This window comes from Heterodontus francisci, chromosome 16, assembly GCF_036365525.1.
Source record: "Heterodontus francisci isolate sHetFra1 chromosome 16, sHetFra1.hap1, whole genome shotgun sequence".
NCBI lineage: Eukaryota > Metazoa > Chordata > Chondrichthyes > Heterodontiformes > Heterodontidae > Heterodontus > Heterodontus francisci.
The window spans coordinates 43,831,154-44,119,511 of NC_090386.1; the positions used below are offsets into that span (position 1 = coordinate 43,831,154).

The 288,358-nt window shown below is 43.5% G+C and overlaps 1 protein-coding gene across 1 annotated transcript; it reads left to right on the forward strand.

Annotated features, from left to right (window-relative positions):
* Window positions 1-3,635: 3,635 nt before the first annotated feature.
* Window positions 3,636-148,489, forward strand: cbln4 (cerebellin 4 precursor). Its single transcript, XM_068048787.1, has 3 exons — window positions 3,636-3,914; window positions 5,312-5,428; window positions 148,292-148,489. The coding sequence occupies exons 1-3, from the start codon at window positions 3,636-3,638 to the stop codon at window positions 148,487-148,489; spliced, it is 594 nt and encodes a 197-aa protein (XP_067904888.1).
* The last annotated feature ends 139,869 nt before the right edge of the window (window positions 148,490-288,358 follow it).

Consider the following 288,358-nt stretch of genomic DNA (forward strand, 5'->3'; position numbering starts at 1 on the left):
AGAGAAGATTTGATAGTGGTGTCCAAGATGTGAGGGGTCTAGACAGAGTGGATAGAGAGAAATTCTTTTCATTGGTGGATGGGTCAAGATTCAATGGACTTAGATATAAGGCATTTGGCAAAAGAAGCAACAATGATATGAAACATTTTTTTTACACAGTGTTATGAACAAGGCAGGAGCAATGCACTGTCAATTCAGTCCCACCACTCTACAGGTCACAGCATATTATTAAAGTTTTCCCACCCAACTGGAAAACAACCAAATTAAACACACTAGTAACCCCCATAATAAAACAGACCAAATCAAGTATCTTTAGACAACAACAAATTAACTATTTATTAAAACAAAATCTTAAACCATTAAGATAAACCTATGTTTAAAGACCTTATAACTTCTTATTTTAACCTAACTCCCCATTCACACACATACACTCACAAATCAATGGTTAACCGGCTTTTAAAAAAGAATTATGTTTTTAAATTTATCTGTTTCTTAAGATTAAATAAATAACTGGGTTGTTAGTCTTTGTGGATAACATTCCTGATGGGTGAGGTATCCTCGTGTAAAAAATAATCAAATGCCATTCGAAGTCTCCATGCGGATTTGATGAAACAGTCCTTTTAGTAGATAGGCATTCAAAACACTTCAGCTGCAACAGGTGTCCAACACTTCTTTAACCAAGGAGTATAGCAATAGGTCAACTCTGATTTTAAAACCGACAGTCCCTCAGTCAAAACTTTACTGTGAACTCCAGAAAACACAATCAGTCACGAGAGATTCAATCTTGAAGCAAAGACTTCTTGGATTGGAAGTAAAAAAAGGGAATTTTGCTACCTCCAGCAATACAAATGGTCTTTTCAAAGGGTTTTTTCCTCCTTTTTCAATTGACATGGCCTATAGCTCATTGTAGAATTTCTGCTGAGAGAAATAGACAGCTCTTTCCTCCAGTAAGCACACGGTGCTGGTGTTGCTCAAAAAAATGGTTTTAGCTGGTTTTTACACACAGTTAAATTGAAACATTATACCATGCGACCACCTCACACTCCTGCTGTTGCCTAGGTAACAAATGTAGCTGTGGCGCACTGTTCTCAGAAATCTAATGTTTTTCTCTCTGTCTTAAAGGCACACTGTTTCAAACAGAGGAGAAAATAAATACGGTTCCATGACAACAGCAAGTGGTTAGTATCTGGAATGCATTGCCTGAGAATGTGGTGAAGGCAGATTCAGCCAGAGCTTTCAAAAGAGAATTGGCTAAGTACCTGAAGAAAGAGAATTTGCAGAAGTACGGGAGTGGGACTAGGTGAGTTGCACCTGCAGCGAGCCAGCATGGACACAATGGGCCAAATGTCTCCTTTTGTGCTGTAACCATTCTATAATTTTATGACAAGATCATTAAAAACTAGTGCACAAGTACAAAACATAATCAAAACGGCTAATGGAATGTTATGAGTTTTCTACACAAGTCACAGCTGAATTTTGTAATCATTTATATTAAAAAAACAAATATTTCTAGTTGTTAAGAGTTTATATTACATGAAAATACTGTATTTGCAATAATCAGAATTTTTGCTGGCTAAAAGCAGATTCATTCATGATTTTAAAAAAGATAGAAAATACAAAAGTGTGGAAGTGACACTTCAGTTATACTAAGTTTTAATCACGCTTCCATCTGGGGTACTGCATTCAGTTTTGCATACAGAACCTCAGAAAAGATATATTGATCTTGGAAGTGGTACAGTACAGATTTGCCAGAATGATAGCAGAATATGAGGAAATAAAGTTGCATAAAATTGGCTTGTATTCTGTGGAGTTATGAATGGAATTAAGTCTTTAAAATTGTAGAGAATTTGATAAGGTAGGTACAGCGAAATGATTTTCTGTGGTGGGGCAATCCAGAACATTGGGGCACAATATTAAAATTAGAGCTAGGCCAATTAGGAGTCAAAGCAGGAAGTACTTTTTCATGCATAATATTCCAATTTCTATTACCATTTGCATCAGGTTGTGGCTGCTGGATCAATTTAAATTTCCAAGACCAAGATTGATAGATTTTTGTTAAGTAAGGCATCAAGGGATATGCAGCAAAGGTAAATTGAGTTGAGGTGCAGTTCAGCCATGATCTCATTGAATAGCCTACTCCTGTTCATATGTTCCTATATTTCTAATTGCCTTCAATGATAAGTATAGGGAATCAACAAACGCGGCAAAACATGACCAAACATTTCTGGTTTTAAAAGTACACCTTGTATGAATAGAGCAGTAATCAAATGTTGGCTGTAGCTATTAGATTGGACTGTTAAGTTACAGAAATGACATTCAGTGTGTAATATTATCCTCAGGCTTGGGATGTGAACGTTATAACACACTCCGAGTTCCGTTTACAACCATCTGAACAATCATTTCCCACTACTCAAATATTTATATCGTTAATATTGACGTACAAGAGGGAAGGGACCAGTGACTAATGTATTGGACATTTCTGACTGGAATGGATCAATAACCAGAGCTGCCACAAGGTGGCGCCATTGAAAATTAAAACGAGAAGCACTGCGATTTAAAGCAATATTGAGCATGAAAAAGGGATGACATTTTACTGTAGCTGAACGATCAGATTAAGGTTTCTTTAAAACACAATATTTAGGCTTGCTTAAAATTTTCCTATCCATGAAACAAATGCAAGTATAGTACATTAAGTCTTATACACGAGTCGCAGCTGAACTTTCTAATCATTTGATGATTGTTTTTAAAAATAGAGATATTTTTAGTTAAGTTCATATTGCATGAAATGCTCGATGTTTTCAATAATCAGAATGTTTGCTGGCTAAAAGCATTCATTCGTGATTTTATAAAAGATAAAGGAACCTAGACGGAACGAAAATGGCAAGAAACTGTTAGTCTCTGGGTATAAAGTACTATGGGGATAACGAAGTAATTTTAGTATAGCCATTGCGTACCTATTGCACCTTTAACAGTGTTTCACTTATTCTTGCTTCCTTCTGTCTTTTATTTCTTTATCTTGACGTCTTACTGGAAATGAGCATTTACATTCAGGCAGATTTTTTTTTTTAACAAGGCATTCATTAGCACCACTTTGAAAGTGGAGTAGGTTTGTGACATAAAACCGGAGGGATTCGCGCGATTACACCGACTCCGAATTGCAACCACCCTGGCGCTTAGATGAGACAGAGAGCTCGGCATCCGGCAAGCAGAATCAGTAGTGAACCTCGGGAATCAATATCTCACGTTGCATCCCGTCCAAATCGGACAGGGGGATATTAACTGATATGGCAACGTCAAATAATGTTTTGTTTGGCTATGGTCTTTCCCATCAATAATTCACACCGGGAGTTATAGATCAAGAAGGGTTTGCTTTTTACTCCAAGAGAGATTTACAAGGGACGAAGGACTTTAAGGTGCAATGCAATGTTTTCTGGAGGGGTTTCTGCTGATTCGTACTGGGATATCCAGATGTAGAACAGATTAAGAAGAGCTGCTTTCGCTTGTACAGCAGAAATCTAGGAAGAGGAAGAAAAGGAGAGGGATACAGGAGTTCGGCTGGACGGAGAGGGAGACTTGTTTGGAGATCTTAGTTGGCCAGTGTTGCCGTGAGGTCTGCTTGTGGGTTGCTGGCCACAATGATGCTGTCCAGGGTGCTGGTGGCGGTGGCCGGACTGGCGCTCTCCATGGTGCCGGTGCTGACACAGAATGACACAGAACCCATCGTTCTGGAAGGCAAGTGCCTGGTGGTCTGCGACTCCAATCCAACCGGTGACTCCAAGGGATCGTCCTCTTCCTCCCCGCTTGGGATCTCTGTTCGCGCCGCGAACTCCAAGGTGGCTTTCTCCACCGTGAGGAGCACCAACCACGAGCCATCCGAGATGAGCAACAAAACTCGCATCATTTACTTTGATCAGGTAATCTAGGAGAATTGGAAATAACACTCACCATGAGATTTCACTTCAAAAGACAGCATTTATATAAAGGAATGGTATTGAAAGATGGCCAGATGTGATTTAATATTAAACGTTACATCAGCGAAAAGGTGAAGGTGGTTTAAGAGTCCTCTTGTCTAAATGTGGACATGCAGTGATATTGTAGAAATGGTTAAATATTCAGTGGGTATTTCACTCCACAAATCGATTTATTCACACGCCTATCTATCTGTAAATAGACCCAGCATTAAAGAAAAGGTTGATTGAGAGTGGCTTACATTGGCGAATGGTGCAACAAGTGTTAATGGGGAAAGAGATAATCTCAATTAAATAGAACTACCTGGCATTACTGATACTCAATATACTGGGATGTAGTGATAAACATTGTGATGAAACGGTATTAGATTAAATAAGGAATAATTTTAAAGGAGAAAAAAATTGAATGGGATGCGCTCAGAATATGTAATTACTTAATCATTACCAGTAAATAGGAAAGGATGCGTAGCCGCTGGCACTCAATAAAAAAAAAAGCTAAATATAAAGCAATTCGTTCAAATGGTACATTATCTGCACTTTAATATTCATAGATGCCAGTAAGTGAGAGATATTACAGCCATGAACTCAGTTTCATAATGTTGCGCAGTCTCGATTTTTAAAAATGCCCATGAGGGATTTGTATTTTAATAGATAAATAAAGTTACTGGAGAGAAGTGGCTTTTGATTCTGGTTTCAGGTAATAGGATCTTACTTCACAAGTGTTAGCTAGATGTCTATTATTTTTAAAAGCCGCATAGGGAATCACAAACACACGTTGCATTAATAACTTCACTCAACACAGTTAAAATTTCTTAAAATGTAAACGTCTGTGAAATTTGCGTGTTAGCGGTTTACAAAGAATTCATTGCAATTGCAAGCCAGTGTCATCAGCACTTTGAATCAGGTTAACTCATATAATTATTTTTCCACAAAGTGGCTATTTTTTTTAATTTACTAAACTTTTCATGTTTTATTTTGAGGCAGTCATCTACATCAGTGTATTAGGCATCATTATTAAGAATCGGCCAGTGACCGATTGTATCATTATTAATATCACTCAGCATGCAGTCTTGGGGGAATACCGATTGACGAGAAATATATTGACTCTTTCAGCCTAACTTAATATTGAATTGATACACATATCATCTGTACCAGCTGCCAATATCATACAGGGCAAACAATGGGATGGAGAGTCTGAGATTTTTTTCCCCATTTGTCCATTTTGATATAGCACCAACTGGGATTTTTTTTTAAATTAACACGTGATTTTCCAGCGACTATGTATTCAATGTTTTCCCTCCAGGCTGACAGCGTGGACTGATCGAGTTCTTTCTTTTTTGCAGATTTTGGTAAATGTGGGTAATTGTTTTACCCTGGAGTCAGTCTTTGTAGCCCCGAGAAAAGGCATTTACAGTTTCAACTTTCATGTTATCAAAGTGTACCAGAGCCAGACTATTCAGGTCTGTATATTAATTTTTATAGCTATTGAAATTCCCATTACAGCAATTTAACCCTTACTGTACAGAATGTATTCCGTGGCTATCCAAATTTATAAAAAAAAAACTGTGATCCCATAAAACGTGTGATGTATATGATATACTGCAAAGTCACGGGAACCGATACAAGTATGAACTCACAACCTTATAAATGAATTTTTCGACACAAAGCTACCAATAGAGGTCATGGGATCACTAAAGGATATTTCATCATTGTACTGTCTTTACACGATGTGTGAGAAATCCTTAGAAGTCAAAAGTTTTATTATTTTCAATATGAAATCGGTCCAAATCACAAATAGGAAATTGGGGTCAGAAGCCGCAATAGGCACCTTGAATTTCCTCTGAGGACTAACTCTTGTCACTGGAACTTGCAATTGATAAATTGGAAACTAAGTAGAGATAAAATAAAAAGTGGATTCACTGAAGAGTGCAGTGACTTTGATTACAATTGCAATGTGAGAGGAGAACCCAGAAGCTCTTTGGCTATAGAAAATTTATAAGGAACCTTTTCAGCCAGCCTCAGTTCTTCTGATATAATGGCTTCTACCTTGTACCTCTAACCAACTCTATCATTCAGTTCATCAATTAACACTGATTTTAGGGCCAAACTTAATACATCTATGTTGTTTGAGTTCTACCATTGTGTGGAATTTATCGTTGTGGAGCCTTCCATTGATAATTGTAATGTGACTTATTAAACCTACCTTATTTAAAGCTTGTCTATTTATGTTTAATTTATTTAGTAACATTTGATGCATATTATGGTGAGGAATATCACTGCTGCAGCACAGAGCACTTTCTCCACTGTCAGCATCAAATATTCAGGTAGTGTGGGGTTAGCTTCAGATCCACATTTCCTCTAGATGAATCCAAAATACTCCTTAACAACAGCTGTGTAACTTTTGCCTTTCCTACACAATTATTTTTCCATCTTAGTGAGTCTACCAATTTAAAACAATTCATAACACTCATGAGAGAGATTACAAAAAGTCATGAGCGAGAACAGTTCTTTAGTCTGGGTTGGACTCAAAAGTGAAATCCCGAAGTGAACATGATAATCTCCCCTCAATCATCTATACTGTTTATTTCTAATTGAGCCTTTCACTGTCATTTGATTAACTTCTCTCTGCACATGTACAACTTTGTCAATGTTTAATAAATTTGGAGATACAATCAGTGAATATTTCCACTTCATTTTAATGGAATGGTTAAACATATGTTGGATCTCTGGTGGCCTTTCTCATAAATTATAAGGCTGTTTCAACACCAAACCAACTTCCAATTATACATCACTTTTAGCTTAGAAAAATGTCCCATAAATTCATCAGAGGTGTAACGAAAAGCAAACAGAGCCAAATAAGGAAATATTAGGTGACATCAATCAGATGGGTTTAAAGGACAGTCTTGAAAGAGGAAAAGAAGGTAGAGATGGAAGGGTTTAGAGAGGGAATTCCGAAGTCCAGATGACGAAAGTCATGTCTGCTAATGATGGGATAAAAGAAGTAAGAGATGCACAAGAGACTAAAATCAGTGGAATGTGGAATCGTGATGGGGATTGTAGGACTGGAAGAGGTTAAGAGTTATGGAAGAATGAGGCCATTGCAGGATTTAAACATCCATTGTTGTCTCCTTAACAGCAGTAACCTTAATTTCTCCATCCTGTCTTATCAACCTTCCTATTCAATGCAACTATTTGGGACTCACCTCAAAAAGCCTCTGCCCTCCCCTACTCACCCACCTAACACCAGCCACTGGACTCTGCTAACAGATTAATTTCACTGTCCCTATCCACATTTCCCTTGAAATTGTTCATTCACTGTGAATAAGGCTAGTGCCATTCAAGATAATATTGTAAATGATTGTATTGATAGCCAATGTTTAAAATTCAAGAATAATTTTAACCTAACCTGCCCAACTGGAAATTGACAAAATCAGATTGGGCACCCATTGTACATCTTGCCCAGTTTCACATCTCATTGACGTCAATGAACCAAAGGGGTTATAACATTTGTGGTTGATCCAGTCCTGTCTGTTTCTCACCAGGAGATGGGAACTGAGAGTTATGCAACTTCATTCAGAAGTTTTTTTTTTCCTGGCAATGTGTGCTGCATACTTTTGCAATTCCAAATGTTGGCTCACCTAGTTTGGAGTTTTATTTCAACATTGACATCACAGGATTCATCATTGGCCCCAATGTGGGACATCTTACTTCAATTATATCATCACCATCACCACCACCATTACTTCCCTTATTCTTTATATTCTTATTATCTAAAGTGATGGCAATGTTTTCTGCCCCTTTGTCATCTATAGGTTGTCCTGATCTATCGTAATCTGCATGTACTTTGGTAAAATAATATGTTCTGATGTTTTTAATATTTGTTTTAAAAACTTATAAACTGCAACTCAAACCATGCCTGGTGAAGGACGATGGGATGATTTTATTTTTAAGTTTGTGAAATTGCAGACTTCTTTCAGCACTCTTTTTTTCCCTTTGCCTCTCCAATGTTGAATACCTGTAACTCACTTTTTCTATTTTTCTCCATTCTGTTTTGGATGGTATATTCTTCCATTTTCCTTTGTTGGTGATTTTTTTCATCTTTCTCAGTACATTTTGCTTTAACTAGCCTTTTCCATGTTATGAAAGAGTGGGCTGGTGGCAGGCGAGGGTCGTAAAATTGAGTGGGAGGTCTGGGGGGGCGGGGTCTGTTCCTGAAGCCTTCCCACCTCTGCTGCAATTTTACATGGGCCGGTGGCAGTGAGAAATGGCCTGCCCACTCTAGGCCAATCAAGGACCTTAAGTGGCTTATTAACTGCCACTTAAATGCCTCCGCCCACTGCCGCAGGTATTTTATCCACGGTGGGCAGATGGCAAAGGTCCCAAGAACATCACCAGGTAAAACCTGGCGGCCTTCTGGTGGGCTGAGGGGGGGAGAGGGCTCCTGATTGGGAACCCTGTGTCCAACAGAGGGCCACCCCAAAGCCCCAACCACCCCCTCCACACAACACTTGCCCTCTCCCTAACCGACACCCCCCCCACTTGCCTCGCCGGGGCATGGCCAATTGTCCCTGGTGAGGCCCAAAAACTTACCTTGATTCTGGGGCAGTCCTTCATTTTGCTTGTGATGGCTGGGTGTAGTTCCTGCAGTGGCCACTGCTCCCGGTGGCGCTGCTGGGACTAAGAGCTGCCAGCCCGCTGATTGGCCGGCAGCTCCATTAGGTGGGACTTCCTGCCTCAAGGAGCTGGAAGTCCCGTCCAAGGTTTATTAAGGGCCTGGGAGCAAAAAATCCTGGCATGGTTGCCTAGGCCTGGTGGAGGCAGACTTGCCCCCAATTTTGTGGCTGCTGGGCGGGGCCTCCCGCCCAATGTAAAATTTCAGCCCTGGTATTTGGTCCAGCAATTCCACTGGTAAAAGTATTTCATCCTGTGCTTCGTCAGCATTCTATAGCTCTTTCCCCATTTAATTCAAACTTTTCTTCACTGCTACTCCTACCAATGGTGATGTGGCCTGCTCCATTGTCTCCACCACTGTTTCTATGAACCACATAATGCCTGCTTTCAACTGCTTCAGATTCTCAGGGCCACAATACTAAGTTTTCCTTCTCATTTTTAAACAATTAGCAGATTTCCTCTGGTATTTTCCATGATTAGTCTAGAGCACAGTTGTGAAGTTCAACAACAGCAAAAATGCATTTATATAGCACCTTTAACATCGAAAAATGTCCCAAGTTACTTAACAGCAGTGCTATCTGTTGCGTTTACTCTGGGTTTTTGGGTTTAATTTCATTATCTGATTTAACTCTGAGCAATACAGATATCACACTGTGTTAAATAACCAACTGGTTATTAAAAGATCTACAGATTGCAACACATGTCTTCACAGCACCCTGTGTTCTGTGAGACCAATTCAAAATGTCATCTGGAAGCTTCCAGAAATCTCACACGATTTCACTTCTGCTGAGATTTAAGCAATCAAACTGATCAGTCAAACACAACTCTATCAATAAAATTGAAAGCTTGGTCAAAGAATTAGGTTTTAAGGATCATAAAGGAGAAGAAAGAGCTAGTGAGTAAGGAAGATTTAGAGCATGAATTGCAGAGCTTCAAGCCAAGACAGCTGAAAACTTGGCTGTCAACAGAGGAGCGATTAAAATCGGGGATGCGCAACAAGCCAGAATTGGAAGAGGGCAGAGACCTTTTGTAGGTCTGGAGGAGGTTACAGAGATAGGGAGGGGCAAGGCCATGGAGGGATCTGAAAACAAGGATAAGGATTTCAACATTATTGGATCGGGAACCAATGTAGGTCAGAAAGCATCGGGGTAATGGTTAAATGGGAATTGGTGTGAGTTAAGATATGGCAACAAAATTTTGGATAAGTACAGTTTTATGTAAGATGAAAGATGGGAGGACAGCCAGGTGAACATTGGAATAGTCAAGTCTAGAGTTAACAAAGACGTGTATGAGGGTGTCAGCAGTGAAGAGCTGAGGCAGGGTTGGAGGTGGAAGTAGGGAGTTTTGGTGATGGAGCAAATATGTGATCGGGAGCTCATCTTGGGGTCAAACACAACACCACCAAGCTTGCAAACAGTCTGGCTCAGCTTCAGACAGTTGCCAAGGATGGAAACAATGATCAGGAAATGGGATTTGTGTGGGGACCAAAGATAACCACCTGGATTTTAGCCTGGAGACACTTTCTGTGTGGGGGGCCTGTTTTGAAGTTGCGAAAGCCAGAAGAATGGATTTCCTGAATGGCCTGAAGCTTTTAATTGCAGGATGCCTCTTAAATGTTTTGCGTCAGCTTTCAGCCTATAGATCAACTGACAGGCTGGAGGGCTGTCAGTCGGGGAAGCTTGCAACACAAGGCTGCAGCTGAGCTGGGCTGGATGCAAGTAGGTCTAATGAGGGGAGTGGGGTTGGAAGTAATTGTGGTCGAGGGAGGGGTGGTCTTCCGATCGACTGGGTGGACAAGCGTCTTGATCATGGTGGGGTTTGTGATTTCAGGGGATTCCGAGCACAGGGTGATGGAGACCGATGGTGGTCGGGGGTGAGGGGGCGGTTTGGGGTAACATGTGATGGTCAGGGGGCTGTCCAGTGGTGGTTGGGAGGTTCCAATTGTTATGGTGGGGAGGGAGAGGGTCAGTGGGGGGAACATACAGATTATGGAGTTGAGGGAAGGTAGTGGTGTCATTTACTGGGTAGCTTGTTGGGACAAGAGGAAGTATTTCTGGTCCTCCTGATCCACAAACTGCTGTGAAGGTGCTTATCTCCTGGATTCAACCTTTCTTGCCCATTTCACTTGTGGGTTTCCTGAGGTCTGGGAAACCTAGCCAACATGAGTTGGAAATAGAATGTCTATTAAAATGAAGGCAGGCGGACATCATTACAATATTTAAATGGCCAAACCGCCTTCGACAAGCAGATTGCCCCTTGTTCCACTTCCATTAAAATCGAAAATGTGCAAGTTCAAGGCGGGCTAGGTTCCTATTTCTGATTTGTTGAATTGTAAACTGTGACCTGATCCCAAGACACCGATCTTTGGGAGTTAAGATTCAGATGAGTGGCTTTAGTCTTCCCAATATTTAGCTCATGGGTAGTCTGTAGTTTGGAGCACAGTTGTGATTTTAATGGATAGTGTGGAGTCCATTGAAATGAAAATCAGGACAGACGATTAATGGGCAGCTGATCTGTTTTACACCACTGGCCACTCCTCCCCCCCCCCTTCACTCCCCCCCCCCCCATCCCATCCCCACCACCATTGTGTGCCAATTGGCTGCTGTATCTCCTTACCTTATGGCAGTGACCGCACTTTCAAAACAGTTCATTCGCTATGTAGCACTTTGGGATGATATAAGTCATGCAAAATGCTATATAAACCTAAGTTATTTTTGTTTTATTTCAATTTATTATTAGATCAATAATTATTGATTAATGGAAATGTTAAATTTATTTGCTGCAGATGATTACATGAATAAATATTTATGAAATGAAAGTTGAAGATCTCAGGAAAATAAAGGCTTGAAAAGTTAGAGAAATATATTATAAAAAATCAATTGTAGGAATAAAAGGATAGCTAAGAATGTTTTATAGACGTGGGGTGAGGCCAAAAAAACACTAGAGATTTCTCAGGAGGTCCAAGGTGCTTCAGGCAGGAGTCAGTTAACAGTAAGAGTCTGGAGGCCCAATCTCACAAAAGGTAAGCTGTAAAAAGTTATATAAAAATAGTTTGGAGAGGGGAAAATCAATTAGGTGCAGCAGTCAGAGTCAGAAGCCAGGAGAGCCCTTGACATTTTTTTGTGCAGACAGCTGGACTGGGGCTAAGGGCTATTGTGTTGATGCAGTATAAATGCAGCAAGGGGTGAAATAGCAGGCTAATGGGCCACAAAAAATAATTTTCCTGCAGAGAAATCCTACTCTCAGATGGCAAACTGTGTCTTGTGTTGGATGATATTAGGTTTTTATAAGGAAAAGAACATTAGATTGGGTTGCGAACGCCGGTCAGATCATAATCCATGTAATTTCATTGCATAACTCCTCGTCTCCAACCATCCCATCCCTACACCCCTGACATTGGTTGCCTGATACATCAAAGCATGCGACAATGACAATATCCACAATGCTCGGTATACCAGAAATGCTTTATCCATTGTATGATTATACTAGTTAGAGCACCAGGACCATTGTGTATATTGGGTGCATTGTGGCTCTGCTATTTGTTGAGAGTCTGGCCAGAGTGATTTTTTTTTCCTTCAGATTGCTTGCAGCAGTGTCCAGGAGATTACTTTTTAATTCCGGGAGACTCCAGGACAATCTGAGAGGGCTGGCAACCCTAGTGTTAGACCATGTAATTCACAATATTAACATAGATGTGTCACTGTAAGGCCACCTCGTATAATCCTATTAAGAAATAATGTCTTTACTTTTTGTTTGGTAAGGGGCTTTGCAGATTGGTTGTCCTTGTCAGTTTCAGGCTGCACAGTAAGAGCACCCAAAATTTTAAATTGCTTTGCATTTGTCATACGAAGTGTAACATTTGAATTGTGCCACCTGCACATGATTAAACATGCAGGTCCTGAAGTTTCATTGGGCTACTGTACTGACAGAGGCTAGCTAAGTGGAAAGGCCCAAATTCCATCATAAGTTACAAGGATAGAGTCATTTTAATATGCTCAGTGGCAGTAAAGGCACTTCAGCACCCTGCCCAAATGGGGGACTAGAAAGTTGCAGCACCATCATGCTTCTCCAATGGCGAAAGAAGACATGGGAAGGGCTCATTGGTGAAGAAAGGATGAAAATTTGCAGCTCATCGATTGCCTTGGGGTTCGCAAGTACGAGGACCTCAGCAGGTCTCACACCAGCGCTCAGTTGTAAAGACCTCTAAGCATGCGCAGTGTGCACAATTTCTTCAGTGGCATTTAAGCTAGCCAAATGATAGAATGCTTTTCTCTGTCTTTAATAAATTTATTCGGTTGCTTTTCAAAGTTATTAAAAAAAGTCACAGGAAAAATTTCAAAACCATTATTGAAGTAAAATTAATACTGAGTGTTTTTTGTTGAAACATAGGCTGTTTATGTGAGGAAGAGAAAGAAAATGACATTGCACTAAAATACAACTGGCGTGCCTTGAGTTGTTGTTAAAATTACATACATTGCAAATATCAGAAGGCATTTCATAATGGAAGAGAAAAAGGCATCTTAACTTGTAATTAAAGTAAAAAATTGAATTTTGATATCAAATGGAAAGCTAGATATTGTTTCTTGCAATTTTTGGGGCATTGGTAGGGGTGTCACAATTCTCAACCCATCCATGTTCATTGCCGTGGAGCTAAGCAGCAGACAAATTTGGTGCTGCTTCCTCATTTACATGATTGTAATGCTGTACTGAGTAGGTCCCATGTTGCTGGTTGCCAAAGCAATCAGCAAGGGGCTGAGCAGCATCTGCTGATATCATGTGGTGCAAGCAGCCTTCTCTTAAGGAAGTCTGTCCCTCTTAAAGGAAAGTTCCATTGAATTACAGGACCCTGCTGCTGAGTACTATTGCTGCAATTGTAAACAAGGAGAATGGAACACCAGTGCACAGGGAAGGTTCATGAATGTGACACTGGAAACCTTAGTAGTGGAGGCGGACAGGAGGAGAGATGCCCTGGTTCCACAGTGTGTCAGAAGGCCCTCAAGGACCACTGTCAGAATGGATTTGGAGTAATTGGCTAGGAAGGTCAACATCTTACCCTCAAGGACCCAACAGCAGTGCCACACTATGTCTAATGACCTTGTGCAGGTGGTCAACATCAGTGAATGCTTCTTCACATGACATCTCATCACTGGTCCACCAGTCTCCCTTGCTGCCCAATGCACCATACCCCATCACCCACTCAGCACCAGCCCCTAGCACTCAGGACTCAGATATAAAATCCAGATACCTTGCCTCACCCTCACACACATTCCAATGCTGCGAGCCTTACACCCAACTCCCACTTCTTCCACAGACTACCAGCTATTCAGTTGTGGCAGGCACATCACCCACACACAGTGGAGTACAATCACTGACATTCTTCCCTCTCTCTTGCAGGACAAGGTTGCATACAATAGAAGGGAGTGAACAGAGCGGGAGGGGAACAAAGACATCTGTATCTCCTGAGCCCTATGGAAGAGATGGTTCTCCGCATTATAGGGCTAGCTGCAACAGAGCCTGTGGCCTCTGACAGCGCTGAGAAAATTGAGGATGACGTTATGTTCCTACCTTATGCCCTTTCTCAACTCACCCTTATCCTGTTATCTGGCATGAAGTGCAAGGTCCAGCCAGTGTGAACATGGGCCTTTTCCCACCCCACCCCCACTTCCCTCATCGCAACCTTTCCCTTTCTCATTTATTGCTTCCAGACTCCCAAGAAGTGTGAGCCACAGCATGGCCAGGAGGAGGAGAGTGTGCAATAGCACAGCACTACTGAAGAGACCCTATCAATTGATCTGACAACCGCAGCCACCAGCTCAGATACTGACACTGCACGTACCTTAGAGTCCAGTATTGAGTTGAGATCTACATGTGGTGAGTCACCAGGCTTGAATGGGCTTCAGCCAGGCTGGGGGAAAAGATGGTTTGTGTGCCACCTGTTATGACCAGGTGAGAAAGGGGTCTAACCGTAACAGGGCTTAATTTTAAAAACACCGTGTTTCTAGCCCCCCTCAGTGAATCCTTGTTCACTGCTTTCAAATTTTAAGGCAAAGAAATCAATCAAACAGATTTTCTTAGATTTAAACAAGAAAGGTAGAAGATTATTAATCTTAAACTCGAATTCGGTTAATGACTATGAATATACACTAGCATGCATACACGATAAACACACACGCAGATAGAGACAGAAAAAGTAGAAAGAATAAAGGAGAAAAGTTTGAGGCAATAGCTGGGTGTATTTACAGTTCTTTGAGTTCAATGTGGAGTCTTTGGTTGCTGGTAATTCCTGCTGTTCGTTGGGGCCCAGTGCACGCTTTAACTTGTTTCGATGTAGGAGTCTTCTCTCTCTTGAGGTTTAAGTGACTTCAGTGGGTCTGGAGGTTTGTGAGAAAGTGAGAGAGAGCCAGCCAGGAGAGAGGCTCTCCTGTTCCAAGTTCAGTTGCAATCCTCAGTCTGTCTTGAAACTGTCCTGTGAGCACAATTCAAAACTCCCAAGTTGGCCAAAGGGTTAGTCATGTGACTAACCCCTTATGTGGGAACAACCGCTCCTGCGGTTTGTGGATTCCAAAGCTCTCGGTGGGGGTGGGGGTGGGGGCGGGGATGGGTGTGTGTAGTGCTGTCTCTTGCACCGACAAGATCTGGATCACCATTGCCCAGACCAATCTCTGTTAATTGAATCAGTGAACAATTATTTTGTCTCTCCAAGCACTGTCTCTTAGTATGCAAATGTTTTCCCAGCCACTGCTGATCTCTTTAAACATGTCATCTCTTCACTCCAGCAACAGTTTAAAATTGATGTTCATATGACGAAATTAATATGCCTAAATCTTGGCAGGTGGGGATCTTCGTGACACAGCTCAATGGAGAGTGAAGTCACAGATGAGTTCTGCTACAAGGGACTCAGATGAAGTCCTTGACTGGGTGGCATGCAGCAGAATGCTGATGGGCATGCACACCAAGATGCAGGGTACATTGGCTCGGCTGCCAGACAGCCTCCTGTCATTATCAAGGAACATGGAGGAGTCCAGCTCCAACTTGGCAGAAGGCATTGCGCAGAGTTCCCACGCTCTGTAATGTCTGCTCCATCTCCCTGTCATGCTGCAGACCCAGTAGCACTGCAACTGCATCCCCCATATCTGTTACAGCTTTTGTGCGAACAGGTCACTAAATCCTCAGCCTTCTCTATGAGGATGCAGCAGTACTCCTTCCAAATGCAGGAACTCACCACAACACCTCCAGAGTACTTCCAGAGACTTTAGAATAGTATAAGTTATTCCAAACTACATTACCTGCAAGTTGGGTGTTTGGCCCTCCAACGTTGGTACTGGGCCCCTCTTGCAGCTGAATGCATGTTCTTTGGTGAGTGACAAGTGAATACATACAATGGACCTCTGTGATCCAGGTTTGCAGGCACAGTGCCACATGAGTCAGTAAGGCTAAGTAGTGTAATGCCATCACCAGTTCAGATGCTTCCGGAGCACACAGGGGATGCCCATGTGAGTGTCCTTCCCAACTTGGGGTGCCACTTGGGCCATGTCAGAAGTGGCTGGAGACACAGTGCACCATTCTAGGAGGGCCTTCAGCTCCTGTAGTGCCAACTCCAGCAGTGTACAGATCTGAATTTCATACTCAAAGTTTAGTTATCAGCTGTGTTTTGTTGATACTGAGAAAATGCAAGCATCCCAATTACTGATGGCAGCGAGACAGAGAGTTTCACAAATAGAGAGAGATATAGAGATGCACTTGCAGGAACTAATTACAAAATACCAAGTTTAACAGTTGCAGCTTACAAACCATTGCTGCCAGACACGCTGGCCCTTTCCCCTCACTGCTGGTAGACATCAGCAGCTAGATTTTCATTCCAGAGTTGGGACTCTAATCCCCAGATAATTTCTGGATTCTGACCCTGCTGACGTGATGTTATCTTCAAATTCAAATGATCTAATTGGGCTGGAGGCGAGTGTAACGCACAATCAGCTGCACCATTACTAGCATAGAGGCGGGAAGTGGCTCCAGACTGCAATGTTGAAAGGCAAGTGGCAGCCATGACAGGTCTCACCATTGCCTTGCAGAATGGTGCAGGCAGCCGATCAGAGGGCCAACAGCGCGTCGGTGCAAACAAGCATCCAAATGATGAATAGGAAGGCGGGTGAAGCACTATGTTTCAATCATACTTTTTTGTTTGATTTCTTCCAATAATTATCAACATCAAACAATGTTCAACTGCATTTCTCCTGACAGCTAATCACTTGCATGCACTGGACCATTCACTCCGCCCACTCTCCTCTTCGAAAATTCCTTTCTGGCCCTCTCCAACCTGTTAATGAGCTCCTCAAGGAGGAGGTTAATTGGAGGTGAGCACCCTGCTCCTTCCCCCACCACTGCACTGCCCCCTGCCACCCCTCGCCCCCCCCTCACCATCCTGTCTTTGAAAATAGCAGTGCGTTCCGGAGACATCTGGATCCAGAGCCACCTTCTGGGTACATAATCTTCAATTCAGCCCGCACCTGCGCTCACCCCTAAAACGCTTCGAAAATTGGGCCCCAGAAACCTACTAGTGACCCAAATGCCACATTCCACCCTCTTCTTCCAAGCCATAGGTTCCCCCTTCAGAGTGATGCCATATATTTAATTCACATAGGTAAAGGATTATTTACGGTTTTCAAAGAGTAATGGACAGGGTTGTGAAATTCAGTCCCCCAAAGCAACAATACAAATCCCAGAATACTATTATAAAAATTGAATTATACTACTTCAGGCGCTCTACTCATTAGCCTGATTTTATTCCCTGCATGGCATAAACACAATTATTATTATAAACCAACAAATCCTTTGAAACACTGAGCAATACTACATGAGATCCATTAGTAGTTTTAAAAAGCTGAGTATATTCTAATGGATGATTGCCTAATCAGGCAAACCAATAAAGTCTGGTGCTTGCACAGAGCATTGCTTGAGAAATAGTGAACCTTCAGACCATTACTTTCCATCCATTTAAATCAATAGTTGGAAGATCGGAGGCCCAGGTATGCGATTGCTCAACTATTGCTCCCTACTAGCACAGTTACTCACTGGGAGTGTCTGATTGGGGAATCAGCCTTTACGTACTATTTTAGTGCAAGTTAAATAAATTACTTTTCTCTAGTTATACAGTTACAGTCCCAGTAATTGTAGAAAGGTCATATCACCAACAATGTAGTATGTTTGCATCATTAAATTATTTGATAACGACTTCTACAAAAATTTTCAATTTACTGCTGTCTTTGAACTGTTCTAGGTTTGTACAGAGGTTCTATCCTACAAGTTGTAAAATCTTGAGAGAACTATCTTAATGAACCTTAATTATAATTGCTTGAGATTAAATGATTCTGTCCAATTATACCAAATGTCCCAGCGAGGAAATCTACTGAAGTAAGATTCCTAAACAATTTTGAAATCATTTTTCACTAATTATTCATTGCAGTACAGACAATTGTCTCTTAAGTAACCTTCTTCTGAATTGTTCTTTAAGCAGTCAAAATTTGTACAGTGTATGTGCAATAATCACATTATAAATTGAAGTATTTCCTCCATGGTATTAGGTAACCGTCTACATATGGGTCCAAATGCCTTTCTGTTCTGATATTAGCATTGAAAAGAAGGAACTTCTCTTGTGTTGTTTTGAGCTATGCTATCCAGAGTTTTTATTTTACTCGCTGGAAAGTAAGTGGGGATAGGCCAAGAAGACATTCTGTGTACAATATTCTCCAAAAATATTGTTTCATTTTAGCTGTGCTAATTTAAGCCCAATGTGTTGGGCTGACCCTTTTTTAATTCCTTTCTTCTCGTGCATTTTTTAATACAATGTGTAAATTTTCTTTGCTTCACATGACCCAGCTACTTTTATTAATGACACATTGAGCAGTTGGTCTAATGCCACAGTTTTCCTGCACTTGGTTTACAGAGCTACTGGAAATTACCACGCAAAACTTTACCCTCTGATTTTCCTTCTCCCTCTGAACAGATAGCCTGCCCATTGCAACTCCCCGATGGGCATGTGGGAGTTGAACCGCAATTAGTCTCTCATTGCACAAGCATAACTTTCTTAGATCTGAAGTGTATAGTCTAATTAGCAACACGACCAGCAATAGCTTCCTTCCATTATTTGATCTGAGAAGAATTGACTATAATCAACGTTAGGGCCTCTGTGGTACCTGTCATCTCATATTCTTTTGGAAGAGACTAGAACATTTTCCCTAGAGAGTTTTATACTCACATCCTCATTACATATGCAATAATGTTCTGTCTGTGGATCAGAGGTGCCCATTCTAAGTTTTTTTTTTAGGATTAATGTCAGCTCTACTCATTATTTTAAGATTAATTAACTTCAATCTACATTCAACACAGTTCCTGTTGTAGCTGTACAAACTTTCGTTCAACTATTTTAATGTATTTGAAAATCTAAGTTTGTTCCAATCTTGGCAGAGGCTCCCCAGTACACTGGGAGTTCATTTCATCTGTAAGTAATTATATGGTTGAGAAACAATGGAGGTATTTTCAACCCAGGTGAGAAGTGAAAATTTTAATCTGAAACCTCTCCCTGTTCTGCCTCAAACCTACCCACTTACAATTTTAACCGAGGTGGGACAGGAGGTGTTGGGGTGAGAGCCGGTGACCAACCCACTACCAGGAGGTTGGTGAGTCAGAAAAACCTTTTAAGGACACTGGTTGTCTCCATTTTAACAATCTTTTTATTTTTTGACTCATGTCGGCTGGTTTCCCTGGCTATAGGAAACCTGGCCGGGAAAAGGAGACGAGAAGGGCTGGATCCTTCACAGTACAGCTTGTGGGCCAGGAGGAACAGCAGTGATTCTTCACAACAAGTTTACCTTGTGAATCCCCCTCCCCCATGATCTGAATGGCCCACCTCCCCCACTATTGGACACATCCCAAGCAACATTTCCACCCTGATCTATGCCCTGATCACAATCTGCAACCCTCTCCCCCAACCATTATCCCCACCTCCCGCAGCAATCTCTCTCCAACCACCATCTTGACCCCAAACATGATCTCTCATCTTGACCATCATCTTCACCCCCTCACTCCACAAGAACATCCAACAGTGATCTCTGTCCCACCATCATCTCCACTCCCTGCTTGCTGCTCTGCTGCATCCATCTGCTGCAGCCTTTCCCACCAGACAGGCAACCAGCCTATCAATCAGGCTGGCTGTTAGGTGGGAAACCTGGAGAAAAAAATTAAGAGGTCCTGCAGTTAATACCAGGCTTTAGCCAGGGCCCAACCTAGACCAATAGACCTCTAAGAATCCTAAGGGTTGCTCAACGATCCAGAGGCAGAAATTTGGTGAAGGTCAGTCAGGATTTTTCCTTATCACCCAAAACCACGATCTTCAAACCTGGCAGTTGCTCTGGAGTAGCAGCCAGCAGGGCCAGATGCTTCACTACCCTGCCTTCAGGGCTGAATTTGATGGCCCCACTGGAGATGGGCTAGGTGGCAGGGGACCCATAGAATTACAACGGGATGTGGTGGTGGTGGGAGGGGGGGGGGGGGGTGGTGCAGAGGGCCCATTGCCTTCCCATCACACTGCAATTTTGTTGGGGCTGAGATAAAGCCAAAGATGGTCTTCCTGCCTAGAGGCCCTTAACAGGCCTATCAACAGTCACTTAAGGGTCTCCTCCCCCTCCTGCTGACATTAAGCCAGTGGCAGAAGGGGCCCTCCGCCATGCAGGCAGGTTACCCAGTAAATTGAGGCAACCTCCTTGCTGGCCTGTGAAGGGGTACTGTCCTCCCTGGGCAATCTGTGGCCCATGGACGGACCCATCAGCAAACAACCCACCTCTCTGGACCCTGCTTCCCCTGTAGTGAATACCTTCCCCACCCCCGCAACCCCCATCGCTGGGGCCTGCTGGACTGGTCCTGGTGACTCCACCTCACTTACCTCAGGTCCAGATCTCCAGCACTGGGCCTGGCTCCAAGGCCTGGTGCAGTAATGGCAGTGGTCACCATTCCCAGTGGCACTGCCGATATTACTGAGCTGCCAGCTCAGTGATTGGCCGGCAGCTCGTTCAGGCGGAATCCCTATCTTTAAAGGGATGGGGACACTGGTGCCAGGCTGTTAATTGACCTGGCACCATAGAATCCCACTGGGCTCCAAATGACTGAGGCGGGATTTTCCCTGCTTTTTTGGCCTGGTGCCAGGAGCCCCGCTGGCGCCACAAAATTCAGCCCTCAGTATAATGTGACTATTTGGTGCCCATCAGGAGGCTGAGAAGAAAATTAACCCTAATAAGTTTAGCTAAGTCATCAAAAGTTTCATAGTAGACTCAGATGAGCTCTCTGAGGCATTTGTTATCGATTTGGATATCTGCCCCACCATCATCTCCACTCCCTGCTTGCTGCTCCGCTCTTCAGCTTAGTTTTTCAAACCCAGCACCTGTTTTAGGTCTGAGTCAATGTTTATTCCTCAAAGCCTAGTGCTAATCTTTTGGCTGTGAACAAGTATTTCCTAGTGAGTGGGTGCATGCTTCAATCCAATGACAATTACCTTTTCTTTTGAGCAGTTTATGGTGTATCTAGACAAGATACTGTATTTGCATAGATTAATGTTGATCAATTTGGAAAGTCTTGTGTTGGATCATACAAATGTATCATCAGTTTAGGTGATTTTCTTAAGTCTATTTCAATTTTAACCAATAACCCCAACTCCCTTGCCTCCTCCAAAAGTATGAATGAACAAGAGGCAGAGGCTGGTCAGTCCATTACTCCTGAGGGACATAGATTTTGCCTTCTTTGAAAATAACACGATTAATGTAATACTTAAAATTTTGAGAACTAGTCTTTCCTTAAATACACATGGCAATCTGTCAGTAGTAAAGAAACAATTGACAATTGCAAACACTGATTTATTGTAATAATTCTGGGCTTTGTAAAAATGCATGAACCTGATTGATCTTGTAACTTTTCTTAGCTGCAATGTTTTCTCTTGTCTTTCTGTGAAACAAGAAGAATGACAATGCTGCCCTTAATCTTTAAAGAAGTTGTCAAACATTTCCTGCAGTGGGTTAGGCTTGGATTTATACAGCACTTCATAAAAGCCTCTAATTATTTTATGAACCAGAAAATGCTGTATTCCCTAGTGACTCATTGGCTAAATGCACCATGTAATCTAGTACTGAACCATATAATTCAGAGAGCTCCGATTAGCCTCAGCTATGGTAATGAAGCCACAATGGGCCTCTGTGTTCCCTGGCTTCAGAAGGGATAAAGTAGCCAGGGACCAGAATTTTATGCCTCTCCCGGGAGCAGGCTGGAGGTGGATGGGAGGGGGAGCAAAAAATTGAGTGGGAGGCAGGGAGTGCTGTCCCTGTCGCCTACCCACCCCCACGGCCATTTTACCAGCAGCGGGGGAGGTGGCAAACAACCCGCCTACCCCAGTCCAATTGAGGCCCTTAAGTGGCCTATTAATTGCTAGTTAAGGGCCTCCTCCCACCGCCGCTGATGTTTCACCAGCGGCGGCCGGGCACTTTGACAGCTGAGGAGACTGCCCAGTAATACTAAGCAGCCTTCTTGTGGGCCTGGGGTGGGGGACCCTCCTAATTGGGCACAAGCCACCCCTGTTTGCACATCTCCCGTCGCCCTCCTGATTGACCCCTTCCCCCCCTGCCAGGGACCAGCTGATTGACCCCGGCAAGACCAGAGACCCCACTTACATTTTCAGGGCTGGCATCTATGCTGCTCCACACACTGGGTTCAGTCCTAGCAGTGGCTGTCATTCCCAGTGGCGCTGCTGGGACTGAAGAGCTGCCAGCCTACTGATTGTCCTGCAGTTCTTGGATATAGGACTTCTTGCCTCAGAGGGGCGGAAGTCCTACCCGAGGCCAGTTAAAGGCCTGGGCCATGCAAAATAGCTGCGTGGCTTTCAGGGCCCGGCAGAGGCGGGTTTACTCTTGACTTTTAAGACCGTGGGCTGGGCCTCTGCCTCCACATAAAATTCCCGCCTGGGTCTCTGATCCTGATCATTATCTAATGACTCCCTGCTGGTAACTGCATATGCGTTCAGATGTGAGAAGAGGATAGGATTGGGTCCAGTTGACGTTCAGAATTCATCTGAGTTTGCTTTGACTTTGTGAGATAATGTAAAACGGTGACAGTGAGTTGGCAGTGAATTTTACATTTTGCCTGATTTTTATTTCCTTTGACTTCAACGATATCAATTGTTATCTTTCGTTTTACATTATTGCACAAGATCAGGATCTACCCACATTCTTTTAACTTTTCTTTCCGAAATATGAATCTGCTGTTTATTGTGTCTTGAAATGAACATACATTATCACACTTCCTCTGATGGCTGCCTCCCAAAGAATAGTCAGAGTGACTGGTCAATAATTATTATACCTATTCTGAAAGGAGTTTCAACAAAATGGAATGTACTAAAGAATTAACATTTACAATTATCCTAGTTGGACTAGAAAGAGAAATGTAGTTCAGTCTGATCTTTAAGCCCAAAATTTAAGAAAAGGATGGGATCAAAATATTATTGGGACCTATTTAGGAATATTGCATTGGAAGGCACATTTTATGGAACTCTTCACGTCATGGGGCCCTGCTGATTTGGACTGCAGATTGAAGAATCAGCATGTCTGATTCACAACATTCCCAATTTTCCAGGGATTTTGTGAAAAGTTGAAAGAATTGGAAAAAAAAATGTGCATTCTCATGAGGTAGCACGAGGTAGTTTTTGAGCACATGGAACTTCTCATTTGAAGAATGAGGAACATCTTAGATCTCCCTATTACTGGAAATAGCATTGCCTTTCAGCTCCTGTTGTGTACCAGCAATCTCTCAGATTTCAATGCTGGACAGAAAGTCCTTCCTCGGGAGTTTTGAGTTTATATATGACAAACTACTAGCTCTATATAATGTAAGCAAGCACCTGGAGCAATATTTTTGCCTCCTTTTTCTACTTTTTAAAAATTCATTCATGGGATGTGGGCATCGCTGGCCAGGCCAGCATTTATTGCCCATCCCTAATTGCCCTTGAGAAGGTGGTGGTGAGCTGCCTTCTTGAACCATTGCAGTCAATGTGAGGAAGGTGTACAGTGCTGTTGGGAAAGGAGTTCCAAGATTTTGACCCAACGACAGTGAAGGAATGGCGATATAGTTCCAAGTCAGGATGGTGTGTGACTTGGTGGTGTTCCCGTGCATTTGTTGCCCTTGTCCTTCAAGTTGGTTGAGGCGTGGGCTTGGAAGGTGCTGTCTAAGAAGCCTTGGTGCATTGCTGCAGTGCATCTTGTAGATGGTACACACTGCTGCGTCGGTGGTGGAGGGAGTGAATGTTTGTGGATGAGGTGCCAATCAAGCGGGCTGCTTTGTCCTGGATGGTATTGAGCTTCTTGAGTGTTATTGGAGCTGCACTCATCCAGGCAAGTGGAGAGTATTCCATCACACTCCTGACTTGCGCCTTGTAGATGGTGGACAGGCTTTGATGAGTCAGGAGATAAGTTACTCGCCGCAGGATTCCTAGCCTCTGGCCTGCTCTTGTAGCCACGGTATTTATATGACTACTCCAGTTCAGTTTCTGGTCAATGGTAACCCCTGGGATGTTGATAGTGGGGGATTCAGCAATGGTAATGCCATTCAATGTCAAGTGGAGATGGTTAGATTCTCTCTTGTTGGAGATAGTTATTGCCTAGCACTTGTGTGGCGCAAATGTTACTTGCCACTTATCAGCCCAAGCCTGGATATTGTCCAGGTCTTGCTGCATTTCTACACAGACTGCTTCAGTATCTGAGGAGTCACGAATGGTGCAATCATCAGTGAACATCCCCACTTCTGAATTTATGATTGAAGGAAGGTTATTGATGAAGCAGCTGAAGATGGTTGGGCCTGGGACACTACCCTGAGGAACTCGTGCCGTGATGTCCTGGAGCTCAGATGATTGACCTCCAACAGCCACAACCATCTTCCTTTGCATTAGGTATGACTCCAACCAGCGGAGAGTTTTCCCCCTGATTCCTATTGACTCCAGTTTTGCTAGGGCTACTTCATGCCATACTCGGTCAAATGCTGCCTTGATGTCAAGGGCAGCCACTCTCACCTCACCTTTTAAGTTCAGCCCTTTTGTCCATGTTTGAACCAAGGCTGTAATGAGGTCAGGAGTTGAGGTGCCCTGGTGGAACCCAACCTGAACGTCACTGAGCAGGTTATTGCTAAGCAAGTACTGCTTGATGGTACTGTTGATGACACCATCACTTTACTGATGTTTGAGAGTAGACTAATGGGGTGGTAATTGGCCGGGTTGGACTTGTCCTACTTTTTGTGTGCAGGACATACCTGGGCAATTTTCAACATTGCTGGGTAGATGCCAGTGTTGTAACTGTACTGGAACAGCTTGGCTTGGGGCGTAGCAAGTTCTGGAGCACAGGTCTTCAGTACTATTGCCAGAATATTGTCAGGGCCCATAGTGTTTGCAGTATCCAGTGCCTTTAGTTGTTTCTTGATATCACGCAGAGTGAATCGAATTGGCTGAAGTCTGGCATCTGTGATGCTGAGGACTTCAGGAGGAGGCCGAGATGGATCAACAACTTGGCGCTTCTGGCTGAAGATTGTTGCAAATGTTTCTGCCTTACCTTTCGCATTGATGTGCTGGGCTCCCCCATCATTGAGGATGGTGATATTTGTGGAGCCACCTCCTCCAGTTAGTTGTTTAATTGTCCACCACCATTCACGGCTGGATGTGGCAGGACTGCAGAGCCTAGAACTGATCCGTTGGTTGTGTGTTCGCTTAGCTCTGTCTCTTGCATGCTGCTTACGTAGTTTGGCATGCAAGTAGTCCTGGGTTGTTGCTTCACTAGGCTGACAGCTCATTTTGAGGTGTGCCTGGTGCTGCTCCTGGCATGCCCCCCTGCACTCTTCATTGAACCAGGGTTGGTCTCCTGGCTTGATGGTAATGGTAGAGTGGGAGATATCCCGGACCAGGAGGTTATAGATTGTGGTTGAGTACAATTCTGCTGCTGCTGATGGCCCACAGCACCTCATGGATGCCCAGTTTTGCATTGCTAGATCTGTTTGAAATCTATCCCATTTAGCACGGTGATAGTGTTACACAACACGATGGAGGGTATCCTCAATGTGAAGGCGGGACGTCGTCTTCACAAAGACTGTGCGGTGGTCATTCCTACCAATACTGTCATGAGCAGATGCATCTGCGACAGATAGATTGGTGAAGACGAAGTCAACTCTGTTTTTCCCTCTTGTTGGTTCCCTCACCACCTGCCGCATACCCAGTATAGCAGCTATGTCCTTTCGGACTTGGCCAGCTCAGTCAGTAGTGGTGCTACTAAGCCTCTCTTGGTGATGGACATTGAAGTCCCCCACCCAGAGTACATTCTGTGCTCTTGCCACCCTGAGTGCTTCCTCCCAGTGGTGAACAACATGGAGGAGTACTGACTCATTAGCTGAGGGAGGGCAGTAGGTGGTAATCAGCAGGAGGTTTCATTCTCATGTTTGACCTGATGCCATGAAATTTCATGGGGTCCGGAGTCAATGTTGAGGACTCCCAGGGCATCTCCCTCCCGATTGTATAACACTGTGCTGCCACCTCTGCTGGGTTGGTCCTGCCGGTGGGACAGGACATACCCGGGGATGGTGATGGCAGTGTCTCGGACATTGTCTGTCAGGTATGATTCTGTGAGTATGACTATGTCAGGCTGTTGCTTGATTCGTCTATGGGACAGCTCTCCCAACTTTGGCACAAGCCCCCAGATGTTGGTAAGGAGGACTTTGCAGGGTCGACAGGACTGGGTTTACCATTGTCGTTTCCAGTGCCTAGGTCGGTGCCAGTTGGTCCGTCTGGTTTCATTCCTTTTTATTGACTTCGTAGCGGTTAGATACAACTGAGTGGCTTGCTAGGCCATTTCAGAGGGGATAGAACAAAGAACAAAGAACAAAGATAATTACAGCACAGGAACAGGCCCTTCGGCCCTCCAAGCCTGCGCCGATCCAGAGCCTCTCTCTAAACATGTCGCCTATTTTCTAAGCTTCTGTATCTCTTTTCTTCCTGCCCATTCATGTATCTGTCTGGATACATCTTAAAAGACTCCATCGTGCCCGCATCTACCACCTCCGCTGGCAATGCGTTCCAGGTGCCCACCACCCTCTGCGTAAAGAACTTTCCACGCATATCCCCCCTAAACTTTTCCCCTTTCACTTTGAACTCGTGTCCTCTAGTAATTGAAACCCCCACTCTGGGAAAAAGCTTCTTGCTATCCACCCTGTCTATACCTCTCATGATTTTGTACACCTCAATCAGGTCCCCCCTCAACCTCCGTCTTTCTAATGAAAATAATCCTAATCTACTCAACCTCTCTTCATAGCTAGCGCCCTCCATACCAGGCAACATCCTGGTGAACCTCCTCTGCACCCTCTCCAAAGCATCCACATCCTTTTGATAATGTGGCGACCAGAACTGTACGCAGTATTCCAAATGTGGCCGAACCAAAGTCCTATACAACTGTAACATGACCTGCCAACTCTTGTACTCAATGCCCCGTCCGATGAAGGAAAGCATGCCGTATGCCTTCTTGACCACTCTATTTACCTGCGTTGCCACCTTCAGGGAACAGTGGACCTGAACACCCAAATCTCTCTGGACATCAATTTTCCCCAGGACTTTTCCATTTACTGTATAGTTCACTCTTGAATTGGATCTTCCAAAATGCATCACCTCGCATTTGCCCTGATTGAACTCCATCTGCCATTTCTCTGCCCAACTCTCCAATCTATCTATATTCTGCTGTATTCTCTGACAGTCCCCTTCACTATCTGCTACTCCACCAATCTTAGTGTCGTCTGCAAATTTGCTAATCAGTCCACCTATACTTTCCTCCAAATCATTAATGTATAACACAAACAACAGTGGTCCCAGCACGGATCCCTGTGGAACACCACTGGTCACACGTCTCCATTTTGAGAAACTCCCTTCTACTGCTACTCTCTGTCTCCTGTTGCCCAGCCAGTTCTTTATCCATCTAGCTAGTACACCTTGGACCCCAAGCGCCTTCACTTTCTCCATCAGCCTGCCATGGGGAACCTTATCAAACGCCTTACTGAAGTCCATGTATATGACATCGACAGCCCTTCCCTCATCAATCAACTTTGTCACTTCCTCAAAGAATTCTATTAAGTTGGTAAGACATGACCTTCCCTGCACAAAACCATGTTGCCTATCACTGATGAGCCCATTTTCTTCCAAATGGGAATAGATCCTATCCCTCAGTATCTTCTCCAGCAGCTTCCCTACCACTGACGTCAGGCTCACCGGTCTATAATTACCTGGATTATCCCTGCTACCCTTCTAAGAGTCAACCACATTGCTGTGGGCCTGGAGTCACATATAGGCCAGACCAGATAAGGACAGCAGATTTCCTTCCCTAGAGGACATTAGTGAACCAGATGGGTTTTTTATGTAAGGGTAAATTCTCTTCTCCCAGAGGTGAAGCCCTGCTCGAAGGAAGCATGGGTCAGAGATGGAACTTTAACAATATCCTGATTCACTTTGATAACACAGGAGCACTGAATTTACCTTGTAATGTAATACAAAATCTTTTTCAGAAGGATTGCAGCATTGTTACTTTTTGAAATCTGAGCGTCTAGAAAAACTTTGCTGATCAAGCTGACTTCAGTTTTATTGTCATGTGTTTGGTTCAATAAGATTTGTAAATTAAGGGGATATGGGACAATAATGTCCACAGTTTAGATAGAATCCAGAGGCCTAGATTTTCCTCTGTTCAGATTTGGTGGATCTGAGGTAACAGGAAGAGGAAACAGGATCAAAAAGTTGTTGTGCGAAATCTCCACCCCAAACAACCTCCCTTGGGGATGTCATTGGCTGGAAGGGCTAATGGATATGCTGCCTGTCAATGACAATTCAGTTTATTGCTGCAGTAATGTCTGATGTCTAATTTCCATCGGTTGCTATTATAAAAGAGGTGTTCAGTGTTGCTAAACTAATGTCAATGGAAATAGATTTAAAGAGAATCTGGTGAAGACTGTATTTGATTTAACTTTACTTTTGAGTAATATGGGTTTTCCTTTTGCTCTTTCAACCTTGTTGAAAGGTTTTTCACTGCCCCTTGTACAGTGGGTTCACTTTCTTTTAGACATTTGCTGGAGGCAATGATGTTTCCTTTCGGGTTTCCTTCTACCTGTGCTATGAAAAAGGAGGACGGGATAATCACGCAACATAAGAAGCATCTAGCACCCACTGTCGGTACTCACACCTTCATATATACAGACCAAGACACTTCTCCCATAACCTCAACAATGAGCAGTGCTTTCGAAGGCTGTGCTTCCTTTGTGTCTGGACAGGAATTGTGGCATTTGCTTGTCCCATATCTGGAGTCTACTTCCACCAGAGCTCCACACTGTCAGCATCAGTCAATATACAAGCTGCGACAGACTTTCTTCAGGCTGGATGAGGAGACACACGTAACATTAGTCAATCATCTTCCCCCAGTGTACCATTGCTTGCTTGAGCTGCCTGGTTCATAATCCTTCCTATAAACATACCGCATCAGTGTGAGAAGGCTGTGAACCTTCAAAGACTGTAAGGTGCAATTGACTGCACTCAAATCACCCTTTACAGAAAGCTATCAACTTTCTCAACAGGAAAGATTTTTACGCAATGAATGGTAACTGATCTCAAGAACCGAATAATACATACCATGATTCTTATATTTTACGGCTGTCAACCATACCACCACTGTTTTCATCTTAACTCCAGGTGTCTGAGTGGTTGCACAGAGATCAGGCTACTCTCTGCTATAGTGGCTGAAAACCCCAGTTTAGAGCCCTGCTGAGTACTAGTTCTAATGGAGCTCATGTGCCTGCAGAGTTATATTAGAATAGATCTTTGGTGTTCTGAAGGTATGCTCAGGTGCCTTGATAAATTCGGGGGAGCTTTCAAATAATGTCTACCTATGGTATTCTCGAATTTTGTAATTTGCTGCCTGTTACATCGTTTTGTAACTCAGACAACTCCTGGCAAATATTCTGGAGGTGATAGAGGAAATTACACAAGTTCAGCAGGATAAGCAGACAGCCCAGATCCCTCTTTATGAAACAATTGCGCACGAGAACTACGAGCCGTTTGTGCTCATAAAAGTGGCAACTTGCGGCCACTGCTGGAAAAAAATCCTAGCATCATGTTCTACCTTTTCTACAAACACCAAATTGTTCACATCCAGACATATTGTTCACACTCACAGTTAACACTGACTTCTATTTTTGAATATTCATTTCCAAAGCATTCACGCATCTTGTTCTAAAATAATTCCGCACATATTGGGGCAAAAAATCCTTTGTGCCAGAAATTGGTGACGCGCATGGAGCTTTATCCCAAACTGGAGGCCCGAAATTGGCGCTCGGGACAAATTGATATTACCTGAGCAAAAGAACATGATGGACAGGTCACAGATTAGCTACAGAAAAGTTTAATGGCTGGATGTAAATCATTTTAGGATCATAGTTTAGGTAAGATTATATGGAATATGGCCAGTTAATGTTTTCAGCATTTTGTGGCTGCAGTTCGCTGTATTTTAACTGTGTAACTGTGATGTTAACATGATCATTCAGCATGCATTTGGCATTCTCAACCCTGAGTATGATAAACAATCCAACCCTATAACTCCAAAAGAAAATGTTGGTGTTAAAATTGAAAAGTCAAAGGGCAGTTTTACAAATTATTATTATGATGCAAATGTTCCTTATTTATGGCTGGAATAATAAATTACAACCAAAGTGGATCATCAGGTCACTTCAGAAGGCAGCAGCTGCCATTCGACAGAATAAGTAAATCATCTGATTTTTTTTTGTGGACTAACAATGTCTCTTTGTTACGATGTAAATGACTGCAGTGATGAGAGAACTTCACCTCCAGAGCACTTTGAATCATTTTTCCTTCCTTAACAATTCTGAGAGAAATTTCACTGGAAACATTTTGCATTTTTAAAATTTAATCAGTCTCTCTGTTTGAGTGGCACCTTATAATTAAGAACAAAGTGCTCCAGTAGTGCTACCTCCCACAGGCCTGTGACGCTTTCAAAATTAATCTATGAAAGCAGAAAATTCTGCATCCACACATCAACTGTCCAAGTGTCAAAAATGTACTTAAGCTGTAGTAGTTTGTTTACATTGTAGTCATTTCACAAGTATTTGATTAGCATCAACATTAAATCATTCACATATGATTAACTTTATACATGACTGCATACAAATACCATTATTTAGTGACTTTATCCCAAGTAGTATTACTGGATTTTGTTTTTACTTTACGGAAAGAGGACCTCAAACCAATTTTACAAATGAATGTTTAAGTTTAGTTCTGCAAGAGCATCTTGCTGTATGACACTCCTTATTTGTAGAGAGAATTCTCAGAGTGCTTTGCAGGGTGGTGATCAAAGAATAGACTGAGCAGAAAGGGGGAATGGAAAAAGAGGTTGGTGGAGATGATCACAGAGTCTAGAGTTCTGTAAGAGACTTAAAGATGGAGTGAGACAGGTGGGCGGTGATGACAAGGTGGAAACACTAAGGAGGTGCTGGGAGTATAGTGTCCATCATGTTGGAGGGAAGTTTGTGGAAAATAAGGGCTAGGTGAGTGTTGGATGAGCAATGGGTGTAGGCAGTGATGTTTAACTAAAGGAGACCATGCAAGAATTTGAATTCACGGATGAGGATTAAGGATAATCCCAAGGCTTTTTATACATATATCAAGAGCAAGAGGGTAACTAGGGAAAGGGTTGGCCCGCTCAAGGATAGAGAACGGAATCTATGCGTGGAGCCAGAGGAAATGGGTGAGGTACTAAATGAGCACTTTGCATCAGTATTCACCAAAGAGAAGGACTTGGTGGATGATGAGTCTAGGGAAGGGAGTGTAGATAGTCTCGGTCATCTCATTATCAAAAAGGAGGAGGTGTTCGGCTTCTTGCAAAGCATTAAGGGAGATAAGTCCCCAGGGCCTGATGGGATCTGCCCCAGAATACTAAGGGAGGCAAGGGAAGAAATTGCTGGGGTCTTGACAGAAATCTTTGCATCCTCATTGGCTACAGGTGAGGTCCCAGAGGACTGGAGAATAGCCAATGTTGTTCCTTTGTTTAAGAAGGATAGCAAGGATTTTTCCAGGAAATTATAGGCCGGTGAGCCTTACATCAGTGGTAGGGAAATTATTCGAGAGGATTCTTCGGGACAGGATTTACTCCCATTTGGAAACAAACAAACTTATTAGCGAGAGGCAGCATGGTTTTGTGAAGGGGAGGTCACGTCTCACTAATTTGATTGAGTTTTTTGAGGAAGTGACAAAGATGATTGGTGAAGGAAGGGCAGTGGATGTTATCTATATGGACTTCAGTAAAGCCTTTGACAAGGTCCCTCATGGCAGACTGGTACAAAAGGTGAAATCACATGGAATTAGAGAGGAGCTGGCAAGATGGATACAGAACTGGCTTGGTCATAGAAGACAGAGGGTAGCAGTGGAAGGGTGTTTTTCTGAATGGAGGGATGTGACTAATGGTGTTCCGCAGGGATCAGTGCTGGGACCTTTGCTGTTTGTAGTATATATAAATGATTTGGAGGAAAATGTAGCTGGTCTGATTAGTAAGTTTGCGGACGACACAAAGGTTGGTGGAGTTGCGGATAGTGATGAGGATTGTCAGAGGATACAGCAGGATATAGATCGGTTGGAGACTTGGGCGGAGAAATGGCAGATGGAGTTTAATCCAGACAAATGTGAGGTAATGCATTTTGGAAGATCTAATGCAGGTGGGAAGTATACAGTAAATGGCAGAACCCTTAGGAGTATTGACAGGCAGAAAGATGTTGGCGTACAGGTCCACAGGTCACTGAAAGTGGCGACGCAGGTGGAGAGGGTACAGAAGAGGTTTACCAGGATGTTGCTTGGTCTGGAGGACATTAGCTATGAGGAGAGGTTGGATAAACTCGGATTGTTTTCACTGGAACGACGAAGGTGGAGGGGTGACATGATAGAGGTTTACAAAGTTATGAGCGGCATGGACAGAGTGGATAGTCAGAAGCTTTTTCCCCAGGGTGGAAGAGTCAGTTACTAGGGGACATAGGTTTAAGGTGAGAGGGGAAAAGTTTAGAGGGGATGTGCGAGGCAAGTTCTTTACACAGAGGGTGGTGAGTGCCTGGAACTTGCTGCCGGGGGAGGTGGTGGAAGCACTTACGATAGTGACGTTTAGGAGGCATCTTGACAAATACATGAATAGGATGGGAATAGAGGGATACGGTCCCCAGAAGTGCAGAAGGCTTTAGTTTAGGCAGGCATCAAGATCGGTGTAGGCTTGGGGGGCCGAATGGCCTGTTCCTGTGCTGTACTGTTCTTTGTTTATTCTATGAGCGGCTTAAAGTCAATTCACCGAGCCGAGGATTACATATGGAGAATAATAAAGACAAGTTTAATGGTGGTACAAATTATGGGGCAGTTAAGGATGCAACATTTGGAATGGTTTATGAAGGATGGAATCTGGCAATAATAGACTTGTGGTACTAAAGGTACAGATAATAGTTCCACATTTTGGTGAGGAAGAGATAGAGGCGGAGAAGGACTGTTACAGAAGTGAAGAAAGTGGTCTTGATGAGGGAAGAAATTGAGCAGTGCACTGAGGTTTTGGGCTTAATCTTGGGCTGCTGATGGAGTCAAAGCCAATGGTATGTAGGTGTTTTCAGGAGCAATGAGGATTCTTGCTTACGTTTGTCTGGAAGAAGTTTTGGCTCATCCAGGTCTTAAAGTTGGACAAGGCAGGTGAAAGGACTGATGGCAGTGATAGAGGAGGTAGAGAGGTAAATGTTGCCTGTGTATACATTAAATGCTGGTACCATGCCTTCGAATGATATCACCAAGGGATGTGATATAAATGATGAAGAGGAGGCCGAGAATGGGGCCGTGGAATACACCAGTGGTGATTATGTGGGCATGGGAGAAAAAACTGTTGCAGGTGATGGAATGCTAAAAATTCCACTGCACAGTTCATGGTTGATGCCAAGGGACAATGGAATATTCCAGGATCTTCAGAAAACAAAATTGGATATGGGCCAGAAGCTGGAGAGAATTCAAAAATCAAGAGTAGGGTTTATTGAGGAGGGAATGATGACAGTAGTTTTGAAGCATTATAGGGACAATGTTGGATGATGTTGACAATCATGGGGTTTAGTAAGGGTCGCTGGTTAGGAACTTGTATAGAAACTGGTGACTACAGTAGTTAACGGGCTTCATGATAATGTGGGCTGGAAGGCAAATGGGAGAAAAATTGTGGGTAAGAGAGGTATAGGTATTCAATTAGGAGGAGGGATGAGAATCTGGAAAGGACTTTGTTAGGATTCTGCCATTTTGAGCAGCATAGGGACAGAGCATTCTGGTGCACTATGGAATTGTAAGGCACATAATTTTCTCTGTAATATAGATTTCCATTATCAGCCATACGGAACAGACAGGAAAAAATGGAAAGCCAGCCAATCACTTCAAGCTGCTTCTGTGGATTACTTTATCTTACTTATCGAATGTCATTGCTTGTGTTTGCAGACAAACCAATTTCTTGCTGGGAGAATGGATACAGGGAGAAGAAAAGAACCAATATCGGAAAAATCCTGTTCTGACTGTTGTTTTAAAAGAAAAAGACTGTCCATCTATTCCTCCAGCATAAAGTTAAATATGAAAGAAATAAAAACTTGCATTTCTATAGCAGTTTTTACCATCTCATTATGCCCAAATGTGCTTTACAGCCAGTTAGTACTTTTGATTTGTAGGAAAAGTGGCAACCAATTTGCGTGCAGCAATGTCCCACAAAGAGCAACGCAATAATGGCCAGATAATCTGTTATGGTGCAGTTGATTGAGGGATAACTATTAGCCACAACACTATGGAGAACTTCCCTGCTTTTCCTCAAAATGGTGCCATGAGGTCTTTTACCTGTGAGAGTAGATGGGGCCTCAGTTTAATGCCTCATTTGAAAGATGGCACTTCCGACCATGCAGCACTCCCTCTGTACTGCAGTGGAGTGTCAGCTTGGAGTGGGACTTAAATCCCAAACATTCTGAATCAGAGGTGAGAGTGAGACTCATTGAACCACAGCTGACAGCATGGGCTGAATTTTCCTGCTTGGTTCACTATCTGATATCGGCCTCAATTCTGGGTCAGGAGCCCAGATGTGGCCGTGGCAGGACGTTGGTCAGTATCTTCCCAGAGGCAGCCAGTTAAGAAGCCACCTCCGGGAGCCCTGTCCAATTAAGGATGGTGGGCAGACCAAAGAACCAGGAAAACCAATCAGAGGGCTCTCAGCGATGTCCAGCTGGCAACCCCACCAGGAGAGGTGGGCGCTGCTGATGTAGGAAGGAGAAAGCAAGGGAACCTCAAGATGGAGCCGCCCTGTGAAGAACTATAAAATTGTAAAAAATGAGTGTGGCCATGGCTACCAGGCCATCATTATGGAGGTGGAACCCATTCACAGGATGGCCTGTTGGTGTGGCCCTCTGATACCCCTTGCTCATGGGAGTGGGATTTAAAGGTGGCATCGCTGGCCTCCGAGACTGCCACCAGGAGGCCGCCTCCAGGCAATGGCTGGACTTCAGCCTCAATGAGGGAAGATCCTGATGGCATCACCAATTTGCCCCCAAGTAGGGATTTAATTCAGCCTAATTAGCTACCTGCCACTGCTGGGTGGATAGCTGGTGCTGGTCAAACCCCACCTCCAGCAAGAATGTTTGGAGGCAGGAATGTGTCGGGGATTCACTAATTTTGCTCCCGGTCCCGCATCCAAACCCGTCTCCACGGGACCCGGAAAATTCATTCCTATGTGGGAGAAAGAAGCACAGAAAAGAGCTCTGTTAGTGACTAAACCATTCAAATATCTTTGTACTTGTAATTGATTACATCTGTTGTAATTAACTGTTATACATAACTGAGGTCAGTAGGGTTTGAAGCAGTTGCAACTGAATGCAGTTTATAGAAACATATATAATACATTGTAAATTATTACTGGAACTATTTTTTTTTTACTGAGGTAGAGAAATTGACTAAGATTTTTTATTTCAGCTTATCAGTAGCTTGCCATCAATGGTAGTTTAATGAAAGTAACATTTTTGAATGACATTCATAAGCTTCCCATAATTTGCCAGAGTAAATAATGAAAAATTAAACTCAGAACACAGAAACTAAGTCATAAAGTAGTTGAAACAGTGGTTAGAGCACTTAACAGACTTATTCAGTTTATGTTTTACATCTGACTTGCACATATAGAACAAACAATAGAATTGCTGCTTTTCGAATTCACAGTTCAATAAAAATTTTAAAAATCAGTTTAATCACAATAAATATTTCTATTTTAAACTTTACTAATGGATGAACATATCAATATTTTGCTGATCTGTCAGAATTCATTCTTTTCTCTTCCATTCAGTCTTTTTTCCATCTATTTTATTTAAATTTTTTCTTCATCCAATATTGCTTGGTAATGGAAAGTTCAGTTCTCTCCAGTTCTATCTCTTCCTTCCCATTTGTTTTCAACTCAGTTATGTTTCCATCTTAGCCGTATTTCCATCTGTTTTTCCCAATCTGCAGGTGTTCATGAAAGTCTCGGCAATCTGAATGAAGAGGTTAGTTTTGAATAGTCTCCAATTATTTAGTACATAGAATAGATCTTTAAGCATGATTCCATCTCAATAATGACTTCTGGACAGTACAAAACAGCCTGAGAATATCAAACACTTTCGCATCAAAATCTAGTTAAATGCATGAAGAAAATATTTTGCACAAAACTTAAAAAATTGATTTCACCATTGGCCCCAACATCAGGAAAAACATAGAGACTGATAGAAAATGACTGCTATAATTAATACATATATAATTAATCCTAAATACTTTGAGTGAACTAAACATTTGACTAAAGTAATCCCCTGATTTTGAAACTTTTCGTAGAAAGATTTAGATTTACGACACAGATGGATGCCATTCAGCCTATTGTGTTTGTGCCGGTGTGCAGTTCCATTTCTAAAGTTTATTAGTGGGTAGATAAATTAAAATGAGAGATTATAGCAATTTAAGACTGGAGGCAATTAACCCAGATATATAAGTATTATCCCATTCAACTTTGAGATGTCATCTCTACAGATATTGGGATAAATAGATAATTCTGTAAATTACTATGAAATAAAGGATGCTATTTAAATTATTTGAAGATGTGGTGACAAAAAATCATGTCAGCTAAATCAGGACCTTAAGGAGCATACATGCTAGAGCATGGTCTCTGGGGATACTGGACCGATTTTCTCAGTGCACTGTGTGTGTGTGTGTGTGTGTGTGTGTCTGTGTGTCTGTGTGTCTGTGTGTGTACTATATGAAGCAGGATGAAAGAAGATGTTGGTTGGAGCTGCATGAAAAGCAATGTATGTCAATGTAAATAAATGCTTGTAACAAAATCAAGATGAGGCTCCAGTATACTATCCTTCAACAACTGGCTATCTGACTTATGGCAATAGTGCTGTAATATATCAGGTGATGATGCTGTGATGTATTAGAGCTCTGGGGATGGTGTTCAGTGTTGTTGGTGCTCTGGGGATAATGTTCAATGTTATTAGAGCTCTGGAGATGATGCTCAATTTTATTAGTGCTCTGGGGGTAATGTTCAATATTAATGCTCTGAGGAGAGTCTTCAATGTTATTAGTGCTCTGGGGATAGTGTTCAATGTTATTAGTGCTCTGGGGAGAGTTCTCACTGTTAATGGTGTTCTGGGGAAATGTTCAATGTTATTAGAGCACTGGGGTAGTGTTCAATGTTCTTAGTGCTAAGGGATAGTGTTCAATGTTATTAGTGCTCTGGGGATAGTGTTCAATACTATTAGTACTAAGGGATAGTCTTCAATGTTATTAGTGCTCTGTGGACAGTGCTCAATACTATTAGTACTAAGGGATAGTCTTCAATGTTATTAGTGCTCTGGGGATAGTGTACAATATTATTAGTGCTCTGGGGAGAGTGTTGAATGTTATTAGTGCTCTGGGGAGAGTGTTGAATGTTATTAGTGCTCTGGGGAGAGTGTTCAATGTTATTAGTGCTCTGGGGATATTGCTCAATGTTATTAGTGCTAAGGGATAATGTTCAATGTTATTAGTGCTCTGGAGATAGAGCTCAATGTTACTAGCACCCTGGGGAGAGTGTTCAATGTTATTAGTGCTAAGGGATAGTGTTCAATGTTATGAGTGCTCTGGAGATAGTGTTCAATGTTACTAGCACCCTGGGGAGAGTGTTCAATGTTATTAGTGCTAAGGGATAGTGTTCAATGTTATTAGTGCTCTGGGGATAGAGCTCAATGTTATTGGTGCTCTGGGATAATGTTCAATTTTATTAGTGCTCTGGAGATAATGTTCAATATTATTAGTGCTCTGAGGAGAGTGTTCAATGATATTCGTGCTCTGGGATAGTGCTCAATGATATTAGTGCTAAGAGATAGTGTTGAATGTTATTAGCACCCTGGGGAGAGTGTTCAATGTAATTGGTGCTCTGGGGGTAATGTTCAATTATGTTAGTGCACAGGGGATAATGTTCAATATTATTAGTGCTCTGAGGAGAGTGTTCAATGTTATTAGTGCTCTGGGGATAGTTCTCAATGTAATTAGTGTTCTGGGCATAATGCTCAATGTCATTAGTGCTCTGAGATAGTGCTCAATGTTAATTCTGCTCTGGGGAGAGTGTTCAATGTGATTATTGCTCTGAGACAGTGCTCAATGTTATTAATGCTAAGGGATAGTGTTGAATGTTATTAGCACTCTGGGGATAGTGCTCAATGTTATTCGTGCTCTGGGGATAGTTTTCAATTTTATTAGTGCCCCGGGGGATAACGTTCAATGATATTAGAGCTCTGGGATAGTGTTCACTCCTATTAATGCTCTGGGGATAATGTTTAATGTTTGTGCTCTGGGGATAATGTTCAATATTATTAGTGCTCTGAGGAGAGTGTTCAATGTTATTAGTGCTCTGGGATAGTGTTCAATCTTATTAATACTCTGGGCATAATGCTCAATGTTGTTAGTGCTCTGGGGATAGTGCTCAATGTGATTATTGCTCTGGGACAGTGCTCAATGTCATTAGAGCTAACGGATAGTGTTGAATGTTATTAGCACCCTGGGGAGAGTGTTCAATGTTATTCGTGCTCTGGGGATAGTGTTCAATGTTATTAGTGCTAAGGGATAGTGTTCAATGCTATTAGTGCTCTCGGGATAGTGTTCAATGTTATTAGTGCTCTGGGGATAGTGCTGAATGTTATTAGTGCTAAGGGATAGTGCTCAATGTTATTAGTGCTCTGGGGATAGTGCTCAATGTTATTAGTGCTCTGGGGATAGTGTTCAATGTTATTAGTGCTAAGGGATAGTGTTCAATGCTATTAGTACTCTCGGGATAGTGTTCAATGTTATTAGTGCTCTGGGGATAGTGCTCAATGTTATTAGTGCTCTGGGGATAGTGTTCAATGTTATTAGTGCTAAGGGATAGTGTTCAATGTTATTAAGTGCTCTGGGGATAGTGCTGAATGTTATTAGTGCTAAGGGATAGTGTGCAACGTTATTAGTGCTCTGGGAATAGTGTTCAATGTTAATGGTGCTCTGGGATAATGCTCAATGTTATTAGTTCTCTGGGGATAGTGTTCAATGTTGTTCAAGCTCTGGGGAGAGTGTTCAATTTACTGGTGCTCTGGGGAGAGTGCTCTATGTTATTAGTGCTCTGGGGATAGTGTTCAATGTTATTAGTGCTCTGGGGAGCGTGTTTAAATTCCTGGTGCTCTGGGGATAGTGTTCAATGTTGTTGGTGCTCTGGGGAGAGTTTTCAATTTTATTAGTACTGAGGGGCTAATGTTCAATGTTGTTCGTGCTCTGGGGTTAGTGCTCAATGTTATTAGTGCTCTGGGGAGAGTTCTCACTGTTAATGGTGCTCTGGGGAAATGTTCAATGTTATTAGAGCACTGGGGTAGTGTTCAATGATCTTAGTGCTAACGGATAGTGTTCAATGTTATTAGTGCTCTGGGGATAGTGTACAATATTATTAGTGCTCTGGGGAGAGTGTTGAATATTATTAGTGCTCTGGGGATAGTGCTCAATGTTATTAGTGCTCTGGGGATAGTGTTCAATGTTATTAGTGCTAAGGGATAGTGTTCAATGTTATTAAGTGCTCTGGGGATAGTGCTGAATGTTATTAGTGCTAAGGGATAGTGTTCAATGTTATTAAGTGCTCTGGGGATAGTGCTGAATGTTATTAGTGCTAAGGGATAGTGTGCAACGTTATTAGTGCTCTGGGAATAGTGTTCAATGTTAATGGTGCTCTGGGATAATGCTCAATGTTATTAGTTCTCTGGGGATAGTGTTCAATGTTGTTCAAGCTCTGGGGAGAGTGTTCAATTTACTGGTGCTCTGGGGAGAGTGCTCTATGTTATTAGTGCTCTGGGGATAGTGTTCAATGTTATTAGTGCTCTGGGGAGCGTGTTTAAATTCCTGGTGCTCTGGGGATAGTGTTCAATGTTGTTGGTGCTCTGGGGAGAGTTTTCAATTTTATTAGTACTGAGGGGCTAATGTTCAATGTTGTTCGTGCTCTGGGGTTAGTGCTCAATGTTATTAGTGCTCTGGGGAGAGTTCTCACTGTTAATGGTGCTCTGGGGAAATGTTCAATGTTATTAGAGCACTGGGGTAGTGTTCAATGATCTTAGTGCTAACGGATAGTGTTCAATGTTATTAGTGCTCTGGGGATAGTGTACAATATTATTAGTGCTCTGGGGAGAGTGTTGAATATTATTAGTGCTCTGGGGAGAGTGTTCAATGTTATTTGTGCTCTGGGGATAGAGTTTTCAACTTGATTAGTGCCCTGGGGATAGTGTTCAGTATCATTGCTCTGGGGATAGTGTTCAATATCATTGCTCTGGGGATAGTGTTCAATATCATTGCTCTGGGGATAGAGTTTTCAACTTGATTAGTGCCCTGGGGATAGTGTTCAGTATCATTGCTCTGGGGATAATGTTCAATATCATTGCTCTGGGGATAGAGTTTTCAACTTGATTAGTGCCCTGGGGATAGTGCTCAATATCATTGCTCTGGGGATAGAGTTCAATGTCATTAGTGCTCTGGGATAGTGTTGAATGGTTTTGGTCCTCTGGGGAGTGTGTTTAATGTTATTAGTGCTCCAGGGAGATTGTTTTATGATATTCGTGCTCTGGGGAGAGTGTTTAATGTTGTTAGTGCTCTGAGGAGTGTGTTCCCTGTTATTAGTGTTCTTGAGCGTGCGTTCAACCTTGTTCGTGTTCTGGAGAGTGTGTTCCATGTTCTTAATGCTCTTGGGAGTGTGTTCAGTGTTGTTCATGCTCTGGGGATAGTATTGCAGTTGGTCTTACTGATGCCGCTGGTTACCTATTTTTATGGCTGTTGGTAGACTGTATTTTTTAACTTCCCATGTAGACATTTCTGGTTTGTAGCTTCCATTGAATGTGAGGCTGTTGCACAACTTGAAACTGCACCATGCAGTAGTAGGCAAACATCATTTTGGTGGTGCTATTAACCTATTTATAATAATTGGTTAAAAATTTGTTACAAAATAATGGGCCGTGGAAGTTAATGTGAGCACATTAAGTGTTCAGTGGCAGTTCCCACAGTTTATTTTCAGGGATCAAAGTTATGAGACTGATCTTTGAGCAAATGTGTTAATGCTATTGCTTTAAACTGGCAATCATAGCAAGTGCTTTAAACCCAATGAATTGCTTTTGAAGTGCAGTCACGATGACCAAATCAGCAAACTGGGCAGGCAATTTGCACATAGCAAGATTCCACAAATGGTAGATGAATGACAAAATTGCTGGATATCTGACTTGTAAACAGAAAATCCTGGAAAAATCCAGCAGGTCAGACAGCATCTGTGGAGAGAGAAACAGAGTTTCCAGGCCAGATTTTCAAATGAGAACCCAATGCTCGGATGAATTATGGGGCCTGATCCCGTGCCTCAGCTGCGATGCTAATTTTAAATATAAATGCCCTAATTGGACAGGAGGCGAGCTCAGCATCTAATTAGTGATGCTGAGTGTCTCCAGGAGGTGGAAGCTGCCTGCCTGGTGCCAGCGGCAAAGGAGGGTGGTCTTTCACTGCCATGTCAAAGAGAGAGGTGCAGCTCCTTAAAGGGCCAGCATTAACAAGGGTGAAAGTGGCCATGCAGGAAAACTGAAGGTCAGGCACAAGACGGTCCATTTAAAAAAACAGCTTCAAGACAAAGACGAGTAAACTTTATTTGGCCCTGTGGCAAACCCAACAGCTGTGCACTAACATACACAAGACTGTTCGGGTTCACCAAAATAAAGTTTAAAAATTCTGTTCTGCAAAAGACAGGCCGCTTAACAAGCTCCTTAAAAGGCTTTTAATCGGTGATGAGCAGGTTTCCCGTTCCCTCCTCTCACCCCCCCCTCCCCACCCCAACACCGGTCTTTTGAAAATTACAAACTGTCCTGGAGGCATCGGGATCCCAAGATGACCTCTAGGACCATGATTTTGAAATCATGCCCGCACTGGGTCCTGTCCCTGCGGCCCTTTGAAACTCCAGCCTAACATTTCAGCTCAATGACCTTTCATCAGAACTGGAAAAAGTTGCAGCTGTAACAGGTTTAAAGCAAGTACGGGGCAGAAAAGGGGAGAGGCAGGGAAAGAACAAAAGGGAAGGTCTGTGATTGAGTGGAAGGCAGGAGAGATTAAATGACTAAATGAATGAAAGGGCAAGGAAAACAGATAGTAATGGGACAAATAAATAAAAAAATCAGGTTGTATCTGTGGAGAGAAAAACAGAGTTAATGTTTAGAGGTCACACATCTGAAACATTAACACTGTTTTTCTCTCCACAGATGCTGCCTGACCTGTCGATTATTTCCAACATTTTCTGCTTTTGTTTGATTTCTAGCATCTGCAGTATTTTGCTTTTATATATAAAAAACAAAAGATGGGTCTAGAGGAGCTGTAAATGAAAACAATGGCATCACTACTGGTAATTGCTGTAGAGAAAAAGTGGAGGTGGTGGTCACGATTTGAAATTGTTGAACTCGATGTTGAGTCTGTCATTCTGTAAAGTGCTTAATCGAAAGATAAAGTGCTGTTCCCCAAGCCTTGGGGAAGTGTCATTAGAACATGTAGGAGTAAATGAATGATCTGGTTTGGCAGAATTGGTTGAGGGAGGAATGCTGGGTAAGACAACAGGAGAACTGTGAGATCTTCAGAAAAATAAACAGATCAATAGTTAGATCAGTACTGAACCAGATGACCCCAAAAGCATCATTAAAAGTGTACTATCTTGTCAACGTCTATTAGTATTGAATGAGGAAAGTAGACTCTGGATCAAAGTAACAGGATTTTATTTACAAGGGTCATCTTACTTGGGTATCGACATGAACACTCTGAGCAGCACGAGGTATAGACTCGTGACATCACATCCTGTAATGATGCTTAAGGTCGAAATGCATAATCAACCTGGCAACAGCTTATGTACATTATTCTATATCTCCCCCCATCTCTGACTTCATTCATCAGGTCTGTAACTCAGAAGGGTTCTCACAACTCTGCCATAGCATGTTCTTCTTTCACTTGTTTGGGGTATTGAGTCTTTCAGTTCTTCTTCCTCACTTTCCTGTGTGTGAATGGAACTATCTGATGACGCGTTCTCTGTCTTCACTGTCGTCTGGTTATCTGTTGTTGGTCGTGTCACCAGTTCATCAGCTCTCTCTGTTAGCTGATTCTTTTGATCTTGCATCAAATCTTTTGGATGGTTTCATCTCTTTGCAAGATGGAGGCAAACCAGAACCACGACTTGAATATTGTGTGCAGTTCTGGTCACCTTGTTACAGACAGGATGTAATTGCACGAGAGAAGCTACAGGGCAGATTTACAAGGATCTTACCAGGACTGGAAAATTGCAGCTATGAGGAGAGATTGGATAGGCTGGGGTTGTTCGCCTTGGAACAGAGGAGGCTGAGGGGAGATTTGATTGAAATGTATAAAATTGTGAGGGGATGTGAAAGGCCTATTTACCTTAGCAGATAGTTCAGTGACCAGGGGCCATAGATTTAGAGTGACTGGTACATAGGTAGAAAGAGTACAGGGGAGATGAGGAAAAACATTTTTCACCCAGAAGGTGGTAGGGGTCTGGAACTCACTGTTGAGGCAGAAACCCGCAACTCATTTAAAAGGTGTCTGAGTATGCATCTCAAGTGCTGTAACTTGTAGGGCTGCAGACCAAATGCTGGAAGGTAGGATTAGGCTGGGTGGCTCTTTTTCAGCCGGCGCAGACAGGATTGGCCAAGTGGCCTCTTTCTGTGCCGTAAACCTTCTGTGAATCTCTGATTCATAACCGTCTCTTTTGTATGAGGGAGGTCCTCTTGAGCCACTTTCTCTTTCGCCAAGAATGAGACATCTCCCAGTTTAGATAGATCGATTGATGTTCTCGATAACGTGCCAGCTGTCACTGATGCTTCCCTGGGGCATATTCAGTTGTTGTCATATCTCGTAAGTTATAGTTGAAATCTCTGTACCCTTGGGAGTAATTTTGCTAACTCCTTGGAATTAAGCAACACTACCAGTGGCTTGTGGTTAGTTTCGATCTTGACCTTGAGGTCCAGTACATAGTCCGAAAAATTTTCATCGGCCCGTTTTACTGCTAGTGCTTCATTTTGTCTCTGACAGTGAATGAGAGGCAAAGTACACTGGCCTGTATTGTCTATCTTTTTGAACCTGGAACAGGACTGCACCTGATGTGTCTGCTGCAATAATGGTCTCTAGTTTTGGATCATAATGTGCCAAAACCTCTGATGAAGTCAACATTTCTTTGATCTTCTCAAAAGAATCTTTCTGGCCGTCTTGCCAGCACCAGGCATTACTGTTTTTTAGCAGTTGTCGTAGAGGCTCATTAATAGTTGCTAGATTTGGTAGAAATTTCCCTACCTGGTTAACCATAGCCATGAATCACTGTAAATCTGTTATATGCCTTGGATTTGGGAAATCTTTTATTGCCTTTGTCTTCTGTGGATTTATCATAATTCCAGAACCATCAATTATGTAGCCAAGGAATCTCACTGTCGACTCTGTGAGAATACATACTTGTCATTCCATGTGAGCCCTGCCTCTAGTAATCTGTGCAATACCTCTCTTACCCTTGCGCATGCTGCTCTTGGTTTGCTCCATAAGTCAGAACATCATCCATGTGGCAGATGATTCCCTCCAAGCATTCTCGGATTGTTGACATCATCCACTGGGATATATCTGATACCAATGCAATACAAAATGGCAATCTGTTGAAGCAGAATCTGCCGAAGGGTGTGATCAAAGTGTTTAACAATTTAGACTCCTCATCTAAAGGTAAGTGATAAAATCTGCTATTTATGTCCAAATTTGTGAATATGGAACTTTTTCCTAATTTGGCAAGGCTGTTTTCAACTGACGCCATCGGGTGAATTTCTCTCTGTACCGCTTTATTGAGTTGAGTAAGGTCCACATAAATCCTAACAAACCCGTTTGGTTTCCTTACTGGGACCATCCCACAGCACCACCCCGTGGGTTTTGTCACTGCAGAGATTGGTCCTTGGTTCAGCATCGCATCAATTTCCTTCTTCAACCTTTCTAGAAGTGGATGTGGGATCTTTCTCAGTATGAACAAACATACCTCTTCATTGAGGGTAATATGGTACTCTGTTTTTAATTTTCCTCAGCCCTTGAATAGTTTGAGGAATTCCGCTCTAAAATCACTGAGCTATCTCTCCTGTCCCTTGATCTCTTGCGCCCTGCATAACAGCTTTAAAGCTAGGCACGCGTTTTCATTCAGGAGTGAACAGGCTTCGGTTTCTGTTGTTTCTGTGTATTAAGGTTGTCTGTATTTCTCCCAGAACCTTCAACTGTATCCCTCCGGGGATTTTTTTTTTGTTGGTTTTCCTAAGTCTTTCTTTCCTCAACCAAGGTGTTTGATCAGACAGGATAGAAACCGTTGCTCCCATATCTATTTTAAAAGTAGTTTTATTTTCTCCCATTCGAATTTCTACTTCCCAGCAATCTTCACTTTTTCCCTGGACTTCCCCTAGGGAGTAATAATTGTTTCACCCTCCTTTGTTTCCTCTATCGTTTTTCCTGTCTGCAGCATTTGCTTTCTGCTGGAACAGACCTGCTGAAAGTGCCCCTTTCTCTTACTCCAGAAACATTTAGCTCCCTGGGCTGGGAAATTTTCCCTCTGGTGCTGCTCCTGGCCGCACCTACTGCAATTCAGTGTTGCTGCCTGTAGGTGTCTTTCCTGCCTCTCGGGCTTTCTGGCACCATTTCATCCTGTTTTCTCAATGGACCTGACTAATTCCAGAATTTTTGAAGCTGGACTCCCCCAATCCCCCTGAACTAGTAGTTGATTACTCTTTTATACTTCTGTCTGCTCAGTAAAATGGCTTTATTCAAAGTCAAATCTTCTTTTGACTGAATCTAGTCTGACGGCACTTTGTCTATAACCCTGACTACTATTTTGCCCTGAATCAGTTCCTCTCACAGACTTCCGTAGTCACAGTTCTACGTTACTTTATACATATCATTAATAAACAAATTGATACTTGCACCAACATTTGGAGTGTGTCTGTTGAACTTAGCTCACTCCAGGATTAGATTTTTCCTGATCTGAAAGTGACTTTCTAATGCTTTAATCACATTGCCATATGGGGTTTCTTTTTCGTCGATCCACAGGGTAGTCAGGATGTCATCCACACTGTCTCCCATGGCGTAAAGGAAAACACTAATCTGTTGTTTATAGAATATAAAAGCAAAATACTACGGATGCTGGAAAACTGAAATAAAAACAAGAATGCTAGAAATACTCAGCAGGTCTGGCAGCATCTGTGGAGAGAGAAACAGAGTTAACGTTTCAGGTCAATGACCCTTCTTCAGAACTGACAAATATTAGAAATGTAAAAGGTTATAAGCTAGTAAAGCAGAGGTGGGTTAAGAGATAACAAAGGAGAAGGTGTAGATAGGACAAGGTCATAGAATAGCTGACCAGAAGGTCATGGAGCAAAGGCAAACAATATGTTAATGGTGTGTTGAAAGACAAAGCATTAGTACAGATAGGGTGTTAACAGACTGAAAATTGAACAGCCGCAAGTACAAACATGAAAAAAAAACAGTGGGTAAGCAAACTGAACAAACTAAGATGAAATAAAATAAAACAAACACAAAAAAAAATACAAAATTAAAAATAACTAAAAATAAAAGTAAAATGGGGAGGGGGCCTGTAATGCTCTGAAATTATTGAACTCAATGTTCAGTCTGGCAGGCTGTGGTGTACCTAATCGGTAAATGAGATGCTGTTCCTCGAGCTTGCAGTGATGTTCACTGGAACACTGCAGCAATCCCAGGACAGAGATGTGAACATGAGAGCAGGGGGGAGTGTTGAAATGGCAAGCAACCGGAGGCTCGGGGGTCATGCTTTCAGACTGAGCAGAGGTGTTCCGCAAAGTGGTCACCCAGTCTGCGTTGGGTTTCCCCAATGTAGAGGAGACTACATTGTGAGCAGCGAATACAGCATACTACATTGAAAGAAGTACAAGTAAATCACTGCTTCACCTGAAAGGAGTGTTTGGGGCCTGGGATAATGAGGAGAGCGGAGGTAAATGGGCTGGTATTACACCTCCTGCGATTGCAGGGGAAGGTGCCGTGGGAATGGGGCGAGGCGGTGGGGGTAATGGAGGAGTGGACCAGGGTGTCGCGGAGGGAACAATCCCTTCGGAATGCTGACAGGGAAAGGGAGGGGAAGATGCATTTGGTAGTGGCATCATGCTGGAGATGGCGGAAATGGCGGAGGATGATCCTTTGGATATGGAGACTGATGGGATGGAAAGTGAGGGCAAGGGGAACCCTGTCGTGGTTCTGGGAGGGAGGGGAAGGGGTGAGGGTAGAGGTGCGGGGAATGGGCCGGATATGGCTGAGGGCCCTGTCAACCACAATGGGGGGGAATCCTCAGTTGAGGAAAAAGGAAGACATTTCAGAAGCGCTGTCATGGAAGGTAGCATCATCAGAGCAGATGTGTCGGAGGCGGAGAAACTGGAAGAATGGAATGGAGTCCTTACAGGAGACAGGGTATGAAGAAGTGTAGGTCGAGGTAGCTGTGGGAGGCAATGGGCTTATAATGGATATTAGTAGACAACCTATCCCCAGAGATGGAGACAGAGAAGTCGAGGAAGGGAAGGGAAGTGTCGGAGATGGACCATGTAAAGGTGAGAGAAGGGTGGAAATTAGAAGCAAAGTTGATAACATTTTCCAGTTCGGGGCGGGAGCAGGAACCGGCACCGATAGTCATCAATGTACCGGAAAAAGAGTTTGGGGAGAGGGCCTGAGTAGGACTGGAACAAGGAATGTTCGACAAATCCCACAAAAAGACAGACATAACTAGGACCCATGTGGGTACCCATAGCGTCGCCTTTTAATTGAAGGAAGTGAGTAGAGTTGAAGGAGAAGTTGTTCAATGTGAGAACAAGTTCAGTCAGGCGGAGGAGGGTGGTGGTGGATGGGGACTGGTTGGGCCTCTGTTCAAAGAAGAAGTGGAGAGCCCTCAAACCATCCTAGTGGGGGATGGAGGTGTAGAAAGATTGGACATCCATAGTGAAGAGGAGGCGATTGGGGCCAAGAAACTGGAAATTGTCAAAAATAACGTAGGGCGTCAGAAGAGTCACGGATGTAGGTGGGAAGAGACTGGACCAGCGGAGAAAAGATAGAGGCAAGATAGGAAGAAATAGGTTCAATGGGGCAGGAGCAGGCTGACACAATGGGTCTGCTGGGACAGTACTGTTTGTGGATTTTGGGAAGGAGGTAGAAGCAGGCTGATCAGGGTTGCGGGACTATGAGGTTGGAAGCTGTAGAGGGAAGATCTCCAGAAGGGATGAGGTCAGTGACAGTCCTGTGGACAGGGGCTTGATGTTCAGTGGTGGGGTCATGGTCCAGAGGGAGGTAGGAAGAAGTGTCTGATAGTTGGCGCTGAGCCTCTGCAAGGTAGAGGTTGGTACGCCATACAACAACAGCACCACCCTTGTCTGCAGGTTTGATGACCATGTTGGGGTTGGACCTGAGAGAACGGTGCCTCAAGTTCAGAGGGGGACAGGTTAGAGTGAGTGAGGGGAGCAGAGAAATTGAGATGACCAATGTCTCGCTGACAGTTTTCAATGAAAAGATTAATAGCGGGTAAGAAGCCAGAGGGAGGGGTCCAGGTAGAGGGAGAATGCTGGAGGCGGATGAATGGGTCTGCTGATCGGGGGAGGACTCCTGGTCAAAGAAGTGAGCCCGGAGGCGGAGGCGTTGGAAGAAGAGCTCGGCGTCATGCCGAGAGCAAAGTTCATTGAGGTGAGGGGATAAAATTGAGACCTTTGTTGAGTACAGAACATTTGGCATTCGAGAGGGGGAGGTCAGAGGGTATAGTGAATACATGGCAAGGGGTCCGATCAGAAGGGGTGGGGTCAGAGGGAAGTGAAGGGGAAGAAGGATCTGGAGGGGCATTAGTCCCCATCAGCTGCTGGAGCTTGCGTTCCTTGACACCTGAAAGGAAGATAAAATTTTTTTTGTTAATGTGTCGGATGAGACGATGGATGAAATGAAACTGTGGAGTAGAACAGCTTTGAGATAAGGTGAGGCGGTGCTGCTGGAGAGAGAGGTCCAATGTGTACATGTGGCAGCGCATAGCACTGAGTGTGGATCTCAGGATGCGGCGAGAGTAGCAGTCCGAGGAACGTTGTATTTCTCAGAGATACCTGTAATCCTGGATGGATTCAAAACATGATGGGTGAAACTGCAGTTGGAATCTATGTGGAGTAAATTGGAGCTGGAGACAGTCACTGAGGAAGGAGATGTAGCTGTGAAAATGGGTTTTGGTAGATACTTTATCAAACACCAGGAGGGAACTAGAAAGCAATGAAGGTGAACAAGGTAAAAGAGACAAACGAAAATCCCATCGGAGAGAAGAGCAGAACTTCTTCAAGGTAGGCATTCCTGGAAGAGAAGTGGCAGTGAATTAAACACTAAAATAAAAGCAAAATACTGCGGATGCTGGAAATCTGAAATAAAAACAAGAAATGCTGGAAATACTCAGCAGGTCTGGCAGCATCTGTGGAGAGAGAAGCTGTTCTAATCTGTTCTTTGCCTTATCATGCCATTAAACCTGACGCAGCATGGAACCTGTCAAATCTTCGAATCCATCTCGGCCACACGGGCCTGCTTGGATCCCACTGCTCGTTCAAAGCTTTCTGGTAATGGAATTGATTTTTTCATATTTCTTCTTCGATCCCTTCTGCTTTCTTATGCTGGGAAAGTCATTTACACCACTGACACCATATACTGTCTTGTCAATGTGCTATTAGTATTGAATGAGGAAAGTAGACTCTCGGTCAAAGTAACAGGAGTTTATTTACAGGGGTCCTCTTAGTTGAGTAACACTCTGTTAGCAACATGAGGTACAGACTCGTGACTTCACATCCTGTGATGATGTTTAAGGTCTATATACATTATCTACCCAACAACAACTCATGTACATTATACTACTTAAAGCTGCAGTGAATGATTCAGGTCTCCACCATAGTACATGCTCTCAAGCCAACAAAATCACTAAGCTACTATTTTTCTCATAAATTATATATCTTGTGTCTACCCCACAGTAAAACTCACTGGACTCGGGATTCCCTTGTTATTAGTTTAAAATGGAACAGATTGCTGTAAAGATTTCTTTAGCTCTTTTGTCAACATTTTTTGCTAACTCAAAATGGCTTCGGTGTTTTGTCCATATACTCAATTGACCTATGTGTGCAATCCAAGCTAACATCAGCAGCTTTACTGAAATAGACAGCAAAGCAATCAATCATTGCTCATTATGACTCGTAGTTAAAAAGGAAAACAAACGCCCCTTGTCATTGAAGGAAGCCTTAAGCTATTTGATTTTTGAAAATTTATTTCATGGTAAAGCATGCCAATGACCATTTGTAGATCAAACAATAAGTACTGAATCACCTCCTTCGACAAAGCGGGCAATTGCTTTCATGGAGCTTAAGTGTTGGATGCGATGCAGATTAGAAGCCCACATGCTGTTGTACAGCTTTACCATTTCATATCAGAATAAATTGCTAGCCTCGGTGAAGACTTCATTAAATGAATATTAAAATCTCTGCATATGCTTTGCTCTTTGGTAGCAGTGTCAATGCTGATATTTATCACAACAAATCAGATTTGGCGCCAGACTTAATATCTTCAGAACCACATCAGTCTAATTGATCGCAGAGCATTAACATAGCCTAATAAAAAATAATCTTCTGATATTGCAGAAGGTACAGTTACAATTTATATAGTTATGATGAAAAACTTAATTACAACCTATGAATTTTAATATTTTAATGTGTATGTGCTATTTCAATCACTGCTCTTAATGCTAGGATCCTAGGATCAAGACCCAGAATAATTTTTCTTGCAATTTTATTCTGATAGGTTTATGCCAAAAACACCCACAAGAAAGGTTGATGTAATAATACAGTATACTATTCATGGGTATTAAAAAAACTCCACAAAATTTGCAAGACTTTCAAAATCCACACACAATCTAGAAATTAAAATTCAATTCCAATTGCAAACTCAGTGCTCAAGATTTCCCGCCATTTCTCCTCCATCTCCTCCATCTCCTCCCACAGCAGAGCTACATTGTAATTGCCGCTTGATACCTTTACTTCTCATTGTATTGGCCATTTTTATTTTCCCTTGCTGCTAAATTTGTTTTCTCTCTCTTGAGGCAAGTCAGATGCCAGTAGAGTGGTCTTCATTCGAGAGTAAAATTAATTCATAGCGTAGGTATGACCAGTACCAAAAATCCTGTGTAATGAAATTGTATATCGAGCTCAGCTGATTCAAAACCACGGTGGTTAACCTGCTGTTTAAAGTGAATGATTCTGGGTTTAGTGCCATTGCAAAACTACTTCCTCTCAACTCAATAGGGGATTGAGAGAGTTAAACTATTATGATTGCTCAATGTGAAGAACCATTGTGTTCCAAAATCATCCAATGAACGTACCATTTAATTGCAGTACTCAGGAATCCTTGTACTGCAATGGAATGTCACCACATTTATTGAAAGCACGAGGGTTTCACACAAAAAAATCAATCATAATTTTCTATATTTTCTTTCTAGGCACAGGTAATGGGGGTTCACAGAAACAAAATACTTAGCAATTAAACCCAGCAATAACTATTGGTCCTGCTATAACCTCAGGTACTCAAACGAACAAAACCTGTAATGGGAGAAGAAACTTGCATCGATATTGCACCTTAACATATCCTCTGCTTTTGGAAAAGTCGTCGCTGCTTTATAGACAAATACAATGGCCAATTTGCATACAGCAAGGTCCCAAAAACAGCAGTGAGATAAATGATCTGTGTGGGCAGCGTGCCTAAAGCGATAAATTTGTCCAAGATATTGACATTAAATATTTGGTTGAATGCAACACATGCTGAAGTAAGACCTTAGAAAAAAAACACATACAGAGAGGCACCACAAAAAAACCTGGGAAACATCTGGTAGAACGTGTACTTTTTGGATGTCCCAAAGCACTGAAATTGTCACTGTTGTAAAGTAGGAATTCAGATGATGTCTTTGGGGGAATTTTGACCCCATTAGGTGGGTTTGGATGCATATGAAGGGTTAAAACTGGAAAAATTGACAGCATTTCAGGAGCTGGCTCCAACCTGCCAACTTTTGTATTTCACTCGAGTATGTTAGGCTGTGTGCGCGTAATCCTCTTGGGAGAGGAGAGTTGCCAATTTCCATAAGTTAATCACGCAATTTTGGTGATATTGACATGGGTTTTGCACTTGAACTTTGGTCCATGGGTTTCCTGGGCTTCTTGGAACTCTTCAGTGAAAGCAAGGTGAGACGACTGAAGCCATGTCAAGGAAATATGCCAATAAATACTCAGTACTCACAGATGCTTTCTTACCTGCTTGTGTGAAAGGGTTTATTTGCTGCACTGGTGCTGAAAGATTGGACCTGGTGGCCACACTTTACCAGTGACTGTCAAAGTCAGCACCACTCTCTGTTTTGCCTCTGGATCTTTCCAGAATTCTGCCAGAGACATTTGCAGGATCTCGCAGTCAGTGGCACACAAATGTATAAGACAGATGACTGATGGCTTGTTTTCCAGGCCAGGCAATTATGTAAAATTTGTTACCAATGATGCCAATCAGAAAGAGTGGGTGCTTGGAATAAAAACAAGAAATGCTGGAATCACTCAGCAGGTCTGGCAGCATCTGTGGAAAGAGAAGCAGAGTTAACGTTTCGGGTCAGTGACCCTTCAAGAGTGGGTGCTTGGGTTTGCTGCTCTGGCTGTCTTTTCACAGGGCATCATTAATTACACATATGTAGCAATTAAGACACTCATAGACCAAGGGCATTCACTCCATTAATATGCAGCTGATGTGAAACCACAAGAAGATCTTTATGCAGCTCCACTCAAGATTCCCTGGCAACTGCCACGATATTTTCATCCTGCAGCAGTCATCCTCTCTGATCTCTTTGTACCTGGAAGTGGTATTACTGGCTGGCTGCTCAGAAGAGAAGGGATACACATTTAAAATGAGGCTGATAACAACTTTCAGAAATCCAAGGAATGAGGCCCAGGAGCGATACAACGAATGCCTATCATCACCAGAAGTATGCTCAAACAAGCCACCCTGCTGCAGGTGTGCTCCACGTACCTGGACAGATCTGAAAGGTCCCTTCAGTGCGTATCAGCCAGAGTCTCCAGAATGGTTGTAGTGTGCTGCACCCTCCACAACATTGTGTAGCAGTGAGTTTTGGACCTGCAGGGGGAACACACAGCCTCTTCAGAAAATTCCAAGGAGGAAGATGAGGAGGAATGAGAAGTAGGAGGAGGCAAAAGGTGATGCAGGCAATGCATTACCAGCTGTGAACATTGCTGCCCAGAATGCCCTCATTATTCTGAGGTTCACTAGGGTTCCAGCAGGGGACCCTCCTAACAACCACATGCAAAAGCCACTTCCTCGCCCTTCCAATGCCACCAACACAAAGCAGTCTTGCAAACAACCAACAAACCGTTTCACAACCCTCCATTGCTCATCATCAATTCATGTCTTCCCAGTCACCATCACATGACTGAAATGATCGCTTGTCAGCCAGCAATGAAGAATAGGCAAGATTGGAAAGTGGTACAAAAGAATAATATTTATGGACTTCAAATACACAACAGAAACTTAACAATATAACAATGTGTTATAACACACCATGTGCATACCCTTGTGCAACTACAAATCTTTAGTGTTCCTTTTCCTAGTGCTTCTACGTGGTGCAACCCCCGTGGCTTCACTAGAGGTAGAGGCAAGTTGCTCAGATCCTTGATCTGACTGCTGAGATGCTCTTGTCTAATGTCCTTTGGATTTTGGAGCTCATGGGGGTCCCACCAAAGATTTTACACCAGCAGCTATGCAAAGGGAGACTTAATCAGCAGGAAACAAGACAGCAAGTCGGGTACTGTCTGGGGACGGGGTGAGGGGGTGGGGGTCAACAATTGAGAAGTGGAAGTGCTTTGAGCCATGTGGGCACTTCCGTGTCCTCTTTCACCATTATCCCTCTCATGACCCACCCTCACTTCACTGCCAGCAATGAGCTGGAGAACACTTTGCTGCAAATCAGCGGGGTGAAGAATGGCCAAAGCTCGAGTATCATTCATCCTATTTAAGTTAGCATTCATAGCGCGTAGGCCATTTGTGAAGGTCTGCATGCACTTGTGCGATTGACACTTTTGATGCTCCATGCAGTTGGCCACTCTTTCCACTGAAAAGGACATCATCGCAAATGTCTGCACCATCATGCTACTCATGCTTGAGATGGACTCCTCCAATCACTCTGCAATTGTGCAAAATGTGCTTGGAACACCTGTCAGTACATCTCACATCCTCTGCTGTTGTTCAAGAAGTCATCGATGGCCCCCGAGGCACAGCATCTGCATCCAGCTGAGCAGAGCTTGGAGAGTCCTGTGCCCCCCAACGAGGACTCTCCACTGCTCTCCCTGTCTCTACCATTTCCTCTTACTCACTTGTGAAGTGCGAGTCACCATGTGCAAATGTAACTAGCTAACTGGTTCCACTGAAGTATGATTATCTGAGCTAGTGCGTGGTCAGTGTGAATCCTGTGATGGTGCAGCCTTAGAGGGAGTGAACTCCACTGAGGAGTCATTATCATCATTGGCGACCTCTACCACCTCCTGATGGACTAGTGAAGGCCTGTGGGAGTTAAAAGACATGAAGGACTACTGCTGAGGTAAGAATGTTTGAAGTTATCATTACGCACGTGATCCTATTTCACTTGCTGTTGACATTAAGTCAACATGACTGAGTGTTGTATGACATATGGCTGTCTGATATTTGATTGTGTCACCTGGTAACTGTAAGGCCCCCATCTGCTTATCTCTGATGGCCTGGCACACTGAGACTCCACTCATTTCCAGCACCTGCTCCTCTGCACTTGTTGACCGTGAGATGCTTGGACAGCTACCTACAGTTCTGTTTCTCCATGGTGCTCTGCATTCTCTTCTGCTGCACAGAAGGGAAGAAGAGACCCATGAGTGAGAGTAATGGCATGTGTACATCCATTGGATATAAAGAATTTGTTGAAGGTGACTACGAGAGATAGGCATGACATTGGTTAAGGATGAGGCGGCATTTCAGCGGTGGGTAGACAGATGGGGATTGAGGAAATGCACACGGTGTATCTGCAAGATAAGTTGCTGTGAGGTGCAGGTGTATGTCTAGTTGCTTTTTTTCTTACCCCATTGCTTCATTTTTGATTTGATTTTAATTGCATTCCTTTCTTTATCAGTTGGTGCAATCATTGCTATCTTTCAGAAGGATAAATATACCTTGTAAGTACCTGTATTTTATTAACATTATCAGTTTATTGCAGCTTTCAAATTTCACTGCTACCATGTGGCCTGAATCAAGCAGTCGGTGCTCCAAATTCAGAAAACAGCACTAAATTAATTCATTATCATCTATAGGCCCTTTGGATTTATTTTGATCCCAATAAAATTACCTTTCATTAAAATAAAAGTTCCAATTGTTAATTGGAAATAACCAGAAAAATTTGGAATGAAGGCATGGGGTGGAAAGTACCAGAGAACATAACTGCCAAATTGTCTTGTTACATGATATAGTGAGAAGTTGCAGGACTAATCTTGTACTGTGATGATTCAAGGATTAATGTTACATTCTCCTACTTGCTGGTTACTAGTTTAGTGGAAAACTAAAATATTGCATTGCTTTTGATTGATAATCCATTGTTTAATTCCAAATCGTTGCTTGTTGTGTATGTGAGCCTTATACGCGAGCTAAGTAAATGAAGGCAAAGTACATAATTTACAATAGAAATACTAACCATTAAAGTCAAAGTAAATTTTACACTGCTAACATAATGTTTCTTGCATATATAACTTGTACCTATAGCTGCAATTCTGTAGCCTTGAGATATTTTTCTACATTAATGGTGCTATACAAATGTAAGTATTGTTGCAAGTTTAAACAAAAGAGGAATGGATGTCGAGTACACAGGAAAAACACAGTGCAAACTACACAGGATTTTGTATTTGTTCAAATGTTCTCTACTAGTGGTGGAACTTTTTAGATAGATGTACTGGTCATTGTTTCAGCAGCTAAAGTCATACCAATGTGAGGGTATTGTAATACTACAGTATGATGTGCAACCAGCTCAACGAGATAATGCTACCAGCTTTCCAGTGATGGAAACTCAGCACTGACTAGTTGCTTAGGCACAATGTTACAAGAAAGTGAGCAGAGTGAATGTTCTCTCCTAACTTTAAAAACATTCCATTAGGAGTTTCATGGGATTTTGGACTGTATGTGAACTCCATCACCTCCAAGTTACCCTTCAAGTCACACACCATTTTGACTTGGAAATATTGCACAATTCTTTCATTATCCCTTGGTCAAAATCCTGGAATTCCTTATCTAACAGCATTATGGGAGAACTTAAACCACACAGACTACAGTGGTTTAAGAAGCCGACCCAATATTGACTTCTTGGGGGTAACTAGGGATGAGCTTGAATGAACAGAAAGGACAATTTTACAGATTATTCATGGATCTAATAAAAGAATAAAATATATCAAAGCTAAATGAGGACCAGGACCAGTAATTAAATATTTACTCTTGGCAGGGTAATTTACAACAATACAAATGGCTAATATATTTGTCGTCTTTCATAAATATAATGAAACACAAAGTAATTTCATTCTTTTGGCAACATTCATTAGCCTGGTGGTGAAAATACTGAATAAGGGAAGGTATAGTTAATAGAAGCCTGAAATTTTAATCAATCCTGCCAAAGGATTCTATCAGACCAAATGATGGAAAGTGGGATTAGGCCGGCGCAGGCATGATGGGCCAAGTGAACTCTTTCTGTGCTGTAAACTTTCTATGAGTCTATGAAAGGATTCAAGGAGCTCATTTTATAATATTTGCACCCTTTCACAGGAATGACAACCAGCTGCATACTTTTACTACTACATTGGGCTCAGCAAAGTAATAAAGTCAGCATATTAGTTGCTTCACAGCAATTGACTTGCAAGCTGGCCTATAAATCCTGTTTCTGGATTTCAAACTGTTTATGTTACATATCATAGATTACCCATTGCACAGTAGTTATTCGTAATTTCCAATTGAAAAGGAAACGAGCAGTGAAAATGCCAACACCATGCTGACATCTGCCGCACTTCACTCTTGATTTTTATTTTCTATATACAGGTGCAAACCAGATAGCTTGATAGACTTCATTTTTCATCAAATAAAATATGGCTGGAATTTTATGTTGGGCAGGAGGTCCCACTCACTGGCCAAAAAGTTGGGGGCGAGCCTGCCTCTGCCTGGCAAGGGGAGCCAGGATGGGATTTTTTGCTCCCCAGGCCCTTAATTGCCCTTGGGTGGAACTTCCACCTCCTTGAGGCAGGAAGTCCTGCCTAGTGGAGCTGCCGGCCAACTAGCGGCCCATTAGCTCTTCGTTCCAGCAGCGCCACTGGGAGCAGTGGCCACTGCTGGGATTACACCCAGTCAACAGAAGCAAGAGGAAGGATGGCCCCAGAACTAAGGCAAGTTTTTGGGGCCTCACCGGGGACAATCGGCCAGGCCCTTGTGAGGCAAGGGGGGGGGGGGTTGCTTGGGGGAGTGGGGAGGGAGTGTTGTCTAGCAGGGGCAGTTGGGCTTGGGGGGTGGGGGGGGGGGCCTCTGTGGTGCACAGGGTGCCCAATCATGAGGGCCCTCCCAAGCCCGCAAGAAGGTCGCCAGGTTTTACCTGGCAGTGTTCTTGGGGCCTTTGCCACCTGGTCGCCACAGGTAAAATACCCACGGCAGCAGAAGGAGGCCTTTAAGTGGCAGTTAATTGGCCACTTAAGTGCCTTGATTGGCCTGGGGCGGATGGGCCATTTTTCACCGCTGCCCCCTGCCTCCCATTCAATTTTACGGGTCCCCCGCCACCAGCTAGCTCGTTTGGCGGGGGGGGGGTGCTGTAAAATTCCAGTCTAAATTAATTCATTGACTGGTATCCTGATTATCCTAATACAAGGGTTCTCAACCCAAGGGGTCCACAGCCCCCTAGGGGTTCACCAAAACACATCTCTTTGTCAGAAGATGAAAAAATACAGCCAAATAAAAAAATTAAATCTAACCAAATGAGTAAGTTCTGAGTGTGAGCTTCTTTCAACTGAAATAATCTCCGTATACCCAGCCTTGGCCATTCAGAGGGACGGAGGCAGGTTGAGAAGCACTGTGGAAGTGGATTAGTCAGGTCATCTGCCACTCAGAATCACCACATTCTCACTGAGAAAGAACAGTGTTTACTCAGAGACCTCAGGGAATAAGAGGACAAGATTCTAAAAGCAATGAAGGAAAATCTTTGTGAAATTCAAGAGAATTTAAATTTTATTGAGAAGATTTAAAAGTTGCAGAAACAGATGGAGCAAAAAGATGGCTGAGGGATTATGTTGCAGGCCAATTCAATGAAACTTCACACAGTCAGTAAATCACCAGTGATAGCTGCTAAATAATTCACAACTGACTTGGACCAATTGTTTTGTCTATTCCGGGGTGTTCCTGCTATTGTCACCAAACTAACCTTCTCCCACACTGTCTCCAGAATCCTAGGAATGCCTGCAGCCTTAACAACAACAACTTGCATTTATATAGCACCTTTAACATTGTAAAATGTCCAAAGGTACTTCACATGAGCATTATCAAACAAAATTTGACACTGAACCACATAAGTTGATATTCGTACAGGTATCACATTGGTAGGTTTTAAGGGGCATTTTAAAGGAGGAGCGAGAAGTAGAGAGGTGGAAAGCTTTAGGGAGTGAAATCCAGAGCTTTATTTAAATTGTGCGGCACAGTGGCGCAGTGGTAAGCACCGCAGCCTCACAGCTCCAGGGACCCGGGTTCAATTCTGGGTACTGCCTGTGCGGAGTTTGCAAGTTCTCCCTGTGACTGCGTGGGTTTTCGCCGGGTGCTCCGGTTTCCTCCCACCGCCAAAGACTTGCAGGTGGTAGGTAAATTGACCATTGTAAATTGCCCCTAGTGTAGGTAGGTGGTAGGGAATATGGGATTACTGTAGGGTTAGTATAAATGGGTGGTTGTTGGTCGGCACAGACTCGGTGGGCCGAAGGGCCTGTTTCAGTGCTGTATCTCTAAATAAATAAAATAAACCTCACCAGCTAAAAGAACGACCACTAATGGTGGAGCAATGAAACCTCTGGGATGTGCAAGAGGCTCAAATTGGAGGAGCTGGAGGAGGTTACATATACAGGGAGGTGTGTGTTCACAAAGCAATTTGAAAACAAGACCCAGTAATAGGTTTCACATTAATTGAGTCAAACAAAAATAATAAATATTTATTTGTATAACTAATTTTTCTACAATTTTTTTTTGTGTTATAAGGTGTCTGTGGATTTTTTTATAACACAGTAAGGGGACCTCAGAAACAAAAACATAGCGTATGTTGACATCTTAAATGAAATAGCAGCAGATTGTAGTGACTAAAGCCACATGTCCCCCAGTAAAAATGTTTGTATACGGAGAAATAGGATATGAAATTAAGGGAAGTGTGGGAGTGTGCTGCTGGATTTACCCCATATCTGTAGCCTGTGTGTAAAGTAGGTTTTGCCAGACAGTCTCACACTGCTTTGCTCTAGAGTCCTGAGAGGGCCTGATTCCAGATAAAACTTCAGCATTTGTGCAAAGTAAGACCACTTTCATCCAAAACTACAGCTGTTGTGTAAATGCAGCCGAAATGCCTGTTGCCCCTGTGCGGCACTTAAAGCAAATAAAATGGTGATAATGAAGGGCTGGATTTTCCCTAAAGGGGTGGGAAACAGAAGTGGGGACTGTTTTCGGGTCCCGAACCACTAAGCCTACCACCCACCCCCACTCGAACGCCCGGGGAGGGGGAAACAGAGGTGCCCCAGTTGGTCATTGGGCTGTTCACAGAAGTGCCCCCTTAATTAGCCTGGAGATGGGGTTCGCCGTCCATTGGACTCTTGAAGCTGGAGGGCCAATAGAGGCCTTCCAGCATGAGAAGAGCAGCAGACTATGATGGCAGGTATTTAACAGAGAGGGTGCTTCAACACAAATAAAAGATGGTTCTTGCAGCCAGGCCACCACTGTGAGAAGAGTAGCCTTTCTACAGAGTGGAATGTGGTTGCTCTCACACCCAGGCAGGCAGGGAGGGCCTCTAGACCTGCCTGGAATGCTGGCCACCAACAAACCCCCCCCCCCAACCTGCTGCTGGGTGCCCACGTCTAGGTACCTAAACTGGCCCCTGGCGGTGTAGAAAATTCCAGTCAGCTTCCTTTAACCAGACTTAACAAAACTCTTAACAAGCTTAATTGGGTAGCCGTTGCATGGGGGTGGGTAGCCCTGCAGGCCCAGATCCTTCCTTCGCTAAAATGCCTGGCACCGGGAACTGCGCCTATAAAACGGCATGCTGACCAGTGCCGGTATTTTCGTGCCCCGTCTGCCTCTGTTCCCACCCCAGCGGGGCCTGAAAATTCATTCCTTAGACTATGGCAAAGTCAATGGAAATTAAAATTGAGAGAGATGTATAATAGGCAGCTGATCCAATTATCGCCCATTTTACGCAATTGTCCTCTGCAAAAATGACCCGCAATGAGTCAACATAGCAGCAATTGGCACATTCTAACACACTTATACATGAGCACATATGGATGGGCTTGGATGTGCATTTTTGCTGAGGATCTCAGGGCTTTGTATCTGCTTCAGTTTTATATTGAATATTTTCATGACACCTGCCCAAATGCAGCCCAAATAAAACAGCAGGCCCAGTAATGCTGCACCCTATGTGAAACTCAAATGATGTGAATACCTCCTGGAGATGGTGCTGTATTTTTGTTGGTTTGAGTGCCTTCTGAAGTTAGATCACTGACCTGATTCTAGTTATATCAATGCTTTTGTCCCACTGCACGAGTGTGAGAGTAGATTATAGGTAATTTCAGAATTGTTGTGCTTCGAAGACTAAGTATTGTAATGTTATTTGTGATTAATTTCCCTCTCCCACAATTTGTCACTAGGACGTGCCTCCAACCTTCTAACTCGCAATTTTAAATTACTTTCAGAGAAATTGTCATACATTAGTGCACCAGTACATTCTGCTACACAATAGTAAGAGACTCATTATTCTCTTGAAAGCCTGTATGTTTGGCCTTGGTTAAAGATAATGTCCCGGAGGTGACAGTAGGGAAGGAGATGAACTGAAGAGTATAACTTGTGAAGAAGATAGCAATAAAAAAAATTGCTTTAACAATACTGTTTGAAGAAGAAACCTACTCGCTGCAATTTTTCGGCTAAATTTATCTTCTGAAGTAATTTTACTTTTACAATCCCTTTATCTTATTTTATAAGTCCATTTATAGTGGATTGTTATGATATTGTATTATAAAGGAATTATTATAATTCCCAACCAGCTCTCAATCAGCACTCAGAAATGTGCTGCTTTAAATGTACTGTGTATTTTTTTTAAAGTGTGTGTTATGTTTTAAGTTGTTCAGTCAGTGACACATTAATGTCTAAAAACCAAATCAGCATCACCCCAAGATGCTACAAGATAGAATGAACAAGAAAGTTCCGACTAGAACAAAGCACTGACATTACACTGCTCCTTTACTAACCAGCCTGTGGAAATAATGGACAGGAAGTGATTCCTATGCAACAGCAAATGTTGGGAACACTGAGTTCACTGATTGCAGATGGTACAAATGTTCCAACTGGAGATTATTCCACAACTTTCCCTTTGTTCGATTACATTACACTTGGGTTATAAAATAATTTGTTCAAGCATCACTCTAACCTTACAAATAAAAATAACACAAGGCATTATTTTGCAAAGTTAGGAAAGCGTGTAATGATAAAACCACCAGCCTGTTTCTTCGGACCATGTACAATCTGCCCAATCATGTATTCTACACCATGTTTCCGCATCCACTAAGTAAGAATTCTTAATTATTTTGAATAAACAGCAAAGAAAAAATTGTGTTTAAAAATTGAAAAGGTGTTCAACATTTTGGGGTTCCTTTGCAATTCCAAATAACGAATTGGTTTATTTTATTCTGTTTAAATATTTGAAAGTATTGCTTTTTTCAAAGTGTTTATCATGTTCATCACATTATATAATATATATATAATATATGGCAGGAGTTTACTTTATTAGTTCAATTTTATTATTTTTGAGCAATGCTATAAGAATAGATGAGGTTTTATGACTTAAAAAGGACCACTTTGATAAATGCTAATATTTACATTTATACCGAGATTATTTTGAATTATAGGCAATGATGCAATTATATCAATAGAATTTATAACAAATGTATTGTTTAGTGATCACAGCTTTTAACATTTAGTTTTCTTTCAATATATTTACATTGCTCAATCTATTACTTGGCAACAGTTTCATTTGCATTTGTATTTATATGCGGTTGCATTAGTTTTTAGAACTTTTAACTGTTTCAACCAACAATCGCATAAACAGATATAAGATTTTGTCAAAATGCAAAAAAGGTCACAATTCTGACTTCTTATAGCCTTCATTTTGAGCTCAGATGGATATGAAATTGTTAAGCTATAGTTGCGATGATTTAGATTTTTTTGGCTCGTCAGGCTATTAAGTGGAATGTTTCATTTTTGTAAAGCTCAATCTATAGTGAGGATGGAGGAGCATTGATAAGAGAACACCAAGTAAATTAACAGTTCATTGTGTGACATCTTTTAGCTTATAAAATGGTATATATGGAGACAAATGTGCAAGAGAGGGGAAATTTGAAATGGCACTCATAGTTAATAGAAGGAAGCAACCTTTATTACTGAATTTTCTCAATGAGAGTATTCACAGATTAAAATGTGGGATCAGGTTATATCTACATGAATACACACAAAATACCCATCCAACTACATTTTATCCATCACACGTAGGATGTCACACTTTGGGCATCAAACTATCAAATTTCTCTCACACTTGCACCAGACTGGCCTTAACTTAGTATATATTAACTTAGTATATATTGCTCCTATGGGTGGCATCGTAGGGCTTCCTCTGAGAATTGAACACCATTGCGAGAATGAAGAGAAGTTACATGGAGCAGGACAAGCTGCTAGACGAGGGAGGAGCAGATGGGTTCTCAGCAGGATGCCATATCCACCAAGGAACTTCAGGGAGCATTTCTCTGACCTCAACTTCAGCAAGGGCCAATGCATAAGACATCTTCACTTCACAAAAGAGATTGTGACTGAAATCTGCCAACTTCTGTAGCTTCAGAACAGGGCAAGGCCACCATTTCCTGTGGCTGTCAAGGTTGAATATTTGCCAGTGTGTGTGACTGAGAGTTCTGGGTGTGAGGTTTGCAACAGTGCTAAGTGTGTGAGGATGAAGTAAAGCGTATGAATTGAAGGATTGAGTATTGATTGAAAGAGATTTTTGGTAGTTGGGTGATAGGGGCATAATGAATTCATCAGTGGATGAGTCTAATGGTGCAGCGGGTAGGATATTCTATTTGAAGATTGAAATCGCTCACCATGAGGACTCATATCAGATCAGTAAACTTCTTTCTGCACTGCATCCATGTTCTTGAAGCAACACTGCTGGCATTGACCTCCCCCACAATTTCTTCCTGCATGCTTCTGAACCTATGTCTGGAGGGCTTCCTGCTCCCTGTGGATACAGGATATCTCTCCTCTCCACTGCTTGCACAAAGATCTCCACTGCATTATGAGCAAAACGTTGCTGCATGCTGTCTTACATGTTCAGCCATTCCTCAAACTATTGGAGCACAGATTCACTTTTCAAATGATTCCCACCACTCTTTGCAGCCACAATGCACCTCTCCTTTAAAGGGTGCAGGCTGCTTTTATGTTAGCTACTAGTGATATCAGGCCCACTGCTGATGAGTGGAGCCAATGAACAATAATCATTTAAAATAGCAAGCAGCAGGAATTTAATGTGCTGCCTGTATTGGTACTTGGATCAATCCAGTGGAACCCTGCAATATTCTCCAGTGAGGCACAGTGAGTGTGTCGCACTATCATTGTGGTCTGCTGTGCTCTGCGCAATCTAGCACTGCAGAGGGGGGAGACCATGCATGATGAGGACATGATTGAATGACACTCCTCCACCAATGAGGAGGACACGGAAGAGGGTGATGAACAGGCAGCACTGGGTGTTGAACACCTTGCACTCGAGGCCAGGTATTGAGCAAAGGACCAAGGAGTTAAGGCACAGTCTCATACTTACCTGCTTCCAGCCACCATGATGAGCTCTGAGTTAAATCAATAAAGACTTACCTCAATGTATGCAGTCTGTCATCTCCTTTCTACTTGTCTTCTGTGCCTAGCGCCCATCTGAACCACGCGCTGTGGCCCATGGGAGACGCTAATCAAATGAGGCTGTGCCTACGTTGGCATCCACTAAGGAGGAAGGTCAGCAGTTCAAAATTAAGGCATGAGAGCATTATCATTTTCCGCAATGAAAGTCAAGTTCAAAAACAAAAGAATTTTATAAGAGAAAACAAATGTCAAACATCTGTGAAACTCCAAGTGTCTCTATGTGGTTTTTGTTAGATGTTTACGAATGTTTCAACAAGGTGTAGCCCCTGTGCTAGCAGCTGGGCTGGAGGCAGGATGCTGATCCCTTGGCCTGGGACAGCTTTGGCAGCCGTACTCTGGCTGCCTGAGGCCTGGAGGGCCCCGGCTCACTGAGCGTTTCCTGCACAGGTGCAGGACACTCTTCAGGCATTGGGGCTATTGGAGCTGAGCTCACTGGCAGAGGGGCTGAGGAGCCCATGTCCACACTCAGAGTGACCTGAGGGGAGCCCCCAGCTGTGGATGTCAGCCTCTACTCTTCCCTTTAAAGGCTTACTTGAACCTCCCTGCTCACCAGAGCCGGACAAGGAGCTGGAGAAGACTCCAGAGTATTCCTCTTTCTCTTGCCTTGCCATTGCTGTGTTGAGTTCATGGCCAAGGTGAAGGTGCGCAGCTCTGCGCGCATTTGTGGGATCTCGCTCTCCTTGAGGGTTTCCAACTGCTCAGTGGAGGAAGCCATGCACTCACATGCCTAAGACATGGCAGCACTCATGGCCTGGATGGACTCTTCCATCATCTGTGCATGGCTACACATTGCCTCCGGCTTCGCTGCCAGATTTTGCCTCGCCTCTCTCTGCAACTCCAGCATGTCCTGTGCTGTCGACACCAGTGGCTCGTCATCAGCCTGGGGCTCAGCATGGGCCTGGCCATCCACAGTCCTCCGACTGTCAGTTGTCTTGGCTGTCTCAGCCTCAGTCAGCTGCTCGGATGCATGTGTGGTGCTCTCACCAGCTTGTGACCAGATTCTACAGCCGCGTGGAGGTGAAAGTACCTTGGCTGGTGGAAGGTGCAGGAGGGTCATGGGACGGTGCATCGTCTGACTCCTGATCCTCCTCAGGCGTGAAATAATGTTCTTCTACTAGAGTCTCCTGCGACCTCTGACCTTCATGAGAGAACACAGACTTGTGGGTTAGGATTAACAGATCTCGTCATGCCAACCATGTGTGCTGTGAGTCTCCAGAAATGAGCTGTATGTCAATGGAAGGCAATCCTCACTCTCTAGTGCAGAGACTCCAGTCTCACCATCTGCTATTGAGCGGCTGCCCTGGGTTCCAGCTAGCTCAAGTGCCTCATCCTCCGCCATGGAGAAAGGCCTGATATCTGGGATGCCTCCATCAGTCTGGGCTGTCTCCTTCCTGTTATGAACCCTCTTGTCTTGCAAGTGGAAAAGAGGGAGAAATCAACTGCTGGTGACAGCCCTTTGTCTGTTACTCTGGTATCCTATATAGCTCATCCTCCTGTCAGGTCTCAGGGGAGTTAATGGGGTTGAGCTGTGAAAGAAGGTGGCCTGTGGCCGAGATCCAGCCGTGCATCTGTCAGGATGAGGTAATGTCTAACCCCCTTTGCCAGCACCTTTGTGGTGCCTCACTCACCACGTCCCACTTCCTCCTGCAAAGCCACTTGCAATCTTTAAAAAGGAGAGAGTTATGGCTCAGTCACCTTGGCAGAACGGAGGAAGTTGTTGGCCCTCTTGCAGCACTGCACCATGTTCTGGGTGACCCCACAGCTGCTTACCTCCTCAGTGATCTCCATCCAGGCTTGCTTGGTCAGGCGGGAGGGCCCCTTCTTGCCATCGCTGGGAAAGAGGACCTCCTGCCTTTCCCTTGCAGCCTGAAGGAGAATCTCAAGGGAGGCATCGCTAAACCATGGGGCCATCCGGTGGCTTCATTCAGCCATGGTCGCTGCAGACTCGCGTTCAGCCCTTCGTCTATCAGGGAGCAGAGGCTGCAGACTGGGTCGTGGGGCATCAGAGGGCACAAGGAAGGCACTTTTTTAAACCAGGCAGGAGTGAATGCAGGTCTAGCAGTCCTTGAAATATGGTGCCAGTACCTGCTGCAAAGTCATCTGATGCCATATTTGGCATCTCGAATCCCACCCCATCATGTAATTGGCTGGGCCCTGCGCTTCCGTTATTATAATTGGCCACCACATGTGATGAGCAGGGATGGCGCTCACTTCCAGTCTGCTGCCGGGAACCACGAAGGGCTCACTAAATCCAGCCCCTTCAATGGTATGTGACTACTATGAGGGGATCCCGCAAGTGTGTGCAAGAGCCGCCTTAAACCTTAGGCAGTCTTAAGTGCTGCAGCTCTTCTTACCACCAGCCAGCCTCAGTGGATAGCTCCTGGGGAACAAGGGCTACTCACTCAAGACCTGGCTATTGACACTAGCGAGGAACCCCACCACAGAGGCACAAGAGAGGTACAATCAACAACAAAATCTTATATTTATATAGAGCCTATATTGTGATAACATGTCGCAAGGTGCTTTACAGGAACATTATAAAACATAATAGGTTGCATAGTGCTCATGTTACTGGACTAGTAATCTAAAGGCCTTGTAAACGCTCTGGAGACAGGAGTTCAAACCTCACCATGGCAGCTGGGGAATTTAAATTCAACTAATTAATAAATCTGGAATAAAAATATTAGTCTCGTTAATAATGGTCATGAAACTCCCAGATTGTAAGAAAAACCCATCTGGTACACTAATGTCCTACAGGGAAGGAAATCTGGCATACTTACCCAGTCTGGCTTACACGTAACTCAGATCCATAACAATGTGGTTGATTCTTAAGTACCCTCTGAAATGGCCCAGCAAGCCATTCAGTTGTATCAAAGCACCACGGTAAAAACACCACATGGATTTCAGCAGCTCACAAGAAATTAGGAATGGGCGATAAATGCCGCCCTTGCCAGCGATGCTCACAGCTCGAGAATGAATTTTTTAAAATGACACCAAGCCACCAAATGAGATATTAGGTCAGATAACCAAAAGCTTGGTAAAGAGGTATGTTTTAAGGAATGTCTTAAAGGAGGAAAGCGAGGTAGAGAGGCAGAGATATGTTGTCAAGGAAGTCCAGAGTTTAGGGCCTAGGCAACTGAAGGCAGAGAAACCAAGGGCTGGATTTTGTAGTCGTGCCGCAACATGACGGCCATCCCCCACAGGACCCACACGGCTGCACAGCCCCGATTACGCGGCAGGTGGGCCACTTAACATATTGACAGACGCCCATCCCCCCCCCCCCCCAACCCCACCCACAATCAAGTGGTGGGGGCAGCATTGGCGATGCCGTTCATGGTGTCACCTGATGCAGGAGCAGGTCTGGCGCCACTTTTAAAAGGCTGCCAGCCCTGCAAACAGTACAACATAATGCAGAGTTGCTCCCTTCCTCACTATACACGAAATCATGCAGAGTTGACCCCTTCACCACCTTGGTGGCGCCAGCTTCTCCTGGAAGGGAAAGTGAAGGCACGTGAGTGCCACACGACGAGCTCAAGATTGGGAACTGAAGATAAGATCGCTGCGGATTACATTGAAATGAATGCAAAGAGGTAATTACCATACAGAAAGCAAGGTCATGTCGCAGAGCGGCGGAGGTGACGTCAGAGTCTTGCCACCACCAGGAAGATCAGAACCGACAATTCCGGTGTTGAGTTCTGTGGCAGCTGCTGCCACTCTGATTCTCCAGCACGCCACCCACCCCCCACCCACCGCCAACCCCCGCTGCAAACCCAATGTCGGGCTGAGAACAAAATCCAGCCCCAAGGGTGAAGCAATTAAAATCAGGGATGCTCAAGAGACCAGTATTAGAGGAGTGCAGGTATCTCAGAGGTTTGTGGGGCTGGAGGAGATTCCAGAGATAGGGAGGGGCGAGGCCATGGAAGATTTGAAAACAACTGAGAATTTTTAAATCAAGATGTTGCTTGACCGGGAACCAATGTAGATCAGCGAGCACAGGGGTAATAGGTGAACAGGACTTGGTGTGAGTTAAGACACGGCAGCAAAATTTTGGATGGCTCCAAATTTACAGAGGGTAGAATGTGGGAGACAAGCCAGGCATGCATTGAAATAGTCAAGTCTAGAGGTGACAAAGACATGAATGAGAGTTTCAGCAGCACATGAGCTAAGATAAGGGTGATGTTATAGAACATAGAACATAGAACATTACAGCGCAGTACAGGCCCTTCGGCCCTCGATGTTGCGCCGACCTGTGAAACCATCTGACCTACACTATTCCATTTTCATCCATATGTCTATCCAATGACCACTTAAATGCCCTTAAAGTTGGCGAGTCTACTACTGTTGCAGGCAGGGCGTTCCACGCCCCTACTACTCTCTGAGTAAAGAAACTACCTCTGACATCTGTCCTATATCTATCACCCCTCAACTTAAAGCTATGTCCCCTCGTGTTTGCCATCACCATCCGAGGAAAAAGACTCTCACTATCCACCCTATCTAACCCTCTGATTATCTTATATGTCTCTATTAAGTCACCTCTCCTCCTCCGAAGGTGAAAATAGGCGGTCTTAATGATGATGTGAATCTGAGGTTGGAAGCGCATCTGAAGATCAAATGTAACACCGAGGTTGCACACACACTGGCTTCATCTCAGACTGTTGCCAGGGAGAGAGGTGGAATTGGCAGTCAGGGAACAGAGTTTGGAGCAGAAACCGAAAACAATCACAGCCATCTTAGGACCAGGGTCACAAAATGCAGTTCCGGTGCCTTGATTGATCTATGGACACCCTTCAATATGGACTGGAAAGGGTGTCCTGAGTAGTGGTGAATGTGCTGTGCCCTGCACAACTTGGCACTTCAAAGAGGTCTGAAACTGACACCAGAGGAAGGTGGAGAGTGGCCGGAATCCTCAGAGGAGAGGAACAAGAGGAGGGCCCAGTGGAGCAGGAACATCCTTAAGTGCCGCTGATGCCTGCTGCCATAGATCTGCATTGCCGCGAAGCCCGTGACACCCTCATCCAGGTGTGCATCAGCTGAGCATAGGGCATGCATCATTGCCCTCATGCCATCCCAACCCCTATGGCAGCAATTATAGCCACATCCACCACCCCTCCCAACAAACAAATCTGCTTGTTGCAAAGAGCCCTCCACATGTGAAATTCTGAACTTCCATTAACATCATGCGTCTCATGCCACTCCCCTGCAGTCACTTGCCCGTGGTCAATGTTTAATGGAACATAAGTGACTCCATGACACTTATCTGCTCACAAAAAATCATGCCTTCATTGAAATAAACATCATCCATGTAACACTAACTTTGGAATATCACCCAAGTGATTTCCTTTGTGCCAGTTAGACCATTTCTGCATCCTCTTTCTCTTACTTCTATGTGGTGCTACCCCTGTGGCTGCAACAGAACTGGAGGCAGCCTCCTCATTTTCAGACTCTGACACATGAGATGCCCATGAAGGCCCTGCCAAAGACTACCTCACTTGCATCTGTGCAGGAGCTGCTTCGGTCACTGTGGCCAGATGCAGAGTTTGTGGCTTTGTCAGAGGGACTGAGGGTACCTTGAGGAGAGCCCCCACTGCCCTCATCCCCGTCTCCCTCTTCTCTCAGAATTGACCTGCACTTTTCCTGCTAATCAAGTATGGGAGAGCAGTTAACTGCATTTGAATTTAGTGTTCAGCCATCAAAGCGACTGTGTGATCAATGTTTCGCAAATTCACCAATATAACGTGCAGACCATTGCTGTGTGCCTGCATCCACTCATTTGCCTACCGCATACCACTGTCCAGGAGGTTGGCCACAGTTTCAGTGGAGGTGATCATGTGTTCAAATGCCTGAGAAATCATGGCACTCGTGGCAGAGAGGGACTCCTCCATCATCAGTGCAAGGGTACACACTACCATTGGAAATTCTGACAAATGCCCACAAATTTCCCTTAGCTGCTCCACAAGTGCCCACTTACTGTATGACCCCCGGAGCTCAGCATCTGTGTCCAGTTGAGCATAGCTGGAGGTGTTCTCAGGTCTCCAATGGGGACTCTCCACAGCTGCATCTGTCTCCAACACCTGCTCCTGCTCACATGTGACATGCTCCTCAACTTGTGCCACCCTTTCTATCTGTGATGCAGGACATACCAATGTGAGTTTGTCTGCACTGGCGGAGGGTGCGCATGAGTCACGTGACAGTGCTTCCTCAGAATGATGCTCCTCTTCTGAGGACTGCATTGCCTACTCCCTCATCTCTCAGTATGCCTCCAGCAATGCCCCTGCGGGAGATGAAAGGCATTCGTTAGTGCTGCATGTAGGTAAAAAATTGTCCAACCCTGGCATTGTGCTGACCATGAGATCTAATAATGAATCAACATGAGTGAAGGACAGGGCCAAGCGGCAGTGTGATATACAGTGCTTCAACCAGGCTCTGTGCCACCCTCATCACTCTGATGGAAAGGCCTGCACTGCTGCTACCCTGCTGATTTCCAGGGCTGTTTTCTTCATTGCTGTCAAATGACGAAGGGTGCAACTTCACCCCTGCTTCTCTGCTTTGCCTGGGAATTGTGGGCTCTCTTCTGCAATGAAAAAAGGCAAAGAGTTAGAAGTGTGAGGAGTAAAGTGTTTGCTCAGGAAGTAGGCATGACATTTGGTGGGGGGGAGGGATTCATTGTGGGATGGTGAAACGATAGGTCAGCATTTTGAGGATGAGTCAATGGTGTCTTTGGGGATGGGGAGTTAAGATGCAGCCCAGAGTGACATTCTTGAATGTACCTGCAAATTGTATGCCTCAAAAGAGGATATCTGTGTTGAAGGCTGCTAAGGAGGTGAGAGAGCGATGGCTGCCTACTGAGAGTTGCAGGACAATGAACTTACCAGACCACAAGAGGTTATTGAATCATTTCCTGTACTGGATCCACATCCTCGGCACTATACTTGGCTGCTCACCTCCTTTGCGACCTCCAGCCAAGCCTGTTTGCTGAGACTGACTGGCCTTTCCTGCCATCCTCTGGAAAAAGTACTGCCTCTGTGCCCTGACTGCTTCCAACATCACCTCTGGAGACAGGTCCATGAAGCGGAAGGCAGCCCTTCCATATTTTCTATCCACTCTCCACCTCTTTTCATGCCTCTCACTGAGTGAACCTGGCCACACAGTTCTTCCACTGTGAGTATTGCCAGTGTCCCTTTAAAAACAGCTCCTTCATTCATGCTTCTGACTCTTCATCCTATTCACTCTCCCTAATTTTATGGCAATCCTGGAGTTGGGCCCTTAATTTGCTGTCTCCAGAAAGAGCAGCAGGAAGACCTGCTGAACAGGTTTTTGGGTTTCCGACCCAGAAATGGCCCCGCCGTTGCACCAGAGAATAAGGCGGTAAAATTCTGTCCAAAATTTCAATCGATAGGAACCCTGTAAAGTATTTCTAAAATATTGAAGATACAGCAGGAGTTTTGAGGTTAGCAGGGTTGCATTTTAAATTGTTCTTCAAATCCTCTATTTGACCAGTTTAGGTGGGTTGACTGGTGATCTTTTGCATTAACAGGGATTTTTTTTTCACATAGCTATTACAGGTTGAATAATAAGGAACAATATTTTGACACAAAAAGCTGAAAATGCACACCAGGCCAGCCAATATGTGAATGACAAAAGGCCAGCTAACATTTTGGTTTGGACCCTTCATTAGAATTTCCTGATGTGGCATTTGCGACTTTTTATTTTATCTTTAACTTTTTTAATAAATCCTTTCATTTGAAAGCTAGTTACCACTACAGTGGTTTATGACCTTAGCTGGATTGCTGGCTGACAGCACATGTCATATTCATAAATTTCAGCACAGGCCATTCGCCTGTAACACTACCTTAAGGAATAGAGGGCTGATTAATAATCCATTAAAATTCCTAAGGCCAGGGACTTTCGGCTTCAATAACCCCAACCTGAATATAATTGTAATAAAGACAAATATATTTGATTTAGTAATCAATATATTTTCCAGTCTGTATTTGACAGAGGTCACTTTGATTAAAAAAAACAATTTTACATACAGTTAGAAGTAACTGCAGATTGCTCTTATAGAATGGACTGTATGGGGACAATTTCCAAATGATTTCTCTCTATTTAGGTGTTTGTTCCAGCTAGTTTTACATTGCAATCAGCAATCGGTGAGCCATTTAATGATTTCAAATATTTATATAGGTTAAGTACAAAATGAATATCATATCTGTCATTTGAAATACAAAGCAAAAGGATAGATTGAATGAACTCGAGCTGCCTCCAATCAAATCCACCAGAAAGGTGAAGTCTCAAAGTGGGAAATTGAAATATATTTTAGAATAACATGCCCATATTCTTAAGCTGCATTCACACTCCAACTGTAGCAGACCGAGACAATGGCATATACTTGAGAATGACATGTCTATGTTGTAAGTAGGTGTTCACACTTATCATGGAGACGGTGGCGTAGTGGTAATGTCGCTGAATTAGTAACTTAGAGGCCGAGGCTAATGCCTGGGAAATGGGTTCAAATCCCACCATGACAGGTGGTGGAGTTTAAATTCAATTAATTATTTTAAAAATATGGAAATGAAAGCTAGTCTCTGTAATTTAGCCATGAAACTATATTCGATTCTCACAAAAACTCATCTGGTTCACTAATGTCCTTTCGGGAAGGAAATCTGCCGTCCTTACCTGGTCTGGCCTACATGTGACTCCAGACCCACAGCAATGTAGTTGACCCTTAACTGGCCTCTGAAATTGCCTAGCAAGTCACTTGATTGTCAAGGGCAATTAGGGATGGTCAACAAATGCTGGCCTTGCCAGTAAAGCCCACATCCTATGAAAGACTAAAAAAAAATTGTAACTGTAATGTAAAAGTGGAGTGGTTTCACTTCACACTGAAGCTTCTGTTATAGTGTGAATGCAAGCTGAATGTCAATTCAGGATCCAAACTAACGCTAGAGTAGAGTGTGACTTCATTGAAGAGAATGTCTCATCATGCTTTGCTTTGGACTCATTGGGATTTGGGCTTCAAATCCAATTTATATGTAAGAAGTTTAGCATTAGTTCAAAGACAAGTGTGAATGCATCATTTAACTGATTGTTCAATGAATAGGTTAATGGTACGACATTGTTGTTAGTATCTGTAAGGTCAATTTTACAGTAGAAAATTGATTTATTTCACATTAATTACATGCATGGACAGAGCATTGTTATGGCAGTGATATTTATTTAATTCCTATCACTCCTGTAATACCCAAAATAATAAATGATTTTAAACAGGCCTGCCTCATTTTACAATCCAGAATCAGTGAAATGACTGGCACTAACTTAGAAAGCCAATTTATCTCCAGCCCCAACCTACTGCAAACAGTCCTCTTCCGGGGAGAAAGGAAGTCAAAATCTGCTCCTCTCCAATGCAAATTTGAAGATACACTTCATAAAAAATAAGGAGAACAATATTATCAGTGATCTCACTGGAGTTCAGAAAGCAGACCACCAACAAATCTGCTGGAGCTATAACTTTATGTTCGTTATAATGGTCAAACAATAACAACAACTTACATGTAGTAGAACATCAGAAGGCATTTCACAGGAATTAGAATTAGAATTAGAATATTACAGTGCAGTACAGGCCCTTCAGCCCTCGATGTTGCGCCGACCTGTGAAACCATCTGACCTACACTATTCCATTTCATCCATATGTCTATCCAATGCACACAATTTGACACCGAGCCACAGAAAGAGGTATTAGGACAGGTGATCAAAAGCTTAGTCAAAGTGGTAGATTTTGTGGTGGGGAGAGGGAAAGATTTAGGGAAGGAATTCCAAAGCTTGAGATCCAGGCAGTTGATTGCCCAGCCACTAATTTTGGAGGAAAAAAAATCAAGGATGTACAAGAGGCCAGAATTGGAGGAATGCAGAGATCTCAGACGGTTTAGAGCTGGAACAGGTTGCAGGGGTAGGGAGGGGTGAGAACATGAAGGGATTTGAAAACAAGAGATAGGTATTTTAAAATCAAGACATTGCTGGACTAGGAGCCAATGTAGGTCAGCAAGCATAGGGGTGATGGCAAATGGGACTTGAAGGTGGAAAGATGTCCACCAATGTCATCAGGGTTAGAGTTGGCGGAGGAAATTAAGCAATGGTTAATTTTCTCTTTAAACAAGGTAGCAACTGTACTATCGGGATTTAAGAGTGATGGAAAAGATAATGACCAGATTGAAGAATTCAAGTTTGTGGAAGCTTTTGAAGATGGGAAAGGATGAAACAAATCAAATGGGTCCAAGGGGAAAGTTTCTGAGTGAAAGGCCATGAATAACTGACAGCTGTGCTATGGATAATGGGGCAGAGGTCAGGCAATGCACAGTAGGCCAGAATTAAAAGAAAAGAGCCGTGATGTAGGGCTTCAAGAGATTTTGGAGACAGGATGGAATAATGCCATCGAGGGATTTGTAAACAGTGATGAGAACTTTGAAAGCAGTGCATTGAGGGATGAGATTTAGACGCTCTTAAATTAGATTTACAGAAGTTACAAGCAGTGGTAATGTTGTTTCAAAATACTTCAGAGGATCATGGTACTCATTGCAAAAGGTAGAATTTTTACAAGAGGCAATAGAATGACAGGCATGACTAAAGCAAGGTATAGTATTGAATCAAACAGAGGAAGATTAAGACATGAAACTTCCATACAGGCTATAACAACAGAAGCATGTGAGGGTAGAAACAAAAGATCTGTAGCCCATATGGGTCTGGTAACTTTGGTTCTTGTAGAAAGGCAATTCTTAGCTTTCCTCTATTTGCCCCAACCCATGTTCCTCTATCCCTTTTGAAACAAGAATCTAAATCTGCTGATTTTCTTTTTGATTATTCAGCTGAATGAGCATTGCTATAACAGGTGCAAGCCGATAGCATAATGTAATGACAGTGGCAAGGAGCATAGTTGTAAACACATTTCAAATAATGCATTTATGATTCTGCTACACGTAATACACAAGGAAAACCTTTCCTGGGAGTGCTAAGAAGCACATTTTTATTGTGCCTAAGTTGGAATTTTATCCTGCCTTCTCTTTGTTAGAAATAAAGAATACTTTCATATCTCACTTTATGATTTAAAAAAGATCAGGGGTTTCTCCTGTCCAGAATAAATTAAGATTTTTTTAGTCACATGGCCCAGTGATGTAAAATTTGGAATAATTTTTATTGTGTTTTAAATTCTTTATAATAAAATTATGGATGCAAAATTGGGCCCCATAGAGCCCAGTTTTTCTGCACTGAGTGCTGTTTTGCCTCTAATAAGGCATCCATGATGCACACACACACGACTTGTGCGAACCAGGCCGGACGCCATTTTGGTGAGGATGTTAACATGCGTACAGGAAGCAACCACCAGAGGTACACAGAACATGACGTCAATCAGGGTTCAATGCTGTTTTGATGCTAGCACTGTATTTTTGGAGCTCAACACGCCGGCCTAATGCTCTCTCTTAACCTTGTGCAGCTGAACACATATTCATCATCTGGAGTGATAAACCCCCCTACCCCGAACCTCCTCAACTCCATACCAGCACAATTTAAAGGGATCATCAACTACTTACAGGGTAGTTGGTGATTGATTTCTATTGGCTGTTGCTGCAATTGTAGAAATGTTTGGTGGTCTTCAGAGTTACCTAAAGTTGCTAAAGTTGTCCAACCATTTCGCGTAGGGGGGAGTGGTGGGTTGGCACATTACAATTTTTGATTTACATGGGGTGCCGGTGAGACAATTTCGGAAAGATAACGGGATTAAAAATTTATTATGTATCAAAACAACAACAAATGTGCATTTTTGTGAAGAATCTTTAAATGAGAAGATTAATTTATTGACTTACTTTCTCAAACACTATGTTGGACACTGATTGATTTAGCGAGGTATCTGGCATTTTTCTGTTTGCACAAGTCGTCAATGTCTGCCCGCACACTTCTTGTAGCGATGCAGAGTATTCCGGATAGATATTTATCTGTCAGGAGTGATCTGGATCACTCTCTCTCTCTGTCTCTCTCTCTCCCTGTGTTTCCCCCTCACTGTGTCACCCCCACTCTCTGTGTCCCCCCTTTTTCTCACCTTTCTCTGTGCCCCCCTCTATCTCTCTCTGTCGCCCCACTCTCTGCCCCCCTCTCTCTGTCCCCCCATCTGCCCCTCTCTCTCTCTCTGTCCCCCATTCTCTCTTTGTGACCCCCACTCTTTCTGTTCTGCTCTCTGTCTCTTTGTTACCCCCCCCCCCTCTCCCTCTCTCTTTGTTTACCCCTCTCTCCCTCTCTCTGACAGTTGCAGGAGCGCTCAGCACAGCAGCATTGTAGTTGGTCAGTTTGTTTAAAAAATTGCGTTGTCAGTTTCACAACTGACAGATGCTGAAGCAGGAACGTGTTTCCTAACTTGGGATAGATTCGGGGTTTTACGGCGGGCTTTTAAAAAAAAAAATCGGAAAAACCCGAATCTGTCAAAGTTGGGAAAGGCGTTCCTGCTTCAGCAGCTGTCAGCTGTGAAACTTAGCATGATGTTTTTAAAAAGGCCGCTCTGCAAGAAGAAGACAATGGGAAATTTCCCATCTCCAGTCATGGACCCCTGGTGAGCGTTCGGGTACAGTTTACATCCGCAGGATGGATGAAAGCCTTTGGCAGGCCGGATCCTGGCCCGTGGGCCATATATTGGATAACCCTGGTCTACACTGAGGGGTTTGGCTGTAAGACTTTGGCCAGACTTGAAGGATTCTGCACAAACCAATTGCTCCCAGACATGGGTACAGTAGTTTGCATCCCCCTTGGGGTACTGTATGACAGAGAGAATGAGCTGAGGCATCATAGAGCAGGACAGCAGGCAAGGCTCCTTGTAGAGGGTGGAGCAATAGCATCAGAAGAGCTCTCTGCAGCAGGTCAAAACCACACAGGATGTTCAGGGAGCAACTCTCCTAACTGAAGCTGCGAGGAATAGTGTGTGAGACATTGCCATTTCACTGAGAATGTCTTCAATGAAATCTGCCATCTTTCTGTTACTGACCATCACAGCATTTACTTGGTCATGTGGCAAAAATAATAGTCACCACAAAATAATTTCAAACCAAATTTATAAATCAAACCATGCCATATTGCATATAAATGTCAACTAATTACCCTTGTGCATTCCCTTAGCACTTGTCCTCCATGTACCTTTGCCTGACTTTCAGTGAGGGAAACTTCAGATAGCCTTTGAGGGTGACTGTGAGCAGATTTGACCATTGAATGCCTGGCAGCTGACTGCACCATCTTGGCATGGGTGACAGCAGTCCAAACCAGCTGGCTGACAAGCAACAGCAAAGGCACTGGTGGAGTGGCAGTGGTGAAAGGACGAATGCTGTCATCTTGAAATGCTGTCATTCTGAGAGAGAAAAGTAGGTGAATGCTCCATGAAGCCACTGAAACTCCCATGAAATGGGTGCCTCAGCAATCCTAGAACTAGAGGCATAGAGTTATACAGCACAGAAACAGGCCCTTCGGCCCACCGTGTCCGTGCTGGCCATCAAGCACCTATCTATACTAATCCCACTTTCCAGCACTTCGCCTGTAGCCTGGTATGCTATGGCGTTTCAAGTGCTCATCAAAATACTTCTTAAATGTTGTGAGGGTTCCTGCCTCTACCACCCTTTCAGGCACTGTGTTCCAGATTCCAACCACCAGCGGTGAAAAAATGTTTCCTCAAATCCCCTCTAAACCTCCTGCTCCTTAACTTAAATCTATGCACCCAGTTATTGACACCTCCACTAAGGAAAAACATTTCTTCCTACCTACCCTATCTATGCCTATCATAATTTTGTATACCTCAATCAGGTTCCCCCTCTGCCTTCTCTGCTCGAAGGAAAACAACCCTAGCCTCTCCAGTCTCTCTTCATAACTGAAATGGTCCAGCCCAGGCAACATCCCGGTGAATCTCCTCTGCACCCTCTCCAGTGCAATTACATCCTTCCTATAGTGTGGCGACCAGAACTGCACACAGTACTCCAGCTGTGGCCTAACTAGCATTTTATATAGCTCCATCATAACCCCCTTGCTCTTATATTCTATGTCTCGGTTAATAAAGGCAAGTATCCCATATGCCTTCCTAACTACCTTATCTACCTGTGCTGCTGCCTTCAGTGATCTATGGAAAAGTACACAAAGGCCCCTTTGACGGTCTATACTTCCTAGGGTCCTACCATCTATTGTATATTCCCTGGCCTTGTTAGTCCTCCAAAAATTCATCACCTCACACTTCTCAGGATTAAATTCCATTTGCCACTGGTCTTCCCATTTTACCAGCCCATCTTTATTGTCCTGTAATCTAAGGCTTTCCTCCTCACTATTTACAACACCACCAATTTTTGTATCATCTTCAAACGTATTGATCAGACCTCCTATATTCACATCTAAATTATTAATATACGCTACAAACAGCAAGGGTCCCAGCACAGATATCTGTGGTACACCACCGGTCACATGCTTCCATTTGCAAAAACAACCCTTGACCATCCCCCTCTGCCTCCTGCCATTAAGCTAATTTTGGATCCAATTTGCCAAATTGCCCTGGATCCCATGGGCTCTTACCTTTTGACCAATCTCCCATGCAGAGCCTTATCAAAAACCTTACTGAAGTCTATGTAGACTACATCACCTGCTTTATGCTCATCTATACGCCTAGTCACCTCCTCGAAAAATTCAATCTTATTTGTTGGACATGATCTCTCCCTGACAAAGCCATGCTGACTATCCTTGATTAATCCCTGCCTCTCCAAGTGGAAATTAATCCTGTCCCTCAGAATTTTTTTTAGAGGACGGATTGCTGGATGTCTGTGACATCATGGAAGACTCTCTGAGCAATGGTATCTGCAGCTATTTTGTCAGCAGTCTGAACTTGCAGGGCAACAAATTGAATTTGCACGACTTCAGTCTGAGCTTCCACTGCAGCACTCAGACATTTGGTGGCTGCTGTTTGTGCTACAATGGAACCTGAGACATCGGCCATCAGGCGCTACATTGTGGTTGCATCTGCAAGTGTAATGGAGCAAATGCTAACTGAGTTAGCCACCACTTACGTGCTGGAAATGCTGGACACCAAGCTCTGTGCAAAGCCCTAGCCTGTAAATGCATCAAGCATTTCAGTGTGCATACCCATCAGCCTTCTTCTCTAGGCTGCCTCATAGAAGTCTTCACCTGAGTCTTCTTGCAAGCTGGCACCTGCGCTATCTTACCACGTGCAGATCCTGGCTCTAATTTATCCTCAAAAGTACACGGTGTCAGTATCTCATCTGGTGGCTGCAAGTGTGAGAGCAAATGACTTTGTTTTTTTCTTCATCACTGTCTTCCTGCTCTTCCACTTCTTGCCTGGTCAGGTTCCTGGATACCTGAAAGGCACAAGGGTAGGGCTGTGGTGATGTGTGGTGGGTTGGTGGAATGGGGTGGGAAGTAAGAGGTGCATGTTTACATTATCTGCAGCTTGTAAATCAGAAGAGATTGAGGGTTGAAGTGGGATGTGAGAAGGAGAATTAGGTATGAAGATACCATCTTCTTCGATGCTTTTAGTCCTGCTGCTGGCCATGGCCTCCATCATGACCTCTCCAATGATGGCGATGCTGTCACCTCCATAACAGTGCTGCTGCAGACATGCTAATCCCCTGCTGTTTAGGTGCTGCTGCCTCTGGTAATGCACCTCCTTGACCTGCAAGAGAGAAGTAGGTGTGTCAGTAAGTGTCACACAATGTATACGGATGATGTGATTGAATAGCTGGCAGTGTATGCAAGCTGTGAGATGTGAGTGTGAGGCTTGGAGCAGTGCTAAGTGTGTGAGGGTGAGATGAAGCAGTGAATGTTTGGTATGAGTTGTAATTCATAGAGATGTTGGTAGGTGAGTGATGGGGGATGGGGAGGGGGTGGGGTGATGCAGTGAGCAGTGTGTGAAGCTAGTGGTACAATTGGTGGGAGATGACATTTGAATATAGATTTACTCACCTTGACCACTTGTGTAATGTCATTGAACTTTTTGTGTCACTCCATCCAGCTCCTCGGGACTAGGTGCCTGGCATTGACCTTCACAGCTATCTGGTCCCACTCCCTTTGCAAAGTTTTTCTGCAGGGCCTCCTGGCTCTCTGTGGATAGATGACATCTCCATCTCCATCTCCTGCACCAAGGCCTCCAGTGCAGTGTCAGAAAATCTTGGTGCCCACTCTCAGCCATGTTGTGCTATTCTTGTGTCCATCCCACATCAAAATTACTTTTATAATGTCTTCTAGCACCTTCTCCAGCCAATGCACCTCCCCTTTAAGAGTGCAGGCTCTTTGGAACTCACGGTAGCCATTCACGATTTTGTGACCCTTGCAGAGGCATGTAGCCATTCAGCGGTTTGTGGAGCACTGGCTGCTGTTGTGTTATTGGATCTTAACACAAACGTACCAAACACATTAACAATGATTGGTAAACTAAACAAAGGGTTCTTTATTGAAGAATAACAGGATTCTAGGAGAGCTCTTCAATACATGTGCTACCTAGTACTGTATCATATGTTAATTTGCATCACTTCCTGTGATGATGTATACTAAGTTATTTACATATTCAGTAGTATGTTCATCAGTATTAAAGCAATTAAAACAATATCACAACATCCACCTTCCCTTAAATAAAAAAATTACATAATTTATAAGCTCTGTATATAATGAAATAGGATAATTGTGAACAGTGTTTACACATGTGGGGACTCTCAGATTAATTATTCAGGTGTCTCTGAAAGGTACAGGTGCTCTGCTGTCTTGACCTGACCTGGAATTGTCAATTCTTTTCTCTTGACTCGCAGGTCTAGACTGACAATTATCTTGAGTGTTGTACGTGTCAGCTTCCTTAACTCCATTCTTGGAACTTGAATGTGAATATGTTCTTGATGCTACAGGAGTGTTAGGTATGATGTTGTTGGATAACACTCTCAGCTGACATCTATTCCTCCTCAATGTCGCTCCATTTGGGGTGGTTACCTTGACCATGGCTCATTACAGACCTTTGACATTTCTGCAGGGAGCCATGTCTTCTCTTGCAGGTGGATCACTTTCTGACCTACATGCAGATGAGTCAACTCCACGTCTACATGTTTGTCATGTGTGATTTTCATTTTCTTTTGTCTTTCTGTTACGACCAGGTCAGAAAGGTGTCTGGGTTTCTTTTACTGTCTTCACTTGGTCTTATTGTAACAGAGTTTAATTTTAAACACACTGTGTTTTGAGCTACCCCTATGTGAATCCTTGTTCACAGCTTTCCAATTATAAGGCAAAGAAATGAGCACACAAGGTTTTCTTTAGGTTTAAAGAAGAAAAGTGAAATTTATTAAACCTTAAACTTAAACTCTAATGCTGATATACGACACGCCCATGCTAGCATACACGCGATACATGCATGCAAATAGGGACATAAAAGAGCAAAAAAAATGGAGAGGTTTGAGGCAGTCTCTAAAAGAGGGTTTGTGGTTACTGTTTATGTTTCCAGCTCGCCGTAGAGTCCTTGATTGTAGACAGCTCTTTCTTTTCATTGGGGCCCAGTATTCTTCTCAAACCTTGTTCACTATAGGAGACTTTTCTGTCTTGGGGTTCATATGTCTTCAATGGTTTCCAAAACTGATGAGAGCAGATTGGAGAGAGATGTTCTCAGTCCAGGAGAAAACAGCCTTCTGAGTTCAAATTCCTTGTTGGAAGCTCAAATTCAAAAAAACTCCAGCAGTCTGTCAGTCATGTGACCAAACTGGCCCAACTACGTCTGTTTGTGTATTCGGCCATCTTAGTAGTTAACCTGGAATGCTTCAGCGTCTGGTAATCAAAAGTCCGTTGTGGATTAAATTGGAGCAGGGAATAGGTGCAGTTGTCCTTTGATGTACATTTCTGTTGATATGTTAATGTCTCTCTCCAGCCAAAGTCTCCAATTGTTTTTGAAAGCAAGTTCTTTCTTCACCATCAGCAGTTTAAAATCAACGTTCATGTGGAAAAATTAGTTTCCTCATTCTTGGCAGTGTGGGGGGTGGGGGGGTGGGGGTGGTGGTGGGTTGCTTGCCTGACACTTACTAATATTTTATCTTGGAGTGACGATGATCTGGTCAGATGATAACTCTGAAGAGTTGTCCTGACTTTCTGGGGATGGTGATCCCAGATCTAGTGGCGTTTCTCGTAGGGGCATCATTGCTATTTGAATGTCTTGATTGGCCTCCTTGCATTTCAAGATTATTGACTTTACCATCCCACACCATCCTTTCTGTTAATCCATTTGACCTTGGATAGCATGGAGATGATGTAATGTGATTTACAGCCCACTTTTTGCGCACATATCTTGGATGGCTTACTGGTGTATTGTGGACCGTTATCCAACACTATCTGCTCTGGGAAACCAAAAAGACTGAAAACTATTACTGATGCACCCCTCAGTTGGCAAATGATAGGAAATTTGGAGAAGTACTTGGTAATAAGTGAGAGGTCATTGTTACGACCAGGTGAGGAAGGGGTCTAGGGCTCCCCTCTCTGCCTTTTCCTGGTTTGGCCATAACAAGGTTTAACTTTTAAATCAGAGTTTTTAGCTTCCCCTCAATGAGTCCTTGCTCACTGCTCTCTAATTGTAACTGTAAATAAATCAACCAGACAGGTTCTCTCAGATTTAAACAAGAAAGGTGCAAGCTTATTAGCCTCAAAACTCTAACTCAGTTAAAACTACTAAGAATACATGATGCAAACATGCTAGCATGTGTACGTGATAAATGGACACACAAATAGAGACAGAGGAGGAGAAAGAATTAAAGGGGAACGGTTGAAGTAGTAGATGGAATTCAGTTACTGGTTTTGGGTTAGATGTAAAGTCTTTGATTGAAGTTAAGTCTTTCAATTCTCGTTGGGGCCCAGTGCACACTTTCAAACTTCTTTTGCTGGTACCAGAAGGCTGCAGGGTCTTCTGTCTTGAAGCTTAAGTTACTTCTGTGGGTCCCTGGAACTTTGTGATGGAGAGATCTTACTTCTCTTTATGTCTTCCAAAAGAAGTCTGTCTCAGAACTTTACTGTGAGCACAATTCAATCCACTCTAGGTTGATTAGCAAGTTAGTCATGTGATGAGCTTTTTGTTTGAAACAGCATCACCTGCGAAGTTTGCTAATTCTTCCAAGCTTACCAGACACACTCAGTTGAGGTTGGGGTGGGGGTGTGGGGGGTGGGGGGGATGGAATGGAATGCTGGCTCAATGTATCTTGATCATCACTATTGACAAAACCCATCTGGTTAATTGGATCAGGGAGTACTTCCATTGTTTCTTGGCAACTGTCTCTTGGAATGCAAATGTGCAGCTATGTTTTCAGCCACTCAGTCCTGTGGTTTTTTTTAAACAAATTATTTCAATGTCCAGTAAACAGTCAAATAATATTCCTTATGACAAAATTAATATGTTTCATTTTGGCAGGTGTGGTTTCCATCACATCATCACGACTGACCATAAATAATTCAGTAGCCATTCTTGACTTTGGATGTGTTGGAGCACTATGAGGATGGACTCTTTGTATTGACTCGACTGATGCTCCTAACATGCATCACCCATCCTCACTGCTCATTCTATGTTGTTGTTGATCCTTGGCTAATAACCTGTCTCACGTGCAAATCATCTTGATCTTTCAATGCCCTTGTAACCTTAAAGTAATTTGATAAGGCTATCTTGGTGAAACATTTTTGTTATCAATACTTGTCTGTCCTTGAAAATAACTCCACTTGATATCTTTAATTCTTCATGATATGGCCTAAAGGTTCTGACGTCTATGGGAGCCTCTATCTGGCCACTAATGTTGAGCTGCCATAATGCCCTGAGGACCGGATCTCTGCAACTCTCTCTCACATTTGTTCTGTCCAAATTGCATTAGGTCAATGTTATACACATCTTCGAGTTCCACATCGACTTCGTCCACTTGGACATCCACCGATGCATCTTCTGTCTTCTTGGGATTGGGTAGCCTGCTTAATGTGTCAGATGTAACTGTGAGGTTTCCAGATTTTAACCGGATCTCACAATCATACCCCTGTATATTGATTAGCAGTCTCCAAAATTGAGGTGGTGCGCTAGTGAGTGGCTTTTGCCAAATCATTGCTAGTGGCTTGTGATCAGTCTTGACAACAAAGTGTTTGCCGAATTGGTATGGATTGAATCTGGTGAACACCAATGCCAATGTTTCTCGTTCTATGTTTGAATAGCTCGCCTGAGCAAATGACAAACTTTTAGAACCAAATGCAATTGGTCTACCTTCCTGTAACAGACATGTTCTGAGATCCTTTTGTAAAGCATCTACTTCGAGTGAAGTTTCTTTCCTTTGGTGATAGTATTAGAAACATGCTTCAGCAGAAAATGATGGTTTTAATAAATCGAACAAGTGCTGATGATCTTCATGCTACAAAAATGGCATATCTTTCTTGAGAAGTTCACACTGTGATGATGCTTTCTCAGAGAAATTCGAGATATATGGTGCTAAGAAGTTAAACAGGCCCAAACACCTCTAAACCTTTTTTGTCTTATGGAGTAGGCATTGATTGCTCATCCTTGATTCTACTGGGATCTGGTCATATTCCAGTGCCAGAATAGATTGAACCAAAGAAATGAATATGGCTCACATTGATAGCACATTTTTTGCTATTAAACATCAGACCTTTTTTTAGCCATCCCCCTTGGAATGTGAAGATTCTTGTCATGCTCTTCCTTGGTACTACCCATGACCACTATGTCATCCACAATGCAAAGACAGCCAGCAACACTCTCGGTAATGTGATTCATATGTTTATGGAACGGGTCCTGACTCACTGACAGACCGAATGGCAACCGTAGAAAGCAATACCTCCCGAATGGTGTTCTGAATGTTGTTAGTTCCTGTGAATCCTTGGAAAGGTTAATGTTTTTTATCCAACCTTGAGAAGAACTTGGCTCTAGCAAACCTTGGCTTGAGCTCTTCTAAAGTATGCATCTTGTGAGGACACCTTTTGAGTGCTTGATATAATCTTCTGGGGTCTACGCACACTTTAATGGTACCAACATTTTTAATGAAAGTGGTTATAGAGCTACACTAATCAGTGTGTTGCTGAACACGGCAAATAATCGCTTGTCGTTCCTTTGTGTCAAGCTCATCCTTTATGTGGATACTGCACTTCCGTGGTGGATCAATAGAGGGAACTGCCTCGTCTTTCAGATGAAGAACATAGTTTCCTATAAAAAATATCAGTGGTTCAGCCATATAACAAATAATGTGGCTGCTTTCATGCATCAGTGAGAATATTAATTTTTGAAATTGTTATCATTGATTATAATTTATCTTCTATCATTGAGGCAAATAGTTACCAAATAATTTGTTTATTTTTTAGTGCTAGTAACTAGAATATTAGGCCCTTGTGAGAGACCTTGGCCTGGATTTTACCATAGGCGGACGGGAGCCAGCCACTGACTGAAAAGACGGTGGTGAACCCGCTTCCGCCTCACCTGGGGATCCGACCCGTATTTTATAGGTCCCTGGGCTTCAGTTGTTCTGAGGTTGTAATTGATCAGGCCCCGGCAAGGCAAGGGTGGTTGGTTGGGAGGACCAGGAGAATGTTGGGTGTTGGGGTGGTTAAGATAGTGGGGGTGGCCCTCCATCGGGTACAGGGTGCCCGATCATGAGGGCCCCTCCTAGGATGTTTGAGAGCCACCTGCTTTTGTCAGGCGGCTTCTCTCGGGTCTAGAACGCCTGCTTGCCACGCGTATATGGTCCTTAGTTGGCCATTTAAATGGCTCAATTGGCCACACAGCCCAATATGTCACCTAGCAGTCGATCTGTCAACTTTCCCACCTCTACAATGTGGCATGGCCATGGGAGGATGTTGGGCTCCCCTCCTGACATCTTCCTCCTCCATTTTGCCAGCCCTCCCACCTCCCAGCCTGTCCCCAAAGCGTCCAGAAAATTCAGGCCAACAAGCTAGCAGGCTTATAATATTGAGGGTTATGGACCATTTCATCAAAAAAAAATACTGAACCATTTCTCAGTCTTTTAGCATTATTGAAATGTTATAACATTCCTTCATAGCATCCTTTAAATCTTAGGCTTATTCTTTAAGTACTCTGGAATATATTCCATCTGGCCCTTGTACTTTGTTAATCTTTAATCATTCACATTTTCCAATGAACATCCAAGTTATATTATCCTTGAAAGTTAATGCAATTCCCCATCATTTTAGCTGCTGGATTGGGAGTATTCCAGGTATTTTGGCAGTGTTCAGGCTACAGCTCTCAAACATGTAGATTACACTTCAGTGCACAACACTTTTCATAGGACATTTGAATTTGGTGTTCTGAGTAAAATATCAACATTTAAAAAAAAACAATTTTAATTTTATGGATTTTATTGCTTAAACCTAATTTACAAACACAAACCAGGCTAAATGAATAAATTAGATATCAATCTAACTTAAGAACCATGAATAATTTTATAAAAAATACAAACTGTAAATTCTAAGCTGTTGATAATGTCTCGGCACTGATGATTTCAATAGGTGCAAAACATAAACAAAATTATACTTCAGTATCTCTGAATAAAACATTTCATGTATGAAAATGAGTATGTTTATATTCTGTGCCATACTGGATTAAATAATAATTACACCAATTATACGTAATTCTGTATTAAAATTAGATTAACTAGGTTTTTGCCTGTACCTCAAAACACCAGTCTTTTTACAATATTTTATTTGCTACGTGATTTGAGATCTTAGCTTAGATTTCATGATGCAAAAATATCGGTAAGGCTGTCAGTACTCACCTTTATTAAGAACCACAAGAGTAAATTCACACCAATTTTCGGTGTCCACACATGCGCAGTTTAATGTGAAAATCAGGAAGTTGCTGTTCAAAGGTGCCCAGCTTCTCCAGAAACTATGCGCTAACTATATCTCACTGTGAGACTCGGCGTTGAAATACATTCAAGATATGAAGTTGCAGTGCTTCACTACTAGGTACCCACTAATCAAGCTGGAAAAGTTAAGAGTTTGTCCATTTAAGTGTAAGTGAATCTTTAGCAATGTGCTATATCTTAATTACTTCCAACCATCCTCTCTGGCATGGAAAATTAACTTTTACAAGTGTGGAGTATTATTCCTTCAAATTTTAATTATTGTACTAAATAAAAAAATATATAAAAAATGTTTTTTTTAACTTTTCCTTCGTTTCTTTTATCTCTCTCTTGAACTCATCTTTCTTTCCCTTTGTTTATTTCACTTTCCCTCTCTGATTTTGCCTTGAATTAACTATCCTAACTTACACCTCTTGGTTCCAATCTTTGTATTCACTGTGGTGGGGTTCCAGTGTGGGACAGAGGAGTTATGGTTAGCAATGTCATGGGGTTTTAACTCCAGGGTTTGCATGTATTTTTTTTGGCTTGGCTGCCTGTTGGGCAGGGAATGCTCCAGAAAAGGCTGTAGCCCAGGAGTAGGTAAATGTAGTGGTGATTGGGTGCAGAGCTTGTGATGATGGGGGTGAGGGTTGGGCACAACATAGCTGGGAGGAGTGATTGCAGGAATAGGCAAGATCATGGGGGTTTGTGGAGAGATTTAAAGGGTTTTGGAAATCGGGTGGTCAGTGATCGTGGTGGAGTTCATGGAGGTGGGGGCTGTTTAGAGGTTTGTTGAGCCTGAAAGAATCGCTGAGCGAGGTGGAAGGGGGCACAATCTGCTGTGTCCAAATTTCTTTGTTTATTCTTTCATGGGATGTGGACGCCGCTGGCAAAGCTAGCATTTATTGCCTATCCCTAATTGCTCTTGGGCTGCCTTCTTGAACTGCTGCAGTCCATGTGGTTTAGGAACACCCACAGTGCTGTTCGGGAGAGAGTTCTAGGATTTTGACTCAGTGACAGTGAAGGAACGGTGATATATTTGTAAGTCAGGATGGTGTGTGACTTGGAGGGGAACTTGGAGGAGGTGGTGTTCCCATGTGCCTTTTTTCCCTTGTAATTCTAGGTGGTAGTTTGCAGGTTTGGGAGGTGCTGTTGAAGGAGTCTTGATGAGTTGCTGCAGTGCAGCTTGTAGATGATACACACTGCTGCCACTGTGGGCCGGTGGTGGAGGGAGTGAATGTTTAAGCCCACTTGACTCAGACACTGGCAAGGCAAACCTGGCAGCATTTAAAATGGGAATTGGGCCTCTTGAATATGCAAATACAGGCCTATAGTCTGGTTCAGGCTCAAGCTGGAAACTCATTTACCCTGCATGCAGCAGGTGTCTTCAGGTCTACCAGGTCTAAATGCGATCTAACCAGTAGTCCTTAAACAGTCTGGAAAACAGTTCCCTTTCCTCAGGAATTTCCTGCTCGCTTTTCAAAGTGTCATTAACACCCACTGCCTCAAAACACCTACCCTCAACCCCTCTGTCCTTGCAACCTGCCACCAAAATGCTGGGTTTTTAAAACAATACTTAACCTGAATGTGGAGCTAGGCTGAACAGGACTGGTCTCTTGGCTCAGCAATAAAAGGGTATAAGGAAAACAGAAACCACACCCTCCCCATTATCTGCCACTTCCTCCCCAAATTAGCTTAGTTTGCCAGCCGGCCCAATCATGTGATCTTCCTGCCCATCCTTGACGAACGAGTTGCCTCTGGGACTGCGACTGCCATCCGCAGCTCGCTAATAAACAAAGGAATCCGGTAGACCCATTTTTCCAAGGTCTTGTTGCCTGCCACATTAGGCCACAGGCAGGGCGCACTGCACCTAGATTGTGCCACGATTTGAGTTGCAATCCAGTTTCTTAGCCAATATCTCAATGAATTATGTTGTGACACCTTCGTTACATTTTTATGTCTAATTATTAAGAAGATTAGTTCTTTAGTTTGCTTCAACTCAACAAAATTTAGTTTTCTCTTTCCCAGGGGCCTTTCATGTGCAGTTATTTTTCATTGATACATGGCTGTGCAAGTGGTTTTGGGGATTGCTAACAGCATGCCTGAGGCATGCTCTGTGAATGTCCCAGCTTACTGTCAATCAATACCACATTCTTGGAGTAGAGGCCTAAATGCCCAGTACCTTGCTGAGTCCCTGCCGATGAGACTAGGAGCTCACGACTCAAGACTCAGGCAGGCTTAGCTCTCCAAAGGGAGGCATTATTAAAGGCAGGGATCAAATTCGTTGGCCTAGGTAAGTTCAATCATTTTCTTATAAATTTTATAATTTGTAATGCTTTGTATTATGGTGAAATGCAAGATGGGTTTTCAGAAATGCAGAATTACTGAAAAGGAAAAAGAATTTGTACAGTGTAGCTACATGTCTCCACTATATGACAAGCACTTGAGAAGAGTCAATTGAATGGCAAAGTACCGAACAAATAAAGCACATTTAATTTATTTTCAGCATGGGGAAGTATAACCACGTGTCAATCCTAACCCAAGTTATACATAAAGGGCCATGCATCATGAGCAATTCCAATGAAATTATGAAGTTGCATTCTATTGAAGAAAACTTGACACATCGGGTTAATTATTAATGTTATGTGTGCTCCAAACATCAAGTAATTAACTATATTGTCTTTTTTTAATTATTGATAAATGTGAAACCAGATTCACTCAAGCAATTGCCAGCAGCTCAGTTCCTATTAACATTTAGTGCAAAAGCAAAGTTCCAGATCTTAAAAAAAAAGTTCAGGAACCATGTGAGCATCCCAAGCAGATGGTACATAGAAGAATGCAATAGGGAAGCATGAGAGCCTTATTTACCTGTCACTGGTAAGGATAACCTTCCAGTTGTAAGTTATTTGTGTCAATGATCCCTACCAGTGAAATATAAGTTAATTATTTTGCACTTGCATGTTCTATTTATCCTGTCAAGATTCAAAATACAATTAATGATTTTCTTTTAAAAATGTTATGGGAAAAGTGCATCAAGCTGAATTGTTACATAATCCTAAATGCTCTCTCCTTCTGAACAGTCAACAATGCCTCATTCCCTTTTGCTGGCATATTCAATAGCTTAGCACTACTGCTCAAAGGCAACCGAGGAGACAACATTTTATATAGAACTCCCACTGATGTGACATCATATGCAGGGAGGAGTATTTCATACTCACCCACGGCAGGCAAATTAGCAGATTCTTGAAATACAGCCAAGTTCAGCAACAAACAGTTCAGATTCTGGCAAACCACACAATGACCATTTTATACTGGGGTATAAAATATCCTGAGTGGCGTGAAACAGGGCTGTGTTCTCGCACCCACACCTTTTGGGATTTTCTTCTCCCTGCTGCTTTCACATGCATTCAAGTCCTCTGAAGAAGGAAATTTCCTCCACACAAGATCAGGGGGCAGGTTGTTCAACCTTGCCTGTCTCAGAGCGAAATCCAATGTACGGAAAGTCCTCATCAGGGAACTCCTCTTTGCTGACGATGCTGCTTTAACATCTCACACTGAAGAGTGCCTGCAGAGTCTCATCGACAGGCTTGCGGCTGCCTGCAATGAATTTGGCCTAACCATCAGCCTCAAGAAAACAAACATCATGGGGCAGAACGTCAGAAATGCTCCATCCATCAATATTGGCAACCACGATCTGGCAGTGGTTCAAGAGTTCACCTACCTAGGCTCAACTATCACCAGTAACCTGTCTCTAGATGCAGAAATCAACAAGCGCATGGGAAAGGCTTCCACTGCTATGTCCAGACTGGCCAAGAGAGTGTGGGAAAATGGCGCACTGACACTGAACACAAAAGTCCGAGTGTATCAAGCCTGTGTCCTCAGTCCCTTGCTCTATGACAGCGAGGCCTGGACAACGTATGTCAGCCAAGAGCGACGTCTCAATTCATTCCATCTTCGCTGCCTCCGGAGAATACTTGGCATCAGGTGGCAGGACCGTATCTCCAACACAGAAGTCCTCGAGGCGGCCAACATCCCCAGCTTATACACACTACTGAGTCAGCGGCGCTTGAGATGGCTTGGCCATGTGAGCCGCATGGAAGATGGCAGGATCCCCAAAGACACATTGTACAGCAAGCTCGCCACTGGTATCAGACCCACCGGCCGTCCATGTCTCCGCTTTAAAGACGTCTGCAAACGCGACACGAAATCCTGTGACATTGATCACATGTCGTGGGAGTCAGTTGCCAGCGTTCGCCAGAGCTGGCGGGCAGCCATAAAGGCGGGGCTAAAGTGTGGCGAGTCTAAGAGACTTAGTAGTTGGCAGGAAAAAAGACAGAGGCGCAAGGGGAGAGCCAACTGTGTAACAGCCCCGACAAACAAATTTTTCTGCAGCACCTGTGGAAGAGCCTGTCATTGTAGAATTGACCTTTATAGCCACTCCAGGCGCTGCTCCACACACCACCTTCAGGCGCTTATTTTTTTTTTATTTTTTTTTTATTTAGAGATACAGCACTGAAACAGGCCCTTCGGCCCACCGAGTCTGTGCCGACCAACAACCACCCATTTATACTAACCCTACAGTAATCCCATACCTACACTAGGGGCAATTTATAACAGCCAATTTACCTATCACCTGCAAGTCTTTGGATGTGGGAGGAAACCGGAGCACCCGGACAAAACCCATGCAGACACAGGGAGAACTTGCAAACACCGCACAGGCAGTACCCAGAATCGAACCCGGGTCCCTGGAGCTGTGAGGCTGCGGTGCTAACCACTGCGCTACTGTGTCTCTCGAGATAAGGAGGCCAAAGAGATTGGGTTGAGCTGAAAATCGGCCCCACCGGTATCATTATGTTATAATTGGAACACAACAACTTCATGGTACCATATTGGATGGGGGGTGGGGTGGCATTCATGATAAAATGTCATCACTGCTGCTGAATTTTGTACTCCCAGCTGCAATGGCCTCAGGTGGTCACACATAACATAGTTATCAAGGCTAATAATGATGCAGAGCCTCTGCAAAGAATGCTGGAATGAGGCAAAACATAGTAATCATTTAAAGAAATGGGGATATTCTGTGATTGGGCATATTAGGTTCTTCCTGGATCAATTAGCTGTGATAGAGCTTAATGCCATGTTTAGGGATTTCTGACTGTGCTTCCATGGGAAAATCTTTGTGTAATTTATGTTAGCAATGCTGCTATTAAGTTATATGCAGGTCTCAAGTAACCCCTTTCTTGTGAAGAATGTTGGGACCTACTTAAGATCTGACGAGACAGCAGATAGATACAAATTTGTTCTTTCTTAAAAGTGGGCTACTACTCAAACTTAAGAGGAAAAACATTAGCTTCAACTAGATTACGCCCAGTAAAAGAAGACTGTTTTATAATTGCTTGCTCCTGCAATATCTTTTGATAGGACTGAAAGTCTGGATGCCAGTTCTCTTGTCAAACATACATATGAATTAAGGGCAGGAGTAGGTAACTCGACCCCTCGAGCCTGCTCTTCCATTCAACAAGATCATGGCAGATCTCATTGTAAGCTCAACTCCACATTCCTGCCTACCCCCTATAAACTTTCACCCCCCTGCTTATCAAGAATCTACCTCTGCCTTAAAAATAGTTAAAGACTCTGCAACCACCAGCTTTTGAGGAAGAGAGTTCCAAAGACACACGACCTTCTGAGAGAAAATTTCTCCTCATCTCTGTCTTAAAAGGGTTAACCCAATATTTTTAAACAGTGACCCCTAGTTCTAGATTCTCCCACAAGAGGAAACATCCTCTCCACATTCACCCTGTCAAGATCCCTCAGGAGCTTATATTTTTCAATCAAAGTTGCCTCGCACTCTTCAAACTCCAGCAGATACAAGCCTATCCTGTCCAACCTTTCCTCATAAGACAACCCACCCATTCTAGATATTCGTCTAGTAAACCTTCTCTGAACTGCTACCAATGCATTTACATCCTTCCTTCCTTAAATAAGGAGACCAATACTCCAAATGTGGTCTCATCAATACCCTGTATACCTGAAGCATAACCTCCCTACTTTTGTATTCAACTCCCCTTGCAATAAACAAGAACATTTTATTAGTTTTCCTAATTACTTCTTGTACCTGCATACTAACATTTTGCAATTCATGCACTAGGATACCCAGATCCCTCTGCATCTCAGAGCTCTGCAATCTCTCACCATTTAGATAATATGCTGCTTTTTTATTATTTCTGCCAAAATGGATAATTTCACATTTTCCCACATTGTACTCGATTTGCCAAGTCTTTGCCTGCTCACTTAACCTATCTATATCCCTTTTCCAGCCTCCTTATGTCCTCTTCGCAACTTATTTTCCTACCTTTATTTGAGTCATCAGCAAATTTAGCAACCATACCTTTGGTCTCTTCATCCAAGTAATTTATGTAAATTGTAAAAAGCTGAGGCCCCAGCACTGATCCCTGTGGCACAGCACTCGTTAAATCCTGCCAACCAGAAAATGACCCATTTATGGCTACTGTCTGTTTCCTGTTAGCTCGCCAATCTTCTATCCATTCCAATATGTTACCCCCTACAACATGAGCTTTTATTTTCTGCAATAATCTTATCAAATGCCTTCTGGAAATCTAAGTACAGTACATCCACCAGTTCTCCTTTATCCACAGCACATGTTACTTCTTCAAAGAATTTAAATAAATTGGTTAAACATGATTATCCTTTCACAAAATCATGTTGACTCTGCCTGATTATCTTGAAATTTTTGAAGTGCCCTGCTATAATGTCTTCAATAATAGTTTCTAACATTTTCCCTATGACAGATGGCCTGTGGTTTCCTGCTTTCTGTCTCCCTCCCTTTTGTAATAAAGGAGTTACATTAGCTATTTTCAAAACTAGGGTGGCACAGTGGCTAGCACCACAGTCGCATAGCTTTAGCAACCCGGGTTCAGTTCTGAGTACTGCCTGTGCGGAGTTTGCAAGTTTTCCCCGTGACTGTGTGGGTTTCTGCCAGGTGCTCCGGTTTCCTCCCACAGCCAAAGACTTTCAGGTTGATAGGTAAATTGGCCATTGTAAATTGCTCCTAGTGTAGGTAGGTGGTGGGGATGTAGTAGGGAATATGGGATTAATGTAGGATTAGTATAAATGGGTGGTTGTTGGTCAGCACAGACTTGGTGGGATGAAGGGCTGACCTGTATCAATAAATAAAATAACAATAAACTAATGGAACCATCCCCAAATCTAGGGGATTTTGGAAAATTAAAGCAACGCATCAATTATCTCACCAGCCACTTCTTTTAAGATCCTGGTATGATGTTCTTCAGGTCCTGGGGACTTATCAGCCTCCAGCTCCAGCAATTTGTTCAGTCCCACTTCCCTGGTGATTGTAATTTTCTTGAGTTCCTCCCTCCCTTCAATTTCCTGATTTACATCTATTTCTGGGATGTTACTTGTATCCTCTATAATGAAGACCAATGCAAAATACCTGTTCAATCCATCTGCCATCTCCTTATTTTTTATTATTAATTTCCCAGACTCACTCTCTCGGACCAACAAGCACTTTGTTGACATTTTTAAAAATACCTATAGAAACTCTTACTGTTTTTATATTTCTAGCTAGCTTTCTCTCGTACTCTAATTCCACCCCCCGCCCCCCGTATTAATCTTTTAGTCATTCTTTGCTGTTTTTCATATTCTGTCCAATCTTCTGATCTGCCACCTATCTTTACATAATACATGCTTTTTCTTTAACATTCATATTATCTTTAACTTTTTTAGTTAACCATGGAATTTGGGCCCTCCCCTTGAAATTTTTCTTTCTAGTTGGAATGTCTCTATTCTGTGTATTCTGAAAGATACCCTTAAAAGTCTGCCGCTGCATCTCTATTGACCTATCCCTGAAACTGTTTTGCCTGTTCATTTTAGCGAGCTCTGCTTTCGTACCCTCATAAGTGCCCTTCTTTAAGTTTAAAATACTAGTCTTGAATCCACTCTTCTCTCCCTCAAACTGAATGTAAAATTCAAACATATTATGATCACTGCTGCCTAGGACACCTTCATAGAGTCACACAGCACCGAAACAGGCCCTTCGGCCATCGTGTCTGTGCCGGCCATATAGCACCCAACTATTCTAATCCCATATTTCAGCATTTGGACTGTAGCCTTGTATGCTATGACATTTCAAGTGCTCATCTAAATACTTCTTAAATGTTGTGAGGGTTCCTGCCTCCACCACCTCTTCAGGCAATGCGTTCCAGATTCCTACCACCCACTGGGTGAAAAAGGCTTCCTCAAATCCCCCCTAAACCTCCTGCCCCTTACCCTAAATCAATGCCCCCTGGTTCTTGACCCCTCTGCTAAGGGAAGAAGTTTCTTCCTATCTAACCTATCAATGCCTCTCATAATCTTGTACACCTCAATCATGACCCCCTCAACCTTCTCTGCTCTAAGGAAAACAACCCTAGCCTTTTCAGTCTCTCTTCACAGCTGAAATGCTCTAGCCCAGGCAACATCCTGGTGAATCTCCTCTGCACCCTCTCCAGTGCAATCACATCCTTCCTATTGTGTGGTGACCAGAACTGTACACAGTACTCCAGCTGTGGTCTAACTAGCATCTTATACAGCTCCATCATAACCTCCTTGTTCTTGTATACTATGCCTCGGCTAATAAAGGCAAGTATCCCATATGCCTTCATAACCACCTTACCTACCTGTGCTGCTGCCTTCAGTGATCTATGGACAAGTACACCAATGTCCTTCTGACTTTCTGTATTTCCTAGGGTCCGACCATCTATTGTATATTCCCTTGCTTTGTTAGTCCTCCCAAAATGCATCACCTCACACTTTTCAGGATTAAATTCCATTTGCCACTGCTCCGCCCATCTTACCAGCCCATCTATATCTCCCTGTAATCTAAATATTTCCTCCTCACTATTTACAACACCACCAATTATCATGTCATCTGCGAACTTACTGATCATACCTCCTATATTTACGTCTAAATCATTAATGTACACTACAAACAGCAAGGGTCCCAGCACCGATCCCTGTGGAACACCACTGTTCACAGGCTTCGAATCGCAAAAACAGCCCTCGACCATCACACTCTGCCTCCTGCCACTAAGCCAATTTTGGATCCAATTTGCCAAATTGCCCTGGATCCCTTGGGCTGTTACCTTCTTAACCAATCTCCCATGTGGGACTTTGTCAAAAGCCTTACTGAAATCCATGTATACTACATCGACTGCTTTACCCTGATCGACACATCTAGTTACCTCCTTGAAAAATTCAATCAAGTTAGTTAGACACGATCTCCCCCGACAAAGCCGTGCTGACTATTCTTGATTAATCCCTGCCTCTCCAAGTGGAGATTAATCCTGTCCCTCGGAATATTTTCCAATATTTTCCCAACCACTGATATTAGACTCACTAGCCTGTAATTACCTGGTTTATCCCCACTACCCTTCTTGAATAATGGTCCCACATTTGCTGTCTTCCAGTCCTCTGGTACCTCTCCTGTGGCCAGAGAGGATTTGAAAATTTGTGTCAAAGCCCCTGCTATCACCTCCCTTGCCTCACATAGCAGCCTGGGATACATCTCATCTGGGCCTGAAGATTTATCCACTTTTAAGCCCGCTAAAGCAGCTAATATTTCCTCCCTTTCAATGTTAATATGTTCAAGTATATCACAATCCCCCTCCCTGATCTCTACACCTACATCGTCCTTCTCCATAATGAACACTGATGAAAAGTAATCATTTAAAACCTCACCTATGTCCACTGGCTCCACACAAAGATTGCCACGTTGGTCCCTAATGGGCCCTCCTCTTTCCCTGGTTATCCTCTTACCTTTAATATACTTATAAAACACCTTGGGATTTTCCTTTATCTTGCCCGCCAGTGTTTTTTCATGTCCCCTCTTCGCTCTCCTAATTACTTTTTTAAGTGCCACCCTACACTTTCTATACTCCTCTAGTGCCTCTGCTGTTTTCAGCACTTGGGATCTGCCCTAAGCCTCCTTTTTTTTCCTGATCCAATCCTCTATATCCCTTGACATCCAGGGTTCCCTGGACTTGTTGGTCCTACCCTTCACCTTAGCAGGTACACGTTGGCTCTGAACTCTCATAATTTCCTCTTTGAATGACTCCCACTGATGTGTTGTAGACTTTCCTACAAGTAACTGCTCCCAGTCCACTTTGGCCAGATTCTGTTTTATCATATTGAAATTGGCCTTCCCCCAATTCAGTACCTTTATTTCTGGTCCATCTTTGTCCTTTTCCATAACTACCTTAAATCTTAGAGTTATGGTCACTATCCCCAAAATGCTCTCCTGCTGACACTTCTAGCATTTGTCCGGCTTCATTCACTCGAATTAGGTCCAGTACTGTCCCTTCTCTTGTCGGACTTTCTACATACTGGCTCAAAAAGCTCTCCTGTATGCATTTTAAGAATTCCGCATCTTTTAAGCCTGTTGCACTAAGACTATCCCAGTTAATATTGGGGAAGTTGAAATCCCCTACTATTATTACCCTATTATTTTTGCAACTCTCTGAGATTTGCCTACATATCTGCTCTTCTATCTCTCCCTGACTGTTTGGAGGCCTGTAGTACATGCCCAGCCAAGTGATTGCCCCCTTTTTGTTTTTAAGTTCTACCCAAATGGCCTCATTTGAGAAACCTTCTAAGATATCATCCCTCCTTACTGCAGTAATTGACTCCTTGATCAACAGTGCAATGCCACCTCCTCTTTTATCCCCTCCTCTGTCGCGTCTGAAGATTCTATACCCTGGAATATTGAGCTGCCAGTCCTGTCCCTCCCTCAACCATGTCTCTGTGACAGCAATAATATCATTCCATGTGCTAATCAATGCCCTAAATTCATCTGCCTGACTAGTAAGACTCCTTGCATTGAAATAGGTGCAATCCAACCTTGCATTTTTCCCTTGTGCCTTACCAGGTCTCTATTTGCTCTGCCTTCCAGGCAGACTCACTTTCTTCTCATTACCCCCTTCTGTACCCCCACTCTGTATCCCATCCCCCTCTCAAATTAGTTTACCGCCCTCCCCCCCCCCAACAGAACTAGCAAATCTCCCAGCAAGGATACTTTTCCCATTCCGGTTCAGTTGCAACCCATCCAACTTGTACAGGTCCAACCTTTGCCAGAAACAGACCCAATGATCCACAAAATTAAAGCCTTCCCTCCTGTGCCATCTCCTCAGCCATGCATTCCTCTGCTCTACGCTCCTATTCCTAAACTCACTAGCATGTGGCACCGGGACAATCCAGACATTACAACCTTAGAGGTGCTGCTTTTTAATCTGCTACCTAGCTCCGTAAATTCTTGTTGCAGGATCTCATCCCTTTTTCTACCTATGCCGTTGATACCAATGTCTACCACGACCTCTGGCTGCTCACCCTCCCCCTTCAGAATAACCTGCAGCTGCTCCATGACAACCTTGACCCTAGCACCAGGGATTCTGGGTACTGCCTGTGCGGAGTTTGCAAGTTCTTCCTGTGTCTGCGTGGGTTTTCGCCAGGTGCTCCGGTTTCCTCCCACATCCGAAAGACTTGCAGGTGATAGGTAAATTGGGCATTGTAAATTGCCCCTAGTGTAGGGAGGTGATAGGGAATATGGGATTACTGTAGGGTGAGTATAAATGGGTGGTTGTTGGTCGGCACAGACTCGGTGGGCCAAAGGGCCTGTTTCAGTGCTGTATCTCTAAATAAAATAAAATAAATAAACATACCATCCTGGAGTCACGTTTGCAGCCACAGAAATGCCTATCTGTACTCCTTATGATAGAATCCCCTATCACTATAGCTCTTCCACTCCTTTCCCCCCGCACCCCACTTCCCGCTGTGCAGCAGAACCATCCTTGGACCTGGCTGTTGCTGCTTTCCCCTGGGAGGTCATCCCCCCGCAACAGTATCCAAAGCGGTATATCTGTTTGAGAGGGGGATGGCCACAGGGGACTCCTGTACGACCTGCCTGCGCCTACTACTCCGTCTGGTGGTCACCCATCCCTTTTCTGCCTGTGTTGCCATTACCTGCGGTGTGACCACCTCACTAAATGTGCTATCCACAACGTCCTCAGCATCGTGGATGCTCCACAGTGAATCCACCCACAGCTCTAGCTCCATAATGCGGGTAGTCTGTAGCTGCAGATGGATACACTTCCTGCACTCATAGTTGTCAGGGACACTGGAAGCATCCCTGATTTCCCACATAGGATAGGATAGGATCTATTCCCATTTGGAAGAAAATGGGCTTATTAGTGATAGGCAACATGGTTTTGTGCAGGGAAGGTCATGTCTTACCAACTTAATAGAATTCTTTGAGGAAGTGACAAAGTTGATTGATGAGGGAAGGGCTGTAGATGTCATATACATGGACTTCAGTAAGGCGTTTGATAAGGTTCCCCATGGTAGGCTGATGGAGAAAGTGAAGGCGCATGGGGTCCAAGGTGTACTAGCTAGATGGATAAAGAACTGGCTGGGCAACAGGAGACAGAGAGTAGCAGTGGAAGGGAGTTTCTCAAAATGGAGACGTGTGACCAGTGGTGTTCCACAGGGATCCGTGCTGGGACCACTGTTGTTTGTGATATACATAAATGATTTGGAGGAAAGTATAGGTGGTCTGATTAGCAAGTTTGCAGACGACACTAAGACTGGTGGAGTAGCAGATAGTGAAGGGGACTGTCAGAGAATACAGCAGAATATAGATAGACTGGAGAGTTGGGCAGAGAAATGGCAGATGGAGTTCAATCAGGGCAAATGCGAGGTGATGCATTTTGGAAGATCCAATTCAAGAGTGAACTATACAGTAAATGGAAAAGTCCTGGGGAAAATTGATGCACAGAGAGATTTGGGTGTTCAGGTCCATTGTTCCCTGAAGGTGGCAACGCAGGTCAATAGAGTGGTCAAGAAGGCATACTGCATGCTTTCCTTCATCGGACAGGGTATTGAGTACAAGAGTTGGCAGGTCATATTACAGTTGTATAGGACTTTGGTTCGGCCACATTTGGAATACTGCGTGCAGTTCTGGTCGCCACATTACCAAAAGGATGTGGATGCTTTGGAGAGGGTGCAGAGGAGGTTCACCAGGATGTTGCCTGGTATGGAGGGCGCTAGCTATGAAGAGAGATTGAGTAGATTAGGATTATTTTCATTAGAAAGACGGAGGTTGAGGGGGGACCTGATTGAGGTGTACAAAATCATGAGAGGTATAGACAGGTTGGATAGCAAGAAGCTTTTTCCCAGAGTGGGGGATTCAATTACTAGGGGTCACGAGTTCAAAGTGAGAGGGGAAATGTTTAGGGGGATATGCGTGGAAAGTTCTTTACGCAGAGGGTGGTGGGTGCCTGGAACGCGTTGCCAGCAGAGGTGGTAGACGCGGGCACGATAGCGTCTTTTAAGATGTATCTAGACAGATACATGAATGGGCAGGAAGAAAAGAGATACAGACCCTTAGAAAATAGGCGACATGTTTAGATAGAGGATCTGGATCGGCGCAGGCTTGGAGGGCCGAAGGGCCTGTTCCTGTGCTGTAATTTTCTTTGTTCTTTGTCTTTATAGCGCAGGAGGAGCATACCACGGGTGCGAGCTCTCTTGCCATGACTTGCCTTTAAATTAATTTCGTTACTCCCTTTAAAAAGTACTAATTACACTAGGGGTCTTGTTTTACTCCAGACACTACCCAGTACAATCTAAGGTCCTTAAAATTTTTTACTAATTTAAGTAGTACTACTCACCTTATCACTTGAGGTTTATTTTTTAAAAAAACTTTCCCCTTTTTTAAGCAATTTAAATGCACTAACAGCTGTTACTTACCCAACCAATCACCTTGCTGAATTCCCGTGATGTCACTAAGTTTTTTTTTCCTCTTTTCGAGTCTCAGCGCGCGCTGAGAGACACAGGGAGTCTGCGCCGCTCCGGATCAGGTTCATCGCCGGTCCGCCAGTCGTCGCTCCGCTCTGCTCCCCTCCCAGGGAAGTCACTATGAGATCATTAATTAATCCTATCTCATTGCACAATACCATGTCTAGTATATAGCCTGCTGTCTGGTTGGCTCCAGAATGTGCTAAGGAACTATCCTGAAAACATTTTATGAACTCCTTATCTAGGCTACCTTTTCCCATCTGATTTTTCCAGTCTATATGTAGATTAAAATCCCGCATGATTATCGCCGTACCTTTCTGACAAGCTCCCATTATTTCTTCCTTTCTCCCCAGTCCTACCATATGGTTTCTGTTGAGGGGGCCTGTACACCACTCCCACAAGTCACTTCTTACCTTTATCATTTACCATTTGTCCTGGCTTGGCTATTAAGTATGCTGTCATTCTTACTACTTTCCAGCATTTCTCATGGCTGATAACTTGTAACCAGCATACTCTCCAGTGGATAATTTTTTTTTCCACCTTTTGATCCAATACTTTTGAAAATAAATTCCACTGTGACTGAACCTTGACATGCTATGAGTCTATAATACCCAGGCAATGCAAGCAGCAGGCTACCAATTGATCAATTCCATGCTAGGATTCATGAATGTGTTGGCTGCTGATTTCTCCAGATTGTCTCTTATATACAAACTCATGTATATCTGCCACTGTCTGAGTCTGAGAAAAGGTCCTAACTGACCAGATGAACTGCTGGAATAAATTGAGTCTCTGCACATTCTTATGCTGTTCCATATATTTACAAGAGTTCAATAACAAGTTTGCTGCTTTGTTAATGTAAATTGAATATGAAACAAACTCTATTTTTTAACCACATTCAGCAGCCAATACATCATCCACAGCAAATGCTACATTAAAGCTTTAGGGCCTCAGTTTCCTCTTTTAACAAAAAGTTGCGGAATGTTTGCTTTCTCCAGAGTTAACGAGCTATCAAAGTGACAGGAATGCACAACTTTGGAATGTGTAATTCTGTTGAGTTAATATAGATAGAAAATCATTCTCCTTTTCATTGGAAATCAGGATTCTCGCCCTCCTACCTCTGCGTTAAAAAGCCTATTCAATTCGTGAAAGGATACTTCTAACAGAACATGTTCTGAGGCTCCTACCCTATCTAGGTACATTTGAGGAAGGAAGAAGAACAAAGAGAAGTTATGAAACACTGATTATATAGATTTGTTGGAACTTTATTTTTTCTCTCAGCATGATTATGATGACTAGAAGCAAGTTTTAAACCTATGAAATTGTTCACCTTGAGCTGTAGCAAAAGCTTGTAATATCATGCCATTATCTTACTTCTGTGCTCTTCCTTGTGGGTGTCTCAGGAGAGACCAAGGCTAAGGGAGTAAACCCTAACAGAAAATCCGGAGCCGTACCCCGAAGGAGGTCATGTGTTACCTTTGGCCTGTTTCTGGCAGTTCCTGCAGCCATACCAGTGCCAAACGTCATGCCCTGCACTCCTTTGGACCCCACTAGGAAGGACGAGAGGGGGGTTTTGACGCTTGGGCAACTCACAACCTCCATACATCCGCCCAGGCATGCATGCAATGCTCTTCAGGTCCACAGTATCTTCCTTCTTCTTGTCACGTTTCTTGCAGCTTCCCTGTGAACTGTTCCCATTCAAACTTATTGGGCTGGATTTTAAAGCCCCTCTGCTGTCGGGAACGTTGGCGGGGCAGGGGGCAGTGAAGATCGGTGCGACGGAGGCCTGTTATTGACCCTGATGGCCCCATGCCAATCTCAGCGGCAGTGGCGAGGCCTTGTGGCAGCTGCCACGCCACGTGGCGACAGGACCCCCATAAACTACTTTACCTATCTGATTTAATGAGGGTCCGGTCACCTCCTTGATCGCTGCACCGATCTTGATTCAGGCAGCCAACAGTGCCGCGCCGTTGACTCCCTGTTCGCGGAAATGTGGCGCGACACCTGTGGGGAGGGGGGAGGAGAACTTTTTCTCTGTGCAGGAGGGAGGGAGCGAAGTTAAAACAATGCAGATTGGTCGGGGGGTGTTGATGGGAAAGGGTAAAGGACAAAGTTGATGAACATTTTCAGGGGAAAGGTCAAATTGTCAATATTCGAATTCCGGGGTGGGGGGAAAAGGCACGGATGTCTGGAAATGCCATTGGGGGGGATGGTTAAATGCAATTAAATTTCATTAAAATCTGTTTTGTGGAAATTCTATTCACCTGTCCCTTTAATTTGCAAATGTCCATTTAGGGCTGTGCGCCCTTTAAAAATGGTGCTGTGCCAGCACATTGGCACCGGACGCCGTTGCCTGCGGTGGCTCACCCACCCCCTCTACGTCATTGTGGGGGGCAGGCACCGTGGCCATGCAAATGAGCCGCCTTGGTTGAAATAGCTCTGTGATGTGGTGCCCGTGCAGGTGGGGTGCATTTTTTTATGCCCGCCGTCTACTTCTGGGCGGACTCTTAAAATGCAGCCCATTGTGTCCACATTTATAATGGTAAAGGCTTATAGAATCATAGAATGTTTACAACACAGAAGGAGATCATTCAGCCTGTCGTGTCCATACCAGCTCTCTGCAACAGCAACTCACCTAGTCCCACTCCCCTGCCTTTTCCCCATAGCCCTCTCTTCAGATCATTATCCAGTTCTCTTTTGAAGGCCTCGAATGAATCTGTCTCCACCACACAGGCACCACATTCCAGATCCTAACCATTTGTTGCATAACAAGTTTTTCTTTACATCGACGTTGCTTTTTTTTTGCCATTCTCCTTAAATCAGTGTCCTCAGATTCTGGATCCTTTGGCCATTGGGAACAGTTTCTCATTATCCAGACCCCTCATGAATTTGAATACCTCTATCAAATCTCTTCTTAATCTTCTCTTCTCCAAGGAGAACAGCCTCAGCTTCTCCAACCTATCCATGTAACTGAAGTTCCTCATCCCTGGAAGCATTCTTGTAAATCTTTTCTGCACACTCTCTCATGCCTTAACATCTTTCTGAAAGTGTGGTGCTCAGAATTGGACACAATTGGACTCAGACAGTGCAAGGGGTCATTGCCCTTCTGGCATCGAAGGAGCAGAAGAGCAGAGGGCAAGGCTGCCAAGGACAAATGGGAAACCAACTGAGTACAGGAAGGCAGCAGTTGGCCAGGGGGGCATGACTCACAGATTTTGTGCCCAGTGGTGATGAGAAGCACCCTCCACAGAAGGGGTGGAGCCCTGGGCATCAGGAGTGGGGGGGGGGGAGAGGAATAAGGGGCAGGAAGGACACAGAGGTCATACCCTCCGCATAGGATCTAATGCTGAAGATGGAGCTACCTGAAGATGACGAAGAACCAGTGCTGTGTGAGACTGCAACCCTCCAGGCAGATGATCACAGACCCCTGTGCCCTCATTGCCAAAGACCTCTCACCTCAAAGCGCTGGTTGCCATGCCCTGCCAGTAGCCATCAAAGTCACTGTGGCCTTCAACTTCTTCGCTGCTGGCTCCTTCCAAGGATCAGCTGCGACCCTGGTGGCATCTTACAAATGGCTGCACACCACTGCATCTAGCAATTCACTGATGCCCTACATGCCAGAGCTGGACAATAAATTCATTTTACAACAGATGAGGCCTTGCAGGCACAGAGGGCAGTGGGCTTGCCACTTTCGCTGGATTCCCCCAGATGCAGGGTATCATCAATTGCACCCATGTGGCCATCCAGGCAGCCAGCGACTATCGACTCAGATCCATCAATGTTCAGCTGGTCTGTGACCACAACAAGGGCTTCATCTATGTGTGTGCTCACTTTCCTGCCATGACTCCTTTATCCTCTGTAGTCCAGGCTACCTCAGATCCTCAGTCCAGTGGGTTGAACTGAACAGCAGCCACAGTGATGGCTGCCGTGCTCAGTTTAACTCAGGCCTGCACTTGAACAGTCCCGCCTCTGTTCCCATCCCAGCGGCTGCTAATTGGATGGCGAATTTGCCTCCATTTCAATTCAGGGGTCGCCCCTGTGAATATCATGCAGCATTTCAGTTTCCCATCAGGGTGGGGTCATGACCTGGAAACTGTCCTGAATTGTGTTTCCTGCCTCTGACATGAAAATTCTGCCCCATGTGGTGTCACTGGAAAAGAGAATGCTGAGAGCTGATATGTTTGCTGTTTTTAGGATTTGAAAGGGACTGGTTAATGTAGACCATGACAAGCTTTTTCACATTGACCAGAACATTAGAACCAGCGAACACGCCTGCATTTCAAATGGGTTAAATTCAAATATTTCAGTGAATGAGTGGTCAATCTATGGAACAAGTCCCCTGGGGAGATGGTGGAAACAGTTAGTATTGATTCATTCAAATACAAATTGGATAGATTTCTTTCAGAAAATAACATTTTGAGAAAACAGTATGTCAATAATGACAGATTCAAAGTAATTGACACATGGCGTGGTAAGTGCAGCATGTTAGAGAAGAAAAAGTTACTTTGGCCTGGGGTTTTCCTCATGTCATGTCTGGGTCTGTTGCAATCTAATTGATAGAGATTGATTGCCATGACAGGTCAACAACTCCATTATCATTATACCAGGACAGTAAAAGGCGCACTCTATGGTTATTTTTTGTTGAGCAATTCCTCCGTTGACTCCCTGGGCAGAATTTAATTCCCCCCTCTGGAGTGGGCTGGGAGGTGGACGGGGGAACTGTAGAATTGGGAGGGAAGGTGGGTGGGGTGGTGGGGATGGAGTGCCCATCACCTTCCCGACTCCCCATGATTAAGTCAGGGGCAGGGAAAGTCAAGTACATCCTTTCTCCCCAGAGGCCAATTGATACCCTTAAGTGCAGGGCGTGGGTCTGTGGCCCACGAACGGCCCCTGGGAGTAAAGGCTACTCAGGTGCAAGCACCGTCAACACCCCCCCCCCCAGTGGCCACTGCTGGGACTGCTGATCTGCCGGCCCTCTAATCGATTGGCTGGCAGCTCTTGGAGGTGGGATTCCTTTCTTTAAAGGGATGGGGACCCTGGTGCCAGGCAGTTAACTGCCTGAGCACCGTAAAATGCAGTTGGAGGTCCCCCAAATGGCCGAGGCAGGGTTTCTCTCAACTTCCTGGCCTGGTGTTGGGACCCCCGTCAGCTGCATAAAATCCAGCCCCCTGTGTGCAATGTTATGGAAGATTAACTTCAACTTTGTGAGTAAAATGGCACAAAACGCATTGAGAAAGCTACAGCGCATTCAAAATGAAAACATGCTTTCTGAAATCAATTAAAAAAAGAATGCTTTGAAATCATGAAAGTGAGCATTCTGCATTGTTATTGAATGCGTCCACTCAGAAGTTAATCAAACCTAATGACAATGATAACAGAGCAAGCACATTAGTTTCTGAGAACCATCTGTCAAAACCAACTTGCAACCATTCTAAAAAAGGTTATGCACATAATGGAATACAGTGAAATGTGGATCTCCTGTACAGTTCATATTCAATCAAGCAGTTGACACAGTTTATCTCTTATTAATCTTATTTGCTAGCTTAACATTAAAAGACAAAATTTTCTATATTGATCAACAATATAAATGCAATTGATGTTATGAAAATTATTACTGGCAATTAAATTCCTATTAGCAGAATTCCTATCTCCTAAGCCAGAACTACATGTCAAAGAAATTTCTATGCAGAGAACAGAGTCTGGAGTGTATTATAAAGCAGTGCTAAGTAGAGGATATTTGAGCTTCACACGCATTAGTCGCATCTCAATGCAGATGATGTGTTATTGACTTGAAACGTAGTGTGGGATGTGTTATTCATGATAGTACAGATGGATACAGTGATTTCTAATCTTTCACACTTTTTTTTTCAGACTAAGGTATCATGGTGGACAGTAACAGGATAGTTCACTCCTACTTGAGTACCACATGGTTAAACTTGAAGCTATAGTGAGATTTATTTTTTTGCCTGACTTGCAAGGAACACAATAACTTCTCTCTATCTCTATTGCATTCTCCCGATTTCTAAAATTAATGAGCTTTCTTCTAAAGTTGCACCAAATTAATCAGATGGCATATTAGTACATTGACCCTGAAATTCCTGGATTGGGAAAGAAGGATGAAGATGCAAGTCAGGTAGTGAGTGGGGAGGGGGCTAGACTTTAATTGGATTTTGGTTGCACTAGGTCTCTGTCCCTTGTTTTTGACATTGTGAAATTTGTGTTGCAGGGAGCAGGCACTTATGTTTGCCCGCTTCCACGCTGATATTGTCGAAAGAGGCAGGACTGGTGGAATGATGCTCCTTGCTATTTCTGCTGTTACTGTGCACCTACATAAACCAATGTGACAGTAGTTTCCCAGAGGTAATTAATTACAGAATGGTCACTTGCTTTTAGGGGGGCAGTAAACGGGCAAATATGTTTGTTTTAAACTGTCTTAGGCTGCAATGGCAACTGTCTCCTTGATGGAGTGGAAGTTGCCATTTCAATTTTCCAGGTGGGGAGAGGAATGGGCTTCCAGCAAGTACTATAAATGGTCAAGTGCAGCTGCTATTTTATGCTAAGTATTTGGCTTATCAACAGCTGTAGACGTATAAAGGTTCAACAGAAAATTATAACTGTGAAAGTCATTGGGGAGAAAATCAGTTGGGGAAGCAGTGATGCTTTTTCCTGTGAACCAGAAGACAGCTTGGAAATTATAAAAGTAAAGAATTTACAAAGTCCCTCCAGTATGACAAGTAGTCAGGGAGATGTACTCGCAGAGAAAAGTAGTTAATAAAGAAAGCACATTCATGTATATTGCAGTGTAATGAGGCAGGAGCATTTGTCAACTCAGACTCACCATTATAAATCAAGACAGGTATATAATTCAAATCAATGTAGGTGTCCATTTATTGACACTGAATCAAAACCTTTGCATTATGAAGGTCATTTCTTATGAACCTGACTAATGAACCTGACTAATGGACAATGCCCATTATGGACTTTAAATGTAGCTAAATTCACTCATATTTATAGAATTAGCATAAATGCACATAATATAATTAATACTCTGCATCTTAAAGAACACACATTTTTGACCAAAGAAATTGTCACATTATAATGTATTTATTTTTGATTCTTAAAGCCTTACCAAATATAACTGTGTTAATAAAGTAAGTGGATTGTTGTATTACAAGTGGAAGTTTGAGAGAGATATCTGTTTAGAACAATGTAAAGCACCTGGATCCAACATGCACAGTGGCTTCATCCCATTTTCTGGTCAGACCTCTGACCAGATCAGATATCTGTGCATGCTTAATTGCAAGGAGGTACTGAGCTCTGAAGTCCAAATAGATTAAGACTTGCAACCACAAGGAATAAATGAGGTGACTAACCTAGTTGCATTTAAGGGTAAGCACATGAGAGATTAACATGGAGCATTAACACCAGCATTGACCTGTTGGGCTGAATGGCCTGTTTCTGTGCAGTTAATACTATGTAATAGTAATAGTATGTAAGTGCCTTTCATAACCTCAGGATGTCCAAAAGCGCTTTACTATCAATCAAGCACTTTTGAAGTATAGCCCTTGTTATAATGAGGAAATGTGGCAGCCAATTTGCACAGCAAGATTCAACAAACAGCAATGAAACAAATGACTAAATCATCTGTTTTACATTTTAGTTGAGGGACCACAGAGGCAGTGTGTTTAGGGTGGGGCGAGGTAGAGGGTGGTGCCTCTACATCATTCAAAATCCCTATAAAATTATTTTACACCACCCAGTGACATGGCGAGCAAGGGCTGCCATTCAATAAGTTCTCCAATAACAAAATTCATCAATGGTGGATCAGCTCATGGCTGCAAAGTTGGACAAAGGTTACAGTAGGGCCTTGTTCTCAATTATGCAATTTATCTGACCATTGAAAACAGGCAATGCTCCACCAAGACAGTACAGGACACACTGTGCAACAGACCTCCCACTCTAAAAGACACCACACACAAGCCCTTTTGAAGGTGACAAATTTCCTTAGGCCCTTTGGTGATCAGCTAGTGGTTACAATGTCAGGATTGTGATGTCTGGGAGCTTCTAGTCACAACCTTACACAAAGCCAGAAATTACTAACCAAAGAAATTGTTACATTGTAATGTATTTATTTTTGATTCTTAAAGCCTTACCAAATTTTCATGTGTTAATAAAGTAAGTGGATTCATGTATCACAAGCTCCACCTTTGATCCAGGCAGAAGGATGGTTTGGTGTTTGTAGCTAAGTCTGAGCAGCCCTCTTCAGGATTAGCTTTGCTCATGCCACTCAGGGAAGGGGCTAGAAAAGGTGCCTTAAAAATAGCCTGCCTCACTTCGAACCTGGCTGGAAAACTGCGGGGTCAAGCGGGGTCACCCATCAGCGATCAAAACTCTCAAAAACAATCAAGATAGGATCTTGGAATATCAGGTCGCGAATGGATAACTCAGAATGACCTGAGAGATAGTAGCCCGCGAGCTCTGACGCCTAGACATTGACATAGTAGCCCTTAGTGAGACCCATAGAGCAGATGAGGGACAAATCAAAGAATATGAAGGTGGCTATACTTTCTTCTGGAAAGAGAAATCAGGAGAAAAATACAGAATTTATGGAGTTGGCTTTGCCATCAAACCCATAAAGAGACTCCACAACCCATTGGGATCAAAGACCATTTTAAGACACTCAATCTTAAGAAATCAATCTGCCACCCTCATCAATGTGTATGCACTTACCTTAGACTCTGAGGATGAAGTGAAAAAAAAACCTTCTATTCCAACCTAGACGCAACTCTGGCAACTGTACCATCACAGTCAAAGATCATACTCCTTGATGATTTCAATTCCAGGGGGGAGAACAACTATGCCCTTTGGCTGAACACCATTGGAAAGCATGGAATTGGAAGGTCCAATCCCAATGGTGTATGCCTCCTAACCCTGTATTCTGAACACGAGCTTGTGGCCAACAACACACCTTTCTGCCAAAAAAAGAGTTTCAAGACATCCTAGCAGCATTCAAGATGGACCAGGGATCGAAAAGATGTGCACATTACACTTGCTATGGTTACAGCCAACGAATGCTGGACAGATCAAAGACTCATTCGCTTGGTTTTGGCGTGAGAGGCAACCCCCAAAAGCGACCAACAGCTGCAACAAGTAGGTAGAAAGTTCGAGGGTTCTGGCCTGTCAAATGACACCAAACTCAATGAATTTTATGTACAAATCAATTGGAAACTACAGGAACGAATAGACACCACATCACAAATGTCCAAGAGGATTGTCAATCTTTGAAATGCATCATTATTCCTACATACCAAAAAATTCTTGAACACATCACTAAAAGACACCAAAATAAAAGCAAAATATTGCAGATGCTTGAAATCTGAAATAAAAACAGAAAGTGCTGGAAATACTCAGCAGGTCAGGCAACATCTGTGGAGAGAGAAGCAGAGTTAACATTTCAGGTCTGTGACCTTTCATCAGAACTGGCAAAGGTTAGAAAAGAATTAGGTTTTCAGAAAGTAAAGGCCGGGGGGTGGGGAGACTGGGGTGTTGGTGGGGAAGAGAAAAAAAAATTGTGTGATAGTGCAGAGGACAGGAGAGATTAATTGACAAAGCTGTCCTGGGACAAAGACAAAGAGTGTGTCAATGCTTGTGGTGAAAGACAAAGCATTAGTCCAGAGAGATTGTTAATGGCAGAATCTCCCTCCGAACTTTCTGCACTCTGTTCTCTCAGGTCTAACCCCAACATTGTGATCAAACCTGCAGAGAAGGGTGGTGCTGTTATTGTCTGGCTTACTGATCTTTACCTTGCAGAGGCTGAACGCCAACTCTCAGACACTTCTTCCTACTTCACCCTGGACCATGACCCCACCACCGCATGTCAAGCCACCGTCCTCGACTTCTCCTATCTCCATCTCTGGGCGTAGGCTGTCCACTAATATTCATTATAAGCCCACCGACTCCCACGGCTACCTTGACTACACACCCTGTTTCCTATAAGGACTCCATCCCATTCTCCCAGTTTCTATGTCTCCGACGCATCTGTTCTGATGATGCAACCTTCAACAACAGCGCTTCTGATATGTTTTCCTTTCTCCTCATCCGAGGATTCCCCCACTGTGGTTGACAGGGCCCTCAAGCATGTCTGACCCATTTCCTGCACTTCTGTTTTCACCCCCTCCCATCTCTCCCAGAACTGCGACAGGGTTCCCCTTGTCCTCGCTTTCCATCCCACCAGTCTCCACATCCAAAAGATCATCTTCCGCGATTTCCGCCACCTCCAGTGTGATGCCACCACCAAACGCATCTTCCCTTCCCCTCCCCGTCAGCATTCCGAAGGGATCATTCCCTCCGCGACATCCTGGTCCACTCTTCCATCACCCCCGACACCTCGCCCCCCCCCCTCCCACGGCACCGTCCCATGCTATCGCAGGAGGTGTAATTTCTTCCCTTTTACCTCCTCTCCCTTACCATCCAAGGCTCCAAGCACTCCTTCCAGGTGAAGCAGCAATTTACTTGTACTTTCTTCAATTTTGTACACTGTAATTGCTGCTCACAATGCGGTCGCCTCTATACTGGGGAGACCAAACGCAGATTGGGTGACCACTTTGCTACACACCTTCTCAGTCTGAAAGCATGACCCTGAGCTTCTGGTCGCTTGCCATTTCAACACTGCACCCCCCCCCCCCCCCCTCCCCCCACTACTCTCATGCCCACATTTCTGTCTTTGGCCTGCTCCAGTGTACGAGTGAACATCAACGCAAGCTTGAGGAGCATACAAATATACATGTGAACATATGAATTAGGAGCAGGAGTAGGCCACTCGGCCCTTCGAGCCTGCTCTGCCATTCAATAAGTTCATGGCTGAACTGATTACTCCACATTTCCACCTACCTCCGGTAAACTTTCACCCCCTTGCTTATCAAGAATCTATCTATCTCTGCCTTAAAAATATTCAAAGACTCTGCTTCCACTGCCTTTTGAGGATGAAAATTCCAAAGACCCTCAGAAAAAATTTCTCCTCATCTCTGTATTAAATGGGCGCCCCCTTATTTTTAAACAGTGACCCCGAGTTCTAGATTCTCCCACAAGGGGAAGCATCCTTTCCACATCCATCCTGTTAAGACCCCTCAGGATCTTGTATGTTTCAATCAAGTTACTTCTTACTCTTCCAGATCCCAGCGGATACAAGCCTAGCCTGTCCAATCTTTCCTCATAAGACTGCTCGCCAATTCCAGGTATTAGTCTAGTAAACCTTCTCTGTACTGCTTCCAATGCATTTACATCCTTTCTTAAATAAAGAGACCGGTACTGTACACAGTACTCCAGATGTGGTCTCACTAATGCCCTGTATAGCTGAAGCATAACCTCCCTACTTTTGTATTCCCCTCGCAATAAATGATAACATTCTATTAGCTTTCCTAATTCCGTGCTGTACCTGCACACTAGCCTTTTGCGATTCATGCACTAGGATACCCAGTTCCCTCTGCATCTCAGAGCTCTGCAATCTGTCACCATTTAGATAATATGCTTCTTTTTTTATTCTTCCTGCCAAAGTAGACAATTTCACACTTTCCCACATTTTACTCCATTTGCCAGGTCTTTGCCCACTCACTTAACCTATCTATATCCCTTTGTAGCCCCCTTATGTCCCCTTCACAAGTTACTTTCTGACCTACCTTTGTGTCATCGGCAAAACCTTCGATCCCTTCATCTAAGTTATTCATAAAGATTGTAAAAAGTTGAGGCCCAGCACAGATCCCAACGGCACATCACTCGTTACATCTTGCAAATCAGGAAATGACCATTTATGCCTACTCTCTGTTTCCCGTTAGCTAGCCAATCTTCTATCCATGCCAATATGTTACCTCCTACACCATGAGCTTTTATTTTCTGCAATAACCTTTGATGTGGCACCTTATCAAATGCCTTCTGGAAATCTAAGTACAGTACATCCACCGGTTTCCCTTTATCCACAGCATATGTAGCTCCCTCAAAAAAACTCCAATAAATTGGTTAAACATGATTTCCCTTTCACAAAACCATGTTGACTCTGCCTGATTACCTTGAATTTTTCTAAATGCCCTGCTTTAATAATAGCTTCTAACATTTTTCCTAAGATAGATGTTAAGCTAATTGGCCTGTAGTTTCTTGCTTTCAGTCTTCCTCCCTTTTTGAATAAAGGAGTTACATTCGATATTTTCCAATCTAATGGAGCCTTCCCTGAATCTAGGGAATTTTGGAAAATTAAAAACAATGCATCAACTATCTTAGCACCTGATCTTTCAATTAGGCACTCTACAGCCTTGCAGACAGAACACTGAGTTCAATAATTTCAGAGCATGACTGGCCTTTTTTATGTTTTTATAATTTTAAAATTTATTTTATTTTATTTTTTAACCATGTGCCTGTTTTTCATGTAGCTGCTCATTATTCTGCTATTAACATTCACTAGACTTTGTCTTTCACCACAAGCATTGACACACCCTTTGCTTTTGTGCCAGGACAGCTTTGTCAGTAAATCTCTCCTGCAATCTGCCCTATCACACACCTTCCCTTTTGTTCTCTTCCCCACCAACCACCCACCCCTTCCCTTCACTTGCTTAAAACCTAATTCTTTTCTAACCTTTGCCAGTTCAGATGAAAGGTCACAGACCTGAAACGTTAACTCTGCTTCTCTCGCCACAGATGCTACCTGACCTGTTGAATATTTCCAGCATATGCTGTTTTTATTATAAAAGACACCAAGACTGGTTTGATGAGAGTGATACAGTAATATGTAAACTCATTGATTGTAAACAAAAAGCATTCTAAACTGACAACAGGACCCAAACTCCACAGAAAAGGTTACCCGCAAGACAGCCAAAGTTGCAGTTCAAAGAAGAATCCACAACTTGAAGAAGCAATGGTGGACAGAGAAGGCTAAGGAAATTTAACTCCTCGCTGACATGCATGACGTGTGACTTTTTCAAGGCAACAAAGAGATCAATGACCCTCAACACATGGACCAACACTGGTAAGAACAAAAGATGGCAATACTCTCCTCAAAGACACAGACAATATCAACACCGTTGGAAAGAGGACTTTGTAGAACTACTCAATCAGAACTCCAGATTGGACATGCACCTCCCATAACATACAATCAGATGTGAGCTAGACGATGATCCAATGCTTGACGAAGTGATGACTGCTGTCAACCAGATGAAAAAGTACAAAGCTTCTGGTCCTGACAATAGCCTGGCAGAAGTACTAAAACATGAAGGAGGCATGCTGATCTCTCTGATGCATGCCCTATTTGTGAAACTCTGGCAGAATGAAGAAATTCCAAGTGACCTTAGAGGTGCCATGATGATCACAATCTTCAAGAAAAGGAGTTGAGTCTTTCGTAACTACAAGAGCATAGCATTACTGTCAATTGTTGGCAAAGTCCGCGATAGAATACTTCTTAACTGCCTCTCACCAATTGCAGAGGAGAACCTTCCAGAATCCCAGTGTGGCTTTCAACCCACCAGAGGAACTGACATGATCTTCACAGCACGCCAACTTCGCGAAAAGTGCAGAGAGCAGAACATCCCTTTGTACATGGCTTTCTTCAATCTCATAGAAGCCTTTGAATTGATGAATCAAATTGTCCTTTGCAAGGTGATACAGCGATATGGATGCCCAACTAATTTCACAAACATCATCTGTCTCCTACATGATAACATGCAAATAACATTACTATGCAATGACTACACTGCAGACCCCTTCACTGTCAAAACAGGGATCAAACAGGGGTGTGTCACTCCACCAACACTATTCCCAATCTTTCTTAAAGCAACGCTGCAGCTTACCACTGACACGCTGCCCCCAAGTGTGGTAATAACTTATTGCGCTGATGTAAACTCTTCAGCCTCAATTGGCTGAAGGCCAAAACCAAAACAACAATCACTTCTGTAATAGAACTAGAGTATGCTGAAGATTCACAAGTTCATGCTCACTCTGAAAAAGAACAACAACAGATCATTGACATATTCACTGAAGCCGACAAGAGCACAGGAACACCAGGAAGACCAAAGTCCTCTACCAACCCACACCAAATATATGAAGTCCAATGCCTTCAATTGAGATTCATGGTGAAGTGTTGAAAAATGTCCATCACTTCCCATATCTTGGAGGTTATCTACCCCAAAAAGCTGACACTGATGATGAGGTACACCATCAAATTCAATGTGCTAGCTCAGCCTATGGTAAATTACATACCCGTGTTTTCGAGAGTCGTGCTATCAGACCCAAAGCTAAACTCAAAGTCTGTCGGGCGGTGCTTCTCCACATGCTTCTCCACATGCTTCTCCATGGCACTGAAGCTTGGACTACTAATAGATGCCATAATCGAGGCCCTAGAACAACAACATCAATGCTGTCTTAGCAGGATCTTGTGAATCAAGTGGAAGGACAAAAGAAGAAACATGAGAGTCCGCCAAGGTGCAGATATGCCAGGTATAGAAGCCATGATAATCTCACATCAACTGAGATGGATGTGACAAGTGGTAGAAGTGTCAGTGGGGGAGCAGTTCGGGGATAGTGACCATAACTCTGCAAGATTTAAGGTAGATATGGAAAAGGACAAAGAGGGACTGGAAATAAAAGTACTGAATTAGGGGAAGGCTGATTTCAATATGATAAAACAGGATCTGGCCAGAGTGGACTGGGAGCAGTCTGGGAAAGTCTACATCAGACCAGTGGGAGCTATTCAAGACATTTCAATGAACAAGAGCAGTGACTGAGAGAGAATGGTGAGAGAGACGGAAAGAGAGGGCAGCTGTTTGAGCCAACAATCCACCACCACCTCTGCTGCTTGACAACTGATATCCTCACCGTGGGAGAGTCTGCAAGGACGACAGCATCTGTGGAGAGAGAAGCAGAGTTAACTTTTCAGCTCTGTGACCTTTCATCACAACAGGCAAAGGTTAGAAAAGAATTAGGTATTAAGCAAGTGGTGGGGGTGGGTGGTTGTGGGGAATAGAACAAAAGGGAAGGTGTCTGATAGGGCAGAGGGTAGGAGAGATTAAATAACAGGCAATGAGTGTGTTAATGCTTGTTGTGAAAGACAAAACATTAGTCCAGAGAGAGTGTTGATAGCGGAATGGGTAGCTCTGTCTATATGAAAAACAGACACGTGAATAAGAAATAAAATAAAATAACATGAAAATATCAAAAAAGGCCAGTCATGCTTTGAAGTTATTGAACTCAATGTTCAGTCCGCAAGGCTGTAGAGTGCCTAATCGAAAGATCAGGTGCTGTTCCTCGAGCTTGCGTTGATGTTCATGAGAACACTGGAGCAGGCCAAAGACAGAAATGTTGGCATGAGAGCAGGGGCGGGGGCAGGGGGTGTTGAAATAGCAAGTGACTGGAAGCTCGGGGTCATGCTTTCGGACTCAGAGAAGGTGTTCCGCAAAGCAGTCAACCAATTTGCATTTGGTCTCCCCAGTATAGAGGCGACTGCATTGTGAGCAGCGAATACAGTATACTAAATTGAAGGAAATACAAGTAAATCGCTGCTTCACCTTGAAGGAGTGCTTGGGGCCTTGGATAGTGAGAAGAGAGGAGGTAAAAAAGCAGGTATTACACCTCCTGCGATTGTATTGGAAGGTGTGGGGGGTGATGGATTGGACCAGGATGTCGCGGAGGAAACGATGCCTTCAGAATGCTGACAGGGTAGTGGAAGAGAAGATATGTTTGGTGGTGGCATCATGCTGAAGGTGGCGGAAATGGCAGAGGATGATCCTTTGGATGTGAAGGCTGATGGGGTGGAAAGTGAGGACAAGGGGAACTCTGTCACAGTTTTGGGAGGGAGGGGAAGTGACGAGGGCAGAAGTGCAAGAAATGGATCGGACACGGTTGAGGGCCCTGTAAACCACAGTGGGGGGGGGAATCCTCAGTTGAGGAAAAAGGAAGACATGTCAGATGCACTGTTGTGGAAGATTGCATCATCAGAACAGATGCATCGGAGATGGAGAAACTGGGAGAATGGGATGGAGTCCTTACAGGAAACAGGGTGTGAGGAAGTGTTGTCAAGGTAGCCGTGGGAGTCGGTGGGCTCATAATGAATATTAGTAGACAGCCCATCCCCAGAGATGGAGATAGAGAAGTCAAGGAAGGGAAGTGTCAGAAAGAGACGATGTAAAGGGAGAGAAGAGTGGAAACTGGAAGCAAAGTTTATGAAGTTTTCGAATTCGGGGCGAGAGCAGGAAGCGGCATTGATACAGTCATCAATGTACCAGAAAAAGAGTTGGGGGAGAGGACCTGAGTAAGACTGGAACAAGGAATGTTTGACATGACAGGCATAACTAGGACCCATGCAGGTACTCATAGCAACACCTTTTATTTGAAGGAAGTGAGTGGAGTAGAAGGAGAAGTTGTTCAATGTAAGAACGAGTTCAGCCAGGCGGAGGAGGGTGGTGGTGGATGGGACTGGTTAGGCCTCTGGTCAAGGAAGAAGGGGAGAACCCTCAGACTGTCTTGGTGGGGGAGGGAGGTGTAGAGAGATTGGACATCCTTCGTGAAGAGGAGACGGTCAGAGCCAGGAAACCGGAAATTGTCAAAATGACGTAGGGCATCCGAAGAGTCACGGACGTAGGAGGAAAGAGACTAGACCAGGGGAGAAAAGATAGAGTCAAGATCAGAAGAAATAACTTCAGTGGGGCAGGAACAGGCTGAAACAATGGGTCTACCGGGGCAGTCCTGTTTGTGGATTTTAGGAAGGAGGTAGAAGCGGGCTGATCGGGGTTGCGGGACTATGAGGTTGGAAGCAGTAGAGGGAAGATCTCCAGAGGAGGTGAGGTCAGTGACAGTCCTGTAGACAGTAGCTTGATGTTTGGTGGTGGGGTCATGGTCCAGGGGGAGGTAGGAAGAAGTGTCTGAGAGTTGGTGCTCAGCCTCTGCAAGGTAAAGGTCGGTACGCCAGACAACAGCACCACCCTTGTCAGCAGGTTTGATCACAATGTTGGGGTTAGGCCTGAGAACAGAGTGCAGCAAGTTTGGAGTGAGACAGGTTAGAATGAGCGAGGGGAATGGAGAAATTGAGATGGCCGATGTCACGCCTACATTTTTGACATGTGAAGTCTTTGTTGAGTTACCCGTGTGTGAAGAAGATGAAATATCATATGAAGGTTTGTGCTTCTGAATGTTCTTCACTGATTTCTGCGGGAAAATGCAAGTTTGTTGACAACAAGAGTGGGTTTAACTATGATGTGGCTGTAATTGAAAAGTTGGTCAATACTCCGTCAGCTCACAACAAGCAGAATACAGAAAGTACAGAGGAAAACTAAAAAAAAAATTCAAGGTGCTAAGAGAATGTATGAGAATAATTTAGTTGGCAGCATAAATGGGAAACATAAAGGGATGAATTTTATTAGCACGCCGCACATTGCAGTGGTGCGCTTTGAACTTGGCGGCCTTCCGACACCACACAGGCGCGGTGCCATTTTTAAAGGGCTGCAGGCCCTTAGAAGCAATTTAAATGTTTAAAGGGATAGGTTCGTTTAAGAATTGAAATAAAAATCTGTTCACACCTGCAGTCCCCTCTCCCACTCCCCCAATGAATAAACAGTTAAATTTTTGCCTGATCCCCCCCATAAAAGTGAGTTCTCACTCATGACCTCCCCCCCCCACCCGCCCACCGAACTTTATTCCCTTTGACCCTAAACCCCTTCCGACCTTCCCCACAACTAATTGGAGTAGTTTTCACCACTCTCCCGCCCTGATAGTTTCAGTCTTCCCTCCCCTCCTCATCAGTGTCTCGCCTCGAAACTCCGTATGGAGTTCCAAAGGCATGCGAGTTGCGGCCGGCACCCGTAATATCACCCGGTCCAGGTAAGTTCATTAACATTTATTTGCATGAATTTTAGTAGGGAAATGAAGACCCTGCCGGTTGGCGGCAGAGTCCGCACCGAGGCCTCGCCGCCGGCGGTAATACGTGGTTGGGCCTTCTCGGCGTCGTGGGTCGTGGCAGGTCTCTCGTGCAAGCATTTTATGGGACCCCGCCATGACCCACGATGTCGAGGGGCTGGTAAAATCCATGCCAAAGTCTTTTATAAACATGTAAATAGTAAAAGAATAATCAAAAGAAAGGTGGGCCAATAAAGGACCAGAGAACAGATCTTCTGTGAAGACAGTGGTCATGACTGAGGTACTAAATGAGTATTTTACATCTGCCTCTACAGTAAAGGAGGAGGTAGTAGAGAAATTGGATAGGATAAAAATAGATAAAGCGGAGGTATATAAATTTTTGGCAGCACTCAAAGTAGAAAAACCACCCAGTCCGAATGTGATGCATCATAGGATGCTAAGGGAAATAAGGATGGAAATTCAGGAGTCTCTGGCCACAGGCTTTCCTAGCTATGGAAGTGGTACTAGAGGACTGGAGGATTGTGAATGTTACACCCATGTCCTAAGAGTTAAACCCAGCAACTACAGGTCAGCCAGCCTAACATCAGTGGTGCGAAATTTTGGAGACATTCATCTAGTACACAATTATTTGGCACTTGGAAAAATATGGGTTAATAAATGGCAGCCAGTGTGAATTTGTTAAAAGCAAATCGTGTTTGACTAACCTGAGTTGTTTGATGAAGTAACAGGTGGTGGATGACATAGAGTAGTTAATGTTGTGCATATGGACTTTCAAAAGACATTTGATAAAACATCACATAATAGACTTGTTAGCAAAATTGAAGCCCATTGGATTAAAGGAGCAGAGGCTGCTTAGATAAGAAATTGGCTAAGGGACAGAAAGCAGAATTTAGTGGTAAAGGATTGTTTTTCAGGCTGGTGGGAAGTGTGAAGTGGTGTCCCCAAAGATATGGTTTAGGGACCATTTCTCTTTTTGATATATATTAATGATCTAGACTTAGGAATACAAGGCATAATTTTAAAGTTTACAAATGAAACAAGCTTTGAAGCATAGTAAACAGTGAAGAGGTTAGTAACAGACCTCAGGAGGATATGAACTAGTGAAATGGTCTAGAGGAAATTTACTAGCATGATACAATGATGAAAGACTTCAGTTACATGGAGAGACCAGAGAAACTGAGCTTGTTATCCTTACACCAGAGAAGTTTAAGGGGGGGGGGAATATGATGGAGGTGTCCAAAATTATGAAGAATTTGATACATAAAGATAAACTATTTCCAATGGCAGAAGAGTCAGTAACCAGAGGACATGGGTTTAAGGTAATTGGCAAAAGTACCAGAAGTGACATGTTGAAAAACATTTTTATACAGTGAGTTGACATGATCTGGAATGCAGTGCCTGAAAAGGTGGTGAAAGCAGATTCAACAATAACATTTGGAAGAGAATTGGATGAATACTTGAAAGCGAAGATTTACAGGGCTACAGGACAAGAGCAGGAGAGTGGAACTAATTGGATAGCTTTCTCAAAGAGCTGTCCCAGGCATGATGGGACAAATGGCATCCTGTGCTGTATCAGTCTATGATTCTATCTGAAAGGTGGTCACAATGTACTGGAGCTCCCATTGAACCAAACGCCACCAAACATCAGCAGCTTTATGGGGAGGGAAAGGAATGGGCATTGTATATTTTGCTAGAATGCACAGCAGTTGATCACATGGGTCACTTAGACATAGTAAGTCCATTCTGGAACAGATGAGCTCCCTCAAGACAAGATAAACAAATGTTCAATGATGCATGGAATAAAATGACAGGAGTATCATGGGTAAGGAAACTAATGTGGAAGCACATGCCTTACCACACAAAATTTTACATTCATCGTTCCAATCCAATGATACAATTTCATACTGTGCAAAAAGCCCCAGCAACTCTACCAATTTTTGATCCAATATCAAGAAGAAATCATTCAACAGGTGATTAGCAATACTGATATGTAATGCTGCACATGTGCAGTCAGAAGCAGCTACAAACATGGAGTAGCTTTTCTCATTGTTGAATATGATCTCAACCTGTTAAACTCGAATTCTAAACTTTTAGACCATTCAGGAAAGACCTACAGTAAAGCTAACCATGCACTATAATTCAAAAAAGCAAAAGACAGGAGAACTAGGACAAAGAATGAAAAGATGGAAAAACTAATAAATCTTTAAAATAAAATTTCTTGGGTCTGTCATGTAAATGATTCTGTCATATAAGAATGTGAAGACATCAATCAATTTTCTGCTTCCTTACTGGCTAATTGTTTAAATCTTTGTTTCTCATTCCTAATTGGCTCTTCACTGTCCACTAACCATAACAGTCAATCTTTCAATTAGAGTGACTGATGCAGGGCTTACATTCACTTAAAATGGGAGCACTGTTGGTAGTACTAGAAGAAGATAAAGTAGTTGGGGTACCTAGACACAAGCACAGGAAAAAGAGGTTCATCCAGAAGATGTGGGGCTTGGGCCTTGTATCCTGTCTCTCTCTGATCAGAGCGGGCCAGTTACCAAAACCAAAGGCTGAAAATACAAGTCCCTTTTTTCATAGCGACAAGACACAGGACACTCTCATAAATCCTTGGAGTCACCATTGAAACACACAATCCCATTCTCTTGATTGTCCTTCAAAGACATGCTTTCTGGGGTTGTTCAGCATCTGACTCCCTCACTGGGATTATTGTAAGCAGCACTTGTGGGGATCTGATAAACAGCGTGAGAAGAAAAAGGGATTCGGAAGAGAATCAGGAGGTTAAAAAAATAGAGAGGACAGAAAGTGCAAGAGCAACAGTGGAGCAAAGTGAAGGAGCAGCAGAGAATGATGATTAGAAATTAATGAATGGTAGGTCAGAGAAAAAACAAAATTGAGGGCTCGGGGTCTGAGATGGTGGAGGGCGGGAGGGTGGGTGCGGGTTGCGTTGGCCAGAGAATCAGAATAACCGTGGCCACGTCAGAACCTGATACCGGGATTGCCAGGCTCGATTGTCCCGGGGGTGGATAGGTTGACAACAGACTTCCTGCCCACAGGCTAACTGAGGCCATTAATTGGCCTATTAATGACCACTTAAGAGCATGTTCCCACTGTTGTTGGGATCTTACCAGTGGGCGGAGCGGGGGCCTCCGCCACGTGGGGAGGATTCTTTGAAAAATGAGGTGCTCTCCCTGCAGGGATGGCGGTGGGGGTCCCTCCTCTGCAGGCAATTTGTGGTCCACGGAGGATCCCCCACTGGAAACAAATGTACCCCCTGGGATCCCCTCCCCCTGAATGCTCACCCCTCCACCCCCACCTCACCGGGGCCTTCTGGACTGGCCCTAGTGACCCCGCCTCACTTCCAGCACTGGGCCTGGGTCCTAGGTCTCTGCAGTACTGGCAGTGGCCACCGCTCCCGGTAGCGCTGCTGATACTGCTGAGCTGCCGGGCCTGTGATCGGCCGGCAACTCTTGGGGGTGGGATCCCCATCCCGATAAAGTGCTTAAAGGGACGGGGGTCACACCTCCTTAAACTTTGAACCCAAAAGACTGGAGGATTGCTGCGGGGCTCAGAAAAAATGTAGCATCGGGGATCCCCCGCCTTTTTGGCCTGACACCGGGAGCCCCACCTCCTGCGTAAAATCCAGCACTGAAAGTTTTCTGGGGGCAGTCTTATTGGTAGCTTATAGCTTAGGTGAGTGAGATCCTATCGTAATTGTTCTGTGTGGGATAAATCGCAAATAAAGCCAATGACTGCATCAATAGTCAAAAGTGCAGAAGTATGTCTTCAAACTCCTGATTTTGATTTCAACCAGAGACTCAGTGAAGGCAGAAATATAAGAGTGAGTGAAATCAAATGTATGCATTTATAGGTGAGACAAAATGATGGGCTTTCACTAAAGATACCGAGAGTTTCATGGGGTTTTATTTTTAATTTAATTACATTTAAATGATAGGCCTGCTGGGGCAGAAAAGGAGAGCAACAGATATGTTCAGATGCATAGAAGCTTAGTGGAGAAACAAAAATAGCGTCTGAAAACATCCAGTGATTGGAATTAGAGGGAAGTAGCAAAACCGGATAAGAGAAAACATGACTGAAATGGCAGAGAGAGGGCCAGAAACAGCAGAGATGTAACAAGATATTACAACAGCTGTGGCAAACAAGAGAGGGAAGTAGAATGGAGCGAGAGAAAATAACACAAACAATTGAAAGACAAATAAGGATAGAATCTCCCTGATATTATAACAGCTGCAGAGATAGGGAGAAAGCGAGAGAGAGAATAAGGAAGGATAGAATGCCATAGAAAGCATAGAGACAGAAAGAAGGAGGGAAGGAAATATTACCACAGTGAGACAGACACTTAGAAAGAAAGAGGAAACAGAAACTAGACACAGAGAACAAGGTTGGAGAGGAAATATTATAACAGAAAATATGATATAGGTGGACAGATAAAAGCCAATGAGGGGGACCCTATTGGAGAAGTTGGAGATAGCATCCCATTGAGTGGGTGGCGAGGAGGTGGTGGGAAGATAGATGGTAAAATCCTTACTGTAGTGGTGGGGAGAGGGAATTTTTGGCTTGACTGGGAGCAGGAGAGTTGCTTTTGCAGATAATTGGCTTGTGCAGTGAAACAGTCAATTCTGTTACTCTCCTGGGAAATGCCACAGGAGATCGACTATTAGCAGAAACTCATTGCAATATGCATTATATGTTTTTTTTTTTCGTTTTACTGCTTTGGATTTCTGTGTAAAGATCTTTGCTGTCTATCACATCAAGTTGATGGGCAGCATGTATTACAACAGAAGCTTTGTGTATTCCTTCAAAATGTCACCACCAAGCTTAATTCATGCCTTGCAACTCAACTTGGATTAGGGCTGGCTCCAAAAGATTTAATGCACGACAAACTTTGAGGGAAAATTATCTCTCCCAAGGGAGATAAATCACATCTCTTCATGTCATCTGACAAACTCAGAATATTTCTTTTTCATTTGCTGGACCATTTCAGTGAAGATTGAGAGGTTAAATTGGATCGTTTCAAAAATGGGTGTGGGGATCATGATGTGTGATTATCCTGCGTCCATTCATTGCAATGCAGGCAGCACATGAACTTCATGCTGCCTGCTGACTTGAATGATTTCAGTTTCCGCCAGCACTAACTGTGCTGTTGATTGGCTGGATGCATCAATAGAGGGTCAATATTGTGAGGATCTAGCACCACTTAAAACTAGCCTGCACTGCTAAATGCTAGCCTGTGCCACTTAAAAGGGAGGTGCATTGTGGCTGGACCAGGTACTGGCAGTCCTGCAGGCAATGATTATGACCTGGGAAATATTGAGGAATGGCACAACATGCAAGAGAGTGGGCTCCAAAGTTTGCAAATGCTGCACTGGAAACCTTGGTGGAGGAGTTAAAAAGAAGGAAAGATGCCATGTAGCCATAGGGAGCCAGGAGGCCCTCCAGACACATGCTCAGGAGGCAATGGAAGCAGGCAGCCATGCAGGTTAATGCCAGGAGTTTTAAGCCCCAACGACCGAAGGACAGGGCTTTAAACTAACAGATTGTGGTGGGGGGAAGCATTTAGATAAAGGGAAATTTAGAAATCCAAAGAGAGAGGTCAGGGCATTGGAGCAGGAAAGTGATATGGCTAACTCCCAACAGGAAGGGCCGGAGAGTTTAACAAAAATTGTACATTGGCAAATAAGGTCATTGCACGGAATAGAGGTTTAAAAAAATGAATTGAAGTTCCTTTATCTGAATCCACGAAGCATCTGTAATACAAATAGAGGTAAATGATCTAGATCTAATTGCCATTACCGAGACATGGTTACAAGGAGATCAAGGTTGGGAAATAAATATTCCAGGGTACACAATATTTCAGACAGATAGAATAGCAAAGGAGGAGGGGTAGCCCTGATAGTAAAGGATGGCATAAGGACATTAATAAGAAGGGATCTGGCCTCAAGATCATGAAGTAGAATCAGTTTGGGTAGAAATTAGGAATAGCAGGAGTCAGAAAACATTGGTGGGAATAATTTACAGGCCTCCTAACTATAATGAACAGAACATTAAACGGGAAATTATTGGAACATGTAAAAAAGGTAATGTATTAATTGTGGGGAACTTTGTGGGGAGCGTTTCAGCTATGAAGAGAGACTAAACAGGCTTGGGTTGTTTTCCTCAGAGCAGAGAAGGCCGAGGGGGGACCTGATTGAGGTATACAGAATTATGAGGGGCATTGATAGATGAGATAGGAAGAAACTTTTTCCCTTAGCGGAGGGGTCAATAACCAGGGGGCATAGATTTAAGGTAAGGGGCAGGAGGTTTAGAGGAACGCACTGCCTGAAAAGGTGGTAGAGGCAGGAACCCTCACAACATGAAAGACGTATTTAGATGAGCACTTGAAATGCCATAACATACAAGACTACAGGCCAAGTGCTAGAAAATGGGATTAGAATAGTTAGGTGCTTGATAGCCGGCACAGACACGATGGGCGAAGGGCCTTTTTCTGTGCTGTATGACTCTATGACTCTAATCTGCATATATACTGGGTCAATCAAATTGGCAACAGAGGTCGAGAAGATGAATTTGTAGAATGGTTTCGTGACAGTTTCTTGGAGCAATATGTTGTAGAACTAACTAGGGATAAAGCTATCTTAGATCTCGTATTGTGTAATGAAGCAGGGTTATTAAGCAATGTCATAGTAAAAGATCCACTGGGAAATAGTGATCATAATACCATTGAATTTCATGTTAAGCTTGAAAGTGACACATTTCAACCACAAACACGAATCTTAAACTTAAAGCCAATTATGAAGGTATAAGGGGAGAACTGGCGACAGGGACACAGTCTCAGGGTAAGGGGTCAATCATTCAGGACTGAGAGGAGGAGAAATTACTTCACTCAAAGGGTTGTGAATCTTTGGAATTCTCTACCCCAGAGGGTTGTGGATGCTCCATCATTGAATACATTTAAGGCTGGGATAGATAGATTTTTGGTCTTGCAGGGAATCAAGGGATATGGGGAGGGGGCAGGAAAGTGAAATTGAAGCCCAAGATCAGCCATGATTGTATTGAATAGTGGAGCAGGCTCAGTGGGCCATATGGTCTACTTCTGTTCCTATTTCTTGTGTTCTGGTGACCTGGATGCAGTGCTGCAAGAAGTTCAATGGCCTCACATGAATGGTCAATGTCAGTGAATGCATCTTCAATGTCATATCCCACCAACTACACCAGTACCCTCAGACACTTCTCCATTTACCACACCCCCATCTGTCACCTACCAACAACCTTTATGAATCATGACTCATACCGAACATTCATATGCTCCACTGTATCCTCACACACATAGCACTTCTGAAAACCTCTCACCCATATCTCACAGCTGGTACAGACTCCCAATTATTCAGACAAGACAGCTACAACACCCAAACACATTGCATGACGCTCACTGACACACTTCTGTCTCTCCTACAGGACAATGCGGCACTCAACTGGATGCAGCAGGAGTTAACTGAAGGGTACAGGTCCACCTGCATGTCCCAACCTCCATGGAGGATACAGTGCTGTCTTTTATTGGTCAGCTGTGGAGCTAAAACCATCAAAGATGATGGTATTGTTAAACTTAAACCTTCTCACATGCCACCTCCCTATCATCCCACATTTCCCTCCAATATAAGGTCAGAAGTGGGGATGTTTGCTGATGATTGCACAGTGTTCAGTACCATTTGCAACTCCTCAGATAATGAAACAGTTTGTGACTATGTGCCGGAAGACCTGGACAACATGCAGTCTTGGGCTGATAAGTGGCAAGTGACATTCGCGCCACACAAGTGTCGGGCAATGATCTAACCATCTAATGATCTAACCAAAGATAATCTAACCATCTCCCCTTGATGTTCAGAGGCATTATCATCACTGAATCCCCCACCATCAACATATGGGGGTCACCATTAACCAGAAGCTTAACTGGACCAGCTATGTAAATACTGTTGCTACAAGAGCAGATCAGAGGCTGGGAATTCTGCAATGAGTAACTCACCTCCTGACTCCCCAAAGCCTGTCCACCATCAGCAAGGCGCAAGTCAGTATTGTGATGGAATACTCTCCACCTGTCTGGATGAGTGCAGCTCCACCAACATTCAAGAAGCTCGACATCATCCAGGACAAAGCAGCCCAATTGATGGGAACCCCATCCACCACCTTAAACATTAACTCCCTCCATCACTGATGCGCAGTAGCAGCAGTATATGCCATCTACAAGATCTATTGCAGAAACTCGCCAAGCTTCGTCCAAACCCGCGACTTCTACCATCTAGAAGAATAAGGGCAGCAGACTCATGGGAACACCACCACCTTCAAGTTCCCCTCCAAGCCACACTTGACTTGGAAATACAGCACTGCTCCTTCACTGTCGCTGGGTCAAAATCCTGGAACCCCGTTCCAAACAGCACTGTGGGTGTACCTACACCACATGGACTGCAGCAGTTCAAGAAAGCGGCTCACCCCCACCTGCTCAAAGGCAGTTCATGATGGGCAATAAATGCTGGCTTTGTCACCGAGGCTCTCATCCCACAAATGAATGGAAAGAAAACACTTTCTTCTGATTTACAAGCTGCAGATGGGGTAAGCATGGCCCTCTTATTTTCCTCCCTCCCTGCACCACAACTTTGCCTTTGTGCCTTTTTCCTTTCAGATACCCATGAAGTGCAACCAGGCAATGGGGGAACAGCAAGAACATAATAGGCTGGATTTTGACTTAGGCAGATGGGAATTCGCCACCAATGTAAAAGTCAGTGGCGAACCCACTTCCGCCTAGCCTGGGGATCCGTCCCGCATTTTACGGGTCCCCGGGCTTTAATTGTCCTGAGGTGGGACTTCCACCCACTTGAGGGAGCAAGTCCCGCCTCAATGAGCTGCCGGCCAATCAGCGGTGGCTACTGCTGGGACTGCAGCCCAGTCGTGCCATGGAGCTAAGAGGGAAGGTAAGTTGGGCATGCCTCACCATTGAGATCGGTCATGCCATGGTGAGGCTAGAGTGGTCATTTGGGGGAGGGGGGGTGCACCTTGGGTCCTGGGGGTGGGTTGGGAGGTGGGGGTGGCCCTCAATCAGGTACTCTGTGCCCAACTACCAAGTGGCCACTTAAGGGCTTTGATTGGCCTTGGGCGGGTGGGCCGATTTGACCCCCCGCCCTCACCGCCCGACCGCCGTAAAGTTGACCAGTGCCGGAAGTGGGGTGGGAAGGCCTCCCAGGGCATCCTGCTCAATTGTACACGCCCCCATCTTCCCCCATGCCACTATTCGACCTGCTGGAGCAGTGAAAAATTCAACCCAATGACGTTGAAGACGCAAAGACGTGCTGTCACTTGCTTTCACACTCATAGCTACCAGCTCAGATACCCATACTGCATGCAATTTAGAGATTAGAGGTGGGATCTGTACATGGTGAGATACCAGCATAAGTGGGCTGCAGCCCGGGCAGGGTAAAGGGTAGTGCAGGTGCCAGTTCGCCAATGGGCGAGGTTGGCATGAGTTCTGCTGTGGAGGACTCAGATGTGCACTTGGATGGGGCAACTTATAGCAGAAGTAGTATACACAGTGAAATGCTTGGAGAATTGGGAAGCCTGCCAGAAAGCCTGTGTGCAATGTTAAGGAGCATGGAGAAGTCGAGCACCAACTTGGTCTAGGGCTTTGTGCAGAACTTATCCTTTTTAGCGTGGGTGTGGTGGCCAACTGTGTTCACCCACTTGTGGACCTAACCATGATGCATTGTCTGATGGCTGAGTCACAGCTTCCATTGCAGCACAAGCAGCAGCCACCCAATGCCTGTGTGTTGCAGTGGAAGTTCAGACTACTGTCATGCAAGCTCATCATAGCTGTGGATTACAGTGTGAAAAGGGGCTTGCAAGGTGTCACAGCAGACCAGCAACCTGTCCTTCAGGATTTTTGAGGAACTGATCCGGGGGATTGGCAGTAACTCCATGGAGTACATACCTCCTGTCCTCTCTCAGGAAGACAGAATTCTTCTTCACACTCCTGCCACTTCGCCAGTGTCCTTGCTGTGCCCCATCAGACTGCTGCTGACCATTCCGAGGTGGTGCAATCCACAGCTGGGTCTTCTAAGCTCAGAGCTGCTCTAGGTCGCCCTCCAAAGCCATCTGCTGTCTTCTCCACTGAAAGTCAACAGCTTCAGTGTAGTGAAGAAAAATGGTCTAAATCTTTCATATGGACTGTTTTGAGTTTGTGCCCTTCTCAACTCATCAAAATACGAATTAATTATGCACGTGGATAATATTTTTTGGCATTTTGCTAGCATCTATGGCCTTTTGGCTATGGATTACTATTTATGGAGCAAGCAGTAAGCAGGGCCATTTTCATCCTTGGCTATGATCTCTTTGATGGAACAATACCACAGAAGGCACAGAGCTGCATGGGTTGGCAATTTTCTTCAGGCAAGTTTTGGAATCAATCACCTTCAAAGTCTTTTGACCAGAAGTACCTCTCGATGAGACTAACCCTAAGCTATAGTAAATTTTGTTTCTTTATTCTCATTTTGTGCATTAATCTTGTCAAATCAATATCTGTGTCCTTTATCTGGTTACATTCAATGTATTTTCTGAGCTGACTTGCATCTTTGCTGTATGTAGCTTTGGAAGAATGAAATTGAAACTGATGATTTGCTGAAGGTGATGACAAAGTCAGAAATGCCTAACTTTTATTTGTACGATTGAGTAAATGGCACTTGTGGAGTCTTCAGTGTCTATATTCTTGAAAGTAATGATCTCGAGCATCTACTGTTGTGTATTGTAGGATTTCCTATGGTATATTTTCAGTAACAAAAAAAAAGAGCAGGTGGAATATGCAATTTGTGATTAATTTTAATTTCAAATGGGAAACAAAATGTGTATCATTTTCTAATTGTACAGCAGTGGTGCAGGAAAACAGAAGAATACACAATGCTTGAGATAACTGAACTAGAAAATGGTTTGAAAAATAAATTAAACTTTGCAATGATACATCAATGGCTGCACACATACTTTACTGTATGCAAAGTGTGGACAAAAAGCCAGATGCATTGCTTCAACTGCAGTAAATTTAAAAATGAGGATGGTTCATAATAAACCAAGGTAAGCATGAAAATTATGATGAAAATGAGTTTTCCACAGTACAGATGCCAAGCAGAAGGATAAATACTTACTGACGGTGACAGTTCCGTTCCCAAAATAATAAGACAGGATCACTTGTAAATCCTGACCAGCCAACATTCAACATTATAAATTAAGATATATAATTTTATTCTATGATTGTGTAAGTGCAGGTCCCTTTGAATTTAATACTGAATCAAACATCCTGACTTGACATATGCATTATTGATGGATTTTGGAACCTAACATTAAAGGATACAGTTCAATTGTGTTTGTTGTTGATATCAGTTCTGCTGAAATCATCCTTAATAATTAGAACTGAAATTCATCTTGGAATAACTTGATTCAACATCAACATTCCAGATCCTAACTAGTTCATGAACAATGTAATAGTGCAACTAAACTTGCAGTAATATATATCTGCTATTTACTTTCAAAGTCATGAACTCTACTGCAACAATACAACAAGATACATTCATGGATTAATTGTTTTTCTAAATGTTTTGCTCTATATTTGAAGTAAAATACAAATTACTTTCAGCAACACAACTTCCAGCAGATGCAAAACCAAGCTCAGCACACCACAGCTGTCCTTTTCTGTCCCAGAAAGAACAATTTGACACAGCAAATAAAAAGCCAGATATGCTTTGTGTGAATTAGTTATATTTAATCGTCCATCTTTGCTCTTCTCAGCTTCATGGAACTGTGTTTATTATTGATAGATGAGATTAGAAATGATATAACTGCATTAGAAATAAAGAGAAGAAATATTAAACAAACTAATTAAACTCAAAATGGATAAAATGCCTGGTCTGGACAGATTGTATCTGTGCATTTTAAAAGAATCTATGAAAGAGATAGCAGAGGCACTATTATACATACTTAATAATTTGTTAGAATAAAATGTACTGCCAGAGGACTGATGAATAGCTAACATTACATCTATATTTAAGAAGGGAGATAGAACATGCCTAAGGAACTATAAATCATAACATTGTACCAATATTTAAGAAGGGAGATAGAATATGCCCAAGGAACTATAAATAAAAACAGAAAAAGCTGGAAATGTTCAACAAGTTAGGCAGCATCTGTGCAGAGCCAAACAGAGTTAATGATTCAGGTTGGTGAACTTTTGTCAGAGCTGGCCAAAGTTGGAGAAGTAACAGGTTTTATTAAGTACAGAGGCGGGAATAGGGATGGGGATGGGGGCGGAGGAGGATAGAACAAAAGGGAAGATCTGTGATAAGGTGAAAGGCAGGAGAGATCAAATGACAAAAGAGATGATGATGCAAAGCAAAAGGGGATGGTAATGAGACAAGGAAAGAAACAAAAGATGGGTCCAGAGGAGATGTAAATGGGAAAGCAGAATCATTACAAACAGCTGCCATCCAAAAATAAAACTTAAAAAAAAAGGGGATAAAGGTTATGATCTGAATTTGTTGAACTCAGTGTTGAGTCTGAAAGACTGCAAAGTGTCTAATCAAAAGATGAGGTGCTTTTCCTTGAGTTTTAGTTGAGCTTTGTTAGAACATTATAGGAGACCAAGGACAGAGAGGTGAAAGTGGGAGTGGAATGGAGAATTAAAATGACAAGCGACTGGAAACTCAGGGTCACACTTGCAAACTGAATGGAGATGTTCTGCAAAGCAGTCACCCAATCTGCATTTAGTCTCTCTATTGTAGAGAAGACCACATCGTGAACAGAAAACTATAGAGCAGTCAGCTTAATAATTGTAGTGTAAAAATAATGGAAACCTTACTAAAGGAGAAAGTAGAAAAACATATAGAAACCAAAACTATAATAGTGAATCATCAGCATGGATTTCAAAAGCAAAATTCTTGCTTGACCAACCTGACAGAATTCTTCTACGAGGTAACAGAAAAGAGAGAGAGAGAGAGTAGATAAGGGTAATGCTGTAGATGAAATATATCTAGATTTTCAAAAGGCTTTTGCTAAGGTATCACATAATAGACTAATGAATAAGGTCAGAGAATACAGAGTCAGGAGACAAGTAGCAGAATGGAAAGCTATCTGGCTGCAAGACTGGAAGCAGAAAGTAGGGCTAAAGGGTAGCTATTCAGATTGGCAGAAGGTAGGAAGTGGAGTTTCACAAGGACCATTGCTGGGACCATTGTTGTTCACAATTTATATTAATGATTTAGACTTTGGAATCCAAAACATAGGGCCAGATTTGAGGTTGTGGGTCAGGATCCCGATGTCGAGGGTCAAATGGGGATCACAATCCTGGAACTCCCTCCCTAATAGCACTGTTGGTGTACCTGTACCAGATGAACTGCAGTGGTTCAAAAAGGCAGCTCACTAACACCTTTTTGGGCAATTAGGGATAGGCAACAAATGTTGGCCTTGCCAGAGATGCCCACATCCCATGTAACAAACAAAAAAAACAAACCCACACTGTGTGTGGAACTGTAATGCCGCAGTGATTTTCCACAAACTGGCCAATTCATGGCCCTCCAACATTGAAGAAGCAGCAGTCTGCCTTTTGTGTGAGAGAGAGCGAATGCCTCAAGATGGAGGCACCCTCTCTCCAACTTTTTAAAATTTTAAATAAAAAATAGACTCAGCAGCTGGGCCACCACCATTGTGGAGGGGGAGCCCACCCACAGGGCAGTCTGAGGCTGTAGCTGTGGCCAGGCAGGCGGAGGGGGTCTCAAAGCCTGCCTGGAGGACTGGACTCCGGTCTGCCACCAAGAGACTGCGTTCAGGCAGCTGGCCAAGTTGCCGATGCTCTGGAGGCCCCTGAGGCCGACTGGAAAATTCCAGTCATTGTTTTCGGTCCCTGCCCCAAACTCAGTTCCCTAGCCACTGACTCCATCCCTCTCCTTGGCATCAGTCTGATATTAAACCAGTCTGTTCATAACCTTGGTGTCAAATTTGACCCCAAGCTGAGCTTCCGACGTCACATTCAGGGCATCACTAAGACTGCCTATTTACACCTCTAATATTGCCTGACTTTGCCCCTGTCTCAGCTCATCTGCTGCTGAAACCCTCATTCATGCCTTTGTTATCTCTAGACTTGACTTTTCCAATGCACTCCTGGTGGGTCTCCCACATTCTGCTCTCTCCTTTAAACTTGAGGCCATCCAAAACTCTGCTGCCCCTGTCTTTACTCGCACCAAGTCCCGTTCACCTTTCACCCCTGTGCTCACTGACCTACATTGGCTCTTGGTCAAGCAACTCTTGACTTTAAAATTCTTATCCTTGTTTTCAAATCTTTCCATGACTTCGCCCCTGCCTATCTCTGTAATCTCCTCCAGCCCCACAGCCCACCAAGATATCTGTGTTCCTCTAATTCTGGCCTCTTGAGCATTCCTGATTTTAATTACTCCACCATTGGTTGCTGCATCTTCAGTTGCCTAGGCCCCAAGCTCTGGAATACCCTCCTTATTCCTCTCCACCTCTCTACCTCATTTCCTCCTTTAAGAAATGCCAAGCTTTTGGTCATCTGACCTAACATCTCCTTTTGTGGCTTGGCGTCATATTTTGTTTCATAATGATCCTGTGAAGTGCTTTGGGACGTTCTAGTACATCAAAGGTGCTATATAAATTCAGTTGCTGTTATTCTGGGGGATAGAATTGAAAAATAAAAAAGTTATGCTAAACTCATATCAACCCTTGGTTAGACCACACTTGGAGTATATGTACAATTCTAGTTGCCACAATATAAACAGGGTATGGACACACTGGACAGGGTGCAAAAAAGATTTACAAGAATGATACCAGAAATGTGAGGTTATACCTATCAGGAAAGGATGAACAATTTTGGTGTCTTTTCTCTTGAAAAGAGAAGGCTGAGGAGTGACCTAATAGAGGTCTTTAAAATTCTGAAAGGTTTTGATAGATTAGAGGCACTTGTGGGGAAAAGCAAACATAGTGGCCATCATTATAAGATAGTCACCAAGAAATCAAATAGGGAATTCCAAAGAAACTTCTGAAAGTGGTGAGAATGCAGAGCTTGCTACCACAGGAAGGGGTTGACGTGAATAATACCGATGCATTTAATGGGAAGCTAGATCAGCATATGAGGAAGAAGGTAATAGAGGGTTGTGCTGATAGTTAGATGAGGAAGAATGGGAGGAGGCTCAAGTGGAGTATAAATGCCCACATGCACTGGTTGGGCAGAATAGCCTGTTTCTGTGCTGTATATTCTATGTAATTCTATGAAATTAGGAAAGTGAACTAATTCTCTCTGTCTTTTCTTCCCCGTGCCAACTCCACATACTCCTATGCCACTTTCTAGTTAATCTTAGGGCCCATAGTAAACAGTTTATTAGAATTCAATTTATTAACTCCCTTAGAGCATCTCAAATGCTTCAATAAGATCCCTTTGTCATCTTGTATCATTAAAGTATCCCATTTCTTCCCACAATTATAACTGTGATGAATAGGTCTGCATCAGCTGATAATGGTTGCTGTTTAGGATTGAAAAATCCTACCTTGCCATACTACGAAACAAACTAAATCTTTAGTGAGAATTTGCCAATAGTTAAGCTGGCATTCAGCTATATATTTAAGGTGCACAGCAGTGATGTGCAGAATTTTTAAATTATAACTTTCATTAACTTCAGTAATATATTTGCACCTGTACCATCCTTACTCTACATAATATTTTGCAGGAAAGATATTTAAATTGAGAAAACTATGGCTGTGATTTTACAGTAGTAATGACAGGGAAACTGTCAGCATTCACCATCATTAATCCTCTGAAACTGACAGGAACCTCTGGAGTCTGCACATGTGCAATTAAATGCTGGAATCCAGTGATTCCATGTTTCTCCATAGGGTGTGCTGTTGAAGTCCTCTAACACTGCAATCAATTAGAAATTACTGAACTGGTGAGAACTTGTCCTTGTATTGATCTTGCTGTAAAAACCCTTGAAAATGTTACAACTTGTTGAAAATGAGGTGTAGCTAGGTTTTTAATACTTGTGCTAAGTTCATAATTACTGCTGAAGAAACTCTCTCATCCTGAAAAACTAATTTTACATTTGTGGAATGTCAAATTTCTCCATTGTAATAAAAAAAAATTCCAAATGTGTTTAATGAAAAAAAAAATGATTATCATATTTCAGCTTTTACTTTTATCCTATGTGTATGTCCCCGTAATTTATTTTGGTCCATGTAAAATTTAAAGTGATGGATAATCAGTGCTTTTAACTTCTTGGTTTGCTGTCTATGAGAACACTTCAATGTGATTGGCTGCTTACCCTGCTTTATGATATCACTGTTGCTGGACACCTGGAGAACCCCTTGATCTGCTGGCAGGCTCAAACTAACATTGGAAGAGGGAACCCATGTCAGAGATCGCTAGATCTTTGTATCCAACTTTTTTCAAGGCCAGCTGCAAGTCCTGGCCTTATCTTTAACATGAGTGATCGAGTAATAGAAATTAAATCAGTGGACTGATATTATTGATATTGATATAAATTGATTGTCACATTTTGGGATATTTTCATGTGAGTTACAGGGTTCTGGGTTCAAGTCCCACTCCAGCATTTGAGCACAAAAATCTAGGCTGACACTCCAGTGCAGTACAGAGTGAGCCCTGCACCTTCGAAGGTTCTGTCTTTCGGACAAGCTGTTAAATCAAGGCCCCATCGGTCTGCACAGGTGGATGTAAAAGATCCCATGCCACAATTTTGAAGAAGGGCAAGGTAATTATTGCTGGTGTCCAGGCCAATATTTATCCCTCGATGAACATCACAAAAACAGATTCTCTGGTCATTAACACATTGCTGTTTGTAGGACTTTACTGTGTGCAAATTGACTGCCACGTTTCCTACATTACAACAGTAACTACACCTCAAAAAGTATTTAATTGGCAGTAAAGCGCTTTGGGACATCCGGTGGTCATGAAAAATGTTATATAAATGCAAGTCCGCCTTTCTTTTCCTTTTATTATTTTACAGAAAGGGATTGAAAAAGGGTTACATTTAAATGTTCTGTTTTTTAAACAAAGTGTATTCACATACATTTTAAAAAACACTGATACAAAAGGTAAGAAAAATGCTAAGGAGCTATGCATTCACCAAGGGGGTGGCACAGTGGTGCAGCAGTTAACACCGCAGCCTCACAGCTCCAGTGACCCGAGTTTAGTTCTGGGTACTGCCTGTGTGGAGTTTGCAAGTTCTTCCTGTGACCATGCGGGTTTCCTCCCACATGCCAAAGACTTGGGGGCTGATAGGTTAATTGGTCATTGTTAAAAAAAAAAATTGCCCCTAGTGTAGGTAGGAAAATGGTGGGGATGTGAGAGTGGGAAATGGGATTAATGTAGGATTAGTATAAATGGGTGGTTGTTGGTTGGCATGGACTCGGTGGGCAAAAGGACCTGTTTTGGTGCTGTATCTCTCTATGACTCTAAGACTAAAAGCAACAAAAAAAGTTCTTAGCTTGTCTTTGATAATTGATAAATACCTGACACCCTTTTTCTGATCCTAGGCAGAGTTGTTTGGCATTGACACTCCTGTCTGATTGTGAGCATGGGGAGATACATTTTATTAAAGTGCAGTATTTGTCATTATAAAGATCAGATTGCTGCTAAGCAGGATTCGTACAGTATTATGAACACATTTCTTAGATTTATTAAATGGTAAATCTAGAGGAGAAAATTATTAAAGTGTAATTTATTACCTCAGAATATCAGTTACTTATTTAAATAATGTCAAAACTTTCTGACATTGCTGTCTTGCTGAATTGTTGCTCATCTGACACCTTAATGGACATAGACTTTTCAATATAAAGGGGGAGAGTAATTGATTAAAATACATTGTAACAAGTAAGCAGGAACCCTTAATGGAGACTATGAAGATTAAATATGAAGCCCTCTATGCAATAGGGGAAACTATTAATATTTGAGTATACAGAAGAAATATGAACCAAAATAAATAAAATCCTTGCAACTTAAAAGACTAAGAATAAATGTAAATGTCAAAGTCCAATAAATGTACATAATCTAGAAATAGTCCAATATTCGGTGCGTTGGAATAAATGCCAAGACATGACTGAGGAAGCATATATTATATACTCTCTTGTTTTTATCTTTGATGTGCAGGACAGTGGTGATAAGAATTTACCATTTGAGTTTTATTGATCATTTTAAGCAGTTGTGGTTATGGTAATATTGAGCTGTTTTGATCTTGTTTGACACAAAGTAACCCTCAGCATTGGACTCAGAAGAACGTTACAGCATTTTCATTTTTCATTTGCCTTTTGAAGAGCTGAAAATAATTAAGGACTGATTTTTTTGCAACTGTAATGAATTGTGAATTAATTGGGAGTTCAGATGAGAGTCAATGAAGTCATTGTGTCCCTGTGAGGAAACAATTATTATTGCCCTCTGTACTCCCTTACATCTTGGTTCCAGCTGTAATGTTCGCCATTTGTGCTACTAATTACTCCCTATCTTTGATGGAAGATATTTCATGAGTTTAGTTTACAAGTGTGAATGTTTGTGATGGGCAGAATTGAATCGTGGAATCCTCACAATTGAAGCAAATCCAGTTATCCAGCCTATACTGCATTATTCTATTCATCCTAAATCCTTTCATTCTGTTGCATATGTTTTTAAAAGGTAATATAATTATTTTAAATAATAGTAACAATGGGCTAGATTTTCGTTACGGAGGTGGGAAACTGGAACTGGGTTTAGTTTTGGGTCAGAAGCATCTGGTGGGAAACTGATTCAGATGCAGATTTTCAAATGGGTTAGCCCTTAATTGGTAGGAAGACGGGCTTCCTTAGAGCCAGTGGGGCCAGGAATGGAGTTGGATCAGATGAAATGTGGGGCTTATGTAGACTCCCCATGGCAGCCATCACTGAGGCTGTTTGTTGTCGTAAAGCGAGAAATCTGCATTTTGCACCAAAACCTTTCACTGCACCAAAGGGAAATGTGATGCCACAGGGGAGCTTGAAGCCTGTTACTAGGGGCAGGGTAGACCCTTGCTTCATCGACACCCACCTGGATCTAATGCTGGAGGGCCGTGAGGGAGAGGAGGGAGGACCTCTTAAGGGTGGCAGAAGGAGGCTACCTCCTCGTGCACAGAGGTACCTCTCTGTTAACTGTTATCCCCTTCTGCTTTCTCTTCCTCCTCCTCTGTTACCTCCTGCTCCTGCCCCAATGAGCTGTGTCCTTCCAAGGCCTCACTGCCCTCAAAGTCCACATCTCTCTGGAGGGCCATGTTATGGAAAGCACAGCAGACCACCACAATGTCAGAGACCCTTGCAGAACAGTACTGGAAGGTGCCAGCCAACCTGTTCAGACACCAGAAATGCTTCAGAAGCTCGATGGCCTACTGAATGGTTGGGCTGCTGACCAGGTGGCATTGGTTGTTTGGTTTTTGTGCCTCTGGGGCTTCCATAGAGGGGTCAGTATCCATCTCTTCAAGGGATTTCCCACACGCTTTGGGGGTTGGTGTGAAGTAGTGAGGCAGCCTGGACTGGCAGAAAATGAAGGAGTCATGTCAGCTGCCAGGAAAGCAAGTGCACACATGGAAGAAGCTCTTAAGGTCACGGACCAGTTGGATATTCAGGGAGTGGAACCCCTTCCTGTTTGTGGATTTCACTGGCTGGTTGCTGGGTGCCTTAATTGCCACATGGGCACAATCGATGATGCCCTGCACCTGGGGGAATCCAGTGATGGAGGTGAAACCTAATGCCCTCTGTGTCTGTGCAGGCCCACCTGTATCCAAGTGGATGTAATCCCCTGCTCTCCAGAAATGGCATCCGTGACCTGCCTGATGAGCTGTCAATTATGAAATGCCACCTCGGTCTGCAGCTGATCCTTGAAATGACCTGGTTGCATAGAAATTCAGTGTGATGGAGAACTTGACAGCTGCAGGTAATGGACTGTCATGGGGGCCATGAGACCTCAGGTCATTGTGGATCAGAGCACACAAGTCCAAGACCATCTAGCTGGATAGGCATGGCCCCCTACAGCACTGATGCTCTGTTACTTGCAGGTAGCTCACTCTTGGGCAGTAGACCCGATTTCTAGGGTAGTGCCTTCTTCCTCTTGCAGCCCCCCCCCACTGTGCTCCTCTGTTCTCCTGCTGTGCAGGAGCTTACATCTGCTGAAGTTCATCTTGGCTGCTCTGCCCAATGTCAAATCCTCTCAGCTGGGCATTATGGGTTCACCAGGCCTTCCCCTGCCAACCCTAGCTGCCCAAGTGATGCCAACGGCCTCATGTCCCTCTCCAGATTCCTACCACTTACTATTGAGAAAAGCAAGTCTCACAGCTCCAGCAATGGCCACTCTGTGGCACTTTTGGAGCAGCTGTGCTTTATTTTATGCCTCTGTATTATTTTACTCCACCCTTCCAGTAGCCCTCATAGCCCCCCACAGTAGTCACGACTTGTACACCCTGCCGTGTTCCAGATATGGCGTTTTCCATGTTCCGTTATTTTGAAGATTATAAACTGCTGCTGACAAGACTGTTAATGAGCTCCTCAATAAGCCCAACAGACACTTAATTGGAGGCGTGCGGGGTTGCCGTTCCCTCCCTCCTGGCATCCCTTTAAAAATGGATTCATGTTCTGGAGGCGGCGGGCCCCACTTCTGATCTCAGAGAACATGATCTTTAAATCCCACTTGCACACAATCCCACTCCCACTCCCAGTGGGCTTAAAAAATCCAGCCCAATGGTTCTCATGGTGGTGAGGCTTCAGGATTTCTTATGTTGGTGTTCCTTAGATCTTGTAATGTAATTGCATGGAGGAATGGTTAGTTGACTCTGTTCAGCAGTAGGCGCGTGAATGTTAATGAATGGAGATAGTTAGCACATGTGGAGGTGCCTGATACCAGGGTGACTTTTTGAAAAAATTGAGAGTGCTAATTTACTCGGTGTTCTTTAGGACCATTAGTTATTTTGTGTTTTTTGCATTTTATGGAATGACAGTTAATGAGATAGAGGGGTCGATTTTCATATGTAGCAAATCAAGCGTAGAAATCAGTAGTGGAAGGTCCAAACATTTTTGATTGTCAGCTTGCATATTAGTCGTGTTGACTGGCAGCTTACCACTTTAGAGGGCAAGATGTCCGATGTGACTAATGTCTATTTAAAGTGAGCTTGCGCCTCTTAAAGTGAAGTGCGTGTTAAATTCAAACAAATTGGTGCAATTTTTGTAACTTGCTGTGATAGATGTCTCTTACAAGAACTCCCAGGCTCAATGTTGAAAAAGTGAAAGACTTGATGGAGCAAGCACAGGTGACAGGTCCTCTTCTTCACAAATGGTATAAGGAGACTTAGATCAATGCATCATTAGGTCAAGGAAGGGTATGATTTAGAATGTCGTTACGACCAGGTGAGAAAGGTGTTTAGGGGTCCCTCTCAGTCTTCACCTGGTCTTACCGTAACAGGGTTTAATTTTAAACACACTGGCAGAATTTCTACGCCACCCCAGCGAGCCGGTTGGTGGCAATGGGGGTGGCGAAAATTGAGCGGGAGGCTCCGGGAGGCCTTTCCAACCCACTCCCACTCCAGCCAACTTTACGGAGGTTAGGGGTGGGGGGAGGGGTGGAGAAATGGTTTGCCCGCCCTAGGCCAATCAAGGCCCTTAAGTGGTCACTTAAAGGCCACTTAAGGGCCTTCGTCTGCCTCCACAGGTATTTTACCCGTGGCGAAAGTGCGTGCTGGGGACGTGAAAGGCTGCCCAGTGAGAGCTGCCGGCTTTTCCGTGCCCCGGTGGAGTACCCTGACAATTGGGCACAGGGTGCCCCCACCTCCCAAACCACCTCCAGGACTCAAGATGCCTCCTTCCCCCACCCTTGCCTCGCCAGGCCGCAACCGATGTGCCCAGCAAGGCACACCTTACTCACCTCTCTCCTGGCTCCATGTCCTCGGGCCGGGCTGCAGTCCCAGCAGTGGCCACCTCTCCCAGCAGCTCAATGAGGTGGGACGTCCTCCCTCAAATGGATGGAAGTCCCGCCCCTGAACAGTACCAGGTTGGATGCGGGCTCGCCACCGACTTTTACGTCCACCTAAGGTAAAATTCCGGCCACCGTGTTTTTAGCTCCCCCTTGGTGATTCCTTGTTCACTGCTTTCCAATTATAAGGCAAAGAAACCAGCACAAAAGGTTTTCTTAGGTTTAAAGAAGAGAAGTTGAAATTTATTAAACTTGAACATAAACTCAAATTCGGTTGACGCCTATGGATACATGATGCATCCAAGCTAGCATGCATGCGCAATACAGACATGCAAATAGAGACAGAAAAGAGCAGAAGGAAAATAGAGTCATAGAGTTTTGCAGCACAGAAACAGGCCCATCGTATCTGTGCCGGCCATCAAGCACCTAAGTATTCTAATCCCATTTTCCAGCACTTGGCCCGTAGCCTTGTATGCTATGGCGTTTCAAGTGCTCATCTAAATACTTCTTAAATGTTGTGAGGGTTCCTGCCTCTACCACCTCTTCAGGTAGTGGAAATATTTGAGGCACTATCTGAAGAGTTTTTGTTATGGTTCTTCGAGTTCACTGTAGAGTCCTTGATTGTAGGTAGATCTTGCTTTTCATTGGGGCCCAGTATTCTTAAACCTTGCTCGCTGTAGGAGACTTTTCTCTCTTGGGGTTTATGTGTCTTCAGTGGATTCAGAGGCTTGTGAGAAAGAGATGGGAGCAGACTGGAGAGCGGTCTTCTCAGTCCAGGGGCAAACAGTCTTTCTGAGTTCAAACTATCTGTGGCTAGTCCAGAAGAAAACCCTGGAACAGCCAGTTAGCCATGTGACCAGCTGGTCTAACCAGTCCTGGCTCTTGTGGATTGTATCCTCCTTAGCAGGCCCTGGAATGCGCTTCCTCACCTTCGATATCTGTTAGTAGATAAATTTTTTTTCCAGCCACAAGTCATTTCCTCGCTCCAACAGCAGTTAAAAATCAATGGTCATGACAAAACCAATGTGCCACATTCTTGGCAGTGGGTGCCTGCATGACAATGTCAACAGCAGAAACATCATCCTAAAGCCATGGGTACCAATCTGGAAGAAGTTCAGTGATCTTATGGAGACAGCAAAAGTAAGAATGACATCTTACTACCTCTTTTTCTCAGGATCAAACCATGCCATGGCACTTCCATTCACTTCCTGCTGCACAAGCTACTCCTCCAATCACAATGAGACATTGCACTAAATCTCCTTTTCACTCTAATTGTCCACTCACCTGCTGCACTTAGAACTGGCACAAATAGCATTCTGCTTTTACATGGTAAAAATTGGAAAGCATTTCACTCTTCCAACTGTTTTCACATTGGAGCTACTTTCTTTCACATTACTACCTCTCTGTCTTGCTGAGAACATGCTGCTTATCCCTCTTAACATGAACACTGTATGTAGCCACCTCAAACATGTATAAGAGCCACAACTAATTTACTTCCAGGGCAGAATTTTATTCTTTCCCCTGTGGCGGGTTTGGAGGTGGGCAGAGCATAAAATCAGGTGAGATGGTGGTGGTGGGGGTGGAGGGTGGGGGGTGTTTGCCACCACCATCCTGCCTCTGATGAAATTTAGTCCAAGGCGGGTAGGCCTGTGGACGGCCTTCCTGCTTCGCCGCAAATTGAGGCCCTTAACTGGGTAATTAACCCCCAATTAAGGGCCTCTTCCCGCCACAGTTGCAATTACCTGTGCAGCAGGCAGCCATGTTGCCACACAGGAAGCACAGTTGGAAAAGCTTCCTGGCTCCAGGGGGAGGGACGGGATGGGGGATGTCCCTCATTCAAAAGCACTTAGTGCCTGAACGAGATACCTGGCATCGGGAAGAGGGAGGGGGGGCTCACTGAGGGTCACTCCCCTGCCCTAGATGCTGACCTCCCTCCCCCCACCTGCGACACCCACCCATGACACCCCACTGCCCTGACCTACTTGAGGCCTGACTCCAGCAATGCTCCTCAGCCTCCAGGATGATCACCTCCAGTAGCAGCCACAGTATCAGCGGTGGCGTTGATGTTGCTGGTGTCTGACTGGCAGCTCTCCAAGGGTGGGACTTCCAGTGATGGGGTCCTAAATCCTATGGAAGGCTCGCCTTTGTCCACTTAAGTGCGTTATTGGCAGTAAGTTCGGTGGGCCTTCTGGAAGAGAGGCAATGCCTCTGTGTTGATTTCCCCTGACATTGAGACCCCCGCTGCCAGTATAAAATTCCCCCACCCTAGTCTTCCTGCAGAACAAGCTCCCAACACAAAGGAGAGGATTAGAAGAGGGAGAAAGCCTATTTGCAACACCTCACTTGGAAGAGGATACCTTGAACATCATTGAGACAGGCAACAGAAGCTTTGGAGATAGACCAACTTTTTCTCTTTTCTGAAGACATCATACACAGAACTAATATGGCAATCTGGTACTGCAGTTGCCACTTATCTGCTATTGTGAATTTATCCATTGCTTGCTAACGTTGTGCCTCTTCCCTTTTTCGCAAGTCCATCCCATGACTCAGATCCTGCTACACAAGACATGGAGGAGGCTCACCATTGCGAAGGTACACCACCACTTGCTCCATTAGCAGCAGCACTGAAATTAGTTCCCCAATTGGGATAGAGAGTGAGTTAGAGAAATTTTCACATGGTTAATCATTTAGCACTGCCAAGCTGGAGCTGGTGAGAGTGGACAGGACAGACCAGGAGACAACTGACTGAAGGCAAGTTTGGATCCTAGCTTTGCTGAAGAGGACAGGGTTACAGACCTCAGCAGCCCAGCCTTTTAAAAAATGACTGTATATGGGCACAGTACTAGACTCCTGCCTAAGAGCTACCACACCATGTTGGAAAGTAATGTCCACTTCCAGCTTGTGTGCTGTTCCAGTGCAAAATATCAACACTCTGCAATGTTTTGTGTGGTCACCTCTGTGGATGCTGCAGTTGGGCCTCTGTCCAGCTGTTTACGTCTCCAGTACTAATATCTTGGATAGAAGCACAAACTGGTGTCTGAGCTCCACCATCTTCATCGGCTTCGAAACGTTGGGGGCACACATCAATGGGACCTTCTTGATGTCACTGATCTTTTGCAGCCTGTTCACTTTCTGATCAGTCGGAGTGCTGAGCAGCAGCCTTATGGAAGTAGCAGTGGCACAATGGAAGTGACACATATTAACCTTGCTCATACTGGCAGCTGCCATTCTGTCACAATTCCCTCAAACATTGTCACTTATGGTGCCAGAAAACAAGGTAGGCCATTCCTCAACACTGCACTGATGCATCAGCCTAGACCCCTTGAGCAGGATAAGGCAGTCTGCAAGTGGCCATCCTCCATCTTGGACTGTCTGCAGAGCCAGGTGTTCCTCCCTCAAGCTACTACACCTGTTGTTGCTGCTGCTGCTCCTCTTCCTTCTCTTGCTGCAGCTGGTATGGGATGACAATATCACTTCTATCCTTCAGTGAAACGAGCACCCTTCCGTGCTAATGATTGAAATGGCAGTACATGACGCAAGACATAAAAGCACAATTTCCACCAGAAAATGCTCTCAGTAAAACTCCTTCAAGGCTCCAAATAAATACCAATGATCTAACTATTTGCAGGTGAATACCACTTTAAATACCCTCAAAAATGACCATTTCCAACCTGTACCACCTGGGTGGGTCCGCACTGAGTGTTCATCTTGCTAAAATTATATTTATTTTATAGGAGCCTGCTTTGCATACATTGCTGATGCTCCCACCTCTTTCAGTCACACTGGCTGCTGGTGTCCAGGTGTTAACAAAAATGGCAGTGGGTGGATCAGTAGCAGGAACAGGATGGTAAGTTCTGCGCTCCAATTTTTGTAGTGCTGCTGCTGATCTCTGCCCATAAACAGGGTCAAAAACTGGATCCATTGAATTTCCAAAGACGCCATGAGATTTGGATTTCTAGTAATCAATCAGTAACTTTCACAGTGCATGGATAAATTATAGAGAGGGCATTGCATAAAAACTGTGTCAGTGTGATTTGTGTATATTATTTTTAACTTCACTATCACATTGTAATGACTGTGGAAATAACATTCATTGGTTCTATAATAAATGGTCTTTTATCATTTCTGCTAAGGAAAGTCATCTTTGATTGCCACACTTTCCATCATCCTCTTGACATTAATTTACATGGACTGGCAAACAAAATATCTTATTGACGAACCTGTATTTTTCTATCATATTTAATGAGGCATCATATTTCCAAGGGTGCAGTAATCTATTGACGTAAACTTTTTAGAAGAATTCTGCCATAACTCACAAGTGCCAACTCATAAGTGATTTATTAATTAATCCCTTTGCAGTTAGATATTGCACTGCAGAGGCTTCTTTTTACACAATGAAAGCTAATATCTTGAACTATTATTCATTTATCTGAGACACGGGGCGGGGGGGGGGATGGAATTTCCCAGGCAATAGGAAGTGGATTTGTATATGTGTGGGGAGTTAAATCCTCTGAAATTAACATCAGGTCAGGATTCCAACATCATTCCGCAGTCTTCTTGGTTTCTGTGGGACAGGGTTGATGGAAAGCGGGCAACCCCCTTGGATCTGTTAGGTAAGCAATTAAGGTACTTAAGTAGCCAATTAAGAACTGTTTTAGCTCACAATTCTGGATTTCCCAGCCAGGGGAGCTATTTCCTGACCTGTCAGCAACTCACCAGGGTCACCAAGATTGCATAGTGAGAAGAGCTTCTTCAGTGAAACTGAGAGAGCTTTGATCAGTGAAATTCAAGATGTCCAGCCATGGCCAGTTGAGAAGCTGCTGTTCAAAGCGTTTCTTCTCTCAGAGAGTGCTTTCACTGCTTGACAGCTGATTGCCAACTTCTTGGAAGGCACTTCACCAGTCTAATACTTCACTCACCTTCAGCTGCACTCCCCTGCTGCCAGCCTTCACCAAGGCATTGGAGCAGCTTATGCAGCTCCACCTCCACCTCTGCTCAGCGTCAAGAGCAGAGGCCGCACCACATCAACAGTTCTAGCGCAGCAAGAGGAACACCAGCAGCAGCAACAGCTGCCTTCTCCTGAATCGCATACCCCTCCACAGGGCAAAGGGGATGGACAGCGAGATCCAGCTGGAAGCAGGCGAGCTCCCTACCACAGGGTACGCAGGCAAAGGATCAGATTTCTTGACATCTTTGAGCATCAGTACCTCAGGAGGTTCAGGCTTTCACAGCAGGCTGTTGTTGACATCTGTAGCCTCTATTGGAGCTGGTGGATGTGCATTGCCAAAAGGGCACCTTTCACTGAATGGCCTCCCGCCCTGCCCAACCCCTCCACCTGGTTCTCTGCCTCTTTGTGCTCTTCTCCTAGAAGGAGAAAAAGCAGAGAGGTGTAAGTGTTCATAATGGCTTGTGTGGAGAGGAGGAAAGGATAGCATCTGTGGAGGAGGTCGGTGAGGCATGGGTGCGAGAGGGCACTAGGCTAAGGGTAAGTGTGAGTGTTCACTGTTCAGATGGGGATGTGAGTTTCCTGCAGAGAGAGGAATGAGTAGATCTGCAAAGTGCATTGTCCTGAGGAGTGCTGTACAGGAGAATGCTGGGAAAGTTAGAGTGTGGGGCTTGGCACCTGAAAGAGTTATGCCACTCACCTGTCATTCCCTCTTGAGATTCAGAATTCTCTTGGTACATTGTGTCCAGGTTGGAGGAGTACACTTCTGCTGTTGACTTCCTTTGTCACTTCCATCTATGTCTACTTGGTTGGAGAGGCTGTCCTCTTCCTCTTATCCTTGGGAGAGCTCACCCCACTGTAGCCCCTCAGATCTCTCAATAGGACCTCCATGTAGGAGTGACAGACCCAGAGAGCTGCCTTCCCAAGTCTCCTCTGCATTCCTGTTGTTGTTGTAACCTCAAATATCCAACTACTAGTAAGCCCTTGTAACTCATGTCATGGTCCTTTGAATTAGAAATCCTTCCTTTGACAGAATGGATGCATCACCGCCCCACTACCTTCCCTGATTGGTTGGGGGACCCGAAAGCAGGATGATAATACCGTGGTTCTGGGAAAGAGCCTCGGCAGAGCCCATTCCTTTACCATTCCTGTTCCTGACCCAAAAGAGTCCTGCCATTTTACTAGGGAGTAAGTCCACAAAATTCCACCCATAAAATCAGTCTCCTTTTCCATGGTAAGTGAAGTGATTTTGGATTGGATGGGTGATGTCATTGCTCACATTACCCAGCGCCACTTGAATAAGATTAGTGGATTTTAATGATTCAGATATATGTTGGCCTCTCACAGTTTAAGCCAATACAACCAGTGGAAATCAAGCAACGCCTGCAATAAAATGCTTGAGCAGATAACATTCTTCAGGATGTGCTCCTAGAAAATATTTCACCAAGAGAACATCACAGTGCATTATATGATTCATGATTCCATGAAAGTGGTAACATTTTGACCTTGCATTACCAGTTTAACATGGTAGCCAGATACACTGTGCCACTATGTTGTACAACAAATTGTCGTGTTTAAACTGGCACTCATTCTTTAGCACTGGTTTAACAATAATTAATATCTCTAAACAACTGGAAATAGAAAGGAAGAAGGAACCATTAAAACACCATTTAACGATAAAAAAGTTTTATGATGTCATGGGTTTCAGTTGAGCCTAATATATTGTAATGACCTGATGTGCATCTGACCATTAAAATTAAGGTGAGTTGGTTACAGAACTTTTTGAAATGAAAGGTTTTTCCACTAAATATTGACAAGTATATTTAGCTCACTATCTGATTATTCCTATTGGAACATTCATGTTTGCACATGTGGGTTGGGAATAGGATCTGGCTCAGATGGAGTTTTAGCCACTTGAATTGGGGACTTGTGAAATGTATGGAGCTTCATAGCAACTAGTTATATCCTTTGGCTGTGCCTTGCTTGCAGCAATGATTGTTTTTATCAATTTTTAGTCTATTATAACAACTGTTTCTTTTTTAATCATAGGTCAATCTTATGCTTAATGGTAAACCAGTAATTTCTGCTTTTGCTGGAGACAAGGACGTGACTCGTGAAGCTGCCACTAATGGAGTCTTGCTCTATTTAGACAAAGAAGACAAGGCATACCTGAAACTGGAGAAAGGTAACCTGGTTGGCGGATGGCAATATTCAACATTTTCTGGCTTCTTAGTTTTCCCTCTGTAAATCCCAACAAATTATCTTTGAATCCACATGCATAAGTTTCTTGATATAAACCAGTTGTCCTACATGTTGTTTTTGAGGATCATTTAAAAGTCGTGGATCATTGTCCCAAGTATTAATCTGGACTATACCTGGTCTTACAAAGCAAACACTCTCGGTGGATGTGAATTGTCTGTTATTTTTTGAACTGCGTTAAAGACCTCTGGAGGGAAAGGAAAGTTTTCAACCTCTTATCTGTTCTACGCAAAGTGAGACAGGACTTAACGTGGAAAGTTGTAATCTAAAGGAGAACACCCTAACTGCAGTTAACGATAAGATGGAACGGTTTGCCTGCAACATTAGTGACAAATTGTCTGGACTCAGTACATCTGTGTACATTCACAAATAAGTTTTTCCTTTAACAAGCCTGTCAATGAGGTCAAATGCATTTAGCAATGGCTTAAAGTTTAGTTCCCTAAATTAATATGTCATACTGAGGAGAGAAAAATCATACTAATTTACTATAAATGTATAGTGGATTTGGGATACAGTATGTTCGTTACCATCCTTCATATGCTTACATTGCCTTAAAATACATAGATATAGATGTACAACTCTACTGTCATTATGTATTTTTAATATTGAAAACTGGATGTTGCATTAGGTTTTCAATGCACTTTACCTGTGTATTCTCTTCTTTCGTAATCTTGCTTTATCAATCTTGTTAAAGTTATAAGGGAAGGAAGCTGTTGAACTGTGTTCTTTGCGTGCTGGTGGTGATGTCATGTTGCCTTCAGGACACCGTATTATCAAAGTTGATTTCATACCAATATACCTGGAGGCTGGTGTCATTCTGGAAAGTAGCCACAGATGGTGGCATTGTTTCTGACACCTGCATGAGCTCTTGGAACAGCGACGCACCAAGTTAACACTTGGGAGTGTGATGAAGCTGTCCCAAATCTGTTGATTGTTGCACCACTTTTCAGTTCATAATCCATCGCCCATTGAGAACCAAGAGGTGTGACCCAATTCTTATTAAAGCTTATAATGGTTGTGTTTAGATTCAGTAATGTATTTTATCTGCTATCAATTTTACATGGGTGTTTTAATTTTATTTTATTATCTATGCCTCAATGAGCTGTCCGAAATTGAAATTCATGGCATGGGCTTGGAATTTATATATGGACCATTATAATCATGAGGATTCAACCAATACCAAGCTGACTTTACTGGGGAGTTGAATTCAAAAATTTCAGTGCATCATCCACCTAATATAACTTCCAACCTGGTCCTTTTCCAACTGAATGAACATAAAACAAGATATAACTGTGTTCAACATGTTTTATATAGTTTTGCACCTGCTAATCTAACAGAGATGAGTTCATTGATATCTTATACCAAGAATGAGCCATACTGCATAATTTTATCATTCCTAAACATTGAACCGCACTCTGATGCAAAAATAACAGCAATGCATATTGGAGTTTTGAAATATGATTATTTCATTAATGTCTTTGACATAAATGCATTCATTCTATCATATATCATTTGTATTCTAAAGTTGTGGTTGATCCCTTTGCAGTTGATAGTTTTATGTTTACAAGAAGGTTCTGTGTCTGAGCATATTGTAGGCAATCCAGCAGATCCAATAGCAGCAGACCTACTGATGACTCAATTTGTTAACCACTGGAATTGCAGACTTGAGTCCAAGATGGTGAAATTCTAAAAGCTTGCCACATTTTGCTGGCTACTAAGGCTAATGAGAGAATTAAATTCATACTAGGCACTGGTTTTGTCTTATCGAATATGATAAAACAAAATTGCTCTAGCTCACATGACATTGCATCATAAAGTGGTCTGTGAAATACCTTTACTTAAATATGAGAGGCCTGGCAATATTCCATAGTGGCATTTTAGTTAAACCATTTTTCTAAACATGTCTATTCAGAGCTGTACTGTCTTGTAGAAGCAAGTTGAAAATAAATAATGTTTGATGTTGTTGAAAAGTCAAATCTGCATAACATCCTCCTGGTTTAACAAAGTGTCTAAATGCCATTTTCTCATGGGTCACCAGTATCTTAATTAGGTAATCTTCACTGTATTTACAGGCCTAGTTTTCATGAATAAGCACCTTTTGAATAGAACATAGTGAAAATGAACCAAATTCACCTTGTGTTGTACAATTATGGTTCTGCGTCAACGGAATGTTTGTGGTTCCAGAATCAATTTTCGTACAGCTAAGCATTCTTGGAGGTCTGGAAAACAGTGAGAATAAAATATGTAAAATGATGTATATGATTTGTGGCGGTATACAAAGTGGTAAATATATTCAACTCATGATCCAGTTTCACAATCAACACAACTTAATGATCAAGGATAATGTGGTCAGGACATTCTTCGAGATATTTTTGATAGTTGAGTTCCTAATCAAGCATATCCTTAACTGATCTTTGAGAGGCCTAGATCACAGAATGTAATAACAGAAATAGAAAGTGGAGTATTTTCTTTTTCTTTTCTAATTTCCTCCTCATGCCTTGACTGGAGTTATTGACTCATACTAAGCTATAGTCCCATGGCTTTTGGCTGACTTGTGGTACCTCTAGTGCCAATTTTTTATTTGTGAGTGTGGACTCTCTGGGCAGGCTATGTAATTGTGGAGTTCATCAGCCCTTGCTCAAATACTACACCCACACACTTTCCAGTGCAAGTCAATGGATAAGCACTGAGAAGTGGGAGCACTGAGGATCTTTTGTTTTTGCTTCTAGCGACCTGACCAGTTGTAGCACCACTACTGTCATCCTGGTTGAGACTGACTAACTGCTTCCTGTCTGCATGGGCTAGGTCAAGAGGAAGGGACATTTCTTAATGGTTTATTCCTTTCTAACTTATGTTCCTGTTATTGATGGAAATAAATGTGGGGGAGGGGTGGGGTGACAGAAAATTCAAACTTCAAATATCATTCTTCATTTTAATGAGAATTAAAGAAAGCCATTACAAAAGAGGAGACAAGTTCAGCTTGTGTCACACCTCTTTGCTCAAGTGTCTTTTAGTCTAAAGCCTTGACAATATTGGTACAGTGCCATCACTGCTGTGAGAAACTGCTTCTTGTGACAGTAATAGTGATCTGGTAAGAAAACATGTTGTTTAAATTAGCCTGTGACTTATTCTGTAAATCAATATTTAGCTGTCAAAAAACTTACAAAAAGATCTTGAATGATGTATAAATAGTATAGTAGCCCACCACATGCATGTGTGTGTGTGTGAAGTATATGGTACTGAAGAAATAAGGATGCCCTGATGAAAAGGCTAAGTCCTGCAAGTCCATCAGCAGTAGTTTACTTCCTATATACAGCAAATACATATTTATTACTGATCTTCAATTCAGAACAAAGTTAATGTAATAAAAGCAGTTAACAGTCACAGGTTTGGTAAGTTTCTTCCTTGCCACCATCAACTAGATGAATATTTTCAATCTTGAGAGCCATAACATATCCTAACATAAATCAATGACTGAAAACCCTTAAGTATAGCTATATCCAATTTAAGCAGCAAGTGACCCTATTCCATTTCTGACAGGAACAAGGTCTTTGTCAAAGTCTATTTAATATTCGTAGCAAAACATAATCAATTATTCATTATCAAATTCTTCTAATTTGTCTAAAGTTGTAGTGGTTGTCTTTTCTTTCTTTTCAAATTCTATGAGTTATACAAGACAGGAGATTGTGATACTACCTTTTTATTTTGATTTTTTTAAGTCACTGGATTTGGAGATATTTGTGCTGTTTGAAAGAGTTCTTCTTAGAATTAGTCATGATAGCTGCAGCCCAAAAGTGAGTTGTGTTTTTTTTTTGGCAGTAAATGGTTCCATGTTAGATCAATAATATACTTATTTACATCAAATAGATATAAAACAAATAATGGTCAAGCAGTGAACCCACTTGCAATACACCCATCAATACATACACATTTATATGTTTCTCTGTAAATAAATCTTCCTCTTTTTATTCTTGTATCTCTCATTTATCATTGCTTTTTCATCTCTCTTTAACTCTTCCTCTTGCCTGTTAATCTCTTTCCATCTTGGCATCCTTCTTCAGTTTTGGTGCTCTCCCAATATGCCAATAAAGTTCATGTAAGGATGAATGGCTTTCTAAACCAGTGTGAGAAGGTTGTGGTAGTAAATGATTTACAACTGTGCAAAACACACGTACTGTTTAGATGTAAATTCAAATGCACAACTAAAAAAAAAGAATCATAGTGTAGTCCACAGATGAGGGAGGAGGTAGAGATCCATGGGCGTTAATTGACCTTCAATACCTTGTCCAAGCAGCCATTATGCCTGTGTGAGTGTTGGAAGTCTGTTTAACTATGGCATACATCGCAGCCCAAACCAGTTCTGTTCTTATCCAATATTAACATGCATGAAGTTCCTGATGGATAGCTCTTAGGAGCAAGAAACTTGATTTTTTTCCTGTTAACGTAGCGACACTGAGGCCAATTGTAACACATGTTTGTCTGTTTAACATGGAATCCACGTAAAACATCCTATACCGAATGTACTTTTCACTAGAGTCCTTTGTGTGTAACTCTCAGAGGGACTCTTAGAGATGGATTCTAATAAGTAATGTGTCTGTGTGCAGGTAGTACTTGAAGACAGCACTGAAATATTCATAGAGTCTGACATTTGGAATTTGAAAAATAAATTATCTCTGTGTCTTTTGAACTCTATAAAAAATTTCAATTACATTTTCAATAATGTGTCTAGAAAAGATAGATAACATTTTCCATCTATCTCTGTTTAGGTGGAGATAAATACGGAACTGTTGAAACTTGTTAAAGGACTCTTCTAATGAACAGTCTCCTGAGAATATTTTTAATCCTTTCCTCCACTCCAGCTCCATGAGCAGAACTTAATCAAAATTGTGGATATAACTTGATTTGTATTCCTTATTATCGTTGTTGCCTTTCCCCTTTTGTGTAATCATATCAAGTAGAAGGAAGTATGGGGGAGCATGTCCCTAGGGCTTTTCTGATCTCTGGTAGAAGTTCTGGGGAAACCCTGGGGTAAATGGCCAATTTTAGTCAATTATGCCATCTCCAAATTTCCCACTGATCTTCTTTTGAAATCATGGTGGAGAACCCCTGTGACTATCTCAGGCATGTATAGTTCCAAAACAAATGAACAAATTGCACAGTGTGTTGGATGGAGCCTCGACATATTGGGCCATCAAGTTATTACAATTTTATTTGGGTGTGCAATTATTCATGTTGAATTCACAATAAAGAGGTGCTGAGAAGAGGCCAACTCAAAAGATAGGAAAATTGCACTCCTAGGTTACTCCTTCAGACCTACCGAGATTCATTTTCATAGCAGGAGGAGGTATGGGTAATTTTTCTGCCCTGCTTCTTCAGCAATGAATGGTTATAGTGCTCAGGCAGTCTGTAAAATGGAGCGGGGAAACAAATTAATAATGCCTTAAAAGAAGGAATCTCACCCTAACTGAAAGAAATGGGCACAACTGAACTGGCAAATTAGGGGTTAAGGGATAGGTTGAACTGGCAAATTAGGTTAAGGGATAGGTCAATAGAGCTGCAGTGGCAGCCATTTAAGGGGATATTTCAGAATACACAGAATAGATACATTATGATGAGGAAGAAAAATTCCAAGGGGTGGACCCATCATCCATGGTTAACTAAAAAGGTTAAAGATAGGATCAAGAAAATGCACCTAATTCGCGCAAAGATGGGTGGCAGGTCAGAAGATTGGACAGAATATTTTTTAAAAAACAAAGAAGAACTAAAAGATTAATAAGGAAGGAAAAATTAGAATGAGAGAAAGCTAGCTAGAAATATAAAAACAGATAGTAAGAGTTTTGATTGATATTTAAAAAAGAAGAGTTAACAAAGTGAGCATTGGTCCTATAGAAAGTGAGTCTGGGGCTTTATGACGGGATAATAAGGAGACGGCAGATGAATTGAACAGGTATTTTGCATTGTTCTTCACCATAGAGGATACAAGTAACCTACCAGAAATAGCTGTAAATCAGGAAATGGAGGGAGTGAGGAACTCAAGAAAATTACAATCACCAGGGAAGTGGTGCTGAGCAAATTGTTGGAGCTGCGGGCTGACAAGTCCCTGGGTCCTGATGGACTTCATCCTAGGATCTCAAAAGCAGTGGCTAGGGAGATAGTTGACGCGTTGATTTTATTTTCCAAAACTTCCTAGATTCAGGGAAGGTTTCATTAGTTTGGAAAATAGCAAATGTAATTCCTTTACTCAAAAAGGGAGGGAGACAGAAAGCAAGAAACCACAGGCCAGTTAGCTGAACATCTGTCATAGGAAAAATATTAGAAGCTATTATTAAAGATGTTATAGCAGGGCACTTTGAAAAATTCAAGATAATCAGACAGAATCAACATGGTTTTGTGAAAGGGAAATCATGTTTAACCAATTTATTGGAATTCTTTGAAGAAGTAACATATAGAGCCATAGAAAAGCTATGGCACAGAAGGAGGCCATTCAGCCTATCGTGACTGCGCTGGCTGCAAAAACTAGCCGCCCAATCTAATCCCACCTTCCAGCACCTGGTCTGCAGCCTTGCATGTTACAGTACATTCAGGTATCTCTTAAAGAGTTGAAGGTTTCTGCCTACACCACCAGACAAAACAGTGAATTCCAGACACCCACAACCTTCTGGGTGAAAAAGTTTTTCCTCATGTCCCCTCTAATCCTTCTACCAATCACCTTAAATCTGCGGACCCAGTAATTGACCTCTCCACTAAGGGAAACAGGTCCTTCCTGTCTATCTAGGCCCCTCATAATTTTGTACACCTCAACTGAGTTACCCATCTGCCTCCTCTGTTCTGAGGAAAACAACCATAGCCTATCTAATCTTTCTTTGCAGCTGCTACGTTCAAGCTGTGGCAACATTCTTGCGCTGTGGATATAGGGGAACCGCTGGATGTACTGTACTTAGATTTCCAGAAGGCATTTGATAAGGTGACATATCAAACATTATTACAGAAAATAAAAGATCATGGTGTAGGGGACAATATATTGGCATGGATGGAAGATTGGCTAAATAACAGGAAACAGAGAGTAGGCATAAATGGGTCATTTTCTGGTTGGCAAGATGTAACAAATAGTGTGCTACAAGGATCAGTGCTGGGGCCTCACCTTTTTACAATTATATAAATGACCTGGATGAAGGGATTAAAGGTATGGTTGCTAAATTTGCTGATGAGACAAAGATAGGTAGGAAATTAAGTTGTGAAGAAGACATAAGGGGGCTACAAAGGGATATAGATAGGTTACGTGAGTGGGCAAAGATCTGGCAGATGGAGTATAATATGGGAAAATGTGAAATTGTCCATTTTGGCAGGAAGAATAACAAAGAAGCATATTATCTAAATGGTGAGCGATTGCAGAACTCTGAGATGCAGAGGGATCTGGGTGTCCTTGTGCAAGAATTGCAAAAGGTTAGTATACAGGTACAGCAAGTAATTAGAAAAGCGAATAGAATGTTATTGATTGTGAGAGGAATTGAATACAAAGGTAGGGAGGTCATACTACAATTATACAGGACATTGATGAGACCATATCTGGAGTCCTGTGTACAGTATTCTCCTTATTTAAGGAAGGATGTAAATGCATTGGAAGCAGTCAGAGGAGGTTTACTCGTTTAATACCTGGAATGGGTGGGTTGTCTTATGAGAAAAGGTTGGACAGGCAAGGCTTGTATCCACTGGAGTTTAGAAGAGTAAGAGTTGATTTGATTGAAGCATATAAGATTCTGAGGGGTCTTGACAGGGTGGGTGGGGAACGGTTGTTTCCTCTTGTGGGAGAATCTAGAACTTGGGGGTAACTGTTTAAAAATAAGGGGTTGCCCATTTAAGATACAGATGAGGAGAATTTTTTTCTCTGAGAGTCGTGAGTCTTTGGAACTCTCTTGCTCAAAAGGCGGTGGAAGCAGAGTCCTTAAACATTTTTAAGGCAGAGGTAGATATGTTCTTGATAAGCAAGGGAGTGAAAGGTTATCGGGGGTAGGCAGGAATGTGGGGTTGAGGTTACAATCAGATCAGCCAGAATCTTGTTGAATGGGGGAGCAGGCTCGAGGGGCCGAGTGGCCTACTCCTGCTCCTAATTCGTATGATATGTTCAGTAAGGTCGCTTGCCTTTGAATCTGCAAAGAGAATAATGAAATCAGTATATAGTTGTAGGGTGGAATGTGTAAGGTGTGAAGAGTCTCGTGAAGCCTAGACACCAGCATAGAACTGTTGGGCCAAAAGTCCTGTTTCTATGTTGTATCACTCACCTCCTGTCACAAGTATTCTCCTCACTAGTTCGGCAAGCTGTAGTGAGTGCCTGTTTGATACCTGCAGCTTGCTGAAAAAAGGTTAGATGTCTGAACTCGCGAGTGATTTGGGCCTCCTGCCGATGGCAAGCTGTCAATATCTTGCCCATCCAGTGCCCACCAGGAACAGTGCCCAACCAGAAAATATCTGCCATAGTCTCCAACCCAAGCTGAAGTTACTTCAGAATTAACAGCGGTTTCAGATCAAATCAAGAGAAGTACTGACATGGGACATGTGCTGTTGCATGAAGCTTTTTCTTCAAAAAATTGTTCTGCAGCATCATCCTTCCCCTTAATGAGAACTAGGGATTAACAAGAAAAGTAATTGCTTATTTATGAGTGATGTAGAAATATTAGATTGATGCAGAAAGGGGGTTATTCTGAGGTTGAATTTTGATGTATGAGTTTAATGTATGCTGCTTTTAGTTATGATGCCTGTCTGCCCATATTTCTGTGTTAAGTGTGAATGTATATTTTTTGCTTTGCTTTACCCTTTACTTTTGATAAACATGAAGTATGAGCAAAGACAGTGCTGTAGCCAGGTTTTTCCAAATTTTAAATTCTAAGATTCTGACAGCATCTGGACAACCCAGTTACTAATATTGAAAATATTTAATCTGTAGTTTTGGACAGTAATGGTTTTCTAATATTAGTCTATGATAATCATAAACATAAAGACTACTGAATGCTGATGGGTACTTTACATTGCCTTCCACTCCTAGGTGATTTGAGAAACTTGTGGGTTTTCTGTGTGCTGTTTTCAGTGCACTGGTTAAGTCAAATTTTGTATGCATTCTCTTAACAACGTCACTAAAACATTTAAAATGGTTTTGTTTTAAATTGCATGATTTATAAAATACCGAACAAAGGAATTTGATACCAGTGTGCTAAAGGTGGTGCACAGAAGAATTGCAACCCTCATGAGGAAAGTATTCCCTTGAGTTTGGAAGATTAAGAAGTGATCTAATTGTGGTGTTTAAGATGATTAAAGGAGTAGGATAAAATAACTAGAGCAAAACTATTTCCCCTAATGGGGAAGTCTAGAACAATTAACCTTAAAATCAGCGCTCGGCTATTCATGGGTGATGACACAAAGCACTTCTCACAAAGGGAGGTGGAAATCTGAAACTCTCTTCAAAAAGCTGTTGAGACTCAGTTAATTGAAAATTTCAAAAGTGAAATTGGTAGATTTTTGCTAGGCAACCTTAGCAAAAGTATTAAGGTTCATGGAACCAAATTGGTAGATGCTGTAAAGGTACAGAGCAGCTGTGGTCTAATTGAATGGAGGAACAGGCTTGATGAACTGAATAGCCTACTTCTATTTTTAGAGTAGCCAGAACTTCAATAACGCAGGAGTGTTTTTTTTTAAATTACACCTCCATTAAGCATCCTAGGACATTTTTCCATGTTAAAGGCACTATATCTATATATACATATTGTTGAACTACTTCCTAGCTGCTGTCCATTGCCTATGACGGCTCAACAACATTCCCTTTCAGACGTTCACAAGTGCATCTGTTTCAGTTTTGAAAATCCAATAGTTCAAAATGGCAATTCCATATCCGTCCTAGTTAAGATTGACAAATATTGGCTGGGTTGCACTTCTTGTCATGTATGACCCTACTAGTGCTGGGTGCAAAGTGAGAAATACAGCCCCACCTAAAACTGCCAAATTATCTTTATCTTCATGGTGAGAGTACAGAATATGTCCTAACTTACCTTGACTTAAATTACAGTCCTGAGCTCTCTGTCAAGTGTGATAACACTTAGATAAAAGTAGTTCCAGTCTAATTCCCACCCAGGTTTGACACAAACTGATTAACCATCTTACTGAAAGAAAGAAATTCCCTGACAGAAGGTGTACTGTCCTTATCTTTTCTTCAAAAATGTACAGAGCTAAAAATTAATTCAGGATTTAAAAAAAAGAAAGGGAGGAGCTTTGACTTGTAACAACGGGTAATACCCCTCTATTCTTGCTTTGTCATTTGACTAGTCTCTCTCATACCTCCAACATAGCCAAGACTTTTCCTTAAAGTGACACAGCTTTTTTTTAGCACAAAGGCTGGACTAAGTTCTGAGTTCAGCATGATGATTGGACCTACATGGGACAAGCATAAAACTTTCTTGCCTTCATAATTTGTGTAATGCCACCTGATTTGTATGAAAATATATCCTGCCAAGCTCAGAACTGAGAGCCATATTAAAATCTCTGAAAGATGTCTACTGTGTTTCCTGATGGTAATGATCTTTTTTTCATATGGGGTTGCCAGGATTTTCAGTCCTGCTGAGTGCTGTTAAGTGCTTATCACTTTGTACCACTTGCCAGACTCAAAAGGAAACCAATCTTAATGGCTGTTAAGCCATATAATGAGCTTATCCTCTTTTATTTTACCTTGCTGCACTGTACAATTATGACAGGTCAGTACAGCATTGAGTCACCTTTCAGTATAAACACAAACTCCATCAACAGCTGCCATTACAATTTTATTACTGCCTCACAGTTGTTACTGCTGTTCAATTATAATCACAGGATAAGTAAAAGAAATGTCAAACGTGGCAGAATGGAGAATATCTCCAAATCAGATGTGTTTATCTATGAAATAAGTGGAGGTTAATGTACCAGTTCTTCTGTAAGTGTGTAAGACCTGTAATTTACAATCACCACAGGTGTGAGTGATTTCAGGTCTTTATTATGCATGAAAGAATGCAGTTATGTATGATCATTGGTATGGCATTTTGATACACTTTTTAAAGACGTTTTGCAATGCAACACGTAAAAGGTATTATTAACAGATAATTTGCTGCAATTGTTTGAAAATAAGTGTGCTTAAATTGTAAATGTGGAGGAATATATGTTAAGGACTCATGCCAGCTGGGAATGCAGATTGAGACCAATTAAAAAAAAATCATTTTGAACTCTCAATAGATATCAGAGTGATGAGACCTTCTTCATTGCTGTATTCAATTTGAATCTAATTCCAGAAATGATGTGGTTCTCAGTCCCTGTTTTATTTTTCATGCAGTGAATCATCACATCTATTCACAGTGAAAATGTACCATTATCATTTAAGCACTGTACAATATATATCAACTGCAATGTTAGTTTTATAAGTCCTCTGAAACTCATGGTGTATCCTAATTTGTCTGTTTCTTACATATCCGGTGCATAATGTTTTCTAGCTTGCTTAACAGTAAATAAAAATCTATATGGTCAATCATGGATGGATCTCTTAATTTCTGACTGTTGGCAATCTCAGTGACTAAAGATAGCATCATTATTATAAGAACTTCATAATTATATGCTTTGATTTCAGAGCCAGGAATACTAATATGTATTGTGAAGACTTATGCTGTTGGTCATTTGCAACGTAACATTTCAAAATATAATACCTTCCACTGACCTGCAAAAAGAATGGATCTTTCCTGGAATCGGTCTGGATGAACAGAAAAAAAGTTTCTTGGGCGTAGGATGCCTTGGCTCAGTTGATAGCACTTCTGCCTCTAAAACAGTAGACACAGGTTCAAACCCCAGCATGGAGCTGACCACATAATTTAAGAAACTGGTTGTTTCAGTGCATTACCAAGGGTAGTGCTACATTTCAGAGGTGTGGTCTTTCAAATGTGGTTTTAAACCAAAGGCATATCTTCCTGTTCAGGTGCATGTAAAAGATCTGGCACTATTTGAAGAAGAGGAAGGAATTCTCTGAATAGCCTGCCCAACAATTGTCCATCAACGAACACAACCAATAACAGATTATCTAGTCCTTCATTCATTTGATGTTTGTGAGATCTTGCCATGTCTGCCGACTTAAAATTAGTCACTGTACTTTATTGGTTGTAAAGCATTTTGGAACATGCTGTGGAAGTGAATGGCACTATATAAATGCAAATCTTTTCCTTGGCAGGTACAAAATTGGGACTTGATAACAATTTGTTTACGTCAAGAGACTTCTGCATGGGCAGCCGTTTTGTTTCATTGATGTAGAATGGCAAATGGATTGGTTCAAAATTCCAATCTATCCAAAACAAGTTTAAAAACTCGATGGTTAAATTGTTCAATACAGGTCATAATCAATGATACAATTACAATGCTGATAGTTCTAATGTACATTTTGATCACATTGATGGCAAATGTAACTTCTGTCATTTATGTCTGACGCTGAAATTACTTTCAAGCATTGTCTCCGTCATTTCTATGCATTTGATCGAGACACATCTTTTCCTTGTTATAAGTTACTTCACTTTCTTCAGTGCCTGCTAAAGAAGGCAGAGCTAAGAACTTCATCTGGCTTATTACAAGCAGACCATATGCAATTCATTCCAATATTTTCAAGCTAACTTAAATGACACTGAATGAGTTCCCTTGGGTAGAAAGCTATTTTGTGGTAATGATGTTTGTTTTAATTATGGTAATGAGACTGTATGGGGCTTTTGTTCATATTAGGCTGCATGTTATTTTAGTGCAAATCACTAAATTTTTAGAGACCTGAATCCTCCATCTGGCCAGTTAGGGAATTCATGTTGTTACTCAAATTGCTTGAAATAACTCAAGACTATTTATGATAGTATTTTATCTTTCTGATACCACATGCCACATTACGAGTTTGTATTGAGATGTGCTGGAAGAACACACAAAATAAAAGTGAAGTATTTACTAAAATCTCATCAAATTAGCAACGAAAATCTATATTCCATCTGTATGTTGAAGAAGAACATGAATTTCCCAAAATGGCCAGATGGAGGATGCAGGTCTTCAAAAATATAGCTTTACATTGCTAATTTGATGAGATTTTAGTGAATGCTTCACTTTTATTATAAGGGGATGCAAATAAATGTTTACAATAAGTCTGGGTGAGGTCATGCTAAAATCGAGTGCCCACAATCCAAGAAAAAGTAGTTTTCTAGTACGGCCCCCCCTCAGCTTGATAAGTACCATAAGATGTCCTTTCTCCGACAGGAAACAGGATATAATCATGATATTTCAACCTATTCATATTTTAACATAACACACGGAGATTTGAACACCTTCACCAATTTTAACATCCTGAAGAGGGTTGATGTGATGAATGTGGAAAATACCAGGGTTAAATGCTGCTGGGAGCAGCTAGGCAGCTTACTGGGATTGTGGGTCAGAGAATTGGGACTACAATGCTAAGTGAGCAGATTTAACACTATCTTGTGAAAAACAAGTAAAGAAAACTAGCATATAGTTAAAAAAGGTAAGAAAATTACAGGCTAAACCCAATTTAAGGGGTGCTTTCCATACTCTTAGCTCTATTTATGAAATGAACTGCAATCGAGAAAGTGAATCCTTACTTATCTGAATCATTCAAAAAGGAAATAGACTAATTATTGATTCATAATAATGTAAAGGAATATAATCTTGGAACAAAGAGAGATGAAAATATTTTATGTGGGCCTATCGTAGGCAGAAAACCAGGTTAACTGTCAAGCCAGATGGTACTATCTCCTTATATTGTGCTCTTATTAATGCCATCAAATTGAATAAATACAGTGGGACCGGTTATAACTTGGGCCACCTGGTATAAATGAAGCAATAGCGATGTTAAAATACTTCTACAACACTGACTGGTTCTATTTAAAAGAAACCCAGGTCTTGATATGGCTTTGGCATCTTTGTTGCCAGCATTAGCAAGCAGCTGGCATACCTCAAAATGAGGTATCAACCTGGTGAAGCTACAACCTAGGACTACTTGCATGCCAAGCTGCGTAAGCAGCATGCAATAGACAGAGCTAAGCGATCCCATAACCAACGGATCAAATCTAAGCTCTGCAGTCCTGCCACATCCAGCTGTGAATGGTGGTGGACAATTAAACAACTAACTGGAAGAGGTGGCGCCACAAATATCCCCATCCTCAATGATGGGGGAGCCCAGCACATCAGTGCGAAAGATAAGGCAGAAGCATTTGCAACAATCTTCAGCCAGAAGTGCCAAGTTGATGATCCATCTCGGCCCCCTCCTGAAGTCCCTAGCATTACAGGTGCCAGACTTCACCCAATTCGATTCACTCCGCGTGATATCAAGAAAGGACTAAAGGCACTGGATACTACAAAGGCTATGGGTCCTGGCAATATTCCGGCAATAGTACTGAAGACCTGTGCTCCAGAACTTGCCGCACCCCTAGCCAAGCTGTTCCAGTATAGCTACAACACTAGCATCTACCCGACAATGTGGAAAATTGCCCAGGTATGTCCTGTACACAAAAAGCAGGATAAGTCCAACCCAGCCAATTACTGCCCCATCAGTCCACTCTCAATCATCAGCAAAGTGATGGAAGGTGTCATCAACAGTGCCATCAAGCAGCACTTGCTTAGCAATAACCTGCTCAGTGATACCCAGTTGGGTTCTGACAGGGCCACTCAGCACCTGACCTCATTACAGCCTTGGTTCAAACATGAACAAAAGAGCTGAACCTAAGAGGTGAGGTGAGAGTGACTGCCCTTGACATCAAGGCAGCATTTGACTGAGTAAGGCATCAAGGAGCCTAGCAAAACTGGAGTCAATGAGAATCAGAGGGAAACTCTCTGCTGGTGAGTCATGCCTAGCGCAAAGGAAGATGGCTGTGGTTGTTGGAGGTCAATCATTTGAGCACCAGGACATCACTGCAGGAGTTCCTTAGGATAGTGTCCTAGGCCCAACCATCTTCAGCTGCTTCACCAATGACCTTCCTTCAATCATAAGGTCATAAGTGGGGATGTTCGCTGATGATTGCACAATGTTCAGCACCATTCGCGACTCCTCAAATACTGAAGCAGTCCGTGTAGAAATGCAGCAAGACCTGGACAATATCCAGACTTGGGCTGATAAGTGGCAAGTAACATATGCGCCACACAAGTGGCAGGCAATGACCATCTCCAACAAGAGAGAATCTAACTATCTGCGCTTGACATTGAATGGCATTACCATCACTGAATCCCCCACTATCAGCAATCTTAGGGGCTACCATTGACCAGAAACTGAACTGGAGTAGCCATATAAATACCGTGCCTACAAGAGCAGGTCAGAGGCTGGGAATCCTTCGGTGAGTGACTCCCCAAAGCCTGTCCACCATCGACAAGGCACAACTCAGGACTGTGATGGAATACTCTCCACTTGCCTGGATGGGTGCAGCTCCAACAACACTCAAGAAGCTCGATACCATCCAGGAAAAAGCAGCCTGCTTGATTGGCACCTCATCCACAAACATTCACTCCCTCCACCACCGACACACAGTGGCAGCAGGGTGCACCATCTACAAGATGCACTGCAGCAATGCACCAAGGCTCCTTAGACAGCACCTTCCAAACCCGTGACCTCTACCAACTAGAAGGACAAGGGCAGCAAATATATGGGAACACCACCACCTGCAAGTTCCCCTCCAAGTCTCACACCAACCTGACCTGTAACTATATCGCCGTTCCTTCACTGTCGCTGGGTCAAAATCCTGGAACTCCCTTCCTAACCTCACATGGACTGCAGCAGTTCAGGAAGGCAGCTCACCACCACCTTCTCAAGGGCAATTAGGGATGGGCAATAAATGCTGGCATAGCCAGTGACACCCACTTCCCATGAATGAATAAAAAAAATGCTGGCGAGCTCCACCGATTCAAAGTTAAAATCCACCCCAATGTGATAATGTTTGGGTTGTGTTTAATGTAACAGCTTAATAACTTTATGCCATGTGATTTTCTTTCGAGAATTGTGAATGTTTTGCGCTCATTAATGTGAAGGATATTAACACAAAGAAATAGGACACTGCTATTTGAATATTGGCACAAAACGCTCCGAGGTTATGTGCATATCAATGTCAATAAATTCAATGTCAAGCAAAGCTCCCTATACTCAAGCTCAGCAGTAAGCCTGTGCTGCAACTTCAGAAAAACTTCTCCGAGCTCTTCATTTTCCATGACCAGCAATTCTTGTTGCCAGTTACTTCGAATGAAACTTTTGTTCTCCAAAGGTTACTTTCTTCCCTTTTCAGAACTTGATAGTGCTGGAGATTTACAGCATTCCTATCTGTTCTTATTGTTGATGCATGATTACATTCGGAGCAGATATATGCTGTAGTCCTGCTCACACTAGAAACTAAATTGAGACTGCCCAAATAAAAATCGAATATGCTGGAAATACTCAGCATGTCAGATCACATCTCTGGAGAGAGAAACTAAGTTGACCTTGTAGACCAATGACTTTTCATCGGAATGGGATAAAGTTAGAGATTTAACAGGTTTTGAGCAGGGACAGAAGCAGGGAAAGGGGGTAGGAAGGAAAGAACAAAAGGGAAGGTCTGTAACAGGAAGGCAGGAGTGATTAAATGACAAAATGAATGATGGTGCATGGCAAAATAGGATGGTGATAGGACAAATAAAGAAACAAAAAATGGGTCCAGAGGAGGTGAAAATGGGTACAGCAGAATCATTACCAACAAATGCTGTCCAAAAGAAATGGTGGCAGTCATAGAGTTATACAGCACAGAAACAAGCCCTTTGGCCCATCGTGTCTGTGCCGGCCATCAAGCACCTAACTATTCTAATCCCATTTTCTAGCACTTGGCCCATTGCCTTGTATGCTATGGCGTTTCAAGTGCTCATCTAAATACTTCTTAAAAGTTGTGAGGGTTCCTGCCTCTAACACCTCTTCAGGCAGTGTGCTCCAGATTCCAACCACCTTCTGAGTGATTTTTTTCCCCCTCAAATCCCCTCTAAACCTCCTGCCCCTTACCGTAAATCTATGCCCCCTGATTATTGACCCCTCCGCTAAGGGAAAAAGTTTCTTCCTATGGAACCTATCAATGCCCCTCATAATTTTGTATATCTCAATCATGTCCCTCCTCAGCCTTCCCTGCTCGAAGGAAAACAATCCTAGCCTTTTCAGTCTCTTTTCATAGCTGAAATGCTCCAGCTGCATCCACTCCAGGGCAATCACATCCTTACTGCAGTGTGGTACCCAAAACTGTACACAGTACTCCAGCTGTGACCTAACTAGCATTTTATACAGCTCCATCATAACCTCCCTGCTCTTATATTCTATGCTTCGGCTAATAAAATCATAGAAAATAGGAGCAGGAGTAGACCATTCAGCCCTTTGAGCCTGCTCCGCCATTCATTATGATCATGGCTGATCATCCAACTCAGTAACCTGTTCCCACTTTCGCCCCATACCCTTTCATCCCTTTAGACCCAAGAGCTAACAAAGGCAAGTATCCCATATGCCTTTCTAACCACCCTATCTACATCTGCTGCTGCCTTCAGTGATCTATGGACTAGTACACCAAGGTCCCTCTGAAGCTCTGTACTTCCTACGGTCCTACCATCCATTGTATATTCCCTTGCCTTGTTAGTCCTCCCAAAATGCATCACCTCACACTTCTCAGGATTAAATTCCATTTGCCACTGCTCCACCCATCGATATCATCCTGTAATCTAAGGCTTTCCTCCTCACTATTTACAACACCACCAATTTTCGTGTCATCTGTGAACTTACTGATCATACCTCCTATATTCACGTCTACGTCATTAATGTACACTACAAACAGCAAGGGTCCCAGCACCGATCCCTGCGGTACACCACTAGTCACAGGCTTCCACTCGCAAAAACAACCCTCAACCATTACCCTCTGCCTCCTGCCACTAAGTCAATTTTGGATCCAATTTGCCAAATTGCCCTGGATCCCATGGGCTCTTACCTTCTTAACCAATCTCCCATGTGGGACCTCATGAAAAGCCTTACTGAAGTCCATGTAGACTACATCAACTGCATTACCCTCATCTACACATCTAGTCATAGTCTCAAAAATTTCAATCAAGTTAGTTAGACACGGTGTCCCCCTGACAAAGCCACGCTGATTATCCCTGATTAATCCCTGCCTCTCCAAGTGGAGATTAATCCTGTCCCTGACAATTTATTCCAATAGTTTCCCAACCACTGATGTTAGACTCACCGGCCTGTAATTACCTGGTTTATCCCTGCTACCCTTCTTGAATAATGGTACCACAATCACTGTCCTCCAGTCCTCTGGTACCTCTCCTGTGGCCAGAGAGGATTTGAAAATTTGCTATCTCCTCCCTTGCCTCACATAACAGCCTGGGATACATCTCATCTGGGCCTGGAGATTTATCCACTTTTAAGCCCGCTAAAACAGCTAATACTTCCTCCCTTTCAATGCTAATATGTTCAAGTGGATCACAATCCCCATCCTTGATCTCTACACCAACAATCGTCCTTCTCCATAGTGAACACAGGTGAAAAGTAATAATTTAAAGCCTCAACTATGTCCTCCGGTTCCACACACAGATTGCCACTTTGGTCCCTAATGGGCCCCACTCTTTCCCTGGTTATCCTCTTGCCCTTAATATACTTATAAAACATCTTAGGATTTTATTTATCTTTCCTGTCAGTGATTTTTCATGTCCCCTCTTTGCTCTCCTAATTACTTTTTTAAGTGCCCCCCTACACTTTCTATACTCCTCTAGGGCCTCCGCTGTTGTCAGTGCTCTGAATCTGCCATAAGCCTCCTTTTTTTTTCCTGATCCAGTCCTCTATATCCCTTGACATCCAGGGTTCCCTGGACTTGTTGGTCCTACCCTTCACCTTAACGGGTACATGTTGGCTCTGAACTCTCACTATTTCCTCTTTGACTCCCGCTGGGCTGATGTAGACTTTCCTACAAGTAGCTGCTCCCAGTCCACTTTGGCCAGATCCTGTTTTATCATATTGAAATCGGCCTTCCCCCAATTCAGTACCTTTATTTCTGGTCCATCTTTGTCCTTTTCCACAACTATCTTAAATCTTACAGAGTTATGATCATTACCCCCGCTGACACTTCTACCACTTGTCTGGATTTATTCCCCAGGATTAGGTCTAGTACTGCCCTTTCTCTTGTAGGACTTTCTACGTGCTGGCTCAAAAAGCTCTCCTGTATGCATTTTAAGAAATCCACCCCCTTTAAGCCTTTTGCACTAAGACTGTCCCAGTTGATATTTGGGAAGTTGAAATCCCCTACTATTATTACCCTATTGTTTTTACAACTCTCTGAGATTTGCCTACATATCTGCTCCTCTCTCTCTCCCTAACTGTTTGGAGGCCTGTAGTACACTCCCAGCCAAGTGATTGCCCCCTTTTTGTTTTTCAGTTCCAGCAAGCCTATGGCCTCATTTGAGGAACCTTCTAAGATATCATCCCTCCTTACTCCTTGATCAACAGTGCAATGCCACCTCCTCTTTTATCCGCTCCCGTCGCACGTGAAGATTCTATACCCTGGAATATTGAGCTGCCAGTCCTGCCCCTCCGTCAACCATGTCTCTGTGAAAGCAATAATATCATAATCCCACATGCTAATCAGCACTCTGAATTCATCTGCCTTATTAGTAAGGCTCCTTGCATTAAAATAGATGCATTCCAGCCTTACATTTTTCACTTGTGCCTTAACAGGTCTATATTTGTTTTGCCTTCCAGACTGACTCAGTTTCTCTTCTATATTTGACTGTACATCACCCTTTACTGTACCTCCACTCTGTATCCCATTCCCCTGCCCAATTAGTTTAAACCCCCCCCCACCGGCACGATCAAATCTCCCAGCAAGCATGTTGATCTCGTTCCGGTTCAGGTGCAATCCATCCAACTTGTACAAGTTCCACCTTCACCAGAAACAGACCCAGTGATCCAAGAAACTAAAGTCCTCCCTCCTGCACCACATGTTCATCTGCTCTATCCTCCTATTCCTATGCTCACTAGCATGTGGCACTGGGAGTAATCCAGAGATTACAACCTTTGAGGTCCTGCTTTTTAATCTGCTACTTAGCTCCCTAAATTCTTGTTGCAGGACCTCATCCCTCTTTCTACCTGTGTTGTTGGTACCAATTTGTTCTGATTGCTCACCCTCCCCCTTCAGAATGTCCTGCAGCCGCTCTGTGATATCCTTGACTCCAGCACCAGGGAGGCAACATACCATTTTGGAATCACATTTGCGGCCATAGAAACCCCTCTCTATACCCCTTACGATGGAATCCTCTATCACTGTAGCTCTTCCATTCCTTTTCCTCCCCTCCTGTGCAGCTGAGCCACTTGTGGTGCTACAGACTTGGCTCTTGCTGCATTCCCCCTGAGAAGCTATCTCCCCCAACAGTATCCAAAATGAAAAATCAGTTGGATAGGGAGATGGACCCAGGGTACTCCTGCACTACCTGCCTAGTTCTTCTACTCTGCCTGGCGGTCACCCATTCCCTTTCTGCCTGAGCAGTCTTTACCTGCGGTGTGACCACCTCCCTGTACGTGCTATCCTCAATGATCTCAGCCTCGCGGATGCTCCACAGTGTCCCCAGCCACTGCTCCAGATCTTAAACGCGGATTTTGAGTAGCTGCAGCTGGAGACACTTTCTGTACACGTGTTTGCCCTGGACACTGGAAGTGTCCCTGACTTCCCATATTGCACAGGAGGAGCACTGCACATTGCCGAACTGCCCTGTCATGACTTACCCTTAATTTATCCCCTTAAATTACCCCAAATTAGATTATTTACACAAGGGACCTTGATTCCCTAAAAATAACTACCTACTATATTAAAAAAAAGTAGACCTTTCCCTTTACTTTCAGTTACTTACTCAGCTATTTAGAGTTATTCCCTAACAGCAGTTACTCACCAATCAATCACCTTGTAGCTTTCCTGTGACGTCACTGCTTACTTTGTATTTAAACTCCGGCACGTCTGGACTGCTCTCTGCTCCGCTCCCGGAAGGTAAGTGACTGGGCCGCGATCCTTGGGCTCAATTTATCGGCTTCGCTCTTGGCGTTCTCCCCACAGGTCCGCTCCTCAGCTCTCATGATTTGAAATTGTTGAACTCAATCGTAAGTCTGGAAGGAACAATGTAGGAGGCCTGGGACAAAGAAGTCAGAGAGGGAGCAAGATGGAAGATTAAAATGACAGCACAGGGAAATTCTTGAGGACTGAATGGAAGTGTTCTGCAAAGCAGTCACTCAATCTACATTTGGGTTCCCCACTGTAGAGGAGACGGCATTGAAAGCAGAGAACACAGTATACTAAATTGAAAGTAATACAAGTACTTTTCACTTGGAAGGAGTGTTTGGGGCCTTGGATAGTGGGAAGGGAGGAGGTAAAATGGCAGATGTTGCATCACCTGCGCTTGCATGGGCAGGTGCACTTTGGGAAGAGAAGGGATATTGGGGTTGATTGAGGAGTGGACCATGGTGTCGTGGAGGGAACAGTCCTTTTGGATTGCTGAAAGGGGAGGAAAGGGGCAGGTATGTTTGGTAGCATCACACTGGAGGTGGCAGAAATGATGGAGGATGATCTGTTGAATCTGGAGGCTGATGAGTTGGAAGATGAGGACAAGGGGAATCCTATTGTGATTCTGGGAGGGAAGGGAAGGGGTTAGAGCAGAAGTGCAGGAAATAGGATGGATAGAGTTGAGGGCCCTAACAACCATGGTGGGGGCGAATGCTTGTTTGAGAAAAAAGGAAGACATATCAGATGCTCTGGTGTGGAAGGTGGCAGCATCAGAACAGATGCAATGGAGATGGAGAAGCTGGGAAAATGAAATAGTGCTTTCAGGAGATACAGTGGGAGGAATTATAGTCAAGGCAACTGTGGGAGCCTATGGGCTTATCGTGGACTTTGGTCAATAGTCTATACCCAGAAATCGAGAAAGGGACCATGTGAATGTGAGGGAAGCATGTAAATTGGAAGCAAAGTTGCTTAAATATTCCAGTTTAGGGTGACAGAAGGAAACGGCACCAATACAGTAAATAATGTACCAGAGAAAATGGTGAGGGAGGGGACCTGACTGGGACTGGGACAAAGAATGTCCACATATCCCATAAAAATGCAGGCACATCTAGGACCCATACAGGTTTCCGTAGCAACATCTTTTATTTGGATGAAGTGGGTGGAGTCAAAGAAGAACAAGCACCGCCAGGTGGAGGACGGTGGTGGTGATGGGGACTGGTTGGGCCGCCGTGCAGGGAGAAGTGGAGAGCCCTCAGGTTGTCTTGGTGGAAGATGGAAGTGCAGAAGGATTGGATGGTCATGGTTTTCACAATGTGAGGTAAATTCTCTGGAGGCACAGGATAGATCCTGTAGCTAAAAAATCGAAAGAGTGGGTTTGCCTTCATTCACCTGGGCATGTCTTTTCAAAGCTTACCTAGATGTCAGAGACTGTGAAGGCATTCCTGCAGTCTTAAGGAGGCATAACTTGCCCATGAGAGTCATCAAAGCTGAAGGATGCAAAGAAGAATGGAAAAGACGTAACAAATGTAACAATCATAATGATCTAGCTTGGATCTGGACCCAAGCCAAAGGACAGTTTGCTATTCCTCCACTGCAACACTGATTCAGTTAGTTATGTCATTACAATGTGTCAAAAAAGCAAGTTTCTACAATGAAGCTGGTGCTATTTTCAATATATAAGCCTGGGGTGACCTCAAAACTGGATTTGAAATCTGAGTTTAGCTTATTTGCACTTCAGACAATACATTCTGTGCAGCCTGACCAACTCAAAGGAGTCCAAACTGGAACAAGTGATGGAAAAAACTGAAGCTACAGTAGTTACGATGTCTGCAACATATGGGATTGGATATGTGGCAGAAAAATCTCATTTAAATTCTTGCCTACTTACTGGATACTTGGAACTGGATTTAGAAATCTGGAGGAATTGGTATAAAATGTGATAATGCCTGACCACTGTCACACAAATTGGTTCAAACACTGAAAAAATACATAGAAACAGAAATGAAGAAGAACTTAAAAAGATTTTAACTAATTAGAAGATTGTTTTAGCTTTAGTTGATTCCATTAATCCGGGCATTGATTTTCCATGGGACTAACTCTATTTTACAATGAGTGCTATCTTCATGCACTAATTATTTGATAACTTCATAAAGGTCTCCTTATAAATGTATTTTGAAAACTAGCCCTTGTACCATTTGTTAATGGAAATAGTATTTCCTTGTCTAACTTATCTATGCCTGTCATAATCTTGTACACTTCTCTTAAATCTCCCCTCAATCTCCTTTGTTCTGAGGAGAACAAACCCAGCTTTTCAAAGCTAACCTTGTAAATAGATTCCTCCATTCCTGGAACCATTCTGGAAAATCTCCTTTGCATCCTCTCAAGGACCTTCACATCCTTCCTGAAGCGTGGACACCAGAATGGGACGCAATACTGCAGTTGAGGCCTAACCAGCGCTTTATAAAGGTTCGATATAACATCTCTGTTTTTGCACTCAATGCCTCTATTTATGAAGCCCACGATCCCATATGCTTTACTAACCACTCTCTCTCTAAGTCCTGCCACCTTCAAAGATCTATGCACATGCACCCCAGGTCCCTCCATTCGGCACACTCTTTAGAACAGTGCCATGAAGTATATATTGCCTCTCCCTGTTCCTTCTGCCAAAATGCATCACTTCACACATGTCTATTAAATTCCACCTGTCTGCCCACTCCACTAGCCTATCTATGTCTGTTGCAGGCAGTTAATATCATCCTCACTATTTGCCGCACCTCCAAGTTTGGTGTCATCAGCAAATTTTGAGATTCTACTCTGTATTCCAAGATCCTAGCCATTTTAGCAAAAAAAGCAGTGGTCCCAGCACCGACCCTTGGGGAACACCACTGTCTACCATCCTCCAGTCTGAAAAGCATTCATTCCTATGACTTGCTAGTTTCAGTCCTTAAGCCAATTTTATCCAATTGGACACTGACCCTCCTATTCTGTGAGCCTCAATTTTGTTAACCAGACTTTTATGTGGTACCTTATCAAATGAATTTTTAAAAAATCCATATAAACAACTTACACCACATTCCCTTCATCAACCTTCTCTGTTACTTCATCAAAAAATTCAATTAGATTAGTCAAACATGATCTGACTTTTGCAAATCCATGCTGGTGATCCTTAACTAATTTGAACCTCTCTAAGTGTCCATTGATATTTTCCCTGATTATTGTTTCTAAAACCTTACCCACCACTGACGTTAAACTAACTGGCCTGCAGTTGCTAGGACTGTCCTTATATCCTTTCTTGAATATGGGTGTCACATTTGCCACTTTCCAATCCTCTGGCACCTCCCCCATATCCAGGGAAGATTATGGCAAGCCCTTTGGCCATCTCCATTCCTATTTCCTTTAGCAACCTGAGATGCAAGCCATCCAGACCTTAAGAATAGCCAGCCTTTTTAGTACTTCCGCCCCACCCTCTCAATTTTCATCCTATCCATTGCCTCTAGCCTCTCCGCTTCTACCGGTCTTTTGTCAGATTCCACTTCCATAGTGAACACTGATACAAAGTACTCATTAAATATATTAGCCTTGCCCTGTGCCTCTAAGCATATGTTACCCTCTTTGTCCCTAAGGGGCCCCACTCCACCTCCTACTACTCGCTTATTATTTACATGCCAGTAAAAGATCTTTGGGTTCCCTTTTATGTTGACTCCCATTCTATTCTCATATTCTCTCTTTGCCAGTCTTAGTTTCCTCTTCAACTCCCCTTTCAACTTATAGTATATGGCCTGGTTCTCACTTGATGAGTTCACCTGACATGTACCATACACCCTCTTTTTTTGTTTCGTCATAATCTCAATCTCCCTTATCATCCAAGGAGCCCTGTTCTTGGTTCCCCTACCTTTTGCCCTTTTTGGAATGTTCCTAGCCTGTACCTGAAGCATCTCTTCCATAAAGATAGCCCATTGCTCTGATACAGTTCTTCCTGTCAGTCTTTGGTTCCATTTTACTCTGGCTAGATCACTCCTCATCACGTTGAAAATAGCCCTCTTCCAATATAGACATTCTACCTTATTTTGTTCCTTGCTTTTTTGCATTACTAGTCTAAACCTTATGAGATGATCACTCTGACCCAAATCCTCCCCCCATAGACACCTGGTCCACTTGGCCCACCTCATTTCCTAGCACCAGATCCAGCAATGCCTCTTTTCTAGTTGGGCCGTGAACATACTGATCAAGGAAGTTCTCCTGAACACACTTCAGAAATTCCTCCTCCTCTTTTCCCTTTACTCCAAAATTATTACAATTGATATTTGGATAATTAAAGTTCCCCTAGATCACCACTCTATAATTCCTACACATCTCTCTGATTTCCCTGCAGATTTGCTCCTCTATCTCTCTCTCACCATTTGGAGGCCTATTGAGTACCCCTAGTAACGTAATCATATCCTTTTTGCTCCTCAACTCTAATTAAATGGATTCTGTCCTTGCTCCTTCAAAGACATCCACCCTTTCCAGCACTGCAATGTCTTCCCTAATCAGTAGTGCCACCCCACCTCCCTTTTTTCCCCTCTATCTTTTCTGAACACATTATATCCTTGTATAATAAGTGCCCAGTCCTCGCCATTTTTAAGCCACATTTCCGTTATTGCCACTACATCATATTCCCAGACTGATATTTGTGCTTGTAGCTCACCAACCTTATTCACCATACTTTGTACCTTTACACACATGCATTGTAATCCTGACTTTGCATTCCTTATAGTCCTTCTCAGTCTGCGCCCATCTAATATGGAACTACTCCCTTCTCTAGTACTGTCTAACATTCTCACTCTGACCCCACATAATACTTTGCTATTTCCTACTTTAGTGCTATCTGTCTATTCCAACTCTCTGTGCACCTTGGTGTTCCTCTCTTGTATTATTGCCTGGTTCCCACACCACTGCCAAGCCAGCTAAAACCCTCCCCAATAGCACTAGCAAATGGCCTCACTAGGAAATTTGTCCCAGCTCTGTTCAGGTGCAACCCGTCCGACCTGTACAGGTCCCACCTTCTGCAGAAGTGGTCTCAGGAATCTAAAGCCCTCCCTCCTGCACCATCTTTCCAGCCATGCATTCGTCTGCACTATCCTTCCATTTCTATACTCACTTGCGCATGGTTCTGGGAGTAATCTGGAGATAATTACTTTTGAGGCCCTGCTTGCTAATTTCTTATCTCGCTCACTAAACCTTTTCTGCAGGACCACATCCCTCTTCCTGCCTATGTGGACCAAAACTGCTGGCTGTTTTTTTTTTATTTCCAAAATATACTTTATTCATAAAAATCTGCAAAAATTACATTGCCAAACAGTTTCAAACAGCACCAAAAAATACAAACATTGCAAGGTAGATCAGTTTCCTTCTATACTATCATGAGTTTCTTCACAACGCTTCCATTTCACTATTGTCATGCCAATTACAGTTTTACATTTACAGCAAATAAAAATATCAACGATACAGTTCGAGGGGTTTTCCATGGATCCAGCCCCTCAGTTCAGCTTGGTGGGGGTCCTTACACTGTGGTCTTTCCCCATTGGGCCTTTGCTGCGGCTGCCCCAAGCTTTAGTGCGTCCCTCAGCACGTAGTCCTGGACCTTAGAATGTGCCAGTCTGCAACATTCGGTGGTGGACAACTCTTTGCGCTGGAAGACCAGCAAGTTTCGGGCAGACCAAAGGGCGTCTTTCACTGAATTGATAGTCCTCCAGCAGCAGTTGATGTTTGTCTCGGTGTGCGTCCCTGGGAACAGCCCGTAGAGCACAGACTCCTGTGTTACAGAGCTGCTTGGGATGAACCTTGACAAAAACCACTGCATCTCTTTCCACACCTGCTTTGCAAAGACACATTCCAGGAGGAGGTGGGCGACCGTCTCTTCCCCACCACAGCCAACGTGGGGGCACTGTGCGAAGGGGGCGAGACTTCGGGTGTGCATGAAGGATCTGACGGGAAGGGCCCTTCTCACCACCAGCCAAGCTACGTCTTGGTGCTTGTTTGAAAGTTCTGGTGATGAGGCATTCCGCCAAATGACTTTGACGGTATGCTCGGGGAACCATCCAACAGCATCCACCGTCTCCTTTTCCCGTAGGGCCTTGAGGACATTCCGTGCAGACCACTGCCTGCTGGACCGGTGGTCAAAGGTGTTTTCCCGCAGAAACTGCTCCACGAAGGATAGGTGGTACGGCACGGCCCAACTGCATGGAGCATTCCGCGGCAATGTGGCCAAGCCCATCCTTCGCAACACCGGGGACAGATAGAACCTCAGCACGTAGTGACATTTGGAGTTTGCGTACTGGAGGTCTACACACAGCTTGATGCAGCCGCACACGAAGGTGGTCATCCACCCTCCACCCCTCATGGTGCTTTTCAGCCATTCAGAGACATCCTCGACCCTATAGCTATGAAGTGATTCCTCTCTTCTCATCAATGTGATGGTGTTTAATTTAAAATCCAATATTAAATGTCCGATTAAATTGCACGACTCCCATTTTCATAGCCTGTTTAATTGTAGATTGCATTAAAAAGCTGCTTGATTGTGTTTCTGGAATAATTTTTAAACATCAAATTACCATGCTTAGTGGTAGTATTGCATGAGTATTAGTCCTCCCATTTACAGGGCCCTGCATAGTGAAAATAATTAGCCAAGGTATGTTTAAAATAATTATCTAAAACATGGATGCAAGTTTATTTTAACTGAATTTAGTTATCTTAATTATATCCGAGGTCACAGAATCAACTATAGATATCTATAAAGGTTAAATATCATTTTTCAGGAAAATATTTCAATTGCATCTTGCCTTCACTATAAGATTCTCATTTATCACCTTGGATGTTACAATTTTCATTTTACAATTTCTTACAAGTTGAAGAAAACTTGATATTGTAAACACATTTGCACAATTCATAGATTGGAACAGACGTTCAGACACCAGAGAACATTAAATGTTCTGTTTTTTGCAGCCGCTGGAGTTAAGTAGCTCACCTAATTAACCAATTAACCAAATTGAACAGGTTCTTAATTGTCCTGAAGTTGTGTGTTTTGCGTAACAGAAATAAAACCAGAGAACAAGAAAGAGCATTCTGAGTACATGAAAGATTATTTGGAGGTAATTATAACATCCAGGAGGGTAAAAACAAAAACTAGATAACCGCCAACATCTGGTTTTAACAAAGGCGGATTGGGTCGGTGGGCAACTAACTAGCTCTCAGACAATAGGTCCGTCCTTAAAATATTTTAAGAAGGCTGTGTGTCTCCAATTTAATGTAATGGAAACCCGCCAGCTGAAAGGAGATGTGAAGGGCTGGATCCATCAGGCAAGTGTCTTTACATCTTTGTTTGTGGGCTAGGAGAAGCAGGAGAATTTCTCCCAGACCCAACAAGCAAACCTATAAACCATGCGATATATCTGACCCTTGCCAGCAATATATATCCAATCCCTCCCTCATGATATGTCTGACCCCTCCGCGCAATCTATTGCACTCCTCCCCCTGCAATATGTCTTCAGACTCACCTTTGCGATATGTCCTCCAATTTTCCACTGCAATATGTCCGACCCCACCCCCACAATATGTCTTAACCCCTCCCTGCGACGTGTCCGACCCCTCCCCCCGCGATATCTCCGACCTTCCCGTGAAATGTTCGACCTCTCACTCGTGATATGTCTGATCCCTCCCCCATTATATGTCCGATCCCTCCTTGCAATATGTCTGACCCTTCCCCTGCGATATGTCCAACTCCTGCTTGCAATATATCTGACCCCTCCCCCACTATATGCCTGATCCCTCCTTGCGATATGTCCTCCCCATCCCCCGCAATATGTCTGAATCCTAGCCACAAAATGTCCAACCCCTGCCCGTGATCCATCCGACCCCTCCCCCTCAATATGTCTGATCCTCTCCTGAGATATTCCCGACCCCTCCCCCACAATATGTCAACCCTCCCTGTGACATACCCGATCCTCCCCCACGGCATGTCCGACCCTCCCTGTGATATGCCTTACCCTCCTTCTATGATATGTCTGAACTGTTCCCACAATATGTCTGACCCCTCCCCCACAATATGTCTGACCCCTCCCCCGCAATATGTTAGACCCCTCCCCACGATATGTCCGAACCCTCCTCAGCGATATATCTGACCCCTCCCCGTGATATGTCCAATCCCTTCTCCACCTCCCCAGTGATATTTCTGACCCCAACTCCTGTTATGTCCAACTGTCCTCACTGATGACCAATCCTGTCTAGATTACCAACCCTCCTCCCAAACAAACGGCAGGGTACTGTTTGTTTGCCAGCTGCAGTAAATTTTGACCCATTGTGTCAGAAGTGTTAACTAACGATGAATAGAAGATACAAACACATATCAAAAAGAGTTCCCAATGTCTGAATAATTACAACCATTTACTGAAAGCCCAATGTGGAACTGGAAGATGTCAAGCAAAGGTGCATGAATTATAAGCTAGCTGCAGGTGCTGCTGAGGAAGCAGAAGCCTTAAGGGTCACAGCATTCCTTAACTTGATGAATGATGAAGCTGATGATGTGGAAAATAAATTTATATGGGGGATAATGAAAAGAAAATAGAGAAAATTTTATAGAAGTTAGAATTTTTTTCCAGCCAAGCAAGAATAGTATATATGAGAGCGATGTATTCAAGAAGTCAAAGGAGTTGTGGGAAGTGATGATTGTTGTGTTATGACGTTGAGGAATCTTGCAGGAACTTGTGTATTTGATGAAATTAAAGTGGTTCCATGTGTGAGAGAGAGGGACCTTAAGAAAGCTGGAGGTGTGTTACAAGTGACTGATGTTACATATCTACTCATTTATAATAAAGTTGCCTGTATCACATGCAATGGTAAGAATAAGACCTCTGATAGGAAATCCAGAAAACAGAAGCCAAATCTGATTGGACAGAAATTGATTGACTATTAGTTCTGTGGAAAGAAACATCCTCAGAATAAGAATAGTGTTCAGTATTGAAACAGCTGCATAACCGAGGGATTCTGCTGCTAGATGTAAGATAAAGAGAGATGAAAGGGAACAATTGCACCTCATAGAAGCAATTGAAAAAATTATAAGTACTCACATACATCCACTTTGACACTGAAGTACAGCAAGGACAGGATTTGTATATTGTTGGTGCTTTATAATTTGCTAGAGTTGATAGAAAGGAATACTGTGATTAAGGAGTACTCCTGACTACACCTGAAGATGAATACATTGAAGAGATCAAGGACATCAACATGGTGCAATGCCATCATATTTCTGAGCAGCATCGTACTGAAATACAGCTGAAAAGTCAAAGATCAAGCCATACTCATGTTGAAACACATTGAGCTGAGTTTTGCGGCCTTCAGGACTGGGAGCAGGTGTCACTTCTGTTCAAACGTTGAGCAGCTGCCCGCATGTGATCTTATGGTGGCTCTTCAGTTAAGACTGGGAAGGTACAGGAGCCATCCACTTACACTGCAGAGGCAAGAAGCGAGGTGGCAGAGGCTGCGTCAGCTGATGCCACAGCAGGTGCTGGTGCCATTTTTAAAGGGCTGCCAGCCCTGCCTTTAGTGCTACCTTCCAGCCAGGAGCTACAGCCTGCCTTCCAGGTGATGAGAATACTGAGTGGAAATCTGCAGCCACAATGGCAGATGGAAGATCCTAGGTGGCCCCAGGGTTCAGCAATGCCTCCCTTCCAGGGACAGAAGGAAGACACTGGCCCACCTGATCAAGCAAGCATGGTCAGAGATCACAGGGTCGGTTAGCAGACATGAGGTTGTCCAAAGAATCTTGATCCAGTGCCACAAACGCACCAATGATCTCATATGGACTGCCAAGGTGAGTACACCATTTGAGGCTTGCATGTGACAAAGTGAGATGGTGCATTAGGTGGAGAGGGAGTGATCATCCAGTCGGTGTCAATGGGGTTAGGCAGTAGCCTCTGCTGCCAGAGGCATGCCTGCATCTCAGTGAGAGGTACCTGCCTGTCATTTGTGACACTCACAAGTTCCCTTGATGATGCCTGCATGTGCCCATATGCCCCGTCATCGACCACTGAGCTGCCACCAGCAGAGGTATTGTGCTTGTCTCCGTGAAGAAACTAACAGTGTGCATTTTTGTGCTTGCAGGATAAGACAGCACATAAAGTAAAGGAGAGAGTCATGACTGGCGGAAGGGTGCAGTATCTAAACATTCTGACCCCCACAGAGGAGGAGGCCTTTGAAATGGCAGGGCAACAGGGCGGTCGCTGATGGCAAAGCAGGAGTGCTCACCCAAGAGGGTGAGTGGCTGAGTGCAGGGGCACAAGGGGGTGTGTGGCACACACAAGGCATAGTGCTTGTGCGTCCACCACTGGACACATGGAGCTCCACAGTAGGGATAGCTGGAATGATGCAATGGGAAGCCCTTAACCCTTCATTCTATCTGTTCTCTCATGAAGGTCAGCATCATGATGAAGAACCGATAGCTGGAGAGGCCAGCCAGCCACCTTTGAGGAGGAGGAGGGATCCTCAGAGGATGCATCATCACATCATTACCCCGCACCCTCCACCAGCGCCAATACCCTCACATTGATGGGTATCTGTTTGCACTTAGATTGGGGCACACAACCGGATGAGCACAGCACAGACTCTCCCAGTCAGCTCACAGAGTTGTGACAGCTGAGGGCACGACACTCAGAGGACTTTGGGAGGCCAGGCCAATGCTGAGCCCCAGGCTGCTGATGTGCCTCTGGAATCATCAGCAACATGGCAACTGCTGCAGTTATAGCAAGAGGTAAGGGAACATCTGGTGGAGTTTCCAGATGCTTTGCGCACCTGTGCGTAGATGTTGGAGGAGTCCATCCAGGCCAATGAGTGCTACCATGTGTCTGGCGTGTGCGCACATGGCTTGATCAGTGGAGAGCTTGGTGACCCTCATGGAGAGCCTGAATCAGCAGGCCACTCAGTGGATGCTGGAGATGCACATAGACTTGCATGTCATTGCCTTGTCCGTGAACTCTATGCAGCAGTGGCAAGGCAAGAGGGAGACAAGGTGGCTGAAGTCTGTGCCAGATCCTCTTGCCTCTCAGGTCAACAGCAGGTACAATTGTACCTTGCAAGGGAGGAGGAACGGCTGCCTTCTGTATCTGGGGGCTCCTCTCAGGACACGCTTTGTGTTGACAGTGGCTCCTCAGGCCTCTGTCAGTGACACTAGTGAGATCAGTGCCTCCAGTAGCCGCAGCAACAGAGCAGGGTTCTGTATCTTTGCAGGAGCCCCTCAGCATGCTTCTGGCAGCCAGAGGACAGCCGGCAAGGTCATCCCAAACCACGGGGCAGCAATGTCAGCAACCTTCCTCGACCTCAGCTGAAAGCACAGGGGAAGCACCATGTAGGAGCATGCATAAGAGATTTAAGAAGAGCATCTAGTGAAGTGATTTATGACTTTAACCCTTTATAGGGACTAAACCAAATCAGGAGTACATCCCTATGAATCTCTTTTAATTAAGTTCAAACCAGGCAAATTCTTATAGACACTTATTAGGGTCCAAAGAATTGAACCAGCTTTCCCTCAAAAAAAGAAAACTAACAGAGACTATTACCTTGGACTGAAGTGGCGGCAGCAGGCAGACCTAGGAGGAGGCGGATCTGGAGCAGGACCTACATAAGAAAGAGCAGGGCTTGAGGCCTACACTTACCTTGGACCGGAGTGGCAGCGACAGTCGACAGGCTCTGTCTGTGTCTTCGCACGCTGAGTTTCAAAGGAGGAAAAAAAGACTTACAGTGACATCACGGGAAATCTGTAAGCTGATTGGTTCGGTAAGTAACAGCTGTTAGTGCCTATAAATAGCTTTAAAAAATCAGGGGAAAGAAAGTTATTTTTTGAAAAAAAACTCAAATCCTACCTGATAAGATTAGTACTACTAAAGTGTGTTTTTTTAATTAATGTAATTTATTAATAATTACTAGTAATTATTACTTTAAAAATATAGAGTAAGTAGTGGTTTTTAGGGAATCAAGGTCCCTCGTGTAAATAATCACAAATTTTTGAGTAATTTAAGGGAGTAAATTAAGGGTAAGTTATGGCAGGGTTGTTCAGCAGTGTCGAGTGCTCCTCCTGTGCAATGTGGGAATTCAGGGACACTTCCAGCATTCAGGGCGAACACGTGTACAGGAAGTGTCTCCAGCTGCAGCGACTCGAAATCCGCGTTTCGGATCTGGACCGGCGGCTGGGGACACTTTGGAGCAGCTGCGAGGCTGAGATCATAGTGGATAGCACATACAGGGAGGTGGTCACACCACAGGTAAAGACTGCTCAGGCAGAAAGGGATTGGGTGACTGCCAGGCAGAGTAGAAGAACTAGGCAGGTAGTGTAGGAGTCCCCTGGGTACATCTCCCTCTCTAACAGATATTCTGCTTTGAATACTGTTAGGGGAGATAGCTTCTCAGGGGAATGCAGCAAAAGCCAAGTCTGTGGTGCCACGGGTGGCTCAGCTGCATAGGAGGGGAGGAAAAAGAGTGGGAGAGCTATAGTGATAGGGGATTCTATCATAAGGGGTACAGATAGGCATTTCTGTGGACTGAAACGTGACTCATGGAAGGTATGTTGCCTCCCTGGTGTACGGGTCAAGGATGTCATGGAGTGGCTTCAGGACATTCTGAAGGAGGAGGGTGAATAGTCAAAGGTCGTGGTTCACATTGGTACCAACGACATAGGTAGAAAGAGAGATGAGGTCCTGCAGCAAGAATTTAGGGAGCTAGGTAGCAGATTAAAAAGCAGGACCTCAAAGGTTGTAATCTCTGGATTACTCATAGTGCCACGTGCTAGTGAGTAGAGGAATGGGAGGATAGAGCAGATGAATACATGGCTGAAGACATGGTGCAAGAGGGAAGGCTTTAGTTTCCTGGATCACTGGGTCTGTTTCTGGTGAAGGTGGGACCTGTACAAGTTGAATGGGTTGCACCTGAACAAGAACGGGATCAACATCCTTGCTGGGAAGTTTGCTAGTGCTCTTGGGGGGATTTAAACTAATTTGGCAGGGGGATGGGATACAGAGTGGAGGTACAGTGGGGGGTGATGCTCAGCCAAATACAGAAGAGAAATTAAGTCAGTCTGGAAGGCAGAGCAAATATAGACCTGTTAATGCACATGTTAATAATGCAAGGCTGAATTGCATCTATTTTAAAGAAAGGAGTCTTACAAGTAAGGCAGATGAATTGAGGGTGTTGATTAACACATGGGAGTGTGATATTATTGCTATCACAGAGACATGGTTGAGGGAGGGGCAGGACTGGCAGCTCAATATTCCAGGATATAAAATCTTCAGGCGTGATGTGGGGGGAGGGGGGGGGGTGTAAAAGAGGAGGTGGCATTGCACTATTGATCAAGGAGTCAATTATTGCAGTAAGGAGGGATGATATCTTAGACGGTTCCTCAAATGAGGCCATATGGGTAGAACTTAAAAGCAAAAAGGGGGCAATCACTTGACTGGGAGTGTACTACAGGCCCCCAAATAGTCAGGGAGAGATAGAGGAGCAGATATGTAGGCAACTCTCAGAGGTGTAAAAATGACAGTAGGGGATTTCAATTTCCCCAAATGTTAACTGGGATAGTCTTCGTGCAAAAGGCTTAAAGGGGGTAGAATTCTTTAAAGTGCATATAGAAGAGCTTTTTGAGCCAGCATGTAGAAAATCCAAGAAGAGAAGGGGCGTTACTGGACCTAATCCTAGGGAATGAAGCAGGACAAGTGGTAGAAGTGTCAGTGGGCGAGCATTTTGGGGATAGTGACCATAACTCTGAGATTTAAGGTAGTTAAGGAAAAGGACAACAATGGACCGGAAATAAAGGTACTGAATTGGGGGAAGGCCGATTTCAATATGATAAAACAGCATCTGGCCAAAGTGGACTGGGAGCAGCTACTTGTAGGAAAGTCTACATCAGACCAGTGGGAGTCATTCAAAAAGGAAATAGTGAGAGTTCAGGGCCAACATGTTCCCGTAAAAGTGAAGTGTAGGACCAACAAGTCCAGGGAACCCTGGATGTCAAGCGATATAGAGGACTGGATAAGGAGAAAAAAGGCTTAAGGCAGATCCAGAGTGCTGAAAACAGCAAGGCCCTAGAGGAGTATTGAAAGTGTAGTGGGGTACTTAGGATAGCGAAGAGGGGGCATGAAAAAACATTGGCAGGCAAGATAATGGCAAATCCTAAGGCGTTTTATAAGTATATAAAGGGCAAGAGGATAACCAGGGAAAGAGTAGGGCGAAAGTGGCAATCTGTGTGTGGAGCCGGAGGACGTAGGTGAGATCTTAAATGATTACTTTTCATCTGTGTTCACTATGGAGAAGGACAATGTGGGTATAGAGATCAGGGAGGGGGATTGTGATATACTCGAACAAATTAGCATTGAAAGGGAGGAGGTATTAATGGTTTTAGTGGGCTTCAAAGTGGATAAATCCCTAGGCCAAGATGAGATGGATCCCAGGCTGTTGTGTGAGGCAAGGGAGAGATAGCAGGAGCTCTGACACAAATTTTCAAATCCTCTCTGGCCACAGGAGAGGTGTCAGAGGACTGGAGGACAGCGAATGTGGTACCATTATTCAATAAGGGCAGCAGAGATAAACCAGGTAATTACAGGCCAGTGAATCTAACATCAGTGGTAGGGAAACTATTGGAAAAAATTCTGAGGGACAGGATTGATCTCCTTTTGGAGAGGCAGGGATTAATCAATGACAGTCAGCATGACTTTGTCAGGGGGAGATCATGTCGACCAAACTTGATTGAATTTTTCGAGGAGGTGACTAGATGTGTAGATGAGGGTAAAGCAGTTGATGTAGTCTACATGGACTTCAGTAAGGCGTTTCATAAGATCCCGCATGGGAGATTGGTTAAGAAGGTAAAAGCCAATAGGATCCAAGGGCAATTTGGCAAATTGGATCCAAAATTGGCTTAGTGGCAGGAGGCAGAGGGTGATGGTCGAGGGTTGTTTTTGCAATTGGAAGCCTGGGACCAGTGGTGTACCATAGGGATTGGTGCTGGGACCCTTGCTGTTTGTAGTGTACATTAATGATTTAGACGTGAATATAGGAAGTATGTTCAGTAAGTTCGCAGATGACATGAAAATTGGTGGTGTCGTAAAAAGTGAGGAGGAAAGCCTTAGATTACAGGATGATCTAGATGGGCTGGTAAGAGGGGCAGAGCAGTGGCAAATGGAATTTAATCCTGAGAAGTGTGAGGTGATGCATTTTGGGAGGACTAACAAAGCAAGAGAATATACAATGGGTGGTAGGATGCTAGGAAGTACAGAGGTACCTTGGCGTACTTGTCCATAGATCACTGAAGGCAGCAGCACAGGTAGATAAGATGGTTATGAAGGCATATGGGAAACTTGCCTTTATTAGCTGAGGTATAGAATATAAGAACAGGGAGGTTACGATGGAACGGTATAAAACGCTAATTAGGCCATAGCTGGAGTACTGTGTACAGTTCTGGTCGCCACACTATAGGAAGGATGTGATTTCACTGGAGAGGGTGCAGAGGAGATTCACCAGGATGTTGCCTGGACTGGAGCATTTCAGCTATGAAGAGAGACTGGATAGGCTAGGATTGTTTTCCTTAGAGCAGAGAAGGCTGAGGGGGGACCTGATTGAGATATACAAAATTATGAGGGGCAGAGATAGGGTAGATAGGAAGAAACTTTTTCCCTTAGTGGAGGTGTCAATAACCAGGGGGCATAGATTTAAGGTAAGGGGCAGGAGGTTTAGAGGGGATTTGAGGAAAAAAGTTTTACCCAGAGTTTGGTAAGAACCTGGAACACACTGCCTGAAGGGGTGGTCGAGGCAGGAACCCTCATAACATTTAAGAAATATTTAGATGAGCACTTGAAACACCATAGTATACAAGGCAATGGGCCAAGTGCTGGAAAATGGGATTAGAATAGATAGGTGCTTGATGGCTGGCACGGACATGATGGGCCAAAGGGCCTGTTTCTGTGCTGTATAACTATATGACTCTATAACTCTATTATCGTTTTTCAGATAACCTATTTTTAATAATTATAGCTAAGTCATAAATATCCCAAATATTATAAGGGTTTGGGAAACTCTCTTCAATACATATCTCTCCATTTAAAGACACCCAGAGACAGGGTTCTAGTAGTTGTATACAGAATGCTGCATGAGACGATTTATTAACTTTTATATACTTATTAAAGAATTGAACATGCAATACACTTCTTAAGTGTATAAGTATATCACAATATCAAATATTACTAAGAGATGTAAAACATAATCTTATTTCTAACATAGAATCCAATAGCTTAAACTTGCTTATGTTACAGAAAACTATCTTAGGACATCAATCAAAATTTAAAGTAAACTTTTGCCTTAAATTCCCTGAGTAACCCATGGGATGAGAAGTATTGTTTAAGGAATACAACACTTCTAATTATTGCTTCAGATACCCTCATGCTTATACTGTTTCTAAGGTGTCATATGACATTTTAGCATATTGGTGTTGCCTTTCTGTGTGTGTTTTTCTTGATTTCAAGATCCATATTTAATAGTATAATTAACTAACATCTCCACTTAATGTTTTACTGGAAACCCCTGCTCTTGAGGTTGTGAGCATTTATCTGGTCAAAATATTTATAATTGCGTTTACTTGACCTCTTGTTCCTGTAAGTACTATTCCGTTTTATTTCCATAATTGTGTTTTATGGTAGGTTGAACCCTCTTTGTGGGTCAATCTGCCTACATTTACCAACACCATCAATTAATTAAATTTATGGCTACCTTTTACTGATGTCACACAAGATATTTCAATGTGTGTTTATCTTCCAATTCCCTGGCAACAGAAACACTGAAATGTATTTTCAAACTTGTTTCTGGTTCATATTCTATTGTAATAGGGACCTTGACATTTTTTAACTCTACATTCTTAAAGAGGAATGTCAGTGAGTCTTGCAAACTGACCACTTATTCAATCTTTAATTCTAAAAGGTATAATATATTAACTATATCTAAATTCTACCTAAGTAAGCCTATTATACCTGTATTCCATCACACTAGCTGCACTTGGGGTTCATGAGTGAAATCGGTATGTAGATGTGAAGCCTCACATTTGGTTTGTTGCATAATAAAGTGTTCACGTATGGTTGCTACATCTCCCACAATTCTTGCTGCTCTTTGAGATTTCATTTACAGCTTGGCTCCCTCAATTGGCTGGAAGTAATGGACTAAGCTGGGTGCAGTCAGTGCTTCAGCCTTGCCAATGGACGACGTGTACCTTGGTGCTAGGCATTGAAGTGCAAAATGAAAGAGGCAACAGCTGAGTTACATAAAGGTAAGGCTTTATTGGAATGTTTCTGAAATGTAGTAAGGTTCATAAGAAATGTCTGTGTATAAACACGGCCAGAACCTCCCTTGCATGTATCTCACTGTGCCTTGCCTGTGGTCCTTGGGGTCCTCCATTATGCAATGCCTGGTCAGCACACATTCCACATCATCATCATCAGAGGAGGCATCGCACTGCACAAGATCATCACTGTTCAATGCCTCGACCAGATCGATCGAGGCACCTGCATTGCATCTTCAGTTGACCTATGGTCTGCTCGATGATAGTCAGGGTTGAGCTGTGGCTGATGGTGTACCTCTCCTCTGCATCCATGTGTGGGTTCCTCAAAGGCATAAGGAAACATTTTCTCAGTGGGTATCCCTTGTCACTCACATGCAGGGCACCAGAAAAGCTATGGCACCTGGGACTGCTGTACTATGTAGGTATCATGGCTGCTTGCCGGGAACTGTGCACATACCTGCAGGATCCGTCTGAGGTGGTCAAGACCAGTTGTACATTGAGCAAGTGGAAGCCCTTCCTGTTGATGATGGCTGCTGGCTGGTCTGAGGGAGCTTTGATGGCCATATACATGCAGTTGATCACACCTAGCACTTGGGGGATTCCACGGCCCTGAACCCAATGGACCTCTTCTCTTATATAAAAGCAAAATACTGTGGATGCTGGAAATCTGAAATAAAAACAAGAAATGCACTCAGCAGGTCTGGCAGCATCTGTGAAAAGAGAAGCAGAGTTAACGTTTCGGGTCAGTGACCCTTCTTCGGAACCTCATCTCTTGATTGTTTGGATTGGTGTGATGGTGCAGATACTCGCCAGCCCTCTTGAAAAGGGCATTAGTTGCCTCCTTGATGCACTGATACACTGCAGGCTGCAAGATTCCACACAGATCTCCAGTGGATCCCCGGAATGATCCAGAGGTGTAGAAGTTCAGAGCCGTGGTGACCTTCAACACCACTGGCATTGGGTATCCACCCCTATGGGTCTCAGCTCATCCCACATCACAGCACGCAGATCAGTGGTGGCCACCCTGGAGAGGCACAGTCTTGCTGACACTACTGCTTGCAGATTTGGAAATAATTGAGACTTGGATGATAGACCCTCTCATGAGGGTACCCTTATGGCACATGACACAATTTATGTGTCCCTCTGTGCTCTTCTCTGGCGTCTATTAGATTAGATTAGAGATACAGCACTGAAACAGGCCCTTCGGCCCACCGAGTCTGTGCCGACCATCAACCACCCATTTATACTAATCCTACACTAATCCCATATTCCTACCAAACATCCCCACCTGTCCCTATATTTCCCTACCACCTACCTATACTAGTGACAATTTATAATGGCCAATTTACCTACCAACCTGCAAGTCTTTTGGCTTGTGGGAGGAAACCGGAGCACCCGGAGAAAACCCACGCAGGCACAGGGAGAACTTGCAAACTCCACACAGGCAGTACCCAGAATCGAACCCGGGTCCCTGGAGCTGTGAGGCTGCAGTGCTAACCACTGCGCCACTGTGCCGCCCCTATACTCCAAGGTTAACCATATTCTAACCTATAGTCATATTCTGGACGCCACATTTTAGGAAGGATGTTCAGGCTTTAGAGACGGTGCAGAGCAGAGTTATTGGAATGGTACCAGTGATGAAAGACTTCAGTTATGTCGAGAAACTGGGGTTAGCAGAAAAGGTTAAGGTGAAATTAAACAAAATCACAAAGAGTTTTGGTAGCATAAATAAGGAGAAACTATTTTCAGTGGCCGAATGTTTGTTAACTAGAGGAAACAAAGCAAAAAATATGTAATGCTTTGTTATGATTTGTGCCACATCAAGAACTTTTATATCATAAAACCTAAGTCTGTCCAAAGCTTCAATATAGCCCTTATATCTGTGGAGATTCTTGAAACATCTTTCTCACACTCCTCAGGATAAATTGTTCTTTTAATTATTATTTGATATGTGGTATTCTCCTGCAGTCTTCTCTCCCTTTCACTCTTGGAGCCCTTCTTGTCTTTCTGTACTCAGTATTGGTGATAATACTAAATTTATTGCTCTTCAGAATTTGCCCTCATTTACTAAAGTTTCAAATGTACCATTCAAGAACTTTGTCTCCTCATTGTATGAAATTACAAGAAGTCTCTATAAAGGTCTGAATGTATGTTGGAGCAAAACTTTCACCTACACTTTGGCCTTGCCATGACCCCATCCTCATATGCAGGGAAGGGATCATGAGAATAATTGAGAAGGACAATCTGCACCTCTAGAGGTGCAATAGAGGCACCAACACCTCTTTACCCCTGGAATCTCAGACATTACCCAGCCACACTGATAGGATGAGCCTTTTGCCCTTATTGGGCTGTAGATAAAGGGGAAAAATGTCTGTGCTTGTAGGGAACTTTTAATGGATGTTGAAGGCAATCAAATATCTCAGCAAATGCTCCTTTTGTAAGCTTGTCATGTATCGAAAGCCGATTCTCAGGTCTGGGTTCATCTGGATGAAAATGTGGTTAAATGAGTGGAACTCTTATGGGTTCCAAAGATAGCTCCTAAATTGTTGTTGGGATGTAAGTAGGATGGGTAGAACATGTACCCACCCCACCTCCACTCCCAGGGCTCGACTTTGTAGATGAGGTGGAAACCTCATCAAGTCTAAAATTCCAACCGCATTCCCTCCCTCATCCCACTCTGCCACCTCATCATAACTCTACCTCACTTCCTCCCTAGTTCCCTCAGGGGCTGGAGTTTCTAAAAAAAAAAATTCCTGCAATTTAACAGACCTTTTGTCATATAAGGAATTGGAGTTATAAAATAAGATAACTCAAACTTAACTTTTCCTAGCTTTAATCAAAATCTCCATAACACATACAATTATTGTCAAGTCTTCTGAAATAGGCTAATATTTCAAAATACTCTGTAAATTAAATAAATAACTCAACTTTTACCAAATTGGGTGCTAAAATTAATACAGAGGAAGACTGTGGCAACATACAAGAAGACATTAATAAATTTGCAGAATGGGTGTATAATGGGCAAATGAATTTCAATACAGATAAGTGTGAGATCATGCATTTTAATGGAAAGAATAAGGAGGCTGCACACATTTAGGAAAATAACAGTCTAAATGGGGTAGAGGAGCAAAGGGATCTATGGATACAGATATACAGATCACTAAAAGTAGAGATGCAGTAGTGTTAACAAAGTCATAAATAATGCAAACAAAGCACCAGGTTTCATTTCTAGAGGGAAAGAATTGAAAAACAGAAAAGTTATGTTAAACTTGTATACATGTTAATTACACCACACTTGGAGTACTGTGCGCAGTTCTGGTCTCCATATTATTAAAAGGATATAGAGACACTGGAGAGAATATATTAAAAAATTGTAAGAATGATACTGCAGCTGATGGAGTGAACAGGCAAGGCATCCTTTTTTCTATAATAGAGAAGGCTGAGGGATGACCAGCAGAGGTCTTTAAGATTATGAAAGGGTTTGTAGGGAATATGTTTCCACTTGCGGGGGAGACCAGAACTAGGGGCCATAAATATAAAATAGTTGTCTGTGTTACTTGTATGTTGATTGTGTTTAATTGTATGCAGATGGTGGGCATTGGCTGAGGAATCACTTGTGCCCCTATAAATAGACACAAACAGAATTTGTGGTTGTTGGATTAGGAGGTGCATGCTTGCAATCTGTAACTCTGTTAATAGAGTCATACAGCACTGAAACAGGCCCTTCGGCCCAACAAGTCCATGCTGACCATCAACCACCCATTTGTACTAATTCTACATTAATCCCATTTCCCTCTCACATCCCCACCTTCCTATACCGCCTACCTACATTAGGGGGAATTTATAATGGCCAACTTACCTATCAACCTGCAAGTCTTTGGCATGTGGGAGGAAACCGGAGCACCCGGAAGAAACCCACACGGTCATAGGGAGAACTTGCAAACTCTGCACAGGCAGTACCCAGAACCGAACCCAGGTCGCTGGAGCTGTGAGGCTGCGATGTTAGCCACTGTGCCACCATGTCACCCACACTTATAAAAGTGTGTGAAGTTTGGCTCCATTTCTATTCTTCACCAACTGACTTGCTGGAATTTAAAATTGATAAATCCAACAGGGACAGCTCGCAGTCTCCCTCCCCTCCCCTGCCTATCTTGTTACTTTCTTTCTCTCCCACTGCCTCCATGCAGGGAAGAATGTCAGGGACCAGAAGTGGGAAGGATCGGGAACCAGAAGTGGGAGGGAGCGGGGAATCAGAGGCAGAGCAGAGGGGGCAGAAGGGGTGATGCAGGGAGCAAGTGGCCCACAGGTAGGTGGGGGGTGAAGCAGGGAGCAAGCGGCCAAGGGAGGAGAAGTGGCGAGGGGGGTAGTGAGCGATGAGCAGACGTTGCAATATGCAATGATGTCTTCACGCAGATTAGTCCTGGTAAGCCAGGTGTTGACATAGGCTGCGTATACGCAGCATCATGCTGACAGCAAGGGTTAGTTCTGTGCATGTGTGAATCTGGGAGTGCTCTGATGACATCAGTACTCGGCTGCATTGTCAGGAGTCACTTTGTAATTAGTCATGTCATAGTAAATGATCCACTGGGAAACAGTGATCATAACACCATTGAATTCCATGTTAAGTTTGAAAATGACATGCTCCAATCACAAACAAGAATCTTAAACTTGAACAAAGCAATTACATAGGTATGAGGGGAAAACTGGTTAAGGTAAATTGGGTAAATAGACTAAAAGGTATGGCAGTAAATGAACTATGGGAAACCTTTAAAGGAACAATTCAAAATGTTCAACAAAAATACATTCCATTGCAAAACAAAAATTCAGCGAGAAAGAGCCATCCATGGCTCATTCAGGAAGTTGAGGATAGTATGAGATTAAAAGAAGAGGCTTACAATGTTGCAAAAAATGAGTAGCAAGTCTGAGGATTGGGAGTGATTTAGAAACCAGCAAAGTGCCAACAAAAAGTTGGTAAAGAAGGAAAAAATAGAATAAGAGTAAACTAACCAGTAATATGAAAACAGATTCTAAGAGTTTTAATAGGTTATATAAAAAGGAAGAGAGTAGCTAAAGTGAATGTTGGTCCCTCAGAAACAGAGACAGGAGAAATTATCATGAAATGATATGGAATGAGGAAATGGCAGAGGCATTGAACAAATATTTTGTATCTGTCTTCACAGTAGAAGACACAAGTCTCATACCAGAAATAAACAGTAACCTAGGGACTAAAAAGAGTGAGGAAATTAATAGCATCAGGGAAAATATATTGGAGAAACTTAAGGGACTAAAATATAACAGATCCCCAGGACTTGATGGCCTACACCCTAGGCTTCCAAAAGAGATAGCTGCAGAGATAATGGATGTGTTAGTTATAATTTTTTTTAATTCCTTAGATTCGGGAATGGTCACATCAAATTGGAAGTTGGCAAATGTTACACCACTTTTCAAGAAAAGAGGGAGTAAGAAAACAATGAATTACTGGCCAGTTAGCCTAACATCAGTCGTTGGGAAAATGCAGGAATCTATTATTAAGGAAGTCTTAACAATGCACGTAAAAAGCACCATATGATCAGAACAAGTCAACATAGTTTTACTGAAGGGAAATCCTGTTTAACAAATTTCTTAAGAGTTTTTTGAGGATGTAACCAGTAGATGTAGTATACCTGGATTTCCAAAAGGCAGTTGATAAGGTGCCACACAAAAAGTTAATTGGCAAGATAAGGGCTCATGGAACTGGGGATAATATGTTAGCATGGATAGAAGATTGGTTCCAGACAGGAAACAAAGTGTGGGCATAAACAGGACATTTTCAAGTTGGCAGGCAGTGAATAGTGGATCAGTGCTGGGGTCTCAGCTATTTACAATCTATTTTAATGACTTAGATGAAGAGATAGAGAGTAATGTATCTGAGTTTGCTGATGGTATAAAAGTAGGTGGAAAGGTAAGCTGTGGGGAAGACAGAGAGGCTGCAAAGAGATATAGACAGGTTAAGTGAGTAGGCACAAGATGGCAGATGGAGTATAACGTAGACAAGTGTGAAGTTATTCACTTTGGTCACAAAAATAGAAAAACAGAATATTTTTTAAAAGGTGTGAAACTTCTAAGTGTTGAAGTCCAGGTACACTTGGGTGTACTTGCACAAGGAACACTGAAAGTTAGCACGCAGGTACAGCAAGCAATTAGAAAGGCAAATGACATGTTGGCCTTTATTGCAAAGGGATTGGAGTACAGGAATAAAGAAGTCTTGCTACAGTCGTACAGGTTTTGGTGAGACCATATTTGGAGTACTGTGTGCAGTTTTGGTCTTCACATTTAAGAAAGGATATACTTGCATTGGAGTCGGTACAGTGAAGGTTCACTAGATTGGTCCCTGGGATGAGGGAGTTGTCCTATGATGACAGGCTGAGTAAATTGGGCCAATATTCTCTGTAGTTTAGAAGAATGAGAGGTTATCTCATTGAAACATACAAGATTCTGAAGGGATCGGATAGGGTTGACCCTGAGAGATTGTTTCTGCTGGTCAGGGAATCTAAAACACGGGGCACAGTCTCAGGATAAGGGGCTGATCATTTAGGCCTGAGATGAGGAGAAATTACTTCACTCAAAGGCCTGTAAATCTTTGGAATTCTCTACTCCAGAGGGTTGTGGATGCTCCATCATTGAATACATTTAAGGCTCAGGATAGACAGATTTTTGGTCTTTCAGGGAATCAAGGGATATGCAAGCAGACGGGAAAGTGGAGTTGAAGCCTAAGATCAGCCATTATCGTATTGAATGGTGGAGCAGGCTCGATGGGCCATATGGTCTACTCCTGCTCCTATTCCTTGTGTCCTTGTTCTTGTGTGTCATCACCGGCAAGTTTAACATAATTTCTGTTCCTGGCAAACAACCCCTCAGCCACCTGACTTATGCATTTGTTGGTTGCTGCCGGAGAGATCCTGGATATATCTGTGGCAGAGAACTGGAAGGATCTGGAGGCAAAAATGTTAAAGGTGGTTGTCATTTTGACAGTCACTGGTCCAGCAGTGGTCTTCTGGGGGTTGCAGGTATATGCCACCACCTGACACAATAAGCTGAGCCTCCTAAAGCTCTGCCATTCTAATGTTTCAAGGAATCTCACCCTCTGTCCGTAGTCCCTTGTCTTGTGAATAGAGCTTCCTGTGAGCTGCACCTCTGCTACTCCCTCCTCTGCTGCTGCTATTATTGCTGCTACTGGTCATAGATTGGAGCTTGACAAGGCCCAATCTAACATGATTCAGAAAATCTCCATATTAGAGAACTTGCAGCAAAATTACTGTGAATAAACCCTTTCTCACTAGTAGGTAAGAAAGCAGCTGTAAGTACTGAGTACTTATTGCAGCATTTCCATGAGTTTGATTCAGTCCCCTCAATTGCCATTGAGTTCTTGACTTACAATCAATTGTGAGTTTCAGGAAGCCCGGGAAACCCACAGATGTAGTGAATGTAAATATCACTCCAATAAAGAAATTCACATATGTTGATAGGCAATCCTCCTCTCATGAGAGGGTTGCACACAAGCACTCTAACACGCTCGAGTAAGGGTTGGAGCTGGCTTCCTGATATGGCGACATTTTTGCCTGTATTAATTCCCCAGCTGCACTCAAACCCACAAACTCCTTCAGGTTAAAATTCCCCATACGCTGATGCTGTATTCAGGAGTTCTTGTTCTCTGTATTAGCATAAATGAAGTGAGCATTAGTTTTTATCCATGAGCCTAAAATTATTCTTCAGATTAAATTATGCCTATTAATGCACAACTCCATGTTAAATCTTTTTATTTTGTTAAATGTTGTTAGTAGCAATTTATTTAAGATTTATCTAAGTCCCACATCATGTTAATTTCTGCCTTTAAAACTAGTGTTGAAGCACTGGAGCAAGTTCAAGTTCTGAACTGAGTGGGAGATAGGTTATTGATATTGTCTAAAAAAGGAATTTTTGGCAATCAATACAGCAGGGTATGTTGTAATAAATCTCTTTATGCTAGACATTTTGGAGAAAGATGAGGAGATCACAACCCTGGAGGTCTGAGGGCACAGGAACCAAGCTGTCATTAGTTGCTGCTACTCAATCCATTATGACTATGACTGACACCTAGACCTCAACAAGGAACTGTGTAACATGCTCCTCCAGGTTAAAATTTTCTCTTCTATCAGGTCATTGCCCCTTCTGTGTTTATTTATTTATTTAGAGATACAGCACTGAAATAGGCCCTTCGGCCCACCGAGTCTGTGCCGACCAACAACCACCCATTTATACTAACCTTGCAGTCATCCCATATTCCCTACCACCGACCTACACTAGCGGCAATTTACAATGGCCAATTTACCTATCAACCCGCAAGTCTTTGGCTGTGGGAGGAAACCGGAGCACCTGGCGAAAACCCACACGGTCACAGGGAGAACTTGTAAACTCCGCAGTGCCCAGAATTGAACCCGGGTCCCTGGAGCTGTGAGGCTGCGGTGCTAACCACTGCACCACTGTGCCACCCTGTTCTTTGTGCCGTGTTCTCTGACCTTTCTAGATTTTTCCTTTAGCCAGGTGGCCTACTGAAGGAAAAATCTGTTTTAAACATCCCTAACAACAAGAAGAACTTTAATACAAAAGCAAAATACTGCAGATGCTGGAAATCTGAATAATATATTATGTTGGAAGACATTAAATGATGGCTGAACCATATTAAACTACAAGCTGAGAAATAGGAACACTAACTGACATCAGGGGCTTGATTTTCAATCCAGGATCAGGAACCCGACGCCTGGATAATTTCCAGGTCCTGACCCTGCACCTCCACTAAGTGACGCTATTTTTAAATGCTAATAGCCTGATTGGGCCGGAGGCAAGTTTAGCACCCAATTAGAGGTGGCGATGTATCCAGGAGGCAGGCGCTGCCTCCCTGGTGCCAGAGGCAAAGGCAAGTGCCAGCCATGATGGGGCATGCTGTTGTCTTGCCGAGGGGAGCAGGCAGCTCCTCAGAGGGACAGCATCAAATATAAAATGGAACGGAGGCAAAACGGGCTAATGTATTGTGTATGTCATGGATGGAAATGGGCGAGGAAGTCAGCAGCAGGAGTGTGCTCCCTCCAACTAGGAGACAGTGCACCCAGGACCTCAGGACGGGATGACATGTTAGTGGTGTAACATTTTCATGTGTCAAGTCCCACACTCTGACTTTTAAACATTTGAGAAAACACTTTCCCTTTGCCCCACAGCGAACCCTACAGCTATGCTCTATCATGCACCAGACTGTTTGGGTTCACTGGAATCCCCTTCCAAAATTATGGTGCTGACCTCCCCAACCCATTAACAAACTCCTAAAGGAACTAATAGGCCCTTAATTGGAGCCGAGCGGCTCCCCGTTTCCTTCCCCCCCCCCACCCCCACCCACCCCCCAACCCTCACATTGAAAATTGTGGACTGTTCTAGAGGCATCGGGTACTAGCTCCCAATGCTGCGATCCTGTGAAAATCCATATCCATCTGTCAGACCAAGGTAGCTGGTAACCAAGGAAAAATCTGGTGTTGCTATGAGATCAGCAGAACAGAATGGTACAGTCTTGAGAAAAGACACTTGTCCGGATTTTGTGCACGTCCCAACAGCGGGTTTTGTGGCAGATCAGGAAACGGTGAATTGGGGCAGATTTGCCCGCCACAGAACCCGACACTGGGAATCCTGGTTGTGATTCTCCTGGTGGCAGGATAGGCTAACAATGGCCTTCCCGCTCAGAGGCCAAATAAGGGCCTCTTCCCACTGCCACTGGAATCTTACCAATGGAGGGGGGTGCCTGGGAAAATGAGGCGCCCTCCCTGCAGGCTTGGAGAGAGGTCCCTCCTTCGTGAGTAATTTGTGGCCTATGGAGGACCCCCACCAGGAACAAATGTACCCCCCAGGACCCCCTCTCCTTGGACCGAACACCCACCCCCACATCCCCCTCGCCAGGGCCTTCTGGTTTGGCCACAGGCACTCCGCATCACTTACTTGAGGTCAGGAGTTCCAGCGCTGGGCCTGGATCTGAGGCCTCTGCAGTACCAGCAGTGGCCACTGCTCTTGGGGGTGCTGCAAATTGGGTTGTTCTGAGGTGTGTTCTGAAGAAGAATGCTGGGAAAGTCAGGGTGTGAAAGTGTTACACCACTCACGTGTCATCTCCTCCTGAGGTCCTGGGTTCTCTGGGTGCACTGGCTCCAAGTTGGAAGAAGCACACTCCTGCTGTTGACTTCCTCGGCCATTTCCATCCATACCTGCGTGGTTGGTTGTCTTCTTCTTCCTGTCTTGAGAGAGGTCACCTCACTGCACCCCCTCATATCCCTCAGCAGGGCCTCCAGGTAAGAGTGAGAGACCCAGGGGACATCCTTCCAAGGTCTCATAAGAACATAAGAAATAGGAGGAGGAGTAGCCCATTCAGCCCCTTAAGCCTGCCCTGCCTTTCAATAAGATCATGGTTGATCTGCCCCACACCTTAACTCCTCTTTCGTGCCAGCTCCTCATAGCCCTCAACTCCCCGATATTTCAAAAATCTATCTACCTCCTCTTTAAATATTTTCAGAGATCTAGCCTCCACAACTCTCTGAGGAGGAAAATTGCAGACATTCACTACTCTCTCAGAGAAGAAATTCCTTCGCATCTCAGTTTTAAATGAGTGTCCCCTTATTCTGTAACTATGACCCCTAGTTCGAGATTCCCCCACTAGTGGAAACATCTTCTCAACATCTACCCTGTCAAGCCCCTCAGAATCTTGTACGTTTCAATAAGATCACCCCGATTCTTTAAACTCTAATGAATAAAGGCCTAACCTGATTAGCCGTTCTTGATAAGACAACCCCTTCATCCCAGGAATCAGCCTAGTGAATCTCTTTTGAACTGCCTCCAGTGCCAGTATATCCTTTCTTAAATACTGGGACCAAAACTGTACACAGTACTCCAGGTGTGGCCTCACCAACAGCCTGTACAGTTGTAACAAGACTTCCCTATTTTTAAACTCTAACCCCCTAGCAATAAAGGCCAAAATTCCATTTACCTTCTTAATTACTTGCTGCACCTGCATGCTAACTTTTTCTGTTTCATGCACAAGAACACCCAGATCCCTCTGTGTTTCACCTTTTTGAAGTCTCTCTCCATTTAAATAATAGTCTGCCTTTTGATTCTTCCTACCAAAGTGCATGACCTCTCACTTCCCTACATGAAACTCCATCTGCCAAGTTTTTGCCCACCCACCCAACCTATCTATATCCCCTTGCAGATTCCCTATGTCCTCATCATAACATGCCCTCTCACCTATTTTTGTATCATCAGCAAATTTGGATATATTACACTCTGCCCCCTCCTCCAAGTCATTAATATAGATAGTAAATAATTGAGGCCCTAGGACTGATCCTTGTGGCACTCCACTAGTTATGTCTTTCCAACCTGATAAAGACCCATTAATCCCTACTCTTTGTCTTCTGTGAGTTAACCAATCCTCAATCCATGCTAATACATTACCCCCAATACTGTGAGCTCCTATCTTGTGCAATAATCTTTTATGTGGCACCTTATCGAATACCTTCTGGAAATCCAAATACACTACATCTACCGGTTTCCCTTTATCAACTCTGCTTGTTATATCCTCAAAGAACTCTAGCAAATTTGTCAAACATGGTTTCCCTTTTACAAAACCATTTGTTTGCCTTAAGCTTTTCTAAATGCCCTGCTATTTCTTCCTCTCCAATCTTTGTCCATGTAAGCCTTTCTGACCTCTGCTGTGGTCCCTTGAATTAGAAATCCTTTCTTTGATGGATTAGGTGCATCATCCCATCCATCCTCTCTGATTAGTTGGGAAACCCAGAAGTTGGATGCTACTGCTGTGACTAAGTCCCAGCTGAAATGAATGGCTCTTTAACTATCAGTTCAAAATTCCACCCAGTGCATCCATGTTTTTCTGTTAAGGCTTATTCAATTCCATGAACCCCACCCTAACACCCAATGTGGGAAGTGTGAAAGTCAAATAATTTTTACAAATTGGTGCTCGAACAGGGGCTTGAGCATTAAGACAATTCAATGAAATACTGTGGTAAACTTGGCTACGTATCTGATCTACTATGGATGACCTACAGGTGTACCTGGAGAAAGAGCTGTGTGCTCAATGTGAGAAGCTGCGTGCTCAAATAGCAGTGAGAGAGAAGCCATGGCAAGTAGTGTGCAGTGTGTGAGAATGATCTTTAAAGCCAGAAGAACAGTGAGGCACCATGCACTGTTCTGTAAACAGCATTAAAAGCCATTTACCCCTTTGTAGCCTTGCCCTTGATGTTGGAAATATTAAGCATTTGTCTTAATGTTTTTTCGAACAGCCGAGTGCAGTTTTAGGCTGGTTAATTATAAAGTCATAGTCATAGAGTTATACAGCACAGAAACAGGCCTTTTGGCCCACCATGTCCACACCGGCCATCATGTACCTATCTATTCTAATCCCATTTTCCAGCACTTGGCCCATAGCCTTGTATGCTATGGTGTTTCAAGTGCTCATCTAAATACTTCTTAAATGTTGTGATGGTTCCTACCTCTACCACCTCTTCATGCAGTGTGTTCCAGATTCCAACCACACTCTGGGTGACATGAGACTATCCCATAAATAGCTGGCATTTTTGAATTTCAGACCAATTCCAAGGACTCAATGGGGGAGAAATTTATTGACTTAGTGCCACTTCTAGCGGTGCTACCTGGACTAACGCCGATCCCCAGGGGCAGACTGCGCCGCAAGCCTATACAGCCTGCCTGTGTTTCCTCATTGATACCATTAATGATGCTGAGCGGACTGCACAGGTGGCAGTCCACGGCATTGCCTGCCCCCAAGGAATTGGCGCTTGAAGCATGCTATCAAAGTGAATTCTGCCCCCACCCCCAACAATGATTTGAGGTGATTCTGACTGGTTAATTATCTTGGTGGTACTGGAATGTGTGACGAGAGAGAAGAATGGAATGCTACTGCTACTGAATAGTAAGATAACTGAAAACGTCCAGTGGTTGAATTGCACCACAGAGTTGTTTCACAGAATATTTAAAGTTAACAGTTGTGTTGCTGATAATTTCTGCTGTTTTTAACTGATATTTAATTCCTGGGGCCAGATTAAAAAAGCTAAGATTTTTGTGCCTTTATAGCTCACTTTTTGAATATTGGATGTAAAGGAAAGTTGAAATGTATTTCTAAATTGAACTGTATCAGGAAATTTTTGCGCAAGTTTCAAAAGGTACAAAGACTGGAAAAAAGATAAAATGGCATTTGATTGGGAACGTTTTTTTAAAAATTATGCGATGAAATAATGTTTCAAACCACCTTCTGATAAACCTTCAAAGGAGTTAACTCTTTCCACTGATAGATTTTTTTTTTAAATTCACCAAGTATTGACTTTTGTATTGGTGCATGCAAATTTATATATTGAGCATTATTAAATTTAAGTTTAATTTAAGCAGATATTTGTGCAGGATGATAGAAGGAAATTATGAATTGATAAATTAAGCAGTGCCACAGTGGATTCTCTGACTGCATGCAAATTGATGGCATAACAAGAGTTCCGTCAGTTTTACAAATTTAAGAACTCATCTGCAGACATCGTTAGACAGCAAATGTCACAACATGCTGATGATCTGAACTTAAGAATTTGTCTTTCAAAGGATTGGTCTTAACCCATTCAGCGTCATTTGTTGTTATCAGAGGCAGAATGCTCGAGATGGGGACATTTGGAAGTTACCTCCAAAGTAATTCTGTCTCCAATGTAAGACCTCCATGCCTGGACATTATTTGTTTCCAAAATTAGAATTGATGAGATAAATTGATATGAGTTGCTGTTTCAAGCATCAGGAAGGGGGAATTTACCCAAAGTTTAAGGGTATAGTCAAATTTTTATTCAAAGAAAAGCGAGGAGTAGAATCGAGGTGGTTCCTAAGATTCATAGAAGAAAGTATTTTGGGTAAATTAGATTGAATATTGACAAGTCCTGACAGTCCAACAACACTGCTGTTTGGATTTCAGATCCTTTTGGAATGATAAAATGCACTTAGGCACAAATAGAGGGTGATGATAATATATTGGACGGTAAAGATCCTCCTGCTCAGGAATGAGATGAAGTGGTAGTTACTATATAAAATGAAATGGGAGGAGGAGATTGAGGATATAAGTTTTTAAAAAAAAGAAAATTACATGATGAAATGGGAATTTTTTCTAAAATAATTTTCTTAGGTGAATTGCAATTAATCTCTTGCATGCAATTCAACAAAGATAGAAATCTGTTATCAATATACTGTAACGGCCAAGTGAGGAGGGGGTTTCAGGCTCCCCTTTCACCCTTCCTCTCGTTTGACCGCAACAGAGTTTATTCCTTTTTAAAAAAAACAGTGGTTGTGCTTACCACCTCCATGATTGTTTGACCTTGTTCCTCTAATTACATTGCAAAAGAACCAATCAGACAGGTTTTCTTGAGTTTAAACAAGAAAGAGGTAAGTTTATTACACTTAATACTCTAACAGAATTTAAAATACTAAAAATACGCTACACATTCATGCACACATTCACATGAGTAACACACACACAAATAGATTACAGAGGGAAACAGATTTGGTGGTTGGATTAAAGTCCAGAATAAATGGAATTTAAATGCAGTATGCAAGTCCAATAGTCTTCAGCTGAAATTTTAGTCTTGAAGACCTCGCTGGGCCATGTGCATGGTGGTTGGCTTGCTTTGCTCAGGGCTCCTGAAGGTGGAATGGGTGGTTGATTCTCTTCCCCTGGTTGCTGGCTGTAGCAGTCTGTAGGCTTGGGAGGGTTCCCAGTTGCAGCTGGGTCTTCCCTTGATATTTTCTGGGGAGATAGAGATAGCCGCCTACTTCGTTGCTGTCTTTTCAGTTACTCACCCTCTGCTGTCTGTGTGACAAAACTTACAGTTTCTTCAGAGCTGCACAAGCAGTCACATGGCTCTGTCAAACCCCTTTGTTTTTAAGGAGTTTTTTTCTGGAACCTTCTAATGTAATTCAAGGTGCTACATGCCCATGGTGTCCATCCACACTTGGAGGGGGTTGCCTCTTTCAAATTCAATAGGTGGGAATGGCCTTGGTGGCCGTGCTGATGAAGCCCGTTGAGGTAATTTGATCACTTAGAGCAAGCCATTGTTCTGGCTGGGCTTTGTTAGACTTTTCATCTCCAGTTCAATCTCCCGGTGTTTAAAATGTAAATTGCAGTGGCCACCTTGGTTGCTAGTTTTTTAAAGTTAACATGTAGGATTTTTCTATTAGAAGTCTAATGTGTTCCAACTAATTAAATTAATATTTCCCATTTGGCATATAGGGTTTTCCTGATAATACATTCCAGTGAAAGTCAGGGGGGTTTATTTAAGAATAGTGAATAGTTTTTTCTTTGGAGATGGTGGTGTCCTTGTCTAGACTAATGATCAAGGAAACTGCATTTGATAGTCTAGCCACTGCCTGAGACATCGATCCCAATGGGATGGGGTGGGGGAGATAAGCAAAGATCTCCAGATAAACCCCCTGATCTTTTGATAAGATCTCTTGAAAGTCCAACATTGGTTGCACTGACTGTCACGTGTGGCATGATATTGGGATATCAGTGTGTGTGTGCGGAAATGCAATTTGTTATGTGTGAAGCAGCTAGTATGTGGAAATGCATGATGAAATTGCACTGAAGAGCAGGTCTCATACATGCATCGTTACTTGACAACAGCATGATATGAAATGGTTAATGTGGCTCAGGAGAGTGAGACAACGTTTTCAGTTGTCAAGGCACTGACACATACTCAATCAAGAAATTATCTAATTAATGAAGTAATCAGGATAGAGTTAAACACATTGGTATCCATCAGAGGGATTAAATTTAGAATTAAAAGTAGTGAGGGACATATAACAATGAAATTGGGACAATTGAGGGCTTAGGAGGAATAGTACTTAGCAAGCATAATCCACAAGATGGATATAGATGTAGTAAGAGTTGGAGAACCTTTTCAGTTCAAGAGTTCCTTGATTAAATGACAAACTGTAGCATTCTGTACCATGTATAATGAATTTCTCTGTATCATGGTGTGTCGCTTGAGACACATGCTTAGGAGACTTGGTTGATGTACTAATAATTTAAAATTAGTGAGTAAGATGCTTGAGGTAGCTCCTCTCCCTTAAGGCAGGGACTGTGAGAATATAAACTTGAATTGGTTAAAAAAATAAAGCTTCAGCTAGAATTAGTGTTCTGCAAAAATGGTCTGTTTTTAGGCCTTCAAATCAACTGGTGGCAAGTGGATGTCTGATTTACACAAGCATGGGCTGAATTTTATAAGCCCGCTGCCAAAATCAACAGTGGGTGAAAGAAAAAGGAGGCCCGACCATGTGGGGCACGCACAAAGAGCCACAACGATTCCAAGTACGGCAGCTCATTTAAATAGCAGGGGCAGCCCCTCCCCACCCCCAATCATGTGAAGGGGCGGGCTGTCCGTCCCTGACAATGGAGTCAGCTGCCTGTGTGCAGGCATTGATGCCATTTTTAAAGGGCTGTTAGCCCGACTGGCAAATTTAAATATTTAAAGAAAGATTTATTGAAATTAAATAAATACACCTCTTTTGCCCCTCTCCACCCCCACCAATAACAATTAATTAATTATTTACCCTTTCCTGCCCAAAAAAACATTTACCTTTACCATCTGACCTTCCCCATCTCCTCAACTGTATAAACTTTAAAGTATAACCCTTCCCACCATCCCCTACACCCATGACATTAATTTAACTCGTCAACACCCCCCCCCATCCCCATGTACTGAGAAACTTACATCCTCCCCTCTCCCCACCAGTGTTGTGTCTCGTTTCCCCGGACAGGGATCCGATGGTGTGGGAGTGCCAGCCACTGGGCCGAAGATTGCAGGGGGACATTCGGAGGCGATGGGAGAATAATTGATTTAGGTTTTTAAATTTATTTAAACATTTAAATTGTGGTCCCCTCGCAGAGCGATTTGGGGAGGCCTCACCACTGGTAATATCGAGCCAGGCCCTGCCGGCGTTGAGGTCCATGGCGGGCCTCATCCGTGGCCATCTTCAGGCCCCTCCCTCCATGGATACCGACGTCAAGGGCTCCTTAAAATCCAGTCTGCATGTTGTTATTGCAGGCTACAAAAGGGAGAACAAGCTTGAGATATGAAACCATCTGTACAGTTATCTTTTATTACACCTCTATTTGGTCATGCATACTAACTCAGATATAATTCCCTTCTATTATTTTTCAGCATTAAAACTTTGCTAGCTTGCAGTGTAATATTAAGTTCGCTAGACTGCAGTTTTATTTTATCCTTTATTAGAATCAGTAAAGAAAATGCTGTTTAAGATAAAATTTCCTTACGGCTTAAATGGTCATTAGTTTTAAGACCTCTATTAATTGACAAAACTAGGAAAGCTTGTAGAAAGGGGAAAAAAAACAAAGAGAAGGTGATACAAGACAGTGTCTTGTCTGGTCTGGTCATCAGTCTCACCAATCTACATAGATACAAATTAGGCTGCTAGGGAATCCAAATATCCAGATACCTGGGCCGGAATTTTACCCTTGGTGGATGAGAGCCATCCACCGACTGAAAAGTTGGTGGCGAACCCACCTCCGCCTGGCCTGGGGATCCGATCTGCATTTTGTGGTTGCCTGGCCTTTAATTGGTCTGAGGCTGTGCTTCCACCCACTTGAGGCAGGCAGTTCCACCTAATGGAGCTGCCGGCCAATCAGAGGGCCGACAGCTCTCTGTCCCAGCAGCGCCATTGGGAGTGGTGGCAACTGCTGGGACTGCAACCCACCCATCGCAAAGAAGATGTCGGGGAGCCAGGAAGGAAGGTACATTTTTGGTGCCTTGCCGGGGCTGATCAGTCGGGCCCTGGCGAGGCAAGGGTGGTCGACTGGAGGGTATGCGGGGGGCATGTTAGGTATTAGGGGTGGTTGGGGCAGCGGAGGCAGCCATCTGTCGGACATAGGGTGCCTGATCATGAGGGCACCATCCCCCCCTCACACCCTCAGAAAGCCACCTACTTTTGTCAAGCGGCTTCTCTCGAGCCTGGACCGCCCGACTGGCCATGGGTAAAATCCCCGTGGCAGTGGGCCGAGGCCCTTAAGTGTCTGTTAAATGGCCACTTAAGGGCCATGATTGGCCTGGGGCAGGTGTGCCGTTTCTCTGCCCTGCGTAAAGTGGCGGCAGAGGCGGGAGCGTGTTGGAAAGGGCCCCCCCGAGCCTCCCGCTCCATTTTATGCTCCCCTCCCGCCACCTTCCCACTGTTTTGGGGGGGGAGGGCGTAAAATTCCGGCCCTCCTCTCTCCTCACCATGCAAGTTCCCAACACTTCTTCCAGGTGTAGCAGCGATTAACTTGTACTTCTTTCAATTTAGTATACTGTATTCGCTGCTCACAATGCGATGTCCTCTACATTCGGGAGACCAAACGCAGATTGGGTGACCGCTTTGTCAAACTCTGCTCTGTCCACAAGCATGACCCCGATCTTCCGGTTGCTTGCCATTTTAATTCACCACCCTACTCTCATGCCAACATTTCTGTCCTCGGCCTGCTGCAATGTTCCACTGAAGCTCAACGCAAGTTTGAGGAACAGCACCTCATCTTCTGATTGGGCACTCTACAGCTTTATGGACTCAATATTGAGTTCAATAATTTCAGACCATGAGCCCTATTGTTTTATGTATATATATATATATATACACACACACATATATATATAATTTATTTTTTTTACAATTTATTTTTTAACCATGTGCTAGTCTTAAACTTTTATCATTTTGCTTTCATACATCAAAGTAATTCATGACAACGCTACTTCATCGGACACGTCATCAGGATGCGCCGCTGTGCGCACATGCGTAGACGGTCTCATGCCCCCTGCGCATGCGCTGCGGTCCGGCTTACCAGGACCGCTTTGCGCATGCGCAGATGACACGGTACGCGCATGCGCACACAGTCTCCTCATCACTGCGCATGCGCTGCGGTCCGACCTGCCAGGACTGTTGTGCGCATGCGCAGATGACGTCATCGTGTTATTTTGTCTTCCTCGTCGACGCGCCTGTTTGGCCTCTGCGCATGCGTCAAAGCTTCGGCGCGACTTTTTGAAAGTGGAAGGAGGGGAGGTTTCGTCGGGCATTTTCTCGCATTTTATCTGAATTATTTATTCGTTTTGGAGACTTGCTTCATTTTTATTTGACACAGGAGATTGTTCCAAGGTAAGTTGCTCTGCCTTTGTAAGTTGCTCTGAAAACATTTCCATTGTCTGGGCCACCGCATGTTCTCCAGTCCCTGTTGTGAGTTGCTCTGAAAACATTTCCATTGTCAGGGCCACTGCATGTTCTCCAGTCCCTGTTGTGAGTTGCTCTGAAAACATTTCCATTGTCTGGGCCACCGCATGTTCTCCAGTCCCTGTTGTGAGTTGCTCTGAAAACATTTCCATTGTCAGGGCCACTGCATGTTCTCCAGTCCCTGTTGTAAGTTGCTCTGAAAACATTTACATTGTCTGGGCCACCGCATGTGCTCCAGTCCCTGTTGTGAGTTGCTCTGAAAACATTTCCATTGTCTGGGCCACCACATGTAGCAGGATGAAGGCACAGTGACTGTGATTTCTGGCGCCAAACAGTACACACTGCAGATACATGATGGCCAGGCTACCTGCAGCTGCATCTTCTCCATTCAGACTTTGTTGCCCTGCAAACATGCTGTTGTTGTGCAGAGGCATCTGGGTCTGCCTTTGGACAGGCTCGCCCCCAATTGTCGCTGGCGTGCATCTCAGACACCAACGACGACAGGCATGGCTGCTGCCATTGTGATTACAGAGGAACAGCCAAGGCCCCTCAGCCACAATGAAAAATACCGCTTGCTTTCAGATCAATTGTACCAGCTACAACAGGCCGTTCTGCAGAGTGGAACGGCAGCATTCATGAGGAGACTGGACTGGCTGTGGCAACAGACTCTCCGCTGGCAGCAAGGACTGGCTGATGAGATGGAGCCATTTACTATGCCCAACAATTGCCCGGAAGCACCTTCGGATGGAGGTGGCCGCGCGCTGGACATCAGTCACGTGTCACAAACCCTGGATCCTGAGCGTCTCACCCCCTGGCCTAATGATCTGATGGACCATACATATGCCTGCCTGTTCAAATCTCCACTTCCCCTACCTGCGGTACCCTCTCCTTGCTGCTCAGTTACACAGTCACCTGCTCCTACACCCATCAGGGCAGTGCACATGGACACACAGTTACCTGCTCCTACACCCATCAGGGCAGTGCTCATGGGCACACAGTTACCTGCTCCTACACCCATCAGGGCAGTGCTCATGGACACACAGCCACCTGTTTCCCCATCTGACGTTGAAACAACCATGCAGAGCCTTGTGACACTCCGCAATTGCCAGTTGCTGCCTGTCAAGCAGAGAGGGCGTCCAAAGGGGTCAAGCACTTGGGGAACATTCAGCAAGAAGAGACTGAGCACTAAAAGAAACAAGCATGCCGTGTCCAGTGGCAGCAGAAATGTGAATGCTCTTGCTGTGAACACAACTGGTGATAGTAGTAGGCAGGATTAAATGGGAATGGATGGAAAGACGCACGAGTAACATAACCACTGGCAGGGAACTGCTGGGCTAAATGGCCAGCTTTATGTTCATAGCCCAAAAGAAATGTGCTTCTTTTCCAGCACCCTCACATCATTCATGTTTTCCCTGATAGCAGCATTGAACCATCACGAGATAGGGGCAGTAACATCATCCTGCCTCCTACAGCTGAGGTGGGTACTAAGTGATTCATTGGCGGTGTTATCAGTACATGCCTTTACCGCAGAACACAAAGCATGCTCAACAGTAATTTCATTGGAGGGAGGGAAGCTCTGACACTGATGTTCTTTCCTTATTTTCTTTCATGTAAAACGTGCCCTTGAGAAAACAATCCTTGACACTTAAGGACGGCATTCAAGCAAAGGAGGCAGTGCAGGAGAGGACGCAAGGATGTGCTGATTCCTGCATCTGAGGTGGGTAATAAGTGCTTCATTGGCGACATTATCAATTGGTGCCTTCACTGCAGAACTTAAAAAGGTGTGCACAACAGTAATTTCAGTGGATGGAGGGAGGCAAGCTCTGACTCTGATTTGCTTTATTTCTTTTCATGTAAAACATGCCGTCGAGAAAACAATCCTTGAGACTTAAGGTCAGCATTCAAGCAACGAAGGCAACTAGATCATGCTGCGGAGCTCATCACGATGTGGAAAGGAACATTGCATTTATGGATGAATTGGGAATGCACATTGGGATGCACTTGGGGAACATTCACCAAGAATAGTCTGAGCTCAGACTCTTGTGACTTTGCCTTCTTCACATGGACAATACAGTAGTGGAATAGAGAGCCAAGCGTTTATTCACCACAAGGCTCTCCAGGAACAATCTCTTTAGCTGTGCATAGCAGAGACTCGGCCTGTCTGTCTAACGGGAATGCTGGACACAACACTCATGTATCCATGCACAGCAGTTCCTCGGATACTTAATGAACTTAATAAAACTTTTCAATAATTAAACCCAGAATTGTTGAGGTTTTGTTTTGCATGCTATTTCCCTGACTTTGCAACTGCACTTCAGATATTCAACTATGGTGGGGGGTAGAGGGAGGGGTGGGTGAAGAGGGGGAGGGGTGGGGAGAGCGGGGAAGGGTGGGGAGAGGGAGCATGCAAAATGCAGGGACCAAACAGTTGCAATGCCTGAAGTACTGTGGAGAAGTAGAGAAAGCAACTGGGTAGGGGAGAAAGCAACTGGATTGGGCATCCGCAGCTGGAGGGAACGGCTGAATGGAGAGGGCCGGAAGCGAGAGGCCGTAGAGAGCCGCGGGGAGCGAGCGTGCGAAGACCTTGGTGTCACCGGGTCCAGGGACTGGCCAGTAAGTCTTTTGCTGTTGTGTTTCTGGCGCATGCACAGAAAAAGGCACTCCTCTTCCGTTCTGCTGCTGCCCCCCCCCCCACTCTCTCCCCTTCCTCCCTCTCCCCCAGCTCTCTCCCTCCCCCCTTCCTTACCCCTCCCTCTCCCTCTTTCTCCCCCCTCTCCCTCTTTCTCTCCTCCTCCCCCTCTTTCTCTCCCCCTCCCCCTCTTTCTCTCCCCCTCCCCCTCTCCCTCTTTCTCTCCCTCTTTCTCCCCCTCTCCCCCCTCCCTCTTTCTCCCCCTCCCTCTTTCTCCCCCTCCCCCTTCCTTACCCCTCCCTCTCCCTCTTTCTCCCCCTCCCCCTTCCTTAACCCTCCCTCTCCCTCTTTCTCCCCCTCTCCCTCTTTCTCCCCCCCTCCCTCTTTCTCCCCCCCTCCCTCTTTCTCCCCCCCTCCCTCATTCTCCTCCCTCTCCCTCCCCTCGCCCCCCGGCACCGCTACCGCTGGTCTCCCCGCGCTGCTGTCCCCGGCCCCCGCGCTGCTGTCCCCGGCCCCCGCGCTGCTCTCCCCGGCCCCCGCGCTGCTCTCCCCGGCCCGCTCCACTCTCTCACTCCGGCCATTGTATTCTGACATGTGTTTGTCAGGTTTCATCTCTGTGATTCTTTGAGCAGCGCCATCTTTAGTCCTGGCAGCTGCTGCAGTCGCAAGCTGTGACATTTTCGTGGCACAGACTGTATTTGCGCATGTGCCAAAACAGCGCCACCTACCGATCACGTTGTCAACAATTGCGGTCTTCATACATATCTGTTCATTATTCTGCCATTAGCACTCTCTCTGAACTCATGCTTTGTCTTTCACCACAACAATTTCGCACTCAATTTGCATTCTCTTCCATGACATCTGTTATTTAACCTCTCCCCCCTCCATCCAAACTCAGCCCTTCCCTCTTGTTCTTCTCTCCCCCTCTCCCTCCCCCTCTCCCTCCCCCTTTCACTTGCTCAAAGACTGTTACATTTCTAACATTTGCTAGTTCTGATGAAGGGTCACAGACCTGAAACGTTAACTCTGTTTCTGTCTACACAGATGCTGCCAGACCTGCTGAATATTTCCAGGACTTTCTGTTCTCATTTCAGAATTCCAGCATCTGCAATATTTTGCTCTTATGTACCATATACAAGATGCACTGAAGCACCTTCCAAACCCACAATCTCTTACACATAGAAGGAGACGGGCAGCTGATGAATAGCTGCAAGTTCCCCTTCAAACCACAAACCATTCTAACTTTGAAATTGATCGCCGTTCTTTCACTGTCACTAGATCAAAATCTTGGAACTCCCTCCCTAACAGCACTGTGGTGTATCTGCACCAGATGGACTACAGTGGCTCAAGAATGCAGCTCTCCAGCACCTTCTCAAGGGCAGTTAGGGATGGGCAACAAATGCTGGCCTTGCCAGTGATGCCAACATCCCATGAAATGAATAAGAAAAACGATTGAGATGGACATAGAGGATTTAGGAAAACATGAAATTTTGGAAGCCATTTATAATGTAGGAGGAACTCCTGGGCTTGTCTGTTGTCATATGTGTTTATATTTTTGTTAAAATATTTTGATTATTGTTCTGATTATAATCCTGTACTGTTTGCGTCATATTTTTACAGAATGCAAGAACCTGCTTACATCAAATTGAAGTGATACAATTGCTGAAAAATCCTAAGTAAAGGAACAAGTTTTCCTGCCACTCAATTTTATATATATAAAATGATGCCTTGAATAGAAAGGAAACCTGTATACTCTATAACCTGTATACTCTATAACCTGTATACTCTCTTAATGAGGCCTATAATGGAGCTGGAAAGTGTAACTGGGAGGCAAGGCCTATTGATACACTTGAGGAGGGGCTGAAAGTGAGATCTCTAACAACAAGAAAATCATTAATACAAAAGCAAAATACTGCAGATGCTTGAAATCTGAATTATACCTAATATTAGAAGAACTTTAATGAGGGCTAAACCACAAAGCTGAGAAACAGGAACGTTAACAGACATTATCTGCCAGACAAAGGCAGCTGTTAATGAAGGACAAATCTTGAGTTGCTAAGGGATCAGCAGAATGGAATGGTATAGTCTTGAGGTAAACAACATTAAACTGCAATCAGTGACAAGCATGTTGAAGTAACCCATTAAACTTTGAGCCAACCACAGATAACAAGGTATTGGTATGCCTGACCCAACCAATTATTGAGATGTCCCTTTGGGAAACACAAAGGAAATGAGGGCACTAAGAATTTAAGAACTAATGCATTATCCAGCCTTTTCAGGCAGAAGACTCCTAACGGAAAGAATACATCTAAAGATTCAAGCAACATTGGGTGATCGTCAATTTGGCCAGCCAGGCACTTGAAGACTCCAGGACGAGTCTAGTTGTGTTTCTTATTTAATCCATTTATTAAATAAAGATAATCTCTGTGAGAGATAACATATCCGTGTGTTTCTGTTAGGGCAGATTCAAGTCCATAAACTGCGCTCTACCATCCAACGTGGGAGGTGTGAAGGTCATAAATAATTTCTCAACTGTGATCTGTACCTTCAACAAGTGCAGGGCCAAGGCTGCCATAGAAATGAAGCTGGAAGCAATACTTCACACTCCTACCTCACTTGTCTCTCTGTGTCATGGATGGATGTCCTTCAGAGATGCATGAAAATACTAGCAATAGGCCTTGCTCCTTGGGATTCCTTCAAATCCCAGGAATCTAGGAGCTAAGTCAGCAGACTCTGGAAAAGCTTAGTACCCTGTCTGCCAATCTAACTAATCTTCTAACTGCTGCTGTCCAACTGCAACTAGAAGGCCCGATGGCTGACAACTCATCCCATAGCTGGAGGTGTCTTACTTCCCACTGTGTGGTCCTACTAGGGGCTGTCCTTCACTGGAAGAGTGACCGGGACCACTAAAATCAGGTACCCTCAGGCCTCGGCAGTTGCAGTATAGTTTTGTCCAGCACCTAAGCAAAAAGAGGGAGAGAGATGGGTATGCGACCGATATTTTTATATTTATGTGTGCTGGGGTGGGGGTATCGGTGTGGTTGGGGTGGGGATGGAGGGGGGTGGTTGTGGAGGGACTAAAAAATAAAAGCATTGTAACAAGGGTAATTACTTTTCCAATCACTGAGCCATTAAATTTTAAGCTACTGTCTTTCCAGTCTGATAATCATGGTATTCCCAGTAACATATAATGACGGCTAATGATTACATCTACATAAGAAGAAACATTTAATTAATGTTGTTTTAAAGGTAGGGTGCCACATAAAATATATCTAAACAGCTGGTGATTTCACGGCAAGTGACAGTAACAGAAATAAATGCAGTTTCTTTAGTGAAGCTGTGGTGAGTGGTTGTAAGCTAATGTGCTTCTAATTAAAATTAATTAAATTTGCCATTATGGTTCTTTGCTATTTTCCTGGATTCCCTGCCATTCTGTGATTTCAGTAGGGTAAATTGCATTCATTGAGTCATAAACACCTGCACTCAGTAATAAATGTCTAAATGAAGAGCCAGTGACGCGATGATACATCTTTAGTCTGTCGAAGCTTCTTTGCACCTGGAGTATTTTTATCCACCAGATGCTCTCTTCCTAATATATCCAATGGAAATATTGTCACCTAAATGGATTAGTGTGAATATATACTCACTGCAACAACTGAACTTCTCATTAGCTCTTTACACCTCTGTGAACTGATGTAGCTATTTTATGTCCAATTTTCTTCAGGGTGAATTATAAATAGGAATCTGTTCCAGCTAGACTGTGTTTTGTTTATTTGGTTTTTTAATAATAGTCACCATTATGTGTTAGTATCATCGATTTAATCTTGTGTGAATTGAAAGCCCTCTGCAGCTTTCAAAATACACATTCATTTTGTATAATGTTACTTTTCCAAAACTACTTTATTTTTCCCACAGACTTTTGCTGCTGAGGATTATAAATTGGAATTATTAAATAGAAAGCTAGCACAAGCCATTCTTGACTGAGATGTAACTTTTTAAATGAACAAAAAAAAAATGTCAAGTTGTTTTATTTTTTAAGTCTGGTATAGGAGTACCAATGGACAATACAGAAAAGCATTATTTTCAAGGGAATTGGGTTGTTTTGAGGATCCCAGTACTATTATACCTTAAGGACCTGGGTTCCAATATAGAATCATAGAACCATAGAATGGTTACAGCACAGAAGAAGGCTATTTGGCCCGTCATGTCCATGGCGACATTCTGCAAGAGCAACGCAGCTAGTCCCACTCCCTTGCCTCTTCCCCACAGCGCTGCAAGTTTTTTCTCTTCAGGTAATTACCCAATACCCCTTTGAAAGCCACAATTGAATCTGTCTCCATCACACTCCCAGGTAGTGCATTCCAGATCCTAACCAGTAGCAAAAATGTTTTTTTCCTCATGTTGCCTTTGGTTCCTCTGGTTCACGACCCTTCTGCCAAAGGGAACAGTTATGCCTTATCTATTTTGTCCAGACCCCTCATGATTTTGAACACCAATATAACCCTCATTGACAGGATAAAAACCTCTCCTCACTTCCAGTGGCATCGATTATGCATTTGTGCAGTTTCAACCTTCCAGTGGACACAGATACAGAACACAAAACATGCCTTACAGTACTCTGATATAAACCTGGTTAAGTATTGATAATATTTCTGTGTTTTGTGTAATGAGTTCTTTATGTTGTCTGATGCAACATAAATGAGATTTGTGGAGGTTGGTTGAAGATCTCAAACAGGTTTATTCACAGCTAGACTATTATGTACAGTACAGAGCTAACTATTACAGAACCTTACTCTGGGTTGCAAAGTGACTATGGCTTCAAGTCACATGTCTGCGTCCCGGTATATGGTTCCTTAGTATACTATGATCTTAAAGGGTCATCACTCTTAAAGGCAATCATACAACATCCCCTTTCTATTGTTGCAATCAAGGCGGGAGTAATGCACTGTTAATTCAGTCCCACTACTCCACAGATCACAGCATATTAGTAACGTTTCTCACCTACTGGAAAATAGTCAAATTAAACACTTTATTTATCCCCCAGAAATAAGTACGCTAAACCAGGTTTCTTTAAACAACAACAAAATTAGCCATGTATTAATAACCCAAGTTTTAAACAATAATGAGATAAATCTGTATGTATGAAAAGATTTTAAAAATTCTAATTCTTCCTAATGTTCATGCACACATACATACATTCAAAAATCAACAGTTAACCAGTTTTAAAAGGTTGTTTTAAGTTGCAACGATTCCTTAGGAATAATAAAATAATTAGTTGTCACAGTCTGGTAGGATATTTCTGGATTGGTGAAGTGTCCCCGAGTCAAATAGTTGGATGCCACTCAAAGTCTCTCCAGGTGAGATTAATGAACAGTCTGTGATGGGTAGACATTCAAGACAATTTGTCTGCAGCAGGCGTCACACAAATCTTTCAGAAAAGGATGTAGCAATAGGTCTACTTAAATTTTTAAAGTAGCAGTCTAATAGTAGAAACTTTCTTAAGATTTCAGGATCTCCAAAAAGCACAAAAAGCAACAGGACGCACTCTTGAGGCAGGGATTCTTGAGACTGGAGACAACGGCAATCTGCCACACCTGAAACACCAGGTTTCCTTTCTCCAGAGCAGTGTTCCTCCGTAGAGTGTAGCAATTCCTCTTTTTCTGGGTCTTTTCTCTTTCTTCAGGTAAGTCAAAACCACACCTTAAATTTAGAATTCCTTTCTAAGTGATGAAAAGCTTCTTTTTCAAAGAGAGTAGGTCTTTTCTCTGGTCTATCACAAATCACAGGTACCCAGTAAGCTCACTGCTAGCTGCTCCCAGCTCCCTGGTCTGTTTCACACTGCCAAAATGAAACTGAAACTCTCCAATAACCAAGTCACAAGACAGTCATAAATCTTCCTGTTGCTTGGATGCAAGTTTTACAGCCTACACACTTCAAACACCAAGTCAGCATTCAGTGTTCACAGAAAGTCCTTTTTTCTCAGCTCTTAAAAGCACACAGAGCTCTTAGTTTTGTTACAAAAAAACTCTTGTGATACTTTACAAAGATAAGTCTTGTATGCTAACAGTTAAAACACATAAGTTTAGATAACATCAAAATTATTTACACAGGTATGATTATGCACTTTAAATGTGCAGAAGTTTAAGAGTCCACATATCATTTCAATGGTTTGGCAAATCTTGCTCCAAGAATTTGCATCTCATGTGTTGCTTTGTTTTCTGAGATTTCCCCCTCTTTGCATTCAGTTTCTCTTGCTCTGCCTTCAGCCTACTAATATACTCTGTTGTTTTTTTCTCAAAATTACCACTTTTGAGGCCTTGTCATTCTTGGAAAGATCCTGCACATCATCTCGAAGCACCAACAGACAATGCTTCAACTCATTCCTCCTCTGCCTCTTCAGGACATTGCGTGTGCTTCACCTCTCCTCATGCTCCACATCTGAAGGCCTGGGCTTTCAGTCAAGGACTTGTTGGGGAAGGAGTACATGGCCTCCTGGAGGTACCTGTCTGTTCTGGCTCGTTGTGGTGCTGGCAATTCTCTAGAGAACAGAAGCGAAGGCACGGCATAATTGTGCTGTTGCTGGGTTTCCAGACTGCACTGTTTCATTCTGGCCAGAGTCTGGGAGCGAGTTCTGATCCTTGGAGATTTCCCCTTGGCAATGCTCCCCACTAGCAGCCTTTGCTTCTCAGTGATTGCAACATCAATCTCTTCTTCTGAGTCTCTGGAGCATGAAGAGACACTGCCCATTGACAAAGAACTTACATCATCTGATTTTGGATCTTCATCCTCTTGGTATGATGTCTCTGAGAAGAGACTGATACTCTCCAAACCAGAACTACTAAGATCCTGGAGGCACTGTGACTCAATGCGAATACACTTGGTCTCTCCTCCTGTAATTGGTACCTTGGTGACCTCGTGGATAGTTATAATGTTAAGGTCCTTAGACACTGGTAAATCTGCCACCGCTGGTCCACTCGTGTCTACTAGGTAAAATATTTGTGGTTTCCATGCCAACTTGTCATAGCTGCATTGCATTGTCAGTAGGCCACTGCAGAGGATGGCTGATCTGTTGTATGTAGATAACTTGGCAGTTGTCAGTTGTATCATTGATTTCCAGCGACTCTGGTACATATCTTTGAGGATTCAGACTGGTAGGATGTTTGCACTAGCATCGGTGTCAGTCTTAACCCTGAGTGTATGTTTGCCAGCTTTCTTTGGGCACGTGATGTTAGTAGTGGCGAAAGCTTCCAGTTGTTTGACTTCATCAATGTGATGTGTCAGGTTCACAATGTGAAATACCTATCTGTCTTCTGGTTAAGAATTACTCCTCATTGAGTTTTATCTCAGGTCTGTTTCGCTGTGGACTTCATGAATCGGCTTGCATTTACGCAGGTCTCTGGTGCTCTCCTTTCTGCTGTTGCCTTGTTGCTGCACCTGTCTTCTGTTTGTCTGTGTCTTGCTGTGGCTTCTGACCATGTCTTTGGACCCAGATTTCTTGCATAGATAGGCCCAGTGTCCTTTTGCAACACATGCCTAGCACAGGTCACGAAATGCAGGGCAATTTCACCGTGTTACAGACCGCACTTACCACACAGTTTGCTTGCTCTTTTCGACCTGGTTATGATACCAATACTGTTAGCTGCACCTAGTGCTTGCAGGTGCTGTTGTCCAGCTGCAATGGCTTGGTATTTCCTGCCATCTTCCAGCAGCACATCAATGCTGTGACCATTTTCCACAAGAGGTCTTTCTGAAACGCTTCAATGGGTGTTGAGACAATCACCAGCTCCATTAGTTGCTCCAACAGCTCATCTTCTGAGAAATCACATTCATTGCCCTTACTTCGGCATCTACTGATGAACTGGTCTATTGATTCCTGTGGCTGTTGCCTGTTGAACTGGCGATGAATTCGAAAGTTCACTCTTAATCAGAGCTGATCATCTAACACTTTACATATCTTTGTGGGATCTTTATGGTCCTCTTCAGATAACCCAGAGGTGTTGATTATGTGTAATGCCTCATTTCAAATTGCTATTAGTATTTTTACAGCCTGTTTCTCTGGTTGTACCATTGCTTGATCTGTGAGACATTGTTTGTTTGAACAGTTGGAACTCAGATAGAATATCAATGGCCTTCCAGTTCATGCTGGGGAATTTGGTATCCATTTTCTTGCTTTTTGTTTACTTAAAACTTGGCTTTAAGCTTTGTCTGTGACTCTGCACTGTTTTCTCTTTAAGAAACTGCCTATTATTTAGACTAGCTGCTTTGATTGACAGAAGCAGGTATTTGTTCTGATGTGTATTTATCTTGCTTCCAGCACTTGAGCCTATTCTGCTTATATAGCTACTCTATAGGCAGTTCAATGGGTTTTTTTAAAAGTTTGTTAATGTCCTTCACACTTGAGTGGTTTTAATAGTTTTTTTCAAACATTGGCTGCGTGGATGAAGGCTCTGCAGTGATCTGGGTTTTCTGCATTTTTTCTAATGGATGCCTCCTGAAGGACTTCAAAGCTTTTTTCTAAAGCAGTATCCCTCACCCATTGGCACAATGATTCACCCGATTTACTTGCAGTCTGTCGTTCTGTGCTCTGTCTTCTATAGCTTGAACTAAGTTCCTTTTTTCTTACTGTTGGAGCCAGTAATTTTTGAACTTTCTCTCAAGTGGCTAAGAGAAAGTTGTTTTTAGAGCTGTTTTCCCTGTGGTCTTCAAACCTAGACTTTGTTTTCTCACCACAGTTGGCACCATGTAATGCATTATTTTATGTGTCTGATGCAACATAAATGAGATGTGTGGAGTCCAATTGGTTGAATATCTCAAACAGGTTTATTATAGCTAAACTATTACAGAGCTAACTATTTACAGAAATGTACTCTGGGTGTTACAGTTGCAGCGTAACTCTAGCTCATAGTCACATGACTACATCCTGATACTTGGCTCATTAGCATTTTAAGATCTTAAAGGGACATCACTTTTAAAGGCAATCATACAACATTTTGTACTCTTTCTTACAGTACTTGAAACACCATTAGCTTTGTATTGTTTTCTCTACTTCTCAACAATACCCTCTACAGTTCTATTTCAATAGTTTCATGAACCAGTCTTTATATAATTTGTGTAGTTTGACACAATCCCAGTACTCTAATATTTGTTTTTGTTGAGTTATATTACTGAATCAGACCAGGACTTGCACTGGGCTAGTCAGATCCCTTCTTTCTATAGACTGGACTAGGCCTTACTTACCACTCAGAGCAGTCCTTACCAAATGACCTTGAATATTTGGGTCTTTGTTCTTTTGTGGACTTCCCAGACAGAATATTTGTCAACTTGATCCCTGATTCTTTCCTTGCTCAGTAGCATGGCCAGTAGAGCTGCCAATGAAACCAGCTACTGCCCTCCCAAGCGTTTATGTCTATTAGACAACTCCATGATGTATATACAAGAAAATAGTTGATCTTTCCATCTCATATGTGAATGTTTACTCGAAGCATCTTAAGTGGGATCACAAAATATTTATTGCCTATTGTTTCAGACTATTATGGAAAGAAGTTACAATGACTGACTAACTCAAGGTGAGTTCATTTATATACCAATCATCTGTTTGTCTCAGTGACACCAGGGAACTCTCTGTCAAGGGGTCCTTTGAGAACTAACCCTTAAAAATTCTGTACCTGAGTCCATATCATGAGCATGTTATTACATGAACCTAAAATCCCTGCTAGGTTAAGTGGCCAGCATCCTTAGTCATTGCATTGATTCTAAAATTTTCTTTTTTCTCAGCATTAAGAAGATCTAAACAGAAATGAGGTTTAGTATTGCATCAGGTATCTGGGATACTAATTTCATTGGAAGTGATAGATAGTTATATTTTCCTCTTGATCTGCTTACCTAGTGCAATATCAAGGCTAGAAGCTTTCACGTCATTTCATGCAGCTTATGCAGGACGTAAAAAGAACAAACTTTGTACACTGTCTGAAGTTTTCCTCATAATCTCCCATATTGTGACTTTATAGCGAGGCAAGTGGGGGGGGGGGGGGGTAGTGGGGGAGGGGAGGTGGGGTATGAATGTACCATTTCAGGTGTATTTTTTGTGGCCACCTGATCCGTGTTGCCAGAACGTCTGATGTCTGCCCTCTTGTGGAGAGTGTGGTTGCCCAACCCCACATTCAAGCCCAGCAGTGGTCCAAACTGTCCTCTTGAGCAATGCAGCCTATATGGCTGCCGATTTTAAAAACTTTTTTCTGTAAGTGTTAAGTGTCCAGGCTGCCTATGTTCATGCTTATACTTTTCACACTTCCAGCTCTGGCTCGTTATGTGTTTTGCCTCTGTTTTCCCGAACAGTGCAAACAGAATTTTCACCCACTTTACCCTCATCCTCTGGAATTTCCTTCCTAACCCTTTTATCTTGCTATATTTTTCCCTATTTGCAAAATCCTCCTTGAAATTCCCCCTTCTAGATATATATATATATATATAAAACTACTTGAATGCAAGCTTTTGTTGAAGTTTGCTATTCTAGTTTTAATTTGGAGCAGTAATCATTTATTGTTGCATGGTTCTAAATACCTTAGTGTTGTTGCCAAATAGGAATAAGCACTGAACCAAGACCATCCATATTTGGACAAATTCGATAGGCTTAATTCTGAAGGCCCTCACTTTGTATTTTTTTAAATCTCTAAACACAGCTGTGCATTTGCAACTTGGCTTCTCTGAAGCAGCCTTGTTCTGGTGCCAATGGCTGCTGAACCAATAACAATTTGTGGAATGATTGCTCTGAACATACTGAACAAATCAGTGTGAAAATGTTCATTGTTAAACCGTTTAGTTTCTGACATTTTTAATCTCTCCTGTTTTGTCAAAGAAAATAGTGTCAATGTGATTGAGGATTGCAGTTGCGTTACAGGATCAACACCAAAGGTTTAGCAAGGCTGACTTTTTAAAGGGTTTGGTAACAACAGAACTGTTCTCTCTAATGTAAAGGGTTGAAAAATATGTGGTGTGCATGTACCTGACTGAGAGTAGTTCCCCCCAACAATGTCTTTGCTGACAAGATACTTTGGGCTTGATTTTTAGGCCTTGCTAGGGTGGGTTTGGGGGTGGGTGGGAGCTCAAAATAGACCCGCTGCTCGGTGTGCCAGATCCCAAACTCCATCCTGCCCCCTAGCTATTTTTGAGGTAGTGGGGGTTGGTGGCAGGTCTCCACACACAGCAAGTAGCCGACATGGCTCAGTTAAAGGCCATTTAAAGCCAATTATAGGAGACTGACTGGGATTTTCCTTTTGGTCTTCAGATTCCCATAGGCACTGCAGGTGGCCTCCTGATGGCAGACCAGAAGGCCAGTGCTCCAGGCAGGCCTAGAGGTCCTCCAGGCCTGCCTGGGTACTGCAGCAGCTGCGGACAGCCCTGTTGAAAGGTTCCCCCACAACTTCTAACAGTGGTGGCCTGGCTGCAAAACCCATTTTTTTATTTAAACTTTGAAAATGTTGGAGAGGGCGCCTCCATATTGAAACACCTTCCTCCTTACCTGCTATCACAGCATGCTCCTGCTTTCAAGCTGGAAGGCTTCCTATTGGCCCTCCGGCTTTGAGAGCCCACTCGCCGTCCTCAATTAGACACTGAGCCACCCTATGGCCAATAATTAGCCATCCCTGATGATGGCCTTCCTGCCCAGAGACCAAATGAGGCCTTAAGAGGCTAATTATCAGCCACTTAAGGGTCTCTTCCTACTGGAATTAACAACAGGGGGTGGGCAGATGCCTCTGCCATGCGGGGAGGTTGCTCAGTTATGCAAGGTGACATCCTTGTGGACTTGGGGTTTGGGGGGGAGGGTGCGGGGAGGTCCTCCTCTGTAGGCTATCTGTGGCCCATGGAGAGGCTCTGTGGAAAAACACCCACCTTCCTGAACCCCCCGAACACCCTGCACTCAACACCCCTGATCCCTCCTCACATCGCCGGGGCCTGCCTGACTGGCCCTGGCTGCCCCGCCTCACTTATCTGAGCTTCAAATCTGTAGTACTGGCAGTGGCCACCGGGAGTGGTGGCACTGCCTATATTACAGACCTGCTGGCCCTCTGATTGGCTGGCAGCTGTTGGAGGCAGGATTCCTGTCCTAAAAGGGATGAAGATCCCAGCTGCTAATTGGCATGGCACCATTAAATAGGGCCACAGGGACTCCGGACAGCTGAGCCAGGGATCCCACTGCCTTTTTGACCCAGCACTGGGAGCCCTGCCGGCTCTACTAAATCTTACCCAGTGCCAACTTCTGATCCACATTTCAACCTGACAGTGGGGTTCAGAAGCCTGCAGAGAAAATCCTGTCCCTTGACTCTGATTTGTAAGATAATGTGAAATACCACTATTACTTTAAGACAAAATCAAATGAGTTTCTCTTAAGAAATTTAGTGAAAATAGATGGAGCAAAAAACATTGGAAATTAGCTTTCTTTGGTCTCCTTATCTCAAGAGACAATGGGTAAGCGCCTGGAGGTGGTCAGTGGTTTGTGGAGCAGCGCCTGGAGTGGTTATAAAGGCCAATTCTAGAGTGACAGACTCTTCCACAGGTGCTGCATTTAAAATTGTTTGTCGGGGCTGTTACACAGTTGGCTCTCCCCTTGCGTCTCTGTCTTTTTTCCTGCCAACTGCTAAGTCTCTTCACTCTTCGACTCGCCACACTTTAGCCCCGCCTTTATGGCTGCCCGCCATAGTGAAAATTTAGTGAAAATAGATGGAGCAAAAAACATTGGAAATTAGCTTACTATCTAGAATAATAAAGGCAGCAGATTAATTATAAAATTAACTTTTTGTGTTGGTTTGCTTAAGCAACATTGTGATGCCTTTGGGTAGGTGCTTAGCATTTTAATATTCTCATCAATTTACCTTCGAGTAACAATCTAATGCACATAAATTAAGAAAAAAAAAACAGCTAGTTTCCAAAGATGCTATGGGGTGAAGCTGATGAAAATTAGATTAAAACAATTTACCAAATGACTGTTGTCACCTAACTATATTTCTGTGTCTTTCTGCCTCAGACTGTCTGCTGTAATTAGATGCTAGCATCCTGCCTGAAGACTCACCTTTCTGTTTATAGTCTGCTACATTTATGATGATTGTATTATGATAGGTTAGCAGTGGCACCCACAGAGTGCAGACAAAATGTGGCAGTGGATGTACCTGCCAGCAGAAATCAGGCAATGAAGGGCCGCCAGAACTTAATTTGGTTGCCAGTCCATTTATAAGGTATTAAATAATATCTGGCTTTTTGCATTCAGTTACAAGTTACTGTTTTCATCTTACCAGTTCTTTATGCAGAGTGCATGCTACTCAGTCACAACAAGTAGCTAATGTTGGTGCTATACAAATTCAGTGATGACTCTTGATGATGGCTGATTCTTCGCGGGCAAAGCTCATGGGAAGGCTTGTCTCTGTGGTGTTTGGCATGATCGTTGGTGATTGAAGAGGGCAATTCTTGATCTGCAGGCTCTTGAACAGTTGGGGCACGAGAATTCCTGGTTTGGTGGGCTCTGTTATAAGCAGACTCCTCCTTTGTCTGCGCCTTTCTTCAGCAACCTTGCATCTGTTTGTTTCGAACTTGCAGGTTGCCTTCCTGGTGGTTGTGCGCTACAGCTGTCTCTGTCGGCAGCTTCCTGCTCCCACAACTGTACAGTAAATGTCAGCTGGACGGAGCTGTCTTTGTCGCTGGTCTTTGAAGCGTTTGTGAGGTGCACCTTGATTTCGCTTACCAAAGCGTAATTCACCATAACCACTGCTTTTGGTACTCTGGAATTCTCCATGCGTGACACATGTCCTGTCTAGCGCAATTGGTGTTGAAAGAGAACACATTCAATGCTGGGCAGATTGGCTTTGTTGAGAACTTCATTGTTTATGATGTAGTCCTGCCATCTGATGTTCATGATGGATCGATGACAGCATTGATGGAATCTCTCCAGCAGTCACATTTGTTTTCTGCACAGAATCCATGATTCTGACCCAAACATGAGGGTGGTGATGACAACCGCTCTTTATAGTTGAATTTTGGTAGACCTACATAGTGAATGGTTTCACCAGGCACATTTTGAGAGGCGGCTAAAGGAGTTGTTGGCCTTGGGCAGTCAATTGTCTATGGCCGGAATTTTATCTGTCCCAGCTAGTCCATGGTCCTGGAGATGGAAGCGGGTGCTGAAGTCATACACGCTCCACGCTCAGCTGTCACCGCGATTGAGCGCTAAGTGTTCAATTGCATCTCACCGGTGGATTTTTGAATAGAAAAGGTGCGCGCGGGTGGGAAGGTCGGCGTTGGTAGGGGCGGGTCAAAAGCCCCAAGAAGGTGCTGAAAGCCATTTAAAGGACTATCAGCACGTTTAGTAGCTCTGAGAAAGCTGCATGCCTCTCAGATAACGATGGGAGGAGCAAGAGTGCAATAGCAGACAGATACTAGGCTGAGGAAAACAGGAGTTGTCCTGTCACTTAGATACCAGGCTGAGGGGAACAGGAGCTGTCCTGTCACTTAGATACCGGGCTGAGGAGAACAGGAGCTGTCCTGTCAGTTAGATACCAGGCTGAGGGGAACAGGAGCTGTCCTGTCACTTAGATACCAGGCTGAGGGGAACAGGAGCTGTCCTGTCACTTAGATACCAGGCTGAGGGGAACAGGAGATGTCCTGTCACTTAGATACCAGGCTGAGGGGAACAGGAGCTGTCCTGTCACTTAGATACCAGGCTGAGGAGAACAGGAGCTGTCCTGTCACTTAGATACCAGGCTGAGGTGAACAGGAGCTGTCCTGTCACTTAGATACCAGGCTGAGGAGAACAGGAGCTGTTCTGTCACTTCGATACCAGGCTGAGGGAACAGGAGCATCCTGCAACTTAAAGGGGCGACCCACCATCATTTTCCATGAAGTCATCTGAGACTTGGAGGACCAGAAACCACTTGCAGCAGTGGCAGAGAGCCAACCACAGGCCCTAAGGTTCACCGATGACTCCTTGCATGTCTTCCTCCAAGCAACTGAGGCAAGGTTGGAGGTCCACTTCCCACCAGACAGACGGAGGAGGCCTTCCCAGATCACCAAGAAAGCCTGGATGGAGGTTGCAGAGGAGGTCAGCAGCTGGGGTGTAGTCAAGAGGGCATGGATACAATGCTGCAAGTGGGTCACTGACCTCTCCACTCTGCCAGGGTAAGGGGCATGTCTTAATCGTCGTTGCTTTGTACTCATATGGTTGGGTAACCAGGTGTTGATGCTACAAAGTTGAAGCCATTCATCTGGAGTGAATGGCTGCGCCCTGTTATGGGCCAAATGCTGGGCACATTTGAGCTGCACAATGGACCCAGAAGTGTGCCAACTGTACCCTTGAATGGCAATGATCCCAGAGGCAGCATGCAGCACGAGGGATGAGCAGGTGCTCTTTCAAGTCAAGTAACCTAAATATTTGTCATGTGTCTCCACAGGAGAAGCGGGCTCAGAATGCCCGTGAGTGGGCATGGACCAGTGGCGGTGTGCCAAATCTAGCATTTCTCACCAGTGTGGAGAGGGAGGCATTGCTGCCTACTGGGGAGGACAGAGTCTGTTCAGTTGCTGATGGTGAGGCTGGATCACCTGACCAGGAGGGTGAGTTCCCCAGAGTGTGGGCACAGGGGCGGTGGGAGCAAGGGGGAGTGTGGGGTGGGTGGCTCAAGCAATGAAGGTTGCCCGCGCATTCAAACTCATACACATGTGGCCACACTGCAGTCCTTCAGTCCAGAGGGTTATCACACCCGATCATTCTGCTTTCCCCTGCAGGTGAAACACAGCAACGGCCAGGCAACGTCTTCGGGGCACATCTGTCCACCACTGAGGAGGAGGAAAGGACCTCAGAGGATGCAGTGACACATCCTTTCCCTGCACCAATCACCAGCTCAGAAACAGTCACCTCGGTTGGGCTGGTTGCATCTTCAGATTCGTGGTCACAACCTGGTGCCAGCACCATACAAGTGCCAGACCAGCTGCCAAAGGCAGTATCGACTGATGCCTCTGACACTCGGAGGACTGTGGGAGGCCAGGCCAGTGCTGAGCCCCATGCTGATGACGAGCCTCTGCGGGTATCCATTTGCGGGAGAATGCTGCAGATGCAACGTTAGGTGCGTGGAGATCTGGCGGAGTTACCAGAGGCGATGCGTGCTCTGGCTTGGACTTTGGAGATCGCCCTCCAGGCCATGAGTACTGCACAGTCCCTGTCATCTGCACAACTGGCTTCCTCCATTAACAGCTTGGCAGCTGCAATGGAAGGCCCGCTACAGCAAGCCCTGCAGAACGTCACAGAAGAAGTGAGCTCTATGGAGCAGTGCCTTAGCGAGCTGTTGATGAGGCTCCTGCGACATTTAACAGCTGCTCATCCCTCTGAGGTCAGCAGGGAGGCCTAATTGAGCCTCGCGAGGGCACAGGAGCTACAGCAGAATGCATCTGGGAGCTCCTCTTAGGGCGCTCCTGATGCTTACAGCGGCTCCTTGTCTCCTCTGCCAATGACATTAGCACCTCAGAATCCCAGGGTGTCGGAGAGTGGTCTTGAGACTACTCAGGGTCACCTCAACATGCCAGTGCCCTCACGGTCTCGGGCAGGCAGAGGACGCCTGCCAAGGTCATCCCAAGTCATGGGGCATCCTGAACAGCCATCTGCCTCTGCCGTGGTTGGTGGCGAGGGGTTAACGACACGCGTGAGCACTTGCAAACGTTTGAAGAAATTACAGTAACTGCACTTATGGGTCATTGGTGCGATTTAGAATTATTTATTTGCATTGACTTCACACAAAACTTTTTAATGTTCTCACTTGGCATTTTTATCAGTCTCAAGTCAATGATGATGCTTTAGGCGATCTTGTTGTCCTGCATGAGATGTAGATTTGGGGGAGGAGACACATGTGGGCTTTGTTGTGTTCGAGGGAAAGGTGGGCCATTGCAGCTGAGATTTTCACTGCAGGTGATGTGAATGCTTCATTTCAGACTGACATGTCAGTCGCTGGGTGATGAGCCTCTGTTCAGGAGAAATGCCTAAGTGTTAGAGCCTCCCGGGCCTCCTTTGCACTCAACTCCCACAAACCTGCAGCTGTCTCACCCCGCCGTTCCAGTGGCTGCGGCCCCTCTTCCTCAGCCGTTTCACCATCCTCATCTGAGGACGCCTCGCACTGAACAATGTTGTCATCCTCTAGGGCCTCTGCCCTCTCCAGCGCCAGGTTATATAAGGCGCAGCAGACGACAACAATGTGAGATGCCCTTGCTGGTGAGAACTGTAGGGCACCACCTGAACAATTGAGACACCTAAATAACATTTTCAGAAGATCTATGTTCTGCTCTATGGTGACTCTGGTGGTCACATGGGCCGCACTGTACCGTTCCTCTGCTTCATTTCGTGGGTTCCTCACCAGTGTCATCAGCCATATCTTCAGCGGATAATCCCTGTCGTCAAGTATCAGGCATTCAGGAGGGTGGAATAGTGCTGGCCTGGGAGTTCCAGAGAATGAATGCATCGTGACTGGTTCCTGGTAAACTAGCACACACCTGCAATATGGTGGTCACAGACAAATTGCACATTCATTGAGTGAAACCCCTTTCGATTAATGAAGGCCCCTGACTGACCTGTATGTGCTCTAATGACCACATGTGGTAGTCAATTACACCTTGGACCATGGGGAACCCAGCGATGGCACTGAAGCTTCTGGCTCTCTCAGCCTGACTGTTGGAGTCTGTCTGGAACTTGATGAACTGGTTGGCATGCTTGAACATAGCATCAGTTACCACCTTAATACAGTGATGTGCTGATGACTGCGAGACTCCGCAAATGTCTCCTGATAAAGCCTGGAAGACGCCTGATGCGTAGAAGTTCAGAACAACTGTTAGCTTCAGTGTGATCAGCATTGGATGGCCACCCATGCAGTTAGAAGCGACCTCTGTTGTCAGCATCTATCACAGAGATGTGACAGTCTCTCAGGACTGGTGCAGTCTTCTTTGGCACTGGTGCTCTGATATTTGCAGTAAGCTCAACCGCGGGCGGAAGACCCTGCCTGCTGGTAGGCTCGTCTCCTCACAGGTGACTGCTCCCGTCACACTCTGTCACCTTCTCCCCCTCCCCTATAACCAGGCTGCACTTGGCCAGCAGGATGCTGCTTTCCCTGGCCAGTTGTCCTCCTGTCCCTCCTTGTGGCGTAGTCTTCCTCAGTAGATGAGCTGCCTCCACAGTGGACAATTCCCATGGCTTCAGTGTCCCAGAGATGTTATGAGGACAGGTATTTGCAGCCTGCTGCAAGGGCAGACACTCACAACTGCTCTTCCCTACACAGAATCAGTACCTCCAGCTCCTTCACAGATACACTAGTTGTCACTCTTCTAAAGCTGTCAGGTTCTCAACTCCCCCTTCAATTCATTTGCCAGATGTAAAATGTGATAGTCGATGTAAAATGGCTGTCAATTGGATTGTAGACTACCTCAATTGGCCCTTAATTGCTGCAAAGTGGACGGCGAAAGGCACCTCGATCTCGCCCGCTGTCTGATCTACTTAAAATGGGAATTGGGCGTCATGACATCGGGGACCCGACCTGACGTCATTGCTCATCATTTTTCACCTCGACCGTCTCGAAGGACGCCCATTTTGAGCAGGTAAGATTTCAGCCTATGTCCCTATTGACAGTGGCATCATTTGAGATAATGCTACCAGGATAGGTAAACATTGAGGTTGCTAATTTCAATACTCATCTGTGGTGGATTGTAATTTCCTCGGGGCAGTGGTTGGTGCAGCCTTTCTGTTTTCTTTAGGCTAAAGGCATTTATTGCCTCAGAGAAACAGTTTACAATGAGCTGCATTGCCTCCTCTGTGTGTGCCAGAAGGGAGCAATCATCAGCAAACAGAAGCTCCACGATAAGCTCTTCTGTGGTTTTTGGTATGTGCCAGTAGTCATTGCAGGTTGAAAAGACTGCCGTTTATTCGGGAGTGGAATAATATGCCTCAGTCAATCCTGCCTTTGCCTCTTGATGCATCATACTGAAGAAAATAGAGAAAAGGTTTGGTACCTGAACATATCCTTGCTTAACACCATTGGAAGTAGGGAAGCTGTCTGAGAGGGCTCCATTCTGCTAGACCTGTCCTTTCTGGCCTTTGTGCAGTTGACGAGGATGATGAGGAACATTGGAGGGCACTCCAACCTAGATATGATCGTCCAAAGCCCGTCCTGGCTGACTGTATTGAATGCCTTGGTGAGATCTACAAAAGTAGCGTACAGGCCCATGTTTTGACCTCGATACTTTTCTTGGATCTGTCTCAGCACAACAATCATATCTGTACTTCCCCTATTGGGTCTAAATCCACACTGAAGTTCAGGGAGGCTTTCTTCGTCTATTGTGGGAACAAGTCTATTTAGAAATACTCTGGCCAAGATTTTGCCTGCAATGGAGCATAAAGTGATGTCTCTACAGTTTGAGCTGTCAGACTTTTCTCCCTTTTTTTTTTAGAGGGAGACATCACTGCATCTCGAAGGTCCTGAGGCACTGTCCCTTTCTCCCAGCATTCTGTAAACAGATCTTGAAACCTATCAAGGATCACATCTCCTCCCTGTTTATAGATCTTGGCTGGAATCTCATCTATTCCAGGGGCTTTGTATGATTTTAATTGTGTTGTAGCAGTCTTGATCACTTCATGGGTGTCTGGTTCATCCAGCTCAGACTTCACTTCCCTCTGAGAGATCTTTGCGATGGATGTCTCCAACTCCATCCGATGGTCACCAAATAGACTGTCAAAGTGTTTTGACCATCTGTGCAAGATGGACTCTTTATCTATGGGCAGGTTGTGCCATCCGAAGATTTTAGTGGTGCCTGCACCTGATGGGAAGGTCCATATACAGATCGCAAGGCTTTGAAGAAGGATCTTATAACTCCTTTATCTGCATACATTTATATTCTCTCAGCGAGCGCTGTCCATCTATTGTTTTGGATGATACAGAGGTTGGTTTGCAGAGTGCTGCAGGCTTCCCTAAATGCAGCTTTTGTAGCCTGGTCATCAAGGCATGCAAGTAAGCTATTGTGGCAGAAGTGTTTCTTTTAAAGAAGCTCTTGGATTTCCATGTCATTTTCAGCAAATTAATCTCGGTTTCTTCTGATTGAGAAGCCAATCAATTCTGCAGTTGTTTTTTGCAGGATGGATTACAACTGTTCCCACTGCCCTGCTGAGTTAATATCACTGCTCAGAGTCAGGTCACTGCAGAGTCTGTTTTCAAGCTTGCTCTGGAAAGCTGTTTTTTAAAGTTAACATGGAAACGGAAGCATAGTGTTATTGTCACTGGACTAGTAATTCAAGGGACATGGGTTCAGATCCCAACACAGTAGATGGTGGAATTTAAATTCAATTAGTTAATAAAAATCTGGTTTTGAAAGCGATGAAACTATCATCGATTGTTTAAAAAAATCACTAATGCCCTTTCGGGAAGGAAATCTGCTGCCCTTACCTGGTCTAGTCTACATGTGACTCCAGACACAAAGCAATGTGGTTGACTCTTAACTGCCCTCTGAAATGGCCTAGCAAGCCACTCAATTGTCAAGGGCACATAAGGTTGGGCAACAAATGCTGGCCTTGCCAGTGATGCCCACATCCCATGAAAGAATATTAAAAATAAAGGTCAGAAAATTGTGGACATTGTGCACTGGAGTTTCTAGCATATATGACTGGCAGATAAGCCTCACTGACAGTCAGTCTGCAAAGTACTCTTAATAAGTGGATACAGGGCATGAGGAAAAAAGGAGATAGGAAGGTTTTATTTTTTTTTTAAATCAGTCTCGGGACGTATCAATGGCAAGGCTGGTATTTATTACCCAACAGTATTGCCCTAACAAGGTGGTGTTGGGCCTTCTTGGTAGAGGTTTAATGCAACGGAGAAGCTTGCTAGGCAACTTCAGAAGGAATTTAGAACCAATCACACTGATGTGGGACTGGAGCTTTGCATTCATTTTCCACCTGGAATACTGGCATGACGAGATTGAATATCACTCTCGAATTCCTAAAAACTCAGGCAGAGTTGTTTTATTTAATCAATAGTGGTCAGAACATCTATCAAAATTTGGGGAAATGCCTTCTTTTCTCTACATGGTTTAATTTTATGATTATTCTTTTTCAATTTAAATTAAGCCCAAACCTGAATTTGACTCGATCCTCAGGTTGTCACTGATTGTTTCCTTTTGGGTGCTAGTTGAATTTCTCACCCCATATATCCCCATTAACAGTAGAAGCCTTCCCAATATGGACAGAGAAGTAGGAGCTAAGAAAGAAAAAACAGGTTCACCATAGGGAGGAAAGGAAAATGGGGGACCAATTGAGCGTTGAAAGAGAATCAGCCTCTGTGTTAGAAGGACAGAGACCCAGTCTCTATGTGAGCAGATACTGCGAACCAGGCTCTGTGTGAGCAGATACTGAGAACCAGGCTCTGTGTGAGCAGATACTGAGAAATAAAATCTTTGTGAGCAGATACTGAGAAACTGGATCTCTGTGAGCAGATACTGAGGATCAGGATCTGTGTGAGTAGATAATGAGAATGAGGCTTTTTTTAACTCTCTCATGGGATTTGTGTGTTGCTGGCTAGGCCAGCATTTGTTGCCAATCCCTAGTTGCCCTTGAGAAGGTCGTGGTGAGCCACCTTCTTAAATTGCTGCAGTCCATCTGGTGTAGATACACTCACAGTGCCGTGAGGGAGGGAGTTCCAGGATTTTGACCCAGCAAACGTGAAGGAATGGCAACATAGTTCCAAGTCAGGATCGTATGTGGCTTGGAGGGGATCTTGCAGGTGGTGGTGTTCCCATGCATCTGCTGCCCTTGTTCTTCTATATGGTAGAGATCATGGGTTTGGAAGGTGCTGTTGAAGAAGGCTTGTTGAGTTGCTGCAGTGCATCTTGTAGATGGGACATACTGCTGCCACTGTGCGCCTGTGGTGGAGTGAGTGAATGCTTACGATGGTGGATGTGGTGCCGATCAAGCGGGCTGCTATGTCTTGGATGGTAACGAGCCTCTTGAGTGCTGTTGGAGCTCCACTCATCCAGGCAAATGGAGAGTATTCCATCACACTCCTGACTTGTGCCTTGTAGATGGTGGACAGGCTTTAGGGAGTCAGGAAGTGAGTTGCTCAATGCAAAATTCCCAGCATTTGACCTGCTGTTGTAGCTACTATATTTATGTTGCTGGTTAATGGTAACCCCCAGAATGTTGATGGTTGGAGATTCATTGAGGGCAACGCCAATGAATGTCAAGGGGAGATGGTTAGATTCTCTCTTCATTGAGATGATCATTGCCTGGCACTTCTGTGGCACGAATGTTACTTGTCACTTGTCAGCCTAAGCCTGAATGTTGTCCAGGTCTTGCTGCATAAGTACATGAACTGCTTCAGTATCTGAGGAGTTGGGAATAGTACTGAACATTGTGCAATCATCAGCAAACATCCCCACTTCTGACCTTATGTCGGAGGGAAGGTTATTGATGAAGCAGCTGAAGATGTTTGGACCTAGGACACTACCCTGAGGAACTCCTGCAGTAATGTCCTGGGGCTAAGATGTTTGATCTCCAACAACCACAACCATCTTCCTTTGTGCCACGTTTGGATCCAACCAGCAGAGAGTTTTCTGCCGATTCTCATTGACTTCAATTTTGCTAGGGCTCCTAGATCCCACACTCTGTCAAATGCTGCCTTGATGTCAAGGTCAGTCCCTCTCAGCTCACGTCTTGAGTTCAGCTCTTTTCATAGAATCATAGAAAGTTTAAGGCACAGAAAGAGGCCATTTGACCCATCGTGTCTGTGCCGGCTGAAAAACGATCCACCTATTCTAATCCCACCCTCCACCATTTGGTCCGTAGCCCTGCAGATTATGGAACTTAAAGTGCATATCCAGACTCCTTTTGAATGAGTTGAGGGTCTCTGCCTCAACTACCCTTTCAGGCAATAAGTTCCAGACCCCCACCACCCTCTGAGTGAAAAAGTTTTTCTTCATCTCCCCTCTAAGTTTTCTACCAATCACTTTCAATCTATGCCCCCTCGTCACTGACTTCTCTGTTAAGGTGAATAGACCCTTCACCTCCACCCTATCCAGGCCCCTCAAAATTCTGTACTTTTCAATCAGATCTCCCCTCCGCCTTCTCTGTTCCAAGGACAACAACCCCAGCCTATCCAATCTTACCTCATACCTGCATTTTCCAGTCCTGTCAACATCCTCTTAAATCTCCTCTATACCCTCTCTAGTGCAATTACATCCTTTCTGTAATGAAGTGACCAGAACTGCACACAGTATTCAAGTTGTGGCCTAACCACTGAGTTATACAGTTCCAGCATAACCTTTGTGCTCTTGTATTCTATACCTCAGCTAATAAAGGAAAGGATTCCATATGCCATCGACCTATCCCGCTACCTTCAGGGATCTGTGGACATTCACTCCAAGGTCCCTCACTTCCTCTACACCTCTCAGTACTTTCCCATTTATCATGTATTCCTTAGCCTTGTTTGACCTGCCAAAATGCATCACCTCACACTTCTCCAGGTTGAATTCCATTTGCCACTTTTCTGCCCATCTGACCAGACCATCAATATCTTCCTACAGCCTTTAGCTATCCTCCTCACTATCTACCACATGGTCAATCTTTGTGTCGTCTGCAAACTTCTTGATCATGCCCCTACATTTACGTCCAAATCGTTTATATATACCACAAAAAGCAGGGGAGCAAGTATTGAGCCCTGCAGAACGCCACTGGAAACAGCCCTCCAGTTGCTAAAACACCCATCAACAATTACCCTTTGTTTCCTGCCACTGAGCCAATTTTGTATCCACCTTGCTGCATTTCCCTGGATCCCATAGGATCTTAAATAAAAGCAAAATACTGCGGATGCTGGAAATCTGAAACAAAAACAAGAAATGCTGGATTCACTCAGCAGGTCTGGCAGCATCTGTGGAAAGAGAAGCAGAGTTAACGTTTCGGGTCAGTGACCCTTCTTCGGAACTGACAAATATTAGAAAAGTCACAGATTATAAGCAAGTGAGGCGGGGGTGGGGCAAGAGATAACAAAGGAGAAGGTGCAGATTGGACCAGGCCACATAGCTGACCAAAAGGTCATGGAGCAAAGGCAAACAATATGTTAATGGTGTGTTGAAAGACAAAGCATTAGTACAGATTAGGTGTGAATACACTGAATATTGAACAGCAGCAAGTGCAAACCTGAAAAAAAACCTGAAAAAAACAGTGGGTAAGCAAACTGAACAAACTAAGATGAAATGAAATAAATGCAAAAAAAGATTGTAAAAAATGTAAAAAGGAATGTAAAAAAAAGGAAGAAAAAATAACTAAAAATGAAAGTAAAATGGGGGGCTGTCATGCTCTGAAATTATTGAACTCAATGTTCAGTCCGGCAGGCTGTAGTGTGCCTAATCGGTAGATGAGATGCTGTTCCTCGAGCTTGCGTTGATGTTCACTGGAACACTGCAGCAATCCCAGGACAGAGATGTGAGCATGAGAGCAGGGGGGAGTGTTGAAATGGCAAGCAACCGGAAGCTCAGGGTCCTGCTTGCGGACTGAGCGGAGATGTTCCGCAAAACAACATTAGGAGGTTTCCCTCCTAATAAAATCTGAATTGAATTCAAACTAAGCATGGTGACATATAAAGGCCAATAAATCAGGCTATGGCTTAAAAAGCTATCTAGATTAGTAATAACTCCAATCTGGTCTCTTTTTCTTGTATGAACAATATGGACAAGACAAGTATTTGATCATTATGAAACTAGAGAAACAGAAAGTCAAATGTTAAGTCTGTGATCATGTATCTTAGAAAACCAAATGCAAATCTTTTAAAGATAGGAATTTATATTCAATTCCGTCTATTTACTGGAATTGTTTTATAAAAAGTAAATACTCCTTGATTTTCAGCTGTATTTTACAATGGAAAATAAATTGAATTTCAGGCTAAATGCTGTTGAATACTATTTGCTGTAACAACAGGGATGTTTGTTCGTTCATAGCTTTCAGTTTTAATAATCTATAAAACTATTAGGGTCCACATATGGTTGGACAATTATTTTATGGCATCCAATAGGCGAGAATTTTTTTTTAATCAGAGGCTGCAAATAAATTAGACATTGAGTGTACGGCAGAGCCAAATGTCAAAGGTTGCTGGAATTATTGCTAATTAAGAGTTAATTCTTCTACCCACGCTACTATTTGTTTTATTAAACCTGTTAGTTGCATTTTCCCACCTGTTAAGAAACAAGGTCATCCTGACAGCCATTGCAGTGACAAATTGTCTTAATTATACCCTTGAGCTACATGCCTGGTTAAAATACAGTTTGGTGACATGACATTATTAAACCCTGAAGGTAAGATGTCTGTTAATACTCTCTCTAAGACAATCACATGCTTATCTCATTAAGAGCTACGGTGGCATTTAAGCCAATTAAAAATGCAAGGTGATTATTTTTTAACCTATGCAAAAATCACAAAAGTGACTTTTACGTTTAGTTCGCCAGCTTTTCACTGTATTGAATTATCATGCTACAAGCCTCCAATTTACATATTGCTGAACAAAAGGAACTGCACATCACAATGCTGCAGTATAGTTTATGTAATAGCATGCAAATAATATTAGAAGTTATTCCTTAAAGAATATACTTGGATTTTATAGTTTTCATTGAATTTGTAAGAATACAACAATAACCATCGTTTTAATATAACTAACACTTGTTACAGTCAGGTCAACTTTGTGAAATAATTTTGTCATGCTAGGCCCCCACCTGCCAAGAATGAGACACATTAATTTTGTCATGAACATTGATTTTAAACTGTTACTGGAGTGAAGAAAGAACTTGTTAAACAGATCAGCTGTGGCTGGAAAATACATTTGCATATTAACAAACAGTGTTTGGAAGGACAAAGCAGCCATTCCCTGACACATTCAACCCACAATGGACTTTTGATCACTGGATGTTGAAGATAGGGGAGCTCACATTCCAAGTTTACTGCTAAGATGGCCAAATACACAAACGGACATGGTCAAACCAGTTAGTAACATGACTAACCTGCTAGACAACCTGAGTTTTTTGAATTTGTACAAACAGTTTGGTCGAAAAAGTCTGTCTGCTCCTGGACTGAGAAGATCTCTCCTGGCTGGCTTGCCACAGCCTCTCCTGTCTGTCTCCTCCCATCTCTTTCTCACAAGCCTCTGAATCCATTGAATACACATGAACCCCAAGAGAGAAAAGTCTCCTACAGCAAACCAGGTTTAAGAAGAATACTAGACCCCAACGAAAAGCCAGATCTACCTACAATCAAGGACTCTACAGTGAGCTCGAGGAACCATAGCTAATAACCTCCTCAGATATTGCCTCAAACATTTCCACTTTATTTCTTCTGTTCCCTTTCTGTCTCAGTCTGCATGTGTATATCGCGCGTGCATGTTAGCGTCGGCGTGCCGTGTATCTGTAGGCATGAACTGAATTAAAGTTTAAGTTTAAATAAATTTCAACTTTTCTTCTTCACACCTAAGAAAGCCTGTTTGTGCTAGTTTCTTTGCCTTATAATTGGAAAATGGTGAACAAGGATTCACCAAGGGGGAGCTAAAAACACAATGTGTTTAAAAATTAAACCCTGTTACAGTAAGGCCAGGTGACGGCTGAGACGGACCCCTAGACACATTTCTCACCTGGTCATAACAATTTCAAGGTTGGCAGCAAAAAGTGTACATGCAAGATCAGCTTTTTAGTCGTGAACAATATGTTTTTAAATACTGAATATGGCTTCAAACATTCATGTGTACAATATTGTTTAGCATAATGCCTTTAATTGTGGCACAATAGTTTGGTTTGTTCTCCATCAGTATGTTTGGCACTGCATTTTAGTGGTAATTAGAATATTTTACAAAGTGTCGGACTTTGTGTCCTTTTATTCTGGCTTACTCACAAGAATTACAGGAATAATGGAATACACTCAAAGCTCCAAGTTAGATATCAAACTTTATTGAGTTACTCCAGATATCTACAAAATCATGCAATATATTGCTCTACTCTACTATGAACTATTAACACTTTCAATTACTTATTCCCAAAATATGAAGCAAGAAAAATACATACAATCACCTGTGAGCAGTCAACCTCACATTGATTGGTTTCCTAGTGACTGACCTTCCTCTCTGGTTGCAACACTGAAGTTTCACTAACAGTTTCTTTTATGCATTAATTTTAGAGAGTGAAAAGACATCATACTGACAGTGGTTTATATTCCAATTGGTATTTGTCTTAGGCCAAAATACCCAAAACACGCTGAGCTCTAGGTTTGGGAAATCCCACCCGGACAGTGTAAATCTTCTTTGATCTTCTTTCAGTCATTTTCCATCATGTGAAGGACCACGGCAACAGTTGGGCAGTTGGATGGGGGGACAAGGGGCTGTTTCATGATTGGTTGTAAGTCTCATCCTTGAACTAGCCAACTTCCAGATAAAGGTGTTTGCAGAAAAAGTCAACAGCTCATTAAGTTCTATGTTATCTCACTCCTGTGGGACATTTCAAAGCCTTGTTCCTCATTAATTTGGACAGATAATGTTTTTAATTGGACTATCTTTGATCCTTCCTGAAAGCATGATCTAATTATTTGTCGTTTTGCCACAAATCAGCAAATTTAATTTAGAGAAGTTTGAAACAAAAGTTCTACTTTCAGTACTGTCCGGGACACGGTCAAGCTTAAGCAGGAAGTTAGATTTTTAGTAAAGCCATGATTGGGTTAGATTTTACCAAGCCACGATGTCAGGGTCCATGGTGGTGGAAAGGCCGGAAGATGGGTCTGGCAAAGGCCGGCCACGGAGGCCAACGTCGGGAGGGCCCAGCCTGATCTTCTTGGTGGCAGCGAGGCTCTGTGGCAGCCCCCCACCGGCCGCTGGGCAAAAGGACCTGCATCTACATATTCAAATAAATAAAATGAATACAGTAGCATAAACGTACCTTTAATCTCCCGGGCCTGCCACGATCCTCAGTGCAGCAGCTGGCATTCCCGTGCCTTCAATTCCCTGTCCGGGGAAAGCCAGCATGACATTGGTGGGGAGGAGTTAATATAGTTAATATTTTCAGTGCGGTGGTGGTGATTGGGGGAGGGGTATGGGTGGAAAGGGGATCAAATAAATGTAATGGTTGTAGGGGATGATGGGTAGGAGTGAACTTTAAATTTTGTGCAGTCTTGGGTGGGGGGAACATCAGATTTAAAAGGCAAATAATTTTGGGGGAGAGGGAAAATAGTTAATGTAATTGTTATTAGGAGGTGGGAAAGGGGCGTTCGAAATTTATTTGATAAATTATTTGGGGGTACAGCTTTATAAATTCAAATTTGCCCGCACGACTGGCTGCCCTTTAAAAATGGTGCCACTCCATTGCCGGTGACGGACAGCCTACCCCCTCCATGTGATTGCCGGGGGCGGGCCATCCTGGTTATTTAAATGAGCCGCTGTGCGGGAGATCGTGGCAGCTCTTTGGCGTGCAGGCCGCCATTTTTTGAGCTCACCGCTGAAATCGGCGGTGGGCTCTTAAAATCCAGCCCATTACAGCAGCTTTTCAAGATACCCCAAACTTCAGTCCAATAGATATATACTGTTTATCAAATTTCACATGTTCTGAATGACATGCAGTGGCCAGATCAGATGGATGGAACACTCTGTAAACAAAATTCCACTAGAACACTGTACTTTGTTATTTAACAAGATACAACTTCTTATTGGTTAAGGTAGATTTGGATAGACCCAAAGCATACTTAGAAAGGATGCTGATTCCCAAAATTTGTTCTAGATTTCTTAATTTTCCTCTATATTGCTTCTTTCCTGTCTGTCTATTGGTTTATGTCCCAAGTGATAAATGTCCACTATATAATACTCATATTAGTAACATGTCATAGTCCTGCATGCTCATTTAATTTCTGGACAATATGTTCCCTTCAACTTCTTTCTTCAAATTCTTTGTTTAATAGTTATCTTTTTCATTTAAAGTCTCTAGTGTATAGGTTATAGGTTAATTGGTTAAAGGTATATAGAGCAGTTTCATTTATGGTTAGGAACATAGGTTACAGCTGTCACTCTATGGGTTTAAAACCATAACATAAAATGTCAGGTGTAGATTCAAGCCCAGCTCCGGAGACATGAGCACATAATCTGGGCTGACACTTCTGCACTGCCAGAGGTGCCTGTCATTGAACTAAGGCCACATCTTCCTGCTCAAATGGATATAAAAGATTCCAAGGCACCATTCAAAAAAAGAACAAGGGCTAGATTTTAAGAGTCTGCTGTCGATCTTGGCGGCGAGCTCACTAAATGGCGCCCCACACACACGGGGCCCGCATGCCAAAGAGCCACCATGATCTCCCGCGCAGTGGCTCATTTAAATAGCCGGGGCGGCCTGCCACCTCCAATCTCACGTGGAGGAGGTGGGCTGTCTATTGCTGGCAATGGCATCAGCTGCCTATGCGCAGGCACTGGTGCCATTTTTTAAAGCTCTGCCGGCATATTGAAATTTTTTGAAGATAAACCCTCCCCCCAAAATTTATCAAATAAATTTTTAACGCCCCTTTCCACTCCCGATAACAATTACATTAACTATTTGTCCTTCTCCCCCCCACCCCCAAAAAACACTCCTTTTAAATCTGACCTCCCCACCCCCCCCAGACTGCACAAAGTTTAAATTCACCCCTTTCCACCACCCCCACACCCATTACGTTTATTTGACCCCGTGCCCATCCCCGCACTGCAAATCTTAACGTCTCCCCCCTCCCCACCAATGTCATGCTGGCTTACCCCGGACAGGGAATTGAAGGCGTGGGAGTGACGGCCGCTGCACTGAGGATCATGGTGGGCCCACAAGGTTAAAAGTAAGTTTATGCTAATATATTCATTTTATTGATTTGAATATGTAGATGCAGATCCCTTCGCCCAGTGGTGGGCAGGGCCGACAGGGAGCCGCTCCGCTTCCAGGAGGGTCGGGCCAGGCCCTCCCGGCATCAGCTTCCATGGCGGGCCACTGCCAGACCCATCTTCCGGAACCACCCCCTCACCATGGAGTCCGACATCATGGGCTTAGTAAAATCCAGCCCTAGGTGTCCTGGGTAACATTTCCCCCTCAAGATACAAAAATAATAAACAGTTTATCTGGTCATCTATTTCATTGCTGTTTTGAAATTTTTCTGTGCACAAATATATTGGAACAATGACTACACCTCAATGGTACTTCCTTGATCATAAAAGCCTTGGGATATACCAGGATGTGAAAGGCACTATATCAATGCAAGTTCTTTCTCTTTTGTTTTCTTTACCTGCAATCCCAAGTAACCTTTCTATTTAACTCTTTGTATACCAGTTAACTAAATATTTTATGTATCATCTGTGTATTCAACTTTGATTTCTTCAATCTATTTATAGTTCTATTACTGGTCCCTTCAACATTTTTGACTCCTTAGTGGTAGTTATTCATAGCATAGGTAAAACTGCTCATAATAAGTGTATAGTAGCTTCACCTACATGAAAGAACAATCTCCATTCTGACTTGTAAACCATGGCCCTAAGAATTCACTACTGCCAGATGTAAGTATCTAGATTTGACTGCCTGGAGACACTGCCATAGGACCTACCAAAATTTGTAGGATCAGGCAATAAGGTCTTCAATAGTGGGAATACAGCTGTGGCACCGATTCCAAACACTACCCCATCCACAGTCAAAAGTCTCCCCTGTCAGAAGAACTATCAACAATCTGGGTGCCTCCTTATGGCCATTTTGGTTTAGAGGGGTCACTTCAAAGCACCATTGCCCATGAAAATTCTGCCTCCTGCCCATATCCCCGATGTCTGGTGGCCGAGTATGTAGCCCAACCTGAACACCATGGTTTGTTGCAGGTCTGTGCCTTTTGGTTAATTGCGACTCGTGAGGCCAAGAAGCAACTGCTGCCATTTTGACCTATTCAAAACTGAGCCAGTCCTTTGCAGAAATTAAATTGGGATAAAGAAAGACAGACTAATATTTATATCCCAAAGCATGTTACAGCCAACTAATGACTTTTGAAGTGTAGTGACCATTCTTTTGCAGGTAATGTCCGACAAAAAAGTAATCAGATAACTGGCCAATTAATCCCTTTCCAGAGGTTTTCACTGAGGGATAAAATTTGACTTGGACACTGGGAAACTTCCCTATTCACTTTGAACAAGATCATTCAATCTTTTATGTCATCTTGAAAAAGTAAATCGAAGTTAAAAAAAAATTGAAAATTGTTTGTATGGAGCAATTGATAACTCTTAACATATCCAAGCAGATGTGTGCAACTGGATGATCCTTGTTAAATAGCTCAATCATTTATTAAGTTTTACATTTTTGTCAAAAACAATTCAACTTACCACCTTCTTGAGCATAATTTTCAAAACCAGAGTGTTAAAGCTATTATTGTGGACTTACAAATCATAATCTAAGTTAAAATCATGAGCAAATGGGTTTCGTATTGGAGATAGATCAATATCAAAAAGTCAAAAGGCATCACATACTTGTGCTGATGATTCTTGACATATATGCACAAGGAATAGTGAACCTATAATTTTTTTAATACAGTGCAATCAATATTTTAACACAACATTTTTTTCAGGGGATTTTCATTTTCTTTTTTCCTGAACTCTAATCTTCATTGCAAATGTCAACAGGTAAGAGTGCAGACACTGAGCCATATCGTCATCCATGTTTTCAGATTCTCACAAATCACCCCACTTATTTTGGCAGAGATATCAAAATACATGTAGTTGACACACACATACACACGTACAGAAGCAGGGATGTCTTGCTGCAATTATACAGGGCCTTGGTGAGGCCACACCTGGAATATTGTGTGCAGTTTTGGTCTCCTTATGAGGAAGGATGTTCTTGCTAAAGGGGGAGTGCAGCGAAGGTTTACCAGACTGATTCCTGGGTTGTAGGGACTGACATATGACGAGAGATTGTGTCGGTTGGGATTATATTAGCTGGAGTTCAGAGAGTGAGGGGGATCTCATAGAAACCAATAAAATTCTAACAGGACTTGACAGGGTAGATGCAGGATGGATGTTCCCGATGGTGGGGGAGTCCAGAACAAGGGATCATAGTCTAAGGATATTGGGTAAACCTTTCAGGACTGAGATGAGGAGAAATTTCTTCAACCAGAGAGTGGTGAGTTTGTGGAATTCGCTACCACAGAAAGCAGTTGAGGCCAAAACATTGAATGTTTTCAAAAGGGAGTTAGATATAGCTCTTGGATCTAAAGGGATCAAAGGGTATGGGGCGAAAGCCAGAACAGGCTACTGAGTTGGATGATCAGCCATGATTATAATGAATGGCGGAGCAGGCTCGATGGGCCAAATGGCCTACTCCGGCTCCTATTTTATTTTCTATGTTTCTATGTAAACACACATACACACACACACACACACACATGTTAACATACACACATGTAAACACACACATTAACATGTAAACACACAAACACACACATGTAAACACACACACACGTACACACACACACCATGTAATCTAATAGTTGCAGAATCAAAGGTTCCTGTCTTAGGTTATGCTAGGTAATAAACTTGGCTTTCTTCATTGTTGGTTAGAACTGGTCTGTCTCTTCTTCTACCAAAGCAAAATACTGCAGATGCTGGAAATCTGAGATAAAAACCGAAAATGCTGGAAATACTCAGCAGGTCAGGCAGCATCTGTGGAGAGAAAAACAGAGTTAACAGTTCAGGTTGATGATCTTTCATCAGAATTGGGAAAAGTTCGAAATGTAATCGGATTTAAGTGGAAATCTGAAATAAAAAACAGAAAATGCTGGAAACACTCAACAGGTCAGGCAGCATCTGTGGAGAGAGAAGCAGAGCAAGCAACACCTCCATAAATCTGAAAGCATGACCCCGAGCTTCTGGTTACCTGTTATTTCAATCCTCCACTTTGCTCTCATGCTGATCTCTCTATCCTCGGCCTCTTGTAGTGTTTCAATGAAACTCAACGTAAACTCAAGCAACAGCACCTCATCTTTCAATTAGACACTTTACAACCTTCTGGACTCACCATGCAGTTCAACAATTTTAGAACATAATCCCTTCCCCTGTTTTATTTCCTTTTTCTTTGCCGGTTTCATTTTTTTCTCTCTCGTTCATCTTTTGTTTTTTGTTTTCAGACTGTAGCTGTTCATCATTTTACCATTCACTTCTCCTCTAGACACATCATTCGTTTCTTGACTTGTTCCATTAAATTTCTTCTGTCTTCCAACCTGTCTTTTGTTCTTTTTCCACCCTTCCCCTCCTTTCACTTGCTTATAATCTATTATACTTCTAACTTTTTCCAGTTCTGATGAATAGTCATTGATCTGAAATGTTAACTGTGTTTCTTTCCCCACAGATGTTGCTTGAGAATGTCCAGCATTTTCTGTTTTGATTTCTGTCTTTTCTTCAGCCTCTTTTGACTTTTATCTATGGTTTTATTTTGGATACTTTAATAACTGTAAGCAATTTTTTTATTGAAGATACCAACAAGCCTGAAGAGAGTAGGAGAAAACACAGGACACTACCTAGGCCACTGTTGGGTACATTGGGCTGAATATTATAGCCCCCCTCCCCAAAGTCGGGGTTCATGGTGGGGAGGTGGGGGGTGCAGAAAATGCCTTTGGGATATTGGTGCTGGTAGCCGGCACACCCACTCTCCGTCCGGGTATCCGAGGCGGAACACTGGTGGGAAGGAGGAAACAGGTAAGTTTTTCAGTGTGGGAGGGGGAGAGCGGGGTTAGACTAATCTCATTGGTTTAGGAGATGGTGGGAAGGGTTAGAGTTTAACGTTTATGTACTTGGGGGGAGGTCAGGTGGACAGGGGAAGTGTTTTAGGGAGGAGAGGGCAAGTAATGCATTGCATGGTTATTGGGGCAGTGGGAGAAGGGCAAATTAAATATTTTTAAAATTCTTTGTAACCTATTTCTTTAAATATTGAAATTAAATGGAAGGGTTAGAAACCCTTTAAAAATGTCATCAGTGCCCATGCAAAGGCTGCCCCTCCATGTTATCTGGATGGGCGGTAGAAGATTTGGAATGATATCAGTTATCCCTTTATTCTGGCATCCCAAATATGCGTAGATGGCTGTCACTGGGATCTTTCTGGAGCAGTTCTTTTCAGGCAGCATTGAGCATTAATCTGGCAGGCTTTCCAGGAACATTGCAGCATTAGGGCTTTCAGCTATCACACTGGATTCGCAGGATTTCTCAGAGAGGTGGAGAAAATATGAACTGATAGGGCTGAAATTTATGGTGCCGCCGCTGATTATGGCAGAGTAAGCAATGGTGGTCCACCTGTGCGGACTGCATGTCGCGGAGCTGCCAGGATATTCAGCACAGCGGCTCATTTAAATGGCCAGCGAAGACCGCCCAACCTGATAACATGGAGGCAGCGGGCTGTCTGTCCCCGGTAACGGGGTCAGCAGCTTTTGCGCAGGCGCTGATGCCATTTTTAAAGGGCTTCAAGCCCTTCTATTTAAGTTAAATATTTATAGAAAGAGGTTACCAAAATTTTTAAAAACATTTAATTTGCCCCTCTCCCATCACCCTAATAACCATGCAATGCATTACTTGCCCTCTCCCCCCACAAAACACTTCCCCTATCTAACTGACCTTCCCCCACCCCCACAAACTGTGCACTGTAACCCTTCCCACCATCCCCTACACCAATCAGATGAGTTTGAACTTGCTCCCCCGCATCCTCCGCCCCTAATGGAAAACCTACCTGCTCCCCCTCCCTCCCAACCAGTGTCCGCCTCGGATCCCCGGATGGGGAGCCGAAGGCGTGGGAGTGCCAGCCACTGGCACCAGTATCACTCCGGGATGGACAACCAGAGTGCAATGGTCATTAATTCAGGTATTTACATTAATTAACATATTGAAAATAGGCTCCTGTCATCGAGCGGTGGGGAGGCGGCCACGAGGCTTCGCTGCCGCCGGCAATAAGGGGCCGGCCGAACCTTCCCAGTGTCAAGGTCCGTGGCAGTCCTCTCCCGGAGGCACTTTACGCACCCCCCCCCACCCCGCGCCACAACTCCGACGTTGCGGGGTCTGTAAAATTCAGCCCAATGTCTTCTCTCTTATCAGGCTGACCTCTAACTGACTCAAACAGTATTCAAAATGAAACCAACTCTTGACCACCATAAATCTTGACATGTCACTTCTCGGTAAACAACTCCAGTAGTCAGAAGGCACCTGCTGTTTAGTTAGCTGAACACATGTGACTTCCAGTGTGTTTTTCAACAAAGTTCTTCCAGAGACTTTTGAAAAAAAAATGTAAAGCCCAGCATCTATGGAATCACTTCAGTCCTCCAAAGGAATCCATCTCTACAATCTTCAACCACAAGTCCTCACAAAAATATTTTTATAATGCTTGTCACAGAGTATCTAACATCTCCTCTGCTCTTTAAGACACAGTGTTGATCCAGTTAAACCTCTGGTCAGCAATAACTTCCAGAATGTTGATGGTTGTGATGTTGAAGGCTAAACTGGTTATTATAATGTAGTTTAGTGGTGACTTCACCTTTAAGAAACCATACCTTTCAGAGATCAGGCCACTGATGTAACTGATGGCATCATCAGACATATGTAAGGAGGAGATACCATTTTGAGCGACACACTCAGCACATGGCTCTATAGAGAGCAGAGACACACCAGCACAGAAAAGACGTACCTGAAATCGTGAAATGTAGATTAGTAAGATAATAAATAGTGTTTGTGTTGAATCTGAGTATGAAGCCTACAGTTGTCTTCAATGAAGACTTAAGAACACAGCACAACACTACAATTTCTGGCAACAAGGAGAAAAAAAAACGATGAAGCACAGAAGGTTCCAAGGGCAGAAAACAACAGACAAAACACAGGGGTGGTGCAGTGGTTAGCACTGCAGCCTCACAGCTCCAGTGACCCGGGTTTGGTTCTGGGTACTGCCTGTGCAGAGTTTGCAAGTTCTCCCTGTGACCACTTGGGTTTCCGACTGGTGCTCTGGTTTCCTCCCACAGCCGAAGACTTGCAGGTTGATAGGTAAATTGGCCATTGTAAATTGCCCCTAGTGTAGGTAGGTGGTAGGAGAATTGTAGGGATGTGGTAGGGAATATGGGATTAATGTAGGATTAGTATAAATGGGTGGTTCCGAAGAAGGGTCACTGACCCAAAACATTAACTCTGCTTCTCTTTCCACAGATGCTGCCAGACCTGCTGAGTGATTCCAGCATTTCTTGTTTTTGTTTCAGATTTCCAGCATCCGCAGTATTTTGCTTTTATTATATAAATGGGTGGTTGTTTGGCACAGACTCTGTGGGCCGAAGGGCCTGTTTCAGTGCTGTATCTCTCTATGACTCTTAAAAAAACGTTGATAGAAAACTAGGACTGGATCAGAGAGAAAACTTGAACTGGAACAGAGAGAAAACCTGGGCTGTAACAAAAAAGAGTTTTGCAAGTACACAGAAAAAAGAAAAATAAATGTGATGCAGCTATAAATTAATTATTAAAAGGGGTGCAAACCTGTACACACTAGCCATTTTAAGAAAAAAAAGGTTTTATGAGAAGGCAAACCACACAAAAAACCCAGGAACATACAGAAAACCTGCATTAAGGATACCAGATTTAAAAAAAAATACAATCACCATGTGTGTGCAACAATTGCCAGTCTTTCCAGCCTTTATAGAGACAGACAGCAACTCAGGGCCACGCTGGAGCAAATGGCTAGCAAGATTCAAACACCTAATGGTGGCACTCGATATCAATACATTCCAAAGAAAGACAGCGTTACTCCAGCACTATGCTGGACCAAAAGTCGAGGATATCTTCAATACACTCACAGATAGCAGAACCGACGATGATAATGACACAGCAAAGAATGCTCTAATATGATATTTTCAACTGAGGGCAAATCCTCACCACAAAATTTATGTCTTCAGGCAAGCAAAACAAGATAAGTGCTAGGCCCTTGACCACTGCGTGACAAGACTCAGAAGTCTAACTGAGAATTGTAACTTCATAGATATGGATGAAGAACTCATCTCCCAAATCATTATGACCTACTAATCACCAAGACGAAAAAGGCAGCAAGCACTTAGAGAGGGAAATTCCTTAAACTTGCAAAGGTTACTCGATATTGGCAGAAGGCTGGAAACCAGCGAAAGACAAGCCGAAGTCTTACAAGAGAAAGAGACAAATAACATAAGACAAGATTCCCCTGAGGCCAGGTCAGGATCATCAACAGGATCTGTGAATGCCACAGGAGGCAGGTTATTTCCATCCCAGGAGAGACACTGAGTTGAAAGTAGATGCCAATCCAGTTGGTCTTGGAGCCATGCTCTGTCAAGAAAACAAACCAATATCACATGGTAGCAGATTATTGTCGGACATAAAAACAAGGTATTCTCAGACAGTGAAAGAAATGCTCGCAGTTGTGTGTGGAGTGGAACATTTCCACTTCTATCTATATGGAGCAAAGTTGAATGTCATGACAGATGACAAACCATTTCTGGGCATTTTTACAAAACAGAAATCAATGGGAATGGCTGCAAGAATTGAGAGATGGAGATTGAGACTCATGACATACAACTGTCAACTAATATACAAACCAGGCAAAGATGAAGAAAATAAAAACAAGAAATGCTGGAACCACTCAGCAAGTCTGGCAGCATCTGTAAAAAGAGAAGCAGAGTTAACGTTTCGGGTCAGTGACCCTTCTTTGGAACTCCGAAGATGAAGAAAACCCTGCCGATTTTCTAAGTTGAAATCAAATCAAAGACAATCCTGCTGAGCCTGAACTAGACATTGACTACCTAAATTATATATGTGGTCAGTCTTTTCAAAGGCCATGATGATAGACGAAGTAAGAGAAGAAACAGGGAAAGATGAAATGCTGCAACTTCTCGTGAAAGCCTTACAAACACAGAAGCTTGACGATTGGTAGCAACCTGATGTAAACATATATACCAATCATGCAAGGAAGAGTTCACAGCACATGTCGGGCTCATTCTCAGAGGTAACAGACTTGTCCTCCCTACGTTTTTAAGGAGAAAAACAGTTGAGATTGTACATGTATCAAGTAATCATAAAGACAAAGAGCCTTCTGCGAGAGAAGGTATGGTTCCCTGGAATTGACAATATGGTAGTAGAAGAAGCAGTAAGAGAATGCAGGCCATGCCAAGTAGCCATGCATGAAGGTACAGAGAAGCCCAAACCACTTTGAATGACACTCTTGCCTGCAAGACCCTGGAAGGAAGTGTCAGCTGATTTTGTTTTAGGATGTTTTCCCTCTGGTGAATACATTTTAGTCATTATAGATGACAACAACATCTGCAAGAGCAACTCTACCCAAATTTGAAGCCGCCTTTGCAAGATGAAGGATACCTGATACAATAAGAACAGACAACAGTTCGCTGGTTAACGGTCATGAATTCACCAAACTCGTTTCGTATTTAGGATTCACCCATCAAAGAATGACACCCTTCTGGCTGAGAGTGAATAAAGAGGTAGAATGTTTTAATCACACCCTAATTAAAACCATATGAACAGGTCACGTCGAAGGAAAGAGCTGCAAACAACGTTTTAGATTTCTAAGAACCTACAGGGCAACCCCTCATTCGACCACAAATATATCACCAAGCTTCACTCTGAATGGAGGACAGATAAAGTGCGAAATGCCATTATTTACATCTACTCAAACTTATACACCCTCAATGGAAATCTTGAGGGATTGGGACAAGAGTCAAAAACAGAAGATGGAGACACATGTAGACTGACGGATGCACACAAAAGATCGCGCAATAAAAGAAGGAGACAATGTTTTGGTTTGGCAAGAGAAAACATCAAAAATTAGCTCACCATTTGACCCAAGAGTGCTTACGCTAGTTTGGATGAAAAGAAGCATGATCATAGCAAAGAGAGGAAAGTACAAGAGAAATGTAACCTCCTTCAAAAAAGTCAATGTTAAAATAATTCCAGAAGAAAGGAACAAAAACAACTTTAATGACTTCATGCCTGTGACAACTCAAGAAGCAAAGCTGAAATCGATACTGCAAGATCCACAGAGATCATCGAAACCTCATCGATTACCTGTTCGATTTAAAGACTATGTCATGCATTGATGATGAATGGAGCCAGGCAGGGACGAAGTCTGGTGTTCAGGGTGATGTAACTGAAACCTATCCCCTCCAAGTTTCAAACTTCAGTCCAACTGAGTTTGGTTCAATGTAATTTGCAATTGTAAATCTTTTAAAGGGAGAAACTTTACATTTAAAAGAAGGGGATAATGTAATGTAGTGTAGTGGTGACTTCACCTTTAAGAAACCGTACATTCAAGAGATCAGGCCACTGATGCAATTGATGACATCATCAGACATATATAAGGATGAGACACCATTTTAAGAGACACACTCAGCACATGGCTTTACAGAGAGCAGGCACACACCAGCGAGGAAAAGACCTGTACCTGAAATCATGAAATTTATATAAGTAAGACGATAAAGAGTGTTTGTGTTGAATCTGAGTATAAAGCCAACAGTTATCTTTAATGAAGACTTAAGAACACAGCACAACACCATAGTTATTATCTTCCACTTCTTTCACGTGAATATTACTTACCACTTATTAGGTTATCCATTCCTGCTCTGGACTGGCACATGCTGCTTCATCATTGCAGGAGTTGTGAATGAACATAGAAAGAGACAAAAAAAGTTTTGATGGAGAGAGAGTTTGGAAGCTAAAGATGAGAGAAACATTGCTTGTCAAACATATCCTCTGCTGGAAGTTCTAGAAAGGCCTCTCCAGTTTTTGAAGCAGTACTTTGCGAAGAAGACACGAGCTTGATGAGCCAAATTCTGATTCTAAAATTAACTTAACATTTGGCTTTTTTTTTATTTGTGAATGAGGATTAGGAATGATTTAAAACTTGTGTGTTTCCTTCCCAACATCAAGTCACAGTTATAAATCTCACTTAAAAGTGAACAGAGCTACCCCACCTCCTTTTCCTTTCTTCCTATCCTTCCAAAATGTCATATACTCTTGAATATTCAGTTCCCAGTCTTAGTCACTCTGCAACCACATCTCTAATGGCTATTATTTTGCACTCTTTTAATTTTACTTGTATTGTCAAATCATCCATTGTGTTACGAATGCTGCATGCATTCAGATAAAGAGCCTTTAATTCTGTCTTTTTACCATTTTTCCCTAGTCTGACCCTATTTGCTGCTGCACTCTTATGTTTGTATGCTGTCCTTCCTGTCACACTCTGGTTATCATTACCTGTTTCGCTACCCTGCACTATTGCCTTAGTGTAAAGGGTAAATAAGGAGGCTTTAAGCTAGTACGATGGGGAACAAGAAACTTAAGCAGCCCAAATGTATACAAAACCGAAAAAGACAGCATATGGAAGGATAAAATAAGGGAGGAGATGGTAAAGGAGTAAATAGATCTAAAAAGATGGTTAAACATAAAGCGCGAGGAAATTCTTTTAAAAATGAGTTAAACTGTCTGTACAGCAATGCACACAATGTGTTGAATTTTATGGGCTCCCTAGGGATGGGAATGGAGGTGGAGAGACCCCTAAAATTGCATGGGAAGGCGGAGGCAAAGTGCCCGTCACCTTCCCGATGCCTTGAAATTTAATCCAGCACGGTGAAGGCCGAAGACAGCCTTCCTGCCCAGAACCCAATAAAGGCCCTTAACAGGCCCATTCACTTCTACTGTATAACATTCCTGACCAAAGTCTCCCCTGCTGTTTTCATTATTACTGGCAAATACACCCAGCAATTGAAAGAAAAAAAAACTCTCAAATACTGGAATCTCAAACAAAAACATAAAACTGTAAAAATACAGAACATAAAAATGTCAAAGTCAAACTAAAAAAAAATCCTTTGAGCCCAGCAAGCTTGTTCCTGAAGTGTTTCGACTTCGCAACCTAACATCCAACTAATTTTAAACTGCTCAGATCTCTATGGTATCAGGCCCTTACCTGGAAGATCATTTCAACATTTATCCACCTTAAGAGTAAAGACATTTTCCTAAAATTGGTTTTAAACTTAAATTTACTCATTTAAATTTATGTCCTTGCATCATACTGGTCAAACTTTCCAAAGGTAATATTTGAGGCTTTGTTGTCTATGCCATTTAATACTTTAACTTCAAGCTTCTGCTTTCTAGATTACTAACCTCCCTGCCCTCAATGACCATCTTCCCTCCCAGCCCTCACTGGGACCTGCAGGACTGGCCCCAGTGACCCCACCACACTTACCTGGAGTCCGAGGCTCCAGCACCAGTCCTGGTCTTGGGCCTCTTGCAGTATCGGCAGAGGTCACTGCTCCTGGTGGCACTGCTGATACTACTGAGCTACCAGCCCTCTGATTGCCAGGTAGTTCTTGGGGGTGGAATCCCTGTCTTTAAAAGGAGGCGGACCCAGGTGCTGGGCAGTTAATTGCCCGAGTGCCCTTAAATAGAGCCAAAGGGCCAAGGTGGTGTTCTCCTCACCTTTTGAGCCTGGCATCATGACCCCTGCCTGCTCCATAAAATCCTGTCCCGTATTTGTAATAAAACAGGGGAGCTAGAGACAATCATATATTTGGAGGAACCCGAAATAATAGGGATCACTGAGGTATAGCTACAGAAAAATCAGGACTGGGAATTAAATGTTGTAGGGTATAACATATTTAGAAAAGATAGAGAGGGAAAAAGAGAAGGTGGAATACTTGTAAGGGATAACATAATGGCAGTTGAAAAAAGAGTGCATTTATCTGTAAGACAAAATAGAATCCAGATGGATAGTGATAAAAGATAATAAAGGTTCAATCACACTAATAGGTGCAGTCTAATAGTGGAAGGGAGGTGGAGGAAGAAATATGTAGTCAAATTAGGGAATTGAGTAAAAGCATAGAAAAATAATCATGGGGGATTTCAACTACATATTAATTGGACAGAGGTGGTAAGTAAAGAGGATAGGGAATGGAGTTCCCACAGTGCGTATAGGGCTCGTTTCTCACCCAATATATAAAAAGCCCAACAAGGGAAGATTCGCAATTGGATCTAGTAATGGGGAATGAAGCAGAGAAGATAAGAGAAGTAAACGTAGGGGAGCATCTCGGCAATGGTGACCATAATATAAAATGCTTTAAGATAATGAGAAAGGACATAAGTATGACGAAAGCCTGGTTAATAGACTGGAGAAAAGCTGATTTTGAAGGACTGAGAATAGAACTTGGGAAAATGAAATGGGCAACAACTTTGGCAAATAGTGATGTCGAAGAACAATGGGAAACATTTAGAATGGTGTTCAACAGAGTGCAGAAAGCATATATTCTGCTAAAAGGAAAGAAACTAATTAAACATTAATGAGACTCCATGGATGAATAAAGATCCAAGGGAACAATTAAGGGTAAGGAAAGAGGTGTACATTAAGACAGCAGAGGACTGCATGATAAGAAAAACATGAAGAGATTAGGAGAGAAATCAAAAAAAACTATTAGGAAGGCAAAGAGGAACTGTAAAATTAAATTATTAAGGAACATGAAACAAAATTGTGAAATATTTTACAGGCAGTTCAATTGAAAAAGGAAGTCTGAGATAGGAATAGGACCATTAAAGGAGAGATAGGATAATACCACAGTTAATGATAGAGAGATGGCAGAAATATTAAATCATAGAATCGTAGAATGGTTACAGCTCAGAAGGAGGCCATTCCACACATCGGGCTGAATTCCTCCAGCTCAATGGCTTCAGAAATAACGGGGTGCACATGCATGGTGGCTCATTTACATGTCCGGGGTTAGGCGTTAAGCGCTCGATCCCCGGCAATGGCGTCCGGTGTCACTGCGCAGGAGCTGGTGCCATTTTTAAAGGGCTTCCATCCCTTTATTTTAATTTAAATGTTTAAAAATACAAGGCCTATGAAATTGAAATAAAAACTTTATTAACAGTTTCAATCCCCTCTCCCATCACCCCCTCCTCCCCATGACTAAACACTTTATTAATTGCTCTCTGCCCCCAAAAATACTTACCTTGTGATCCTGACCTTCCCGCCCAGCCAAAGTTTATAACCTTTTACCTTCAACCCCTTCCCATTATCCCCTCCAGCAATCGCAATGGTTTTTCCCGCTTCCTCACTCCCTCTTGCCCTGAAAACATACCTGCTCCCCTCTCCCAACCAATGTTGTGCCTCGGATCTCCAAACGGAGAACCAAAGAGGTGGGAGTTCCAGCAACCTGCTGGAATATCGCAGCAGGAAGGCCAGCATGACAAGTAACTGTTCATTCATTTATTTAATTAACTTTGTTTCAATGTCAAATTAAAATGTAAACTTTGCTAGGCAATATTTCATAAACTAAGCAATTAACATTTTGTTTCATCTGATATTTCTCCTTGGTACAACGTCTCCATGTAACTTCCTTAGCTGCAGTACAGAATAAATTAGATTCAGACACCAAAATGTTGAGACTCATGTTAAACCAAACTCAGGCAGCAGGTAGTATGATTACTGGATGGGGGCATCAGAGCATATCTGATCTTGTTTCCTAAGGGGAGGTGCTTTGTTTCAGTGAAGTCTACAAGCAATAATTGGGAAACATTACAAAAAAAAAGTAGCACACCTGACTGTTTGATCGAAAAGAATAGAGCTGACAAGCAAACATTTTTGTTATTTGTAACCGACACAACATTGTCATTTGCATTACCTTCCACTATCATATGCACCTCCAATAAATAATCTTTACATCTACTGAAACTAATTCTATTAGAAAATATAATTTCGCTTCATTTTAGATGTTTAATTGCAGCTATTGCTGATGCAAATGGCGCCTGATAGAGAGTTGCACTCAGACAAATTAAAATGATTTTGTGAGCAGTCCTTTTGTTTTTAATGTTGAACACTAGCTCCATTTAGTAATATAAAAAAGCATGGTATATTGAACTGATGGCCAAAATAAATAAAATTTCAAGAAGCAAGCTTAATTTTTAAAAAATTATTGTAATATATTCATTCATATGATGCAGGCAATGCTGGCAAGGCCAGAATAAATTGTCCATTCCTAGTTCCTTGAGCAATGAGCCGCCTACTTGAACCTCTGCAGTCAATGTGGTGAAGGTACTCCCACAATGCTGTTGTCCGTTTAACATTAGTGGTAGGTAATGTTTTAGAATCAATAATCAGGGAAATAAATCAACAGACGCTTGGAGAGGTTTGAGCTAATTAAGAAAGAGCCAGCACGGCTTGACTAATCTCATTGAATTTTTGATGAAGTAACAGAGAAGGTTGATGAAGGGAATGCAATGGATGTTGTCATAAGGGTGAATTTTATTCGGGCACTGTGCTGCGTGGCTGCGCCCTTTCAACTCAGCACGGTGCCCACATTTAGTGGCCACCGCAGAGCCCCTGGGATATTAAGCGCGGGGGCTCATTAGCATCACTGCGTTGAGCCTCCCCCCCGATATTACGTGGGGCAAGGCGGGACATTCGGCGCAGTGAGGAAACTTTTGACAGTTGTGCAGCCGATACTGGGGCCCTATTTTAAGCACCCCAGCACCTGCTTCCTGACAACTGTCAAAGAAATACTTAACTGACTGCTGAAGAGTGGGGCTGCTGTCAATCTGGCAGCAAAGCAGTAAGTCCTGCAGAAATCCAGCAGGTCAGGCAGCATCTGTGGAGAGAAGCAGAGTTAACTTGTCCAATTGAATTCAATTGAATTCGATAATTTCAGAGCATAACGGGCCCCCCTTTTTATGTTGTTATTTTTTTCATTTTTTTCTTTTTTATTTGGTGATTTTATTTTAGTGTTTTTAGTTTGGTTAGTTTGTTTTTACTGAGCCTAACCACTGTTTCTGTTTTTTATTTTTTTTTAATGTTTGTGCTTGGAGTGCTTAGTGCTTTACAGTCAATTTACCCCCTCTCTGTACTAATGCTTTGTTTTTCATCACACTATGAACATACCGTTTGCCTTTGTTCCATGACCTTCTGGTCAGTTATTCTCTGTGACCGTGTCCTATCAACACCTCTTTTGTTATCTCTTGCTCCAGCCCCCCCCACCCCCCGCTTTACTTGCTTAAAACCTTTTATATTTCTAATATTTGTCAGTTCTGAAGAAGGGTCACTGACCTGAAGCGTTAACTCTGCTTCTCTCTCCACAGATGCTGCCAGACCTGCTGAGTATTTCCTGCATTTCTTGTTTTTATTTCAGATTTCCAGCATCTGCAGTATTTTGCTTTTATTTAAGTCATGGTAAATAGTTGTTTTTTAGCCTGGAGGACAGTGGTGTTCACCTAGAGTCAGTGCTAAGACTACTGCTTTAGGTATTGGAATAGAGAGTAACATTTCCAAATTTGCCAATTATAGGGCGGCATAGTGGCGCAGTGGTTAGCACTGTAGCCCAACAGCTCCAGCGACCCGGGTTCAATTCTGGGTACTGCCTGTGTGGAGTTTGCAAGTTCGCCCTGTGTCTGCGTGGGTTTTCTCCGGGTGCTCCGGTTTCCTCCCACAAGCCAAAAGACTTGCAGGTTGGTAGGCAAATTGGCCATTATAAATTGCCCCTAGTATAGGTAGGCGGTAGGGAAATATAGGGACAGGTGGGAATGTGGTAGGAATATGGGATTAGTGTAGGATTAGTATAAATGGGTGGTTGATGGTCGGCACAGACTCGGTGGGCCGAAGGGCCTGTTTCAGTGCTGTATCTCTAAACATAAACATACCAAACTTGGAGGCAAACAGTGAGAACAGTACAAATCGACTGCAACAGGGCACAGATAGGCTAGCAGAATGGGCAGAGAAGTGGCAATTGGAATTCAAATCAGAGAAGGGTGAGGTGATGCATTTTGGCAGAAGGGATGGGGAGAGGCCATATACACTTAATGGCACAGTTCTAAAGACTGTGCAGGGATAGAAGGATGTGGGGTGCATATGCATAGATCTTTGAAGGTGGTGGAACGTATTGAGAGAGTGGTCAGCAAAGCAAATGGGATCTTGGGCTTCATAAATAGAAGTATTGAGTACAAAAGCAGGGAAGTTATGCTGAACTTTTATAAAGCTCTGGTTAGGCCACAATTAGAGGATTGCGTCCAGTTTTGATCGCTACACTTTAGGGAGGATGTGAAGGTCCTTGAGAGAGTGTAGAGGAGATTTACCAGAATGGTTCCAGGGATTTTAGCTACAAGGTTAAGTTGGAGAAACTGATGTTGTTCTGCTTGGAGCAAAGGAGATTTGATAGAGATGTTCAAGATTATGACATGTTTGGATAAAGTGGCAAAAAAAAACTGTTCCCATTAGCTGATGGTACAAGGACTAGGGGACACAGATCTAAGGTTTTGGGTGAGAGATGCAGGGAGAATGTGAGGAAGAATTTTTTTTATGCAGCAAGTGGTAATGACCTGGAATTTGCTGCACATAAGGGTGGTGGAAGTGGAGACAATCAATGATTTCCAAAGGAAATAGGATGAGCACTTGAGCGAAATAAACTTGCAGAGCTACAGGGATAAAGCAGGGGAGCAAGCATCGACTCAGTGAGCTGAATGGCCTCCTTCTGTGCTGTAAATGACTCGATGACTCTAAGCAGTGAGTTCCAGGGTTTTGATCCAGCAATGATGAAGGAACAGTAATATATTTTCAAGTCAGGATGTGTATGATGTGGTGTTGAAGAAGCCTTGGCAGGTAGCTGCAATGAATCTTGTAGATGGTGCTAACTGCTGCCATGGTGTGCCAGTGGTGGAGGGTGCGCATGTTTAATGTGATAAATGGAGTGCCAATAAAGTGGGCTGCTTTGTCCTGTATGGTGTCTTGAATGTTATTGGAGCTTCACTCATCCAGGCAAGTGAAGAATATTCCAACACATTCCTGACCTGTGATTTGCAGATGGTGGTAAGGCTTTGATGAGTCAGGAGGTGAGTCATTCATCACAGAATACCAAAACTCGAACCTGCTCTTGTGGCCATTGTATTTATGTGGCTGGGCCAGTAGTTTCTGGTCAATGATAACCCCTAAGAGGTTGATGATAGGGGATCTGATGATGGTAATGCCATTGAATGTCAAGTGGTGATGTTTAGACTCTCTCTTGTTAGAGATTGTCATTGTGGAGTACATATTACTCGCCACTTATCAGCCCAATCTAGATCTTGTCCACGTCTTGCTGCATGAGGGAACAGACGGCTTCATTATTTGATGAGCTGCGAATGCAACTGAACATTGTACAATCATCAGTGAACATCCCCACTTCTGACCTTGTGATGGTCATTAATGAAGCAGCTGAAGATGGTTGGGCCTAGGCACTGCCCTAAGGAACTCCTGCAGTGATGACCTGAGGCTGCAATGATTAGCTCCAACAACCATAAACAATCATTTTCCTTTGCGCTCGGTATGATTCCAGCAAGTGGAGAGATTTCCCTCAATGCCCATTGACATTAGCTTTATGAGAGGTCGTCGCCAAACACGGTCAAATGCTGTCTTGATGTCAAGGGCAGTCTCACCTCACCTTTAGAATTCAGCTCTTTTATCCATGTTTGGACCAAGGCTGTAATGAAATCTGGTGATGAATGATCCTGGGGACACAAACTGAGCATCGATGAGCAGGTTATCGCAGAGTATGTTCCCCTTGATGGCTTGTTGATGACACCTTCCATCACTTTGCTGATGATTGAGAGTAGGCTCACGGAGTGATAATTCATGAGATTGGGTTTGTTCTGATTTTTGTGGACAGTACATACCTGGGCAATTTTCCACTTTATCGGGTTTATTACTATTGTAAAAATTATCTAGCTTTATTAAAAATAAACTACAGATTCATGAATGCAACACTATTGAAAAATATGCACTTCATTAAATAAATCTACCACGGTCTAGAGCTTAACCTAAAGCTATAGAATTGAATGTTTTCCAAATACACAGAGAAACTCATAAACTTTGTCATTATACTTTTATGTCATTATTCATTTACAAAATTCAGAAGATTGCGATCAAATCTGTTACTTTAAAATATTTTCAGTACTTCAGGCAACAAACTTAGCAACATAATGTCACAGGGAAATAATCTAAGCTTCTGCATGCCACTTTATGTAATATGGTGCTACTACATATAAATCCTTTCCTCATGCCCCTGTCATCTTGGCTCTGTGAAATAAATGCACTTGCCTTATGTAATGAGACCCTGAAATAAACCACCATTACAGTCAAAAATGAAAGAGCCGTTCACCGACTCTTAGTCTGACTTCAGTCTGTGGGCAGTTGGGCTCCAGCTTGGTAACATGAGACATCTCTAAGGATCCCAAGGCCTGGATTGTCTCCGAGTGCAAGAAGAAAATATCGGATCTAAAGAAGTTCGATACTGCTATGCAATTTTGGCTAAACACAAACTTGACAATTTAATACTTATCATCTGTAGAACTACTAAACCAGTCCCCATTCACTTCTACACTACAACATTCCTGACCAAAGTCTTCCATGCTGTTTTCATTATTAATGACAAAAATACCCAGCAATTGAAAGAAAAAAAACCTCTCAAATACTGGAAATCTAAAAAAAAACATAAACAGTAAAAATGCAGAACATAAAATGTCAAAGTCAAAAAAAAATCATTTGAGCCCATCAAGCTTGTTCCTGAAGTGTTTCAACTCCCCAGCCTAATATCCAACTAAGTTTAAACTGTTCAGATGTCTTTGGTGCCACCCCCTTACCTGGAAGATCATTTCAAACATTTATCCACCTTTGAATAAAGACATTTTCCTAAAATTGGTTTTAAACATAAATTCATTCATTTAAATTTATGGCCTCTTATCATACTGGTCTAACTTTCCAAAGGTAATATTTGAGGCTTTCTTGTCTATGCCATTCAGTACTTTACCTTCAAGCTTCTGCTTTCTAGACTACTAATCTTAACTCACTTTATACTATGATCTTTCTCGCACCTTTGCAATGCATGTTACTTCCTTTTGCTGATCAGAATTGCATACAGCATTTGTCCTATCTGTGCTTCTGTCACCACTAGACTCAATTTCTCCAACATTCTCCTTGCCATAAACTTCAATTTGTTCAAATTTTAGCAGCTTGTATCCTGTCCCACACTAGTCCCATTTGCCCATCACTCCTATCCATGCTAATGTACTGTGGCTTCCCATTCCTCAACACATTGAATTTAATATCCTTAATTTCATTTTCAAATCCTTCCAAGGCCTTGATACATCTGCAATCTCTTCAGTTCTACAAACCTTGAGTCTTCTAACTTTATTTTGTGTAATGCATTCCCTTCCATTGCTCCTAATGATAGAGCCTTCAGCCATGCCAACTTCACCCTGTACTCCATTGCTTGTCCGCTTCTGGTTTCAGCTGTAAAAACATCTCAACACTTTTCTTTTCAGCCAAGATTTCCGACACCTCTTCTAACTCCTGCAAGGTGGCTTGGCATCTGTTCCTTTAATTTCTTTATCTATTTTTTCTTTCCCCTCCCTTCACCTCATTATTGTTTCAGTTGCTAGGATATTATTCTCTGGAATTCCCTATCTGATCCCTGCTGCTTCTCTTTCTCTCCTCTTCAGAAATCTCCTCAAAACCCATCTCCTCAATGAAGCTTTTGGTCACCCCTGCAATCACTCTCTTCCTGCTTCAGTATTCACTTTCCTTATGTCTATCTGTGAAGAATCATTTTTACACTAAAGACACAATGAACTGAATTTTGTCAGTCCATCGCAGTTCCTGGCAATGGCACTGCAATTGGGTGCCGGCATCGCACATGATGCACATGGCGGGCTGACCACGATCACGCGGCAGCGGGCTAATTTGAATTCATGAGGCGTGAGTCCCATCCTATTGGAGGACAGGGTGGGTAACGAGGCGCCGATGGACTGCAGGTGCTGGCGCCATATTAAAACTGCTGCCAGGCCTACTCGTACTACTGCTTCACTTAGTGGGCTGAATTTTGATCGAACAACGCAAGTCTTGGCTGCAGCACTGGAGGCGGGTGCAGTGTCTGTATGAGTGAGCGACATACGGCCACCTGATTGTGATCGTGCGGTGGTCAGCCAATTGAGGAAGAGGAGGCATGGGGCTCCACAGGTGGGAAACAAGGAGCCAATGGCACCGTCATCTGACTCAATGGCAGGTGCTGGTGCCATATTTAAAGGGCTTCCAGCCCTGCATTCACTGCTGCCTGTTTTAAAGGAGTGTCTTCCTGAGTACCCTGTAGGGGCTTCTTCTGCCTGTGCTCCCTCAAGAAGCTGCTGCTGCCTTTGCTCACCCAAGAACTCTTCTGCTGCCTGTGATCCCTGATAGGCAAGGAGCTGAACGCGAGCCTGCAGTGACCATGGTTGAGAAAAGACACCAAGTGGCCCCACGGTTTAGTGATGCCTCGCTGCATGTTTTCCTCCAGGCTGTAAGGGAAAGAAGGGAGGTCCTCTTCCCCAGGGATAGGAGGAGGAGATCTGCCTGCCTGACCTAGCAAGCTTGGATGGAGATAGCAGAGGAGCCATGGTGTTATCGTCAGGACATGTATCCAGTGTAGGAAGTGGGTCAATGATCTGATCTGGGCTGCTAAGGTGAGAACTCCAAAAACTTTGGACCCTTTGGACCCATTGCCTGTGGGAGAGCAAGAGGGTGGGTTTGTGAGAAAGGGAATGGCCACCCAGTCATGTGCATGTGGGAAGGGCAGCAGGATATGCTGCCTATGGCTGGGCTGCATCTTAGTGAGAGATGCATGTCAGTTATTGTATAACCCCACACAATCCCTTGAGAGGGCCACATGCAGGAGGCATATGTGTGCCCCCATCATGGACCGCTGGACTAAAAATATCATAGGTCTTGGACTTGTCTCCACTGGGAGACTAACTTTATTCATCATTGCGTCTGCAGGAGAAGACAGCCCACAATCGAAAAGGGCATGCCAAGACTGGTGGTGGAATGCCTTATCTCCAAGTCTTAAGCACGATGGAGAAGGAGGCCATGGAACTGGTAGGGTAACAAGGCGGCTGCTCCGTTTCTGATGGTGAGACAGGGCCGCTTACCCAAGACAGTGACTGAGCATCCCCTGGGGAAAAAGAGTGTATCTGTTACAAATGAGTCATGCTGATCATGTGTTCAACACTGCATAGATAGAGCAGCACAATAAGGGTGATCGGAATATTGTGATGGGCTGACCTTAACCCTTTAATGTCTCTGTTTTCTCATGCAGGTCAAGATTAATGACAAGAGCGAAGAGCTAGAGAGACTGGGGGACAGATGGCCACCTCTGAGGAGAGGAGGGAGCCTCTGAGGGTGCAGCATCACATCATTCGCCTGCACCCTCAACCAGCGCTGATGCTCTCACATCAGTGGGTATCCGATCATGGTTAGATTCGGGCACACAATCTGGTGAGCACATCACAGGCATGCCCGAGCAGCTGACGGAGGCTGTGACAGCCGAGGCCACTGACAGTCGGAGGACTATCGCAGGCCAGGCCCATGGTGAACCCCAGGCTGATGACGTGCCTCTAGAGTCAGTGGCAACACAGGAAATGCTGCAGGTGCAATGACAGATTGGGCAACATCAGACAGAGATGCCAGAGGCTATGCGAGCATAAGCGTGGAAGATGGAGGAGTCCATCCAGGCCTTGGGTGCTGCCATGTCTTTGACGGGGCTGGCAATTCTCATGGAGGGCCACATCTAGCAGGCTAATCAGTGACTGCAAGATGTGCGCAGACCTGCACACCATTTCTTTGTTCCTGAGTTCTATGCAACACTGTCAAGGCGAGAAGGATTGAGGCACTTGGAATCCACGTCCCTCTCAGCTCAGCAGAGTAGTACATGTATACCTTTTAAGGGGAAGCAGAGGCTGCCTGCTGCCTTTAGAGGTTCTTCTCAGGGTGCTCCTGGTGTGGAGAGTACCTCCAAAGCCCCTCTGCCAGTGACACCAGTGCCTGCATCATCCCCACTGACCCTGTACCTTTGCAAGAGGCCCTCACCAGGTCTCAAGCAGCCAGAGGACAGGTGCCATGGTCATCGTAAGCCACGGGGCAGCAAGCTCAGTAGCTTGCCTCCACCATAGCCGGCAGCGCTGGGGGAGCACCACGTAGGAGTATCTGGAAAAAAATTTAAGAGCGCATAGATGCAGATAGAAGTTCACAGGTGAATGTACATTCCAGATAGATAGGGTTGCTTTTGGTGTCTCGCGGAATAAAGAAAAGATCTCATTTCATGACATCTCCCTTCTGCTGTTGATGTCCTTTGGGACTTCATTTAAACCCTTCCTCCCAAGGGGCTGGAATTGAGGGACCAAGCCGAAAGCGCTCAAAGCTTCGGTCTTACCACTGTATGATGTACACTTGGGTGCTACAATGCAGAAGGAAGGAGGTGACAACAGGGCTGCTTAAAGGTAAGGCTTTTTTTAGATTAGATTATTTTTAGATTAGAGATACAGCACTGAAACAGGCCCTTCGGCCCACCGAGTCTTTGCCGAACATCAACCACCCATTTATACTAATCCTACACTAATCCCATATTCCTACCACATCCCCACCTGTCCCTATATTTCTCTACCACCTACCTATACTAGTGACAATTTATAATGGCCAATTTACCTATCAACCTGCAAGTCTTTTGGCTTGTGGGAGGAAACCGGAGCACCCGGAGAAAACCCACGCAGACACAGGGAGAACTTGCAAACTCCACACAGGCAGTACCCGGAATCGAACCCGGGTCCCTGGAGCTGTGAGGCTGCGGTGCTAACCACTGCGCCACTGTGCGGTTCCAGAAGGTGGTAAGGCAAAGGAAATGAATGTATAAGGGAGTCTTGTGCCTCCTTTGCACATATCTCATGGCACCTTTCCTGCTGTGCCTGGGGCTCTTCATCTGGCACTGCCTGGGCAGCATCCTCATCTTTGGAGAAGGCACCACACTCCACGATATCCTCACTGGTCAATGCCTCTCTCCTCTGTAGTGCCAGGTTATGCAGTGGACACCAGACCACCACGATACATGAGACCCTCGCCGGACCATACAGAAGGGCTCCACCGGATCAATCTAGGTACCTAAATCTTATCTTGAGTCGACCAATGGCCTGCTCAAATGGTTGCTCAGGTTGCTCCGTGGCAGGTGGTGTACCTTCCCTCTGCATCTGTGGATGGGTTCCTCACAGGCATCAGTGGGTAACCCTTGTCTCCAAGGATCCATACCTGAAGGCGTATGGGGGACGGAAAAGTTCTGGCACCTGGGACTGCCAAAGTATGCAAGCATTTTGGCTGCTTCCTGGGAATCGTGCACACCTGCAGGATCCATTTGCAGTGGTCGCAGACCAGTTGCACATTGAGTGAATGGAAGCCCTGTTGATGAAGACCACAGGCTGGTCTGCGGGAGCCTTGATCACCACATGCATGCAACCTATTACACTCTGCATTTGGGATAATCCAGCAATGGCCCCAAATCCTATAGCTCTCACAGCTTGGCTGTTTGGATTGGTGTGAAAGTGTACATAGTCTCCAGCCCTTCTGAACATGGCCTTGGTGACCTCCTTGATGCAGTGATGTGCCGCTGACTGGGAGATTCCACACATATCTCCAGTGGATCCCTGGAATGATCCAGTGGCATAGAAGCTCAGTGTCACAGTGACTTTCAGTGATACTGGCATTGGATAACCACCAAGTCCCATGGGGCTCAGCTCATCCTGTCTCATGGAACACGGATCAGTGACAGCCTCCCTGGAGAGGCAGAGTCTTCAGAGACACTGCTACTTGGACATCTGCAGGTAGTTGAGCCTCGGCTGATAGACCCTTTCTGGAGGGTAGCTTCTTCTGAGTGCAGGAGGTTGTTGCTGTGATCCTTTGTATCCTTCTCTGCCTTGCCATTCCTGTGGGCCCTCAAGCTGCTGGCGTGCCCCTGTACCGGCCTGCGCCTCTCTCCCACTATGCTGTTCCTGTTTCTCAATGGAGGCCTCAAAGCCAGGGTGATTGAGGCCTATGACAGATGCCTCTCCCTGAGTGCAAAGCCTTCACAGTAAATGGCCCCCACTTATCACCTCTGATGAGGTGGCACCACCCGATGGACCCTGGTGTGGCTTCCCTGCAGAGCTAGAACCTTGGCCCCGCTCTTGACAGTGATTCCGGTGCCCTCCTTTCTCCACCCACCTTGCCAAGCGATGCTGCCTTCCCAGTAAAGCCAGCACTGAGCTTCTGCCTCCTTGTCATCTCATTTAATCAGGCAAGGCTCTGAAGTCCTGTGTGCCATTTGTTAAATCAGACCCAGTGAATAAAATTTCTGTCATTTGGGCTCTTAGATACGTAAATTGCCTTCCTACCTCATTAATGTGTGAAGTCCTCCCTCGACATTGACCACCAAAGGTAAAATTTGGAAGGGACATCAAGATGCGGCCTTCTGGACCAACGTCTTCCATCCCAATTTATGCCCCCTGCCTTTGTTCTCGACTCCAATAGTCCCTTAAAATTCTGACCAGTGAGTTTGTTGCTGCTTTGCCTTTCTACCTTTGAGCTGATGTGCTACTGACCCCTGTGACTCAGCTCCCTCTGGAGACCCTGTACTGCTGCTATCCAGACCAAGTCCTCATAACATTGGGAGCTGACTGGGAGCCAACAGGGACCATGTCCAGTGGAAGACACAGGGTGGCCCCACGTATTAGTGATGCCTCCCTACACATTCTCCTCCAGGCTGTAAGGCCAAGATGGGAAATCCTTTACCCAACGGACAGCAGAAAGCAACCCACCCGCCTGACTAAGCAAGCCTGGACAGAGATCGCAGGGAGGTCAGCAGTGTGGGGTCACCTATAGAACCTGGTTCCAGTGCCGCAAGAGGGTCAATGACCTCCTTTGTTCCAACAAGGTGAGTCCTCCATATTTCTCTCCTCTTTGAGGCTTTTATGTGTCAAGGGGGAGAGAGAGGCCACAAAGGCTGAGGCAGCAGCAGATCCTGTCAGATGCATGGCTGCATTTCCACAACAGTCAGCATGCTGCCTTCGCTTACCTCCAACACATGCCTTGAGAGCTGATGTGAGAAGGAGGCACTTGGCAGGCCTCAGCAGCGCCGAAGTGTTGCCACTGGCATAAATGTCTTGCTGGTCTTTCTGCGAGGACTGTGTACCTCTTTCTGCTCACTACAGAAAAGGGTCCACAACATCAGGGAAAGGGCAGACTGGAGGGGGATCCTGGACATTCACAAACTGACAGTAGCAGAGGGGGAGACCCTGGAAATAGTGGGCTCCCAGGGAGGCCATCAATAGCAGACAGAGAGACTGGAATGTCTACCTAAGAAAGCAAGGAGACATTGTGTTCATTTGTCCGTCATCACCTTTCTAGAGATCCACATCACGCGTGGTTGGCATGGGCAGATCCAAGCAGCAGAACCCCTAAGTAGTTGTGTTTTTTCATGTAGGCCATGACACCTCAGAGGGATTTTCATCTGCTGGACCTAGTGGAATCTCATTGTCCTTTGTGGAGGAGGAGGAATCCTTAGACAGTGCACTGTCCCATCATTCCCCTTCACCTTCCACCAGTGCAGAGACTCTCATGTCATTAGGTATGCACTTAGCCATAGATGCAATGTCACAAGTAGATGAGAACACCACATACATGTCCTAGCAGCTGACAGAGGCTGTGACTGGTGAGGTCACTGACAGTCGGAGGACTGTGGGTGGCCAGGCCCATGCTGAGACTAATACTGGTGATGAGTGTCTGGTGTCGGCAACATAGAACATGCTGGAGTTGCTAAAAGAGGTAATGGAAACATCTGGTGGAGCTGCCAGAGGCAATGAGCAGCCATGAGCGGATGAGATCCATGCCAGCTGGTCACTCCCCTCCTGTGCACTGCCCCTGGAGAGAGGACCTTGCCTTTGGAACCTTCCCTTTACCACTCCACTCTGAACATGTGCTAATGCCCCTCAGCCCCCACCCTTACATAGAGCCCACTACCTGAGACAGAGAGCTGTCAGGCCAGTAGCCCCTCTGTGCCCACCCTTGCCGTCAGGCCAGCATCGCTCAGGCAATAGCTGCCCCTTTCCCCTTACTACAAACATCCAATGCTCCCTATGACTGTCCTCCCGCTTCGGTACTGCCACCGTTAACTGGGCGGGGATCAGAAGGCACATGATCATTGTGCACCGTTCATTGAATTCAAAACCTCCCAGAAAATTGGAGTGAGGTCCTTGCAAATGCATGGTAAATACTTGATCAGCAAGTTTATTTGCAGTTCTGCTGTGTCATAGTGACAACACCGCCTTGGAGCTTTTCTACCGCTGACAAGTTCCTGAACCAAAGCCATGACATTGGGTTTTCAAGCGAGCACGTCCCAACCCCGATTTTTCGTTGCCGCAGCCTCCCAATCCGCCTCTTCTGGCTGCACAAATCTCTGCCTAATATTAGTGCGTGTTGTTGCTCATGTATAGCTTCAGAGTCTGTTGAATCCAGGGGCTGTGATGGCTTCCAATAATTCCTCACTTTACAGCTACATGAATGTATTAGGGAATCTTCTACCAGTTAAGTTCTTCAAGAGTTACTTGAAAAGTGTTTTGTTTGCAACTTCTCTGCCAATTTTCTCCCTCTGTTCTCAAGGTATTAACTTCTAGTAGATAGACGATCTAACATCACAGCTGAGTCGGATCCTCATGGGTGTCTCTGCCAGCTGCCAAAAAGAGCTGAATATTCCATCATCTTGGTAAGTGTTGACTCAGTAGAAAAAACGATAGTAATAAATAGGGTTTGGCTTTCTTGAGAATTTTCAATTCTTCACCAGTCCTCGGTGGAAATGTTTCACTTTTATTGATTCTTGAGTAAGAGCAATCTTTTTTGTAGCAAATAAACACTAATGGACATGCTAAAATGCATCAGTCTAGACTTTGCTATTCCAGAGAAGATTCCATTTTTAGTTGTAGCAACAAAGGATCTACCAACCATGATGCACCTACACTCATGATTTAGCACATATCAAGCATTGACTTGTCTCCATGTCTAAGAGGCAACATCTTCATCTCTGAGTAATACAAACCAGAAAGACTATGCTCATTAAGCTACAGTGGTCCCTAGGCTAGGGAAGGCAAATGTTGTTACAGTTTCCACTTTTAATTGTTATACAGCAACCACTACTGTATTTACCACTGTTCGTGACAGCCAGCCATTCAACGAAAAATGCGGAACTGTGGAGCGAGAGGCAGCGGGATGAATAATCAGGCAAGGTAAGTAGCGCTTTACATATGGTAATTAGGGTGCCGCCACCGAGCGCGGGGCGGGGGGGGCTGCACCGAAGTTCTGCCACCACCGGGAAAATAGGGCGGGACATACCCGGAGTCAGGGGTCATGGTGGGCCTTTCCTGGAAGAATATTCCAGGCCCCCCTGCCACGACTCCGGACATCGGAGGGCTGGTAAAATTCAACCCCTAAAAACAGTTGTCAAGTAACTTTTGAAGCACCTAATTAGTAGAAGTTACCCAAACATGGTTGAAGCAGCTGGGAAGTGAAGAATTGTTGGAAGACATTGCATAATGCTAGCAGAAAAATAATTCTTTTTTACTCAAGTCTACATGCCGAGTCTCCTTGTGACAGTGCTAATTTCTGTCCTGGAATGTGCTTTGAAGTAGAGAAGCGATAAACATTTTGGGGATGTAATTGGTTCTCCTCCAGCAGCATGAAACAGGCTTGTATTGAATTGGTAGCAAATTTGTCGCCACACCCAATCTTCTTTCCACTAAAGTTCACAGAAAGGCAGTTCAAACTCTTTTTGGAGGCGAGTTTCCTAGTCTCACTGTTTCTTTTACTTGGTTTGAAATTAAAAATCTTCGCAATATTATTTCCAAGTCAATGAAACATGTAAACTGGCACGGAAGAAAAATCAGCTGCTGATTCAACCTGAGACTGTTTTGCATTTCTGACATAAAGCATTTTCACCCCTTTTAATTGGGAACGTTGGGAGCATTGCTTACATTCGCAGCCTGGTTGAACAATTTTAGTGCAAGATATTAATTTTTATACTTTTACTCATTTATTTCTCAGCTAAATAAACATGCAATGTTAAGGCCCCCCCACACCCACATTAATTTTAGATATTCAGTTATGGTAATTTTTCTACAATTAGCATAGTGTAGATTAAAATAGACATGACTTTCCAAACTCCGCGCTTAATACAATGGGCTGAATTTTACAGGGGCTCGACAGTGACATCTGTGTCAGGGGGGCGGGGGGGACATAACGATTGCCCCAATGACGCCTGCCACTGACCTCGCGGTGGCCCACCCCTGCCGCTCAGCGACAGGACCTCAATTTAAATATGTTAAATAATTAACTTGCCTGCATTAATGAAATTCCCGTCGCCTCCTGATGTGCCGCCGTGATCTTCATCCTGGTCGCCGGCACTGATGCGCCTTCGGATCCCCGTCCAACGAAATGAGGCACGACGCCTGTGGGGAGGGAGCAGGAGGTAGCTTTATCAGTGCAGGGGGAGCACGGGGTCAAACTTACTTGATTGGTCTAGGGAGTGATAGGAAGGCGTAAAGGTAAACGGTTCTGAACTTTGCGGGGGGGGGGGGGGGGGGTAAGGTTATATATTCAAGGTAAGTATTTTGGAGGGGAGGAAGGCAGGAATGACATAATGCTATTGGGTATGAGAGGGGCTGGGAATATTTCTGCAATTATAAGTTCACATGCACTTTCCCTTTAATAATTTAAATTGTTAGTGAAGGCTCTAAGTCCTTTAAATATGGCGCCGGCACCTGCACAGTGGCACCGGGTGCTGTTGCCAGCTCACCCGTCCCCTCCACGTCATCGGGGAGGGGGGGTGGGGGGGGCAGTCCACCCCAGACATGTTAATGAGCTGCCACGTATAAGATTGCAGCAGCTCCGTGGAGTGAAACCCGTGTGTGTTGGCCGCCAGCTTTTACTGCCACAGCCGTACTCGGCAGCGGCAACATAGAATCTGGCCCAATGTTCCAGTAAGGAAAAAAATCTTATTTGGTGTTCTCCTATTTGTTAAATGGGTGTTCTTTGTTGCTCACTGTCTTGTCTGCAGTTTACATTCATTCTATGTATATTTATATGTATTTTTATTAACGTTGAGAGCAGACTTCCAACTATCTTCAAATTGGGAAGAATATTGCGAATGGAGGAATCGATATAAAAAGAAATGTTATAATAGGATACTGGAAGTTTGTAAATTGGTGAACCTGCACTGCACTGGCACCTGCTATGGCATTAAAAAAAGTTTTAAAAATCTGAAACATCACATCTTTCATAACTGTATTTTTTTGTTTCGTTCCACATTTTTTTTTGTTAACAAGGCATTTTTCTGATGCCTATGGACTGATTTTATAAATCGTTCTCCCAGTAGGGAGTCTCACCCACTATGAGCCCTTATCAGCATATTGTCCGTGCGCTCCTTTAATGCTGATCATCACTAGAATGTTCATGTTAAATCATGTTGGATAGACATATTTAAGAAAGAAAAAGCTTGCATTTATATAGCCCTTTATACATCTTCAGGACATTTATAACAACACGCTTCTCAGTCAATTAGTTTCTTTTGACAGTTGGTTAAGGGACGAATATTGATCAGGGCGACTGAGAAACTTACTTGTTTTTCTTCAGATAATGCAATGGGATGTTTTACATTCACCTGGAAGATGGAAGAAGGGGCAAAAGTTTAACATCACAACTGAGAAACAGCTCTCCAACAAGACAACGTTCTCTCATGTGTCAGCCTAAGTTATGTGCTCAAGTCCTGTATTAAGGTTTGAACCCACAACCTTGTGGTTCAGAGGCAAGTACTACTACTGAATCAAACTGAGAATATATATGTGTGTTTTCTCAATACCAGACACACACAAATACCTATTAGATATACAGTATCAAAGAATAGGACATTTATATTGATTATGTACTGTTTATTGCATATGTTTATACTTTTGGATGATCATGGAAACCATTAGAAAGGCGAGAAGGAAAGAAACGCAGACAAAATATAATAGTCATTTATCAGGTTGAGTGGTTGTAAACTAATAACTTCCCAAGTGCATGGCAGAAACTGAACAGCTTCCATAACTGGCTATGGTTGTCCAGATAATGAACAAATCATTTTTGTTATGCTTTATTACAGAGAATTTGAGCCTGTCCTGAGCTAAATTATGATAATTATACATGGAGAATGTTATCGTTGATGATAATTAATTACATAGTTAACTTAACATTTAAGTTAAACATTTATGGATGAAAAATAACTCCGCACAGAACCCTCATATGGATGTCAGTTGGAAGAACAATGCTGGAGAGAGGAGACCTTTCCTAATATGGAGAGCAATAGTTGTACCAGAGTGAAACAAAATGGGTTGGACAAACTGGACGAATGCACAAGCAATCACACACAATCAAGCTTAATGGAGGAACCTGATTACAAACTAATCGGCCACTGGGCAGCAATAGAATGAGTGAATAAGGGATAGTTAATCTATATTTTGACATATCTACTAAGATGATTAGACAAACCTGCAGAACATCTATCTATCCTCACACTTCCATTAGGCAAGCTAGATTAGTTGCTTTTAAAGTAGAACGGAATAGCCATTCATTTGCCATTATATTCAAATATTTATATGTTTATTTACTTTATTGCTTCTTTTCTCCTACAGTATGCATGAAGTTCAATTTTGACCAACAGATTAGCTCTATGACCTGCTCTCTCTTCCTGTGCCTGATCATTCTACATCCTACAGTTCGAATCTTAACTTACATGAAGTCTGATCAGAGTTAATAAAACAACTGTTGAAAAGCATCCAATGGGCAGAAATTTTAAAAGTGTGTCCCTAGATTATATGTTTAACAAGCACAAGCAGTTTTGTTTGTTAATGTTCCTTTTTTTCTCAGAGAGGAAAGAATCGGCTAAAACATGGATGAATAATCCATTACCACTGACTGCCTAAATTCTATCACTTTTAACAATTGTCCACATTGTGACTAACATTAAAGTTGACAGGAATTTATGTTTCTTTGTTGCTTGTGTGCCTCAGGATAATTCCAAAGTGATTTTGAAACCAAGGAGGAATGATCTAAAGATGTTGGTATCCTATAGCAACCATGTTAGTAAAAGAAACTGTTTCTTCGTAATAAATAGATGTACCTCTGTAGTTTTAAAGCACAACAGTAAATCTGTATTCAATTTTGCAGCAATTATATCTTAAATAAAACTCTTGATACTGCACTTTATTTTTGGACTGCTACAAACCAGCTATTTCGAGGGTGATGGGGGTAGGTCAAATGCTCCACTTCAGAAATTGATGGTAACGAGTTTTCCTGACAATCTAGTAACTAAAGGTTCTTCCCAGGGCAACACTGAGACAGTGATATAGACCAGAAGGTTTCAACTCCAATGACTGGTATTTATTGTTTTAGCTGATTTTAACTAGGCAGCATTTAGGGTGCTACAATTAAGATTGGCATCCCTGGCCTTGAGTGTGGAACACTAAACAGGGTTGGGCTTCTGATGCCCTCCACAGATGAAGGAGCCTGTTAACATTTACTGCCCAGTCTCACACATGAAATATGCCTGCTTGGGTAAGGCAGCAGAAGGCTGCTGCTTTCCATTAGAGCTGCCTAATCAGGGCATTTGGGAAAGGAGGGACAAAAATCAGCAAAATATAAATAAGTTTTGGTAATGCCAATAATAAAGGAACCTCTCAGGATTACAACCAGTTAAACAAATACAAGATGTGCTACTTCTATCAATGAAAGCAGCTACGTACCCTCCATTTTAAATGTATTGAGCTTGGGAGGATAAATTCCAAGGTTTCTCAGTAAGGTTTATTCATGTCGTGAATACTAACAAGCATTATCAGTTACGAAACAAAACATTTTATTGAAATCAAGTTTATATCCAAAGTGCTTATTAACAGCAGCCTATGAAATCATTGCATTATTTATTTGTTCAAGGACTATATTTTTCCTTTTGGAATTAAGTTTAATGGAAGGCATGTGAGCGAATAGATGTACAAGATCGGTGGAAAATGAGAACAAATTTTCTATCCTTTATAAAAAAAAAAGCTGCACATGGATTAAATAAGTTTCCAGATCATTTGACCTAATTGTTCCCTCCTGTCATTTGAGTAGCTGTTATTTCTCGCTCCTCCCTTTTTTCTTTCTTTTTCCAACCTTATTAAAATGCTTGCTTTTCACTTAGTTTTCACTTCTGATAAATTATTACACCTGTCACACTGCCCTGTCTTTTTCTTTTTGCAGAGTGACCTGCTGTATATTTCCAGAATTCTTTTTTCTTTCTTTTTATTTTCACCTTTTCTCCCACTGTAAAATGAATGCAAGGAAATTAGCCTTAGAAACTATTCTGCTTATGCAGTTATGATATCATTATCTGTGTGGGAAAATTACGAGCGGGGAGTCATATGAAAAATGCTATCTACATATTTTCTTTATACTACAAAGAAATGCCAAGAGCTCAGGTTGTGATGTAGCTCCAACAGAAGGTGGTCAATAGGAATTAAAACTTACACAAACCAAGCAGCTTTAATATGCTCATTGACTTTTTTTTGTCGTTTGGTTTTTCAGTAGATTTGTTGGGAATCTAGAATAGTGGGAATGGAGGTAAAGGCAGTTGTATGTTCCTCCTGCAGAATGTGGGAGGTAGGGGTCGCCAAGAGTGTCCCTGCTGACTGCATCTGCGGGAAGTGCACCCAACTCCAGCTCCTCGCAGATCGCGTTAGGGAACTGGAGCTGGAGCTGGATGAACTTCGGATCATTCGGGAGGCGGAGGGGATTATTGACAGGAGTTATAGGGAGGCAGTCACACCTCAGGTAAAAGAAGTAGGTAGATGGGTTACCGTCAGGGGAAGGAAAGGGAACCAGCAGGCAGTGCAGGGATCCCCTGTGGCCGTTTCCCTCAACAACAGGTATACCGTTTTGGATACTGTGGAGGGGGACGACTTACCAGGGGTAAGCAATGGGGTGCAGGTCTCTGGCACAGAGTCTGTCCCTGTTGCTCAGAAGGGAAAGGGGAAGAGGAGCAGAGCATTAGTCATTGGGGACTCAATAGTTAGGGGAACAGATAGGAGGTTCTGTGGGAACGAGAGAGACTCACGGTTGGTGTGTTGCCTCCCAGGTGCCAGGGTACGTGATGTCTCTGATCGTGTTTTTGGGATCCTTAAGGGGGAGGGGGAGCACCCCCAAGTCGTGGTCCACATAGGCACCAACGACATAGGTAGGAAGAGAGATGGGGATTTAAGGCAGAAATTCAGGGAGCAAGGGTGGAAGCTTAGAGCGAGAACAACCAGAGTTGTTATCTCTGGGTTGTTGCCCGTGCCACGTGCTAGCGAAGAGAGGAATAGGGAGAGAGAGGAGTTGAACACGTGGCTGCAGGGATGGTGTAGGAGGGAGGGTTTTGGTTTTCTGGATAATTGGGGCTCTTTCTGGGGTAGGTGGGACCTCTACAAACAGGATGGTCTTCACCTGAACCAGAGGGGTACCAATATCCTGGGGGGGAGATTTGTTAGTGCTCTTCGGGGGGGTTTAAACTAAATCAGCAAGGGAATGGGAACCTAAATTGTAGTTCCAGTGTACAGGCTGTTGAGAGTAGTGAGGTAGGGGATAAGGTTACAGGGACGCAAGAGGGCACTGGCAAGCAAGAACTTGGTTTAAAGTGTGTCTACTTCAACGCCAGGAGCATCCGGAATAAGGTGGGTGAGCTTGCAGCATGGGTTGGTACCTGGGATCCTGATGTTGTGGCCATTTCAGAGACATGGGTAGAGCAGGGGCAGGAATGGATGTTGCAGGTTCCGGGATTTAGATGTTTCAGTAAGAACAGAGAAGAGGGTAAAAGAGGGGGGGGTGTGGCATTGTTAATCAAGGAAAGTATTACAGCGGCAGAAAGGACGTTTGAGGACTCGTCTACTGAGGTAGTATGGGCCGAGGTTAGAAACAGGAGAGGAGAGGTCACCCTGTTGGGAGTTTTCTATCGACCTCCGAATAGTTCCAGAGATGTAGAGGAAAGGATAGCGAAGATGATTCTCGACAGGAGCGAGAGTAACAGGGTAGTGGTTATGGGGGACTTTAACTTTCCAAATATTGACTGGAAATACTATAGTTCAAGTACTTTAGATGGGTCTGTTTTTGTCCAGTGTGTGCAGGAGGGTTTTCTGACACAGTATGTGGACAGGCCAACCAGGGGCGATGCCACATTGGATTTGGTACTGGGTAATGAACCCGGCCAGGTGTTCGATTTAGATGTAGGTGAGCACTTTGGCGATAGTGATCACAATTCGGTTAGGTTTACCTTAGCGATGGGCAGGGACAGGTATATACCGCAGGGCAAGAATTATAGCTGGGGGAAAGGAAATTATGACGCGATTAGGCAAGATTTAGGATGTGTAGGATGGGGAAGGAAACTGCAGGGGATGGGCACAAACGAAATGTGGAGCTTATTCAAGGAGCAGCTACTGCGTGTCCTTGATAAGTATGTACCTGTCAGGCAGGGAGGAAGTTGTCGAGCGAGGGAGCCGTGGTTTACTCAAGAAGTTGAAGCGCTTGTCAAGAGGAAGAGGGCGGCTGATGTTAGGATGAGACGTGAAGGCTCAGTTAGGGCGCTTGAGAGTTACAAGCTAGCCAGGAAGGATCTAAAGGGAGGGTTAAGAAGAGCAAGGAGAGGACACGAGAAGTCATTGGCGGATAGGATCAGGGAAAACTCTAAGGCTTTCTATAGGTATATCAGGAATAAAAGAATGACTAGAGTTAGATTAGGGCCAATCAAGGATAGTAGTGGGAAGTTGTGTGCGGAATCAGAGGAGATAGGGGAAGCGTTAAATGAATATTTTTCGTCAGTATTTACAGTAGAGAAAGAAAATGTTGTCGAGGAGATTACTGAGATACAGCCTACTAGGCTAGATGGGATTGAGATTCACAAGGAGGAGGTGTTAGCAATTTTGGAAAGAGTGAAAATAGATAAGTCCCCTGGGCCAGATGGGATTTATCCTAGGATTCTCTGGGAAGCCAGGGAGGAGATTGCAGAGCCGTTGTTGTTGATCTTTATGTCGTCATTGTCGACAGGAGTAGTGCCGGAAGACTGGAGGATAGCAAATGTTGTCCCCTTGTTCAAGAAGGGGAGTAGAGACAGCCCTGGTAATTATAGACCTGTGAGCCTTACTTCGGTTGTGGGTAAAATGTTGGAAAAGGTTATAAGAGATAGGATTTATAATCATCTTGAAAAGAATAAGTTCATTTGCGATAGTCAGCACGGTTTTGTGAAAGGTAGGTCGTGCCTCACAAACCTTATTGAGTTTTTCAAGAAGGTGACCAAACAGGTGGATGAGGGTAAAGCCATGGATGTGGTGTATATGGATTTCAGTAAGGCGTTTGACAAGGTTCCCCACGGTAGGCTATTGCAGAAAATACGGAAGTATGGGGTTGAAGGTGATTTAGAGCTTTGGATCAGAAATTGGCTAGCTGAAAGAAGACAGTGGGTGGTGGTTGATGGCAAATGTTCATCCTGGAGTTTAGTTACTAGTGGTGTACCGCAAGGTTCTGTTTTGGGGCCACTGCTGTTTGTCATTTTTATAAATGACCTGGATGAGGGTGTAGAAGGGTGGGTTAGTAAATTTGCGGATGACACGAAGGTCGGTGGAGTTGTGGATAGTGTCGAAGGGTGTTGTAGGGTACAGAGGGACATAGATAGGCTGCAGAGCTGGGCTGAGAGATGGCAAATGGAGTTTAATGCGGAGAAGTGTGAGGTGATTCACTTTGGAAGGAGTAACAGCAATGCAGAGGACTGGGCTAATGGGAAGATTCTTGATAGTGTAGATGAGCAGAGAGATCTTGGTGTCCAGGTACATAAATCCCTGAAAGTTGCTACCCAGGTTAATAGGGCTGTTAAGAAGGCATATGGTGTGTTAGCTTTTATTAGTAGGGGGATCGAGTTTCGGAGCCATGAGGTCATGATGCAGCTGTACAAAACTCTGGTGAGGCCGCACCTTGAGTATTGCGTGCAGTTCTGGTCACCGCATTATGGGAAGGATGTGGAAGCTTTGGAAAGGGTGCAGAGGAGATTTCCTAGGATGTTGCCTGGTATGGAGGGAAGGTCTTACGAGGAAAGGCTGAGGGACTTGGGGTTGTTTTCGTTAGAGAGAAGGAGGAGGAGAGGTGACTTAATAGAGACATACAAGATAATCAGAGGGTTAGATAGGGTGGATAGTGAGAGTCTTTTTCCTCGGATGATGATGGCAAACACGAGGGGACATAGCTTTAAGTTGAGGGGTGAAAGATATAGGACAGATGTCAGAGGTAGTTTCTTTACGCAGAGAGTAGTAGGGGCGTGGAACGCCCTGCCTGCAACAGTAGTAGACTCGCCAACTTTAAGGGCATTTAAGTGGTCATTGGATAGACATATGGATGAAAATGGAATAGTGTAGGTCAGATGGTCGGCGCAACATCGAGGGCCGAAGGGCCTGTACTGTGCTGTAATGTTCTAATTCTAATTACTAGTCTGACTTGATTTGAAGTGATTGACAGTAGCAGAGTTAAAGTCAGACATGAAGAGAAGAGAAAGAAGGTGAGACTAATTGGATAGCTCTTTCAAAGAGCTGGCACAGGCACGATGGGTCAAATGGCCTCCTTCTGTGCTGTATAGAATCTTATAGTACAGAAGGAAGCCATTCAGCCCATTGTGTCTGTGCTGGTTCTACATAGAGTCATACAATCAGTACACACCCTTGATCTTTCCCAGAGTTCTGCATTTTCTCCCCTTCAAGAATTTATCCAATTCCCTTTTGAAAGTTACTAATGAACCTGCTTTCACCACCCTTTCAGGTAGTATATTTCAGATCATAACAACTCGTCTGGTAAAACAATTTCTCCTTATCTCCCCTCTGGCTCTTTTGCCAACTGTCTTAAATCTGTGTCCTCTGGTTACCGACCCTCTTGCCAGTGAAAGCAGTTTCCCCTTATTTGCCATATCAAAACCTTTCATGATTTTGAGTGCCTCTAATAAATGTCTCTTTAACCTTCTCTGGTTTAAGCAGCTCAAACCCAGCCTCTCTAATCTCTCCACTTAACTGAAGTCCTGGTACCTGATTCTATGAAGACATTAGGCCTCATCCCTCTAACCTTCCCATTTTAGCAATCACATACATTTTTGAGTTTTCATACAGTTTTGTGTCTCTACTACATGCTCAACAGATTATTCCCAGCATTTATCCCCTGATGAGTAAAGCTCTCACTAATGTCTGTCTTAATTTTACTTTTCACTAATTTGAGCTCATTAATGAATGTTTTCTTATTGGCAAAGTTCACATAAACTTAACACACTCATCCTCACTAACCTTGATTTTTTTTCCTTGTGGAAAATATGCCCTTTGTTCTCTGACCCTACTCTCCTTCTCTAATATGAAGCAACATTTTGGGACACCTTATCTAATCTATTTGGTATTTTATAAATCTCAATAAGGTCCTTTCTTAAACAGCAACCAGGATGGTCTGGATGCTGCTGGTTGCTAACTGAAAAAGTTCATTATTTTCCAATGTATTTATTAATTCTGATGGGCATTTTAAGAGAATAATTAATATTATCTTTGTGAGTTGCTCTGTCAGATTATCAGGCTATCAGATTGACCTCAGTTTTGTGAAACATTGGCCAACACTGCATAGGAATTGCCAACTCCTTCTGCTCACTATTAATTATAGTAACAGAGAATAATGGTGTAAAATTCATCTTGTGCCATAGTGTAAGACAGGCAATAGTGAATCAGAAGTCCCATTTGACTCCTCGCCCAATTTATTTCCCATTGAAGTCAATAATCACTTCATTTGTCTTGTCATCTGAAAAACAACAACAACAACAATTTGAATTTATGTAGCGCCTTTAATGTAATAAAACATCCCGGATGTTTCTCAGGAATGTTATAAAGCAAAATTTGACATTGAGACACATAAGGCAATATTCAGGCAGATAACCAAAAGATTGGCAAAAGAGGTAGGTTTGAAGGAATGTCTTAGAGGTGAGCAAGGTCGAAAGGTGGAGAGGTTTAGGGAGGAAATTCCAGAGCTTAGGGCTAAGGCAGCTGAAGACACAGTTGCCAATGGTGGAGCAATTAAAAGCGGGGATGTTCAAGGGAGTAGAATTAGAGAGTGTAGATATCTTGGCGGGTTGGGGGCTTCAAGAGATTACAGAGATAGGGAGGGATGAGACCGTAGAGGGATTTGAAAACAAGGATGAGAATTCTAAAATCTAGGCATTGTTTAACTGGGAGTCAATGTAGGTCAGCAAGCACAGGGGTGGTGGAAGAATGAGACTTGGTGAGAGTAAGGACACTCGCAGCAGAGTTTTGGATGAGTGCAGAAGGGGCATTATGGGACTAATGGTGTGATGTTGAGATCAAGGTGCTAAATGCTTTTCCAGACATCAATGGCGCAATGGTTAGCACCGCAGCCTCACAGCTCCAGCAACCCGGGTTCAATTCTGGGTACTGCCTGTGTGGAGTTTGCAAGTTCTCCCTGTGTCTGCGTGGGTTTCCTCCGGGTGCTCCGGTTTCCTCCCACAGCCAAAAGTCTTGCAGGTTGATAGGTAAATTGGCCATTATAAATTGTCACTAGTATAGGTAGGTGGTAGGGAAATATAGGGACAGATGAGGATGTGATAGGAATATGGGATTAGTGTAGGATTAGTATAAATGGGTGGTTAATGGTCGGCACAGACTCGGTGGGCCGAAGGGCCTGTTTCAGTGCTGTATCTCTAAATCTAAATAAGTGCCCAATATGCTCCATACTCCATAATACATGCTGTTTGTGGGGCTGAAATCCCATTCCAATTCATTGGCAGCACAAATATGAGTCAGTGCAGAGAGGAGAGAAACCCCTCTGTCCTTCCACAGGTATTTTCTTAACACTGTGGAAGTATTCACATGCTGGTTCTGTGCTTTCCGTGGAGCCTGTGCTTTGTGCAGAAGCAGTTTCACAGTGGCATTACTCACATCTTCTGAAGCTGCACTCCATCTTTGTGATCCAGGGAGGTGGTAACAGCAAGGTCCCTAGTTGTATGTGCTGAATAATATAATGTTGTATGTGCCACCATTGATCCATGGTGCAGACATTATAAAATGTCTGTATTTATGTCATGGTGTGGGAATCCATAAATTCTAACATGTCATCATAATGGAATGATGTCATTGCTGTGCACCATAAAAACTTATGACAGGCTTGCCATCAAAACATTTCTAGGTATATGGCCTGACCTTGGATCCATATTTGTGACATTTGTTTTTCCTTTTTCACAGCTTTTTTCTTCCTTCCGAGAGTCTGTGAATTTAATACAATTCTGTTTCATTTGGAATACCACCTGTCTTGTGTCCCTACCAAAGTTGAATTTCACCCTCAAGGAATTATAGGAATTTATTTGAAATAGCATTCTACTTAATCATGTGTAGTAGTGATCAGCTCAAGTACAGGTCCTCTGCTCATTTCTTCACGCCTCACAGTCCTGTGTTTTCCTCTTCAGTTGCTTATCAGAGCGTCCCATTTTTTTAACTTCCATGAGAAATGAGAAATATGACTAGGGAAAAAATACATGAGGTGGTTTCGCATTGCCTTCCTCTTGTGCTTTTAAGGAATCACAAGTGTTCTTCCCAAAGGATCTGTGATGGAATATAGGTATAATAGGCTTAATTAGGTAGAATTTAGATATAATTGATATATTATACCTTTTTGAATGAGAGATTAAATAGATAGTCAGTTTTCAAGACTCACTGAAATTCCCCTTTAAGAAGGTAGAGTTAGAAATTTCAAGGTCATTCAAGGTCCCTGTTACAATAGAATGTGAACCAGAAACACCTTTTAAGTTGGGAAATCCATTTCAGCGTTTCTGTTGCCAGTGACTTGGAGGATAAACATACATATCCTGTGTGACATCAGTAGGAGTAGCAATAAACTTAATTAATTGATAGTGTTGGTTGGCGATGTAGACAGATCGACTCAAAAGACTGTTACAAGCTACCATAAAAAAACAATTATAGATAATAAAACAATAAATGGAATAGTACATACAGGAACAAGAGGTCAAGTAAACACAATTATAAACATTTTGACCGGATACATGCTCACAACTTCAAGAGCAGGGGAATTACAGCAAAACATTAAGTAGAGATGTTAGTTAATGATACTACCAAATATGGATTTAAAGACCAGGAATACACACACAAAGGTAACACCTATATGCTAAATGGTCAGATGATACCTTAGAAACGGCATAAACATGAGAGTTTCTGAAGCAAAAATTAGAACTGTTGAATCCTCATCAATACTTCTCAGCCTATGGCTTACTTGGGGAATTTAAGATAAAAGTTTGCTTTAAATTTTGACGGATATTCTAAGATATTTTGCTGTAACATTAGAAGGGTTAAACATTTGGATTCTATGTTAGAAATAAGATTATGTGTTACATCTCTCAGTAATATTTGATATTGTGATATACTTATCCACTTAAAAGCGTATTGCATGTTCAATTCTTTAACAAATATATAAAAGTTAATAAATTGTCTCATGTAGCATTCTGTATACAACTGCAAGAATAGAATATAAAAGTAGGGAAGTGTTGCTGTAACTGTACAAGGCATTAATAAGACCGCACCTGGAATATTGCGTACAGTTTTGGTCCCCTTACTTGAGGAGGGATGTAATTGCATTGGAGGCAGTTCATAGGAGGTTCATTCGATTGATTCCAGGGATGGGGGGTTTGTCTTATGAAGAGAGATTGAGCAGTTTAGGCTTTTACTTTCTAGAGTTTAGAAGAATGAGAGGCGATATAATTGAGGTATATAAGATGATCAAGGGGATAGACAAAGTAGATGTAAAGAGGATGTTTCCTCTTGTGGGACAATCTAGAACGAGAGGTCATAGTTTTAGGATAAGGGGTAGCAGATTTAAAACCGAGATGAGGAGAAATTACTTCTCTCAAAGGGCTGTGAGTCTGTGGAATTCACTACCCAAGAATATGGTGGATGCCAGGACATTGAGTAAATTTAAGGAGGAGATAGACAGATTTTTAATTAGTAAAGAGTTGAAGGATTATGGAGAACGGGCAGGAAAGTGGAGTTGAGGCCAAGATGAGATCAGCCATGATCGTATTGAATGGTGGAGCAGGCTCAAGGGGCTGAATTGCCTACTCCTGCTCCTACTTCTTATGACCCCCCCTCTCTGTGTCTCGTTAAGTGGAGAGATACATATTGAAGAGAGTTTCCCAGATCCTTATAATATCTGGGATATTTATGACTTAGCCATAATTGTTTTAAAAAAAAGGTTATCTAAAAGATGGTAATATTCTTTCTTTGAGGGAAAACTAGTTCAATTCTTTGGACCCAAATAAGTGTCTATAGGAATTTGTCTGGTTTGGACTTAATTAAAGGAGATTCATAGGGACGTATGCCTGATTTTGTTTAGTCCCTATAAGGGGTTAAAGTCATAAATCACGTCAGATCCTCTGTCTGTAAGCAGCTGTTGTCCCTTGAAGTTCTAGCTCTTCCACCATCACTACAGAAAATTCACTAGTTTCACCATTGGCCAAGGCTCATAACCCTGAGCATACTTAATCATATATTTAATATTAAACAAAATAACTTGTTTGTTGGTTTACAATTGGCTTTGCCTTCCTCCAATGTTTATCAATGTGCCTTGCGAAAAGACGGGAGAACACAAGTGGTGGCATGTTTGGGGGAGATAGTGGCATAGTGGTAATGTCACTAGAGTAGTAATACAGAGGCCCAGGATAGTGCTTTGGGGTCATGAGTTCAAATCCCACCACAGCAGATGATGAAATTTGAATTTGATTAATAAATCTGGAATTAAAAAGCTAGTCTACTGGTGACTGTGAAACCATTGTCGATTGTTGTAAAAACCCCTCTGGTTCACTAATGTCCTTTAGGGAAAGCAATATGCTGTCCTTACCTGGTCTGGCCTACATGTGACTCCAGACCCCCAGCAATGTGATTGACTCTTAAATGCCCTCTGAAATGGCCTAGCAAGCCATTCAGTTCAAGGGCAATTAGGGATGGGCAATAAATGCTGGTCTAGCCAGTGATGCCCACATCCCACAAATAAACTTTAAAAAAATGTACAACATTATCCAGCACATACAATGAGGGGCCTTGCTGTTATCGCCTCCCGGATCAAAAAGATGGAGTGTAGCTTTAAGAAGGTGTGACTAATGCTACTCTAAAACCCAAGGACAGTATGCAATAAATAATGAAATTGTTGAGTTAACAGCTACCAAGTAAACTCAGCTTAAAAGGAACAACAGCCAATGGATATTCACCAAAATATATATTGGCCACAAAATGTGGCTCCATGGCACTTGCATTTTTGTCGTTATGGGCGCTGTTTTGGTTGAAAAGTTGTATCTGTGCCGCACGTGTGTGATTCCCGCATGGTCCAAGCTGGATGGCATTTTGGGCGTTGGTGAAGTATGCAGAGTAGGCAGATCATGACATGAGGCAGCATCTAATGATGATTTAGCTCCAGCAGTGCCATTTTTAATCTCAATGCTCCAGCGAACACCATCATTTAACTTTGCACAGCTGAAGATGCATTCAGAAACAGAAAGGACTGCTCCTTCAACTCCCACCAGTGTAATTTAAAGTGATATTCAGCTTAGTTGATAATTGATTTCTACTGGCTCTGTCTGAGTTTTTAGAAATGCTGTAAGTTTTCTACTGCTGTTTAAAGTTGATGAAGTGGAAGAACAGTGGCAGGTGGCGAAAGCCTTGGTCCTGACTTCAAGGGTTCAGGTCAAACCACTTGCTCCCAGACATGGGTGCTATAGTTACCATCCTCATTGGCCTGCAGCAAGATGGAGATTGAGCAGAGGTAACACAGAGAAGGACAAGCTGCTCACAGAGGGAGAAGGAGGAGGGGGAGAAAGGCTCTCAGTAGGAGGCCTCATCCACCTAGGGTCTTCAGGGAGGAATACCTTTAGAACATAAGAACATAGAAATAGGAGGAGTAGTCCATATGTATCCCCCTCAGCCTGGTTCACCATTCAGTAGCTAGCCCACCTAGCTCAGTACTGTCAGCGAACCTGGATACATTACACTCCATCCCTTCATCGAAGTCATTAATATGGATTGTGAATAGCTGAAGCTCCAGCACTAATCCTTGTGGCACCTGACTAATAACAGCCTGCCATCCTGAAAATGACTTGTTTATTACTACTCTGTTTTCTGCCTTTAATAAATCCTTTATCCATACCACAACCTTTCATTGGGCCACTTTATTGAATGCCATTTGTAAATCCAATATACTATATTGACTGGTTCCCCTTCATCTACCCTGCTCCTTATAATTCACCAAATCTTTAATTGATTTGTAAAACTTACCTTTCACAAAACCATTTTGACTCTGTCTAATTATATTCTAATTTTCTAAGTGCCCTGTTACCATCTCCTTAATAATAGATTCCAGCATTTTCCCGATGACTGATGTCATGCTAACTGGCCTCTAGTTCCCTGTTTTCTCCCTCCCTCGTTGCTTGAATAGTGGTGTTACATCTACCACTCAGTCCACTGGGACCATTCCAGAATCTAGGTAATTTTGGAAGGTCACAACCATAGCATCTCTTCTCTCTGCAGTCACCTCTTTTGGAACCCAGGGGTGTAGGCAGTCAGATGCAGGGATGTGTCTATTTTTAGTCCCATTAATTTCTCCAGTACTTTTTCTTTACTAATATTTGTAATTGTTGAAAATAGAGACATTTTGTCAAAACTTTTCATCTTGCCCTCATCAGGACAACTCACAAGAATACCAATGTAAGAGAAACAATAAATGTATACTGTATGAGAAGAGAGTGCTGATTAGTTGGCCTGTGGACTCTGATTGGTAGAGGTGTTTCCATGGAGAATGCACCAGTTTATGGTGACTGACACTTAACTGCCAAACTTTGTTTGAAATTTAAACCAGGCAGCTTGACTTTGATTGGTCAAGGCATTGCCTTGAGGAATGAACCAGCGAATGACTGTCACTTATTTTGTTTAGCTGAAAAAAGCACAATGTGTGTGTACATGATCTTTCTGTCTGCAAAGAACAGGGCCCTGTGTATTAATATATGTAGCTTCCAGTACAGGCAAATGCGCCACACTGCGAGCCCGACTGACAATCTTAAATTGGTTGTCAGTGTAATTCTTAGCACACTGAGGATTATTTAGCAAACATCGTCCAATTGCGGAATCACATCTAATGTTGAACACTGTGTTTTGAGTTTTGCAAGCAAGGCTAGTTGGGTACGGCCTGTACCTTGCCCATTGCGAACAGCAGAAGTGACATTTTGTTTGATTCGATCCGCCACTTTTTGGGACGTACGGCCTATATAACAAGCATCACACTGGCATTGAAATTCATATATCACATTACTCATTTGTGTGATAGGCAGAGGTCTTTTTGGCTTGACGGCAGCATCCTGTTAGTGGCGAACATCACACATGTTGCATAGTAGCAGTGTGATACAGCTAGCTTCACCTATTGCTCACATTTTTGGGATACATTACCCTTCCAGGGTAATCTGAGGTACTTTTCAGGGCTGAAAATGACAGCCCTAGGCCTGTTCATAAGTTTTCGTGATATACAGTGAGAAATGATCTGATCAGGGTAGCCATTGTCACAGAGGATTCATTTGATTCGGCTTATTTCAGCATCAAGTTTGCATGGTGAGCAAATGGCTCATGCTCTACTTATGAGATTGCCGATAAGGCCAATCTTATAGCATGTGGAATTGTAAGAATCCCATTTATTTTATTTTAGCTTGTTTAGTTTGTTTCTACTGTGCCTACCCACTTTTTTTTTCATGTTTGTGCTTGGTGCCAGGGCTGTTCATTTTTCTGTCAATTAACACCCTCTCTGTACTAATGCTTTGTCTTTCACCACACCAGTAACGTACCATTTGCCTTTGCTCCATGACTTTCTGGTCAGTTATTCTTTGCGACCTTGTCCTATCAAACCTTCTCTTTTGTTATTTCTTGCCACACCCCCGCTTTACTTGCTTAAAACCTATTACATTTCTAATATTTGCCGATTTTGATGAAGGGTCACTGACCTGAAACGTTAACTCTGCTTCTCTCTCCACAGATGCTGCTAGACCTGCTGAGTATTTCCAGCATTTCTTGTTTTTATTTCAGATCTCCAGCATCTGTAGTATTTTGCTTTTATTACCCAATAATTTAAGATCATCAGTCAGGCTCGCAGTGTGGCACATTTGCCTGTACTAGAAGCAACATATATTAATACTCAAGGCTCTGATCTTTGCAGACAGAAAGAACAGTACACACACACAGTCTGAAAACATGACCCTGAGCTTCTGGTTGTTGCCATTTCAACACCCCTGCTGTCATGCCCACGTCTCTGTCCTGGGCCTGCTGCTTTGTTCCAATGAACTCAATGCAAGCTTGAGGAACAGCACCTCATTTCCAATTAGGCACGCTACAGCATACCGGACTGAACGTTGAGTTTAATACTTTCAGAGCATGACTGGCCCTTTTTTATTTTTATTTTTATTTATTTTGATCCTTTCTTTTTTTACCATGTGCCTGCTTGCTGTTTTTTCATGTTTGTGCTTTTGGCTAGGGCTGCTCATTTTCTGTCACTTATATTCCTCTGCACTAATGCTTTGTCTTTCACCACACCATTGGCCTCTCTTTGCCTTTCCCCATGACCTCCTTGTCAGTTAATCTCTCCGGTCCTCTGTCCTGTCAGCCCTTTCCTTTTGTTCTTTTTCCCCCCACCCCCGCTCTACTTGCTTAAAACCTATTACATTTCTGACCTTTGCTAGTTCTGATAGAAGGTTACTGACCTTAAATGTTAACTCTGCTTCTTTCTCCGCAGATGCTGCCTGACCTGCTGAGTATTTCCAGCACTTTCTGTTTTTATTTTAGAATTCCAGCATCCGCAGCATTTTGCTTTTATTTTAGCGTACACACACTGTGCCTGTTTCAACTAAACAAAATAAGTGACAGCCATTCACTGACTCATTCATCAGGGCAATGCTGTGACGAATCAGAATCAAGCTGTCTGGTTTAAATTTCAAACAAAGCTTGGCAGTTAACTGTCAGTCACCATAAACTGGTGCATTCTCCATGGCAACGCCTCTACCAATCAGAATCAAGCTGTCTGGTTTAAATTTCAAAGAAAGCTTGGCAGTTAACTGTCAGTCACCATAAACTGGTGCATTCTCCATGGCAACACCTCGACCAATCAGAGTCCATTTGCCAACAAATCAGCACTGTCTTCTCTTACAGTATAAATTTGTTGTTTCCCTTACATTGGTATTCTTACTGGTTGTCCTGATGAGTGCAAGACGAAAAGCTTCGACAAAATGTCTCTATTTTCAGCAATACTCAAGTTCTGTACTACCAAACGACTATTAATATTGATTACTTTAAGTTCTTTACTCTCATTAGACCTTTAAGGCTGGATTTAACCAGCCATATGGAAATAGGTAGTGAGGCGGGAGGGCTGGTAAAATGGCTGCAGAAGGCATCGGAAAGGGACCCTGGCATCTTCCTGCTGCCATTGGATAGTACCAGTGGCAGGAACCTCAGCGGCATGGCTGCTAACTGGATGACCAATTGTTCAAATTAAGTTCCCAATTAAGGGCCAACTCCCACACCTGCTGGGATTCTACCAGCATTGATAGGGGCTGCTGCTGTGTGGAAAGACCACAAGATAAACCCTTGCCGCCTCCCAGCCAGTTCCTGGGGAGGTGGCCTTCTTTATGGTCATTCCATGGCCCAAAGATGGGCCCTCTGGCCGCAATAGCTGCCCCCACGGCTACAGCACCACCACTGGAGGGTACCTCCATGCCAATCACAGGGGCCTGCCTGTCTGGTCCCGGCACAGTAAGAAAAAATCTTACCTTGTCTTCAAGGGTGCCTCAATTGGGCAGTGGTCCTGGTGGCAGGCTCTTAATTGGCCACTACCGGTAAAATGCTGCCCAGGGTTCCTTTAGTTGACCCACATGGGGTTGGGTTCTACTTTCTGTCCCAGCGATGGAACACCTTACCTTAGCATAAAATCCAGCCCTTAATTTCCCACTATTTCTGGTATGTTGTTTGCATCTTCTACTGTAAAGACAGACACAAAATATTTGCTTAACATCTCTGCCATTTCCTTATTGTTGCCACACGGAATCGAGCAGATCATTGAGATGCTTAACCAGAGCCTCCACTGCCTGGACCACTCTAGAAAAATCCTGCAGTACTTGCCAGAGCAGGTGTCAAGATTCACCGTGGTCTGCTGCATCCTGCACACCCTCGCCATCATGGGTGCACAGCCTGGTCTGAATTTAGTACGCCCACTTAAAGCAGGAATGGAGGTGGGAGAATCATATCGGAAGCATCCATCTAGAAATCCAACGTCGTGACATCGCTTCCGGATTTAGTCAGCAGCGGGAAAGCACCAAGGCGGTCTTGCCGCCCTGACGTGATGAGAATGCAATTTAAATTGCTGACCTCTTGCTTTTAATACATTAGCATCTAATTCCTCGCAATTCAGTGAGGGGCCTCAGATTAAGTAGATGATGGGCGGCCCTCACATGCCTTTGGATTCCCAACTGTTGAAAGCTAGCGGCACCGAGTTGAGACCTCAGTGCTGCAATGGGTAGTCAGCCATGACCAGGACTGGATAGGGGAAGAGGGGAGAGTGGAGGCCATTGTCAGCTTAGAGTGCTGTACACTCTGAAAGGGGGTCGGGATCTCAGGTGCTCTGCAATGTAGCAAAGGAATGGGTGCCATGCGGCTGAGCAGGGTCTCGGGTGGAGTGCCAGCTCGGCAGGGTCTCGGGAGGGAGTGCCAGCTGAGCAGGGTCTCGGGAGGGAGTGTCAGCTGAGCAGGGTCTCGGGAGGGAGTGCCGGCTGAGCAGGGTCTCGGGAGGGAGTGCCAGCTGAGCAGGGTCTCGGGAGGGAGTGCCGGCTGAGCAGGGTCTCGGTAGGGAGTGCCAGCTGAGCAGGGTCTCGGGAGGGAGTGCCGGCTGAGCAGGGTCTCGGGAGGGAGTGCCGGCTGAGCAGGGTCTCGGTAGGGAGTGCCAGCTGAGGAGGGTCTCTGGAGGGAGTACTGACTGAGCAGGGTCTCTGGAGGGATTACCGGCTGAGCAGGCTCTCAGGTGGTCTGCAGGTGGGGGTTGGGTTTGGGTGGCCATATCAGGTCTCCAAACTGTTAGGTGAGAGGGTTGGCTGCCCAGACTGCCAGATGAGAGTGTTGGCTATCAGCACGAGTGGACATTGAGGGCCATCAGGGACTCTGCCGGGAGAAGAAGCAAAAGCACAGCTGCCAGGGCAGGGTTGCCTCTGCAATGACAGCGCTCTGGAGGCCCATTGATCACCTGGCATGGGTCTCATACAGCCTGTGTTTTTGGACCTTTGTGGCATAATGCAGCATCTACAACGGACGGAGTGCCAGGAGGCAGCTGTGCTCCACGACAAAAGCAGCAGCAGTTGGCCATGCCAGGAAGGGCTCAGCTGTGCCTGAGTGTGTACTGGATTCGAATCAGCTACCTCCAAATGTCCGAATGGCACTGCCAGCGAAGACTATGGCTCTCCAGGAAGGCCATCACCTGAGACATGGCAGCAGTCATGGCATGGATGGACTCCTCCATTGCCCACTCATGTTGCACATGGCTTCTGGTATCTCTGCCATATGTTTCCTTACCTCTCTCTGCAACTCCAGCAGGCCCTGTGCTATCAACACAGAGGCTTGTCATCAGCCTGGGGCTCAGCATGGGCCTGGCCACTCACAGTCCTCCAAATGTCAGAGGCCTCAGCTGTCTCAGCCTCAGCCAGCTGCTCGGGCGCATGTGCGGTGCTCCCAGCAGCTTGTGACCCTAATTCTACAGCTAAGCAGAAACCCACTAAAATGAAAGTATCTGAGCTGGTGGACAATGCAGGACAGTCACAGAACGGTGCCTCCTCTGAGTGCTCCTCCTCAGAGATTGAATGATCTCCCCCTTCTGCTTGAGTCTGCTGCAGACGCTGACCTGCATGACAGAACATAATAAACATGTATGTGTTAGGCAGTGCCGTTTTCAACATACCAATCATATGTGATGTGGATCTCTAGAAGTGAACTGTTTCTTGATGGAAGACAATCCTCACTGTCTTGCGCAGAGATTCCAGTCTCTCCATCAGATATGGAGCGGCTGCCCTGGGTCCCTACAAATCCTAGTGCATCCTCCCCTGTTGTGGTGAGAGGCCTGATATCTAGGATGGCTCTGCCAGACTATTGTCTCCTTCCTGTTATGGGCCCTCTTGTCCTGCAAGTGGAAGGAAGGAAATAGTCATAATTCGCAGAGAGATCTACATGACAGTTTTGCTAGTGTCACCCCCTTGTCCCCTGCTGGGGTATCCGATAGCTCATCTTCCTGTCAGCTCTCAGGGGAGTTAATGAGGGTGAACTGTGAAAGAAGGTGGCCTGTGGCTGAGATAAAGTCATGCATCTGTCAGGATGAGATGATGTCTAATCCCCTCTGCCAGCACCTTTGTGGTGCCTCCCTCCCCATGTTCCACCTCCTCCTCTGTAGACACTTGCAATCCCTAAAAAAGAGAG

What these genes read in the sequence shown, in the direction of transcription:
- cbln4 (XM_068048787.1), top strand. Translation starts at nt 3,636, where the DNA reads ATGATGCTGTCCAGGGTGCTGGTGGCGGTGGCCGGACTGGCGCTCTCC. An exon ending in GCATCATTTACTTTGATCAG is followed by an intron (nt 3,915 to 5,311) that starts GTAATCTAGGAG and finishes TCTTTTTTGCAG; the next exon opens with ATTTTGGTAAATGTGGGTAA. An exon ending in ACCAGAGCCAGACTATTCAG is followed by an intron (nt 5,429 to 148,291) that starts GTCTGTATATTA and finishes TTTTAATCATAG; the next exon opens with GTCAATCTTATGCTTAATGG.